The sequence below is a fragment of the Nesoenas mayeri genome, assembly GCF_963082525.1.
Source record: "Nesoenas mayeri genome assembly, chromosome: 2".
NCBI lineage: Eukaryota > Metazoa > Chordata > Aves > Columbiformes > Columbidae > Nesoenas > Nesoenas mayeri.
Window position 1 is genome coordinate 140,667,701 of NC_137543.1, and position 288,358 is coordinate 140,956,058.

At 37.8% G+C, this 288,358-nt stretch overlaps 1 protein-coding gene across 1 annotated transcript; it reads right to left on the minus strand.

The window, feature by feature from the left end:
- Positions 1–6,993: 6,993 nt before the first annotated feature.
- ZNF804B (zinc finger protein 804B) lies at positions 6,994–239,693 on the minus strand (the record flags this gene model as incomplete). Its single annotated transcript, XM_080339612.1, is given in 5 exon segments — positions 6,994–10,684; positions 13,291–13,421; positions 38,523–38,666; positions 239,341–239,508; positions 239,511–239,693. Coding segments are annotated over 5 exon segments (4,317 nt in total).
- Positions 239,694–288,358: the final 48,665 nt, after the last annotated feature.

Here is a 288,358-nt window from a genome sequence, read left to right on the forward strand (position 1 = left end):
GACATTGCTCTCTTCAGATTTTGCACATCCCCATTTTTTTTGCCTTTATTGTTCACAGGCAGCCTTTGTGCTCATTCGCTTCCTTCTGCTCTATTTCAGCACTGTTACTGGCCCTCAGCATCTGAGAATCTCTCTTGTGAAAAGCTAGTGGAGTCTGGCAACATTGAGATGAAAGACAAAATTATTTTCAACTCATAAGCTCTGATCATAACCCATAATAAGATTCATTATTATTATACCTCACCATGACCCATATAATTTCCAATAAAAATCATCTAAGAACAGTGTGTTTGAGAAAAATAAAGCCAGGGAACTTAGCGTTTGAAAAAATACAGTCAAAGAACAGAACTAAGAGAGGAAAACTCATGGGGGGAAAGCTCATTGCTAAGGATTAAACCTATAATATGTCAGCAGTAGATGCCAGTGCTGTAATTACAGATAATAGTAATAAAACCATTAAGTCACAGAGACCTTTCAAGAAATCAGTGGTAAACTAAAAAGTAGATCAATAATAATTTCAATTAATTATTATTTTAATTTTTTTTTCCAGACAGTTTCTCAATTGTCTGTGTGTGTGAGAGAGAAATGTAATATAGTCCTGACAACTGTCCTGTGTACTTCAGGTGTTGGTTGCATGCTATAGATAAGACAGAAAAAAATTCGATACTGTGTGAGCAGGAAACTTGTCCCAGTTGACAACTAGCACCTTAAACAACATGTAGTGTTAACTTTTCTTTTAAAACATTCAAGTTTTTCAGACGTGGATTTCTATCCCTGTATCTGACTGTCTTTATCTGGAAGTTAAATTAACAGGATCATCATTTAAACAGAAGAGACTACCTCCATCTCCACCTTCAAACTCACAGGTGCTGCAGCCCTCTGAAGAATACAATTCACTTGAAAACAAAGTGCACTCCTGAGAAGACTGGAATTTTTTGAGAGAAATCCTGGCTTATATAAACAAGAAGCAAACATTTCTAGTGTTTTCACCTTCTCTGATGAAGGTAGGGATTTCCACTTCACAACAATGTGGACAGTTGACAGATAAACATTTCCTGGGCAGCTTTCCACTTTCTAAGCATGAGGGACAGGCAAAAAAAGACTCCCAGTTTTGGGAAACCTGCAGTATTTCAACCATGAAGACATGCAACAATTGATTAAAGATACTTCCTACCTGCACATCTTTCCTTTGATATACATGCAAAATTCTATGTCAGGGTATAAGTTTGTACATCCTTAAGAAGACACACATTTCCTCCCCAACACACACACACATAGCTATTTCTGTTAAATTCTTTAGGGTTTCCTACTGGGCTCGCAGAAAGCAGCCCATAAATTACCTACAGAAAAGAAGAAAGCAAATTGTAATTCAACCATTTTTGTGTAGAACTTATTGCTTTATATAGAAATAGCCAGTTTATAACTGTCTGAGACTAATTGGTTCATTCCATTCACAATGGTTCATTTATTAATGTTGCTGATTTGCACACATACACAGCTTGGAGTACACAGAACAGTTTTATATATAAAATTGATAAATACATTTAATTTATTGATTTGCAAATGACAAATTTATTTGGTCTAAAAAGTTTATTGGTTCATAAGAATGAAATATTGATTTTTTGTGTGTAATATAAGTTTTAGATGTGCACTTAACTAGAGGCAGCAGAACTGCTTACACGGCTTGGTGGAAGTCTCTCAAGCTTTTCAACCTTATCTCTATATTGAGAGGTTTATAACTAGGTCATAAAAAATGAACTTGAGCTGAGTCTTCTTTTAAGACAGTCATGTATCTACTGCTTGACATCTCAGTCAAGAGCAATGTTATGCAGATTCACAAAACAGATTGGTCACCGTTAAGCTGTACATGTTTAGAATACATACCCATTACTGTAACTGCAGATTTATTTCTGTCTGTAATTTCTACAATTCCCTATTTGGCTTCTGTGTTTTCTATTAAGGAAAATAATGTGTTTATTGAAGAATAATAAAAAAACATTTTAAAACTGCTACATGTTCTATGGACAAGTAAGGTGCTGACTTAAGTCTCACCCTGGTTTTCCTGAAGACAGTGGGAGTATTTCCATGACCTGAAACGTTCGTGAGTTAATTCCCCTTAGCCCTGGGGCAGAGAAACAGTCAAGCACATCACAACAGTGTATTCCAATCTCAGCAAGGCAGCAGTGCAGTTAACTGACATGCAGATTCCTGTTATCCCCACACACATTATTATCATTGTGCCTAGTGTCTAGAAAGAGCAAAGTAATGAGCTGCATTCCCAACGATTCTTTGTATTTCTGTATAAAGTTTATATTAAGATGCTTATTTTGCATAATAAGGTTATGCACTGAAGTGGAAGACTTCCCACCAGAGTGTAGGAAAGATTTTGCTGACATTACATTGGGACACAAGTACTCATTGTCATCTCTGAAGAAAATTGTCCAAATATGTTTCCAGCCTCCCTTCCTCTGCTGATCTCTCTTTTACTGTCCTGTCTCAATTTTATTTGCCTCTTTGGCTCTGCTGTTGTGTTTGATTGTAGGACTAAACAGTGAAGCAGAACACAGTAGGGAGAGAAAAAATAAAAGAAGGGGAGAGAGGAGAGGAGAGGAGAGGAGAGGAGAGGAGAGGAGAGGAGAGGAGAGGAGAGGAGAGGAGAGGAGAGGAGAGGAGAGGAGAGGAGAGGAGAGGAGAGGAGAGGAGAGGAGAGGAGAGGAGAGGAGAGGAGAGGAGAGGAGAGGAGAGGAGAGGAGAGGAGAGGAGAGGAGAGGAGAGGAGAGGAGAGGAGAGGAGAGGAGAGGAGAGGAGAGGAGAAGGGAGGGGAGGGGAGGGGATCTTTCTGTTAGTGTCTTTACCAAAGGACCTCCTACACAAGCATTAGGAATCATAGCTCAGAGACATTATTTGAGGAACCTGACAGCTGAGTTATAAGTGTAGTTCTAAATAAACTGATTAGTGCATAAAGATATCCAGGAGGATGTTGATCCATTACAAGTACTTGCAAAAAACACATAGATAGAATATATTTTTTTAAGGAATATTTATTTTCAGCTCCATTTAAACAACCCACTTTTGTAACACATACTAAAATCTTTAGGAAACATTCTAAGAAATGTCAGGATTAGAGCCACAGGGATGAATTAAATGCATTTCAGATCTGCAGATTAAAATACAGAATATGTTTGCATCATTCTGCATTTTATTAAGATGCTGCCTTTTGGTATGCTTTACATTAAAAATACATGACTGACACTCTTTATACCAGTAAGCCTTTTTATTGAAAAAAAAAATATTATTGCATTAAACTACATTCCCAGGAATTTCTTGAATAACCTAAAAAAAAGCCGCATTGCATGTACAATAGTGCAATTCACTTCGCTACTGTATAATATAAAACACTTTATACAGAGAATACAAAACAAAATTACTAGTTTACATATTATACTAGCCAGAGTATTATCCGGTTTCAAATATAAACTTAACACTTTTAAAATCAACCTGGTCAAATGGCATTTTTATGTAAATCTGCACAACAAATATACATGTTAAATGTATTTCAGAAGTACCTCAATTACAAAAAAAAAAAATAAACCCCCCCACAAAAACCCCACAAAAACCCCCAAACCAAACCAACCAACCACCCAACCAAACAAAACAAGAAAAAACGAAACCAAATTTATTATTGTATAACTCAGGAAACTTCTGTTATTGGAATTTTACAGTGTGGGTTGCCTGTTTCCTTAGATTATGTATCAACAATATACAATCAAGCTAAAAGAGATCATTATTAACTTGGAGGGTATATGTCTCTGCCACCAGGATACTGTAAATCTTTTAAAAATCAGTCTGGATAAAAACTAAATTGTAACATGGCTCTATACATCAGGCTCAATTATGCTTTAATAATAATAATAATGATACATATTTAAAGTACATTACTGTTGAAAAATAAATATGGCAGCAAGTAGAGCAAATATATCATCTCAGCTCTCCTGATTTTATTACATTTCTGCAAGAAAATCCCTTCTGTGTACTAAGAATAATATTGGATTTTTACTATTGTGCTGTTTGTGCTCCTTCTTAAACTCTCTTTTTTTCCATATATACCTCTCAAAGTCCTATTTCCTACTGTTCCAATAATTACATTTAATCTTTATTGTCTATTAATTTGCCTTACCAGATCATCCCTGTTGATATTTACAACGATGCATGGGCACCCTATGATTTAGTTCCTTCCTAGAATCCCATTGTATTGTGCATACATTAAGGGAACATATATAACTATTTCCCATAAATGAGTAACATAGTTGAATGTTGTTAAGTTTCAGTTGGTCAGGTTTCTTGCCATAGAAATTTTTACAATATTAACATATTCTGTAAGAAACAGAGATACAAAATGTGTGTGTACACACTGAAGATGAGATTAGCATTTCTTCTGTTACAGTTTTTTCTCTTGGCATTATCTACTTAGGATTCAAATGAACTCTTATTTACAGTGACAACAATTGAGGGTTTTTTTGACTAGCAATGAAACTGTGCCCATAAATATAATTTTTTTTAGGACTGGAAATTAATCTTTTAGGCTGGTATTATCTCTGAACTGGTGGTAGTGGATGTGCAGCTCAGTCATCCTCTTCCAGGGCACAGATTGATCTGCTCCTTTCAACATCCAATTCAAAATGTTTCCACGGAACTATAACTGATGTTTCCAAGTGTCCAAGTGAGCGAGGAATCTCCATCTGAGCAAGCAAGTACTAATTTTCAGAGGTGTTAAGTCACATTCAGTGAAATATGTTTGATTCTCAGAAAACAGTGTTTCTGAAGTCTAGAAATTATATGTTAATTGAGACCTAATTTGGGGAAGATTTTCAGACAAAAAAATGAAAGAAGGAATTTTAAAAATGTGGAAATATTTATTTCTAACATCTTTCCCAAAGAAAATTTCTGACTTCCTTAATTCTGAAGCAATAGTGTCAATTAAATAAAATCCCTACAATTAAAATGAGAAAATTAAACCATAAAGATAAGTATCTCCAAAATGGCACAAATCCATTTTGTTAATGAATTCAGTAAAGCTGGAAGTCCAAACAGAAGATATGCAAGGGTGCTAGATTCACCAATCTTTTTCAATACAAAATGTTTTGCTTTTGCTAAATCTCCAGATTTTTTTTCCTGACATCTTTTATTTGATGGCTAAAATGTTAAGTATCCAAAATAATTTTAGCTTTGAAAATCAACGGAAAAACAAGCAGTCACAGCTTGTAAAGACATTTGAACAGCTTGGCATGATAGCCATTTATGCTGAAGCAGCTTCTTTTAGAAATTAAAATAATTCTATGTTATTGCAATGGATCAATTTAGTTTGATTAAAAATAAGTTAGAAAATTGTTTCTAAGTTGTATTTTAAATAACCAAGTTAATTGCAATTAGATTTTTCAATGTCTTTAGATAGCCAAATATAATGGAATAAAGTCCTACAAAATTTTCTCCATGTGTTTTATATAAATTCTGAAAGTTACATTATTAATCGTGTACTATATTATCATAAATGAATTGAAATAATTTCAAAAGTTTCTAATCCAAGCATACAGGTAATGGCTGTCAGACTCTTCACTGTCCAATTACATTGGGAAGCATGCCTGCAGTCTAACCAAAATTAAGAACCTCGTTTCATGCTAAATATCCCATGTTGAGTAGGAAACATTATAAAAATAGTCAAAATGTGCCATTCAAATAGATGCTGAAGCCCTCACCTATTTCCAGATAAACAGTTATTAATAGCAATTTCAGTCCCATGTTACCCTGAAGTTGGATATGCGCATTCAAATATTGCAGATTCAGAACTTCGATTTATATGTTGAGAATTTGGGAAGCCATGTGAAAATCTAGACTTACTTGATTAGATTCAATATACATTGAAGTGCTGAAAACTGGCCTGGTAGTCCATGAGATTTGACCTGGAGAACCAGTTTCCTCTCAGAATTTTACTTGTGGATTTTTATGAACTTCGGCATGATATTATAGGACCAGTCAATTGTTTACATTGTTTGTGAAAGGGATGAAACATTTTTACACATTCTTTGGGCAAGACTCTCCCACATGTCAGAGTTCTGTTTCGTAGGAAAGAAGTGTTGCAGTCTTGGCCAAGGACCTCTGGGGTTCAAGGCCAGCACTAGCTGCTTGGCAGCTCTGGGCTGCTGTGTCCCACTCCTGACATACTCTGTGCTACAGCCACAGGCAGGCAATGCCAAAGGACTTGGCTTCATTCACTTCTTTCCCTCACCGCCTTGGATAGTTGTCTCAGGGAGAAAAGCCACAGCCTGCTGTGCCAGCACAGATCCCCCTCTAAGGGAATATTTTGTTATGTACTTGTGGCTAGACTGCAGTCCCTTTACACTGTACAAGCAACATATCTCAGTGGTAAAATCACTAAAGTATCTTTGAGGTGTTGTTCTGACCCTCATTTCCCAGTCTTAACTCACCATGTATGACACTGAGGCTCCTCAATTTTTTGGCCAGGAGACAGAACCGGGGACTTGGTGTCCCAGACGCTTTATTTTTTGCCCAGTGTGGAATACCTTAAACAGACCAAGCACTATGCCATTGCATATACACAGTTGGAAAAGCAAACCTTTGAGCTGCTTTAAATTGTGCTGCTTTAAATCACTCAACAGTGTTGATATTCTTGGTCCTATTGTGTCTGGGTGCTGTGGTCTTATTCTTACTGACAGCCATAGACTTTACTTCAGGCTGTTCTTTTCAAACCTTCTGTTGAATGACACTAGCCAGACTCCATCCCCCTTGTGATACTATCATAAAAGGCTTTAAAAAAGAACTAAATCAACATTCATGTGCTGTCAGCCAGACTATGGACTTTAAAATATTTGCTGTTGTGCTCTCAGCAAAACAGTTTTCCCCTCAGACATGTGATTGAACACTGAATAATTTATTTTATTCAAATTTGGTTTCAGAGCCATGGTGTAAGCATTTGGGCTAGTTTAAATAGCTAGAAACACTGAAAACTTCTTTTATTGTTGGTAATTGCTGGGTCTGGCTAGAGCAAGAATGTTGATGGGGCTCTTGCCCTTGGAATAATGGATGAACTAAGGGATTTGGATGTATAGCGGAATGTGTGGCTGCATTTAGGTGTGGTGTAAATAAGGCTGGGATGTATGCAGCGTGTGGCAGTGCAGGGAGGGTCAGTGGGGAAGGGTGGAGAGTAGGGGTGGAGACAAAGTGCAATGGGTGTCCCATCAGCAGAGCAGGGTGGGTGGGAATGAGAGCTGGCGCTAATGGGGAAAGTGATATAGGTGTGAAATGTGCCTGAGAGAGGGGGTGGAGGTGTGCCGGGGAGAGATGGCTGCCATAGGGATGGACAGATGCTGAGACAGCAAAACGTTGCAACAAGGTGTGGTGGATAGTGGTGACAGTAGCGTGCTGCTGGACAGGAAGGGCAGGAACTGCTGGTGTTGCAGAGAAGGCAGCTGGTCCTGGGGCAGGCAAAACTTTCAGGTGTTTTGCCAGAAGTTGTTTCTGCATATGCTGCTGAGCTTGCAGCTGCAGCAACCTATATTTGTCTACCTCCTCTGGTGAAAACGTGATAGGCTGCTGCGTTAAAGGAGGGGAGGTGGATTTACTGTACACTTCTAGGTCATTTACTGTGTCATCATACTTCTGCATAGCATTTTCACAAAGAGAGTCTGAACTGCCTTCTGCATGGTTTGAGTCCATGTTTACATCATGTAGTTCTTCTTTGGTCTCTGTTGAATTAGCAACAACAGAATATCTATTAGAGGGAAAAGCACCAGGGAAATAATTTGGTACTGGGTCACAGCTTTGTATAAAGGGTTGCACTTCACTAATGAAGAGATTTGATTGTTCCTTTATTGCTGTGTTCGTTTTTATGCTTGGGCTCTGATAGCCTGTTCCTATTTGAATGATGTCTTTAAAAAGACAATGATTATAATCAGTGCCTGTTGAAAGAGCAACATTAGTTATCTCTGATGCTTCAAAGTTGTTTTTCTTCACACTGGTATCCAATGAACTGATTTTGTTATACCCCATGTCATTTTTACCTATGCTTAGCAGTTTCTCTGGTGAAGGTAACATTGCAGTGTCATCTACTGGTGACGAAAATTGAAAAGCAAAGTGACTTTGTGAGTGATCCTTTAATTCCACTCCACAAGTGTTTGAAAACCTCTCTGAATTTTGTGTTTGTTCCTTGGCTTTCTTGGACTGCACTCTTTCTAAAAGTAAGCTGGCTGTCAGTGACTTTCTTTTTCCACATATGTCTTTTGCCAGGTTTCCAGAAGAGCAGGAGGCAACATTTTTTGACTGACCATTCACATTCAGAGAGTCATAATGCACAGTTTCAGCTTTTCCTGGTTCAGAGTTAGAATCTCTTTCTGCATCCTCTTTTGTTTTGTTTTCATAGTTGTCAGTCTCTTTTGAGAAGGATTCTGAACTGCTACCTCTTGACATTCTGCTACTAGATGACCTCTCACTGCTTCTTGAATCTCCGGTGGAACAAATTTTGGAGCTATGGTAGCTTCTACTTTGACTGTGCACTTTGCAAAAATGCCGGTGTCTACATCTGCTGTGTTTAGATCTGTCTCTGTGTTGTAAAACTTTATGTCTTGACCATCTTCGATATTTAATAGTGCCCCTCTGTGTACAGTTCCTAGTTCTGTGACTTCTACCATGACAATGATAATCCTCATCTGTACCTTCAGAAGCAAAAATACACTTGTGCTTTCTGTGTTCACATTTGTGCCTTTCAGCTGTCTTGCTTTTACTTTTACAACAAAAAAGCAAATTATTTCTGCTGTGATTATTCAATGTGGGACTCATATAGCTCAGGTAGCTACTTGTATCGCTATCTGAAGTGTTAGAATAGCTGGAATGTCTGTCAGAAGAGGACCTTTGGGGAGATAGGAATTTCCAGCATCTCATGGAACTTGCATCTCCTTCATTTTCCAAATAGTTGCAGTTTGAACTGGATTTGTAATTAAGGGAACTTCCACTAGAGTCTTTCCCACTATCACTTATATCACTGTTGCAGCTGACCACATCTTGAACGGATCTGCAGTCATTTTGGTTTTTACACTTTTCCTCAGAATAAATTAAATGACATTTTGCAGCTTTAGAGTTTTTAATCCTAGACATAAAAGCAGAAAAGGAAATGCTTTCATTTCTAATGTTCTGTTTTTTTCTTTCACAGCTATGAAAATGATGCTTTAAAGATCTTCTCAGTGGTTTTGTTTGAAGGCTTTTTTCTGTCACATAATCCTTTTGTGAGAGATTGAGGTAAGCAGGCACTTTGGGTATATTTTCATTCAGATAATCTGCAATGTATTTTTGACCATTTTCATTCATTTTTTTCCCTATGTCTGACTCAGCTTTTTGCTTGGCCTTTCTTGAATTTAGGGAACCTTTCATCTTCTTTGGTTTCAACAAGTGATTATCTTGTTCATTTGACATTTGCTTGTGTTTTATTAAACCTGAGTCTTCATTTTCATCTGCAGTCTTATTTATAGAGTGCTCTTTACAGCTTTCTTGGTTTGTTTCATGCTGTTTACCATCTCTGTGATTTAAAGAGAGTCTGAAGTCAAAATACAATGGATTACAGCCATATGAAATACAGGGCTCAGTTTTTGTAAACAAAAGTAATTCTGTGGGCCACTGTAGAGCAGTGGTGCCATCTTTGCTCACTACATGGAGGAAAGGTAATGCCTGGGGCTTAACCTCTTTAACCATGGTCTCCCTTGGAAGTGTTTCCATATTTCCATTTGTGGTTTCTGAACTCTCTAAAGATCTTTCTTTTTTTACCATCCCAGGACTGTCATTAGTGTTGCTTGCACATGGCAGCTGAGGTACTGGCTGTTGAGGGAGCTCAGGTAACTGGTCAGGCAGGTGGCCATTGCTGTGCTTGCAGGTGTTCAGCTGTGTACAAAAATCACTAGCCTGGTATGAAGGTGAAATAAGAGCTTCCAAAAATTGATAAGACTCATTCAAATGGCTTTCTTGCTCTGTTTCTCCAAGTGAACCAGAAAAATCCAAATTAGAAAGATGCATTCTGACTTTGGAAAATGAAGGATGAGCACTGACCTTTTCTTCTAGTTCTCTGTCACTGCTTTTATCATTTTCCTTTACCATTTTAGGTTTTGTAGCTACATGACTTGATAGACAATTATCCAAATCCATTTGGTTTTGTGTAATAGGCGACCCTTTATCCAAGCTTGTTTTCACATCTTCCTCCAAAACTGTGCCAGAACAACAGCCCTCAAGAGCTTGTTTTGCTTTATGGTTGGGGGATTCACTACAATCATTTCCTTCTTCAGAGTTCTCACTGAAGACTGATGCTGAGGACTCGAGCTTCAAATGGACCTTTTTAGAGAATGAGAAAGACACCCCTGCCCTGTGAGAACCATTAGTCCTATCCGGGAACACTTGTGAGACTTGATTTCCAAGTGCATGGGGTCTTTCAGTAGAGGACTGGTGCCTACTTACTATAGGCTGCTGTTTCTCTAGTATGTTGCTGGAGAAACCTTGTCCTTTACTTAAGGTGGTTCTTTGAGAACCAGCTGTGAACTTGCTGCCCTTGTACAGGAAAACGCCATCTGGTGATTGCTGCTTTTCCACAACTAATCTTGGGGCTTTAAGCAATGGCCCATTTCCAGTGATGCTGTAAGGTAATTAAAAAAAAAAAAAAACAAAACCAAAAACAACTGTATTAAACAATCAAGGCAGAACTCAGATTTGACAATGTCTGTCTGGTAAAGAAGTGTGTCACTCATGCTGTTACAGGGGAAAACTAAGTTTCTAGTTTCTAAAGGGTAAATGCGCAGTATAGTCCTGAGTTCGCACCTCTATATGGGTAAGAAAGTCTTTACACACAGGAAATTATAAGATTCAAAGTCAGCACATTAATGCTCTTTTTCAGAATTATGCCCATGTACATGCAGAACAAACAATATTGTCTTTACTCTAAATTTATATAAATTACAAGTATGTGCTAAGTCTTGGTTTTCTGAGAGGTCACTGAAAAGGAAATTGTGCCTTGTTCAAAATGTGGCACTTCAACCTGAAGCATCTGCACAATGAGACTCCACAAGAGAAAAGGCAGATTTCTTCTTGCTTAGGGTAGATGATTTTTAAGCATAGATTTTTATTTTATCTTTACATTTTTCTGCAATAAATGATTTTGTGATGCATGCAAAGATATAGTAATGCTAAAACTATCACCAAACGTTAGTGGGGAAAAAGACAAAAGGTCCATTTCCATTGGTATTAATGGTAACTTAAGTTTTCTCATTATCAACCACCATTTGACTTTCTTTGTCATATTTTCTCCTTCTGTGTTCTACTTCCATTTATTACATTTTATTTTTTCCCCAAAATCTGCAGTTTAGTTTTCTTGCACTTAAGAAAAAAAATCAAACTGTTTTAAGGCAAATCATTGATTTCTTGCAACGGATAAATAACTGAGGTTGGAATGATTGCTGTCATTTTCCTTTAGAGATGAGATATATATATAGCCACCAAAAGTTATTGCAAGTAATATTTTAAACATACATTTCATTGGACCAATTATCTACATTTGCTATCAATGCAGTACTACAGTACACTTACATGAAACAATTTTGGAACCAGCTTCAGTAAAGAGTTTGATTAAAAATTCTAAAATATTGTAATTAAATGTAAGTGAATTACGACTGCCAGATCTGCATAACAGCTATCTATAAATAGTCAGGATGCTTTATAAATGCTATAAAAATGCATTGATCTCCAGCAGTGGAAATGACATAAAGACTCCCTGGAGTATGGTCAACTCAGAGATTGAGAATATGTATGCATTTCTGAGAATATATTTGCATTTGCCACAAATTTGGCATCAGGAGATACAAATTCACCCCTATATATACATGAAGAAGGAATTATCTCTTGGAGAAGGCATTTAAAGAGATAATTTTCAAAGTCTACTTGGAACAGTAAAATAAAGCTGCATTTTTCAGCTTTTTTGTGCATGAGATTAACAGTAATTTTATTGTCAACTAGCTTGTTGTAAGGAACTCTGTTGGAACCTGAGACACAATACTTGGGGACAAAAGCAATTTTTTGCATGTGTGTGTGTGTAGACTTTGGCTTAGAAGGGCTGACTTTCTGTCCTGTTTGAGCAACTGGGAATGCTACTGCTCCACTGGGATGACAGCTTGTGGCCACCCCTGAATCTGTTGGTCATTACAAACAGGAATGGCAAGCTGTCTTTCCAGGCTCTTTGTAAATGATTATGGACTCCTGACTGTTTCTAAAAGCAAACCCACTTTTTTACCTCCCAGTCTCTCTCTCTCTTTCCTGTTATCACTGACCTTAGCAGTCTATCCGAGACTACATCTTCAAGTGCATGGGCATAAAGGTATCTTCCCACACCAAGTTACATTGCTTTCAGTAGATTTGTATGAAAATGGAGTTGTAACCATAAAAGTGATACATTAGCACTAAACTGCTATATTTCAGCAGATTACTCAAAAGCAATTACATAGGCCAAAATGAGTGTATAATAAAGTCTGAATGTTATTATTTCCAGAGTACAGTAAGCTGGATATGAATTTAAAGACATGCCTGTTTAATTATCTACTTAACTCATTACAGTCATAGATTAACATAAACAATTGGTCTGGTGGCAATCTATTCTACTGAAGCATTCAGTGTCATTAAACAAAGGAGATTTCTCAAACATAAATGTCTATTAGTGCAAACTTTGTACTGTATCTTGATATGAGCTAACAGTATTGGGTAAAGTTAACTCAGTTAGCTACTTGTTTTTCATTCGCATAATGATATTTCCATTACTCTACAGAGAAACTGTGAGAATAATCTCATTATACTAAAAGTAGTGAAAATCATTCACACACTAAGTATAGATGCTCCAAAAGGTGTTTTCCTCTCCTGTTCACTTACTATCAAATGATAAGGCAGTGATACTAATCTATTCATAAGATAAAATGGTAATATTATAAAAACATCTTCAAACCACGCTGTTCAGAAGAGATGAGATTAACTGGATACAGGAAACAAAAACACAAACCTTCAAATAGCAAGTGATTAATTCAGGGGTTTTCAATTTTATGGTTTGCAGAACAGGAATATTTGGAATTGGGGACAGCTGAAAACAGGTTACAATGTACACAATCTCTGTACACAACAGAGTGTAGGAGTGAAAATAGGAAGACTTCTTCTGGGATCAAGGAAAGAGGGCATAAATATGTAACACAAATTTTAAATACTTACCATTCTGACTGCTTCCGTAACTCTGCAAGCTCATGAAGCCGCTTGAGTGCTTTTTCCTGCTTCTTCTCATCTTTCCATGACTTTGAGGCCACATTTCGAGCAAATTCCCTTTGTTTTAAATCTTTCAATCTCTGTGTGAAGACAACAAAAAGAGAAGGGATTAAATATGTACACAGCAGATGCATTTCCTCTTACATAATTTATTTGCTTTTGGTGAAGTTAATATGTAAATGGAGAGTGAAAATATACTTAAAATGATATTGTCCTAAGAAGAAATTGAAAATGCTATTTTTGCCTAACAAAACAGCATGATTGAGCTGTTGCTATTTAACTGATCTATACCTACATATGAATGATAGCTTTTTAGTTTCTTATGAATACACAGATCTTCTGTGTACAAATACATACCCAAAACTATACTCCATTTAATGTAGTAGAAATTTTCCAATTTAATTCAGTCAGTTGGAATTTAATTCATAGACATACACTAGAATAAGGCTGATGTCATGTGCGTAGTATATTTTATACATCTCTATACTTGAACATAAATGCATGGATGCATGTGTGCTTCTATGTTGTTTTTGTAGCTTTTTAAACTGTGTTTGTTTTTCAGAGGAAAGAACTACTGTCAGAAATATTTGATCAGGAAACTCTTTAATGGTTATTTTTACTTCTTTTTTTTTTTTTAGCTCCTCCAACATCTGTATATCAGGTAATTCCTGTAATTGCCTGTTGGAGAGAACAAAATTCTTTGCCTTTATTACATTTTCTATTACATGGTTTTGCACTGGTGATAGTACAAGGAAAAGTGGTAGAGAAGAAGATGCAAACCAAAAAGTGCCAAAAAGCATCCTCTGCCAAAAAAAAAAAAAAGTGGTACTGTGTTGCCTTTGAGTTCACTGTGTTTTGTAGGACTCAGCATGTCATGTCCAGCCTTACAGCTCCTCAGTTCAAGTCCATGCTTCCATGTTCCATGGCAGAAATGCCAGCCTTCCTTCTTTTACCACCTGTCCAGTTCTCTGTCGTGTTTGGGGAAGGCAGATTTACAAGCCAGAAGGGACCTCTGCGCATCAGCCAGATGTGCAAACTGCAAACCTTGAGGACCAGGACTGAGAATTAAACTGCTGCATCTACTTGCCTGTTGATCAGGAGGTGGTCCTGTGTTCTTCTGTGAAATCCAGTACTATAGTATCATCACCTAAAAATGTTACATTTGCCATGGAGTCCAGAGAGCTGTTTTTGCAAGCGTGACTTGAAGAAATGCTTTGGTATAACAGTCTTTTAAAGACTGCTGCTGAACTGCCAACACCTATGCCTACTTGCCTGTCTAAGGTTCCTTCCAACCCAAACTATTCTCTGATTCCCTGATTCTATGACAGACATACTAATCACTGCCATAATCTCATACTGTTTTTTGCCTACAGCATGGCCAAAGTTGCAACATGAGTCAGAAGGATAAATTGGAAGGCTGAACCAGCACTATAGCAGCAAATTCTGCTTTCTGCAGCTCAGCTATGTGGAGCAGTTGAGCCATGGCACAGAGCTCTGCACAGGTCAACAGGTATCTGTGTTTGAGAAACAGGGCTGATAGCAGAGTCCTCAGCTTTTAGGGGTCAAGAGAGTGATCAATGCATGAGAGAGAACTGCTTTATGGGGAGAGGTCCAGATTTTGTCAGTAGGTGAAGTCAAAGCAAATAGATGAAAACCACTGTAGAGTTACTTTATACAATCTAAAGAGAGGGCAGATTTTTTTCTCCAGCTAAAATAAGTCATCCATTTAGTGGCGATCACCTAATATGACAGAACGGCATGGAGGAACCCTTGATGGAAACAGGCCATACAGGGTTCATGACTACATTCCATGAAGAGTGCTGGAAAGCTGTAGTGAGTATCTCCCACCACTATCACATCAGCTGTCCTTCAAGTATGGGATTTAAACAAACAAACAAACAATGAAACGGACATCCTCTGTGAACAAAAAAATGCTGGGAGACTAAGAGTAGAAGTTTCTTGTTTGCTTTCAGCCTTCTGGACACCAAGGCATATGCCTCTGAGCACTGATCTGGAGGTAGGGAGAGCTAGGCTGCCCATGAATCACCTGCTCAGGGAGCTTAAGAGCTGGCTCTCAACCACCCTGATGTCTCCGCACAGGTGAACTCCATTGGATGAGGAGAAAACCAGAAAGACAGTTGCTCAGGGAACTAGCGCAGCTCCAACCAGCAAGAACTGTCCTGCCACCTGGTGCCTGTTGAAAGTTTAAACATATTCATCAGAAATAATGACACTGTCAAACCTCTATTATGTCTCTTTGGAAAGTTTCTATCAGCTCCCACATCTAGTACTTCACCTAACTAGACTCTAAAACAGGACAGCTGCAATGTCCTCTTATAAGGTCTAAGGCTCCAGTGCCTTGGAAATAAATCGTTGTTTCACCACATTTTTGTCTTTTTCCTGTCCCCTTAGATGACCTCCCTTACTGTTCCTTCAACATCATTCCTTTCAATGTACAGTAAAATGGATGAATTTGTAAGACAACATTACTTTTGGTCCACAAAAGCTTTTAATATAATATGTTAAAGCCAAAGCTGTAAAAGAAGTGAGACAATCTTCCCAGAAAGAAAACACACTTTCTGTCATCTAAGTAATATTCACAAGAGCATAAAGATATTTAAACAGTAAAGATCCTCTCCTCCATAAACATAGGTAGTCTTGAGTCTTATTAACATCTTCAGTATGAAGAAAGGGCAAAGAAACACACTCGAGAAATGTCCTTTAGTGCTTCTTGCTGTGTTTTAGCTGTCACCATGAGCTGGTTGGTATCACACATAAAGCATTCATGAGGAAAAACAGAAACATTTTCTACCTGTCAAGGCAGCACAGAACAATGTGAAAACTAGTACTATGGAGTGCAAGTACTGCAAAGCAATACCATTTCACTGCTTTGACAGTTAGGATGATAATCAACAAAGCAAATGGATGAACACTAAGAAGAGAAGTTCTAGCAGTATTTTTTGCTCTCTAATGGCATACAGCATGTGTCAAGGAAGTAGAGAAAATAATAAAAAAATATGGTAAACATAGCAGAGGACGCATTAACTCGAGATGAAATCCAAGAAATCAAAAGCATCTACAGTCTGAATGGAGAAAGGACTGTCCCTGCACATCCCCTCATCAAAATAAAAAAAGCTGCACTGCCAGAGCTTTAGTTAGGAGTCATAATTAAATTTGTCGGCTGTGTTGGATAGACAATAGAACTGCTCACTGAACCTGCAAAGCTGTGGTATTCCTCACTAATAACCTGTGCCAGACTCCTGACAGGCACACAAATATTTTCTGCAGGTGGTGCACAACAGCAAGCAATCGAGCAGGTACCTGAATGACAACCCTAAGCTCAGCAGGTGTGCTTGAAAATTAACATAGCTTTACATGGTAATTGCATTTTTCATGTAATTAGGTACTTAACTGGGCATTCAAATAGAGACATGTGTAATAGATTATGATTTATTTAACAGAAATCTTGTGTTCTGTCCTTCACCTGCTACCAATATCATTGCCATGGAGATATATTTCATTTTCAGACTCGGGTTCTATTCTTTCTCTGTTTTTTGTGTGCATGTGTGTGTGGACATTTCCATATCTAAAAGTAGCCCTTCCCTTTTTTATACCCCCCCCCCCTTCAAAATATTAACAGATTACAAAATAACATTCACTGTTATGGAAAGGTTTGCTTATATAATCAGGCCTGAGTCACATTAGTTCCTCTGTCTAAGACCCACTCAAAAACTGCTGAATCTGTTCTTTTCCTCCTGAACTCTGGCATGAATCACCAGGAGATCCAAATGAGTTAATGGAGCTACATCTTCACTGCCTACTTTTTCTAGACATGACATGTCAATGGATCAATACCTGTACTTTAGAAATTTCTGGCCATTCTTAATGTTTGGTCATTTTTTAGAAATTGTTGCTTCATTGTGGCCAGTACTTGCTTTTCATTGATGTATGAGCACCTCCAGTGTACTCACCACTGGCTACATTTGCATTATTGAGATTACTTTCTCTCCAGAGTTATGACCCTGATTTCCGTTCCTCCCTGTGCAGGTGAACATTTCTCTGGATTGCTGTTCGTCTGATCCAATTCAGATGCCTACAGTAGTTGCTTAGATTTTCCCTTATGACCACTGGAAAGAAAGTACTTTTACAGACCAAATTGTCTCTTTTTAAAGCAGCTGTCTAAAGCAGAGGGATAAAATGAACTCTAAAAGTACCTCTTTCTCTTCATTGCATACAGAGGGTATTATGGGTGGCTATCTTAATTTTTAAGGGGTGTTCCTCTAAGAAAGTGACATGACTGACAGCCCAGCTGAAGTGCCCCTACACCAATGCATGCAGCATGGGCAGCAAACAGGAGGAGCTGGAAGTCACCATGCTGCTAGAAAGCCACAACCTGGTTGCCATTAATGAAACTTGGTGGGACAGATCCCATGACTGGAGTGTGACTATCAATGGCTACAGTCTGTTCAGAAGGTACAGGTGAGGAAGGAGGAGTGGAGGCATTGCCCTCTACATCAAGAACTGGATAGAATATGAAGACCTGTCTCTGAAGAATAGGCATAAGCAGGCTGAAAGCTTACGGGTAAGAATCAGAGAGAGAAATAACAAAGGAGACCTTGTGGTTGGTGTCTACTACAGGCCACCCAATTATGGTGAAACTACTGATGAAGCCTAAGAAGGCTTCATCTTACTCCACCTACAGGAGGCATCATGCTCACAGGTTCTTGTCCTGCTGGGGGACTTCAACCACCCCAATATCTGCTGAAAAAGTAGCATGGTGAGCTGTAGGCAATCCAAGAGACTCCTGGAGTGCACTGAGGATAGCTTCCTCAGCCAGGCAATAGACAGCCCTACCAAGGGGGTATTACAGTACTGGACCTCATGGGCACAAATGCAAGTGAGCTAATTTGTGATGTCAAGATTGGAGGCAGCCTGGGCTGCAGTGGTTGTGGAGTTCATGGTCCTGAGGGATGTGGGACAAGTGAAGAGTAAAGGCAGGGTCCTGAATTTTAGGAAAGCAAAATTCCAGCTGTTCAAGGAGTTAGTCATTAGCACCCCCTGGGAAACTGCCTTCAGGTACAAGGGAGCAGAACAGAGCTGGCAGATCTTTAAGGATATTTTCCATAGAGCACAAGAGCTCTCAGTCTCCAGGTACAAGAGACTGAGTAAGGAAGGCAAGAAATTGACACGGCTGAGTCAAGACTTGCTGGTCAAAATAAAAGGAAAGACGGAAATGTGCAGGTGGTGGAAGCAGGAACAGGTATACAGGGAAGAGTCAAGGTACACTGCCTGGTTGTGTATGGATGAGGTCAGGAAGGTCAAGACACAGCTGGAGCTGAACTTAGCAAGGGATGCAAAGAATAACAGGGGCTTCTATAGGTATGTCAGCCAGAAAAGGAAAGTCAAAGAAAGTGTACGCCCACGATGAGCAAGACTGGCAGACTAGTAATAGTGGATGAGCAGAAGGCTGAGGTACTCAACAAATTTTTGCCTCACTCTTCACTGGCAATATCTCTTCTACACCTCTCCAGTGGATGGACTGGAAGACAGGGACTGGGGAAGCAACTGTAAGAGAAGATCAAGTTCATGACCCCATGAGGAACCTGGACATACATAAGTCTATGAGACCTGACAAGATGCATCCCAGAGTCCCGAGGAAATTGGCTGATGTAGTTGCCAAGACACTCTCTATAATGTTTGAAAAATCATGGCAGTCAGGTGAAGTCCCTCATGGCTGGAAAAAGGGAAGCATTGCACACATTTTTTAAAAGGGTAGAAAGGAGGATCCTGGGAACTACTGACCTCTGAGCCTCACATCTTCTCCTGGGAAGATCATGGAACAAATCCTCCTAGAAGCTATGCTAAGGCACATGAAGGACAAGGAGGTGATTTGACACAGCCACCATGGCTTCACCAAGGATGAGTTGTGTCTGACCAACCTGGTAGTCTTCTATGATGGAGTGACTAAATCAGTGGTCAAGGGAAGAGCTAGGGATGTTGACTGTCTAGACTTCTGTAAAGTCTTTGGCACAGTCCCCCACAACATTCCTTTCTAGATTGGAGAGAGATAGATTTGTTTGGTGGACTGCTTGTTGGATGACAAACTGGATGGATGGTCACATCAAAGTCAATGGCTTGATATCCAGATGGAGATCAGTGACAAGTGCTGTCCCTCAGGGGTCCATACTAGGACCAGTACATTTTATTATCCTCCTCAATGATATAGTGGGATTGAGTGTACCCTCAGCAAGTTTGAAGGTGACACCAAGCTGAGTGATGCTGTTGACATGCCTGAGGGACAGGATTCCCATCCAGAGGGACCTGGACAAGCTCAAGAAGTGGGCCCATGTGAACCTCATGAGGTTCAATAAGGCCAATTGCAAGGTTCTGCACCTGGGTCAGGGTAACCCTCGGCACCAATACAGACTGGAGGATGAAGGGATTGAGAGCAGCCTGGCAGAGAAGGATTTGGGGATATTAGTGAATGAAAAGCTGGATGTGAGCCAGCAACGTGTGCTTGCAGCCCAGAAAGCCAATTGTCTGCTGGGCTGCATCAAAAGGAGCATGGCCAGCAAGTCAAGGGAGGTGATTTTGCCCCTCTACTTGGCTTTGGTGAGACCCCACCTGGAGTCCTGTGTCCAGCTCTGGAGTCTCCACTATAAGAAGGACATGGACCGGTTGGAGAGGGTCCAGAAGAAGGCCATGAAAATGATCAAAGGGTTGGAACACCTCTTCTATGAGGACAGGCTGATAGAGTTGGGGTTGTTCAGCCTGGAGCAGAGAAGGGTCCAGGAAGACTTTATTGCAGTTTTTCAGCATTTAAAGGAGGCTTGTAAAAAAGATAGGGATAAACTTTTTTAGCAGGGCTTGTACTATAGGACAAAGGGTAATGGTTTTAAACTTAAAAAGAGTAGGTTTAGACTAGATATAGAGAAGAAATTTTTTACAGTGACGGTAGTAAAGCACTGGAGCAGATTGCCCGGAAAGGTGGTGGGTGCCCCATCCCTGGAGATATTCAAGGCCGGGCTGAATGGGGCTCTGAGCAACCTGATCTAGTTGAAGATATTCCTTCTCATTGCAGGAGGATTAGACTAGATGATCTCTAAAAGTCCCTTCTAACCCAAACTATTCTACAATTCTATCTCAGAGTTAGACTTTTGATAGACAAAGGAAATTGGTGGTATTGGTACATTTTCATTGCTGCGGATAATATTTATATTTCCAGGTTGCATAAAAGAGTACTTTAAATTAGTGTGCTTTTAGAACATGCAATATAAAGTCGAGGAAGACGTCTGGACTTTCTTTATAAATCATTGCCAAGAATGCAGAGAAGGCTTTCATAATCTGCATTTCCTTGCCATATTTTCCACCTCTCGTTCTCCAGGGGGTCTCTGGCTTCAGGAATAATTTCTTCTAAATTGCTGTCTCATACACTCTCAATTTGAGGACCATAGGACCACAGTAGTGGGGAACAGCATTACTTCTTTTGAGCATTCTACCAGGGACCACAATCATCCCATTATATAGATTTAACAAGGTTCTTGTTATAACTACTTCAGATACTGGGGCAAATAACAGTTGCTACAGGTATACTGAGAAGCAAATCCTCTTCTTATTCACAGCAGCATAACTGCATTGATGTAAAGAGAAGGCAGCTTTGGAAAAAAAAAAATTCCATGCATTAAGTTAGAAAATGGAAGATTAGTATGAATTAGATAATTTTTTTTTCCACTTACATTTAGACTTTTTTCACCCAAATATAATTTACAATGCATCCTCCAAAATATTCATCATTCTGTAATGCTTTGCAGCCCCAGGTAAAAATCTAATGTATACCACTAGTTTCTTTAGTCAGCATTAGGTATATGTCTCCTGTCATGTTTAGAGAGTTTTCTCTGAATCTAAGTCCATGAAGTGACGTGAGAGTTTGAGTGCCCGATTTGCTTTAAAAATTGATTTCCACTTTGCTGAAAAGCTCTTTAATTAAGTTCTAAACAAATTCACCATTGAAGAGTTAAATGAGGAAAAAGACATAATGTGAACTTCAGTAATTATTGTCTTGCTTGTAACCCTAATATTGGAACCAAATACATTATTTGTAAAACCAATTCACAGTGCAAACCATCAAATGAGAACGATAGTTATTAGAGAACATACTTAGACTTTGTGTCTGAAGCTTATATTAGCTCTCTAAGTGAAAGGGATAAAATAATAACAAAGATATTTGCTTTTACTATGGTAAATAAAATCCTAAAAATAGATTGGAAGGGCTATTACATAGAAGAATTAACCAGGAGATATGAAGCTCTAAAACTAGCTGATAAATTTTCATTTGTTTTACCCGTGAATAGCTATAGAACACTTCGAAGTGCGCGATAGCATCATTTTTTGGAGTGGCTTATATCCGAAGTCTATCTCAACAGATTCAGTATTTTTAGTGGGAATGATTGGGAAGATAGAAAAAAATAAACAGCCATGATTGGTTGGGGAATGTGATGATAGCAGGAGGGGGAGCAACTCAGTCCTCAGACGTGTCATCAGACGAGCATCTGTCTATCAGTGAATGAAATGTTGATCACAGATCCAACCAGAAGGATAAATTAGAGATGGCTCTTTGGAGGCCATGTTTTTGTACATCTTCACAGAAACTCCTGTTAAGTCTGTATAGAAAGGTGGTCTCGTCTAGTGCAAGGGATCTTCATGCCAGAAAGCATCAAGACCTACTAGTGCTAACCTCTGTCGTTTCTGTGGGAGCTTCTTACTGTTTAACCAGATCTGCAAATATTCCTGCTAATTAAACTAATTTGATCAATTGCTGGGTGAAAGTACATCCATTTGTACAGCTCATGAGAATCCCCCAAGTAAAGTTAAAACAGACAGGTTTCATGGAGGCCATTTCCATAGGGGACAGGACAGATCAGGTACTTTGTGGCATCAACTGTCTCATCTGAAGGCCTGAGCTATTTGTGCATCCAGCATATGCTCCACTTGACCACACATATTTATATCAGTTCCAGTAAACTTATTGTCATATGCTCCAACAAGCTGGCTGCATATTGTATTATTTGATTAGACATATTTGGTGCCACTTCAGAATACAGAGTAATTTACCCAGTAAAAGCAACACATTTGAATGTTATGAAACTTGGAGCAGGGACTGTATCTTCACTGCATGTCCATGTATTATTATACATCACTTTTTGGGGTGTTGGGCTCTCTTAGCCAGAGAAAAAAATCCCATAATTTCATATATTTTATTTATTTTTCCTTCTAATTTAAGCAGTTTAGAGAGAAAAACCTGTCATTACAGACCGCGTGTATGACCAGTGCATTTCAAAACTTTTAGTACTTCCTGCAATCTTATTAAAAATAATTAAGCCTTTTCCACATGCTTTTGAAGCCTGTTTCACCACTTTCTTTTCCTTTGTTTTAACTGTAGGAGGTGGGATACAAAATCACCTATATTTTAAGTAAAAGAGCAAGAATCCAAATTGTCCAAGAATTTAACAAGTGAGTCCAAAGCCCGGCCTCAAACTTTCGTCATTGTGGTCATCAGACTTTCAGAGTAACAAAAATGAGAGTGGAAGTGACCCTACGTATATTTTACATAGCACTTTCCATAGGCAGATCTCAGGTTCCTTGTGAAACAGGTACCTTCACCATGTCACTTTACAAATAAAGAAAAGAAGGCAAAGAGAGATGGTGTGACTTCTGAAAAGAACAGGGAGGAGACTGAAGAGGCATTTACAGATACATGTTTAGTTACTACATCTAACTCTGTGTAAGCCTGTTAAAACAAGAGGAAAGATGCCAGACATCTGAATTATGCCCAAATTTGATTTAACTGTATAATCGGTTAATTCTTGATAACTATGACAGTGCTGATAGAACAACAATAAATCATAAAGGATAAATCTATTACAAACTACTGTGCTAGATCCATAAGTTTACATAAAGGAAAGTTGAATCAGCAGGCCACTACACAGTGACTTTGAAGTGCTGAAACAGAAAACAAGTTCGTCACTAAAACCAGTCATTTTAACATGCACTTGAGATAAAAATAGTGTTGTTTACATATACCACTCACTGCATTTCAGATGAAAAGGTATGGTCAGGGCAAATAGTGAGAAATAATATGTGCATGAAGGATATTAAAGGCAGCTATAAGGAGAAATCAAATACATCAAGGAAGTAAAATATTGATTTTTTGCTAATAGAATGTAATAGCTATCCATAAAAATTATTTTAGGTTGTTTATTTTATTTTTTTTATTCAGTCAAAACCAAAATATTCTTTATCTTGTATTTACTTAAAGTAGGCTGATCTCTTCTGGAACAGGAGAGTTAAAAGTACCCAGGAATCCAGCCGCAATACTGTAACTAAATGCCTGTTCAAAGTAAAGGAAGTTTAATAAATGACATTTCCTTGCAGTTTTTGACAATAAAAAAAGGCCACAAAGGACTTTTGTAATCACCTGATCAAAACTTTTCAATAACATGAGACAGAGGACAACCTAATTTGCTGTGTTTTAACAGAGAAACTGATAAAATCAAATTATTTTTTACAAGATATATTTCACATAAACTACATTAAATGAAATTAATTACAGTTTCATTCTTTAATACTTTATGTATCAGGCATGCCAGTATTTTCCCTGTCACTAATGTCAGGATGACAGATTTTCTTGTTTATTCTTTTTAAATCCTAGCATGACATTATCTACCTTCTAGCTTGATGCATCTTCCTCTAGTGCTCTGAAACTTATTAAAAATCAACGTTGATGATTAGGAGATTTTATGGCCATGTGTTTCCTAATACTTAAATGCTGGTCACCTGAAATCTGCTGATACAAAAATATTTAGCTCTAGATTATGTAGTTTAATATCCTTCTTAGCTATTGGTAGAGTAGTACTTCACAATCATCATAAACGTCATAGATGTGACTAAATCATCTGACTTTGCCCCAAGTATAGAATAGAAAACTGTTGAATAGTCCTTTTCACATCACTGATAACAAGTAAGTTATTTATACTTGAAGAAGAGTCTTTATGCCCTCAATATATTTTCAGAAACTTTCTTGCTCTCACCTCTGATGACTGCAGATTTTCCTTTTGCCCTTTTTACTTCCTTCATCACTTTTTCCAAATTCTTCATTTCTGATTTGTGATCTTTACCATCCATTTTTCCTTTCTCTCCTTAATTTTACATTTAAGACACAGAAAACTGACTTTCCCTCTAAATGAGATTATGTATTTATAAACTATTCTGTCATTTTCAGTTGCGGGATCTGGGTTCTTAAACAATCTGCCAAGTGCCCTTTAAAATTTCCTAGGTCTCTCTCATATCTTCCATTTGAATTCCTCCTCCCAGTCCATTTGGCAAGCTCATTCACCTTTATGAAACTAGTATGCTTTAAAAAGTGTCTGTTACAGTTTGTTATTTATATAAAAATATAAAAATATTTTATTTGTGTTTAATAAACACAATCACTTGGCTTTTTTAAGTTCCTGTATGCCTGTGTTGATCATCATAATGCTAATAAGGTATAGATTAAAGATTTTAGACACCCGTGATGTGGAAGAAGTATTTTTGTGCTATTCTTGACAGAAGGGAGGCTCACAGAGGCAGCAAATTCAGATGGATAATCTGTTAATTTTAATTTCTTCACGCATGGGATTGGAGTAGCAGTTTATGTTTCAGTCTGTGGTTTATTTACAGGAGAAGATGAACAGATGTCCTTTTTTTTTTTTTTTTCTTTTTTTCACCAGGGTAATTTGCTCCTGCAATAGCCTGGTTTAGCCTTTGATTATCTGAGACAATCTTCTGAGAATGCATTTTAAAAAAGCTTATTTTTATTATACTTTTTTATACTTTTTATTATACTTTTGTTTTTGTTTGTTTGTTTGTTTTGTAATTGTTTTCCAAATTTTTCTCACATTATTATGTGTTATCTCTTTTTACTTTACTGTCATTTCTTCCCTCTGCTTGAACTAGCCATCTCTCTTCCCAGATCAACAACAACATTTCCCTCTGAAATAACAAAAGCTACAAGGTGCCTTCTAAACAAAAGCAGTGTGTCATGGAAAAAGATGACCAAACTGTGCAGACTGAATGATGTCCTAATTTTCCAGTTTAAAAAGGCAAAGATATTTTGACCTGTCTAGTGCCTTTTTTATTGTCACATACTTAAAATATTATTTATTTGCAATTCGGTATTTGTGGTTTGTGCTCTTGAATGTCCTACTGTTGCAACCTGCAGTGCCTACAGCTTTTATAAGAGAGGGGTGTAAAAGCAAGTACGTGGTCGAGATATGCAGTTCAGCCCACTGGTGCATAACGTATCACTGAGCTGCAACTTGAAGACCTTCAATTGCAATTTCATAATTCAAAACTTTTAATACTGTTGTAGAAACTGTTCCCTGGAAAGGGGGTGGAGATGAGCATGATGTACTTCTACAAGAGCAATCACAAACGACTTCTCCTATCCCCTTGTATGTTGTGCAGCTATGGGAGGCAACATTTGATGTCCCACTCTTACCCATGCTCCAGACAATTTCTGTTTGTATTCACTCTTACATCAAATGATGCTATAAACATGCATTTACTTTTTCATGTAGGCATGGACATTTTTAATATTATAAAGCTGATCTATCACTCACTGCTGCTGAAATACTTTTTGTCTCTTCTCAAAGTTTTTGCCTGTTACGTGACACAACCAACCTTCCCTCCCAGGAAACTTTTATTCCTGTAAAATTTGAAGTTGAACTTTTGTTTATGCTGTGGCTTCTTATTCTAGTAATCCATATTTTTATACACTCCCGAATTTTAATTATTTCTTGAAAAAAAAGTTGGGAGTTCATGTACTCAAATAGAAAAACAACCTTCTCAAAATATGCAGCAATGCTATTGTGATAGTGACTTTATATTATTTGGAGTAAGTAGGTTGAAAAGATACTGTAAATTATTCTGGAGACAAGGAGAAGTAGGGCAGCTGCACCATTTTAACTTCTGAAAAATGTTCCATTGTTTTTCCAGGTATTATTGATCTAGCTTTTAGAAAGACCTTGTACAAAAATGAGTAAGGAATTGTGTAAAAATTGTGTTAATTTCCTAGAAATAATAGAAAATTGCTATAACAATTATTGTACAATTCTCATATACTCAGTGTTCATATTTATTAGGATATGACTTACTGTTTTGCATGTGTACAGGTCCAATTTATAATTATTTTTGAATTGCAGACCAGAATCTTCATTTTCTTTTTAACCAAGCTAAGGGACATTACACTGTGCTAAATTGCAAAATGAGAAGGAAACAGAATCTGACATGAGCTGTTGAGGGCCATAATTACATCAATGAATAGAACATTTGGTGTAATCCAGGCTCAAATGATATGAAAGTAATGCCAAACTTAGAAAAAACAGTCATTAGCAGCTGAAGAAAAGACTGAATTCTGCTTTGAAGAACAAGATGAGGTTAATCTGAATATTTTGGGTTCCTTTTAAAAGGTAAAAATTATATTGTATCTTTTAGGCAATGTTTCTGTTTACAAATATTGATACCAATGTAATTTAATTAATTGTATTGTTTTACTTCTATACATATTACTTTACCAATAATTCCTCAAGTAATTATGATTTGACATTCACACAATAAGATCCTTATCTAAGGCTGGAGGTGCAGGACAGGTTCAGAATACAAGCAATAGGTTATATGGCTTCTGCTGGATACGATTTAGTAAACTGCTGAATCTCACAGATCCTAAATGGAAAATTTAAATACAGAGCAATGTAATGTGACTGCACTTGCACTTTTAAGCATCAATATTTAAGTGTCTGTTTTGAAAGAAGCAACACTAAGAATCCATCAACATGTTCAGGGCTGAGAACAAGCAGAGAAAAGTTAACTACGAGCATAAGGGTTCCAGGGGGCTTCTGTCAGCTCCTCTATAGTTACACACTTGTTTAAAGAACCAGAATTTCTGCTCCACAGGAAAGTTTGACATTTGGGATTTCTTTACCTCTTAGTCTTAATGGAAGAAGTAAAATTTTGAAAACTTGCTTAAAAAAAAGAAACATTTCAAGTGCTTATAAGTGACTTGGTGTCAATGCATCTAAATAGTAACAAAACATAATAGGCTTAAAGTTATAGTTTTCCTCACTTTTTTATCTCAAGGAGAGTAAATATAATGTCTGCTTAAGTTAAAATCAATATTTTAAAAGTATTTTTAAATACTTTACAATACATTTTTAGAAGTATTTTTTTAAAGTAATACTCTTGAAGCAAAGTATTTTGGTGTTTAGGAACCATTTCAACCTGAGTGAAACTAAATTATGTAAACCTTTCAAATGAAAAATGATTTTGATCTTTTTATACTCTTGCAAAACCACTCGACTTTAAAAATAGTATTTCCTCATTAAAATAAAAAAGAAGTTAAATTGCCATTTTTTTTTTGTTCAGGAAACATTTGATTTTTATTGTTCCATCACCTGTGATAATATATTTGTTTGGTACTCACAGGAATATCATCCACATTTCTCTAGATATTCCCTTGCAATGCAATCAGAGAAGATGCTTAAAGAGCCCTCATCTTTTTAATGGCTCCTGGTGGAGCCTAATTATTATGAAATTGCAAAAGCTGTGAAATGATAATTAGTCTGGGTTACCTCTTTTATTTTTCCCTTAGAGACACATTAAAAGAAGTTAATTAATGCTTTTTACTAAGTAAGGATAATAAATTACTATTCTCACCATTTTTATTACTGTCTTGGTGATGCACAGATATGTTTCTCTTTTGTTTTTAAATATTTGTTTCTGCTATGAAAGTCCCTTAAAGACATACAAGGTACATTGTACCTTTCCTCAAACACAAACATAGCTGATTAACACGACTTTAAATCTCCACAGGAATCAATTGCCCAGCTACATTTTTGCACATTAATTACTGTATTGAAGGTACAGACAGTCAAAAATGAACAGAACTATAATAGATGCAGATTCTAGACAGAAGTTCACAGGGCCACATATACTTCGTGGATGCCAGTGGGATTGGAAGTATTATTATTTTTCCAGAGAAGGGAAAGAGACGAGCAAGAGAACACTATTCCAAAGTTACGCAGAAGCCAACAGAAACATTTTTTCTGGGAAAGTTTCAGGGTGTAACATTTTGCTAGCAAAGCTAGTTACCTAATATTTCTGAAAAGCTGACCATGGCACAGAATTGCCCCAGGTAAGATGCGTTGTGACCTGCACAACAGGTTCTTTAGTCTGGCTGAATAGTACCTTACTCTGCAAGTCACTCCACAAATACGAATTAATGTATATGTGAACAGACAGTAATCAAAGACAATCATAGCATTTGGCAGTGCTTTGTCCCTATTACCTCCCTACCTGAAGCCTGACCTTAAGATGACACCAGTTATTCCATATCTACTGGTCTAACAACAAAAACAAAAAAGTGCAAAATATGTGGCTTATAAGCAATATCACCTAGTGTTTGCCAGTCTTTGGATGCTGGCACATGAAATGAAATGTACATCTGTGTTCAATCTTGCCCAGTTCTTATTAGCTCATGGCGAACAGACCTTTTTGCACAAACGATAACATGTTAGACAGAAGTAGGTAGAAAACATTCTGTATATTCTACTTCCGCTGTCCTTATTCCGGTCCTTCAAAAAGTGGAGAAGACATCTGAATACAGACACTTAAAAGGAGAACAGCAATGCTCAATACAATTTATCTTGTTCATTAAACAATACAGGTACAACTCCAGGCTGACTGCCCAAAAGGTTAACTGAAAATGGGAATAATAATTTGAACATAAATTTTTAGGATATCCATATTTATCCTGTTTTCTCAAGTAATATCCTATTTGCTGCATGTATTAGCATTTCAGAACCAAGAATCAAAGAGGAATATGTTGATTTTAATCAATCCTTTTCACACAGTATAAAAAATAAGCTTAACTGGCTCAAAAACACTTTTTATTTGAACAGAATGTTTCAGAAAGCTTTTTGTTTCAAAATGTATTGAATTATATCAGAAGATTTTAATTTGTTTTTGAGCATTTTTTCCTTATCCATATTTGAAAGGGAAGCACATTTTGAAACAATGGAAAATTATTTGAACCAGAGATTCTGAGTTTCAACCAGATTTAACACACATTTAGTCTGAATATAATTAAAGAAGAATGTTCCTTCGTGTTCTGGGTGGGCAATTATTGTAAAAAATTAAAAGCTAAACTCATATTTCAGGGCAGAATTTCATTTGTCTGTGGTTTGGCACCATCTTTTCTTACTAATCTAATCCTTCAGATTTCTTGCTTATTTGAATAAGCAATCCATTACACAGCATCAACCATTCTTCCTGCTTGAAAAATTAGTTGCAAAACTTTAGCAATTAAAAAGTTTATCCTCAGAGAAGAATGGAAAGGACAACAACACAGGCATTAATGAAGAGCACTTCCTCTAACTGACATTCTTCTTATTGCTATGTCTTAAATGTCAAAATCTGATAATACACTTCTGAAATTCCTTATATAATGAAATACTTAAGAAATATCTTACAGTCATTGGACCATAATTAACAACTATGAAATTAGGTGTCCTGTGGGGTTTTTTCCAATTTAAAGAGGGTTAAATTGCTAATTTACATGTTAATTAGTATTCATTCTAAAGAACACCAAGTGTAATTCCATAGCATCTAGCGTTTAACAATTTATTTTATCAAGACATTAAATTTAAAAGAAGTTGTGCATTATTTGCAAGAAGTTTTTTCAGGGCTAATGATGAAAGGAATCTCATTATTTTAAGCAACACACAGTTTAAAAAGGATGAATACTGCCAATTTATTTACTTCATCACTGAGTGATAAGAAAGCAGCAAAGCATTGCCAGGGCAGCAGGTTCAGCAGTTCTTAATAAGGCCTACTGACCTGCACAGATTTGTAAGTTTAAAATAAAGAGTTGTTTATGGTGACATTTCTTTGGAACCTGTTGCCTTGGGTCATGCCCAATCACCTGAGTATGCTCAGTGGTATTTGATAATGTTGCTTCTGCTGTTACGGAGCTACTGGGGTACATGTGCTTGCTGTAGTGTGCAATTGAGGTATCTCTGGGTAGCATTGCTGTAAATACAAGCCTCGCTTCATAACATTTAAGAAAATCTTGCATGATATTGTAAGTTAAACCTTCACTTCAAGATCATTTCAAGGTGGCGAAATAAATATTCTAAGTACAGTGATGACATGGAATTACCATATTTTTATTTTGCTTTTGCTCGTATGCTGTACACTATTCCTTTGGTTAAATGCTGATGTAATTCTTTATTGCTTTATGTAACCTCTATTTACATCAGTTTCTGTGATGTGACACAATCTAATTGTTTCACTGCACTGCTACTTCAGCATTTCAAAGATGCTGGATTGCATGTACTTTGAAGCACAGCAGCTGTGATGCAAACATGCTTTTAGAAAGATGGGATTTCTCTATTTCTAAATAACAGAAACATTCATGCCAAGAAAATAGAGTGTTTAGGTCTTATATTATCTATCCATGTTAAAAGATGGAATTGTACATGAACAACAGCATTATACATTCCATTCTTTGCTTTTTTTCAGACCCCAGCCAATTTTTATGTTGTGTAAGTCCTTGGTATTATTTTCAAGACAACATTTTCAAGACAAGATGAGTCCAGCGCAAAGCCACGAAGATGACTAAGGGAGTGGAACATCTCCCTTATGAGAAAAGGCTGAGGGAGCTGGGTCTCTTTAGCTAGGAGGAGACTGAGGTGTGACCTAATTAATGTTTATACATATGTAAAGAGTGAGTGTCACAAGGATGGAGCCAGGCTTGGTGACAACCAATGATAGGACAAGCGGCAGTGGTTACAAAGTGGAACACAGGAGGTTCCACTTAAATATGAGAAGAAACTTCTTCTCAGTGAGGGTGACAGAGCACTGGAACAGGCTGCCCAGAGAGGCTATGGAGTCTCCTTCTCTGGAGACATTCAAAGTCTGCCTGGACACATTCCTGTGTAACCTCATCTGGGTGTTCCTGCTCCGGTAGGGGGATTGGACTAGATGATCCTTCAAGGTCCCTTCCAATCCCTAACAGTCTGTGATTGTGTGATTCTGTGATTTTGTGCCACTATAATATCTGTGATATTCTTATTAACAGACTTAGAGTCGTGAAATGTGATTTTCATGTAGCCTATCTGGTTGATTCACTCAGTTCCCCAGCTCCAAGTGGAATGGTTTAGACATAGGTGACTCTAAGTGGCTGACACTGACAGTCCCTTTCTGTGTTTTATCCTGATATTTCCCTTTATTTTTGGATTATTTCTTCAGGTCCTTCCTCATGTAACACCTTTCCCCCCCTTTCTTGTACACACCTTTCATTGTCTTCTAATTTCAGAGTGATACTTCCATGCATTTTTGTTCTTGAGTTTGTCTCTGTCCGTTACACCTATTCCCATAATTTGTTCCTAAACCTATTTCTTCTCCTCCTGTTTTTCCCTCATTTCAAATCATCAGTTATTTTGCAGCCAACAGCTTCAACCCCTGCACAAGATGGATTCATTCCTCAAGTATGGTCCATTTTCAGTACTGAGTCAGGGAGTTTTCCTTAGGAAAAAAACCCCATGCAACCTGCGATTAAAAATGTTGAAGAGCAGATACATAATGGTATCAGATTAGGTTGTCCAAACAGAATTGATTATGGCCCCTTATCACTTCCCTGTTCTTGATTTTGCAAATAATATGTATTTTCACTTAAACATACTGAAGTGTGGGATCCAGAAAGAAAATATAATCCCAAGCTCTGAGAGCAACAGAAACCTGGGTCTTAAAATACAAAGTGTTTGGAAACCTTAATTTTAAGCATAACAGCCAGTGTTGTGACTAATAACCCAGTAGAAACCGTGGGGTAATCTAGTTTGTAATCAAAACTAATTCAGGAACAAAAGGGAAGAGTAACAGGAGTTATTTCATAAGAACAAATTCTGAAAGAATGAGAAGAACTTTTTAAAGTTAATTATGTGGAAGGCAGTGTGAGAAAATGAAATTATCGAAAACTTGCTCTTCGGGAACAGTTACAGTCAGAGTGGAAGTAATTTTTAGGAGTATAAAGAAGAACACACACTGCAAAATCAATATATAATGAGAAGCTAAGAAAGTGTGAAGCTATAACAGAAATTAGAGAATGTAATAAATGGCATAGGCATTAGCAACAATAAGAAAATCACTGGTTTCAGAATGCTCAAGGGAACAGTGTGTCTTTAAGGTAAAAGATACTGAAATTATAGGATAAACAAATTCCTTGTTTTTAGCTTTGGTTTTCACATAAAATAAAACAAGACTTATGCCAGAAATGTAAATAATATATTGTATATTGTTTCCAAGGGAAAACTACTTAAAAGGAAATAACAGGAATAACTGAATCAGTATGTGTATTATAGAATGATGAACAAAATAAATAAAATTCACCAAATATACAAGAGAAAATAAATATGGTGATGAAATAGAAGTGTCTGACAAATGGTATACTGGCACAGATGATTATTCTAAGTAATTGTGTAATGGTGATAGTTGAAACAGAAACTGGTAATAAGCCTGAAGCTTAAAATAAATGAGCATTTCACTGAAATTGAAGAATAATTTGTGGAAAACACTGAGAAACTGTTGGCCATATTGAGTCATACTTTCAGTATTTTGATTTATGTGTCAGAAGCATCTAATCTCATTAGAGATACTTATGGTTAATGTTTGAAGGAAGAAAAAATATCTAATAAGTAAAAACCTTTGTCTCTAAACCCCCTCTCTTGTAAAACCTCTGAGCATCCTTAATTTTATACATTTTGATATTTTCATTTATTTTTGTGGAACTGCTTATAGGCATATATCCCCGAAAGTTTACAATTGTTTTCAGGACTAAGCCTAATTTTACACCCTATAAATTGCTCACATGTAGTATAGCCATTTGCGTGCATAACAGTTGCTTTTGAGCATAGTAACCTATTGGTACCTAAAAATAGGAGGACAATACCTACCACACATACCAAATTCCTTTGTCACTTCAAGTCCATTTATAAATCAGCTGTTTGAGGGAATCTAACATCATTTTACTGTCTTTCTTGCTTGACTCCTTTTATCTTTAATACAGTTCTGGTTCTGGCTTTCTTACTAGGGATGTGAGGAATATGAAAATTTTATTAGAAGTATGCATGTATTTCTTAACAAACATCAAACCAAGGTGATTTTTGTGAGGTTACGGGACCAGAATGCTGATGGCTCCAAACAGCACCACTCACTGAGAGCGAGAAATGCCAAGTTCCTCTGCTATTCAGGCAATTTTCTGAGAAGGATACAGAGAGCACAGATCTCATGTGCACAGCCTGGCCCTAAAAAAAGCAGGCAGATCTTAATGGCCTGATACAGAAAAACAGAAGCAGGGTCTGCAGGGAAGGACATAAGCCTTGTCTCTGTGGGAGTACAAGAGTGGGACGATGGGGCCACTGTCCTACTGTATAGAGGGCAAAAAGCAGAGACTACACAAGCACACATAGTCATGGACCTTCATCCTGGTGTAGCACTTTCTGTTTTATTAGTGTGTTCTTACAGCTAGATATATGGTACTTTGTCCAGAAGAAGGTTTCTTGGTGTTGCTGTGTTTATCCAATTGTCCAGATATCACGATGAAATCTCTCAGATATTGCCAAACGCGGTTCCTTTTCTCCAAATGAAAATTGTTTGGGTAATAAGAGAGGTGTACCTGAGATCCAAAATATGTGATTTTTCCTCCAATAGGCATGCAGATGCTGGAAAAAACACCCTAAACATGAATGAACAAAATCTCAGTATTACACTCATTCCTGGAGCTTTCTCTGTGTTCACTTATCTGTGCATTTTCTAGGTGGTAAGAGGCAAAGTTGGCTAAAATGTAAACATAATTGCTAGCTTTGATGTTTAAAAGGAGCTAAATCTCTGCCTGAATTGTAGTTTAAATCCACATGCACCACGGAGTCTTAACGGCAAGTGCCCACAGCTGTACACAGTAAATCAGACTTTCATGCAAAAAATATACCCAAGTGATAGTATGCATAAATTTAAATACTAAGATACAGGGACATCCATGTGAACTAATGTAGACTGAAAGTTCTGTTCACCTACTTAGACAGTACTGCCTGCTTCTACAACACTAAATTTAGATTTTTTTTTTTTATATGAGACAATGTGATGTATTTAACTGCATGGCTAAATTTTGATAACAAAACTAAGACTTGTTTTGTCATCTGTAACCCCAAGATGGCAATACAGCCCTGTTTTTCTTTGCTGCTTAGTTCTTTTGTTATTATTATTATCATCACCACAACTATTATATTGCAGTACATGGAACAGATTTGTGATTTTCTCCTTTGCTGACATATAAAAGCCTTGTTGATTGCTAAGGATTATTTATACAAAAATTGAAAGCTCCAGCTATTTCGACATTAAGTGAATGGATGAATGCTGTCTGTGATCTAGAGGTATTAAAACCTTCCATTTAATAATGTTAACCAAACAGACATCCCTGCTCAAGTTATACTTCCTGTTATAGATGCATGTAACTTACAATCTTGTTAAATAATCTATACATCCATATTATTTTCAGCGTAGCAAGTAACATATATTCACATGTATATATTTTCAGGCAGCAGCCTATATTGATTATCTATATACTAATCACTTTTGAGTGCATTTACACCAAGACCCTTATATTTTTCAGCATTCAGATAATTTCAACAGATCCAAAGTAATCAGTTTTGATGCAGTTAACTTTTGCTGCAGAGAACATAGCAATCAAGTGAGAGCAAGCATTGTTCATCTTGTTGCTTGATGAGAGATACTGCAGATTTATCAAATATGCTACTGCCCATGACTTCATGAAGCCATGTATTTCATAGCAAAGGAAAAACACAAAGGAAATAAAGCCATTGATTTCAAGTGGGCTAGCTGATACATGCTGTGTCAATGAGACATGTATGCAGAGGTCTGTATGAGGATGAAAGATGAGGTGCTCCCAGGGAAGTCACCCACACTCTCGCCTCAGTCCTGTTAAGTGTCAGGCTGCACAACGGAGAGCTCAGGTAAAGCTGTGTGGGAGCGCAGCCTTCTGCTCAAATTTCTGAGTTCATTTTATCCAGCCTTGCACTGAGAGAAATTAATTTCCAATAACAGGTAATATCAATAAAAAATTATCATAGAGTAGTGCGCTTGGAAAGATGTTGGCAACATTAATTAAGACCAGTGTTGTCAAGATAACCAAAGAAATAAGACCTGCTTAATACTCAGACAATATTACTCAAAAAATATATATATATAAATCATATTAGACCCTTCCAGGGTAATTACAGTGTTAGAAGACAAGATGTGGGCAGGGGAGATCTTTGACTTTCTGTCAAAGTTTTCTTTGTATCCGTATGTGTGTATATATGTACTTATACATATAAACATATAAACATATAAATGTGTTGTATTTATATATATATAACTATGAATGTATACAGCATGCAGCAAAAAGACCAGTTCTGGAAACAAGGCCAGATTGTGCTAACATTTTGCTGTCCTCTGAGGACAGGGAAGGGTATGGCTGCTATGCCAACTGCTGTGTCCAAGACTCTATACTTACTGCTTTAACAACTAGTTGAAATCATAGATAAGAAAAAGGATCACAAAATTAATTTTATAAAATCATAATATTTGGAGATTATAGTCATAAGTCTTTGATTAAAATCTGTTTCCTCTGGAAGAGAAACAAAAGGATTATGACAAAGTGCTCTGCAATATTCTTTTTTCTGCTTTTATATCTTCTCTAAACAGCATTGCCACTTTAATAAAAATTTTGAAGTAGTAGCAGATAAATACGAAATCACATGGGAGGACTACACTCTTTGTTATGAGATGTAGAGAGTCCCTCATTTTAATTTAGTCTCCATTAGAAGAATGATGCTCAGAACATATCCATGTGGATGACTAAAGGTACACTCAAATTTCTGCTGGAAAACAGAAAATACACCTTAGGAGAAAGAAGCCTTTTTGGTGGCTACTATCCCTCCCAGAACAAACATTTTGAAGCTAAGCTAACTAAAACTGCAGGAAACCATAAATTAACTTGTTTTCTTTGAAGATTACTCTGATAAAAGGAAGAAGAATAAAGGCTCTTCTATGACCAACTATAAAATTCAGAGGAAAGAACACATCCACACTGTTCCTAGAGGCAAGCTAATGCTGTTCCCAGACTTGGCTGAGCAGTCAAGAAGTGAGAGAGGAGAAGAGCCTGAATTACCTGTCACATCAGGAGGATAGCTAGCTAATCCTCTGCTAGCTGAGCTGCTGAACTACATCTGAAAGGGCAGGATGGGATGAGCTTGTGCTGCCAGTTGATATTCTGCATGTGCTGTGTGTTTCCATGCAGACTCTTCATTCCCAATACTATGTCTGGCAGCTTTTAAAGCACTAAAAATTAAAAAGAGTTTTATTGCTTAAACATTCCCTTTAATAACGGAAAGCTGCCAAAACCTCCCCTGCCCAATTGTAGATGATGTATTGTCAGGCTGTTTTGTTGCGCATAAGCTGCTCTTTGCAGGGGGAGTGTGTGAAGAGAGATGGGCACAAATGGGTCCGTCTGAGTTCAGATGCATTTCTGATGAGTAAAAAAAAACAGCTGAAGGGTGACAAAAAGTCATTGTGCAGCAAATACGGATTTATAGGGATTAGAGTCACATGTTTAGGATCTGGAAAAGCATTTGTTTTGTATTCTTATAACCATTTTCATGGATTAATAAATGCAATGGTGATGTGAGGATCTTCTTTTTATTGAATACATAGATACATTAGATGAATCTAGCTCTAGTTTGGAGTGATGGGCCAAAAGAGTCCCATTAATACCCATGGATAGCTGACACTGGGCTGCTTGAATTCAGCAGGATGGTCCAGCATGACGAGTGGACAGGTGCTAGCAAGTTTGTTAATGCAGTGCTGTGATAGATGTATACAGAAAATTCCAAACTGATTTACATGCTCCGTAGTGTTGCAAAAGACAATAAGATTATTTGCAGTTAGAGTGAGGAGTTTTGCCTTTGGCTCTGTTTGATTTACTCAACATGTATTGTTTCTAGTCTCTGTCAGAAATACCTGAGGCTTCTAAATGATTCATATATTTGCAAAGTAGCTCCTGACCCCTGTGCACCCGCAAGTGTGATCACCCAGAGGGTACTAATACCCTGGCAACTTGAATACACACAATACATGAGAACTTGAACTGTATAATGCATGTAAGTGCTAGTAGAAAAACATCTCTGGAATCCTATTACTGGTTCTGACTTCTTACATATTAGATTAGCAGATGTGATGCGTTACATCAGAGATTCAGAAATGCTCATTCCTGAACTTTGCGAACAATTTTATTTGAATTCTGAAGGGTTTATGTGATTTAATTGCATTTTTCCTGTATAATGCCAACTGAAATGTGGATTTTGCTAAAAACAGAGAAAAACTAAGATGCAGGAAGCAGACATAGAAGGATGAGCATGTAAGTGTAGAGTATACCTACCACATACAGATTTAATAAAGTTGATACAAAACTAATGACAAATAATTAGCATCTATTATATTTTCCCAAAAATCCAATATCATGTCATTCAAAAGCAGCCGTTATTCTATATTACATTCTGCATGCAAGGCAAAAGGTATTCCACTCTGAGAAATATTCTGAGACATAGATTTTAACTTCAGAACCTTCTGCTTTTTAAAAAAAAATAAACTCTTTTTCTGCCCTTGAACAACATGGTTGTATGCCTTCCGCATCCAAAAGAGGGACTTGGATATTTGAGGAAGTGATCATCCCCCGTCTCTAGTTTATAAGTAATTCCACATTTAAATATATCAAATGCAGAATGATTATTGGTGTTGAACACCTGTCTAAAACAATTGACAGTGATCTTTCAGTCAAAGAGACTTAAAAGAAATTGTGGTGAAGATTAAAACAATGAATATTTTTCATTTTATTTTAATGAAAAGTAGCATGTTGAGGTCAAAACCATCAAATGTTACATTGTCTTCCACTTGGGAAAATTTAGAAACCTCCCACAACCAAGCAGGAAGGAAGATGGACTACTGTGACATGCACAGACATTTGTCAGGTTTACCTGCTTGTGAGCATGGTCGTAAGAATTGATGTGGTTGTCGAATTCCTGGTGTTTGTGGTACTGCTTGTCACATAGTTCACAGTAGAAGTTAGCCTTCACATCCTCTAGAGCCTTGGCTGCAGCTTTCTCCTTCTCAGCATAGTCCTGCAAAGGCAGAAGTAGAGGGAGACAATTTGCCACAGATCCTGGTGAGGTCATGCTTCAGCACTATGTTTGTCATCCACCTTAGAAACACTAGACTGACAAGCACTGCTAGACCACAGGGTTCCATCCCAGTATCAAAGTACATGGTAAGGAGGCTTTGGTCTTAAGTTTGGGTTAATAAAACAGCTGAATAATTATTTTTACTATTTGTTGTAGGAACTGTAGTAAGGAAAGTAGAGAGGAATGGGGTGCAGAGAAATACTGTCAAGACACTGCCCAGCTCCTGGGCAGGAGAGCTGAGCAGTGAAGAAGACGTAAGGCGCAAGGTGGATGTACGCGGAGTTAATCTGTTCACTCTCACATCATTGTCCCAGGCAGCACCAAGGCATGTCTGCTCTTTCAGGTACTGTTGCTCAGAAGAAAGAAAATAGTTTTGGTCTGATACTAAGGCAGATTTGTGTTCTGCTTTCTACCTTGTGAAATATTCAGCAGAGCCAGCAAGCAACAGGCTATGGCCAGCTAAGATTTCCCTGGAGGAGAGGGACCTCAGTGAGAGCCTTTTCCTTGTCACCCTGTCCCTTCCCCATAGCTGGGTGAGGGGACATGCCATCTATCCCACCCAAACTGGATGTATCTGTCACCCATCCAACACAGACCACAGCCACCGACAAGAGCATGAGCTCACATCCAGGCTCAGGCAAACACAGCAGAAAACAGGAAAACACAATTAGGTCCTATAATGTGACGCATTGAGCTTCAGACAGCTCTGTGCTGTAAGTCCTTCTGCTCTACCGTGGTCCTTACACCATCAGGTTGGTGAGAGTAGGTCTCTCTCACATAGTAGTTTAGAGGCTGTCATTGCTAGTGAAATTAACTTTGCCTAAACTAGACTGCCTAGAAGTTAGACGTATGCTCTAAGGCAATATTCCAAACTTTCTCTGCAAGAAATAGAAAAATGATAGCCACGGCCAAATGGTGATTAATCCTATCTATTTCGAAAACCTATTTCAGGATGAGATGAAACTCTCCAGAGATGCCTTCTCTTTCCTTTGACCACTGCAAGATTCTAAATTACTAACTTGGCCTACATCCTTAATTCTTAGATTGCTGAACTCAGGGATAATGAATTCTATATTGTATTTCTTTATATTCGATTCTAAATCTCTCCATGAAACTTGCATGAGCTGACCTGCTTGAAGACAGGAGGTCAAAGAGAAATTTTGTGCCTGGAATTTTGATTTTATATCTTACAGATGATGCCAATGACATGTCAGTCCCTCTCACAGGGCAAACATCCAAATAAATCTCTTTCCTGCATGTATATGGCTCAGATGGATTAGTGTACTGTGGTATACTCAGAGCGGTCAATTGTCAAAACAGGTAGCCTGAGCTAACATTTCTTCATTTAAGAGACTTTTCAATAATAGTTGTTAATACTTGACTGTATCAGGGGAAATATTCTCACAATCAAATAGTTAAATAGCTTTCATTAGTTATTTAAATCTACAAAGCCCATTAAAAAGTGCTACTTCTCAGCTTATGTTTCAGACCCATTGTTTTGCTAGCATTAATTATTCACCAGATCTTTGGTATAATTAAAATGCATAAATTAGAATGTGGATGCAATAGCATTAATTATGCAGAGACGTGTTCCCTGGAAGTCAAGTGTTGAGGGCAACATATTTTTATTCTAAACTGGTAAAAATGTAAGTTTTGCACTCATTGGCAGCCAACCAAAGCACAGTGCATTTTTTGATTGGATTTTTTTGGTTGTTTTGTTTTTTTTTTCTGGGTCTGAACTTTCAGTTAAATGTCTACAGCCTGCTCCATATTTGTTTCTGCTGAAGGAGAAGCCTAATTGTTTGGGGTGAACACACCACATTACTCTCTGTGAAGCACAACTGAAACTGCTGTTCACAAGCGTTCCAAACTGCCAACTTTATCTTTCTCAGCAGAAATTAATATAGTTCCCTAGCATAAAGATGTTTTAAAATAGCAACAAGGCAGCTCCCAGGTGCATCCTAAGATAATCACAACTACCTTCATTGCCTTATTGCTTAATTATGCTTGTCTACCATGGCAAAAGATATAATTTCCTGCTTGCTTATCGATCAGATGCAGGGAAATTGAATGCTACATCACATACTTTAGAAAGGTCATGGATTTTTCTTTCTCTACAAAGGCATAAGAAGTTCTAGCACTACAGTAAATTGTGCATAGTCAAATTAATTTTCATATCCAGACTGCTAATATAATCTCCCTAGGAATATGGAGACCAGCGGTCAATTCTGGCATGTTAAATGTGATCATGTGAAAGAAAATTTGTAGAATTACATTTGTAGGAAAGATATGTGATCATTAATTCTTGACTACATCAATACATACACAGAAAAGCAAGAAAGATACACCAATGTATTCTGAACTGGGTACCAGCACTGGTAATGAATATGTGTGTCACAGTCTCATAAACTTCACTCTGGATCATATGCTACTCACTAATGACATATAGCCTGGGTAAATATGTATACTTGCAAGTTCTGTCTTTGAGCTATGGACAATAGTAAGTGCAAGCAAGTGTCAGGGATGATGCAGTCATTGTAAGTAAGAACTCCTAGAAACCATGGGTTAACCACCTTCTACGTTGCTGGATGCAGATAAGTATACTGTAAAAGGATAAAGGAATGCAGAATACACCTGAATGCCTTTTTTTCCTACACACCTGCAAAATGGTTCCATATTATAGATTTTAATTACATTCACATCAATTTGGCCCATAGAGGCACATAACTTTAATAAATGTTTATATGTTGGATTAATTTTAAAAGAATACTTCTATTGCGTGTTAGGCTGGAAGTGCTTTCACTTAGCAGCTGCTTTTGCAGTATGCTTCTTATTGTGAAAATGCAATTAATGATATCTGACATTTCATTTTCTAATATAGGGAAAATCAATGAAAAATCCCATGTAACTGAGTTTTCTAGAATGTTGCCACCGACACCTACTCAATTAGAAATCATTTATTAAATCCAGAGTCTGTAAGACATATTTAATAGACTGCATGGACATTAAAGTGTGCTGATCTAGACAAAATAATACCACATTGCCTTCCTCAGTAACTGATAGTAAATATATCTGCTATGTTCAAATGGACTAAGGTGAAAAGTAGGTCACTTGATACAGTAAAACTTTCAGAGGCTGTTTTCTATAAACCCATGTGTTTCTACAAATACAGTGCAGTAAATACGTAGTGATTGTAAATAGAACATGAGAAAACTATAACATCATAACCCCACTTTTGGTCATCTATTTCTAAATTGGAATGCAAAATCAGTGACTGAACAGCTAACTCAAATTAATGCAGAGCTCAGTAAGTGTCAGACTGCTTCCTCTTTTGGGACATAAGCAATCAGAGTTGTTAGAGTTTGATAACTTAAATATAATTCTGTGAACCAGATTAGATATGAGTGTAAGTATTAAATACTGATGCAACTATTGAGGTGCCTTGGGGACTTTCAGACTAGAGGTTAAAGGAGAAATAGTACAAATATAAGCACATAAATAAGGTACAGAATTATATTCTACATCTAAGAATTTTGAACATGTTTTCATTAGTGACTCAGATGACAAAGTGAACCATAATTATGTATGAAATCTATGAATAATACTAATTAACAGCACAGGGCAGACAAATGTTTTAGGGACCAGGATCAGGGTTCAAAGTTACTGTAATTATCTTGAGATATTGTCTAAAATCAGCAAGATAAAATTCAATAAGATGTGTATCAAATGCTGCACTTTGGAGGGGGAAATTACATTCACCAATACTAGGTTGTGAATAGCTGAGTAAACGCTAATACAAGGGAAAAGGTCCAGGAGGTTAGAGTAGAAAAGAAATTAAATGAAAGTCAAGGCAAATCACATTCTGACATGTTAATAGCAGTTTTATATGTAAGATGCTGAGGGTAATGATTCCACTTGATTCAGTATTGGTGAAATGTCAGCTGTAAAATACTATTTGGTGCATCTACACCATCAAATAACTTGGCTCCTGGAACCTGGCTCTCCATCATCCCCACTCCATGTGTAATAGTTCATTCTCAGGTTTTCATTTCAGAGTGAAGTTGCTAGTTCCCTTTGAAATAAAAATTAGTGCAGTTCTAGAATAACTTTCAGTTCAGGGATCACAATCTACAGGCAACAAGGATGAAACTTCACCAGGCTTTCTATGCTCTGTATAGTTTTCCAACAACCATCAAACTGCATTCCCCCCAGCATCCCCATCTCATGGCATTCCCCGAGGCAAACAACACTTGCATGCCATAAAAACACATGCAGCGTCATGCCACGAAAGATCTACCCACGCAGCCTTTTAACGTAGCTCTCAGACTTTTTCAAACAGACAGAAATAAAACCAAATACAATTATACCTAAGGGTATATATACTCCCCAGACCTGAGGAGACTTAAGACAAGTATGAACATAACTTTTTTGCCCTGAGGTGCAGGATGGATGTTTTTTTCTAAATCACTGGTCCTGAGAGACTGGTCCTGCTTGTTGGGGCAGATCAAAGTGTAGATATAGTCTTTGGGACAGTTTTGGTACCCACAAATTGAAAATGATATGGACATACTTGAGAGATCCTCAAGCAGGACAGTAAGGATAAGAAGCTTAAGAGCAAGTTACACGTGAATTAGGCAAGCTAGATTTCAACCTGTAATTCCTATTTTCATTGGATCATCATGTGAGCACCTGGACATAACATTTTTAAGGGAAATCTGTGGAACTGCTTGGGCTGGCACAGAACATCTCTGGGTGGTCAGGACCTGCACATGAATGGATAGAGACAGCAACTGTAGAACTTTCATTTTGAGTGCTCATTCACTACTTCTTCCTCATTCACCAGTTTGTGGAATAGCTGCACATAATTTTTATGCCCTCATATCTTTTCTTCTGCAGCTACAACAAAATAGATTTTTAAAGAACTCTAAAACTCTGTGGACAGGTGATAGGATGCAGGAAGCAATCAAAGTACTTGTGTGAAGTGTGAAACTTGAGAAGAACACAAATGTCCTGAACATCAGGGTGGGTGAATTAACAAATTTTTCCCTTAATGTTGCCTTTTTGTTTATTTATTTTAATTATTTTATTTTATTTTATTTTTCCCCTGGAGAAGATTCTGCTGTCTTAACTAAAAAAAATTGCTAGGGAAGTTTGAATAAGAATAAGAAGCAAGTAATTTTGTTCAGCTGCAATACCAGCAATATGGCACTTTTTCATTTACCTCACACATTTTCTACCATTCTCAACCTTGAAAATGTTATGCATAGCTTGTTTCTGCAAGTGTCAGATCTACAGAGAGGAATTATAGAGTTATCTATTGCAAGGGATTTTTTTTTCTTCAAAAGCAGCAAATACTGTCATTCTCATCTGACTTACAGAGGCCAGCTCCTAACTTCTGCAAATAAATACATCTTCATATTTTTCACACTCAGCCAATTACTGCAGCATTTTCAATTATATGCACTTCCATTTGCTTCTAGAATGCTGAGATTGAGAAGTGCTATGCTTTTAGCATGTCCTACCGGCCTTTCAGTGTACAAACCTGCTGGAACTAATAGGACAGACAGAGAGCTTTAAGGAGTCATAAACCTGTTCCTAACTTATTTACCATCAAAATCATCAGTGCTGATTTGAATCAGCCTTATAGAGCATATGAATTCAGAGAAAGACACCAGCAGGGCTATTCAGATCTTCAGCAAATATTTCATGTTCTAAGATGCATTGCTGCTTCTGGTAACTTTATAAGGGACTTGCACTTTGAGATTTTCAAAACACTTTTTCAACTTTATAAATGGAGCATACAACCACTAAAAACCTTGTCTGTGAATACAGAGGGTATTTTTCAATAATGTCAATGTGATTCAATATTTTTCCCCTAATTTTCAGAAATCAGTGGAATTTAAACAGCTGCATCTATTAGAATTTCTGAAAATGCGATCAAGAGTTGACCTGCAAAGGCAATTAGGTACCTAACTGAAAGTTATATACAAGTTTGTATGTGTTCAGTTTAATTTTGAAAGAAATATATAATAAAGTGAATATGAGAGTTTAGATAATTTTTCATTTCTAAGGGATATATTTAAAGAGCTTAAAGGAAGTAATTAGCAAAACGTTAACTTCTTTAGGTGAACAAAACTGCCTGGAATAACATACAGTGCAGATAACAGAATTTTAAGATAAATAACCAACTCGAAGAAGATATTAGAACTAGAATGGAAATAACATAAATAGGAAAGAAAGCTAAATCACCAGTTTCAGAAAATGGAAGGATAAAGTGGAGATCAGTGACAAGTGGTGTCCCTTGGGGGTCTATATTGGGACCAGTACTGTTTAGTATCTTCATCAGTGACATAGACTGGGGTTGAGTGCAACCTTAGCAAGTCTGCAGATGACACCAAGCTGAGTGGTGCAGTTTACATGCCTGAGGGACAGGATGCCATCTGGAGGGACCTGGACAAGCTTGAGAACTGGGCCCATGTGAACCTCATGAGGTTAAACAAGGCCAAGTCCAAGGTCCTGCAGCTGTGTTGGGGCAGCTCCCACTTAAAACAGAAAATGATGAAGGGCCTGCTCCCATGTATTAACCAGCTAGTGTGATGCAGATGTAAAAAAAAATTAAAATATTTGAATATAGCAAATTCGGAATTTCCAAAAGAGGCAGGGAAATACACTCAAGTCTAAATGGTACATAAATGGTACAAAAATGGTACATAAAGCCTTCACTATATTTAGGCTGGAATCTAGGAGGTTTCTCATCATTAGTTGAACATACTTAAGGACAGACTTCACATCGAGGGTGTGATTTTAAGCTGGAGTATGATACATTTACGGAGGGGAATATATGACGTGGTTTGGTTAACTATGCTAATAGAAAACTAAATTTGTTTTGAAGATTTGGGAAAACCTACAGTTGTACTAAATCTGCTTAATGATATGTGATGCTGCCAGAATTTTGTAATAGTGTTATGACCAGCATTTCACTTCTTATTTTGAAAGTACTTTCTAGCTAAGAAGTAATTACATAACAATTTCCAAATATTAACTCTGCCATTAGAAATAAATAAATAAATAAACAAATGGTCATTATATAACTAAAGGAACAGCCTGTAGTAATCAGATCAGATCTGTCAGAACTGCGATATGGTTTTAGAGGATGAAATTATTTCTGGGATAACGGTGGAAATTAAGTTTGTTTTATTACTGTTGGGGTTACATTCTAGGCATTTAAAAGCAAATTCTAAGAGACTATCAAAAGATGGAAAATAATGGAGGATCTCAGAATTTTTTGCAGCTACTCTGCAGATATCGTGACTGGTGTGACTGCAGTAAATCTAGACTGCCTACTAAGGCTTCTGTGAAATTATATATCAATAAGACTATCTTGAAATGCAGATAGAAATGTTTTTCTAAGTTGGACAGAAGAACTGCCTCCTGTTGCTCAGAAGGAAAAAAATATATCACTCTTCCTTATAGTGCTGCTTCTCTGTACAAAAGTGAGTCCTTCAGTGAATCTGATTGTGACATTATTCTCTGCCTTCCATTTAAAGTAAATTCCTTCAATTTGTTCACTATTTCATATTACTTTCTCTCTCCTTCTCTCAAGTGATCATTTCTTTTACCTCTTTTTTGATGAGTTAGATATTATCAATTAATCTGAAGAGTTAGTCCTCCATTTATCTCTTACCATTTTTTTTCCAATTGCAGTTTGTAGAGTGCAATGCATGTTCCAGCACTGCATTTAATAGGTTGTGCAATGTTGTATTTCTTTGTTTGACACCTCTTTTCAGATGAAACCTACTTGACATTATTTAAGACCTTTGTGCGTTTTGACCCAAAACCTTCTTGCATAGAACACAACAGAATTTAACTTATATGCAGTGTCTTTCATATTTGAGTTAGCTAAAAGCACTTTAAAATAATGAAATTGATCATGCAGTAACTATGTAGCAAAATGCAGAATTTGTTATAAGGACAGAAATAGTTATCACACAACTAACCCATGGCTGTTAGAACATTTTTTTATTCAATGTCTTTTTTCATAAAATACAGGCTAATCATATCAGATAGCTTTTTATTGTCTTTAATATCAATAACATTAAACATTTACATCCTCTCTCTTTTAATATTGTTTGACTCTTTCTTTTCAGATATCATAATATTAAAGCCAGTTCATGCAGACTAATTCAATATCATAAATTATGCAATATGATGTCTAATATCAGTAGGTTTCTATTGCTCATTGCAACAGAGAATAATTTTTAACTTTATGATAAAATATTTACAAACTTTTAGTAATTCCAGATTGGTCAATTTATTTTCTTACGTGTATTGGTAATCCACTTCCGAAAAATGTAAGGGTAAGCGTTAATCATGCATTTGAATTATATCTGTACTGTCCACTTTCTATTAAAACTTCCACATAAAATAGTGCCTCATCATTGCATTGTGTAGTAGCTGATGACATATTTTTAACTGGAAACCAAGGTATTCCCTCACATTAGCTTTTCATGCATCCCTTTTGCATATTGCTTTCAACAGAAAAGCTCTGGCTTTTCTTAGTACTTGATGTTATCCAAGTGAAAAAGAAAGAGTTCTGAATTGCTCTATAAGGTCCAAATGGAAAAAAGAACACACAAATATATGCCTGTTCCTCTGCCCCTCCCCAAATGCATTCATATGAATGGCAAAATTCTATACATTGTTTTTTATTAACTCTGCAGTTTTATATGTGCTACAATTCCACTGATCCGAGCCAAAGCAAAAGAAAAAATCCTTTTATTCATCTACTGAATTAAAGTATAATATTTTCATTCTGATTGAAAAAAAAAACAAAAGAATGTCAGAGGGAGAGAGGGAGGAAGATAGAAAGGACAAGTAAAAGGAAAGTTGGAACAGAGGGAGGGAGGGAGGAAGGAAGGAGGGAAGGAGGGAAGGAGGGAAGGAGGGAAGGAGGGAAGGAGGGAAGGAAGGAAGGAAGGAAGGAAGGAAGGAAGGAAGGAAGACTTTTTCCAGCTCTTTTTTAGACAAATGCTTATGATTTGAAAATCACCCTGAAGCACACTTGACAATTAAAAGTCATTCAGTTTCTAAATAAAACTGGACAATAAACTTGCAGATTAATGGCACCGTTACAGCAATTTCTGAAGTAAAACTCCCTGCCATCCCATGCTCGAAAGCCATCATGCAGGAATAATTGCCCAGCAGTATTCCCTGCACCCAAATGGAAACAACTTCATTCCAAAATTACTATTGTATTATGATTTAAGAATATGTCCATAAGAAAAATGTATTAGCTACTGACATATCTAAAGAATTAACATGAATGCTTGTTTGTTGACTGTAGAAAACCACTATTGACCAAAGACATTAATTCAATCTCTGTCCAAAACCTCCAGACTTAAAAGTGAATTAACATTAACTAATCCAAAAACTCTGAGTGATGTCTACATTCTTGCATCACATCTTCAGTTCCAATGTTCCTCTAGGACAGACTTTTCAAGAGGAAGTGCTAGTTTGTTTGTTTGTTTGTTTGTTTGTTTGTTTGTTTTTCCTAGCACAAGGAGGTCTCCTCAGCAGGGAGGAGTGAAGGCATTAGTGAAATGAGTGGAAACACACAAGAAGTGATGGCTCAGCGGCAATGCTGGGCACTGTTGTAGGTACATGTGACTCAAGTGCCAAGTGGTTTCCTTCACGGTTTCCATGCTCAGTGTACAACTCCAGGGGGCATGCAGCAGGCAGTATAGTCAGTAGTGTTGTATATTATCAGCTGCAAGTCTACAATGTGTTTGATTACTTGTTCATAGAAAAGAAAGATATTTTAGTCAGAATATATTATTAATGCAAACTCCTGGCCCTCATGAGATTGCGGAGAAAGTCCATTGCTCATGTTCGGTTGGGACACCTTGATGCTACTTGCCAGCTCCTCTTGCTGTTCTCTCACCCTGGGTAAGGGTGTATTGCAAAAGACCATAATGGGCAATCTAAAAATGTTTGCCTAAAATGCTTCACCCAACCATCTGCAGAAAGTGGATAACAAAACACCAGAGATGCAGCCACCTCCATCTTCAACTGGTCTATCACAGCCCAACACGGCTGGAGTCAACAGGAAGTTTTGCTACTGATTCTGTGTCCTGGTTTTGTTAAAAACAAGTTTCTCTTTTGGCGAATTTGTCTGTCAACTAAACCTTCATATTAACTGCATTTTCCTGGAGAACCAGACACATGTTTTGGTAAACCTAGCAATGGAATGCAAACTTATTGATAAGCACGGATGGACATCTCGCGAGAGGGGCAACGAGAAATGGGTGACCAAGAAACTGACCAACTGTGTATAACATTCCATTCATGTGAATACTTCATATAAAAGTGGGAGATCATGAGGATCTTGTCCCTTTTCCTTTTCCCTTTTCCCTTCTGCTTATAGCCGACATTAGGAGAGGACCTTGCTAGTCGTCCCTGCGAACTGAGGCCTAGTGACAGACCGAATCCAGCTCCGGTTGGCTGCAGAGTCCAGTCCAGGACTTTGGTTGCCGGCTCTGCAGTTGCTGAGACTTTCAAGATTGGTTTTGTACATTTTGTATTATTTTCTCTATTCTTATTAGTAGCATTAGTAAAACATTGTTAATTTTTCCAACTCTCTTCTCTCTGTCCTTCTTTCCCTCCCAATCACCTGTCCTGAGTGGGAAGCGGAGAGAGGGAGGGGCAAAAGGGGGAAGTCGGGGGGAGGGGAGGCTAACAATACATCTGCCAGGGTTTTATTGTCACCCTGCAATCCAAACCCTCGACATTCTAATCGGAGCATAGGATCCATCTATAATAAGCATAATAAGCGGAAAACCAAAACAAACAAAGAAGATAAAATTTAGATCCAGAAGGATTTCCCGAGAAATTATTAAAATTATTAAAAGTGGGAGGGAGCATATTCTTGCAGGGGCAGCTATGGAAAACAAACAAACAAAAATGAACAACAAACCAAGCAAAGAAAAAAAAAAACAAACACCACCAACAACAAACCAAGCCAAAACCAAGCAAACAAAACACAAGATGTGGAAAAGGAAAAGAATACCTGTTTATAATCAAATACTACATTTTTTCTGCTGTGATATTTTTGAGTAGCAAATGAATATGGTACCACATTGATAGCAATCATCTATTTTGCTCTTGAATTCACAGTACATGATTGTTAGTATTAGGAATAGTATTGTAGAATACAACGTGCAATTTAAAATGAATACATCAGGGGCTGAGGCACAAAAGATCTTAAACAGATACTTTGTTAAACAAATAAAAGATGATCCATTCTCATCTCCCCTCAAACGAATAAACTGTATAAAGTAGAGCTAATTTTGTCCCAAGTACTTGGTTGGGAATACATTACTCAGTCTTAGCAAGTACTTGTAGTGCTGCTGCAGAGACCTGAGGCTTCCTGAGACAATAATTCAAGCAGCTAATTACAGCTTGATGCTGTTTCATGCGGCCTCCTGGGGTGTCAATTAATGCCGTGAACTTCCTGAACGTAGTGGAACATTAGAGGTTCTTGATTTCAGAAAAATGAGCAAGGCTACTGTCTCTCAATTTGTAAGAATATTCCAGGCTTCACCATCACCTATTATAAATACAAATGGGATGTTCTCAATTCCGAGAGTACCATCATTAAATTGCCCTCCTTACTATATCACATTTCTTAAGAATGAGTCTTCTTAAAAATCGACTGAATTTATATCCATTATGGGCTCTCTGGTTTCTTGTTTATTTTTTAACTATGATTCTTCACTGAATTTTCAATTATTTTAATGCTACATAGGTGAACACAAGTACTTTGTAACTTTGATTTTAGATAACCTGCTAACACAAACACCTATGTTATAAAATGGTGCACAGTCTTATTAGATAACAGATTTGAGGGTGCATTTCCTTAATGAATATGAATACAAGTGTGTGAGCTCTGTAACTCCTGATCTAATTAAAACAGATGACTCAAATTAATGATGAGACATTTCCTCCCAGTATTTAAAACCTACATAGGAAACTGCCTGTTCTTGAATAAAATACAACAAACAAAAGTACTGCTTATAATCTCACTGGCTTGCCACTGGATTCACTAGAATAGTGCTTGGTTATGTAAATGTATGTATGAAAGCAGAAGCAAAACAACAGTAATTTTCCTCTGGATGATGCTCTTAATCATATAGTTTAGTTAAAGATAGACCTTCAAGGAGCAGAGAATTGGACTCAATGACCCCTATCAGTCCCTTCCAACTTGAGATATTTTGTGATTCTATAATTCTTGAAGCAATGTAGTCCTCTAGTACAATGCAGCTTCACGGAATGGTTACAGCATGAAGAGGTCTGAAGGCCACATTATGTGTATTGTGTAACATCATGATATGCCTGTAATCAATATGAATGTAATTTCTAAACTATTGGATAACTCAGATTGAGTTTATATTTACAATATGAATGAAAAGTATGACAAAACGTTAATGTGGATGGGCAGGGGGAAAAAAAAACTTTGCATAGCTTTATATATTAACAAGTTTTATATATTAATAAGTTTAGGTGAACTATTTTATATGGTGTTCTGCTAATTACTTCCCTTCTGCACAAACTTTGCACTGTGTCACTCTCTAAACCTCATTATTTTGTATACATCTCACTGACACTTCACTGCTTACACTTTATTTTAAAGTAATGTGTTCTGGTACATTTCCATCACCAGTGATTTTGGTGTAACTTTCATCCCTGAGCAGTTTTCCATTATGCTGTCAATATACTCTCAGGAAAATCCGAGAGAATATTGGCTGTTATGAGATTTGATGTGTTAATGTGAAGCTGGATTCTTCCAAGCTAGCTCACACTAATGTCAATAGCTGTCTAATGGGATGTGCACTCTCAGTAGTGCAAACATTCATAACTGCCCCCCACCCCCATGTGGGTAATAACACAAGTGCACTGTAGAAATGTCCAGGTAATAATGTTTTTGCCAGGTCTCATAGCTTGTATTTAGAGATATTCTCCTCCCTTTTTAATACAAGTGGGCACTATGCTGTATGAAATTACTGAAGCAGAAGTTCTGACTCGATTCATTGGGACTGTGATGAGACCATTTGGGAAGAAAGTCTATAGTGATTTAAAAATAATCAAGCCTTAATTTGCATCATGACAAGAGTGAGCAGGTGAGAATCAAACTTCATACTAGCAATTATTGCTGTCCTGCAAGTTTTCTTTTTCCTCATTTGAGAGGAACACAGCTCTCAAATGACTGATATTCAGCCATATGCAGTCATTTCCATATAGTAAATTCCAGTTATGAATTCAGTGCAAGATATTTTTGTATATTCAAAATAACTTATTCCATTCTAGTTAGAGTAACTGTGACAAGTTTTGCCATGATTAATGTATACGTTTTATGTAGGCAACTACACCCATATGTGATTTATGCGGTCATCTCTGTCTTCATCTCTAAGTCTATTTGTCATATGGTTGCATAAGCTAATATTTAATATTCAAAACATCATCCTGAAGCCTGTCTGACTTCCACACTGAATAAAGTGCTAGGACTTTGGGCCCACCATACTCAGCACTGAAGTCGTATGTGCCTTACTGCATTCTGGAACCTGTACAGCTGAATTAAGCATTATCACAGCTGCCTATTGTGAGCCCAGCATAAATCCAGCATGTTGGATGAGACATTGTTAGGAAATACCAAGGAAAAAAGTAGAGTTTTACGTGTCTTTCCTTCAGGGGTTTGGATGCCTTCCTGAAGTTAAATAGCTAAGCTATTCTTCACAAAGCTGTTGGCCTCTCATGTCTTGCCCACACAAGGTGAATATTCTGATTGGGTTGGGAACATGGTATTGCATATATTCACGTCCCTTTTCCGACCACTAGGACAGAGTAGCTCAGTACAATGTTATACCATTCTAACACTATGGAAAAAGGGGAAAAGTGAAAGCAAGCAGTGAGATGACATGAATAATATTTGCCTTCAGGTTTGTAGTTGTGCCAGAAATAGCACCCCATATCCCAGCCTTAACCCAACAAACTGCATCTTAATTGATAATAGTAAGGGAAGATTTTTAGAGAACATGGAAAAATATGACAACAAAGATGAAGATGGTTGGAAAATAAAGGAACAAACGACAAGGCATAGGAAGGAGAAAATATAACAGTGGAAGATGAAAGAAAGAAAATCTTCATACTAATTAGTGTATTTATATACATTCTTCAAGTTTTCTATTTGTTCATTTTATATAGTATGTATATTTATTATAGTATTTATGGTATAAATATGAAACTATACTATAGTAGCAGCTGATGTGTTATACATATTGCATGCATTATATCATTATACTATTACATTATTAGGACAGTAATATAATAAAATGTTATATATATAATATCAAATTAAAGCAAATATTAATGTAATATAACAACAATAAATATATTACCAGTATTTGCTTTACTACATTGTTAATATTTTGAATAATATATTATATTATGATATTTAATATTACTGTAATATAGTATAGAAATATATTGTGTGAAATGTTTACTGATATTTCAAGTGACAATATTCCCAGTTTCTGTATTAAAATCTTTATGATTACTTTCTACATTAATATCCTTCCTATAGCATTGTGCCACTTAGGATAGGCCACCTGCATTATGAAATAAAATCAGAGCTCAGATACATACGTATGACTTTATGAGAAACAGAAGCTGGCATCACTAAATCTAAATAATGTTGCAACATTATACTATGCCATAAGGAGAAATAGTGTTATTACTATGTCTGCTACCAACTTGTTTCTGCTAATGAGCTGCATTTTCACAAATCACTTCAAGTAAACCTACAGTTCCATAAGCTCATGCATGGTATTAATATTTTGGAATTTACAGCAAAGTGCAGATTTTACAGGAACGAGTATTTTAGATTAATTTGAATGTACACATTTCTTGCTCTCAAGATTTTTGCTTTTATGGCTAGTGCTGAAAAACATCTTCCTGCAGTTCTCTTCATTTTTATTTAAGATGTCATAAAAGAGGAGGCTGCTTACAATAATAATAGTTTATGACAGCTTACATATTTTAATAATGCCCACATTGGTCTGTTGTTTCTCTAGTTCAGATTTTAACTCAGTCTAATAATGGATGTCACAATTTGTGGTGCTACTCAAGATAAAAAACGCAAAGGTCAATGAACCAAAGTAATTTCTATAGTAGTTACTTTAAAAAAAATTCTGTTCATACAACTTATACTTAAATCCTGGAAATCCTTATCACAACTGTTCAAGATATAATGTTCTAAAACAAGCACTTGCTTGGTTTTACATGCATAATAAAGCTCTTACTGAATTTGCTTCTCCTTACAACTTCTTCATTTGCAAATGTAATACACACTTGCATGCAGAATCGGATAATGAAATTAATGTCATGCTTATATTTCCCATAAAGAAAAAAGGAATCAGGATACAATAAAATAATGGAAAACTAATATGACAACTCAAACAAGATATTTATACAACAGGCACAAACCCAGCTCATTTAATATATTATTTTAGTCAGAAATTATCCTACTGCCCACAGATTTATCATATATCAAACAAAAAATATTTTTTTTACACTAATTGCTCACCAAGACATTTTCTGAAGTGATCTCATTTCTCTTCAGATCCTGCATTTGATATTAATTGTATCACCCTGAAATGTAGTGATGTGACACTGGCATCTAATTTTGGATTAAATTCAACCCTGCATAGAAAACCTGCTTATGATTCTCTGTACTCCCTTGAGCAAAAATTAGTAGGTTGACTAGTGCTCTGCACTGGGATGAATTCCATTTGCAATGAGTGTCAGTGTGCAGATTATGAAGAAGGTTTTCAGTGTTACCAGAGGAAGGACAAAGGCTCCAAATTGTCAGGCGGTGCCACAATCTTAAGTGGAATTTAAGTTTATTTTTTCCTCTGTTTGCAAGCTCTAGTGAGACAGGAAGATAGGAATTCTGAGATAGTATTCTCATGCACAACAGTGGACATCCATTTTTCTGTTCATCTTGCTTTCATTGAAATCTGACTTGTGTCTTCTGTTCCCTCGAGTCAAGGGCTCTTGGGTTCTGTTAGACTCTAAGACCCCAAAAGGTGCTGACATGTTCTTATCAGATTCTGGAAAATTGTGTTTAAGTGCACTGCAACTGTTGCTCTGCTATAACAGCTTCTCTAGTCAAATCATTTCAGCCAGGGTACCTCATACAAGAGACTCAAGAATCTTATTATAAAAAGTAATTAATTGTATAGCAGAGATGAAAAACTTTACATAACTAAGTTTGAGGGGATGTATTTTATTTAATTTTTCTTTCTTTACACTAGAAATAAAAGTTCCTCAAGTGAGGGTTCTTCAGAAAGAGTGGCAGTCTCTGCATTGGTATATTGGATCGAAGCTTTTGAAGCAAACCTAAAAGCCTTCTCCACTTCTTCCATGTTGACTTGGTGCACGGTGCAGCTTTGGTGCATAGAATCATGGAATCATTTAGGTTGGAAAAGACCTCCAAGTTCATTAAGTCCATTCATTAACCTAACACTACCAAGTCGATCAGTAAACTACATCCCTAAGAACCACATCTACACATCTTCTAAATACTTCCAGGACCGGTGACTCAACCACTTCCCTGGGCAGCCTGTTCCAAAGCTTGATCACCCTCTTGGAGAAGAATTTTTTCCTGGTGCAAACTGAGGCAATTTCCTTGTCTTATCACTTGTTACCTGGGAGGAGAGACTGACATCCATCTCACTACAACCTCCTTTCAGACAGTTGTAGAGAGTGATAAGGTCTTCTCTGAGCCTTGTCTTCTCCAGGCTGAACAGCCCTCGTTCCTTCAGCAGCTTGTGACCCTTCACCAGCTTTGTTGCTCTGTTTTGGACATGCTTTAGCATATCAATAGGCTCAAAACTGAACACAGGATTTGAGGTGGGACCTCACCAGTGCTGAGTACAGGGGGACAATCACTTACCTAGTACTACTTTCTTTCAGGGGAAACTACAGGAGAAAACCTGACCTGGGTGCATGGCAAGTGTTTTCAACCAGTAATGGAAACATAAAGATCTAATGACTTATCCTGCAGACAACTTTTAGCTACATATGTGGTGGGACAACTGCTTCAAGTGAGCAGCCTAGATCTTGTCCAAACTGAAATCTCTGAATAACAAGCTTGATGTAGGTGTCTCAAAACCAACTGTTTCAATTCACATATCCACTCCTACTATACTGAATTATTCATTAATGTAGACAAGGTCTGGTTACATGCTAGTGAGAGCAGACTAGGATCCCCTTCTCGCAACTTCCCCTATCAGGTGCTCTGTCAAATTTGCCCCTGATTCACCTGAACTCAGTAAAGCACAAAGGTTTTGCTACACATCAGTAGGCCACTTGTCAGCATACTGTATTATACAGCGCTTTATTGGTCAACAGCTGGGTTGTTAGGCTTCTCTATGTCTTCCTAGGTTTGAGGGTTTTATATTAAAAATGGGAACGGTAATTCTCTGAATTGTGTTAATAAAATATCACTCCATAGCCCACCCATAAGCCTGCATCCAGCCTGTCACTGAGTAGATGGGGTCAAATAAGAGGGTTGCTCTATCCAAAAGTGAAGGACAGTTCATTAGTAACCTGTAGCTTTAAAATAGCAGTGAAAAGAAAGTGAGGCACTGAGGTGAAAATACTCCCTATTGCAACAAAGAAGTGTCATCTATAACTTATCCATTAAGGTGACTACGTTAGGGGACCGATTTTTCTTTTCCATCAAGGAGACACCAAATATAGCTTAGGTTTTATAAACTGAACATTTTGATAACACTGCAGTCAGGTCAATTGAAGCAGAACTGGTACAGAAACATTATTAAGCAGCATTTCAATAGTATGTGGCTGTCTTCCAGGGGTGCAAATATCATTACAATATAGCAAAGCAGCCTATAGACTGGATTAGCGGAACAGCCATTATCAGCACTCAGGAAAATAGTATCAGTGACAGTGATTTCACCTGCCTGAGTGGTTTAAAGGTCCTCTCTTGCCAGAATGATAACACCTGGTATCACTTGCAGGCTGAAGAAAGTATGACTTTGATCTAATTATAGAACCGTAACAATTTTTGATAGAGAAAAGACATGTAGTCGAGGTAATCTTCTCCATCTGCCTGTAACTGCATGACAGTTGCACGCTCATGTGCCTGAAGTGCACTAGAATAATACCCTCTTTTTGGCTCCTCTATGCTTTTTTATCAGATTTATTGGGTGGATTTTCAGTCTTAGAGCAGCTGAGTTACCAAAAGGAATGCTATTGGAGTATTTACATAGGGCAAATATTAGTAATTTGTTTTGGCAGAGAAGAATAAGAAGAGAGATGGTATTTTTAAAGCTGTTAGAAAGATTTTCCTCTGGGATTTAATCACCCCAGCACAGGATCTCTGTATGGAGGAGAACACTTTGGCTTGGTATGGGCAGGCAATTGCCTGCAGTCCAAAAATGGCAATATGGCTTCGAGGCAGTCAGGTGGATTTTTAAGTGATTCAAGATAAAGAATGGTTCAGAAACAGAATCCTCATTAACCAAACTATGCTTTCTGTCCTCTTAGTTTGCTTTACAGTATACACAGTATACATTAAATATGCTATATACTCTATAGACAGCACTAACATATAATAAAAGATAATTCGTTGGATTTCTTTACGTTTCCTATCCATCCCTGCAATGCTTTCTTACTTGAGGCAGTGCTGTAGTAGTCATTCGATTTGCAGTATAGCATTAATTTTACTCTAATTATAGGAATGGACTTTCACTAGTCACAGTTTGAAAAGAGTGAATTCTGATGTAAATAATGATGTACCATACACACCATGGGAAGGTGATATGACATAGAATTGATGTAGCTATAACAACATCTATATATTTGTTTAAAAAATAAAACCTAAACAATAAAATATCATCATCAGCTTTGAATTGTATCCTCAGATTTATCTAAGGCCTACTACAGCATATTATTAGGCTGTAGAGTCACCTGCTATGTGTGCACAGTAGTAAGCTTGCACAGTTCCATTAGCTTGCTCAGTTTAGGCACAAAAAGATCCAACTACAGATTCAATATCAGGGCAAGTAAAGCTAGAAAACAGATGCTGACCTTCGGCACCCACAGAGCATTTCCTCACTCTGCTTTCCATTATCCTGGAGGGCGTTCTCATTATCAGCTCCAAGAAAAGTTTTCCTAAGAGCAGTGAGGCGGAAGGCACTATAAGGATGCTCACTCCCATGGACTGCCAAAGCATTACCCGCAGCTGAGTAACAGAAGATTACTTTAACAAGATAGTCATGCTGAGCACAAACCCATGTAGTCATTAGTGCCAGCATTAGAAAGGTATTCATTTCATGGCAAACACTAAAGATGGGTGTCCAAATATGTACTCTGCAGGCTCTCCTATTACAGTCAGTTGAGTGTTGGGGTTTGGTTCTGTAGCCCACGCATATCTAGTGCTACCTGATATGTCCTTAATGATACAGGGAATTGACAATTAACTAATTAACAATTAAAGAACTAACAACTAACACTTACATTTAAAGAACTAACCCTACCCCACATCACTAAAGCTAACCCTTTAACCCACATCACTGTTGCCTAGCATTGTTTAACTCTGTGTAACTTATTGTACAAGAAACAGGACTTCACTGACACCTTGCAAAGATAATAATCCTTGGGTGCATCCTTGGTGCATCCTTGGGTGAACTAGATAACAGAAACTTGGGCACAGGACAGGAGATATGGCAGTTTTAACCAACTCAGCAGTCTGAGACCTAACCAACTCATCACACTGGACCAAAGGTGACTGTGTACAGAGAAAGAGGACTTGGGTTCACGATCACTGCGCAGCTGCAGCCAGGAGTAGCCGGAGGTGGAGACTATGGAAATGGTCTCTCGGAACTCATTGTAATAAGAACCGCCTTCTCGGGGACAGGTTATGAATATGCATAGGAGTTCCCAAAACTTTCATGAATATGTAACACTTTACTGCATTTAACCAAGCTCACAGCTACTGTAGTTTTACACATGTATTAGGTGAAATTATTCCCTGTGTGTCTGGCATCGTAAATAAATACATACCTTCCTTATAACCTGAAGGGTTGTAAGGTCATTCCACATCTCATTAGTATTGCTCTGTAAGAGCATCAAGCTGCTTTAGATCCTATCTCTAACCCATTTGGCAACTTTTACCGTAGATACTGACGAGAGCAACTGCATCTGATGCCTTGTCAGTTGAGCAAGTGAGCTGGGAGAAGAAGGTTCGGTGAGACCTGTGCTCAGGGTCTACTTCAGAGCACGAGCAGTTCTCTAGAGTAAATGTTCTGTGCCGGTTAGAGGCTCAGTGCGGGATTTTGAGTGCCTTTTGAGGTGCTTGGGGTTATCAAGACATACAGGGCTGCCCATTGCACTGGACCATACCTGAAATTCACATATTTCTGGAAGGGGCACCTGAGGAGCAGGTAGAATGAATATCCTGGGACACTGGAAATCTCAACTAGAAGAAGAAGCTCAGGCAATTGAATCCTGTCAGTAGCCCATGTTTAGACACCAAAACTTAGGTGTTTCAGACTGGAGATGAGCATCACCTTGGAATGATGATTGAGTGCTTACAGATAAAGGAAAAAGTGAAACCTTTCCAAATATTTTCTGCTGACACCTACAGCTGACAAGGGAAAGAGGTCAGCCTTGTAGGAATAAGAAATTAATTTGGAGACATTTACTTTTTTGACTTCAAAACTTGTTTTGGATTAGGTTGAGGGAGCCTATATCCCTAATAAAGCATGTTAGTAAAAACTTGTTCTAGTACTGTCCCATTAACTTCACTGATTATCCACTGACAAGAGAAGAAAAAAAAAAACCCCACAATTTTTTTTTTTTTTTTTTTAATCCTAATTTTCAGGTCATTTATTCCGTTGAATCTTCCAGCATCAGTAGAGACCAAGCATCTGTTCACAGGGGGGATGTCCTTTGACAGCCCAGGATAGTAGAACTGTCAACTGAACAATGAGTGAGTGATGACACTGATTCTGCAGCTGGTCCACCACATGTAATTCTCTTTTATCCTAGATTAAAAGGAGAGTGACTGATGTGACCCCTATCATTGTTCAAATAATGTGAAAACCTGCTTCTGCAAGTTATATTTCACCATAAAGTAAAAAACAAACAAACAAAGAAAAAAACCCAAACCCAGAAATCCTCCTATTAATACGGGGGAGTAGGGGTTTGTAATGTGCTCTCATAGTAAAGTAAATAGTATTAGAAAGAGACTCTTCAGAATTTTTTGTCAATAGGTATAAATTTGTTTATGTAACTACCCTCTAGCCACAGGGTGTTTTGGTTAAAAGAAGAGAATGGACTTTTATCAAATTATAGTTTTTCCTGATATTTCATAAAGGTCTGTTGAGCTGTTTGGGGGAGTCCAGAGTTCAATGTGTGTTATATAATCATGCAGCATAACTGCAATTTTTCCCTACAAATACTTGCAGACATTGCAGAAATGAAAAGAGTGATTGCATGTTACATAGGCAATTTTCAGTTGCTGTGTACAATAGCCTAGATAAAATCAATTTCATATGCATTACCCCTTAAGATACCTACACAGACCACTAATACTCTAAGCCACCTTGACTGTGAGGCTGCTCAAAAAGAAGTTATAAAATTTTGTTTTACAATAAGAAAAAAAAAGCTTTTTTAAAAAAAATTCTTTTCTCAGATAGTGTTAAATATTTTGTTCAAATGAGTTCCAAAAGGGATTTTCTTTTCTCATACAGACTGATGAACACCACAAAAAAAAGGAGTCTGCTTTTGAAAATGCAAAAAGTTAAGAAAATAGAATTCCCCTCAATACTTTGGAGATCAATACTAGACATGCTATTTCTAGTGCTCTCTAACTTTATATGGCTGTGATCTGAATAAAAGATCTCCTTCCTCAAATCTCTGACCAGAAGCAAGCATTCTGTTCCATGGAGTCAAAAACAGTCAGAGAAGCTGATGTTTTCATCCTCTGGCTTCAACAGGGACACACATTAAGGATTCAGGCTTGCAACCTGGGAGGTAACACTCACTTCAGTGTTTGCAAAATTGCTTCCCCAAAAGGCATTAAACACTGGCAAGCCTTTTGTCTGAGCATTTATATGGTCTATGGCAATACAGTTCTAGCTAACTTCTACAATTATTCATTAGCTTGCTAATTTTCTGGACCTCAGATTCATTTTTAGTAGCTATAGAAAATCTACATACATGCACCCATAGAATATTAGAAAGATTATGTAAACCACCACAAATTAATACCAAGGAACAAGAACAAAACTTCAATGTAAAAGGCTCTATTTGGGACAAAAAAGGGTAAATGCCACATCCTGGGGAAAAAATGTACAGTTAGGAAATGTAATGTAATTCAGTGATAAAATAACTAGAGAACTACTGAATCTAGAAAGAATACAAATAATCTAATTTTAAAAAGGGAGTGAATGAAATGTGCTGGAAGGACCAAAGAAATGAACTGTTACTGACTCAGTCATTTCATTAAACTTCTGAATGTTTTTATGCTTTTTAATTTAATCCATTGTGATCCTGGCACTTTCCAGCAGGAATTTCTCTACCTTTCTCATGAGGTTTCATTTTTTCTTAAGGATGATGTCAAGATAGGAATATTATACCAGTACATTGTGACTGAAGCAGTTCTTCTTCTGAGGCTTCTCCAGGTCACTTGCTTGCTGTTATGCCCTAATTGTTACACTTTCTTAATATTTCACAGCTCTCTTTAATCAAACGGGGCTAGCTTTGTGTACAGGCAAGCAGATTTTCAACAGCAGTCTGCAAAACTGGCATGCAGCCTGGGAGAGCACTGTGAAGAACCTGTACCACGTTTTGGTTCACAAATCCAGTCATGTAGATAAAATTGTGAAAACACATGAAAGACAAAAGGAGAATTCATCCAGGCTGCTGACAGTGTGTTCCCTGTCTCACCTACATCACTGGATTGAGCATTACACTGACAGGAGGTTAGAAGGAGGAAAAGACTCATTGGTCTTGCTGGTAAAAGACTCTTGTATTTGTAGGACTGTATTTGCTGTCGCGTAATTCCAGGAAGATCAACATAATCCAAAGATTGTGGTTAAAAATGCTCTTATTTAAGAAGAGCTCTTCTGTTGTGTGGGAATTGGTCTCAGAAGTACTCTGAATGTTTCCGGCACTGTCTTTATCTGTATCACCGCTTTTGATGTTGAGAAAGAAGACAGATGAGATAGAAGCTAATGAAAAGACAGGATCAAAAAACTGAATGCTTCTGTGTTGTTACATTTTTCAAAATAGGAGTGCCCGTGCTGTATGTCAGACCTTCTCTGTTGGTTTTAGCATAAAATACATGATAAAATGTAATGATTGATATTTTTTGTTCCCCTGCAGCCTTATAAAATACTGAAAATGCTTGAATCAGAGCACATACAGAGGCACTGAAGTACGTGTCTACTAACATGTAGATAAGATTGTTTGATTTTTGAGCCAATAAAGTTTGCAAAATTTCCGGCATTTCCTAACTGTATCTCTTTTTTTTTTTTTTTTTTTTTGGAGCCACAATATTTGCCTTCAACAAATACAACGCCAATTTGTAATTTATTCTGCCTGCTCCACAATGCTCACCAAACTCACAAGGCATATGTTTGAACCTAGATGAATGACCAAGCACGAGAACAGTAAGAAGAAGAAAGTTATTTCTGAAACCAAAATGTGAACTAAACAGCAGTGCTCCATGCAGCTGCTGCTGGTGTACCAGAGGAACCAGCTCTGAATATGTCCTTGAGAAAAACTAAGGGTGGGCACACACACTCAGAGTGCTCCTATTGTGCTTCTAACACAACTGTGTCCCCTACATTTTGTGGGCTGCAGAAAGTGAGCCCCATTTTAGTATTCTACTCTGGCATATAAGAAGATCTCAAGCCTTACTGTAATTCCCCACTGTTATTATACACATATGCCATACAATCATGGTTTGCCAGAAATTTTTGGAGATTTAGGGAACATCAGGTCTGAGGCAATACTATGGAAAAATGCTCATTGATAAACATCACTTCACAGTCTGCTTCAGAGGCACTCCTAGTCTGCTTCTAGGTGCACCTTGAACACATCAGTACAATCAAAATGGCAAAGTGGAAGTTCCTACATGCTAAAACACTGTGACGTTACTGCTGTGTAAGAACAAAGTGAAACCAGCAGAAGTTAAAAGCCTACTTTCCAGTAAAAGATATAAGACACATACTGTGGTCTGAAGTGGCTTGAAGATGCAGTCCTAGTCATAACGTGACCACACTGGCTCTTTGAATCTTTTCTTTTTCATCAGTTAAATACCTACCCATTGAGGTGCCTCTGCATCTCATTTTCCAATATGGAAAACAAAACAGGTCTAGTAAGTCTCATACCTGCGACTACTTCAAAGCTAAACCTTGTCCTAGTATCTACCAGCAGGGAAAAAATGCTGCCATAGAAACCACGTTTTTGTGCTGCCCTAGCAATCCCTCACCCAGCAATTTTCTGTAACACGTATTACAAAGAATATGCAGAAGTGTACAGTTTTGCCACAGTGTGTGTTTACTTATCACTAGATGAATGTTAAGAACTGCCTGTGAAGACAATGGTGTCAAATCAATAAGTGATACTAAATGGCAAGTGAAGACATTGATCTATATGACTCTATCATCAAATTGATTGTGCCAGCATTTGTTGTTTATGTAGTTCAATAATTTTAATGAAGTAAAATGTAAGATTTTAGTCTGGTGTATTCTTCTGTTATGTAGCTTTTGTTTTATAACTTCCTTTTGTTTCTGGAGATTTGATATCAAACCTATAAATACAAGGCAAAAGAAAAAGTACATTTTGAATAATCTGTTGATTTTTCATGGCATCATGTATGTCCTCTTCTTGTCTCCTCACTGGCCACAGAAGACAGTTACATCACAGTTTACCCTCAAGCCCCACAGCACCGTGACAGATGAATGGTGGCCGGGCACAAAGGAAGGCAGGGCTCCCTGCACGGCTCTCCTGGACTCCACAGTCTCTACATTGTGCTAAGGAGGGAGAATCTGGACACACTGATACATAGAGTGTCCTCGTCTTGAAATGCATCCAGTCTTGAATGTGACTTTTGTATGTAGCAGTTCCTTCAGCATCCACTGCTCAGTAACTTTGCCTCTACTGGCAGCTGTAAACAACAGTGACAGGAATCCTCAGGATGGAGATCACAGGAATAAACATCTGCCCACCCGCATCCTGAAACCTAATTAATTTTTGCTTTACTATTTGGATGGGCTGGAATGTGTCCATTGCTGCATCTGTGTTGGCAGGCAGAAGCTCCTTAAGATGACTAATTCAATTGCTTGCAGTTTCACAATTGTGTGAACATACAGCAAATTGCACCAGCTCTTTAAAAGGTACATTTTATTCTGCTCTCTGTCAACACCAAGCCCATAGACCTCATCTGCTTCTTCCCAGAAACTGAGATAGAGCAAAACTAAGTAAACTTACATCCTCTGCTTACACCAGAGCCAAGTATGTCTTCGATGCCTTTTAAAATTCTTAATTTCACCTCCTTCCTTGCTGAGCTGCAAAATATAACTGCACTACCCAATACAATATTAATTTAATTTGCTTTTCTATTTAAAATGGGGACAAATACTATCTAAAACAAATTCCAGCACTTTCACTGTTTGAACTACTGTTGAAAATACCAGTGCAAGAAAAGTCACATATTAATCTTAAATGACTTGACATTTCAGTTTTATTAATCAAACTCTTGTCGATTAAATCACATTTCATCACACTTTACAGTTTTCAGCAGCACACAGTACATTTAAAATAGTGATGGAAGTCTAGATTGAGAGAACTGCAATCTGCAAAATGGACATGGCTACATCAGACCCTGCTGCTTCATTTATTTTATTTAAAAAAAACCCCACAAATAAACATATTTCACTCTGTTTTAACATGCTAAAGGCATCTAATCTTATACTTTTGACTATTTATCTTCTGCCCCCACTAATAAAAGCTGAAGAATTTTGAGGAAAATACAAAAGAGAAAGACAATGGAAATAATTTTTATTTATGATTTTATTAGATATTAGAGCCATTTATCAGTTGTGCTAATGCCATGGGTAATGGAGCAGGTAATTTCTTATACTCTATTTGATATTAGATATTATATGTTAATCTACTACTTTACCTACAAAGCTATTATCACAAGCTCACCCCTCAGGAGCAAAGATTCATGTTATACTTTTCTGCAGGATTTGTAGTGGATTCCCTTTTCTTGTATGTGCATAGCTGTGTGTATCAAAATTGCCCAAGTACATAGGAGGGGCATATTTTAAAACTTCAGATCCAAGATTTTAATGCCTCAGATCCCCTTATCTAACAGCTTTGAATTAGCTTGTGTTATTTGTGTTGCATGATGTTCTTGAGAATATAACTGATTAAATGGCACAAAATCTAGCAGCAGTGGAGCAACTTCAAATTCAAGGTCATTAAATGATTCTCAGACTGCCAGACTTTCTAAAAAAAAATTAAACCCCTGAAGGCCAGAACAGATATTCAGTAAGTTTTGAAGTAGCTGTAATGTTTTCACTCTTGTTTTGTAATGAAACTATTGGAGTGGGCCCAGTTAATTATCATGCAGTTATGTAACTATTTATCCAAACAAGTTTCAAAGTGTGATAACTAGGCATTGTACAAGTCATGAACAAACTGAATTGCTTTGGGTGTTTACAAATCCATTCCTGCTGCATATTAGCAATTTTAAAAAAATATTGAAGATTTCATCTTTTTGTATTTCAAAGACATGAAATAATTGTAATTATAATGATGTGGTAAGAAAAAAATTTGGTTGAATGTTGGCTAAAATAGTCTTTGTCAGTTCTTTCCTGAATGAGTCTTATGGAATATCTATTGTTACTGTCAAAGCTCAACACAATTTATGTTCACATTACCTGTGGTCTCTCAGATCTCATTCTTCCCTGCTTTAAACCCACAATCCAAACTCATCAATGCGCGTCTCTTAGTTGTTTGGATTTTAATATACCTTCACACTTACTTTCAGGATCTCCCATACACTGAGGGTCTATGAACATCCAACAAGTCACAAGGTCATTATCCCTCACTTTGCTTGGGAAGCCTTTCCTTTGCTGCAGTGCAAAACAAGAAGATGTTTTGGCTACTGATGTTGTATTATCTCACTGTTCCCTTCTCCCTCCCTCCCCCTTCTGTCTCTCTATATCCATCTGCTGTCCTTTGTGTTTTAATTTAAATTATAACAAATCCAGGGCAGATACCTTCTGGCTGTTTGCATGTTACTTGCCACAGAAGGCTCCAGCTCCAAGCCTAGTTGTCCCAGATGGTACTGTAATACAAACAATAAATATAATCTCATAATTCCCCAGAGCATCAGCCACTGAACCCCACATGCAGGGTGCACTCCTCTTTCTCAGCACTGATCAGGCTTTTCTGTCAAGAGAAATGCTCTGAGGTAAGAAGGACTCTACAACACTTTTATGTCCTTTCCTGAATCTACACTTTGTATAATGAATGACAGACAAGGGTGGCTATCTGCAAATTTACATAGACATGCACACACACAGATACACATGCACATATTTTCTGAGGCTCAGGTGTTATGACAATTCACTACTCCAGCCCAGATATTCAGCTTTGGCATCACTGCAGACATTTATTACAGTATAATATGAATCCTTACAAAGGTATACCTATTACCTGCATGTCTGAATGGAAACTGATGAGTCCTGAAACTAGCCCTCAATGGTATGTCTCTACATCCATGGTGAAAATTCATTCAACATATTGCTTTGCTACCATTGAATTGTGATTAACAGTACACTGATAGATTTACTCACGCTGATTCAACCATCTTAAAATTAGATTTGGTCTTAGACACACCACTCACTTTAGACTTCCTCTACAGTCAATGGAGAAATAATTCTCACTTGATCAATGGCTCTTTTAAAATAGGGGCTCTAAAATAGATGAGATAAAATGTTCTTAATGCTGAGGGCCTGGGATGAATAAATTAGACACCTGATTTTAGATAACTGAAGTTAAATGAGATTGACCATTTCTGGGATTATTGTTTGCCTTGTTTTGTTTCTCCACTGCAGAAGTATAAGATTCTGTGCCAGTATTTCAATATTGTTCCTAAATGCCATGTTGTGAGGGTGGCCTGTGGGGAGATTATGACTTTTTGTTTAGCACACTCCATAGGGAAATCGTGACTTTTTGTTTACCAGTCCATGGCTAAGCTTTATAGATGGTTATCATACTTCTCTTCTCAGTCAGTTTATCTTATTTTTTAATCCTGGCAGAGTCTTTTAATTATATCTTATCCCTAGAGCTCACTAAACCTTCATATCCCTAATACTCTTACAACCAGTTCCACAATCTAACAGGTCTTTATTTTTGATCCTTTGTAAAGAATTATATTCACTTCTCTCTATGTGAAAACAACAGTAAAGATTTTTTTTTTCCCCCAAACTTTACTACTCATCTTTCTGGATGATTATATTGTAAAATATAGGTCACCTCAATGTTTCTGCCCACACTTTGATGTCCATAAATGTTGAATATCAGGACTGTAAAAATGCTCAAAATGGATAATAATGTAATACTTATTTGCTCAGTGATAACAAATTTAAACACATCATTTGGAAACTTAATGGTCTTTGTAGGCAGAGACTGAGACAAAGCACCCCAAACATCCCCGCTTATTCTGGTATATTGCCAGTGTCTTCATAGATGAGTTCACAGTTTGCAATACAAAGCAAGGAGGAATAAAACATTCAGGAGAGTATGGCTTTGGAGCTGGGTATCAAGCAGGGTGTATATGCACCATCCTGCATTAGACAATATAACTTTTCTGTGAATTAATTTATTGTAAAAATAATCAGAAAAAATTGGTCATTTTATAGAAGCCAGGTCTACGAGCACTGGTTCTTTGATTAAATGGTAAACATTGATAAATGCTATGAAATTGCATTTCTATAGCAAGGACATTCCTTAAAAAAATCTGCATGTTAAGAAGAAGTTTATTATTAATTGGGGAGCTATATAGCTTATTGTTTGCTATTTTTCAAGTCGTTCATAACCGGCTATTTGATCATCCCTTATTGTGCTGGAGCAAATGGAAGATGATTGCAGTGACAAACTCATTTGCAACCTCTAAAATTCCAGGAATGATTATTTCCACTAATAATGAGCTGGAACAAGCTTGTCATCAGGGTATTCTGCACCAATTACATGTAAATGTGCATTTTCTGTTGAAAATTCTTGTCAATATTTGCACATTTAAGAACAAGGTGCTTGAAAGTTTAGAAAGTAAAGAGTAGGTTGGCCAAAAGCATAGCTCCAATATGTTAGCAAAGCAATAAATTCTCTAGCAGAGTTAATAACTTCTCTGAAATCAACTAAAATCCACTGTAACAATTTTTAATAGCTTACTGTACCCAGTGGTTTTAGGAAGATTTAAAAATAAACTGATTCAAAGACACTGGTTTAAATAAATATTTAATCCATGTCAATATCTGCAGATATTTTTTCTCTGTATGAATTCTCAACGGGGAAAAATTCTACATTGATTCCCATTCTACATTGACACCACATGTAGTTTGTTTATTGCCATAGCCCAAATTTTCCATGTTGTGAGTTTGGTTTTATTACTGTTTTGTGTTTCTGATGTTATTATTTTATTAAGGTTTTTAAACTTCTCATAAAAAGTGTTTACCAAACTGGCAACACTCTAACTTTCTATTTCCTTATATAATCTGTCCTTCATGCAACTGACAAATCAAATTAGATGGACAAATATTTTGGTTGTAAGTACTAAATGATACATCGAAGAGCAAGTCAAATAGTAAATAAAAATAGACATTTTTTGCCAGTTTGTGGTGCCAGGCTGTAATGAAAACATAAACTCACCACTCATCCTGCATCAAGCTTCCATATCAGAAAAAAATGCAGTCTTGTAAGGAGTAAGGATTTTGAGAGGTTTTTTTTGCAAATGAGGTCAGAAATAATGAAAAAATCACAAAGCATTTTGCCAAAAGAATGACATTGATTTTAGTTATCATTGTACCATTGTTTCCAGAAACCATGATTGTTAATCAGATCAACAGTAAACAGAATACAAATGTTCCCTTTCCTGTGCATTCAAACCTTCTACTATCAGCCTAATTCTAATTATTAATTATTTAAATTGCAGTAGTACTCAAGAGTCCTAATCAAAATCTGGCATAAACACAAATGAACAGAGTGGTCTTGCGTAGGAAAGCTTAGGTAAGCTTTATGCACTGATGACTGCAGAAACTTGTTTCTAATGGGGAGAATATGAGAAATATAATGACTTTTTGGTTCTTTCTCTCATCACAAATTTGTGTCCAAATGCAGTCAGCTAAATTTCAGTCCAGCTGATCATTCTTCCATTTTTGTTCTGCAAAGTCTACCTTTGGCATGCCTAGTATAAAAATATTAACAGCAAAGGTCAAAGTTAAACTGAAATGCCTTTAAAAATTTGGATTCTGAGACATATGAAAAAATTCTTATGTTCATGTGAACAAAGTACATTTTAAAGGATAATGAAGTGAAGATAAATTCAGTCCATGCAAAGAGTAAGTTTCAGTGAAATTTGCCATAGCAAACATATGATATGATAATTATTACTATCTTCACTTAATTATTCTAAACAAAAAATAAGAGATTTCCTTGATTTTTTTCCAAGTCTAATTATATAATGACATGTTTTAAAGGCACCAGTGGGGAAAAAAAAAAAAAAAAAAAAAAAGAAGTTAAAATATTAGCCAAGAAGTTAAGAAGATCCCTTGGAAATGAGAGCTTCCCATTAATTTTATACAGTATTTCCAGTAACTGATAGACAACTACATTTTTGCAACTTCATGGCTACAGAATAAGATTGCATCTGACAGTCTGAAGTCTGTTTTTTTTGGCATAAGAGCATATAATCATTTCGCAAATCACAAATGCTCACAAATCTTAACATGTCCAAAACTACAATAGTAGGTATATACCTGTATAAAGAAGAAAGAATCAAAATAGTAGCTAATAACACAGTAGAAAGTATTCCTGAAATAGGGGGGGAAAAATTCTCCATTTAGAACACTCTTTGGTTCTGTTTCACACTTTTTAGTATATCCATTTTGGACATGGTAGTTATTCCGCTTGTTTAACATCAGAGACGGGTATTACTTTTATTAAAAATACACACCATGGGGCTGAGTGACTCTATGTTTCTGCCTCTCATCCAATATTGCCCATTGCTCTGTGATTGAGTTCAAGTGCCTTTTCTGAGTTGAAGTGAAAAGGCCGATCTTGTCTCACCTAAAAGAAACTGCTTGTACTGTTAGACCACAAGTCATGATCTTAATAGATCATCATTTTAGTATAAGGGTAAAGTTCAAGCCTAACAGCCTCCCTACCTCAGAGTCACACGAGAAGTGACCAAAATAAATTAGTAAAATATTAAAGCATACAGACCAAGAAAAGAAATATATAAATGGTTTCAATTATTTGCTGTCATACTGCTCACTTCCTGTGAAACCCTGATGATTCTATAAGAAATAATATGTTTAGGTTACATTACCTGTAAAAGTTAAATTTCTTAATTTGCATACTGGGGAATTAAAAATAACCAAAAATTTAGTATTACTGTAATTATTAAAATATAATTACTTAATGATTGAGTGTATGCCAAAATATTAAATAGCTACTTATATGTACAATTACAAAGAAATTACCCCCCTCCAAAAAAAAAAAAACCAACAAAAACAACTGTAGCAACACCCTTCATATTTAGGGCTTTTTTTGGCATAAAAATTCTTACGTTAAGTATGTCACTAGCATATGAAGATGGATTAGTAGACAGAGCACACTAAGAAACCAAATATTATTTATACATTGCACTTGTCATAAAAATCTGCTATTTGATACACATGCAGCCATCACATTTTTTCATGTCTCTGCATAATTCATAAGACCACTAAAGATTTGTTTAGCCCAAAATGTGAACAGTCATTGCTGAAATCAGTCCAACTTTTTTTTTTTTCTGTGGAATTTCAGCTTTTGAAAGTGAAAAATAAGTTCACAGGCAGAAATATCATCCAATGGCTAGGAACTAGAAGTGAAGGAAATGAAGAACTGCTAATGTTCTAGGAATGTCCTTGTGTGATAAAACTAAAGTACCTTAACATGGTGGCATCAGGAACCTCTTGCACTATCTGGGCAGTTCAAGATATTTGCACTACCTACTTACAAGAGATTTCCTTGTGTGATGAGGTCCTTCAGGATGGCCAACATGGAGCTCTTGTCCTGTAAGGAGAGGCTGAAGGACCATGGATTGGTTACCTTGGGAAAGCAATAGCTTTGAACAGCAGTACTTATAAGGGATTGTCAAAAAGATAGAACTAGGCTCTTCATGGGGATGCTCGTTGAGAAGATCAGAGGCACTGAGCATGAGCTGAAAGAAGGGAAGTTCAGACTGGATATGGGGAAAAACCTTTTCCCAATGAGGACAATCAAGTAGTAGCACAGATTGCCCAGAGAGGTTTCATGTCCTATGTCTTTGAGGTTTTCAATACCAGACTGGACAAAGCCCTGAACAACCTGGTCTGAGATCCCAGTTGACCCTGCTTGAGCAGGAGGTTGGACTAGAGACTTCCTGAGGTCTCTTCTATCCTTAATTATCCTGTGATCCTACGATTCTGTGATGTCAGCTTTCATATGCACAAAGTAGAAACAATATGAAATTTATCAAACAGAAAACTCCTCAAAACCCATATAAATATTTGGATCCTACATATTGTGTACAGACTTGCTTAGCTGCCACTTCAGGGCATCTTGGGCTTTGTTTCTTTGTCTAACACAGCTGTGGCATTAAGCAGATATCTTGTGTAGACTTAATTACTATCTGACATTTGTATACATTCAATGAGACATTATTCTAAATACAAAAGACAAACTTCCAAGAAAATGATTTACAAGAGAGGAATAAATGCAGTTAGATAGATACACAGATAAGTAAAACAAAGTTTATATCACTTAGAAGTGTGGGCTGTATGTAATATGTATCTCTGTCTTCTTTATGGCGTACATAAAGTTAAATTTGTTTGGGTGTCTAAACTATGTATTTGCATATACTGACATTTTAAATTTTTTTAAGTGCTTTTTTTATATAATAATTTGTTTATATGTACTTTAAACTACATTGATATACCACTTTTTCTTCTAGGTTTAAAATATTGATTTTAGCTCTTCCATTTAGATTACTCTAAAAGTTAAGCAAAAAGTTATTGTAGTATCATTTTAAGCATTTGCTTGCTAACAGAAGGCTGTAAGAGGCCAACATGCATTTGGTACAATTGTGAAATTCTTATACAGTGCATCTGTCTCAACTATCAACCATATGAGATTGGTACTGCAGAAACTGCTAAAAAGGAGCATATTGACTGTTAAACTATACTGTCAAAAGAGTACAATGCACAGTATTATAATGAATGCAGATTACGGTGATGGTAGTTGAACAATAAACTTTTGAGAGGTTATCTTTATTTTAAATGCTTTAACAAAAGCAGTTCGAATGAACCCAAACACAGATATTTTCCCCTAAGTTGCCTTCCATGTTCCTGTTGTTAATAGATTTTATTTTAGAAAGTCCTAACAAGTGGAATGGTGATGACTTCTATACAGAATGCTTTTGTGTGATAAAGCCACAAACAATTTATTCAATTTATCTCAACTGACAATAAAATTCAGTATTCTGTCAATAATGCCTTCCTCATCCTACTTTTCCACAAGATTATTTTGACAGTGGCTTTAAAAATATGTATTTACTTAATGTAAAACTAAACAATATGTTTATGTAATGTAAATGTTAATAAAAAACTAAATATAACATGTCCAACTTAGGAAACGGAGAAAGTGGGACAGTTCTAAATCCATTTAACATTTGGTTTTATTTTATTTTGAACACTTCAAATTTATTAGAATTTACTACAAAATACGACTTAATATATCTCAACTGCATTACACTGAGTGTTCAAAAATGACAAATAGCTCTACGTGAGTTTCCATGCCTATGTAGTAAAGAAAAAAATGCATTATTTTTAGGATTTAAATGAGGAAACTATGAAGAAATAATAGATAATTTTTTCATTTTCCATGTCCACAGGTGTAAAAATTTACCTTTAACTAATAAATGCTTGGTTGACATGACATGCTTTCCTAAAAATCTTGACAAAAATTTAATTAACCAAGCCACTATATTAATTTCATTGTTTTCTCTAACTGGAGATGTAGCAAGGGAAGTAACGTGTTCCCACCACAAACATCCTAATGATAGGAGCACCAAGAGAAAAATATGTTACACCAGTCCTCCTTTCTTTGCACTGACAACCACAAAGAAGGGTAGTGGTATCTGTAGTGGTGAGTAGGAGAAAATAATATTTGTTCCTGGAAAGAGACCAAGGAAGAACAGAACATCTGTGGAGACAGATGTTTTAGGTATTGGAAGGTCTTGATAATGCTCTTCCCACAGTAGCTTTTAGATTATTTTGCTTAGAAGTGAAGTTGGATTATGGTTTTCTGGAACATCTTACCAGCCTTGTTGAATACTGACATAGTACCAGTCCTCCTTTGGCTTTCTGGACTTTCCCTCATAACCCAACATTTATTTAAATATTTCATAGGACCAGCTAAGACCAAAGACTTTTAGCAGTAAGTGGCCTAGGACTGGTGGTTATAAAAAAAGGATAATTTTTGTAGGTTAGAGTTTAGTGTTTAGGTTAGTGATTCATAAAGGAACAGATAGCACTTTCTCATCTCAGCTCCATTATCACACAATCATACAAGAGTTTGGTTTGGAAGGTACCTGCAAAGGCCATTTAGTCCATTGTCCCTGCAAGGAGCAGGGATGTCTTCAACTAGACCAGGTTATTCAGAGTCCCATCCAGCCTGGCCTTGAATGTCTCCAGGGAGGGGGCATCTACCACCTCTCCGGGCAATCTGGGCCAATGTTTCACCACCCTCATTCTCCTTGCTCATCATATTTGTTTTACACAAATATCTGTTTATTATATTTGGCTTCCCTATATCCTTTCACGTGTATATGTGTTTCAAATGTATTCAAGATGTGATTTTTATACACTTATAGGATATATAACTTCAATAAAGATTATTATTTCAGTCATAATGTATTATTTGAAGCTCACGGGCCTTAGACCAACAGATCACTTTTAATCCTTTTTAAAAAAAATCTTCCTTTAAATAACATGTATTTTATACTCCCATGTTTATTGTTTAATATTTCCGTACCCTTTCTTCCCCTTTCTCCCCATTGTTTTTTGTTGATGATTGTTTTCCTTTATATTGCTACTCCACTTTTCAGTAGGATAATGCAGCTTTCTGTCTATTCTGTAAATCCTTTCTCATATCCACTTCCACTCAAAATTTTCCATGTATGTTTTTTTCTGTTAGTCAGAGTTTTCTGCCAGTTTTCTTTTGGTTTTGGAAATTAGCTTTTCTGAAGCACTAACTATTCATCTAGCTGGTTGGAACTATCTCTATTTTCCTCTTCTGAACATAATCATATTGTTACCACTAATATCTATGCCACCATTAAGTTCCAGTGAAGGGATTAATTAATTTTTAAGTATTGGAATACTATACCAAAATTAAACTTAAATTTGTAACACTAATATGTACTCATACATCCTATCTTGTGACACTAGAAATAAAAGTATTATTTCTTGCTTGCGTCCCCTAGAAAGAAAATAAATCTGTCTCCTAGTTATAATAAATGTGGACCAAGAACTAACTCTGAAAATGCACAGAATACTGAATATATTGTATCTATTTTTAGTTGAATATTAGTCATTGAATACATTATTTAGAAAATGTTGCTGGTTTTCAATGAATAATTTATTAAATTTTGTTGCTGTACTACACCAGCTTTAATATAACCTGTAGAGCAGTGCTGAAGCAAAAAGAGATGAAAAAGATAAGGCCAACTATTGCTGTGATATGTCGAGACTTCGGGCATTAAATGTCATCAGTCTAAGCTGAAAAAAAACTGTTTTCAACTTGCCCTTATTCTCTCTTATTACCTCTTCTCAGTTCTCCTGGTTTAGTCTCTCCCTCCTTTTATCCCCTCCCCCCCTGCTTTCTGTCAATTTTTGCCTCAATTTCTCAAACCAGTATCTTCTGCATTTCCATTCTCTCTTTCCCGTTTCTCTTGTGTTTCACCACTCATCTGCCTCTGCCAAGACAACCCCATTTATTGTATAAGGGTAGTCCAGTAGACCTCTTGAGAATGAATGGATCCTTCATAAAACACTTCTAAATTTATGATTTTTTCTCTGCTGATTCAGCTCACTGGAGTAAATCTACATTAAAACATTTCTAGGAGCTGTTTTATTTCCTTGTAGGTTTCTGGTAAGTCTTTACAGTTCTGTGACCACTGTGTTTTAATAGGTCCCTCATGAAACCACCATCAGCTCTTGCCTATCCTTTGACTCAGGCTAGAAAAATATCAAAATAAATTTGCTGAGTTTGTTTGGCAACATCTATAAATGCAAATTTATAGGGGACAGAAAGAAATATTAATCAATACAGATACATGCACCAATCTTTAAGCACACTATAGAGACATGAACTAAGTATAGAAATCAACAGAGGCTGCTTCCATCCAAGTCAAGCAGTAATCTATGTAACTGCCAACATATTGGAATTGGGAAACAGCTTAGACAGTAGGTACAATAATAGAAATAATTAAAAATTACAAGAGGATAGGGATGGCTGAGAACCATTAAAATCTCTCTGTTCCTCACAGTGCTGTTATACAGACTTCTGTGCAATGTAGAAATGCTGATGTGAGCCGTTTTGCTGTAGCTACACAAAAAGGGAAAACAGATTAGAAGAGTCTGGGAACTAAACGTAGTGTTTTGAAAATATTCATATTTGAAAAGCTTTTGATAATTTCACAGTTTGCTGCTATCAAAAAAATTCTACATATCTTATACTTGCACTTTGATTTGCATGGACAGAATTTGTAAAAGGAGCTTTATCTGTACTGTAAAGAGTTTATACTGGATTTTTCTTATGCAGAAACAGTACAGGAGGATTCAGATGGAATTCCTTCCCAGCTGGAGTTCCTGGGCACTATGGGAATGCAATAATAATAATTGCAGTTGTATAAAAAATAGACATCCCAAAGGATATTCTCTGGTTGTTCCAGGAGAAAATCATAGAGGTTCTTGTTCCGGAGCCTCTATCTCTGATTAGAATTTAAATACAGTTGCAACTGGAACTTCAACAAAATATCATTATATTGCAGCAATGGCAGCACATGATTCACCAAGCTCTAACATCTTCAATTTAAAACAGAGGAACTGGAAAGAACAAAGGTCCCAGTCAGGTATCTGTTACATACTTAAGGTCTGCTAATAATGTAGCACATGCAAATAAGCCTCAAAGATTCATTGTCTAAAGTAAAACAAATACTTCATTTCCACCCTCTCTGATTAAGCAGTTAATTGCAAGAACAGTAAGGATAAGCAAACTTACGTGTATATATATGAATATATATATAGTGACAGAGGCAGCATTTTTATTCTGTGCTACTTAATATTGTAATAGATTTAAGTATCACAAGGCATATAATTAGCCCTCTTCAAGAAAATATTGGTTAACACTACAGAGACTGATCCAAATATAGCAGATTTTTTTCTTTACAGAAGACTGTTTAAAGAAATGTTCTGCATTTCTATTTACAGTGCTGAAAAACTTACCTACCAATATAATACATAATCAGTATATCTTTGCTTCTTCATCAACAATTTTGAGACAATAAATGTAAGTCAATTTCAAAGAACTAAGGCTATGAGGAAATTGCATTCCATTTTACTAAATCTCTACAGAAAAGAGAGAAATTAAATCTTTACACTGTAATTATTTAAAAAATAAAAGTGTATTAGTTTAGGTAGGTATTTTTCACATATCTTATTCATTTCCTAGCTTGTATCAGAGGTATAATAATCAATACTGTATTATTGGATCCTCTATAGTAATTTATTGTATAGTATATTACTTCTCTCAACCTAAAAAGACAAACATTCTTGTCTACCCAAGTATTACTCTGTAAGCAACCAAAATAAATTTTAAATAATATAACTGAAAAAGTAATAATGAGCTTCCTGGCAGATGTTCTACAATTTTTAACCAGGTTTTCTTCCATTAAATTGAATTATCTTTAAAATTATTAACAAATTATGAGACTCCTCCATAACATGTGGAAGAAATACAATACCTTGAACACTACTTTTTCCGAAGACAATTAAATGAAGCATTAAGGCCTAAATATCATGCATCATTCAGCCATACATCTGTAGTTGAGAACACAAGGTAGTAACAATTCCACTTTAATATCTGCATTATGAAATCTCAGGTAACTTTTTGAATAATATTTAAGTACCTGTATCATCTGTTAGGAAAATGGCAGTGCAGGCATGTAGCTTTTAAACAGAAAGTCAAAATCGCAGCTGAAGAGCAAGACAGAAAATTATAACAGACCTTGTCCAGCTCCCTCATCAACTGGTTGTTGAATTTTCTAGGTAGATTAAGTCATGGAAGATTAAGATGGAAGCTTTGCTCAGAGTACATAGCAGGCAAGAGAAAGCGAAATACAGCATTCCATTTACAATGAAGTACTATGTAAAACCAGAAAAGCTGATTGACAAAGCAATCATCTTAAAAATGTCCCTGAAGACTATAAATATAACACTATTATATTTTATACGGGAACTCTGCAGTATGACGACAACCCATTAACTCAATCAGAATAACGACAGGAGGGCCATCAGAATGATAAAACCATTCTAATGAAATGCAGACAAAGATTAAAAAGAATTAAAAGTGACAAGTAAAATCCATTAAAGGACAGCCTTTAGCTACAGTAATCAAAGGATTATTACTTACCATGTCAATTAACAGCTGTGTGTCTATTTTTCCGTGAACACAAAAGACTATGCCAAGTGTCAAAAAATCATTATTAATAATAGGTCTTTATTTTTAATTTATTTGGCTTGTGTATGTACATCGCAAGACCTCCAAATGAATCGTGTACACAATTTTAGGAGCTGTAACACATACAATTAATCATAGGGTTCTGTGCTATTATTGCCCTTAAAACTGAGTATTACTGGAGAAAGAAAGTAATTACAAGTGTATTAATCAATGCTTTTAATTTGTGTGTAACATTAGAAACCCACGCATGCAGAAATGTTCTATGTGTTTTCTCACTCATTGCCAGTATTTTACCTTTGCCACAGAATTTCACATCACAGGAGATTCCATCAATGTTAGATTCTGGGAACTGCAAAGGCAAACTAATTTCCAGTTCATTAACCTTGAAAATAACTGACAGTAGAAAATAAAGCTTAAAAAAGAGAAAGTAAATGAAACTTCTTAAACACAACAGGCAAACTTGTGCCTCTGTTTGGAAATGGAAAAACTGCCCCTCATGGGTAACAAGTCAGCACTGATTACTTTGCATGAACATATAAAAAGTCATTACCAAGTCTTTTGCAGTTAATATTAGACAATTGATACAATTAATAATACCAATGATACTACAAGATGAGAGTGGAAAAGGTCACAGTAAAAATGCTTTCCTTCTTTTCTAGGTGTTTATAATATGTGACCGTCATCTCTGTTGTTTCCATTATCTGTAGCAAATTGTCACTGGTTTGTGCTGCTTCCAATCAGGTATAGATGCTTTCAGCCTGGGAAAAATCTATGTTATAACTCCACGCTTACACACCTTTTCTCAGACAAATTAATCCTTTGAGTCAAGTTTCAGTTTTTAGTCATTCATCCAGATTTGTTCAGCACCACAACTATAGCTAAATGAATGGTTGAGCTACTTAAGTTTATATTAATGCTGCATTTCTTGAACAAGGAAAACAGTTTGTACTATTCTGCAGAGACTAAGAGAGAACATTCAGATACAATAACATATCAAATGCATTGATTTCAATCTACCCAGATAAAACTAGAGTAATCATAAACAAAATATCACCCAAAACCACATCTGCACTACCTAAATGAATGTCAGGATATTTTGTTCTTGCAGTACTTATCATTTTCATACCTTTGACATTCCAGGTTTCACTAGAACAAATCTAAAAGATATCTTGGCAATCGGAGCTGGAACACCAATGACATTCTTCTGATGATAGGTTCCAGTCTCCAAGACAGATGATCTCTGCCAAGTTGTCTGAATACCTTAAATATTGTGCATCTCTTTCCAAAATTGCAGTGGATCTGTTTATTATTAACCACCTATGTAAAACTATAAGGCACAAAAATAACTGTCTGAGGAAAACTATCCCATAAAAACAAGCTAAAAAATTGGTAAAAATTTTTCCTGCATAACTTTTTTAAATAAATGAGAAATGTTCATTCCTCTTGAACAAATATTATTGAAAAAAACTTTAGAATTTAGGGTTGTCATTATACCATCCATGAAAATTAAATAATGCAAAAATTTGGATCTTTCAGGAAAATAGTAATTACTTTTGGAATATTTTCATTTGGAAAGGATTTCCTAATTTTGATTTACCGCTGGAAAAGTCAAAGAATGCAAGTTTCTCAAGGCCTGATAGACTGCATTCAGAATTATGTATAATCACATCAACTGCAAGATTGATAGTTGCTATTGTGAGAGATATCTGAAAGAGTTTTCATTTGGTGCAAATTGTCTTACTAAAGGGAAAAGAGCAATGCCATTTGCACCATCAGGGATTTCTTGTCACTAAGTAATACTGTATTTCCCTTGTGCAAAACTATATGTCTGAGATCCAGCATAAGCAGAACTCCAAATATTTTCTTGATACATCCTATGAATATTTTGCAGTTTGTCAGTGAGTCACAAGATTAAATTTTAGGTAAATCTATAGTTCAAATGTTGTACCCGCCCTGTATATTAGTAATTTAAAGAACTGTTGAAATTGACTGTTTATTGCATTGAAACAGGTGATGGAATCCTTCTTCTGCATCTACTGTTGAAATACAGGATGGGGATCAGTCAGCTGAGAATTTCAGAAAAGAATCTGAGGATATTAGAAATAATAAATTTATTTTTGGTAAAACAGTTAATAAAATAATTTCTATAACATCATATGAACAAAAAAGTCTTTTTAATCCTCACCATCTTCCAGCAAACAAAACCAACAAAAATTCTGGCATTTCTATGAATTATTATTTTCTCCCACTTTAACTAAGGTGCAAAGTGAATGAAAGAATGATGTATCTTCAAGAAAGACCCGTGAAGGAGTTGTGTCTTTTATTCTCACTTTAATCACATCAACTGTGTCTAATACTATCAGTAAGAAATGTTGTATTTTTTCCTGTTTTCCTATCCAGCATCTCCCATATTCTCCATACCCAGGGTTGTTCAAAGTGTTCTGCTTGTTCTGTTCTTGAATAGGAGTTATTTTCTGTGGCTCACTGGCTCCACCATATAATGCCTTGACCTTTGGAAAGCTTTTTTTTTCACCCTTTGAGTCTATTCCCACGGCTGCATTACAGAGTTCTGTTCAGAGTCTTTTCAGACTGCCTAGAGGAGCTTGTTCCTTGGTATTCAAATCTCTGGAGACAAACCCAGTCAGTGCATTTCTGGTAAGAAGCATGTCCCTTAGCTGTTCATTGAGAGACATGATGTTTCACAGACAAATGTTACAGAGAGTTTTCTGTACACTACATAGAGCAAGTAGGTAGGACACTATCAAATATGTGTTCCTGTAGCTTCTGGAGATGCTTTTGTAGAATGAAAAATCTTTGTAGCTTTTGCCTCTCGTATCCACATATGTCAACTTTCTCTAACATCTCCCACTTTCTTTCAAAACTATAGCAAGACTAAGCTCTCCTCTATCAGTGACAAAATAATGTGTAATTGTACTAAACTGTGGGATATAATGTGGGAATGTGAGTAATGTGGATGTGAGTAAAATTTAGCTTTGCAGACTTGCTGCAAAATATTTATATAGAATATTTAGTATTATTTTTCATTTTTTATCCATGGCCTTCCTGCCTGTTATTAATATTAGAACATTTTACACTCTTCCATCTGCAATTTCTTATTCCTAATCCTAAAAGGAGGCTGATAAAATATCCTTGGACAGCATACTTGGAAACTAAAGTACACGACGTCTCTGAATATGAATTGTCATGGAATCAGTAAGTGACACTGAAGTTCTGCAAACTGCAATTATCTTGTACTGGACTACTTAGCACCATATGTGATAAACACTTCTCCCTGTCCCAAAAGAGATATTCACCCTCTTGCTCTTGTTACTCGAATCCGTCACTTCTCCACATATTTTAATATCTTTTTCTCAAATTAATAAATTAAGATCATTTACTTGAACTGTGAGTAACCTTTCTAAGGATGATTTTAGCCTGAAATTATTAACAAATATTATATGTGTGAAAATAATCTAACCTCCTACTCACATACTGAAGGCACATGATGAGGTTCCTTCATAAATCAGAGTATATGAAGACTTCATTCTAACAAAGAAATAGATGGGATTTTCCCTCTTGCCAATGGCAGAAATAGTTTAAGTTAAAATGATAGATGATATAATAAAAATAATGCAGAGAAAAAAAACTAAAGAAACATAAAAGTTGTTTACTATCATTAAAGATTATAACGGTTTTAAAAAATATTTCAATATATCCTTTTATGTTAATAACACACACAGTATATTACATTGTGTTATAAAAGAGCTGCTGCTGTTTCTTTTTTTCTAATGAACAATGTTATGTTTTATGGTCTTTAAACAATTAAAAAGCTATATGGGATTAAAACTTATCAAAATAACTATGAACAGAAAGGGAAGCTATTAACAATACTGTGCCTCAGAAGTTAGTTTTAAAATACATCTCAAGTCTTTAAGATGTTTGCAAATTGTATATGACTTTAACAGTGTTATTTCCAATAGAAGCTATAAGTTTGAACTCCATCTGGAAAAGAGCAATATCTAAGACCAAAGACTAAATATGATTTATAGTTCCAGCCTACCAATGATGGAAGTTTTTTTGTCTTTTGACACAATTTGAATGAGAATAAGATCAGGTCATAGGTGTGAATTATTGTCTATGATAACCTTGACAGCAAGATAAGGCTATACTTGACATTACATTCTGTGGTCATGGTGATTTTAATCTCCATGCTGAACCATAGGACTTCTTATGCTGTCATTGTTTTGTGTGTTTTAATGGCATTATCAATATCACTGAACCAATCCTGATGAGCACCAGCTGAACTAGTCCTAATGAACTGTATTGTTAGCTGAAGCAGCTGACTATAAGTAAAGCAGTTTAGCACATGCTTCCCTTCGAGAAAGTAAATTGTCGTGCTGTTTTACTTTGCCATGTAAAATAGCATTAATGTAAGCAAATTTTAGCTGCACACAAATCTTATGAGTTCTCTACAGCCTGTAGCTCTCTATTCCAAAAGGTGATACTCCTCAGCTGTTTTAGAACTGTGTAAACTGTGTAAACTCCCTATAAGAAATCAGTACCATGATTGAAGTTATTACACATATTAGCATGTTCTGCTCCTTAACCATATTAGTACTAGTGATAGAGACATAATAAGCATCACAGTTATCAGTGATAGACCAGACCTTGTTGAACTGTCTGATGAAGAAACTTTTTTTTGTTTTTGGAATGCTGTTAAAAACTATCACCTGATATGGATGGATTGTGTTGAGCTTCTGTCACATCAGTTCTCATGCAACAAACTGCAACTCTGTTGTTCTTCTGTTGTTCTTCTGTTTTGACACAGAATTGCAGAATTGCATGGAATTTTTTCCCCTATGGAGATTTGACTAATGTCAGTGAGAGAACTTTTAGGATATGTGTTCCTGTAGCACATATTGTGCCAGCTGTTTTTTGACAGACAATTTTCTCCCTGTCTTTGTTCTACATCAGAAGGATTAAAGGTTCTATTTATACAGGGACTTTTTTAGATTGTGTTTTTTTCTTACCAAGTAAGTTTGTGTGCCATCCAATAGGTTGGATGTCTGCTTAGTCCTGACTGAACTCTTTGAGAAACCTGGGCTCCTAAGGACACATTTGGGCCAATGCAACACAAAATGTCTGCACGCACCAACACGTGTTTATTGAGTCACTTGTGAGTCTAAAGTCTTGGAGAGGATGAGATGTCTTTGAAATACTGTCTGTACCTGTCTGTTAGCTACCTAGGATGGGAAGTATCTGTTAAATATCTGTTAAAAGGAATTCAACTGGCTGGATTGTCAGAATAAGGAGTAAGACAATTTTCTTAGCAGAAGGCAGCTATGTAAACCTGAGAAGAATACCAGTGGAGTTTTATCATTTGTATTACAGAGAGACATTGGAGCTAACTCCATATATGTTTGATCTGCAAGTACATACACTGTCCAGGAACAGTATTGCAAAAACTTGGCTATACATCTTTCAGGTCCAGCTTCATCCCAGAAAGAATAAGTCTGATTTTCTGCAGCACAGTCTGTGCTGAAGTGCTTCTATGTAGATTTAGTGAACTTTTCTATACAGGAAATGATAGGAAGCCCATTTACAGAGACACACAAGTAATCAGGTATGTATTGCACTGAGGCCAAGCAAAGCTTACCAGCTGGCTCGGTGTTGCCCTTCTATGCCTGATTTGATTCCTGTGGAGGCATTTCACTTTCTCTGCACTATGCTCTCTGTGCTCCAGTGGTGAGGCTGCCTGCATAACTCAGCTATAGAGTTCAGCTCATGCAATCAGTATTACCAGGCTTTCCCACTGTCCAGTGTATCTCAACCAGCTCCCTATTAACCTGGACAATAGTCAACCAAACTTTTAATATAATGCAATCAAGCCATAGGAATGATGTCTGTGGTTTTTTTTCAAAATGAAACTTCTCAATGAACTTTTCAGGAGAAAGTTGTGGGAGCGTTGGATATAGGAAAAAAGACAAAGAAACAAACCCAAACAGAACCCAGGCTAAAGTATTCTGCCTGAGTTAGCCATACAGCACTTTATTGTTAATGCATCAGATCTCCTAGAGTAAGTGTCCAAGGTCCATACACGGCTGACAGAGAAACAAATGTCTTTTCAAAGGCTTTAGATCCATCCCATGTCTAGCTAGGTGGCTGAAGTATGCCCATAATGTTTATAAATGTTTTAACTTTGAAATCAAACAGGAAAAACCTGTAAGTGAGGATGGCCCAAATTCTTCTTGGAGAAAATGAAATGTCACCTGCACTCCCTTCCTTTTCTATTCTTTAATTTTAGTATTCCTACAGTGCTTATGATTTTCCATAATGTACCAAGAATATGCTGCAAAGTTGAAATGTTGAAAAGCACCACACATGTCCCAAACATGAGACAGGAACTAATACACAGGGATAGACAAAAAGAGCTATTTTGGCTTGTCCCGAGAGTCAAAAATATTGTCTGCCTAACAGCCTCGATGCAACACATATTAAAGCATACCTTTAATTTTATCACACAACTATACAGAGAAAAATGCTCTAGTTCATTCAAGTTCCTTGTTGAACCATAGCCCTAGCACTGCAACAGCCTGTTGAGGCTGAGATGACTGAGGTCCCAAATGCAGTAACATGTTCATCATATATATAGTCCATAACATTCTGTGATAGCTAAAGCTCTGAGATGTATTGTTTGGGGTTGTGATTTTTCTCTCTTACAATGCAATTTTTTGGAAAGATGAGTCATTCTCAAGAAAATTAAATACTTTCCACCCCATTTCAGTTCTGTCATGCATTATTAAAGGCTTGCATATCTTCATTTATACCTTTTGTGTAATTCAGCCGTTCTTTATGTTCCTTCCCATAAAACACACACTACTGTCACCATCATAGTCTCAGATAAACTGTGACATAAAAGGTCAGTGCAGAACAGGCAACAAAGAACATCATATTCAGCAAAATGCATTATTTTTCCCACCTAATGTTACCCAGCAAAGGTCTAGATACGCAAGTGATTATTTATTTGGGTTCTCTTTACAGTTATCAAAAACATTCTAGTGTGAAGACTGATTTTTAATATGTTTGGGAAGAAGACTCCTGTGAGTGCTCTTTCACTATTAAATATAGTTACAGTAGATGAAACATTTAAAGAAAACTTTTAGATGGCTAAAGCCAGATTAAATAAATTCTCCCATAAACAAGTGCATGAGCACCTCAAGACATGGACCTTGTACTGGAAGAACTTTCACCTCACACTTGAATGTTATCAATAAAATTATGCTGCCTAACACTTTCTGATGGCCCATGAATTACTTTAGGTGTATGGATAAGAGAACATAATGGAAAGAGTAAGTAATTTTTAAATTGTCAGAAAGCATGTTCACATTATTTCAACTCCAATTTACTGGTCTTTCACAGGTCATATTTCTACTTAGCTTGACAATGCTTATTGAATTGTCTCTGAACTTTCTGATAATGATTTTATCAACTTTTAAAACAGTGAGTATTTTCTGACTGGAATAGTCACTATTACGTGCCAATACTCCAATACTGACTTTTACATATCTTGCATTTTTCAGTTGTTCACATAGAATTGCTACCAAGTCCCTGAAATGCACAAACCCTGAATATTCTTGCAGGATATCTGATATCAAATATTACTTCGTAGTAAGTAGCTTAATTCTCTCAGCTCCCACCAGGCTCGGTAATATAATCCAGAAGAAAAGGGTAACAAGCAATAACGAAAGGTTCAGCAGTGGCCTGTCAAACGTCAACCGCATCAGCAATTTTGGACTGCAGTTCCAAAGAGACTCAAAAGTTAAATGCACCAAGAGTGTATTTTTGACTAACATAATGTTGCCTTATTGTTTTGTTGACAGGAAAATATTCTGGCAATTCTTTGGCATAAAAAGCTTTAGTCATGATGTCTTCCTGAAAGTTCATTTGCAGCAGCTCCTTCTCTGTGGTTAATAGCTACCCAGGGTAAAACTAGTGGCTAGGTTTTATTCTCTGAGGAGTGAAATGTGTCACAGTTCTATACCAAAGTAAAATTCAAAGCAAACTGCACTATGAACCTCATACTCTTGCAAATGCTTATAGAAATTATTATCTAAACCAGGGATGACGGAGTAGGAAACGGACCGTTATGGTTGTACTGAAAGCTGGTCCATGGAAAGAGGGCATCAAGGAAGTGTCAGAATACCACATGGGCTAGGGGGTCCCAGGGGCCAGTGGCCATGGGTGGTTCCCCGAGGGGGCAGAGCAGAACCTCACAGCCTGAACCCTTCCTACCGCCTCAGAGAGAAGAAGGGCAGCTGGGGGGCGCCAGTCTCGAGGCCCAGGGGAGGGCTGTGGGGAGCAGGGGTCCAGCACTGCTACAGTACTACTAGGGTAGGGACTGAGGGTCCGAGGGGTGACATGGGGTTTGGGCCCATGGGCAGGGTGACCTTGGGGAGGCCAGGCAGGGACATCAAGCCTGTGCTCTCAGGGCCTAGACAGGAATGACCAGTTGAATACCTAATCTTGTCAGACATTTTCACTAAAAACTTTGGCACAGACAGTAACTGTGTTAAGGAAATTTGGAAGTTTATTCATATGTAACAGATAAAACATATATGCATATGTCCTGGTTTCATCTGGGATAGTGTTAATTTTCTTCTTAATAGCTGGTATAGTGCTGTGTTTTGGATTTAGTGTGAGAATAATGTTGATAACAAACTGACGTTTCAGTTGTTGCTAAGTAGTACTTACACTAAGTCAAGGACTTTTCAGCATTGCATGCTCTGCCAGCAGGGAGGTGCACAAGAAGTAGGGAGGGGACACAGTCAGGACAGCTGAGCCACACTGCCCAAAGAGATATTCCATGCTTATATACCATATGATGTCATGCTCAATACATAAACTTGGGAGAATCAACTGGGTTGGGAGAAGGACAACTGCTGCTTAGGAACTGGTCAACAGGCAGTGAGCAATTGCATTGTGCATCACCTGTTTTATATATTCTTTTACTACTACTAGTACTAGTAGTAGTAGCAGCAGTAGTAGTATTTTCCTTTTCTGTCCTATTAAATGGTCTCTACACATGAGAATTACCTTTTTTTCCAATTCTTCCCCCTACCCCACTGTGGGGGAAGGAGTGAGTGAATGTCTGTGTGTGATGTGTAGCTGGGTTAAAATACAACATATACAAAATATGTCCAAATGGTAGAGCTGTGCCATCCTGAGGATGGGAGGTCTGGAAATGGGATGAAAAATAAAAGCTGCTGAGTTAATAAAGTGGCTTGGGATCAATGGAATCACAGAATGTTAGGGATTGGAAAAGACAAAGGCTTGAGTTTAATAACAGTCACAAATTATGGTTAAGTCACCAGTTTGGATATGATAAGCTAAAAAAAATTGAACAAGCAAAAATTTTAAGCTGACCTAGTCAAGTATCATATCACTGTACACTGTTGAGCCCACCTGGACCTGAAGCCAGGCTCTGCTTGCCTTGAGGTAAGGGCTGTTTGAAATAAAGGACAATGTTAGAAGGCAATTAAATGGGTATAAACTGGTTGTGGAGGGTAAAAAAAGTTATGTATTGATGGTAAGAAGCCTTATTTTAGATTAGGAAAATCAACTAAGCAGTGGGAGAATGAAACTCAGCTCTTTTTTTAAGTTAGAGTAGTTTATATGCTGGAATACACAACATCAACACAGGTTTTCGGAAAAGAGTGTTTCAGTGAGAAGACTGTGTTTCATAGGGTCCGTCTTGTTTTATGCCATTCTGTGACACAGGCCTGCTGTGCATGATCATATCTTTGGGAGCTTCTTCACTTCTTTACAGAAAGGGTTGTCAGACATTGGAACAGGCTGCCCAGGGAAGTGGTGGAGTCACCGTCCCTGGAGGTGTTTAGAAGACATTTAGATGAGGTTCTTAGGGACAGGTTTTAGTGCTAGATTTAGGTTATGGTTGGTTGGACTCGATGGTCCTGAGGTTCTCTTCCAACTGAAATGACACCGAACACATATCTTTACTGAGGCTGAAGGTAGGAGTTATTAACCCCAACCCAAACACAATGAGGTCCAACAACTGGAATTTGAAGTGAGGAAGTTAAAACTTAAAGGTATTAAGTTGCAACAGTTAAGTTGGGCATGAGTGCATTCTCATTTGACAACTTTTAGATGAAACACCTATGTGCATTTTCCAGGAAGAAATATATTGCCTTTAAAAAAAATGAACAGACTGGTAGGTAGTTCATTCAGCTCTCATATCTATGAACCTCTAAGTACATAAGATGATATGTGGTGTCTATGCAGTTGCCTGCCACCACAATAATGTTTTCATGTCTTGAAGGTTTTGTCTATGTTTTCAAAACAAACATTAGAAGCACTTTGGAATGTTATAAATGTTCTACTGCTTGCCCACAGGTTTTAAAATTGACATAACGGAACACAATACCAGAACACAATCTTTTTATTGCTGGCCTTCTTACAAGTTTTAGGCATTCTCAAATCTCAAATTGCTTTGGCATCAGTATTGGCAGAAATACACTTTCAGACATGACTTGAAAAATAAAAACTGATTAATGTTGTTGAAGAAATTATGCCTTTCATTAAAGGGGTCATTAGTATACTTAAATTACACTGGAACTTTGTAATATATTAGATGTCTCATCAAGAAGTCATAAGACATGGACCAGAACAGAATAAAGAATTTATCTTGTCTATCTCTAGTTTTCAAAGACAAGGCCAGCTGTATCTGAAATGTTTTTTCTAATGCAATTTAAAAAAATTAAGTATTGCCCATTGCACCTCTTTCAATGAGCTTATTCCAATGCTTACTCATTTTAGAATGTGTTCACTCATATTTCATCTGTGACAATTTAAGCTCATTATTTTTCTTATATACAAACATGAGTAAGCAATAGTTTGATACTTTCTCTCTAGAGCAACCTTTTAAAGGTTTTTAAAGTATTTAAAATATTTAAAGAATTATATTTGTCTTCTACAGAAAAAAGAGAAACAGAACAGTTTCCAGTTTTTCCTCCATGTAGATTTTCCACAACTCTTATTCTTAAGCATGTACTACCATTGTGTTCCAAATGGTCCACCAGATTACTGCAGACTGAAGCAACTTTGTTTTTATTTAAAGAGCAGAAGAAATTTCAGCTGAAAAGCTTGATTAATAGTATTGATCAGAATAACATGGAAAAATATTTCCTTGCATGTGGGCCCCTATCTTATTTTGGCAGTTACTCTTATAAAATTCCACATTACCGAGCTCTATCATATAATCAGAAATAGTGTGGCCAGGAGGACTGTGGAAATAATTGTATCCCTGCACTCGGCACTGTGATCAGTTTTGGGCCCCTCATTACAAGAAAGACATTGAGGTGCTGTAGAGAGTTCAGAGAAGGGCAACAAGGCTGGTGAGGGTCCTGGGGCACAAGTCTGATGAGGAGCAGCTGAGGGAACTGGGGCTGTGCAACCTGGAGAAAAGGAGGCTGAGGAGAAACCTTATTGTTGTCTACAGCTACCTGAAAGGAGGTTGTAGCAAGGAGGGTGTTGGTCTCACAAGTAACAAGCAATAGGATGAGAGGAAATGGCCTCAAGTTGCACCAGGGGAGGTTTAGATTGATATTGGGAAAAGCTTCTTAACAGAAAGGGTTTACAAGCACTGTAACAGGCTGCCCAGGGAAGCAGTGGAGTCACCATCCCTGGGGGTGTTTAACAGGCATGTAGACATGGTGCTTAAGGACATGATTTATTGGTGGACTCATCAATGTTAGGTTTATGGTTGGACTCAATCTTAAGGGTATTTTCCACTCTAAGTGATTTAGTGATTCTGTGATTCTATATCTGAACATTAGCAACATGAGATTTCCTCTTTCAGGAAACCTTTGAGCAATCTTGACTTATTTGTTTCAGAGTTGCTCTATTGACTTACTGAGTCACACATTTTTACTTTGTGTGGTCTTTGGTTCTGTGTAGTGTCCTCTGCACATCATTTTGCTACAGAACTTCAATTGAAAAGCTGAGGTAATTTAAAAGTTGTTCATTTATTGTACTAAGAAATGTAAATTATAATTGATTTTTTTTTAGTTGTTAATGTTTCCCAATAAAAACAGACTCACTTTAGGATCTTGAGATCAATTGGAAAAATAATTATCAATATGTCTATTTAAAGTAGATATTTCTTTCCATCATTTTGGTTTACACTCATCTTGGGAACTTTATAATTCTAGAACAGAGAAAAATATTTTCATCAGTATAAAGAGAAATGGCTTTTAATACTGGACACCTTCAAAGCTGACAGTACTTCTAAAAAGGCAGTCTTAAAACCTCAAGTGCCTTTATCTTGATCTATTATCTTGACGTGAGCTGGGCACAAAAGAATGAATGGTATGATCTGACCAGGTTCAGGGTTTGATCTGACCTGAGTCAGGCAGTTTTACTTCTTTCTCTCTGGAACTTCTCCAAGACTAAATGATCTTTTATTTTGTTAAAAATACCCCATACTTTGGATTTTAGATGTCTGACAATATTTTTTTCTTCTCCTGCGTAGTGCTATTGTAGTGTTACTGGTTCCTTTTACTGTTTGAATTTTAGGAACTATTTCAGTATAGTTCACCTTTTCAAGACTGGATTGCTTACAACACTGTAACAAATATTTCAGTTTCACATGTAACAAAGAATGTAACACACAGAATTCATTTGTCTCAGCCCTGTCTGTCTGTCTGTCTGTCTATCTATCTATCTATCCTTCCACGATTTCCCTGCTCACAGAACAGCTTCATTTAACTAATGCCTTACTTTCTATATTGTCTGCAGCAATTTGACCTATTAAACCTCACTTCTTTGGTGTTGACTAAAATAAACTCTAAAAAAATAACAAAAAATTCTGGCATTATTCATGTTTAAGTTTTAATGTATTAATTAATTATATGTCTTTTGATCTCAATCACCTCTTTCTGCTTAATTTTATTTCTTATATTAGAGCAGAGAATAAACATTAATCTCACCAGAAAACTTGAGATAAATTTAAGCATAGTAAGAGCAACATTATGAGTTTTGAAGACTCAGGAGTATTTCTGACCATATGAAAAATATGTAATAATTTACACAAAAATGATTCTGTAGTTCTATATCAATATTTTCTAGAAATTTGACATCTTGATATTTTTGATTTTGGAATGGATTTTTTTTTTTCATTCACCTTTCAAACAGATTCACTAGGTTTATTTAAAACCAAGCAGTTTTGTAATACTGATAAAATATACTATTGCAGCTTTCTTCTGCTTAAGTTGATGAGTTTTAGCAAACAATTCAAGATGGAGCTCCTGTCTTGTTTTGCTTGAATAATGGCTCATCAATTGGTCAAACATTTTTTATTCTTTTAATGGGTTAAAACCCACAGGAAATTCATGCTTTATTAAGCAAATCTTTGTAAAGGAAACAACAGAATGAAAATATCTCTACATCATTAATTGCCTGTTAATTCTAAAATTGAACTACTAATAAATTGGTATAATGAAAAAAAGAATGAAAACGTGTTTTCTCCAAGAATAACTGAGCCATGACCACTTCACAGAACAACATTGCCAATAAAGTGGTTTGATGGACTAAGCTACTGAGTAAGCTGAATTCATGTCTCCTGACCCTTGTCTTCTTGGCAACTTTGATGGTGACTATCCCATGTATGCCCTTCAAGTGGTGACCCTTGTGCTTACAGTACCTCAGACTACCAGTGCCTTGCAGGACTCATGCCTTGTTTGGATTTCTCTGCTGGGTCCATGGCAAACTGCAAAGCAGTTTGAGAAAGAACAGTACCTGACTTTTTGTGTCAGTTTTAGAAGAGAGGAAAATTAGCCAGAGAATTTCATTCAGGGGAAGGATTTAACTTCCACATGTTCTTTCACAGACATATAGTGCTTCATCTTCTTATCAATCTTGGGTTACGTAGGCTGCATTTATTAGTGGCTAAGACTCCTCCATGCATATCTTTAAAATGACCGTCATTTTACTTCAAGACACTCAATTATACATTGTTTTCCCCATTAGTATGCCCCAGTGAACATCAGCATTCACAGGTAGAAATGTCAGACATAAGCGAGAATTTCTTCAAAAGCCATTTTATTACACACATAGAGAAAGAAAATGAGAAAAGAAAAAAGAAGAAAGAGAGACAGATTTCATGTAGCTTCAGTTTCCTTCAGTCTGTCCTTGATTTATGGTACTGTTGTCCTTGATTCCTTTGTTTGTGTTTAAAATGAATACCAGATATGCAAAGAGAGCACAATGTTATTCATACGTAGATATGTACAGGTCATCCCAAATATTACTTAAAAGAGAGTGAAAAAACAATGAAAAACTACATTGTCCTTTCACATTGAGTATCTCACCGTATAATCAAAACTAACTTAGTTCATGTATGCAGTGTGCATTTTGTTAATTAGCTTCCTTCTGGCACCTCTGAAGCAAAAATCAATTTTTCACAGGATCATTTTTCCCTCCTTGTAATATTTAATATTTGCCGGTACTGTGATAAAATGTATTTTGAAGCATTTTTATGGAGCACCAAATTAAATGTTTCAATTAGAGCTTCAGTGAGCTGTTCAGCAAAGATTTGAATGAACCCCTGTAGGCCAACCTTAAAAAAAAAATCTTCAGGCCTATATTTTTATGCACTCTATAAAGATGTGTCAGACTTGCAATTAAAATAATTCGTTTTTGTAAATGAGCCGAGAGAGATCACATCTCTTTTGCTCAATTACTCCCATTTCTACTAGTTTTACTCCTATGTTCTTGTGCCCGTATGAGACTGGAGCAAAAAGTAATATGAGACTTTGGAGAATGTAAGACCAGGAGTTGGCATTCGTGACCTCCAACACTTGATTATGTAACAGAAAAGTTAGTTTTGGCTGTTTTTCTAAGTTTTCCCAATAGGTAATGCTTTTCAGTATCCATCAGCTTAACATGTGTATAGACTTTATTACCAAGCATCCTCAGGGTCCTGTCATAAGATACTTAGCCCAAAAATATGGGTTCTTGCCGTGTCTCCTTTGGTCTTTAGGCTTGTCATTGCCCCCTTGAAACTGATTTTACGGTGCTGCCATTAGGAATCTTCCATGTCTGTCAAATCAGAGCCATGAACACAGCAAATCTTGTGAGACAGGATTCCTCACTGTGTTTTTGTTTAGCAGAGTAGGCAGCGACCATTTCTTTATTCGCCTTTTTTTTTTTTCTTCTTGAAGATTGAGGATTGTGCTAAAACAGATAGTTCTTGTTAAAGTCCTAATCAATTTGATATAAACATAGCCACAAAAAGGGGGTTCTGTTTCATATTTTTTTTTTCCTTAATACAAGGTGTGTAATATAGTCATAATAAACCTAAAAGAAGCTTGAAACACTTTCACTTGCCCCAGTCATGTCTTTCATGATTCAGTCCCATATACCTTCAGAAACACAAAACAAGATCATTTTTCCAACAACTTTTCCTTTGGAAAAATTGTCCCCAAATGAGAAACTTTAGCAATGCAAGGAGAATAATGTTGTCAGCATTTTTGTCCAAAGTATTACATAGTTTTACTTAGTTTATTAGCACTTGGGCAAAACAGAACCTTCAAATGTGAGATACATTTCTGAGATGACTCAGTGCCATAAGTTCATATCTGCTAGCCACCTGTGAGCATCAAGCCCATCATTCCATTGGCAGGATATGGATTTGAAAGGCTGCGAATGTTGAGCATTTATAAATCACTTTGGGTGTATTTTTTGGTAAGACCAGCTTTGGATGTTTTTGTTGTTATTTTTGCTTGGTTTTGTTTTGGTTTTAACCTGTCTTACCTTAACTATGCTTTAGACAAGCACTCAGACACACACAGAACTTATGTGTTCCACAAGATCCTGGCATATATTAATGTTTAAATATGTGCTTCATTGCTGTCCTGAAGGGTGGAAGAACAAAAAAAGGAGGCACGAGTCAGAAGGAGAGAATTCACTGTTTGTTTCCTCTCCACTTGAAAGGGCACTCTTAAAAGCTACTATGACAAAATCAAAGGTGTACACAGCTTGAATAACCATGAGTTCAATAAAAATTCAGCAGCTTTTAGAGGACATTCAAGTGACACTGTAGAATAAGAAATTCTTATGAATGAAATTATATTGAACTAAACCGGTAGCTTTTGTAAAAGTCTTTAAAAAATTCTTAATTGATCAGATCATAAAGCAAAATAGTCATGAGGACAAAAGAATCATAATAAACACAAAACATAAGCTAAATACAAACAACACATCCAAAATAAACACCAACATAGTCCTTAGACAAATAACACTCTACCATGCAACATTTTCTGTCACTGACTAATGTTTTCTTTTTGCATCGGTAGCTCATAGGCACTCTTTAAAAAATTATTCTGTTTAGAGAGACTCAAGCAGCAAATAAACTTCAGTTGAGTGCACTTAGCTCTCAAGAAGAACTGTACCAGAAATAAAAACAAACAATATTTAAATATCTAATGAGATAGATATCTAGTATATGTGTACTGCACTGTTAAATTGACTACTTCATACGTATGATATATATCCTGTTTACCTTGTATGTGAATGTTAATGTGCTGGTTTAGTACACTCATTTAGTCTACACAGTGGAAAGTATACAGAAGAAGCAATTTTCCACTTTGATGAAGTGTTTGGTTCAATTGCATTCTTTTGTGATCCAGGCAATCACACCAATCTTGAGAATGTCTTAGTCATTCTCTCTCTCAACTTTAGCATTTAATTAACAAAAATAATTGTATTATATCAGTATTACTCTATGTCGATAGGAGAACTGTTATATTTTCCAGGAAAGTACTATGTTCATTGGATACTTTCTAAATAAAATGCTGCTATAAATATGGCTAAAGTAATAGTTAGTTATAAATGTACCTAAAAGGGTGTCACAAGGTTAGGAACACCAATAAACTATGTGTCACAACAAACATCATGTTGAACATGCTTTCAGAATTTAACTCTAAAGATTATATGTCACTTTGCTTATCTCTTCCATCTCAATGTCTGCATATTTCTCCCAAGAAATAATCATTATAAAAACTGAATATTGCTGCTAAAAACAATACAGGATTTTATTTTGCTAATAGCACAGTTGGTTCCCCAAACAGGAAATTAGAAAAAGCACCCTTAGGAGTATTTTTGAACTGCAATGAAATGAAATAAGGCTCTCTTCATTGCTATTGGCAGAACCTAACATAATGTTTCATACTAAATTACCTTTGATGCATTTGTACATAAAATTAATTATGCAAATAATATAATATCTTCTCTCTATGGATAATTACAACAGTAATCATATTTATGCTGTTTCTTTTTTTCTTTACATAGGTATTTTCCATAAGTGGTGTTAAATAAAACACAGTGATTTTACCTACATTAAAATGAAAAAGCTACTGAAATCCAGGTTGTGACTTTCTTGATGCAAAGAGTAACCCAGAACAGCTGTGAGACTCCTCCTTGCAATGGCCTGGTCTATCACCAGGAGGCTCCATTGGAGACCATCCAGTTTAATGCTCTGCTCTGGACAGGTTCAGCTGGAGCAGGATGCTTAGGGCTGTGTTCAGTCAGGTTTTCAGTGTCTCCATGAATGGAGAGTCTACAACATCTTTGAGCAACCTGTGCCAGTACTCAGTTATTCTCACAGCAAAAAAACCCACACTGTTTCCTAATGTTCAGACAGAACCTCCTGTGTTTCAGCTTGTGGCCATTACCTCTCATCCTGTCACTGGGCACCACTGAAAGAGCCTGGCACTGTCTTCTGTACATCTTCCCTTCAGGTATTTATATGCATTGACAAGATCCACACATCCCCATCCTGAGCCTTCTCTCCCGCAGGCTAAACAGTCCCAGCTCTCTCAAGCCTTTCTTCACAGGAGAGATGCTCCACTCCCTTAATCATCTTTGTGTCCCTTTACTGGACTCTCTCCAGTATGCTTATGTCTTTCTTGCACTGGAGAACCCAGAACGGGACACAGAACTGCAGATGTGGCTTCACCAGTGCTGAGTAGAGGGGAAGAGTCACCTCCCTTGACCAACGAGGAATACTTTGTCCAATGCAGGTCAAGATACTATTAGCCACCTTTGCTTCAAGAGCACACTGCTGGCTCATATTTAACTTAGTGTCCACCAAGATTCCCAGGTCTTTATCTGCAAAGCTGCTTTCCCACTGGATGGCCCCCAAAATATATCGATGCCTGGGGTTGTTCCTTCCAAGGTGCAGGACTTTGTGCTTTCCTTTGTTGAACTTAACGAGGTTGCTGAGTTGTGCATGTCCAGTTTGTTTTAATGTTCCTTGATCTCCCTCTCCTCCTCCAAGTCTTCCTTGCTCCAGACTTTTCCACTGCTCTCAGGGTCCCTGGATTCCTTAAGTCTTGTCTTACAAGTAAAGACTGAGGTGAAGGAAGCATTGAGTACTTCAGCCTCTTCCATAGCCTTTGTCACTAGAACTCCATTCCCATTCAGAAGAAAGCACATATTTTCCCTAGCCTTCCTTTTGCTTATGATATACCTGAAGAAGATCTTTTTGTTGCCAAGATTCAGCTCTAGGTGGGCTTAGTTATTCATAAACACATTCCTGCCTGCTTAGACAATGTGTCCTAACTTCTGGCTGATCTGATCCTACTGCCATCTTTGTATGATTTATTTTTATGTTTCAGTTTAGTCAGGAGCTCCTTATTAAAACCTGAAGGCTCCCTGCAACTTTGCTGGACTTCCTGCTTGATCATTCTTGAGCTTGGATAATCTATGCCTGTCCCTCAGCACCAAAGTCAGTCCTTAACTTAAGCTGACAATAAGCCTCGTGTAGATGGTGTTGCAAGCATACAATCTCATACGCAACATAACTCTACACTGAGAAGCTCAGAACATCCATGACAGATGTTATTTGCCCTTTTCTACTGGGTACACCACCTCATATCTCTTCCTCCAAATTCTTCAACTCAAACACGAATGCCTTCACTGTGCTGCCATTCCAGATGCATCATGCATTGTCCTGTGTCTCATACGCCCATTTTAAATGACAGCAAAAAAAAAAGGAACAAACAGGTTGTGTACCTTACAAAATGCATCTCTCACAATCAGGGACGTTTTGCCTTCTGCATTCCCTCACCTGCTGTCTTTGTTTATTGTCATCCGTTGCTGTGTTATGTGCAATTTGGATCGCATGCTCCTTGAGGTAAGGAGCTGTCAGTTTTTAGTTGTCTATACAATGCCATGCACACCTATTGGACTATAGAAGTAATTAATAATAACAATTTATGACAGAGTACATTGTTACCCATCATCACATGTTGCATGCACTTGTGTAAGACAATAAAAGCTTTTCTAATACTAGTGGAATAACGTGCCCCGTTTCTTGAAAGTTGTCTTAACATATTCTCTGTATAAACATAAAAGATACTGGAAGAAGGGTCCATGCATCCAAAAGTTTATCTGTTTTTTTTCTAGGTTGAAAAAAGATTAACATTTCTGACAAAACTTGCCTTTTTCTTTATTTCCTCAGACAATCATAGCTAAACCAATTCTGCTAATGCAAACATAGAGATGTTACTGGTGTGGCGCATAGCATGGATTTTCCATACAAAATTCTTCACATAACAGGACAGGAGGAATGCAGTAATCATCTGTTGTATGCAGATGGAAACCAAAAACCTAAGTCACAAGTCTCTTTTCTTCTGTAATTCCCCACAAAAATTAACAAAGCTTTTCATGGACTTCAGCAGAACAATAAAGTCACCTTATAGTCTGAGGAGTTTAAAGAAGTTACCTTCTTATTTTCCTATATAAATAGAAAATACTTAGTTATTTTTGTAGCTAGACAACTTTTACATCTTTGATTTTAAATTCTGGGAAATCTGAAGTCACTGCTCTAAAAACGACTGTATCATGAAATGTCTCTCTCTATCTCCTTCTGCAGTGGATAATTATATTTACCCACTAGTCTAGAAAAATGAACTGTGGTTAAGAATTTCACCTTGAGTAACTATAAATATGTTAAAGAAATTTCTAGGCCAAGGAGGACATGATTTGCCACCTTTTAGGGACGGATTTGTGGAACAAATAGTTGCCCAGCACAGCAAAAGCTGAGATGTGACAAAACCTTCCATTTAGAAACACTGTGCAGATATATAAACAGGAAGATCTTGGAAATAAAAGAGCTGCAAAATCTTCTAAGTGTGCAATAAGCTGCCTACATGGAGACTGCATTTTCCCAGATGACCCAGTCAAAAATTCAAAATACAAAGAATAGTCTGCAAGCACATTTGGAGTTTATTTGCTATGAACCTACATAGATCTTTCAGATTAAAAAAAAAAGATGTTTTCAGAATCACTAAACAAAACTTTGCTGTATGGAATCATGTACCTATGCATCTCACAACAGTTGTGCATCCCTGAAGAGTTAAAAAAATACAAAAAATGGATCACTGACGTTTACAAAGTTGCAGAGAAAACTCTCTTTGACAAATACAGGTAAAGTATAAATTAAAAAACTTTTTTCGAAAATTCTTTTTTTGTGCATTATTTGTGAACAGTCAACAGGTTTTATAAATGCTTTTATAAATGTTTTCATTATGTGAAATTCTACATTTCAGTTTCCTCAAACTTTTTTTGAGCTGTAGGTTCAATGATAACCCACAGAGTTTGCTACTGATGGCACATGGTGGTATTTCCTTGGTTGGATCTCTTAGATTTGACACAACAATGCCTTCACATATTTCATCACTCTTTCTAACCTCTTTGTAACACCGACAAAAATGAATAAAATTGACCTTTATGAAATACTTTGACTTCTGCAAAGGCAAGAAGATTGCTCTCTACAGGAATCCCATGTACTGCTTGTACATCATTAAAGGGAGATTTATTTTAGCTCTTTCACGTGGGCTGAATTTCACACCAAATTAATTTTATTAACTCATAACATTAATTTTATTTCTTGTTCAAATGAAATTTAATGTTTCTCCTTTCTGTGGCACAGACTGTAACAACTTTAGTCACACAAGCTGTACTCTTCTCTGTTTTGATTTGGGTATGAACATATTTGCATTTCAACTACCCAACAACTGCTTGCAAACCTCTACACTACAACATATGTAATATATTGCATGTTGATCTTTGATTGAGAAAAACCCTATCAAAAAGCTGAAAGGAAACAGTCTCCTCTTTACCAGCACATTTTTACATTTTTTTGTGCAGCTTGCATTACTTAATGTTTTTCTTGTCAACCTGATCACTATACATATCCCCAGCTTGAAGTGTGGAAGAGAAACAGCAACAGACCTGTGTGTGTGCAGTCTTCGAGAACCTTAGGAGGAACAGCTGTCCTGTTACGCAGAGCAAATCACCCGCTTCCCTCCCCCTCCCCTTCCCTCTCTGCTCCACTCTGCTCACACTCCCAGTCCTTCTCCCTCTCCTCCACCTGTGTGACCTTTCAGGAGCCACAACTTTTTGTACTGCAGGAATCTTTCAAATTTACCGTTTCCTAAGAGCCGAAGTCTGACATTCCCATGCCTTCCAATCTTGATTGTCACAATTCGATGTGCTATTTTCAAATTAAAACCTTTATTAAAAGTATTTTTAAAATGGTTTGGTCTTTCCTATTATATATAGCAACTTGTGGCATCTTTCACAGGGAGATCGTATTGTGTACTGGTGATGCAAGTTGGTGTTCTGTTATGTTTCGGAAAAGAAACAGAGCTCAGAAGTGAGAGGTAATGTGCAGGTGGCTTTAAGACCAGAGCACAAATCACATGGATACCGAATATACATAAACATGTAGGCACTGTAAAAATGTCTGCTTATCAATGGAGGTTAGTTTATTACTCACTCCTGAAAGAACAGGAAAAAAAGAGAGTCCTTTGACCAAAAAACTGAACCAAGCTAGCATGTACAATAGAAATATCAGATCTGACCCACACATAAGGAAAAATAAAGTAAGCAACATCATTTTGCTGATGGAGATAGAAACTGAAAAACATCAAAGATATTTATATCTCTTTCTTAACTGTAATATCTGCTGCCATTTGGGCAGAGCCACCTCTGGGCAAAAACAAGGTATGTGTTTAGTCATACATACAAACACTTATTTATAAGTTAGTATGGAAACTGCATACTTTACTCAAACTAGAGTGAGACATCTGCACAAGGACCACCTGTGTATATTACATCCAATGTGATAGGAACATTCTCTGGAACTGAAACCAGCTGGCTTAAAACAGCCCACATCTGCACTATTAACTGTCTTATTCTCCAAGACAGAGACAACCTAGTCTCCTCCTTCCAATAACTCTCCAAATGTGCACAGGAACTGTATGAGAAAATGCAAGCTGGCCAGGGCACAAACGTATGCCAGGTAGCAGTCTAAAATTTAACAGCAGAGATGATTGTGATCCAGTGCCTGTGGGTATTACCTGACACTCTTTGCTTTACTGATGCAAACACAGCTGAAACATCTGCTTTACGTTTCTCAGGCCTTCTGTGCAAATGGGTATAAAGTCTTTTAGATTTGACAGCACATACGGATGAAGTGACTTGACACTGGCCTTCAAAAATTTTTTTATATACATTTCCAAGGCAACATAAGCCTAATAATAATAAGTTTATTTGTTTTTTATATCCTCCACGGAGTATTTAGAAATAGTCTTTAGTAATCTGCATGTCAGAAGCTGAAAAGCACTGCTTCAGAATAATCTGACATTAGTATACACACTGATGAGAAGGAGATGATGTATTCTTTTTATGATAGAGGATTAACTGGAAAACTACTGTACATGTTTGGTCTTTGAGTTTTGGTTCCCTGAACTTGAATTTGATATCTAAGTCATAATTTCATGTTGTTTTGCATGCTGTGCCCTACTTTAGAGAATGGCTAGTGGTCAAAAAATGGCAAGGAGAAGCTGCCTTTGCTTTCACATGTGGAATGAACATAAGTGCTAGAGAGAAAAAGTTTCTTATTTTAAAAAAAAAGAAGGACATAATTTCGTTATTGTAACCATAGCTATTATCTCTTTCTACACTGAATAAATTTGCATGCAGTGGTTGTTAGATTTTATTTATTTATTTCTAAATCAGGCTTCAGATCTTTAACAGAAACTAAATTTAGCCTTTTTCAAAGTCTGCTCACAGAATGGACTATTTCAGAGCTGTCTGTCTGAAAGGCAGAAAAAAGCAAAGAGACCTTAATTCCAGTTTTCAGGAAGGCGGGAACAGAAGATCCAGATCCAGCTATATGCAGGGTTTCTTTACTGACATTTGCATAGTTATACCAAATTCAGTGGTGTTTAATTGCATATTTCTCACTAATATGGAGTCTGAACTTAACAACTTGGCAAACTGAGCCTGTTAGAGCCACAATTGACCCTTGGATTCACAAAGGAACTTCATTTAAAAATTCACAGCCCCAAATTAAACACATTGCTCCCATTTTACACTCTAGGCAGGACATCCACAGAACTGGGAAACATTTACACAAGCCATTAAGAGGCACATAGTAGAAAGTCTGGCCTCAGACACTGTGCAAATAATTCCAGCATGTTTTAACTTTGCATTTACCGTGTAGAACAGGGAAGACCTGTCCTCAAATAATGGAGGAGAAGGCGGCGGAGAGGGAGAGTGTTCAATGACACACGAGATACTTGGGGTCAAAACCATTCTCTAAATCAGACTGAGTGAGGACCTGATCCTAAGAATCCTGCTTAAGTAAAGGTAGCAATCACCATGTTATACCAGAAAAATTCCTTTGTTTCCCTAGGCTTAAGAAATGGCTTAAGCATCTAACTCAAGGAAGAGGACAGAATAATGGATCTCATATGGAAGAAGGTGCTGTTATACCCCCATAATATCACTCAGGTACAGCTCTGACTCTTTAAAGATAACAGGACAAAAGTCACACCCCTCTCAACAGCATTTTCTGCTGGTGAGATGAACTCACTTCTAAGAATCTCCTTTCCAGTCCTACAGCTCTTTTCAGATATTGTGAGGAGAGCCCAGGCTTTAATGGGAGACAGTAAATTCTACTTGATAAGTGAGTATCAAAGATAGTAAGTGCATTTAATCCTTAGAGACAATGTGGCTCTAGAAGTCTTTGCTTATTCCTATTCTATAGCTGTTTCAGAAATTTCAGCAATGTATTAGCACTCATCTTCATGCAAAACCATGCTGCTCCTTAGGACAAGCAAGACTGAACCCTTGACCCACAGCAGTTCTTTTATGTGCTAAATTGGCTGGCTTTGAAGGACTTGTGCATTCTTCTCCAGGTAGATCTGTAGGGACAGCAGAGTGAAAGGGCTGGCATGTCTCTGGGCATTGCTTGAACAAAAACATCAGATACACTCAGCTTTCTACCCACCAAAAGTGCTTCTATCAGAAAGGAGAGATTCTGGTGTGTGATACTGCCAGCGACAGAAGTATCTTCCAGGAAATATCTCCTTCTCACTGACATTTACACTGTGTCATACTTTTTTTTTTTTTTTTTTGTACAGAGACATAGTACTCATAGAACTTATTTATGGATTTGTTTATTCTAAATTATTAAACCACAGCATTTGCTTGTGATACCCCAAGATTTGGTTCACTCACAACATGCAGAAAGCCCCTGCATGACAGGGATCAGTAACGCAGATGTCCTACCAGCCCCTCTCTGTGTCTGGGTCCAGAACACTGCAGCACAGCATACAAAATGGGACAAACCAGGAGTTCGATAGTCTAGCCCACTCCTTCATTGAGCAGTTGAACATGAGGTGTCAAAAGATTAAAGTTGTGGTGCGCTCATGTACTTTTGCATCTTGCTGAAAAACAGGCTTCACCACATTACCATGGAAAGCAGAATAAAAAATCCCTGAGCTTATGGACATGAGCATAATTCATCACCTGTGTCTGCTTTATGTTGCTAAGCTCTTCAAAATAAATATATACTTATACATGGAGAAGGTCCCTTCCTGTACAAAAACACCACCTGGGTTATTTCCCCTCAGAGTTGATTATCTCTGTCACTCCAGACACAGGAGTCTACTGAGCTTCTCATAATGGGCATTTTATGGGAAAATCAAATATTAAAGTCCAGGATGACTTTACTACATATTGACTACTAATAGAATGATCTGTACATTGTACAGTGTATTATGGTGTTTGGCCTCATGCTGCTGGCATTGTCACAGGCCTCAGACCAGCAATTCACACTGACCAGTTGCAACAAAACCCTGCACAAAGTACCAGTGTGATTGCTTGAGTGCAGTTCTCAGGTTCACAATGCCACAATCTTTGCTGCAACTGCCACACATAAGTTCATTGCCCCATTTTACACTGCAGCAGAATTATTCTCTAGCTAAGAAAATCCATATAAAAGGCATTTAATGACTTCATATTTCTTCTTTTAACTTCTATACCAAGATTCATTTCCAATATTTGGTATTGCACAAGCGCTCAGTCACCCAGGTATACAACTAAAGGGTCAAGTTATGAGGAAATTCTCAAATATTAGCATCTTGCTCTACAAATACATATACTCTACGGGTGTAACTGAATGTAATGATCTATATTAGATGTATATTAACTAATCAAACAGTGTGCTGGTTTGACTGAAAATGAGTTAATTTTCTTCATGCAATTAGAAACCTTTGTTTTTCATAGTTAGCGTGGTCCTTGTTTGGACTTAGTTTGAGAACAACAGATAACAGCCCAGCACAGAGTTAATGTTTTTAATTGCTCTGGTCTAAGAGCCAAGAACATTCTGAGCACTCTGCCCACAGGTGTGAGGCATTGAGGAAGTGGGGCAGAGCTTGACTGACATCCAGACCGATCAATAAGAGCATTCCATCCCATTTGCGTCATGCTTCGTATTTAAGGAGAGTCAGGGACTCCTGGTCTCTCTCTCGCTTCTTCGCCTTCTTCACTCTTTCTGTCAGACCCACGGGGAGTTCTGTTCGGGACGCTTAATTTGGCCTTTTGCCATTTTGCAGAGGCCTCTAGGCCTTTCTGCCTTTTTTCCTCTCTCTGGGATCAGCTGTTCAGGACCAGTTGCTCCTGCCTGGGACTGGCTGCTCAGTGTGGACAGAATTCATAAGGAATTGCATTTTATTTGATATTCTATTTCTATTTTATATATACATATATAGCCGTGTATTACCATTTTGTTATTTTACTAAGCTGTGTCCAAAGCTGTCTCAGTCCAAATGTTTCCCTTCCCTTTTGATTCTCTCCCCTATTTGAGGAGTGAGGAGGGTATTGAGTGAGCAGCTACCATGGTTATATTGCTAGCTCGGGTTGAAACACAGCAAACAGCTACAGGTAGTTAAGGCATTACTGACCCTACAGATCCCACACTAGTCAATCCAGCGTTAGTGATTATTGCTTTCACAGTCAAAACAGAACAAGTAATTTGCAGCCACATGAGAGGAGTGGGTGATCAGTGCTACATACATATTCCAGCAGTAGCCTTCAGATGTGTAAAGGGTTTATTTTCCTGTAATTTCTATGATGTTGAAAAGCAGCAATAGCACAAAATCCCCCACTTCCAACAATATGAGTCAGACCCTGAATTTCTTTGGAAGGTGATGTTAGTCCCTTTTTGAACCACTGTTAACCAAAATAAATAAGCCAAATTATGTAAACGCTAAGTTGAAAAAAACTGTATATTTCTATATATGAATTACTCCTGCATAATTAAGTTATTCTTTATGGAAAGCAACTGCTAAAACTCACTTGCCAAATTGTGACTTGTTGTACAAAGTTGGAATTCAGAAGAATTCAGTGGGATTTAATGAAGTTACTGCAGAATTTTACCCGTGCAACAGAGCATAATTTGCCACTTATATATCAACCTAAAGAAGTTTTTGTCAAGTTTTCATATAGAGATCCTTTCCATCAAATCTCTCATAAAGTCAGTAGGAATTAAACTGAATTTAAGATTTTTGAAAACAATTCACCAGTTTGTACAAATATTTATCACTTGTTGTTTTTCTCTCTCCTTATTTAGTCTCTAAGCAAGGAAAATAAGTCACCTTCAGAAAGGAGAAAAACAGCTCAGGAACAATTTCAGTATCTGAGCCTAAAATCCAAATCCACAAAAGAATTTGATTACATTTCTCTCACTGATTTAAGTTGGACTTACATGTGCAAATATCTTTGTACATACTTTACATCTTCCTATATGAAATGGTTTTGTCATCCTACAGGTATTCCCAACAGGTTTAATGCTTGATGACATGCTGTAGAACTGAAAGGAGCAGGAATTTCTTTCCCTGGTCAAAGCTCATACAGCTCTACAAATTTCAGTGGAACTCCAATATTTTTTAATCTTCCCTGGACTTTTCCCTTTAAAAAGCAAGAATGAATAGAAAAAACATTTAGATTCTATTAATAAGACAGTAATGCAATTAATAGATTGACAGTAATACAGAGTTGTTGATTTCCAGGGAAAGAACTGTACCATTCCAATCTTTTCTTTAGCTCTCCAGCTTATATGAATAGGTGAGATTAAATGACACAGGTAGATATTTAAGGTGTGTATAAGAGCAGTGTTCTGAAATCAGTGCCTTTTTAAGCAACTGCAGAGCACCAAAAAATAGTTTAAAAGTTACTGAATTAGGGAAAAATATACATACATATATATATATATATATATATATATATATATATATAAAATTGCCACTGAGAAATATCTTAAGCCCAGTCAGGCATGCCTGCTGTGGTTCTTATGAGTGGCAGCTCTCACTCTGTGAGCCTGATGCTCGCGAAGCTGCTTCCTGCAGAACCAGAGCTGCCACCACCTCCCATAGGGGAAGGAGCTGCCACAACTCCCCAGCTCTGTGATTCCTTGCCTGGTCACCTCCTCCTTGCTGTCCCAGCCTCACCCTGGCCACACTCTGGTGGAAATGGCAAATGAAGACTTGTGACCTGCCACTGTCATTAAAGCTTAGAGCCTGACCCCTCCTCTTGGTGTACCAGAGGAAATTACTACCTCCTAAAATTTTTCTGTACATCAAGAGGAACTTTTCTGAGGTGGAGAGGCAGCTTGACATGAAAAAATATGCTCTCTCTTTGAAACAGCTGGTAAGCTAGACAGAACCCATACTTAGCCCGGCAGGTTAGGCTTACTTGGTGTACCTGGGAAGAAGGGTGGTGGGGAAAGAGGCCAGGAAGGGTATATGCTCTTAAATCACATGGACATAGATCTATTTATGCAGGTAGCAAGCATCTAAATGGACCAGGACTATGAATGGGTTATGCTTCTCACCAAAACTTTTGTACAAACCTGTAAATTAGTCATGCTCTAAGTGAATCACCCATTCAACACTACAAGCCCTACCTGGCTACTTTCTAGTTAGAAAGCATATGTGTGATGGCAGGGATGGAGGGAAAGTCAGACAATGAGTTATTAAGTCCATGACAAGGAAGCACTTGGCATGAGCTCAGGGTCAGCAGGGCTATATTCATTAGCTAGGATCACCCATAGTGGTTTCTACACTGGATCGGCAAGCACAGAGTCACATTCAAAAGGCTGGTTGTGCTTTAAAATGAGGGGTTGATCATATACTTAGCTAAACTCCCTGCTTTTCTACCTTACTTTCTCTATATCATCATAAATGGTGAATTATCATATCAGGAACAAACTTTGGTTGTTAGAGCTTCAAGCACTGTTTCTTTCAACAATTCTTTAATATTCCCGGGAAGAAACATTTTGCACTTACACTTAAGGAAACTGCATGATTTGGTGTTTATCCACAAATATGTTTGCTTTCTTGTCCATTCAGACTTGACTTGGCTTGGAAGACACAGCATTCTCAAAACTCATATTACTATCTACCCTCTGATGTAATAACATTTAATATTCAAGTCAAGAATCTGTTCTTAGAGGAAGGGAGAAAAAGTATGTTTGAGCAAGCAATATGTGAACATAGGAAGAATCAAGGATGGGATACTCAAAAAGACAGAAGGAAAAGGGGATTACAGTTGAAAGGCACACAATGAGAAATGAATTTGTATAGGAAGTGAGACCAGAATGAGATGGCTGGATAGCATACATAAAAAATCAGATAAAACAGCAGCTTGGGTGGTGCCGCATTCTGGGACTAAAATTAGGCATGGAATAAAGGACTGTTTTGCCTGGGAGGGGTGAGAGGCACAGACCTGTAGGTTAGAAGATTACTTGGCTGTACCCACACACCTGATAAAGAGCAGTTTGGAATGAGGGAAGTGCACAGTGTGCTCCTTCAACTCCATCCCCACAGCTGCTTCACAGATGGCCTTTGCCAGCCTCTGGGGATATGGTGTGGTGAGATACATGGACACCAAGTGTATGCGTGCAGGAGGGGTACCTGGCACATCGAGGCATTGCAGGGCCAGGCACTGGACTGCTGCCTCAGGTGTCTGTACAGTCAGGGAATCAGGTCTCAGAAGACAGCAGAAGCAAATTCACCATGGCTCTAGGGTCTGGAGGTTTGAATATTAGCTTTAGCTAACCAGCAGTTTCCTCCACACTTCCTTGGAGCATTGATTAAAATACTAATGAGAATAGCATGAACTGCGAGAAAACAGACTGTGTGAAAAGCAAATGTAACTTGAGAAGAGTGCATTAAAGCAAAAAGCTGTACTCATAAGCAATCACTCAGGCACTCACGGAGTGTGAGCAGAAGAGAAAATTCTATATGTAAAGTTAATTCTGCCTTCATGTCATATCACAAACACACTTGTTGTCAGTAGTCACAAGTAGTGGAAGGGAGAGCTTAGATGGTTCTAGAATATTTAATGTCTCATTTTTGTATTTACCCTAATAGTGAAGTTTTACAGCAGTTACTAATCACTTAGCCGGCAGCAGCAGACTCCTTATTCCCTGAAGTCAGTTCTCAGTTAATTGCACTCATGAGTATGGAAAATTTAGAATTATTATTCTTCAACAAATACTTGCAGCACTCTGGCCAAGAAGCTGGTATAACAGCTAGGCAATAGAAGATACATTATCACCTCACCTCACATACTGGTCTAATATTTTAACAGATTTTTTAACCATCACCTACTGACTGACATCTCTCCTGTGAAAAGCAAGGACCAACAAAATATATATATATATATATATATATATAAGCAAAAAAGTACTTGCCTCCAAAAGTGGGGTGAAACCTAGTGCTAAAATACACTTAGCACTTTGGTCTACAGGATATGCTCTATGAATCCAAACAGCACATTCCAGCAGAAGCTGTACCCAAGCAGGGCAGCTAGCGGTAATAACTGATTAACTCCATTTCTTTTGAAGGCAATGCATTAGCTCTACATTTTGAAGCTGGCTCTTTCCATTAGCCATTGTTGTCATGGATTGTTCTCAATAGCCAGATTGAAATAAAATTAGTTATCACTTTATTTCAAAGTGTGCCTTTGGGGCCAGATTCACAGTCAGAAGAGCTCTACTGATTTTTTGTAGGCTTATACTGCTTTGCTCTGGTGTTTACATGCAGTTTCATTCTGATTTAAATGATCTGAAGGGAACAGTGGCAGTCATCATACCAGCAGAGTTTTCTTTGGTGCTTTCAGTATTTTTCTGTCAGAGGTTAGATAGCTTTGTTGCAAAAACTGTTTTTGCTCAAATTCTTCATTTTTTTGTAAGGACAAGTGACAGTGCCTTTTACATCTAAGGCAGAAAAACAGGTTTTAAGAGACCAATTCTACCTCTCACATAGGGTCTCCCAAGTGACATCCCCTCTGAATATACTGACAAACCTCACAGCACCACATTCTGTCCTGATACTGCTGCGTTACCAATGCTCAGATCCTCCTGCTTGCTGCTTAGCAGTGGAAAAAATTCCCTTTATTGTAGGGCCTGAACAATAGCACTGAAGTAAATGAAAAGATTCAACTGATGTCAGTAGACTTTGGCTGAGGACTTGCTCCCACTGTGAGCTGTGATGAAAGGTGTGCAGTTTGGTTTGCTGGGCTTTATCTCAAGGAAAGATGCTTTCTCTGGAGGGTGTCATGAACACTGGCTCTCCCTGTCAATAACAAGTGTGAGCTTGCAGACTTGCCTAGAAGTGATCAGCTTTTAACAGGTTCAGTCAAATTGTGAAGTTTAAGTTGAATGATTTCACTCTAACCTCTTTTCAAAAAGTCCAGCAGAATCAAGACAGAGGACAACTCTATATCAGAGAAGACTTTTATTTCAAAGGGTCCTGTTCAAGCATGAGTCACAAATAATGTAACCCCAAAAGTATGACTGCAGATACATACAAGGAAAAATTGACTGAAAAATGATAGCAGCCATGGTTACACATACACCACCACAACACAGTGGTTCTATAATCCACTGCAATAGCTCAGTTATAGCCCTGCGTAACACAAGTCTCTGGAGCAAAAACAAGAAAAGGCAAACCACTGCAACTATTTGAATCAACAAGGCACCTGGTGCCACAGGGAAAATTGTGCTCTCCACAGGAGAGGATCAAGTGTTCTGCAGGTACGCCCTTAATTTTAGAGAAACTCACCGTGATAAACAAAATGAGTAAAGTGGTTGCTTAAGCAAAAAGTTTGCATGCTATCACAAGAACAGTAAAAAAGCAAGAAAACTGAAGAGGAAACCCCACAATTGCCTTTTTCATACGAGGTGATTCCACTAATAAGGAGTGTTAACTAGTTCTATTTGGTTCACTAATTCACATTGAACTTCTCAAGTACTGCATAGTTCATAACCATGGTGAGCCAGTGTCTTCAGTCTTTCTTTAATGTACTATATAATGTCTACAAGATTTGACTCATGTCTGACTGACATTACTGGCTCTTTATAACTTTATATAATGAATCATGGCATTTACAGAATATCTGTTTTATAGTACATCTTTCAGAAATGCATGCTGCAAGAACTCACAGACCTTGTACAATTGCTGAGCACTTTTAAAAAATAATTAAAAAAAAATATACAGTCCCTAGATTTTCAGTGAACACATGTGATCTTACTGTTCCCTTCCAAAGCACAAGGCTTGCCTGAGTCCCAAGCCCTCCATAGGGTGGCTGGGGAACCCCAGATGAGTGTGCTGCTGACCCATGGCCAGGCAGTCCAGGCCTTTCCCTGTCTGTGTTTTGTCCTCGAGGGCCACGACACAGCTGCAATCTGGCAGCCAGGAAACCAGCCATTGACGAAACATCTTCTCCTTTCTGCTGACGCCTGCTGATGGCTCCCAGCTACTTGAATGCAGCTGTCTGTCTTTGGGACCTTGCCTGGCTCAGGGCTGGGTTTGGAGCAAGGTGACTGCCTGTCTGTTTTCACTGCATAGAGAAGATTTGGCTTTTCTCTGTTTCAATTCATACTGGTGAAAATACAGATAAAATAAGTTTCCTGTTTTCCCTGGGTGTTCTGAGATAAAATACATGAAATCTCGGATGTAGGCTGCTTATGAAGCAGAGACTGCTGATGGCACGGTTGAGTCAAGGAGAATATTTTAGTGGCATCGTGAAATAAATGTTCAAACTTCTGTGAGGTACAGAGCTGTGCAATTTCACTCATATGAAGGCAGGAGGGACTCTCCCCATGGGCTGAGTCACTAGCACGACCAGGAGTCTTTTGTTTAATTCAGCAGAGCTCAGATCACTCAAGTCTTGATAGGGAAAGAAAATAATTGGTGAAAACCCAAGTTTTGCTGTCTGACCATATCACTGCATAATGCAGTCTGTGTGCAGAATAGAAACAAATCACAAGTTTGCGTCTTGCTGTAATTCTTTGAAGTACAACATGGCATCAGGGGTCCCAATTATATTCTGAGAGAACAGTTTTCTGAATGGAGTCAGAGAGGAAACCACAGAACAAGGCTGAGGGTATTTAGTTTTTACAGCTCAAGAAAAATGACATCTGTCACATGTGGCTCCTGGGAAGAGAGTAACTGGTCAGAAAAGCTGTTTTTCTAAAGCTTAGTCTCCCCATTACTTTGTTTACCTTTAAAAACATAGCTCACTCTTAGAGAGTGTCCTGCAAAGAGGAAAGCTAACATCCTTGCCAGCTAATCAGGATTCTTACTCCCTGTATCTGCTGCAGATCAAGCAATTGATTGGATTTAAATAATTGGTTGACTCATGTCGCTAAAGACATTAGGCCAAATTCAGAAGTGATGCAAACATGGATCCAGGGGAGCCAGAGTTTTTGGATTTTATAACCTACAAGACAAGAGGAATGTAATAGAATTAACATAGCAAGGAAGGAAACAAAAGGAACTTTACTGGGAAACTCAATGATAGACTAAATTAAAATAACCCTTCCTGCCCTCCATTTACTCAAATCTAAACTTATCTCAAACTAGACAAACCTGAAGTCCTTAGTTGCTCGTCAGGACATTCCTTCCAGCCTTCTCACCAGCTTTGTTGCACTGCTCTCGACACATTCAAGGACCTTCACATCCTTCAAACTAGTTGCCTAAACACATTTCCAATCACTGCAGAGGAACAATTCATACCAACCCTCTGAAATACCTGGTTTAGAACTGGATGAATCACCTTCTGGAGGCACATGGTTTTTCTAAATGATGTCTAGCTGCCCTCCCATAGTATCGGAGTCACAACAGAGTCTGTAAATGGAGTTTACCTGTCATGAAAAATTCTTACAAATAAAAATGTAGTTTCATTCTAAATAAGAGGGAAATGTCAAAATGTTGTCATTCTTCACAGAATGGAATTTCCAACAAATGTAAAATATGAAATATTGAATTGTTTGTTTTGATAGTGTCAAATTGTCACACTTTGCTAATGTCAAAATACGTCTCAGAAAGTTTAAAGCATTTCAGTAACACTGGAAAAATATAAAATATTAAAATAATATAAATTATAATAGAGATGAACAATACCATCTGACAACGTGGAAACTGTGCCACATAAGTGAGTAGGATTCCTGGTGCAGCAACTAGAATAAAGCTAAATTAAGTGAAAGAATCATGTCAGAGCAAAATTAGTGTTTCTCTACTACACATTCTGAAGAACAGAGAGCATTGGTTTTGACACTTGTTTGAAAATTTTATCAAAACAAAAAAACCCCTCAAAACTGTATTTTTAAGTGAAAAATTTCCCCATTTCTCTTCTAAAAGTTCTAGTGATAGCTCATAGTAGGCCTCTTTTTTATATGAATTGCAACTGCTGTTCCAACTTCCCACCCAGTCTTGGGGAATGATACTGTCTCAGTAAGACTGTTTAGTGCAAGTTTCAGCTCTGTTTCCACAAGCTGTTGCAATACTTATGCATCTGCCATCTCTGCAAGCAGGAAATCACATTCTGCATATAAAACATCATTATTTTGAGAAATGACTAGTAGAATGTGGGAGATTTGAGGGATTTTTATTGAAGTTAATGTGTGGATGGGTTTCTATTAGATGGAGATTTGTTATTGAACTAGTCAGGCCCAAAGGAATTTCAAGGCCACCTTGGAAAACTGAAAACATGAGGTAAACCAACAGACCTATCAGCAGTGAGACTCAGGCGTGTGGACAGCTCGTGAACATAGACAATATCCAATCAATTAATGCATGCTTGGAGCGTGGATGCGTGATCAGGAAATAACTGCATATATAAGGAGGCTTGTTTCTGTAATAAATTGGCTTTGCTTGAATTCATATTGGATTGTGTGGAGTCCATGATAATTCGCCCTCGCAGTAGAAGACTTCCAATGGCCTCAAACTGTTTCCAACTTTAGAAAAGGCAAAGTGCAGATCAACAAGTTCCTCCTTTACAGCTGTCCTGTAGCAGCAGCGAGAGGACTCAGTGCAAAATTTCGACCTTCTTAATGACACTGTAATGCCAAGAAGAAATGTATTCTTTTCTGCTTTGGACTTTGTATAAACATATCTTATATGACATTTTAATCAATCTATGGAGATTTTTTCCTAATTTTAATGCTTACCATTAATGACAAATGTTTGTGTGACAAACATTATTGCAAAAATAACAAGAAAATTGAGACCTCCAAGGCTGACTCTTCTTCAAATTAGATTTAAGCCTTGATGTGATTTAATTTTATGCTTTTTACATATTATCACATGGCTACAATATGGAATTTCCAGCCAAAGACTCCCTATGTGACCTTATTGTTTAACTGAACTTTTGTGCCTGATTAGCCAAAAGAATCTGAATTAACATTTTTACGTTTTTTCCTGATGCTTTATCCTATTTTATTCCCCTCACCTCATGGCCTTCCTATAGTATAGCTGTTTCTATTTATAACAGGCAAAATGGGACAGGTCAGGAAGAAAGGGTATAATCAAAATATAACTGAAATTCTCAAGCCCAAAGTGAAAGCTGAAATATGAAAAAATCCTAGAGAAAATGTATTTTTTTTAAAAATTAGCTCTCTGTATTTGTGCATTCCCCTAACATTTAAGGGCTACAGCTGCCAGTACTCAATTCTGCAAGATAAATGAGAAGAAAATGTTAATTTTTTTTAGCAATATTGACAAGATTGTTAACACTAAATGGAGGATTGGTGGTCCGGAAAATAGTACAGCTGTACTCTTGGACCTCTGGGATGTTATCCTGGCTGGTGGACATCGGTTGACTGGCATTCTGTATGTAATTGTGAAAAACAATAAAAATGCTTTCTCCAAACTGCAGTTAATATCCTCTGACTTATTCTCTCACGGAGAACATATATGGCCTCTGACTTTACAGGAGAGCTTGTATAATGGATAATGGAGCAAAATGGTAAGATGAAGGTAAGAGCTGTCACTTTGAGCTGAAAACAGACAAACTGAGTTGGGAGACATGACCACAAGCATCACCCATTGTCCTTAAAGGCATGTTGGTGGACCTCACATGTGCCCAGGCTGCACAGTTCCTTGTGCACAACCCTGCAGGTGTTCACCATGGAGGTGGGTATCTGAAAAGGCAGATCCCAGAGCACTCAGCCCAGAATGAAAAACTAGTTTCAAGGAGCTCTGATGAAAAACAAGAGTTTTCTGCGGGGAGTCAACACTTAGTGTGAGAAATTTCATGAAAGAGACAGTGTTCCACATAAAATGGAGGTTGGATGTTCCAAAATAACTCACTGAACACATATGCAAAACCAGAGATATTGCCTTTGATGAGGACATCTTTCCCAAGCTACCAGGACATAAAGCTGTGTGCACTGATAGGGATGAACAGTATTTTAAAATTGTACTAGAAAAAAGTATAATAGTTTAAAACTTCCAGCTGCATGTCCTGTTTAATCCATTTTTACATGGTGAATGGATAAAACAACAATGGAGCTAGAGCCATCTAACTTAGCTACCTAAATGCCATGTCCTCAACACATTAATAAGTAATGTATATTAAGTACTTATCTGAGTAGGGATGAAGTCTGCATTCCCAAGTGTCATAATAATTCTCTCTTTGGCCCTACATCTTTTACATTAAATGTATTATTGTGAAATTGCATTTCTACTGTAGATCTGGGGAATATCTTAGATGACCCTGAGCTTGTCCTTTTCTTTCAGCTACATCAGATGTTCTTATAGGAGACATTATCTTTTCCCACCAAGCTTTTCTTCTCTTATTATTCTTAGACCATTACAGCTACAAGAGCACTACCACTAGTCTCAATTATTTCAGACAGCATGAAACATCTTTCATGGGACTGAGAAAGCCTTTACTCAGAATAGGCTATAGTCTGGCCATTATGATGCTCTTCTGGGACATAGGAGGGTGGGTTGAATCCCATTAAGTGGGGGAGACAATTGAATCTGCCTTTCCTGCAGCTGGGTGAGTACTTTAATCATGAGCTATTGGATAAAAGGTTAGAGAATGATCACCATTGGCTTCTCCAGATGCGTTTTGTGAGAAATGAATAATAGCACCTTATACAGTAAAGCTTCAGTGTTGCTTGTCCCACTGGGGCTAAAGCTGTAAGTACTGGAGAACAGTCTAAGACCACCTCTGTTCATAACAGTTCCTTCTGGCTAGCTTAAGTAGCTCAGCACAGTTTGCAAATCTCATTAGGAGACATTTATGTCTCCTGAACTACTGTACCGAAACCAGGCACCAAACCAGGGCAGTGACCTAAAAATGTAGTCATTGAATGACTAACTAAAAAGCCTGAGACTCAAGTCTCCAGAATTTTTGAATTATGCATAATTGTCTGATAAAGTGGCAACTTCAGTATCCTACTTCAGTAGCATAACTGATGTTCTGAAATAAAATATGTACCACAAGCTCTTTGGGATCTAATACTATTTTGCATTCTGCACATTTTCCTGAGTGTTGTTAGTGGATGTGACTCAGGCAATTGAAAACAAAGAAAGATTTTCTATCACCATCACAAGAAAAGATGACATTTTTGTTCTCAGTACTTTTTAGATATCAGTTTTGAGGTAAAAAAGTCATCCACTTTACCCAGAATTTCACTTCAGAGATTTTGGGAGAGCAACTGAAAATGCAATTTAATTTACCTGATCATCATAACCTAAAAACATTCAGATGGTCTTATGGGCCATTTGTACACATTCCATTATTATGTATTGCATAAATTGTAGCTGGATAAATAAGCACTCAACAAAAGTACAAAAGTAGTAACACCAGCCATATACATGCTTTTTTTTTCTATCTAGTAATGTTTTTCACTATGCTTATAATAGCAGAAATGGACAGAGGTTGTATTCAAAGTCTCACAGACGTTAAAGATTCTGTATGCTCCAGTAACAAGACTATACTCTTACAATGGTCCAGTTATGGAGAAATGCTTTAAAATGTTCTGTTCCCGGTTTTTCTCAGAATTGCAGAGAAAACTGTGCAGATGCTGGGGTGTAACCATGGAATTCAGCCTTCTGTTTCTTAAAAGCTATCAAAGACACATTTCCAATGCTGCTATTGCTGGATGTTTGAAATGCAACGGAATACATTGAGACATACGTTCCTTAAAAACCTCATGTTTTCATGCAGCACTAAAACATATCTGACATGCACTGAAATGTCAGTAGCATTATATGAGATGACTTGATATCACAAGCCACGGTGCCATAACAGTAAACAACCTTGGAAATGGGAACAGGAGTAGCATACATATCTGAAACTGCAGAATGTCCTTTAGCCTTTTACAGATAGTTATTTTCTCTGCTGTCATAGAGATGTTCAGCCCAGATATAACCCCAATTTTTGAATTTACTGATTCTTTTATCCCTCTTACAGTTTTCTATTTCAAGCTCCTTTACGATTTTACATTGCATGCAGCTATACTTTTCCCGCTGGGAGAGAAGACAGAAGAGTTTGCAGTTAGACCATTAGCCTGAAGGTGGGTAGGTTTGAGTGCTCAACACCACTCTGTCACAGACCTTTTTGATGATTTGGACAAGTCACTCAGGAGGTCTCAGTTTCCTACTTATATATAAGTGAAGCTACTTGTGAGGTGCTCAGATGGTACAGTTAAGGGCCTTCTAAATATCATAAATAGAATTTTTTTTTTCCAGATGGAATAAAGATTTCATTTAGTTACCAATTTATTTGATGGATTATATGGTCCAAAGCCCTCTATACTGGAAGCTAAGAAAGCATCTGTTTTATAATAACCCCACTGGAAACATTGCGCTGCCACTTTACATCTGCTCAGGACCCATTGGCCAGCTACTCATTGCAACACTGAAACAGCTCAACCAGCAATGGTAAATTAGTGTACCTCTCTTTTCATAATATGATAGCCACATTGAGAAACTGAAAAACATGTCTTACATTTAGATAATTTTGTTCTATGTGTGTGTAATCTTTTGATGAAAAGCATTTGAATATACCCAGCTAGGTGTGACTCCTGAAAAATTATTTTCAACATTGAAAATAATGGTTTTTTCCTTTCAGAACTGCATGAATACTCTGATTTTCATGCTCTATTTTCTCTGAAACTCTGTTAGAATGCTACATCATTCACATCTGTTGTTTGCAGACTTCAGATTTAATCATCTACAGAAAAGACAAAGCAAGATGTTTTTTATGCACAGAGTTCTATGAAAACAGGAGCTGCCAGTCTCAAGAAATTCCCAGATTTCAAAACTAAATCCTTAAAATTAAAAAAAAAAAAAAGAAAAAATTCATCATTAACTAAAATTTGTTGAAGAACTGGAGTTAATCTATATGTATCTGCATATATGCTTATATATACATATAGATATACAGCTATAATTGTAACTATAAACATAAACATATATAAGAGTTTACATGTCGTTTTGGGAAGGATTCTTCTGTCCCAGCTTTCATGTCCAAAAGTTTTACCTTGAAATGTAATTTAGGTTTTCTGAACAATGCAAAGAAGTAGGCATTCCCAAAGGATGATCCCTTTCAGCTGAAATAAAGCACCTTAAAAAAAGAACAGATGAAACTATTCTCAGGTTTACACATTTTCTGCAATGACTACAGAGAGTGCTGCACGTAACCCAGATGTGGTCATCTTTCTTTAGAAAACCAGAATAATTTAAGATCAAACCTGTTATTTGAATTTCTCTTGGTCAAAGTTTTGGAGCCCCAGGTGCTCAAAGGTGGAATTCTGGGCAGCACTAAGGTGGCAGAGGCCAGGATAGTTGCCCAGTTGGAGAATAAGTTGGGCATCTTCCAGGTGCCACACACCATAGGAACATTTCACCTCAAGACATCAGGATCTTCAGAGGGCAAAACGTTCAATTAGAAAGTTTCCAATCAGTTCTAGTCTTCAACAACACTGATTTTTTTTTTTTTTTTTTCACTAATGTGACCAGCATGCAGTGCATCCTAAATTGAGTAGAAGGTTTTTTTGAGACTTATAGATCCTCTAAAGATCGCTCATGGCTCCTTGCTCCTGGTGCACCACAATCCTGACACCTCTGGCATCACAGTTAATTGAATTGCAGTATAAGCTGAAAGCCTGGCTGACCAATGCTTCCAACAAAAGCAACTCTCTAGGTTAAAATGCCTGGATTTAAAAAGCTTTGACTATTCATTGGCTTTTCTAGCTGTGTTCAGACAGTAAAGATCTCACATCAGCATTGGTGAGATTGAGTGAAGATACTAAAAATGGCAAAACCAAATGCAAAGTTAAAGGAGTAGCAAATAGCACCTTAATAAGCAAAACCAGGAAGAAATAAGTGTTACAGTTAGATATTATATGAGCAAAAGACGAAAGAAGTGATACTGAATTAACACAGAAATTCAGATAATTTATCCAAAAGAGCCATCAATATGATTGTTCTAAGGAACAGCGAAGAACTGTGTCTCTAAATAAAGACTGTAAAGGACAGAACTTTCCTCTGAATCAACAGTTCTTTGCATTCTGATAACAGCTGCATCTATTGTTAATCACTATTAGGTTTAAGTTTAATATTTTTTAGTCTCCTTGAGTGTCCTCTGGTTCCCTTGATTACTGTGCAAAATATTAAACTAGCATACACAGACGATGAAAAAAAAGTGAACTGAAATATTGATTTTTCAGTTTCCTTTTCCTCTAGTAAAAATTAATGAGCCAAATTCATCACAGGAATAATTAGTAGAAATTATTCCTATTGCATTGTCAAACCAAATGACATTCCATTGTTTATCTGGAGGCTTAATTATGACTTCTGGTAAAAATTACTGAACTTTCAAACTTGTTGTAAATATGCACCAGATTTCTCTGTTTATCCAAACCCAGAAAATATGTGAATATATAAACTTATTTTGAATAGTTCTCAACTGTTGGTTGCGCTGAATGGAAAAAGCAGTTTTTGTTGGTGCAATATTTTTTTATGGTTCCATTTCTCAAATTCTTCTTTTGAAAACTTGATGTGAGAATGAAATCTGAGAGTTTACAAATTGGTCTTGATGCTGTAGGTCATGAATACTGATAACAAACACAAGACCAGCAATAGCTGAAAGAAAAAAAATAGGAAGTACCTATATTCTCAGTCACTTCTAAACTTTTTCTGATTTAATCACACTCACCTACAGGACCAAATCAGTGACAGGTAAATCCTATCTCATGACTACATACGGCAGAGATGCTGCAGAAATTCTTGAACCAGGACTGATGAAGCAAACTCTAAAACTGCTGCAGCACATTTAGTTTAGGTGCAACATGACTTTTGTAGGGATCTAACTGCTTTCAGAGCAGTACTGTTCTGTGTCCTGTAGATGTACCAGGCTACAGACCATTACACATTTTAGGCTCTTGTAAGGTTAAATGGTGAGAATTTTAATTATCTAAATGCTGGATTTATGCTCCTAGAGAGACAGTTATGTAGGTGAAATCGAGCCCATTAAAAACTAAATTGAAGAAATATTTGTGGAACTGCATAGCAACCACTAAAACCATGTAGTAAAACTATTCTACACATATTTCTTAAATTTTTTTTCACTACATTTTCTTGACCTTTTGCAGATTTTAAGGCCAGAAAGATCTTGTGTTCATCGTTCAGTGTGATCTGCTGCTTAACCCATGCAAGGGAAACCGACCAAAAAAATTTCTTAAAGTGGTACCTTTCCTTTTCCTACAGGAACTGTAAATAACACTTTCCTACTGTAGGAAACACTTATTAGCAGCAAGAGACACTATCATGCTTCTCACAAGAATATTGTCAATTCCAGGTCAGCTTTGATCAGCTTTATTCTTATTTTCATTTTTATTCTCTATTCTGTGCTTTCAAGATCAGTAGTTACTCTTTTTTTTTTTTTTTTTTTTCATTTGTATCCCTCCAGCTCTTTCTGGGGTCTTAATTAGTAGCTCTATAGTCGGGACTTAGACTGTAAGGTTATTTTGATGGCAAATCAGGTTATGACCGTAAGAAAGAAATGCTTTGCAAGATCTCACAAAGAATGTCAGTGGCTCATCATATCAGTTATGGAACATTTTGGGTCAAAAAATGTACAATGACGTCCATAAGTAATAGTTTTCATTATTTTGTATATGTCAAGTTAAATTTATTGCAAGAACATCACATTCTTCATGGGTGCCAGAAAGTGCATATGTTCTAGGAACAGTCCTGTATGTACTATTTGTCCAAATATTTGGATTTAAGAAAAGTTCTAACCTGCTGCTACAAAATTTTTTGAAATTTTCATCAAGTGAATGTATTTGCTGCCTACACAGAGTATGGCAAGTGATATGATACAGCGCACAAGTAGCACACAAATAGTCAATAGACTGAGGCCAGGTCTCAGTTAAATTTTAATAAAATTATTTTAATAAAATATTTTAATTATTTTAGTTTGAAGTTAAGAATTTACAACAGCACAAGGACATTTTGTTGTGGTTAGCTTCACAGATGTGAGTGAAGGCATGCCAGTTTGGGGATCCTGAAACAGGTCTGTGTATGTTTCTGTTTATGCATTATTCAGTTTCCAAAATCCATTTTAACAGAAAATAAACGTTGAATTAGAAAGCCATTAAAGTGAGGACACCTAGCACTAGGACCTGGGGCTTTCAGCTGCCTTGATCTGAAGAGACATGGGTCTCAGGGTAAAATCAACACATCCTACACACTCATCCTGTTCATTTCTGAATTAATTCGTATTCACGTCCATGGACTGCAGCCCACCAGGTGACCATGCTCATCAGGAGGAAGCATCAGCTGCTAGCAAGCTTCATTATGGAGCCCGAACTGTGTTATCATTGTGTCTTGATTTAGACAAGCTCCTTGTTTTGGGTCTCTAGCTAGGAACACATGAGCTGGCAGCTATGGCTTCAGTAAAAACATAACAAGTGCACTCACATAGACATCCAACAGTGTCCTTGCTCTAAGAGATCACATTAATCTCTATAAGCTGTCATTACAAAATACAATGCAAAGAGGTCAGGTACTAGCCCTTGCATTTCATCGACCTCTCAAGCTATGCAAGTAAAAGGAATTTAACTCACATCCTCAAGAGTTTAACATTAACTATAACATTTTCTCTCCCTTGCTTCTTTTAATTTTCATTTGATATGTCTTAAAACAAGAGATAAAGACAAGAGCCACTTTAAAGCCAGTAATTGTTTCTTGATGTTAGGACCGCTGTCAAATTAGCCTCAAACAGAGAACTTTGATGAGATTTGCCCAACTATTAAGGCTATTAGTTGAAACTTGAAATTGATTTATTTTGCCTATTACATTAACCTTCTCCTGCACATTTCAGTGGTTTATTACATAGGGCAAAGTAAAGGCAACTTGATATTTAAAAATGTAAAAATGACTATAAAAGACATCTTGTTATAAACCACTTGTTACTGTAATAACAACTTAACAAAGACTTCATAAGGATGTTCAGTGCTAGCAACAAAACAGAATATTTGTAATAGTGTTATAGTAGAAAATGAATTTGATGGCACTGCAGAGAGCAAATGTAATTACTAATAAGCAGGCTTTATTTTGAAAGTTTATGAGATATATGACCTCCAACACAAAGATATGTGAACTGAAAAGAAATGTTCTTTTGACCGTGAGGCAAGGCAGAATGAATTCCATTTGTTTTGCCCATTTATCTAAGGCTATTTTCATTAGATTGATGTATTAATATCAAGTAGGAAAGCTCCTAGTCTGAATGTGGAGGAATTTCCATAACTAGAGAAGGAAGCTGGTAACCCTGCTGTTATTAACAGGGAATTATTTCATTAAAATAGAATGCTAATTTAAATACATAGTGCTTTTGCACAAGAACATAAGAGCAGAATATGAGAAAGAATTCTATACATACTGAAGATGTAGGTGTTTTTCCAGGAAAAAGCACATGCTCTTCAGTGGCAGAAACTATATCTTCAGTTTCAGCACAGGGTCTACATAGTTGCAGTCTTTGTATTTCAATCAGAAAGATATCTCAGTAGAAACATACAAATTCATGAATCAGAAATGTATTTATACTCAATTTCTTCTATGTACAAAAGACATCCTTGAAATGTTAGCTCCTCCACCTTCTACTTCTATTTCCACAAACAACATCTCAAAATACCCACTGATCCAATAACATAGGTCAAAAAATAAAGCAACAGCTTTTTTTTTATTATTTTAAATGCTTAGAGTCAACTCTTTTTTCTCCTTAAGAAAAATCTGAAACAAAATGTGAACAAATGTGCTCTAACTTTGGTATCTAGAGGCACAAAAGACCAATTTTGGGAGCCAGGCAGGTCAGACCTACACAGGGGAGGCAGTTCCCTTGTGATGCCAGGTGGACACATGTGCCTCAAGCTTCTTGGTCCTCCGTACAACACACAAGGACCCACTTATGCGTCCTCAGCCACAGAGGCACCAGCTCAGGCTCCAAGCTCCGGCTGTTTGTGGTGAGTGCACAAGCAGTGGGGGCGGTTGTTAAAGCAGCTGAAGTGCTTGTCCCTGGGAGCACTGATGAAAAAGGGAACTTGCGGAAAGAGGGCTACACATGAGATTCAGCCCATGAGCTGCCAGCTGGGCCATGTTGCTCCATGATATCAGCAACACAAGAGCTAAAATAAAATCGCAAAAGGCATCTTCTACTCCAGCATCAGCCTATTCATGCAGAAGCTGAGTACCAAGAGGCAAAAGAACTCTCTTTGACGAGGAGAGAGTTTTTTCTTGTTTTCTCAAGCATCACTCATAGACAGCATTTCTAAGGTTTCTGAGTATGATGAAGGCTATTGGTACTTACCGTACCATTTGCAATTACAAAATGTCACTACTCAGTATTTTTCCCATGTTCTCCTTTCCTTGCTGCAGTCTGTGATTAACACTTGATGTTTCAAGAGACTACCCAGCCTGCACTTGCCATTTTGCTTTCATATTTTTTCTCCTTGTTTATCTTGCTGTATTTCTGAAATTGCTTTGCTATTTGGGGACTTAGAAAAATCTGGTTCCATGGTAGCATTTTAAAAATAGCTTAGCTGGGCTTCCTGGCACTCTGACGGAGTGAACTCAGACATAATGTGCTTTCCAGTGACTCACTGCAGGTATTTGAGCAGTTATCTTAAAAAAATGAATAAGGTTGTGGGGTTGTGTCCTCCCAGCTGACCTGCCAGCAGGCTTGTGTTGGGAGCACGCGTGCCAGCAAGGCTGTCATTGGGGACCTCATGCAGCTCCTTAAAATAAGCTCTATGGATGCAAACTAATGCTATAGCGCTCTGGGAGTTCATAGCAAACTCCTTACACCACCAGTGCTAATAGGTGGGGTTTCCCATTTGTAAATTTATGTCAGGATTCACATGTAAAACACATAAATTAGGGCAAGGAAAGAAGAAAAAATCCTGTTGACAAGTGCATGGTTTAGAATTGTGTCAGAGCTCTGAAACCAGGAAAAAACAGCATGAATGTTGAGTCACATTTTCAAACAGTCTGCCTTTGACCTTGTTTAACTTTCAATGAACATTTTGAAAACTCATAATGCCATATTTTACTATTATCAATATTCATGTAAAGCAAGTACTAAGTTTTTATGCTCAAATATTTATAGAAGGTGAATTTCATGTTTGCTTTCCATAGATATTAGTATCAGAATCCTGGTTGTTAGCGTTAGCACTGCACCATCGAGAACCAGTGTCATGTCCCTTACAAAACCAGTCACACTTAAACGATATAGACAATACTCAAAAAAAGATCCATAGAGCACATGAATCATAGAATACCAGAACAAATCTGCAGAAACAGTCAGCTGTATATAGGCTTTCTGTCAATGGAGAAAAGGATCAAAATTTATTAGCTCCAATTTAAGTGTGAATTATTCAGTCAACTCTTTTTGCAGACTTGCCTTTCAGCATTATTGTTTTTCATGTTAGACTATACTAACTCACTTCATGCAAGTCAGGAAGCATCTGATCTATTGTTTTTATAAATTATTTTATCATGGCGATAGTGCTGAGTTCTATTCTTCTGATATTAGTAATTAGTTAAGAAATATACTTCTCCTGTAGAGGCAGTAAAGAAAGCCAACTAAGAATGAGAAGACAGGAACATTACTGTTTCCATTTTACTGCAGGCAAAAAAACCCTTTTAAAAATCAACCATTACCAGGTTCTTAGATAACATAGTGGTAGATCTAAAGACTCAACCTAGTCTCCCAATTATTAATTTGGTGCGTGTGTCAGATTACATTTTCCAACAGAGATCAGTTTTACAGGATTTTTTTAAGATTCATTTTATCTTTTCCACGGAAGCTGGAGTTCATCAACAAATAAAATTGCTTATTGAAATCATAGATGGTCAATAAAATTCCTCAAAATGCTACTCTATGACCTGAAGATCACTCTTCTTAAAACAAGTGCCTCCTTTTCCTTCCAGTACCTACGAGGAATATTTGTCCTCACCTCTGCATCAACTCAGTTGCTGTACACCCTGATGGGGTTTTGGAACTCATTTCCAAAGTCACTGAGATGTGCAGGCAGGCTCCTTTTTGAACTGGAGCCATATGGCTTTGCAAGCCCTGCTTATTAGACTTACAGAGTCAGAGAAACCCCTGCAAGCAGCTACAGCCAACCCAGCTGAAGCACCAGGCCCATGGGAAGCGGTGACTGACCTGCAGAGGCTTCAGAAGAATGATGCGGAACAGTGAAACCAGTGCCAAACAGGGAAGGAGGAGCTGGAATTTGAGTGGCCAAGTCTGTACTTTCATTCCAATTTGGCCTTCAAAAGCAACTTGGGGAGTAATTTCCATGTTGTCTCTTCAGCAGCTTCATTGTGATTCTGTTAAAAATTCCCCTTTAAAAAATGCCGTTACAAGTTAAAAACCATTATTGCATGATAGTCTTGGCACATTCACCTTTTCTCAGCTAGATGATTATGATTTTGGACAGTATTTCCCACAAGATGTTTCTTGCTCCACATTTTTACTATCCCCAAATCATGTTCAATTTAGACTCTTCAAAAAAAAGGTTATTTTTAAGTCTTAACTCTCCACTGATGGAAAATCCTACATATTCAATGCAAGATCTTAAAATCTTCTGGTACAGCCTTGTAGACATTTTATTGCTAAGACCATTTGTGTTAAGATTCAGGAAGAGGCAGTGACTGGCCCCCTGGATCTATTTGACTTTTACATTATGGGACAGCACTTCCAACCGCAGAGGAGAGTTATTTCAGTAGCAGATCAGAATACCAATTTACAAAGGCTGTGCTGCAGTCAAATGCCTTCTCACACCGGTGAATTCTGTTTTGTTTGCAGAGTGCTTATTTTTAGCTATTGTCATTGAAGTTATTACTAGAGACAACATAGGTTCAAAATGTCCCTTGTGCTTAAGTAAAAAATAAAGGTTCCCTGGGATTCCCTTCATTAGGTTTTTGGCATTTCTTTTCTTCTCCAGGCATAAGTGCCTTCCCAATCAGTCATCTGAAATTAGTCCTGCTGATATCACATGTTTGTAGAAGTCACGTTTCTCATTACAAACTTTTACAATCCCTACATCTTTGTAAATTTTCTCTTTTTAAGAAAGGATTTTTTTATGTCTCATTTGGGAGTTCATTTTATTTTAATGCACTTCACATTTCTCAGATAAACTTCCTAATTTCCACCCATAATAAGTATATTATCCAAGTAAGAGATCACTCTACTTAAAACAGTTATTATGCAGTCTGCTGAAATGCAGAAATATTGCTAGCCATTGCTGAAAGCTGAGAAGAGCAGAAATGGGGGGTGTTAAATATATGTAGATTCATTCAAATATAAAGCATTAAACAGTCATTGAGCAAATTGGCCACTATTCAACAAATACTTTATTTATCTGCAATTAAATGAAGTTAGAATTATTTTTCCATTGTGTCTGCAAACACATTTAGAGTGCTATAGATGGAAGGGACCTAAAGAGGTCGCCTGACCTATGTCCCATCTCAATGCAGGATCAGCCACACTTACATCAGTCCAGTCCAGACTGATAACATGTTACTAAGGACTGCCAGTGACGGAGACCTCATCACTTCCCCACCTTTCAAAACCACTTTACCATTATAAGGATTTTCCTAGTATTTAACCCTGGCCATAGTTGGATTTCAGAGCATCTGTTCTTATCTATCCATCATCAATATGGGCACCATATTAATCCTTGTAATGATTATGGAAGCTTTTTCTGTAGCTATTTTTATGGGCTTTTAACATGTCCATTCTCTCTTTTAGGCTAAATCCCATTCTTTCTGTCTTTCTTCTAAAGTCATGTTTTCAATTTCTCTGGGATGGAGTCTGCCTTATGTTTCATAGATTACATTTCTGTCTCTACAGCATGAAAACTTCCTATTACATGTCAAACTTTAGGGTTCTGTGAAACAAACAGAAGGTTTTTTTTTCCAGTATTTTGCTTAATGGGCCATTTCTCAAATGATCCTTGCATCTGTGTGCATGTAAAGGCTGGACTCAGCACCTTCCCTGCATGCTTTAGAAAATGTTGACCATTCATTAAAAAATGAGCAGCTCAGCTTACCACGACACTTCTACAAAACAGGAGCAGTGGCTGGGGCAGTGCCAGTGTGGTGGCTGTACCAACCACCCAGCTTGCAGGGTGGAAGGGTGAAATGAAGCTGCTGGGTATCGCTGGAAGCAACACTGACTGATGACACGTAGCGCTGTGATCTCCTGTAAATGTGCTGTACAGGGCAAGATATATGCCATTTCCACCCAGGCTTACCAGGACAATGCTAATCAAACCTCTCAGCATCTCCTTTCCGCTGAGCATCGTCTTGCTCCTTCTGCACACAGCCCCGAGGAGCTGTGGCTGCTGTGGCTGGCTGTGGCCAGCAGGGCACAGAGGCCCCTGGTCCTTGCAGTGTGGCCCTCTGCAGAGCTGCTGCCAGCCCTGCCAGTTCACCCTCCACTACCAATCCCTTTCCTGTGCCTTTGCCTGTGGCCACACGGTGCAATTTTTCCTGTTTGTTTTTCCTCTGCAATCTTTTTAGAATTGCAGTGCTAAGCAGTGGTTGCTTTTAGTCACAAAATGCATTAGTGGATCTGTACAGATCATAGTGGAAATGATTTTGTAGCAAATGACAATCATGAGGGAGGCATAAGGAATTATTTTTGGGAAATAACTGTCATAAGGGAGTCACTTGTGCTATCATTCAAGTGTTTTTAGTATCCAAGAGCAGGCAATGTGAGGTAAAAGCTTTTTGTGCATTGGAAGCATTACTGTAAGGAAGAGAAACAGCTACTGGTTATATTAAGGCAGGTTATCTATCACTGTGTACTAACTACTGTGTTATAAATGCCAATTAATGCAGTCAGTTCACATGAAGACTGATCTGCTCCATCACTTAAGTCTTTGAGAGGACCATATAAAACATGTGAGTTTACTCCCTACCTACAACAGATGCTGTAAGACACGTGTTGCCAGCTCTACCAAAATACACAGAAAGCCTTGTGAGGGGGCAAATGTTGGGGAGAAGGACTGCCTGCTGCCAAAGACTGCTGCTGCTGAAACACTCCAAATGCAAGATCAGTACTGCAAATACTACATGCACCGGGATTTCCCACTCCTGCTATATTCCCAAAGCTTTAGAAGTACCCAAACCTGCTCCCCAGTTGTTTTAAAGAAAGGTTTGAATGTGCTGTGATGCTTGCATGAAGTAACTGATTTTACAGGGCAAGCAGAGCTGCAGAGCTCTCTGCAAAGACAGAGCCACCCATGCACTGAGGGTCATAGAATGCAGGGGTTTGAGCTCACAGCTGGGCTGTGAGATGGTGAGAGACATTTCTACATTGCTGGCATGGGACCAGCCTTCGGACAGCCCTCCACTGCGGCACCGGAGTGTGGTGGGGAGAGCTCAAGCTTTTATCAAAGGGGACAGGTGTTGTTTTGAAGATAAATGGCTTTGAGGAGAAGGACTCTTCTTTGCAGTCAGTAGACATTTAGTGCCACTCTATAAGCTGAAATGCTACTTCCTTCCACAAGGTACATTTTAAAGCAAAATGTAAAAACAGTTTCCTCCTGAAAAAGGTGCCTGTTTGGTATTCCCTAAGTGACTGTGAAGTCCCCCTTCACAGGAGATATTGCTCAGAAAGATTTATGAAATGTGGCAGGGCAACATCAAGGCCTTAGAACCATTAATTTAAAATGCCTTCCCCCTTCATCCTCCTGTGTGAATTGCTGAGCAATCATGATTTCTTCTTACCTTCTGCTCTCAGTGATACAGCTCATGTCATGCCAGGATCACAGTTCTATGACATTAATTATACACAGCCAAGACACACTTTTTATTTTGTGCCCAAAATGGAAAATAGTGCAAAGGAGCACAGGAGACACTAGCTGTGCTTAGGGAATTTCATTTCAGCTCTGTACTTTGAAAGAAAAAATACCTTATGACTTGAGAGATCTTTCATTTTGAAAGCAGTAAAGGGGTCACTGCTACATTCAGAGCTGCCTACAGTGGAATGCCTTAAAATACAGAAGAATAGTAATATCAGGAGAAAATTTCTCAACCCTGCTTACTTTTGTGTAACTGAAGGTAGATGACATGGCCCAGATAACAATCTGACCCTAGTCTTACCCCCTAGATGCAACAAAATTGAACCATATAACTCAGATTTAGGAGATTTAGAGCATCAGGTCAGTGTGTCTGTCTCTTCCTAGGGCAGGACTGTGGCATCTAGCACACCCTGCAGTGTGAACAACTTATATCATTTTACTACAAATTCACAGTCAGGCTTTACCTATACATCAACAACAGCAAAAATTATCACAATGCATTACTCTAAATTAAATATTTTGTACAGAAAGAGACGTTTACTGGCTCAGATTCAGATGCTCACTCAGAGCAGGATGGAAGTGGTGTGGAGAGCAGCTGAGCAGGCACTGCAGGCACAGGACCATATTGGTGCTCACTCACTCCCATAATGACCTCTCCAGCCCAAGAGCAGCAGCTCCTGAGCAGTCTTCATTGGTTCCATATTGAAACAGTTTTCAAGATCTAGTGTGCCTCCTGAGAGAGCTTTGCCTAGGATACAGCTTACAAGGAGGTGCTGGTACTCATCCAAATGTCTTGAGGATACTAGGTGGGGGAGAGGTCCCAGCACAGCTGAGGGGAGCAGCTTAAACCTCTGGCACCACAAAGCAGCTACACCTCAACTACAGCCCCATGGGCTCACACAGAGACCAGCACCAGTGAGGTCCCACCACTCCCACAGAGACCAGCACCAGGTCCTGCTGCTCCCACAGAAGCAACAGGAACCAGCGAAAAATAAAACAGTAATGTGGGATGTTGTCAGAGAACAGGTCACAGCTCATGCAGGCTGGCAGATCCTCAAGCACATACTCTGATCGTGGTTCTCTGTGTCTCCATGCGGGGGAGCTACACAGAGCTGCATAGAGCTCTGCAGTATCTTTCACTCTGCAAGTGGTACAAGTGGAGAACGAAGTATTTTTAATTCAGCAGCCATGGCCATCTAGGCAACACCACACAACTTTCATCCTGAACGCCTCTTTTGGTCCTGCCAACAAGTATCCCAGGCTACTCTGTCTGTCAAACGAAGGGTGCTGCTTGCAAACTGAAGTAGATGATTTGTAGATAAGGTTTAAAAAAAATAAAAAGAAATTATGGACTTCTTAGCTTTCTGCAAATCTGTTTGGACCATTGTGAAGAAATACTGGTAACTTATAATCACCTTTCATATAAATATTTTCCAATTAGTTTTACATTATTTATGGATCCTCTAAAACTTTTGCCTTCCTTGAACACTGTGAGTTTTGTGACTGAGTTATGAATTCAGGTTTAGCATGGCATTTTATGAACCTGACATTTCCACACACATGAAATCCCAGGCACTGATGATACAGTGATCCATTGGTGATCCATATTCTATAAAAAAATAGGAAGAAGGACTATAAAGGCATAAAAATGAGTCACACATAGCCAAGACCTGATCTATTGAAATATCTTTTGAAATTTCTTTAAACATTTAAGCAGTCTTCATGGAAAAAATAGAGAAAGAATAGAACATTCTTATAGACTATTAATTAGAATTGGTCACAAGTTTTGGTTTTTAGGTTTCTTTTCCTACCTCACTATTACATGTCCCTTTAAATTTTTTCTGCTAGAAAAAGAACAAACCAAACCAAAACAACTTCTTTTTTTTTTTCCCAGAAAAAAAAATGAAATATTTTTCCTTAGAAAAATTGTTGTGCATGGCCAAAAGTCCCACACACAGTTTTGCCAGACAGCTCAGCAATCACCAGTTCAGTCTGTGACTGGTGTCTCCAGGTTCCTGTAACAGCCTATGCAGGAGCTCAGGGGAAGAGAATGAGGGCACCCAGCACAGAAGCACAGAAGGAGGAGGAGGAGGTACGTCCCACAGGCAACAAAGAGGACCCAGCCTGGGACCAGGACAAACCAAGTGATGCGACCTTCCCCTGTCCTCAGCTGAGGCAGCAGATCCCAGGCATAATTCAAGCCTGGAGAAGCAACTGTCCTAGAGAAGCGCAATTATTTATGGTAGATAAAAGATTTTACTGCAGAGCATTCAGCCAGAGCTTTTGTACCTGTACCTGCATACTTTACCTCTCAACAAGGCAATATTTAAGAATCCTTCAACTTTTCAAGAATAATCAGTTATTCTCTGCAATCACACAAGACTAACCAAGTTCAATATCTAATGAAAACAACAAATGCTACAGTGGTGTTATGCCAGTCTATCTATGTTAAGCTGTTACTGCATCCTTTATTACTTGTTTATATTTAAAGGTTATTTAGTAGTCACTCAGAAAAAGAGAGTTTTGTCTTCAAATCAAGATAATTGGTTCTTTAACAAAATATAGGATGTATAGAAAAGCAGAAAGCTATTACACTCAGAGCATTTCTCCAAGATTCCCTTCATAAATAATTGGTAACCTATTACAATTGGTTTTCATGGACTCAATACAGTATTATTATGAAACCCTTTTTGGTGTATGTGTTATCAAAGAGAGATAACACATATAATGTCATTTTCTATGTCGTTTTTCTCATGACAATATAGAAAAAAGGTACTCCTAACAGGGGTAGGACTCCTGAAAACACTCTCCCCTCATCATCCTATCATGAGATGTCTTATTGTAACTAAAGAGCATATTATCCTAGGTAAACCTATTGCAATACTGTTAACTCACAGATTTCTTTCATACAAATATGTGAAATGTTTATTAATGCACAAAACTGACGATTTTTGCTTTGGTGTCAAGGTGCAGTATCAAATACAGACTTCAAAAAAGAAGCATGCATATCACAGTCATTAGTGTTTTAATCATTTGCAGCCAAGTTTTGCAAAAAATAAATCTTGTTAATGTGTTGAGGCAATAGGAAGCTAAGTTATACATGCTGTCTCCAAAACAGATTAGTTACTGAATAACATTAGAAAAGAGATACAAATGCATGATACTTAGTGCCTGCTAAAAATAGTCTATAGAAACTCACTGTTCATTTTTTTCTACATGTTGTATTTTTTGTACATTCGTGTCTTGCAGAATGTAACTTAGTGTACTGTATTTTTAACCTCCTCAGAAATTCAATGCAAGGTTGTGATTTCCAATTATCTTTGTCATGTCTAACTAAGTAAAGCAAATTCCCAAATCTGTTGCCTTTTTCATTAAAGCTATCACTGCTTTCAAAACCAGCCTTAGAGCCATGACAGCAGCTCACACCACAAGGCAGAGCAGACGAAAGATGTTCATGACCTGACCACTTCCCACCCCCACATGACCAGAGAGTGGCCAAGGGCAGGTGGCACAGGGCTGCTGTGGTGGCCAGGGTCCCCGGAGCCACTGCAGTGCCCAGAAAGTGACCCTGAGTGAGGAAAGGGCAGTTTTCCCTATGCCCTGGCTTCCAGAGCACCTGCATACTTTTAGCAGGTTCAGTGTTCTCAAAATCATGAAGGCAGATTTTGCTCCCCATTTCTAAGACTCCTCACAGGTCTAGGAACAGAGTAACTTCAGCTGCAAGTGAGGGAAATCCTGAAGGAAAGCACTACTTCAAGGTGATGGTTTTGACTTTGATCTCACACATCCTTTCCCCAGGCTCTGGATAAAACAATTGAATTTGCTTTTTATCCTGCAGCGAGCAGGTGAGCACTTGGGAGTTCGTGAGCTCTCCCAGGCACATGTGCAGAGGACCTGCTCCCTGGCACCCGTGAGCAGCATCTGGCTGTGCTCCATGCCACCAGACCCACCCAGCTGAGTGATAGCAGCAACACAGCACACGCTGGTGACAAACCAATGCTGCCCGGGAGTTACCTCCCATCAAACAGCCACCAAGAGGGGCTGCCATTGCAACCTCCTTTTGCAACGTCAATCTGCATTCACTTCTGTAATGCACTTAGGCTGTAATTAAAACCAAATCTCTAAACTGGCAAATTCAGCTATATGTTCTGATGTTTTTGGAGTTAATAAGCTGAAAACCATTTCTACAGAATGTGCAGTGTACAGACTCAGTTGTCAGGGCTGAGCACAGTCCTCAAAATATAAGAGCAAAGAACAAGTAAAATGCTCTTTTAGGAATATCTGCTGCTTTTCCTTCTTCCAGCTGAAACTAGAGGCTTCACTTCATGGTACGTTTGGCATCATGGCTGGAGTGCTGCGAGGTATGCCACAAAGCACAGCTGGCTTGTCCACTTCAACCTGTGTGGCAAGCATGAATGAGCCACAGCAAGTGTCAGCAGTTAACAGAAAATAAGTTGTCTACCTGCTTGCTCCATACTGTGGACTCATTAGCTGTTGGTTGTTGCGCAGGCTGAGTTTAATGTCTTAATTCTAGCATGTAGATTTTAAATAGACATGATTACAGCAAACATAGGAGATACTTGTGAGTGATGCTCTACTTCAGCCTTTAGATTTGGAGACAGAGAATTTTTAAGCAGAGGATTTTCCAGCTGAGCAGAATGGTTTCATGCCCAAACATATAACTAGGTGCTAAAAATGTGGAAATGAAACTTAGCTGTGACAGTGCACCTGTATGGCTAAGCATATCAGTTCAGTACACTCACTTCTCTTTCTAGTAATCTCAATTACCTGTCCCTCCTCTGTGTCTGAAACAAAGCCATATACCCAGAGCTTCCAAATTACACAGAAAATGTCTTTGAGAGCACAGAGGACAGTATTGACATTTCTGATCTGTTGTTTTCCCAAATTACCTGGTTGAGATTTCTGATTTGTTGTTTTCCCAAATTACCTGGTTGACCACAGTAGCAATATACATAGCAGCAACCACACTGCTGCAGAGACAGACAGCTCTCAGCTGCTTTGTAAGCCTGTGCCTTTGCAAGACAGTAACTCCGATTTGGGGCAGCATCTGCTGACATGACCAAGAAGTGTTGCACTTCTGTTACACCACTATGGATATTTCCCCAGGGGAGTCTGCAGAAGCCCTAACCCAGATATCCTGCATCATTCTCAAGCTGCTGGATTAGCAGTGCTCTCTGTAGGGAAAAGCACTGGGAGAAGGCTATGGGTGAAGTTATTGCAGAGAGGTAGCCAGAAAGACTATTGCCTTCTACCAGAAATATCAGCTCCAGAGCAGCATATTCATTCTCCTCCTGACACCTGCCACACATTTGCAAAAGGCGTGTTGTATCTCAGGAGACAGCAAAGAGGGACAAGTCAGGGAGCACCTGCCAGTACTTTCCACCTGTGAAATTTCCACACTTGGCAGCTGCTGTCAGTCCTTCATAACCACTTCTTCTTCCCGATGTAGTTGCAAAGGCCCCTGAACCACAATCTGGAGGACAGCCAGACTGTTGAAGGAAAGTCCCTCTGTACAAGACATGAACTGTAAGAGATGAACTATAATAGATGAACTACTTGGTTAGCTTGAAAAGTAGTTTCAATGAAGTTCCATCTGACTTATTGTTCAGGCAGATATTAAAGATCTAACAAATTATCAACATTTGCATTAATTGGTATTTATATTGCAGTTAAATGCAGATGGCAAGCACCTGCAGGCTGGTTTCCTTATCTACATTTGCCATTCCACTATTGCTGTGTAAATCATTGCTTACGAACAGCTGAAGAAACAAAACATTAAAAAAGTGTCCTCTGAATATGATGTAGTTACATTCCTGAACAAGTTGATTTTGACAAGGACAACACCAATACATTTTAAGAAAAACCCTGCACAATTTCACTCAAGAGCAGCCAGAGAATCAAGACTGTACTCAGTAAAAACAAAGTCTTGTAAGGCGCATAAAGGGTACCTGTGCAGATTCTGCTGGCAGCTACTTACACAGTAAAAACCATATTACTCCAACTGGCACAACCTGGGAGCAGCAGCATTCCCCAAACAAGGGAAACCAGGTAATCAAACAGGTAATCCTTGGTGAGCTTTGAGTCAGGATCCGGAGTCACACTCCAGCCCCGTGAGAAGTCATGGACTTGCTGAAAGAACAATCTCAGAAAACTCAGTGGCCTGGATCAGACAAAAAGTCAGAGGAAATGATGAAAATAACTGGTCTTGTCTTGTTGCAGAATGAGTTTGGGCAGCCTTGTGCTGCATCTGCAGCTGAAGCGCAGCAATAGCCACAAGTTCCTACTGCATCAATCCCTGGCTTTTCAGCCCTTTTTCTGTCTCAAATACATGACAATACTTACTATTATCAGCTAGATGAAAGTTTATCTTCACTAGCAGAATAGATATTTTATTCTCATCAATTTAAATAATTACATATCTAAAGAATTTGGTCATCCACAGTATCCAAAAGCAGCTGAGTTATTTATCACATTGCTAGGTGAAACATGTTGCTATCCTCCACATCTCTTTATCACCTTTGCAACAGCTCCCAATAAATTAGTTGCGATACAAAGGCAGAACATAAATATTTCAGCTTGGAATGCTTAAACTGCAAAAACCTGACTGTAAATCCCCCCATATGTGGCAAGCAGTCCCTCAAAATTTGCTGTTAAAAACAAGTATGTAGCTAGCACAGGTCATATAATGAGTTGAGTGTAAGTGTTCCTAAGAGCCAGATCATTGCTGATGACCATCAAGTGCTCCTGATGATTTTAATCCCCTTTGCCACTCACAGGGGTGCTACTTCTCTGATCCTCCCCTTCCTTCCAACCTCCCAAAAAGCTCATTTCTTCTACTGGCTCATATGAAGGAGAAGTTGGGAAAACAGGCAGGTTTGAGGAGACAGATAAGACACAACAGCCATCAAAATCCGTCTACTCCTCATGGGGCATCTGCAGGATTTTTATCTTCCCCCATATTTCTGGTCTTCCTCAGTGGTTTGTTACCCTTAAATCCTCTGTCGGGTTTGATTCAAAGTCCACAGTCCTCCAAAGCTTGTTTTGCAATATGTTTATGACATTTCTGGAATGGTAAATTTATACAGCAAAAAGTTTTAGAATTCAGGGTTGATTTTTGTGTGTTCTTTTTGTTAGAAATTAAAAGAAGTTAAAAGCATCTTTCAGCAGACAGAGAAAGTGTTTTGAGTTCACTTTTTCATTTCTAAGCTCATATTCACATACTAGTTTGGAATTACTGTTATTAGAAGAGTGGCTGGCACCCCTCACTAAGCTCAGAGACTCATTTATTGCTATTAGCCCAGCAAAGGTATATTGAAAAGTGTTGCACCTGTGGCATTCATCAAATGCAATTTGCCTATCTTAGAGCTTTATTCTTTCCCTACTAATGCTCTGAGTAACTGATTTTTCCCACAATTTTCTCTGAATCACTAATTATTACATTGGATTTCTGTTAATATGAGCAGCCAATATTATTTGAAACAATCTGTCAAGAGGGCACACTGTCTAATTTTATATGGCTCATATTTGTATGTGTTTCCCAAATATAGGTGTAAGTAATTGTAGTTAATTAGTGTTTAGTGCCAAGGACAAGCTAGACTAAGCTTCATCTCTAAATATATATATATAATCCATAGATATATATGGCTTTCCCTGTAAGGACCCGATTTCACAAAGCATTTAAGCACCTGCCTTGAAGCTTGGTCCTTTCCTAGCTAAAGCCTAAATCTGTGTATTTTTCCAGCCATAGTTACTAGATGCTAATACAATGTGAATAATGTCAAAGTGGGATGCTGAGAAAATGGTGGCAAAACCGATCTTTCTGACTGAAAATGTAATCTGAGCTCAGGGGAAACCCTCCTGCAAGCAGGTTTCCTCTGTTCCCAGTGCCTCAGATCCCACTGTATGCACTGCACTGAGGCTGTTTTCCCACTCCCATGAAACATCCATCAGTAATCTGACTATAAATAAAGAAGCTATTTCCATCACTAACCTCAGTAGTATGACAAGATCTAAAAGACATTAAAAATAACAATATATCCAAAAGCTCCTGTGCTTTTGTGTGCAGGCAACGATGCAGTGTCCTTGGGAGCACCAGTTTGATGAGAATGGGTTCTGTAGACCAACGCAATTTATCCTCATAATTCTGAGCTGATGTAAAATCATAGGTGTGAGTATTTCAACCAAGCATGTTTTTCATTTGAAGTATCAGAATAAAAATAACAGAAGTTTCATATTGGAAAAGCTGCCTTCATGTAATGAAGAGATTTAGTTTAGCTGCCTGATGATTCTGGTGTGGGCCAGTGCAATTTCTGCAAGGACCGGCCGCAGCAGCTCCACAAGTGAGAGCCAGTGACACATGGATGGGATGGGGTGGGATGGGATGGGATGGGATGGGATGGGATGGGATGGGATGGCCAAGAGTGCCACCTGCAGATAAGACTACAGAGGTGGTGCAGCATAAAAATAGCTTGGTTTTCTCAGGGCAGTCGTTTCCAAACTGAGAGATTTCACATGATAATTTTCAGTTTGGGGATGAAAATAATGGGGATTTTCTTTTTCCTTTTTTCCACACAAAATTCATCATCCTCAAAGGAAAATTAATTCCTAGAGTAGGGACAGGCATTAGCCTGGAGGTGGTGATTTCCACAAGAAAGAGCCTGATCACATTTCCTATCCTTATCTACCTAAAAACATAAGGATCCCAAGGACCTTGTATGCTTCTAAAAGCTGTATGAAAATGGAAATAAAAAATACAGTTGCATTTTGGTCATTCTGTGTTCTCAGGCAATCTTTTCCTATGGAAGCAATGATCGTTGGAAGGAGAGGCAGACATCAGGGAAAACCCATTACTTTTCTCATCAATCATATTACAATACTAGGAATTAAGAAATCTTGTATTTGTCATTATATTTCCATTACCAAATACTGATACAAATTATTTCCTTTGATCTCCTTGGGCAGGCGAGAGATACCATATTGGTTTTTAAATTAAAATATTTTCCCCATTCTGGACTACTTATAGTATGATACATTAAATAAATCTTAGTTGAAGTGTAAAGTGCAGTAAGTGTGTTATTAGGTATAAAAAAGTAAGTAATTTATCTGGTGACCTGTTTCTCAAGTGAATTATTCTTTTTATGAAACCTACACACTATCAGTGACTAAATTCAGGTTAATAAAAGCATTGTCTACTCATTCTTTGCTGACGAGGTTTGATTGATGTTCTGAGAGATGCAATTCACCATCTGAATTTTCTGCCCAGGATTGTATTGCCAATAGGTCTCTCTAGCAGGAGGCATAGTTTTTGTTTGTTTCCCCCAAAGCTGTTTAAAATTATAAACATATGGTGTAAACATATAACAATATTATGTCAACCCAAAGCAGAATGTGAGTTTGTAACAGAATCTTCTCTAAAATAAACTAAACCATGTCTGTGATTTCAGTCTATCTACTGGCCTGACATTTTTAAGAAGTTTGGACTTGCCTTTTTCTTTTATAAATGAGATCCAGTGAATAAAAAGGTAATATATGCCAATTTCCCCACACAGATATTGTCACACTGCCAAATGCAGCCCAGTGCAAAGTAAACCGACTTCCATGGAAATTCACCCACACAAAACAGAATAATGTTTGTTCTGCTCTTCTTTAAAAGGCCATACAATCCTTCTGTTTAATTTGAGAAGACAGGAATAACTTTATAGCATAACTCATGCAATAAAGAAAGCAGCTCCAGTTGGGAGTTCTTCATATTGTACATGCAGCTAACAGAATAAAGGAAGCTCACTTACTAAGAAAGAAAATGAAGGCTAGATCTGGCCAATGTAGCGGTTCAGCAAACTGAAGCATAGACTCTACTCAATTAGAAATGTCACAGTTGACTGCCCAAGCCACTGACCAGATTTGGGAAGTAAAGCAGTGGCTACCACTGGCAGAATTGCATTATCTATCAATGCATCCTGCCCCAAAGTGAAAACATCTGTTAATTAACCCACGCTGTATTCTTCCCTGAGGTACCCCTGTGGTTTGGGAGTTGAGCATGCACGATTGAAGGCAGATTACAAATGCAAAACAAAATATCTTCTAAACTGTAATAATTACTATATATTACAAATAAAATTGTGGTGAATTTGCTCGTGTATCACAAGCAGTCTGAACTCCAGGGTTGCTGCACAGGCTGAATTCTTATTGAGACCTTCTTCAGGTCCGCTTCACTCAGCACCTACTATTCTGTGCTGGGGACAGTGCCAAGACACCAATCAGTATTTCTCTGCATATTTGTCATCAGCTCCTTAACCTCTTTTGGCACAAAGCAAATCGGACAGCTTTAGGCATTTATCAGAGAGTTGAGATACAAAGATGGGCTGACAGCAGATCTACTTTACATCTGCTGGTCGCATCTCACATTCTCAGTGAATGACAGGAAAAAGGCTCCTCCTTTTTTGAAAAATAACCAACAATAACCTAAAAAAAAATATTGATGCTTTAAAGTGCATCCATGTTTCCTGGCTTTTTATTAAAATGCCCTAAACTTAAATGAATTGTCCAGAAAGAAAATACGTAATAAATTTCACTCAACTCACAATAATGTCTTTCTTCCAAGCACTTCGGAAGTGTCTGTTGAAAGACCGTGCAGATGGCTGTTATGCCAGGAAGATATTTCCACAGCAGCATCTGTCATGCCCGAGTCTGCCCTGTGGTTCAGCAGATCCAGAGACTCAGCACTAGCCACTGCCAGGAGCGTCTCTGAAGAATAATGACTCCTACGTATGCCTGAGCTGTTTCCCTCAGAATGGTAAATATTAGGCTTTGCATTTTAGATTGATAACAGGCTATTAGGCCTTCAAACAAACAAACAAAAACTTAGTGGAAAAATGAAGTACAAATTCTTAGTGCAAGTGCACACTGGGAGTAGACAAATGCTGTCATGGCCAGGTTGGTCGCTGTCACATTGCTCGTGAGAATGGTCACCGAGCAAGCCAGCCACTGAGCACTGCGGAGCTGGGACCAGGACCTTGCTGCCTAACAGAGAAGACCATCTGCAAGGTTCGCTTTCATGTGGGCTCCTGTAGCACTGCAAAGAGACTGGGGGATGAGAGCAGAAGAGAGGGGTTTACAGCAAGGGGAAAGCTGCATTTTGAGCGACTGCTGCCAGATAACTAGACCATGATACAGCTAAGTTCCTCCAAGATGTCCCCTGACTTCACTCTCTGCTCTAGCTGCTCCTGAAATACTGCTCTGAACCCTGAGACAATGGAGAGAAGGAGAGGAGAGTCTGTGGCCATGTGTATGTTCAAAAGAAGCTAAAAAGCACAGGAACACACTCCAGTTAATCTACAGGTGGCGGTAAAAAACAAAGAAATTTTTATAAGATTTTGTTCTTCTTGTGGAAGTTTTGCAAAATGAAATGCAGAGATTCTTTTCTTATCTTTGCAAGTGAACAGCAAGACCTCTGGAGTTTGGCTGGTGAGTTTTTTTCTTATTTTTCTTCCGTTGTACCTGAGCAGACAGTAATGTTAGAGGAGATGCTGTTGGTCTAACACCAGAAATTTTGCTGCTTAACCTCTGCCTGCCCTATCTCCACACAGGGAGGCATGCTGAAGAGACTGATAACTAACGCTGCCTGCCTCTTGGCCTCCCCATCCTATAGCACCATGGAGACCAGGTGCGTGGAGGTTACCGAACAGTAGGGAAGTTATTTTTGTCATCTAACTTGGAGCATTTTGTCACCTTCCTCTTCACACAGAAAAAGCAGCATGTACAACAAGCATGTTTGCCAAGATGAGGGTAGCTTGTTAAGGACCTGAATGCCTTTTATGCAGGGGGTTACAAATTTGATACCCTGTGACAGATGTCAAACACTAGAGATTAGCATTTTGAATCTAAGAATGATTTTCTACACAACTGAACAAATTAGTTACACCATATAGTATCTCGCAAGCTCTTTGCTATTTCATTAGGTGTCCAGCAGTAACTTGATACATCAAAAATATGGCACAGAAGGGCCACATTATATGGAAAGACTCAGATATTACCATTCAATATCTTGCCACTTAGTCTCAATTTGTGAAAGAAAATCTTCAGGATATGTGCTCTGTTAATTCCACAAGAAGAAATTCCCTCTTTCCTGCGTAATTTTTTTGAGAGATCATCTGTCCATTTTTATTTTGTGTGCAGAATTTAACCTACAGGCCCAAGTTATTTTCCAGTATTTTATTGCCATATTTTTCAAAGATTGTCTGTTATGTACCAAAGCTGCCGTTCGTCTGAAATTACTGGAACAAAACTTTTTCCATTTTATTGCATAGTCATGAGACAATATTCTTCAAACTCGGTTGCTTAAAATTAATGTTCTGCTTTTACAAACCTCTGCTTTCCAGGGGTTCACAGCCTCTAGAGTGAATAGGCACCATAGGTTTGTAGTGCCTGGTAAAAATCTGGGCAGATTTGTTCAGTTTTCTAAATAGTTACTTCTGAGACTAACGTTAGGAATAAGCTGTGAATGAATATATTGTCTCCCAGAACACGTCTGAGATTCTCAAACGTGTTCAGGTTTAGTCTGCACCCACTGTTTACTTAAAAACATTTAAGGTCTCCATAGGTATGGAGAAACCGATACCAGAGCACTTCTGAGAATTGTGTCTTCATCGGTTGTAGATTGTAACTTTGATGTTACCCTGCATTTGCAATATTGAAATGGAGAATAAAGCTTCTCCCAGAAATTTTAAGATTGGATGTACAAAACTCTGTTTCAAACCAACTGGTTAAATGACTGAATCAGGGACATACAGAGCAGCTCACGTGGCAGCAAGTGTGGTGCATGAGGACATGACATGGATACCTCAAACTGCAGAAGACTCCACTGGGGAACTGGGAAAGCCATGGGACATAGGAAGGGCAGGGGCTTGGAGACCATGGGACTCCCTTTAGTTCAGAACATGAAGCCACTCCCTTCTGTGGATGGTCCACTGATTGCTGGGCTGCACCTGCCTTTTTGGGGTGATGCTTATAAATTCTAGCTTGTGCAGCCTGTTTCAATGGTGCCCCATCAATCATTATTTCCATGATTTATAAGTGGCTGTCGGCTGCACAAGCAGTGCCTATGAAAAGCTCTGTACCATGGATGAGACCCCATCAGCGTTAGCAATAGCTTCCTTCCAATGGTTCTGCTTGGAAAAGCTTTGATTTAGCCAGATTTTCACAACCATCTACATCCAAAATTAGACACTTCTTTCCTGAGATGGTTCATTACACTACACCATAGCTCCTACAGTCTAGACCATTTTATTAGCACAGCTTAAAATTGGCTTCAAATATGAAAAATGAAACCTGACCAATTTTATCATTTTCTGTCATTTGATGCGAAACTTTCACACAGTAGAATAAGACTTAAAAATAACAAAAATACAGTTTATAAGATATTAATTGAAATTATACAGATTAGTCTGTGTATATTCCTTTCAGTTCATACCAAGTTTTACTATCAGAACATAATGATTATGGGAAACCAAAACACAGTGTAATTATATTATATCAAATGATTCAACGCAATAAGATAAATATTTTCTGCATTTGGTATTATTTGGTTTGGTTTATATTTCAGCTATAATAGTGAGTTTTCTTCATGTTTCTGACATGATTGTTTTAGGCAAATACCTTTTAAAAAAAGGTCCCATGACAGTCACAAGTATAGAGCCACACTGAAATTTATCTTAGTGGATGCCTTTTGCATGAAAGAGAAGAATTACTGAATTCTACATTCACAGTGAAGGAGAAAACAAAAAAGCACCTAATCATAGTATAACTGAGTTAAATTGGAAGAAAAAACAGCTTTTGAAACACAGGGAGAACTCAAATATTTCTTTTTTTTTTTTTTTTTTCTCCCTTGGCACTGTTACACTTGCTCCCCTAATCTGTTCCCATTTTTTTCTGACTGGAAACATTTGTAAGACAGTAGCTGGCCTACCTGTAGGTGGAAAATATTTGTTTCGAAAAGAGAAAAATCCAGCCTTGCCTCGATTGAACGTAGCAGCAAAAGTTGATTCCGTTCAGAGTGAAGACAAAAGGAGTGGCCCAGATACAGTCCTGGGCTTATTTTGGTCATCTGGGCTCCACTCCTCACCATTCCACCCACACACAGCCCAGCAGCTCCGGCCTCTCCTGGGGACCGGCACCAACTTCTGTGCACAGCCCGGTTATTGACGGAGATTTGCCGACAGAGAAATTTTCTTCCAAACAGTGTGTTGGCAAGTGTAACACATACAAGGATATGTAAAATATATAAGCTTAACTACTATAATTTTATATGCATTTTTACACATTAAAAAATCTGCCCTCTTGACCTCTGTGGCATATTATAAATGTAAGTTTTGCACTTGAAGTGACCTTATACTGTTTTTCTTCTCTTTTCTGTACTCCCTTGTCAGTTTAGCAGGGACTTCTTGATTTACCTTCTCTTTTCTGTTCAATATTTGTTTTTCTACACACTTCACAAGTGGCACACCATCTACAGTTCATTGTATTTGATCAAGTTAGATCACATATACATAGTGAAGTCCCTGAAACACACAGGCACTGCAAGATGAATTAAGGAGGTCGTGCAAGCTCTTAAAATCACATTTTATGAAACCAGCAGAAAAGCCAGCAGGTAATAAAAGGCAGTCAAGCCACAGATCCTGCAGAAAGTGAGTGATATGACGCAGCAGGTTGACCATCGTTTATTGCCTGCCAGCTAAATAAAATGGGATGCAACTTATTACTTGCTGACTTTTCTGCCAGTTTGATAAGATGTAATTCACATTTTGGGTGGTGAGACTGCGATCTCCTTTAGCTGTAACATTCCCTTTGCTCTTACTGAATCTGTCACTCTCTGCCTCACTCAAACACATACTAATGGGAAACTCTTGAGGGCCACTTCCGGTACCAGTTTGTAGAGGCTTGTTTTTGATGGCAAGGATAGCATTGTTTCAGCAAACTACAGCTCCTTCCTCCAACTCAGGTAAAATCTGAAGACTGTTATCCCATCTCTGACTTCTTCTAGTTAACACCAGAAAACAAATACTTCTGTTTGTCTGTTTTCTGAGTTTGGTGAATGGAGAGCCACCAACTGCCCAAGCTTACAACTGTGTCAAACTTTTGTCAACTTGACAAAAACCACACATTTCTAAGGAGAAAGTGCTGCTCTGGGGGAGGAGGTTGCTTCCAATGGTGACTTCAGCACCTGCTACATCTGGAGTATGTAAACAGTAAATGTGAAAATTTCCTGAGATTAGTTCAAGCTCTGGACATCAGAGTGCAAATTCAAGTAACTGCACTTTGGGCAAGAATGAATGCTAGGTAGGTTACACACAGATGTAAAAGCAGCTTGTTAAAACCGATTTATCCCTGGTACAATTATCCCTTATGCAGCAACTGGAAAGAGTGGTGGTGTCTGATTTTGCAGAGATGCATTGGTGCTTGTGTTTGCAAAGTGGAACAAGAGCAGAAAGTTAGACTTGCCTCTCTTCAGCCCCTACAGGGCAGAGGGTCTCATATCCAAAATCTGAAACTCCTCAAAGTACCAGGGGGCCTCAGAGGACACAGAACTTCTGAGCTGGAGAGTCTTGCTGTTCCTCCCTGTCCCCACAACACCACAGCTCTTCTACGGGAGATGGAGCCGGGCCAGGCTGAGGATGGGCGAGACATGGCCCTTACCAATGAATTAGCAGTAGAACAGAGTCATCACAACCAAACAGTGCCATGTTTTGAGCCCAAAAGACCAAAATTTCTCTGAGCAAAAATGCATATTCAATGACAACAAACACTGCACTTACACTTAATGGGAAGTTTATCCTACATTCAAAGATCAAACTGTACCAGAAATCCATACACTCAGAAATTCTTGACAAAAAGTAGCTGTTCTCCCAAATCATGCATCAGAGCTCCCAAATGTGATAAAATGAGCCAAGATGGAATCGACAGCTACTCATGGTGAATGCAATCTTGCTCACAAAATTCAACACAGAGTGGAAATTTAGCTCCTAGGAATAGATGCTATTTATCGTTTGTTTGCAGTTCCCCAACTGATCAGCTCCCAGCTGTACACCAACTAGACATCAGGGGATTAACTCAGCTTTGATGCAGAGTAATCAGTCTATTTGGTGTTTGAGCTGTCTCCCACGTCTTCATATTTCCTTAGAAACACATGATATTATTTCACTACTACACCACTGAACTCTAAAAATGGTACTTAAGCCAAATATTGCATGAACTGTGAAAGAAACCTGTTGAATGACAAACACATAAGCAGCACCTTCTCTGCTTTGCAATTAATTGACTAAAAGCTGCTTAATAGCATCCTAGTAGAGACTGCAAGGATCACTAGCATCAATACTTATATACTACAGGGTGTTTCAAAGAGATGGGCCCTATTTCAAAGACATAGTGATTTCAAATTGGATCAGTCTTTTTGAAACACCCTGTATTTCTTAATGTGCTGCTGACAACACAAAGTGATTTCTTAGACTGAATTTTCATAGGATGCAGTAGTTGACATTGCCAGGAACTGCTTGTATGATGAGGAAAACGCCTAGCTGATGAGAAAATATCCTAAGTGATTATTTCCTGGTGTTACACTGCTTTCACTGAGAGAAAAATATTTTGGCTGATTTTCCAGAAAGTCAAATGCTTCAGCCAGAGTTGTATTTTGCATACATTTCCTAATGTGATAATGTATTCACAGTGATTTAGAGGGACTGCAAACACAGAACTCCGGTGCTCTTCCACTTATGGGTGATACCAACTTGTCGAAAATGAAAATACCAGCTACATATCAGCAGTCAGCACAGGATTACAGAACTTCTGGCCACTGCATGTTTGTACCCACATACACAGAGCACACAGAGACCATAGTCAGGCACCATACAGCTCCATCCTTTGACACATCACTGTCACTTCAGTTTTGTTCCTGACACTGCACTGTAAATCCATGGCCATCTCAATTATAGTCCACTTGAATCCTAGTGAAAAATAAACAGAAAGACACATACGCAGGGGCCAAAGAAGGACAATCCCATTTGAATTTCTTCCATGTGTATGTACCAGCCACTGCAGCATGGAGGCATTAGCATTCTTCTGCAGAAAAATTGCTGCTAAAATGTCCCTCACTTCCCATTCTGGAACTGTATTTGTAAATACAGGTTGAGGCGTTATTTGTTTGTTTGCTTTTCTTACACGTGCTGCCACTGTGTCATGCACTGACAGTCTTGCCTCAAAAGTTAATTAAATGTTCAATATACATTACAGTTTCCTTCCATTAGTATTCACTTGCAGAAGCCTGGGACACCTCACCCATTAAGTTCAGATACATGTAATTTGTTCTTAATGTATGCTCATTATTTGCTATGAAAATGAGAAAGAGATTTCTACGCAAGCCTTTTATTCAATATCATTTCATGCATAGCCAAATAGGTAGTATAAATAGCACTGGTTCTATTTTTGAATCTTTGCATCATGAGGGTTAGTGTTCCAGACACTCGTGTTGTTACGATGTGCTCTGAAAATCCATGCCACCAGCACTCGAAAGCATACATTTAATGGTAAGCTGTCAAATATGTGCCAAGCATTGCTTTAAAAATAATTCCTCAGGCAAGATCCAAATCTATCAAACTTTCATCTTTGAACTTCTTACTTCCAAACCAAAATGCCAGTAATATTTTGTTAAGTAATGAAAAATACTTTATTAAATATGGTAATTAATATTTTACTATTAAATTGCAGACAGTTATTTAAAGATTACAATAATTTAGCAATTATAATAATTTAACAATGGAAGATACATATAACTCCTATTCTGAGAGTCAGACAGAAACATTATTCCATGGGAGAAAAATATTTCTTCTCAGCTACTCTCTGCTCTATCTGAATTCAATAATTCCCTAGAAGTGAACATTGGCTAGCAGTCCTTTGTTAAGAATAAATCAAGAAATCTCCTTAATTAACCAGTAATGCCCATTGTAAGTTAAGGTTTCTACATCCCTATATTTTACAGAGAAACAGACAAAAAAAATAACGTTCTTGTCCTTACCAGCAGCCTCATTCAGAAAAGGAGCACAGTGCATGCTAAACTGATTTTTTCCATATCTTCATTCACTTCACTACCACTATGTGATCAGGGCAGTCCTCTCACTATTTTTGAGGCCAATGTTGTACAGTTCATGGGCCTTTGATTTTATAGAATGAACATCAACCACACAACATGAGTGATGGACCCAGAATCAGTTTTCTTGTCACACGAATCCCAAATTTCCAACCTTGACAGGCAAGATCAGGACAATCAATACACAACATTTAGTCTAGTTTTAGTTATTACTTTGGGCAGAAGAGACACAGGAATGAACAGAACCTTAGTCAGCATATTTTTCCACTTTTTTTTTCTTTTTCTTTTACAAAAGGGAAGGGGCTGTTGATTTTTAATTTATTATAAGACCATTTTTATGGTCTGAATATACCAACCCTTCTACTTACACCTGTTTGAAGAATTATTTTCAAAGGAAAATCACTTTGGTAGGTGCAGAAATAACAGAAGTTTCAAAGTGTCAATGAAAGGGTCACTAAAAAAATCTAGAATTTAAGCAGATAGCTACAACTATTTCTTGGAACTTCTTTTCACCTGTAACTTTCCAATAAGTTCAGTTGTCACACACTGAGGTACCACAATAACAGTCTTGGCTTTTAGACTCCTCTGTGTCTGAAGACATTCAATGCATACATGACATACAAAGCAGAAATGCAATACAGAAATAGGGGAAATTACCAACATGATAAGAATATGCCACCCTTAGAATGAGAGAGCAATCGTCTGCTAACAGTTCAAACATGCTAATTATAAGGATAGTTTTTGAGACATAGACAGCTGAAGTATTTGGAAGAGTGAGAAGCTACAGATTTCTCTTAAAGGAATGAGCAGTAGTAAGGCTACTCATAATATAAGGTGGCAGGTAAAAATGTAAGATATTATGAGATCGATATGTATGAACCACACTGCCTTTCTCCAGAAATCTCTTTTTGGAACCTAGAAATTCTTTTCTGCCAGCATGACTGAAATAACCCTACCCAGTGTGATCAAGCTGAATTTTCTGACCAGAATAAAACCTGACCAGGTTTTCTAACACTTGTTTCCAAATCCTTTGTGCATTTTTTTTATTTTTTTTTTACTCCTGATGGTATAAAATTTCACTATGTATGAAAAATGAATTCAGAATAAGAGGAGAGTTTTCTATTTTTAATGTTAAGAAGACACCAGGTCCACTAATGTCTTCTTAAAGAGTGATGTTTCTGGGTTTTCATCTAGGGTACGGATATAAAGAAGGCCCCACAATGATAAATGAACTCCCAGCAGCTCTCCCAGAGATACTTCAGTCTAAAATGGCTAAACTGAAACATACATATTGATCAGGATACTGGGAGATCATGGTCTCTTTCAAGCCATACCTGGCATATGGCACGGGGTGAGATATGGAAGGGAGAACAAGAGCTGGCTGGAGAGGAGCAGGGTGCTGTACAGTCTTGTCCAGCTGCACTGTGGCAACCTGTCTTGGCTTCCTTCAGCAGGAGCTTTTTTCCATCTGCTTTGTTTGCTCTGTGATTACATGTGTGAGCAACCAGAAGTTATGAGTTCACACAGGTTGAAAAAAAGGCTAACATTTTTCATATCAAGAAAATGACAGGAGAGGGAGTCAAGTGAAGGGTCAAGTCAAAGGCTGTGAGAAGTTAAATACAGATGAGTCAACAGCCCACATGTGGACACATCCCAACAGCAAAATGCTTCTGCACGGTAATATCCTCACTAATTTCTTCAGTTCCCTGACTGAAACATTTTAGGTCCATTAACATGATTCCTCTAATAGTGCAGATATGCTTTTTATGCAGGGATGCCTCTGGAGATGTGATAACTGGAGGAATATTCCTCTATATCAGGAAAACTGTCAAAGGAAATTTCTGTAATATATGTCCACAGAGCTCCCCCAGAAGAGGAAAGCTGCTCCCTTATGGGGAGATGAATGGAAGCTCAAGGATGATATAGGCCTTAGTTATTCCCTTTTGTTTCTTGCTTGAAGCACTTTTAGATTATGTTAGGAGTTCTTAAGCACTAGAATTAAATGAGAGTTCCCATTTACTTTTCTGGTAATTTAATGTTTGGCAAACTGGAAAATATACAGATTAATAGATCTGCCAGGCTCAGAAACATCTGGTTTAGCAAATTAATGAGTCTGCATGAAAAAGAGGGAAAACTGTAATGCCATGACAAGCTTTTCTTCACTGACAGGCTACATACACATTAGCTGAGTGTCCAGTCCCTCCTCTCCAGCAGTGGTTTGGGGGCTAAGCAATGCAAGTTGGTGACTTTCCACTGACGACAGTGATTTCTGTGGTCTTTGAATAGATGCTAAGGATGCTTCAGTAAACTGCTGGAGGAACTTTCCATTGATTCTAAGGACAGTTCAGTCAGTCCACAGGTAAAAAATAAATAAATAAATAAATAAATGAATTATCTGAGAATTATCTGAGGGGAGGTGTGATACATAACTCTAGATGAATAAATTGTCCTGAAACTGTCCCAAGGAGATCAAAACAACTTTTAGAAAATTCTGTTTCTTTTTAAGACAGAAACAGTCCAACACTTGCCTGGAAAAGAGGGGAGCAAGACCCAGAAAAGCTTCACTGAATTGTTTCATTGGTACAGAGGAGTCTGGGAGATCCTTGCACAATCTTGTCAGCATTGTGATGAACTGCAGAGCTGCCAAGTCTCTTACATAAATACATTTTTCTCTTGTTGATGGGGTGCCCATTTTCCTCCCACCTCAGGCTCAGTAGCTCCTCTGTCTCCCACCTTTTCAGGGTCACTACCTCTCATTACGAGACACAGCACGCCTGTGACGGGCTCTGTCAGGCAGGCAGAACAGAAGCTGCTTGCTGCTTTGCAGCAGGAGCTCCAAGAAGCATCCATCCCGGACGTGGGATCCCACCACAGCCTCTGCCACGGTCCATCTGTAGAGGTGTCTCTGCTGTCACTTAATCCATCACACAGAGTTGTTGTGCACAGAAGAGAGGTAAAAAGTCTAAGACATTATCAAACCCAGGATTTTTCTGTTGGAAGTCCCAGGGGGTGACAGAAGCAAGCATCCCTGGAAAGGCGGGGTCCGTAATCCCCAAGGAGTTGCAGGAGGAGCATTACACAGTCCAGAGACTGGCAGAGGGGACAATTTGCAACCCATCATCTTGTTCTAAAACACTTAATAAGGTGCTTTATTGCACGATGCTAATGATTTTTGCATCAAGGTAGTACATCTCTAGGACTTATTCTTTGGAGCTGTTGACACTTTAAAATATTTATTATAAACTAATATGGCATTTCAATGAGATAAACACAGCATTTATCTCACCTAACAGACAGGAAGACTGTTACTCAGGCACCTCCCAGAGCTACTAAATGTACAAACAAGGGCTGGAAAGGGATCCTCTGTGCCTGCTCATAAGCTTGCAGGCCATGTGAATAGGAGCAGGTCTGGTCTGCTTGCTTCATCCCACCACCTCAAGTTAAAGTCTCAGACTACCAGAAATATTGGGAAAGATTACTCTGCTTATCACTGGTGACCGAAAATTACTTTTAGAAACAGAGAATGTCTTAAGTGACCTCGTAAAAAGAAAAAAAAAAAAAAAAGAGGAAAAAAAAGGGATAAAGCTAATGTGTAGGTTAAATCTGCACTGTGCAGAGATAGCCTAAGGCAGTGTCTGCACTTTATCAGCTTCCACTGGCTCAGTATGTTTATTCATTTTATGTGTTTGTTTTATAGTAGCTGAGGTATTTGTTTATACAGCAGCATTTTTATATCAAAATGTTAATTTCTGTATAGAGGAACTCAGCTTTAAGTTATATAAATACAAAGAAAGGAAAAGTATCCGGAGAAAGACAAACTCAAGAGGTATGTGGAGGACAGCAGTTCACATTTGTATAATGATTAACCATCTCCGCAGTGCCCAGAAAAGCAAAGCAAGACCTCCATGCATGCACAGCCAAGTGAAAGCGTGCTGTCCACATATCATGACCTAAATGGCAATCAAGCCAGACTGAATTTTAGACTTATAAAGGGAGATGAAACAACATAATTTAAAACCCAAGAAAAATATACTTCACTGGGTCACATAAATATCAAAGCAGATTTGATTGCTCAGGAACTAAGATATTAACAAGCCGAGAAAGCAAGTTCACTGTCTGCTCCAAACAGACATTATCTGCAGGTCAGCATGTAAATGCCTTCCATTATTTATACAGTCTGAGGCAGTTATAGGATATTGCATACTGCATAGAATATTAGCTAAGTCATGGTCATGCAGAAAAAATGAACAAAAAATACCCTTTAGATTTTAACTCCGGTTGAAACCTTCAGAGTATGCCTGAGAAATTACAACAGACCGTTAATAATTTGACACAATGAGACCACACATGGTCCAGATCACCACCCAAGTTAGTTTATGTCCAGAGTCTTTACACTGGTTAATTATCCCATTAGGAGTCAGTGGAGGAGTGAATGGCTGAGTAACGACTCCAAGATTTGGGCTGTGCAGAGAGAGAATGGGTAAATGAAAACAGCAATCAAAACCTCTAACAAATGAAGAGAATCATAAGGGGTTTGGTTGCTTGGGTTTGTTTTTTTTTTCTTTTTTTCCCTTCTGTTATTGGTAATTTGTGGTACCTCGCAATTTTCCCAAAATAGCTGGAAGGAGAAAATTGTAGTAACATACCTAGAAAGCTCAAAGAGATATCAGTGTTAACAGTAATTTCAGGTGAGACCCTTTTTCAGTCTTGGACTGAATCAATGAATGCATAACAATCCCATGTGTTTTTTTTCTTGTCTCTTATTAAGATAACCCTGAATATCCTAATAGTCTGAGACTTTCCACTGACTAAAAGTCATTAATAAAGGAAGAGTAGCATAGATTTTCTGAGGGGCTTATCAAAGCTTCTACCAGCATTTCCACTCTGCCAGGTGAAAAAGCGTTGAAAGATAAATAATTAAATTAATCCATTATTTTATGCATTATGTAAGGAAGGTAGCATTGTAATGGCATTCACATTTCCCAGTGGGACATCAGCTTCGCAGTTAACATTGCAAGTACACATTTTTTCCTTGCAGTCACAATTCATCTCAAGACTCCTGTCTTCTGACTAATGGGGACAGGATCCTTATTCCCTTTCCTGCTGTCATCACTCAGCCTTGGAAGGACTGGAAGTACTCTGCAATCCTCACTGCCCAATTAATCCAGCTGTTATCCAGACCTCGTGTCCTTATGGTACACTTGGGAAAGCCCCTTACATGAGACTTGAAGTGCCTTAAACCTTGCTCAGCTTTCACAGTGCTGTTGTGGCTCAAGTTAGTTCATGGTAACTTTGAAGCAAAACCAAATCAAATTCAATAAAAGCCTGACAACAAGAAAAAGAAAAAAGTTTTAAAAATTATTCAGGAAATACATCTCAGATTAATTTTTTTCTTTCATTCACGTAAACCCTGATCCTTTTCTACATCCCTCTGTTAACGAGTGGCCTAAAAGACAGGATAATGTGCTTATATGTTGATTTTACCATCATTCCTTCATTTTCCTTTCACTATAGTGTAGTTAGTGGTACATGATGCCCTGCAGCCCTTCTGGACTAGACCTGTCTTGCACAGTTACCAATGATTGACAGCAAGTGTTCTCACTGGCCCAGCTATTTCCCTCCCTTGCTGTGTTACCAACTTTTAACAATTTCTTGATTTTGAGAACTTGAGGAATAATACAATGTAAAATAAAAATGTTGAAAATCTTGGGTTCTTTCCAGTAGCAAAGAAAGCCTTAGAGTGACAAAGTTAAAAAAACAGTGATTGTGAAAATGAAACCTCCATCTCAAATACAAGAATTCTGCTGTATTTAATGAAAGTGGGGGGAAAAAAAAAAAAAGGTGGGGGAAACAAGAGAACTTTAAAGCTAATAATGTTACTTCCAACAGAAAAATCTGGACAAAGGGATGAAACTTTTTGCAGAAGTTTTCAGTATAAAAAAAAAAAAAAAGAACATATTTTACATCAACAGAACATTTTTCAGAATAAGTTTCCAGGACTAATTAGGAAGGCTCTCCTGCCCTTCACGCTGGGAAGGGCAGTCAATATCCTGCTGGTAGAGAGCTCCTGAAGTCACAAGTGCAGTGATAACAGCACCAGCATTAGGGTCCCACAAAGCAGTAGAGACCAGCTTTTATTGATTTGGGGAGCAATAAGGCTCATTGATTTTACTGTTTGACACAACTAAAAGCAAAAGAAAAATCTTCTTCAAGGAAGATCTGTCATGTGTATTCTCTGGATACATAAACAAAAGAGACCCTGTGGAAGTATATCAGTATTATACAGTAGCCAGAGAAAATCTGACATGTTTCGACCATGGTGTCAAAGTATCCGAGATATAACCAAGGATGAGTGGCAGCTTCCCAGGACACATCTCAACACAATCACAACTTCCATCTACTTTCTTTCTCATACGGTTTCAATGCCTCTGTCTGGTAATGGGAAAGGAAGGGCAGAAGAGGTGGCAGTGTAGCTATGGAAAAGAGCAAGCAGTAGAAATCATCACCCCGTCTTTTGGATAATCTATATCTCATCAACCTTCTCTAATAAAAATAGTTCAGAAAAGAACAAGATCAGGTCCAGTATTGGCGCTGAAAGAAAGCACTTGAAAATCTGTTCAGGGGTCAGGCAGGGGGGGAGAAATGTCGAAGCTTTACCACTACCCTTAAAAAATATCCCAGTGTATTACTACCATCTTTCTCCTCTCTGCACGTCAATTTACAAACTCTTTTTCTCATAGAGGTAATGTAATCCTCCTGAAAAGCAAATAAACAAATGCATTTTCATTGTTTTCTTTGCCCCACTCAAATAGCACAGACTGCAGTTCACAGAGTAAAGCATTTCTTTGGGTATTGCAGTCTACTTCTCGATTCAATAGCTAAGAATCTCAAATATTAACAGAATTCACAGGTCACTGTGCTAAATATTCTTGGCAGTTAGGGATTCTTGGAATTTTTCCTCTTAAAAACGGAAGGAGTGATGAAAAGAAATTATAAGTCTTGTTCAATGGCACTCAGGTCTGTTCTTTAACTAGGAACTGAAAGCACCCTTTTGAACAAGGAGGGCAAATAAGAAAGGCTAATTAGTTTCTGGTTGACCAATTAACATTATTTTGATTAGCTGACATTTTTAAAACACAATCAAATAAAAAGAAACATTTTACTTTACCCCAAACTCTGCATTTTCAATGTTTACACTTTCTAGTGCGTGTCAAAAATACTCAGCAGTTATTGTCAAACTATAAATTATTTCTTAACTGTAAAATCCAAGAATTTAATTTAGAAAATACTTTAACAAAATACTTGGGCTGTTTAAATCAAAACAATTTGCCAAAGTGTACATTTCCAAAACATTTAACCTGACCTAAATCTGAATACCTAGGAAAAAAAAAAAGTCTATCTATGTTCAGTTTACACAGTCCTGTTCACTATGTTGTCCTTTTCACTTTATTCAGGACTGAATCTTAAAAGACTGCAAATCAAATGAACCAGAATAGGGTGGTTTTCCCTTTTTACAAGCTAAATTGCGGAATGAAGGGACCACAATTAGAGACCATCAATTATCATTATTATTTCTCAAAATAGGTTGCAAAGAGCGTTGTCTTTTCATTGGACAATGTGGCCATAAAAGAACAAGTTCTGAGATAATTTTCTTAAGAGCTTTTCAGTATTTTTTGGTTACATTAGAAGATGAAAATCATCTTTAGAAATAACACACTGCAAAAGAACCTGGTACTATCTCGGGAGTCACTCATAACCACAGTGGGTTACTCTGTCTTGCAAGCAAAAGGCTTCACCCTAAGAATTTAGAAGTCTGTGATATCTTCACACACAGGTTGTCAAGCCTTAATTAGCTTGACATGGCTAAGCAACATAAAAATTAATAAACGCTATCAAAAGAGTACCTCAGTACAAAACAGAAGTCTTTTTAACAAAGGCATGTGTAAATCAGAATTATTGAGTCCACTTTCAATTGTTCTGTTTCTGAAGTGGCTGGAAAAACTTAATACAGGTCAAGGTATGTGAAATCAACCAACTAAATACAGGAGACAAAGACACAAAGTGGAAAAGAAGATGTTAAAGCTACACAAGATACTATGACAGTTCACATACAAAGCTGGAAAAAATGATCAGACTAGGGTATATGTTCTACTGTAACACAGCAGCACTGGAAATAGACGGTCACACTAGTCAATGCAGACAAAACTTCAAAAACGCAGCATGGCATGAAAAACTTGAAAATTAATCCTCTCCAGAAAACCTTCTCCTAACAGCAAGCAAAATATCCTCAAGATCCTTTTCTGCCTTAAGGTCATGGTTGGAAAGAAAAACACAGCTTTGGAGGTTCAAGAACATGTATATCTAAAGCAATCAAGTTATTATTTGACTGCTTAAATGCCATTACGTCTAACTTTGGGGTTACTGGGTGAAGTTGTGCAACAGTAATGTATTTGACAGAAAAACTCACTTTATTACTGTTAGCTATAAATGGGGAAAAAATCAGAATCCATACAACACTGGGTAGCAGTGAGAGGAAACACAGGAATCTTAAGTGTAAGGCAGAATGCATTTTCGTCAAAGACAACAAGGCTTAAATATGAAGGACCATAGCTCACGCTGCACCTCAAGTGCAAATGCCCATAATCAACTATGAAATACAGTACAAGAAACCCTTCCCCTCTTATCCCTCTCAGTGCAGTAGTTAAAGTGTTTTGGACTGAAAGAAGAGGAAATATGAGATAATGTTACCAACTCACTGAAGAACAGGGGGAAACATCTCCTAAACCCATCCAACACTTGAACCAGCCAGAAGTGTAATCTTAAAACTAACATGGGCTGACAGACTTTGAATTAGCAGACAAGTGTTATGCATCTACTATGAAACTAATATGTACCCTGAAAGGATGCTTTGTGTCCCTTATCTTTCCCCACCAACATGTGCTATGCAGAACCAAAACCACACCCACCCAGACCCAGGCTCCCTGGCTTCCCAGAAGGAAAACCATCACATGATTCATTACAAATATTAAGGTGAAACAGTCCCAGACGAAAGCTGTTCTCAGTACCCAACACGCATGCCTCCAGTGTTTCTTCCATGGCCCTACACACCTTGTCTCTGGCACTGGGATTCAAACTGGTATTTGTGTCTGCTGGTGCTGAGCATGGGGCCAAGGTAGGAAGCACATGTGGTGGTTCCTAAGTGCATGAACCAACACATCCCCTCCATGATCTGAAAAGCCCTGTGCCCTCTAGGCCTTGATCCTGATTTTACATTGTGCTATTCACAGATCTTAGCATGACTAAGCTTGACCTCTCACAGTCCCCATCCCACGAACATGAATAAGAGAAAAATCCAAATACTGGCTTGTGAGAGTGGTTGAGGTCTAAGGAAAGAGAGGAAAAGCCTGCCAGTTGGCTCACAGAGGGCTTGGAAATAAAAGCTAATTGGTATAAACTGCTGCTGAGAGATCACCTGTAAATATAACACATTTGCACTCTGAAACAAGAAAATACTAGAACTATAATGGTGTTAGTTCCTGTGTTAGAGGAATGAGCTGTATGCCTTCACCTGCCAGGGAAGAGGAGGTGGGCACACTTCTGATGTGAATATACGCACAAATGAGCAGTTTTTCAGATGGCCCTCAGTGTTATGCTTCCTTCTTTCTTCAGCTCAAAAATGCAGTATACACCCAATGTATATTACAAACAAAATGGACCATTAGGAGTCAGAAATTTCCAAACCACTTTGGCAAAGAAAACAGTTTTCTAAATTATAGAGATAAGCAGTGATCTGTATTTGCATAAAAAACATGAAAGTGTCTACTGTGTGATTCAAATACTACTAGCAATTTAGCATAATTACCCTGCCTGCTTAAAAATTGCCCATGGAGAAATGGATGAGGCCTTAAAATATTGCACAATGCAAAATACATTTTATGAACTGTACAGCTTTTAAAGGGCTTTTGAAACTCAAGAGGTGGCATGATTTAAGGTATATTCTCAATTTCGTCTGTATTATAGACTATACCTTCAACCCCAAATCCTGGGATGCCATTAGCCCTCAAACTTTATGAGGCTCACGACCTAGTAGAAGATTTCATACCGTGCATCTGCATTAGTGTTTTCACTCAGATCAGGAAGGCACTTTTGAAATAAATGTCCTGGTCACTTAATTAGCTTTCGTTCATGTTATAGTCTTAAAAGTACATAGACCTGAAGACACTCTCCAACCTGTAGTAGAAGAACACCAGTTTACAGGACCAGACTATGGGGTTTTTGCTGTAAAATTCCTGAAATATGTGTAGTGTGAACATTGTGTCCTCAGTAACAATGGTTTTACTCTACAAATCCACTCCCATTGGTTTCAGTACTTGCCCACATAGACACAGTGTACAGTTGTGCAAAGGTTAGGTTAGACCCTTAAACCCCAGAGGAAACTAATGATCTCTTGGAAAACAGGATTCATCTTCACGGACAGAGCTGAAGGTAGCAAGATCTGCCCTTGCATTGTTTGACTTGGCTCTCAAGGCTCTAGGATGTAATGTTCCCATTTTCTGTGCTTTTTCTCCAATGGTGGCTGCACTCTACCGAGAGAATAAATGGACAGAAGAACAAGTGTTTTTGGAAACCAGGACTGGATGCATTTGTGGAATTAGAGCCTCAGAGTGGGATATAAATTATGAGATTATGTATTTCCAGCTTCTTTCCCAATACAAGGAAACTGGACCACACATTGCAGTTCTCATTAATAGATTAAGAAATGGCTTTTACCCCCAGTTTCTCATTTTCATAGTTTGGACTATAGTAATAATTTTAATATTATTCTTCTCTGAGCTGCAAGGTGTAATGCAGAACCCAAATGTAGCAAGCAAGGGTCTCATTTCTGCATGGCTTTAGGGAAAGCTATATGAAACTGATTTACTCCGGGCTAAGATAATGTACGGTTAGAAGAGAGATTAAATGAAAATGGGTCTGTTTCTGGCTGTGATCATAATACATGTATCTGGAAAGAAATTACTGGTCTGAAATAAAAAATTACAATTCCAAAGGCACCAGATTTTTTTAACTGTTGGTACAGACAGCAAATATGTTATCAAACAAACACGTCTGCATTCAGCAACTTCCAGTTCTTCAAATAAAGGGGAGCAAGCTACTTGATTGAACAGACACTGCAGTGTTCTGACTTCATATCAAACCAAAATCATTCACATGCATCATTCTAGGGGTGAGGGGAGGGGGAAAGTGGTAAAAATAAATGACAGCACAAGTACTGAGACTAAGATGGAAAGCACCAGTCACCAGCCAGAATTTAATGGTGCAAACAGGATGCTACAGTGTGTAGTTTATAACCACAGGAAGAGATCAGCTTCTCTCCCCAGTACAGGTCAGGCAGTGTAGTTAGGAATTAAGAAGCATTGAAATAAGACTAAAATATAAAATTGATATATTCATATGTGAAAATTGAAAAAATCTAAACACTCCTCAGAATGTTTCTCTCATTGTTCTGCTTCTGAGACAGAAGAACATGCTTGAACCATTTGCACTGATGGCTACAAGAAGTAATTTTAAGGTTTTTGGAGATCAGAATCCAATTCCATCCTGGCTTTTTCACTTATAACCCAAATCAGCCTGTAACTGTTACAAGTCTTCTTAGACTTATTTTCCAAGCATCCATGATTCCTGAAATCTCACTGTACTCTTTATGGCAGAGTAGGGAAATATGATATGATACAATAAAATAGTGCTTCCCAAGTGGTCCCACGGTGCTTACCCTGCCCTGCCTACAATGGAAGAGGAAGCAAAGAAAGGAAGGCATCAGGCAGGAGGGAAGTCTCAGGAGAACTTGGTAGAGGAGATGTTGGGGTAGGGAGGAGGGACTTCAGGAAGGTATTTAAACTGCTGTTTCTTGTCCCACAAGGTGAGATGCATGGCTGGCAAACCCAGGGCTCTCTTCAGTGAGTTCCTCTGCTGCCCACTCCACCACCTCAATCTTCTCCCTGGCTAGGATCTGGCATGACAGTATGGGGAACCTGGCCTAATTTCTGGTCAAGCTTCCCCTTTAGCATCTTCAAATTTCCCTCTGCTTGTCATCAGTTTTTGTGTGTTTCCCAGGAGGCTTAGACTGCAATCCATTTTGAAATTGCAGGTGGCCAACTTATTCCTGCTTCCATCAGTGCCACTTAGAATAGGGAAGGATGAGTCAGAGGGAACTTTAGTCAGCTTTAACTCTTGCTCTTCTGTAAGCTCTCCTACATATGGTACCTGCATCAGAAGTTCTGTTCCTAATCCACTTCTCATTTTGAACAGAAAAAGAGAACTAGCTCACAGGGATGTGGGTTGATAATATTCTAACTTGGGCAAATGGACTTCAGGAAAAGATCAGATATTTGATCACCTTTCTTTGAGATCAGGCACATATTATTTTCTTGCTGTATCTCTCTTAGAATGTTTTACTTAGTTGTTACATGCAAAAGCAATATATAAGACTAACTATTTAAAATCAATTGTAACAATTAAAATTAATCTTTTCTGAACCTTCCTGTTGGAAATGGTCACCTATGGCCTATTTTGCAAGGAACCTTAACTATTAAGCTTTTCGCAACAGATTTTATGAAGATGTTATCAAAATGATTGTATTAATCTAAGTAACAACCTCATTCATCTAAGTTTCCATGTCCTTATTTATCTTGTTACAACAGATTTTGCTAATCTTATCTTGCATGTTTGAAATTACATATTGCAATTCAATAAATAATTAAATATTTAATATAATTAATAGTAATTTTATTTGATTTGGTGATACTGAAATGATGGTTTTGTCACAAAATAATGTTGTTCATGGCAGTGGCTACTTGTTTGTGGGCAGAAAACTTGAATCTGAACTGCAAATACGACATAAATGACAATTCAATTTGTTTACAAGCTCTGAGTTATTTCTCGATAAATGTTTAAAATGCAGTTTTTACTACATTAAAATTCCTATATTTCATTTGCCACTAGACAGTCAGTAAGAAATTGAACATAAATCAATAATATGATCCTAAGCACAAAAGTGAAAACATAAAATGCTACTTTGGTATATGACAGTTGGATATGTGAGCGTTATGCAACTTCAGACATAGGGTATTTAAGTGCTGTTCAAATATTGGGTCTGTCAATCGAGTTACTTTGAAAAGTGACAGATTCTCAAAGGGGTAATCAACCAATATCCCAGGAAGCAAGTGTTCACTTCAGTACTTCATCTAGTGAGCTGAATTTGGTTCAGGCAACAAAAGCCTTTCTTGAATGATGCCAGCACAATTACTAGAATATTAAGCATTTACTCTTAAAAATATTTCCTTATTTGGGGAAAACTTCATCAACAAAGGACAAAAAATGATGAGCTGTATGAACTGCTCTATCAAATACTTGTTTAAAGATTCTGTCATACAAAATGATACAATAAATGTCTCTTACTTAAGATAGGCCAAAAAGAAAATACATGTATCAGGCAAAAGAATACAGACCTGTAGGTTCTAGAAAAATGGATAAAAGGAGAATCAAGACAATAATATGTGAAATTTTAGTCCTCTTTCAATCTGGAAATTCAGTTTAAACTAGTTATCACACAGACTAGGTTCTATAATTTCATAAATCCTTTTCAGAGGGCTAAACCTCAAGAGTGTTGCAGGTAGAAGGATCAACATCCACCAACGAGCAGTTTCTTGATAAAACAGAATGAAATAATGTAAATCAATGAATATACATTGAAAACATGCAAAGAGTACTGAGAATACTTACATTTAATCTTTAAATAAAAACCATTAAATCATTCTTCATATAAATTTATTCATGCTGCTGATGATAGGGCAATGTTTTAACAGAACATGGGTAGGCTTCTATTTTTTAATACATTTAAAAACATATTCTTCTCAAATCTGATCCAAGAACCAAATATCTCTTCAACTCTTAGTGGTAACAGGAATACAGAGTCCATATTTATATTATTACCAGAATAAAAGTAACATTTTCTCCTGTACCACAGAGATATTGTGCCTACAAGATTATCTTAAATGCATAGATTAGATTTTTCTCTTGATCTTTGATGGGTTCAGTTCACAGACAGTCAGAACCTATTTGCTCCCTTCACAGCTGCAGAACAGGTATTTAGTGTATCTGCTGAGCATGACATAATTCCTGCACACATCTCTGATATCTGCATATGTGTAAAGCTACAGAGGATTTAATTAAAGTTGACTTCAATGTTTCTCTCTAACTCTTAGGCTTTTAGCTATCTATCTTGAAATATATGTGAATCAATCATTTTGATCAAAATCAAATGCTGTAACACAAGTATGTAAATGGGATCTTCCAGAGGACAACAGCACAAAAGAGCATCCTTAGGGGGAAAAGGTACAAAAGTATATCACTGTATATCCAATAATTTTAATGAATTTAGAGCTGAGATGCAGGAAATAAAAGAGATGAAGGAGAACACAAAAAATAAAACAATATTGTAGTGGTTTGTTATTTAGGAAAAATATTTAACTATAACACATTACATAAAAATTATTAATAAAGAGAGGCTTATGACAAGAACATTTGATATTTGCTCTTCTTATGTGTTAGTCCAGGGAAAAGTATCTGTTGATGAGGGCCAAAACTTACTACCCTTTAACTGACTGAGATGTTTTATGAGGGACAGTGGACAAGTAATAACTATGAGAAAAAAATTGCAGGTTGATTTAAGACAAAAAATAGATGGGGTACTAGGGGAACAGTTTTCCTGGTCCTAAAGCCTTTAAAGGAGTAAGAGTTCGGATCATAACATGATTACATGGACAGGTAAAGGAAACATTACTGGAAAGTGAGGGGCACTGGCCCATGCCTCAGTTATTCAGGAAGCAGGTCTGTATCCCTTGATACCCTCAGAAATACAACACTTCTTTTTCTATTTGCTTTATTTGGCCAAAGCATTTTCCAAGCCATAGACCAGTCTCAGATGAGAGAAACTACAGGTAAAAAAGCAGAACAGCACATCTGAGAGTCTGGTCCTCTGACCCAAAGCATTGCACTGTTTGGTGGTAGAACTGACTTCTGAGGCATCCTGCAGCTTCGTGAGGACTGGATGCCCTGAAGGAGCATCAGGAGAACCAGAGATGATGAAATGAAGTGGAGCTGGAAAGAGATGAACATAAAGGTACATCGGAGCAGCAGGGAGGCTCACTTCCCACTGATGGCATGAATTCACAGGACAGAAGGATTTTGAGGGGATCAAGTGCAAAGGTAGGAGAAAAAAACATGGTAGGTTAGTGAAAGATTAGGAAGGAACATACAATATATGGTGATGCAGCAAGGAAAGGAGAGGAAATCGTGGGAACTCATGGTACATCTGAGGTAACAGGTGAGGCAGAAGAGCAGACTAGAGTTGACAGGTAAACCAGAAGACTGATTTAGGATTGCTGCCAAGGGAACTTATAGTAATTTGTACCATAGTCTCCTGCAACTTAGGAAAGATTAGTTAGTAATTACACTAGTAATTAATTAGTTCTTTCTCACTAACCTGTCATCCACTGCCTCTGCTATATTCAGTCATGCTGAGCAGCATGTTGCTATATAGACCAGACTGGACATACAGCATGACAAATCTCTGACAAGTACTAGCACATTCTAGAGCCATTTTTGCGGGGATATGGTGAATATCTGTATCTGTTTCATGCTAGAAAAAGCACCAGTCCTTCTATGATGTGAGTGCACTTTGCAGTTTTCCTGAGCTGCATTAATAATTACTCTTCAATTGTGGTTAGTCAGCCATCTGTCTAACAATTTCAAAAGCACACCACTTTTTTTCTGATGTGAAGCAATGTCAAATGCTTTGCTGAAGTCAAGAGATATGTCCCCTTTATTCCGCTTTTCTATGAAGCTTATTATCTCATCAAAGGCAGAAACTAAGTTAGCTTGACATGTTTTACTTTTATGAATCCATATCGCCTTTCTGCATTAATCTCTTTAAAAAGCTTGCAAACTGTCCACTTCATTGTTTGTTGTAGTATTTTAACTACTTCTCTTGGCCTGTGCCTCACAAGGTTTAAGTTTTTATTCTTTCCTGAAGATAAATAATTTTAATTGGTGTTATGTTCCACTTTATAGCTAGATAACCAGTTAAACTTCAAATTGAGTGCTGGCCTGGTTTGGAGTCCCTGTCCATGCCTCAGTTATTTCATCATAACAGAAACCTCTGGCATTAGTTTGTCCACCACTGCTACAGATAGGTCTGTTCTCTGCCGGTTTCTGTACCACACTGATGGGGAGTGTATCTTGCATCTGACCAACGATTTCTGACTGTTAAAGGACATATTTTTCTCAGTGCTCTCATCCTGACACCATTTAACATTGTTAGTGAAATTCACTATAAAAAAGAGAAATATAATCCAGACAAGTATGGTCAGCACAGCTCTGTTCACCTTGGACAAAGCCTGGAAGCTGTGGGGCAGCTTTAGTCACACCTCAGTATTTATTTCAGTGAGAGCAGTACTGCCCTGTTCCAATTTCATGCACTATGTGGCTATCCCACCCACAGGAGCCCAGGCCTTCACTTCCTATGTCTTGAGTAAAGCTAGATGTAATTCTCTATGAACTTGAGGATTTAGTTTAAACTGACAATAATTCTTGACTCTCTTCTTGGACTTCAGGGACTGAAACCAGGCAGCTGTGGATATTGTGGAGAAAGTAAAACCTGATTTGAATACAGGATAAAGTTACCCAAGAAAGTCCAAAGACAAGATACAACAACATCATCAAAATCTAATGGGAACCCACATTATCCATTGTCTCTGTCATATTATTTGTCAACATGGACAAGAGTATGGAAGGTATTTCTGGCAAGATTTATTTTTACTTGAATGACAGCTAATTTGTCATATAAACTGATCTCTAGAGCTATATGATGTCCAGTGTATAAAAGAAGAGTCAGTGACTCATTTTAGTCAGATGAAAGGGATGGTACTTTTAGTGAGGCCAATATATGAATATCAATATTTTTATTATTCAAGGGACATAAGGCAGGAAAAAACACATCTAAGCTGTCATTTCAGCATTACAGACACACAAAAGTGAAATTTTGGCTGTCTGAGAGACAGGTCATAGCAAACAATGGCAGGATGCTACATATCATATTCTGTTCTCAGTAGTGGCAGACTCAAGGCTTCAAAAATGAAATATGTCTAAGCTAAAGCCAGATAAAATTTTGCCATCATTTTTGGGTTGGTTTAATTGTGGGACTCACCATATCGTTCTCTAGTGCCCAGGATTAATGAAAGCAAATGAGATCACATACATGAGAACAATTGTAATTATTTTTCTTGACTTTTTTACCATTATGCCACTGCATTTATTTAATAAATAAATAAACACCAATTGCTAGTACAATTAGAGCAATATCTTTATAACAATTGTTACCCAAACCCATTCATTCTGTCAATCTCATATGATAATGTTAGATATGGGAAATTTGGGTGGCAACTTGCAGACAGAATTATCTGTCATTTGGAGAGTTGTGATGTTTTTCCTTATGACCTGGTCAAATCTTTTACCTAAACCACATCTGATCCTGATTTCCTAAAATCTGGGCTTTATAATATCCAGTGTCAAAGTACACATCTAGTAAATTACATTCACGTGTTAGAGAGACATAGTAATCATCAATGCAGTAAGTTTTCAAGAAGTGAGTTGCCTCTCCTGTGTGCACGAAGCCAGTGCTCAGTGCTGGAGCAGCACAGCCTCAGGGCTTAAGCAAGGTCTTGCTTCATTTCACCCCCCATATCTTCTCTTTCACTGTCACCTGTAGGGACATCTAACACCCTTGAAAAGAGGTGGTCGCATTTAGGATCATGTCCTATTATGATATTATATATTCACTCTATTATGTTTATTTTAGCATTACAATCATGTAAACACAGCATTCAGGCATGCCAGCAATGAAAGCTGATTCTGTTTTCCTGCATCATATGTTATTATTTCAGAGATTTTAAGCATTTCTTGGTGCATACACATACTACTAAGGTATAATATCTGACGTGATTGTTCACCAACGGGGTCATTACCTTATCTGAATTTATCATGAGCCAGAAAAGCTCATGCAACCACTGTAGTGTGACTCCAAAGTCAAGTTAATAAATTGAGATAAACTCCTAGAAGTAATTATCAGATTAATCTTAGGAATTGAACAACTTCAGGTCAGATCAAACAGAACTTGCATTTGCCCAGAGTACATTTGATAAAGATACTATAAAAAGTAGTAATAATTAACAGCTACTTTGCTGGAAAAGACAAGTGCCTTTTTCCTCACTACTCCTTGATGAAAACTGTGTGATGTTTCATTTTTCTAAACTAGCCTAACTTAACAAAAAAGCAACTTGATGAATGTTGTCTCTCCCTCTTGAATTTAGCTCACAGTTTATTTAAATGTACATTATGCTGTTAATTTTGGTGCTACATCTTGTTTTGCTTCCTAATCTACTAAGTATTTCACTTCAAAAATATTCAAGCAGCATCTGTGTTCTCTTATACACCGAGTCTCAGACACTTAGAATAGATCAAAGGGAAAGCTACACTCTACACCTAAAGCAGATTTTCAGGGTAATCTTGTTGCTCTGAAATGGATTTTTTTTAAAACCTGTATCTTGTTGGTCTGAAGAGCCATCAGAAATCTCAAACTACTGCAATGTTAGGTGAAGCTTTAGAAAGGAAATACCCTGGTTTCTGTACAAGGATTAAAACATAAGAATTTAAGGTACAGCACTTCTACTACACAGTAGTGTGTAGTACTACTACACAGTTGATAGAGGAGATCTCACTCAACTAGAAGCTTCAGTATAGACTACATTAATATTTTGTGAGGAGATTCAAAAGTTCAACAAGAAAACCAAGTTATTCAGTATACAAAATTAACATTCATTTGTAGATTTGGGGTTACAGTCCCAAAATTGTACATTTTAGTTGGACAAAACATGTGGTTTTGTGAATAAAATAGGCAGCAATTCACATAATTTACAGTCTGTAATTAGGCACGATGAACAATTACAGGCCTGGAATAGAAGAGGTGCCCTTAGAAAATGCAAATCTCCAATCACACTTTTTATCCCTCCTATTTGAAACATTTGCAAATAAAAAAACATATCAGGATTATAGGTTTCAGATACAAAATTAAATTTCTAGATCAACTAGGGGAAAAAATGTTGAAATTTCATGCAGCATTTGTAAAGGACAAAGGGTAACTGTCTGGATAACATACAGCTGTCTGCCAATATATTGTTTTGCAAGAATATCAGTCATATTTTGATATGTGTGGGAATGTGTACACTTTCTCACACCTGGACTTTGGAGCAAACTTATATCTTAGAAAGATATATAAATGCTCTTTCATTCAGCCATCTAAATCAGCAAGGTCCTAATGAAATTTGGGGCATGTAATTTATTTTTTTTTTTTTTAATAAGTTTTACAGCTAATTGGTTCTCATAGTCTATTAGCAGCAAAACATTATGGTGAAAAAAAAAAAAAATAGTTGCTTTTGACAGAGCTGTATCTTATTTGTATCAAGTATCCTTCAGAAGCATTTTGCCTGATGAAAACTCAGTAGTTTACTTTTCCCTTTGTATGCATTTTGTACTTCGGTTGAGATTTTCTCCACATGTGCATGATTGTGACTGACAGCAACGTTACTTGAAGATGTCAACTATGTGTAAGCAAATACATGGGTTTTTTTCCCTGTGTCAGCCTGTATAAAGAAACATGACATTACTCAAAACAGTCCAGCCTATGTTTTCATTTGCCTAAGAGGTTCATGTGTCATTGTTCAGTTTCGCATAGGTGCAGCAATGGTATTGGCTAGCCTTGGTCTACTTTTCCTATTTAAGCTACCTCTTGGCCCACCTCTGCTTCCACAAACACGCAGGGTTGTGTTGGAGGTGACAGCAACACTGTAAAGACACACAGCTGGCTCTCCAGACACCAGCTGGGCTAGCAGAGGCACAAAGGCCACCTGGCTGCTGTGCTCAGCAAAGCTTCACCAGCTGCACAGAGCAGGGATCTCATTCCAACTCTCAGCCTCATTCATTGACAGCTGCTTCCTGTTCGTCACAGAGCATGATGGTGTGCCATGGACATGTACCATGGGCTCTTAATATCAGCCAAATCATTTGAAAAAAAACCCAAAACCTAGCAATCATTTATTCAGTATAGTGTCACATCAAAGAATCTGAATAATGCTACATAGAATGAAGGAGATGCTTTTTTTTCTGGCTCTACTTCATGTATTCACTGTGAAATTAACTGCATTAAGTTGATTTCTTGGCAGACAACTCACAAAGCCAGCCTTCTATATGAGACAGGCCTGTATCTGTCCAAGGCTGACCCTCTCTGGTGTTTCCTTCTGACCACCTGGCTCACAACTAAGACTCACAACCTGGAGCTGACTTATTTGTGTTCCCTTCCATCCTTCTGTAGCTCTTTTCTCCACTATCATGGACAAATTTAAGGCCTCTGTATGGCTCTATACCCTCTGTCTCTACCACAATAAACACATGCTACTTGGTCATCTGTCACTCATCAAGGAGAGGCCAACCCCCTAGTCCATGCAGCAGCTGGACAACCTGCCATGTGCAGCATGAGGCTGACAGACGTGCACGCTTCCCCAAAGCAGCGTAGTAACCACTCCCCTTTGATAGCGTTCCAACAAATGCCAACAGTGACTGGGCCATTGTTACACCAAGGCTGCTGTTTCACATGCTGCTCAGCATCATCTCTTGCCTCCTTGTACTCCTCATCTGTCCTCATTACTGTTGTCTTCACATGCCAGTCATCCTGACAGGGCTTGCCCTGGGTTTGTGTTGTGCCTCATGCTATGGAGCTCTGATCTATTAACCATGTTCCAACTAAGTAAAAGATGTTGTAGAAAATTTGATCTAACTCATCAAAAGTGGTTTAGAAGCTCATACTAACATCCTACAACACTTGACAGGTTGCATTTTTCATGAGAGATCTTGAAATATTTAGATGATCTTGCAGAATACTGAACATATGCCCAGAGGTCTTAAGAACCATAGCTCCCAGTACATCCAGTACAGACTAATAATAATCAGTTCCTTTGCAGAATTAGACCCTTTGTGAGAGACTTATTGGCTCATAACTGGTTGGTGTGGCTGCCAGCAAAAAAGGAACTCTTTGGGATTCAAAAATTTGCAATGAGAACACTTTGAGGATTCAACGGGGAAAAACAGGTGAATTTGTGTTCAATGAAAAGATCTAGCAGTAGCATATCTGAAGGACAAGAGAGAACCTTAATGAACTACAAACTGGGAGTGGATGACACATTGCCTGACACACTACATGCTAGCCTGGCTGTCCACACAAATGCAGCAGATTAAATGTATAATGGCAATTTACTGGAACTTCAATGTCTAAGTGCAAGGTGTATGATAAATGAGAAAATATATATATGACACAAAGATAGAAGCCTCAAGTGCCTTGTGGCTTAATAACAAAAATTGGGATTCAGGAGAAAAAGAAAGATATCTTGAGGTGAAAGGCCAAATAGGACAGGGGAAACAGTGATAGTACTGGAAAAATAAAATCTTTATTTTGAAGAGCAGAAATTTGAAAAAGCCTATTCTGATTATAGAAAAAGTGTTAAAGACCTCATGAAGAAAATTAAAATGGGCAGGTACAGGGGACAGTGACAATGTAAAGGCAACCATGCAATACACAGATCAAACAGTATTCAATCGATTCGGATTTAAATCTGAAATATGTTACCCAAAAGAGAACTATTAAGGCAGGGAAGACAAGAGCACAAGGGTCTGAATGAATATACCCTTCCAAGAAAGTTGTTGATAAAAAGCATCCAGAAGACCTTACAGAGCTGGCAGGACTAATTTATGAAGAGAGACCTGACTTGTTAACCTCACAAAGGCTAAGTGACAGCAACAGTGGGAGGTTGAGGGTGAGACATCTGCACACATTTAAAAGAGTGTAAATGCCACAGGGTGAATCCCAAGCAACTCAGTGTGAAGCTTGAACTGATGAATGTGTGAAGAGAAATTTTTAGTGAAGGGAAATATTTTTTGACTGACCTGACATTTTCATGGGAGAAAACAACATACTTTTTCACTTCATCTAACGTTCTATTTTTCTTGAAAACCCTACTACTATAATAGCAGAACAGAAAATTCCCTCAGATTCTGTGTTATATGCAAATATTACAAGCTAACATGCCTCAAGCAGGCCACAGGGGTGAGCCTTCCTCTCTACAGCACTACTCAGTTTTGATCTCATGCCATGTTCCAGAGGACAAGGCCAGCCTTGCATGCACTGGATCTTTAGAGGTGAAAAATTTTTAGAAGCTTTGCTATTGGGAGCGTGAAAAGAAAAACTATTGGAAATACAAGACTGTACAATAAATCACTTTTTGAAAGCAGCCCAGGAAGGAAGATTTGAACTAATGTGAATAGTTTAAATAAAATAAGCCAGCTAGGAAGATGTATTTTGACCTTTCCCTACCCATTCTTTTGTTTTCCTTGTTCAGTCTCCTCTTCTGCATCTTTTATCTATTTCCCAGTTTTTGTTATCTCATTTTCTTTTATTTTTCTTTCCTTATTTTGTCTCTCCTCTTGCCTGTTTCATGATCTTGTTCTCCTTGTCTCTATCATACCACTTCTCTATTCCTACCCACCTAACTCATTCACCATCTTCCTATAGGCCCTATGCCCTGTCATTTAATTTCTCCTCATGGCAGTCTTTTATGAGCAAGATATTATTAATGTTTGGGGGTTTTTTTGTTGGTTTTGTTTGTTTGTTTTGTCTTTTAACAATGCATTTCAAAGAACTGTACCAATGTGGTCACTAGGTATTGCCAATTTACAAATGGGCAAATAGAAGCAAAAAGAGACTTGGTTTGCACAAAGCTGCTGGTATCCAGTAAAATTCACATATTCTGAGTAAAATTTATATGGTTTTAAGTGCTAATCAATACTGCATTTTTATCATCATTCTCTGCTTCAAATTCCTCCATCTCATTAGTTGCTCTCCTTTTACTCTCCCTATTTTCTTCCTCCTCAAAGATTCTTTTCCTCTCAGCCACCAGAAACATTGTTACATATGTACATACATACAAATATATATACATGCATTTAAATGCAATATTGCTATATTCCCATAAGTAGCTTACCTACCAGAGAACTGTGGTAAAAAGAAGATACACAATAAGGCATCAGTGACATAGAATAATGATGGCTGTGACACCTTGGAAATCACTATATGTAAATATTTGGGGACTTGAAGTATTTTTGCTCATTATTTTGTAACAGGGTTTAGCACTAATTCAGGACCTGAGCATTTAGCAATATCATGACACAAATAACAAGTATGTTCTATATGTTGGCTTCTTTATATTAATCCATTTGGACTCAGAATACTTTTTTTTTCCTAGTTGTCATTTAACCAGTTATTTTAATCCTAAATGCCACAATATTGGCTTCTTAATTGAAATTTCAAATGTACTACATCTAATGCCTTCTCTTTAATTTCTCATTAGTAGTTACACTGAAAAAAAAGCTGTGAGACTGGTTTCATTTGACCTAATTTTCTTGTGCTTTTCTTCCTATTATTAGAAATTGTTTGCCTGAAAGACTAGGTCTAGTCTGCTTCCTATCACAATTTACATTTTCTTTGTACAACTTCTGAATTATAGCTGTTCTCACAAAGAAACCTGCCACTTATTGCCTCATTGTATATGTCAGTCACAGGCCATCCAGTGTCACATATCTTCAAAGATTGGGATAAGGGAAGTCTGCTAAATATTAATGATTCTCCAATCAAATGGGAATAGCTTAAGATAATAACAAGATCACATAACAGAGACTAGATTTGTCCAACTTTGATCCAAGTGATTGAAACCTGCAAGGTTTCAAATTCACTTCAAAAGCAGCCGGGCATTTGTGCCTGGACTTGGAAAAGCAGAGTCCCTAAGATCTGGTGAGCTTGTATAGAAGGAAAGCACACAAAAGCAAGAACAGGTGGTGTACTCACTCATTCCTAGAGTCCTTTTTAAAACCATCCATAATAAGAAAAAGCAGTAGCGAAGCTGTGAAAACTGGCAGTGGTTTTGAACTGAAAGAGGGTAGATTTTGATTGGACATAAAGAAGAAATTCTTTACAGTGAGGGTAGTGAGACACTGGAACAGGCTGCTGAGAGAAGTTGTGGATGCCCCTTCTCTGGAAGTGTTCAAGGCCAGGTTGGATGAGGCTTTGAGCAACCTGGTCTAATGGAAGGTGTCCCTGATCATGACAGGGATGTTGGACCAGGTTATCTTTAAATGTCCAACCATGCCAATCATTCTCTAGAACCTGCACTTCAGGACAGTTTTTGAATCCGCACAGGAAAAACTATCTACAAACTTGCCTTTAAGTACATTTATGTGCTCTGCTAAATAACTATGAAATTAAACAGCTGTTAAAGATAAGCAGAGGCCTGTATGGTTTTCTTAACTAGATCCTGAGTATGGTTAATTGCATATATTTGCTTATATATACCCTTTTAATGGAGACCCTTTTCATTCTTCTTGCATATGCAAGTTTGAAGGGTTGATTATATTACAAATTACTGTGTACACCACCATTTATTTTCCTTTTGATTCTTTTTTAATAACTTATGCCTTCTGTGTTGGAAAATTTAACCTTAAACTCCAAGAATTTCTGGCTACAACAGGAATAAATGGCATTTAAAAATATCTTGATTGATCAAGTCAACCTGTTCTAAGATGATCTATGGCTTAAGGTCATTCTTCTTAAACAGGTAGGTTCAATTCAGAAAGGAAAAAGTTTATTTAGCAGTCATTTTAGTTTCATCAGTTCTACCTCAAAAATCTTCTAATCATTAAGTTACATTATGCCTGGTTTTCAAGGTTTGAGCCATTTAGTCACTTCCTGTAGAGTACAGCTACATGCCCGTAAAATTACTATGTTGAAATATTAAAGATTTCACAGCAAAAGTCTGATATATCAGGCAAAGCCCATCTAGAAACAAATATATTACTACTGACTTTTTACAAAGCATTTCTAATCATTGCTTTGTTTTAAAATGCAAACACTTATGACTTCACCATGGATCTCCTATGCATCCAAGCAGTCTTGTAAAATAAGAAATAACAGCACAAATTGACATAAGTTGCCCCCTTTTTTTTTTATGTGGTTGGTTGACTTCAGCTGTCACTAGTACGATCGACATTTTCTTACCCTCTAAAAAGACTTCCACTGTTGTTTCAGACAGCTCCTAGAGCATGAGAACCATAATATGAATAGAAGTACTCTACTGTCAAATGCCTTCTTATGAAGTCTTATGTTGCAAAAGGACCTCAGAATGTGCTCAGAATTTCAAGGCACAATAAAAAACCCAAGTTCTAAACAGAAGATACTGTTGATAAAAATGCAGAGTTATCTGAAAGCTATATGAAATAATTCAGCCTAAGAACTACTGCACTGTGACTGAATAGCAAATGCTCCAGAAAAAAGTTTTTGTATTGACTTTTTTTTTCCCATTTCTATTCTATACTTGCACAGACAATTAGAAATTAAAGGACTGTCATAACAGATTAGCATAATGTTTAATATTTGGTTTAATTTTCCAGGGATAAATAATTGAAAACTATTATTTGAAATACATTCCATATGACCTGCTGTTGGAGACAATACCCAGGAATCGATAACACCAGTTTCTTGACAATACAAGTTGTAATGAAAAATGGTTTATTACAATGAAAGCAGTGAATCAAGTACTCATTTCCATTCCAGAAAAATGCAAATAGGCATTAAAATAAAAAGCAATTTGATCCTTTCTCCTGGGTATTTTTCTACACCAATGAGTCATACTGGAGCACACCAAGTACTGTAGAGCACTCCACTGCTGGATGCATTGTTAAAAAATTGCCTAAAGTTGAATGTAGTCTTAATTGTGTTCTGATGTACAGAAATATTACAATAACAATTTTCAACAATCTGTTTTTTTTCATGTTTGTAATGTTGTTGGCTTTCCATATTATTTTTTAACGGAATTGGTGTATTGTGATATAACACATACTACCTTTTAGGCTGCTGTAGACACTTAGGGGATATTAAGAGCCCTCAGAGCTGGGCAGTGTGAATTCCCTCACTTGAGGTTATAAAACAAGGTTTGTGAGGAATTTGAGCAAGGCTGTAGTCATATAGGCACAAGTCAGCACAGTAAAGCACCTGCTCCAGCCATTTGTGGCTTGAGATTTACACAAGAGGGATGCCCGGAGAGCACAAGGCTTGTAACATCCCTGCAAAGGGTATGATATCAACTCCTCTCCTAGCCTGCTCATACCCTTCTCTTGTGCTGGCTCAAATGTTTGTGAAGATGTGCTGCGATCAAGGAGTGAATCTTACCCAAATTGGGTCTGGCCAAGTTAGGGGGCGGGGGGGGAAGTTACTTTTAACCTGAACTAGCTGCCTGATGCCTTGGACACAAACATCAGCATCCTCACAAAGAAAGGGATAGGCACATGAGCTGGAGGAAGGACAGGGCAGGAGGATTCTCCAGGTGAACATGTCCAGGCTATGGTGCCCTGATGTACTTCCAGAACTACTTATAGTGCCGCCATAAGATATTCAACAGTAACATCTTTACTTAAGTGTCTACTTATTAGGAAGGAAAAGGTAATCTTGGGTTACACCTCCATCCAAAAGACACTAGGGCAGTATAGGTAGCCAACAGAACTGTTACTAATCAAATCAGATAACAAGCTCCCTTGCTATTTGGGGTCTTAGAGCTGTTGAACTTGAAAGTCATTGTTTGTATAAAAATTAAAAAATCCCTCACAATAAGAATTAAAAAAAAAATTATCTTCCCACCCAAACTACAGCTTAAGAGGGATTCGGACATTTGAAGAAACTTTGTAATTTAACATCTATTCCATATGCATACGTGTACAGTTGGCAGATTGTTATTCATCACTGTGGGACTATTAGCATTACTCCCCACTCCCTCATTCAATGTTGGTGCTCTGCTGTACAGAAATCTTTCCCTCTAAATGGACTGTAGGCCTACTGTAAGAATACACCCTTAAGATTTCACTTTTGCTAGGACTGTTGAAAGTCCAAAGAACCTGTCTAAATGAACTCTTGTCATCAGCAACTAGAACTGTAGGTGCTGGGCAGGAGGCTGGGCTTACACTCTTCTCTGTCTGCTTCAAATGACTGTCTTCTCCAACTTTGTCAGACTTCACAGCAATCCCTGTCTCTAAAGCTTCCAACCATGAAAACTGGACACAATTTTGAATAGATACTGATCTTTTCTCTTGCCCATCCATTTCTTTATTGCACAAATATTCTGGATACTTATTCAAAGCACTTTCCAGTCTTTCTGATGTGCAAGTCAAATATGCAAACTCTTTTCCCCTTCTGGCTGCATACTTGGCAGTCTACTCGTACCTTTAAGGTCACCTAAGGCTGAACATGTTTTCTAAAAGGCTACAATGGTTGTCTTCATTAACTTAGTGGAAAGAAATAAAAAACTGCATTAGTCAAAGTGCCAGAATTTCTTATTGAATCTTCTGCCCTGTTGACATAAAATGAGCACTACTGCAAGAGGTTAGCTGAAAAATCCAACAGGAATTGTTTGACTTCTAGAATACCAACGTAAAACATGCAGCATTAATGCATTAGATGTGACAGAGACCATACACAGAAGGTGGAGACTGAATTACAATTGAGTTATAAAGCAATGAATAGGAGGTCAAATTTTGCTCTCACTCACACTACAGCAGCATCTTTCATTGCAGTAGCGTTGTAAAAGTACGGACTGAAACAGAATGCTTTAAGATGTGCCCAGAAGAAAAGTTTCTACGTTTCTGTAAGACTAGAGGTTACTCCTTTCTTTCATTTTAAATACAAGTATTCTTAGATAACCTAGCTTGGCATTCTGATTAAGAACGGCCACTGAATGATCTGCTGGTTGCTATCTTCCGTACCATAAGTCACAAAAAATCCAGCCTTGAAACTGTTTCTAAATATACCCAAGGGACAGAGTCTAAAACTAGTCCAATCACCCACCCAGTAAGACACTTCCTACCACAACTCAGAGTGATAAATTTCAGTCTTTCCAAAACTATGTGGACTCAAAAACCAATTAAAGAAGAATATAAATAAAGTATGATCAAAGGCTACACATCACTGTGGCAAGCTGGCACGCTGACTGTCAGGGTTACTGAAGACCTTCAGGTTAACTGCCATTTTTGATTCCAACTGAACATCTACCCTCTGATGTTTTCTCCAGAGGGAAAAGCAAGAGATTCCTGAACATCTTGCCTCCAACAGAGTCAGGGAGCAATTCTGTGACTAGATGATCAAAGCTGGCTGCTCTTGGAGGGAAGGAAAAAACTGTGTATAAAAAAAGGAGAGGGGGGGTGAAAAATAAGATGTCGGGTCCAAAGTCACCACAGGGATTTGGGAATGCTACAAAAGCATGAAGAGCATGTTGGAGAGATTAAAGAAATCTTCAAAGCCTGGTTAGGGCAAACTTGCTGGCTGCTTATCTGTAAGAGACCCCCACAATTTTGAGGTTTGCTCACAAGGGCACTAAACTCAAAAGATTAGTACCAGACAAGCAGTTCAAGCACAAATATGGGTCCTTTTGGACTGGCAAGTGACCAGCCTAAAAGTAGGCTTAAGTGAGGAATCCTGCACAGAGGCAGAAGAAAGACAGATTTGGATGAAAGAAACCCTGCTGCTTTCACCAAATGTGCAGGCTGAAGCTGCATTTCCCCACACACAGACACACAAAGCTGATAGCAATTCAAATGCAAGCAAAGTGTTCTGTGGTCCAGCCTGGCATTAGCAATATAAAGCAAAGTGAACAGTCAGTCTATTATTTCTTCTGAATGTTGCAGATGCACAATGGCAACTGAAAGGAATTGGACTATACTTTGAAGCTTGTATTAAAGGCAGCTCGATATAGGGAAGATTTCATTCTCTTCCACAACAATAAATTCAGAACTAGAACTCATGTAAATATTACTGCTGATATCACCTATTGTAAATTATAAAATCCACAAGTGGGTAGGATACTTCACAGCTGCTGATGAAATTATCTGTCATTAGCAACTGACTACTAAGTGGACCCTGGAACACAGGCAGGCAACTTCTCCATGTTGACAAAGCAATTTATGTCGTTAGTCATGTTAAAAACACAAGGAACCAAATCACCAAAATGATTCATTAAACAAAATCAAAACCATTGCAAAAAATCATTTGTGACCCGGAAAGCATTCAGCAAACAGCCCAGAACAGTTATCTGAAGGAACAAATGCAAGTAAGAAAAAAAAGCAACTAGTCATGGCAAGTTAAGTGACAAGAAGATCCATCTTTTGTGACAACCAAAAGAAGAAAATCACCTTTGATAGCCTCCCAGAATGTTGCAAGAGGCAGACTTCCCTATTGCCATTCATGATGGCTTTGTTTAAATGAGCAACACTAGGCCAAAAAGGAAATGTATTTTGTAAATCAGAACCACAAAACTCAGTAGTTTTCAGCTTTCATTGGTAACAAACTGGAAGACAAGCTAATGGTAGCATTTAGAGTGTGAATTAATAAATTCTGTGCTGAAATACTTTAGATTGGCTGAATTCATCACATCAACATGTTTTAAGTGTCACTAATGCAAATCTCAACCTAGATTCAATAGAAGGCTAATAGTAATGGAAAACTCCCTTATCTTTGCAGAGAAGTCAGAATTGCTATCTTCCTTGGAGGTATACTCAAAGACTCCCAAAATGACACCATATCTCCAGCAATTATAACGTAATGCAATGCCTTATGACTGAACAAAGCATATTTCTTGGACTATGGCTATGAGTTATCTCCAGATAACCCGAGAGTCTCTATGTCTAAGAACCATAAAGCCTGTTTTTTTCTTACAAGGGTGGAATGGCATACCCATTTCCACAGCTGACCATTAAGATGAAACATATCTCTTCTAGTAATACATTAATAGTATACAGTCAGAATTACTAAAGCTAGTGTCAGAATATCAGAAAAATTTAGGATACAAAGCATAAAAAATGCTGTCACAAGTCACCATGGTGTGTGACTTTAGTCAGGTGCAGAATTCTGCTCCATACTTGAACATGTATGAGACCCAAACCTAGCAATATTCTACAGGTATATCTTAGAGCAGGGAACATCTTGGAGAATAGGTCTCTCCAAAGGAAATAACATTAAATGCTACAAGATCTATTTGTATCCCTGAAATTTCTAACAATAAAGCAAAGCCAGCCATACGAGATGTTGCAGAACGATCACTGAACATCCAGGTCCTGCACATACAATTTAAATGTTGTGATGGTATCGTGGTGTTTCTACTTCCTCATATTTACCCAGCCTAAGTGCATAGAAACATTGTCCATTTATCTAGCCTGTACTTCATCAGCTTGTCTATGAGGATGACAAAAGTCTAACTGAAGTCAAGATAAAGAACATCCACTACTCTTCCCTCATCCATCAAGCCAGTTGCCTCATCATAGAAGGCTATCAGGTTGGTTAAGCATGATTTGCCTTTGATAAATCCATGCTTACTACTCCAAATCACCTTCCTGTCATTCATATGCTTGGAAATGGTTTCCAGGATTATTTGCTACATCAGCTTCCTAGAGGTCAAGTGAGACTGACTGGCTTGTAGGTACCAGATATTCCTCATTGCCTGTGTTGAATGACTGACATTTACTTTCTCTGAGTCCCCAGAAGCCTCCTCCAATTACCGTGACCTAAGATTATTAGTTCTATCACTTCCCAGTAGTTCTTGAGCCTCAAAGATGGTCATAAACCCCAAATATCTGTTGCCAACAGCAGCTGTGCAGTACTTTGTTAGATTTCTAGATTTGCTGAAGCCCTTGCTTCTCACCAAGAGGATTAAGAGAGATCAGCTTGCCCTTGAAAATCACCTTGGAGTCACATGGCCATGCTTTATAAACTCCAGGTTTCTTCTGGCAGCATCACTAGCGACCATGTGGAAGATCAGCAGGGAGTAATAGTCCAAGAGCCAGACAAGCCTCTGCAGTCTCTCCACAACATCTTGGACCTGGGTCCCAACCAAACAGCAAAGTTCCCCAGATAGAAGATCAAGTCAGCCAATGTGGAGTCCCACCCTGCAGAGCTGGGAATCACGCACAACTATCCCTTGCCATTTCCTCCTGATGCAAAACAGCTCCCAGTTCCTCCTCTGCAACCAGGGCACTGAATCTGCTCCATAGACACAGATCCGCAGGTAGACAGGATCTGTCCTTCGCTGCCTGAAGTCATAAGCTCCCTACCTTCTCTATCAGGGGAGTCTTAATTTCTCAACATAAGCACAGGCCCTGCCTGCTCCTCCTTCAGCATATCTAGGAGCGGTCAAGCATTTGAACATGCAGAATCACATAGAATATCCAGTCAATCTCCCTTTTAGCATCCACACTGCCACACAGGCTGCTGACCTCCTGCAGCTCCATACTTGGTAACACAAACTCTGCTACTGCACACAGCTCCTTCAGGCAAGGAGCCCATCTCTCAAGCCCAATGTATCAGGCTCCCCCACAGCCTCAGACCTGTGGGGTTGCAACCTTCATCCAGAGCTCAATCTGGGTCAAAGCCTCTGCCATGCCAGAGCAACCACTCCCATGAATACTGAAGACCCCACCCTGTGATGCATCACCACCAGAGCAGCTTTTAACATCCTCCTACACAGACTCCAGCACTTGTTAGCTGTATGCTGATTAGCTGTGAAGAAGTCCTGTCTCTCATATTGGCTGCTCCTCATCACCAGCTGCAAGTGTGCTTCACCCTCCCTAATCAGGGACAGATGACCAGGAACCCTTAAGGTTGACAGAGCTTTTGCTAGAGGTCAAAGCCTTCTGTAGGTACCTTTTGATGTGAGGGTCACTAGAAAGTGTTTTGCAGTGCCCCAGAGTCTTCCAACAATCCTGGAAGTTCTGAAAGAACATTTATCTTTTCTTGATCATAGGCCTAATTTCCTCTAAAATTTCCTTCAGGAAACTTAACATTCAACAACTGTAAAGAAACTTGAAGCAAAGGCTACATACAATGTGTATAACTTGGTACTGCAGCTGCAAAGTTTAATCCAAACACCTTTTTTTTCTGCTTCATATTTTGCAGTTTTTTGGACTCACTGAAACATTAATCAAAGGCCAAGCAAAATGCAGGAATATTTTAGAAGCAGACTATTTTCAAAAGATCACTTAGACCCAAAAGTGCAAACAGTTGTGAATATGCTTAAGTTTATGAATATAGGTGGTCTCAGAGAAAGAAGACTAATATATGTGAAATCAAATATGGGCCAAGTGTTGGTCATCCAGTCCAACACTGGAAGAAATGCTCTGTCAAAATAAAAGCTATTTCAATATAACTTTGCTTTTACAGTGCAACAGAAAAATCCATTCTGCAGCTAATGGGTTAATTTGTAGTTAAATTATTTCCTAAATCTGATATAAATACAGTATTTTTTTACAGCATATGTAAAAGACAGAAGGTTGCAACTAATAAATAGCATTTCTTGTGCTATTCTCTGAGTCTCCCTGGGGAAGATATGGCCTCTTCCAAGGGAGTGAAATCCATGTAAGCCAAAAAATGCGAAGAAAGCAGTACTTTTCATTTCATGCTTCCCTATTTTCACTTAAGATTTAGCAAAAATAGAACAATCTGTTGAATATAGTCAACTAAATACACGATCTCTGACTATGCAGTTGATTTTTGGGCTTTGCTAAAATGTACATGAAAATTATCTACCAAATAATAAAATAAATTATGACAAATACATATATTGTTGAATATATATATTTTATTCCAAAACTATGGTTTTTTAAAATAAAATATTGATAGTAGAGAGACATTAATTGCAGGAAAATGTAATCATATTTCAGAATCTTTCTACACATTTAAGAATGTTAGTTATGGAAAGGTATCAACAGATAGGATACACAACTGTATTTGAAAATACTTTTCTTATAATATTATGCTTTTGAAAGACTCACTGTTGATGAGGCATCCACTTTCTGCATCCCATTATTACTTTAAGAGAATGTCAGATTTGAATGACTGAAGAAAACATCCAGCTCCTTCTGTGGATTCCCCAATTACCTTAGTACCATGGTGTTTTTTGCTCTGAGTGCCTCTTTTTACAACCTGAATATATTTTCAATATAGATTTTTAATTTGGCTTCCTACAGGAGGCAAACTTACACTGTCATATATAATAACACTTTTTGTCTGTTAGTAACACATTTGAACTCAGAGATCAAAAGTTCAACGAAATTTGACACAGTAGTAAAGGTGTCCAATTTACTGGCTTTTTACAAGTGTCATGAAAAGAGACATGGAGGTAAACAAGATCAAAATAGTGTACAAATAATGTATTGAAATGTACACAATTAAAACCAGCATATGTCAGCAGAGCCCTAATTATTGTAACTATGCAGTTATAACTGTGAATCTGTATTAACTGAAATCTTAGAGACTGTATATGAAGAAATTAGACAACAAGTACATGAAGTTATTAAAAATGACCTTATCAAGACCAGATACGCTACAGCAGTTCAAGTCAATATTTCAGGTGGTTTAAGTAGAGACATGTGGTATCTAAGAAATCCTCGTTCATTCTTCTTCCACAGAACCGTTCTTCCAACCACGCTCTCTTTGCAGCATGTGAACAGTCTGAAGAAGGGTGTGCTGTGCTGTGCTGCAGGGGTGCAGGAGGAGAGGGGTCCAGGGCTCTGCAGGGAGCTGCTCCCTCAGCCCAAGCCTGTCTGGCTGCCTCGCAGCCCGTGAGAACAGCCCTCAGAGGATGGAGGTACCTAGATTCAGGGGCTGCTCTGCATCCATCAGCTACATTTGACAGAGTGATAACGCTCAGAGACAACTGTAAATTAAGAGAAGATGGTCACCCATACACTGACGTTATTTTGCGGTCCTCTGGTGATGCAAAGCATGTCCTAACACACTGCAATGGGTTGCTGTAGCGTAATGCTTTCTCTTGCTGAGGTGCAAATGGGCTTCAAACTTAACATTTCATAAAACCTGCATTGAAGTTAGGTACCTCACATCTTCAAGTCATTACAGGTATTCACAGAATATCATTCTACCTGCAGTTTTAGCATATTATATATGTAAGGCAAACATTCCTAACCCCATGTTAATGCAGTTTTCCGTCAGAAAATTTTCTGCCCTTCAGGGGTGGCAGTAGGAAAATCAAATCACCTCGGGCTCAGGTATTATATACTTGGGAAAATCTAATATATACTCAAAACCAACACTAAAAATAAATAAATCAAATATTTAAAATGAAAAAAAAATACATAGTTCAGATACACAATCATAATTCAATCTAGCATTGATGTCAAGCGTAGAAAGTATATTAAGAAACTATCTTTAAAAGTTTCCTTAATATAATCCGGAATTAAAATATCTTAATTGAAACTATGTGATTAGTGCATAATTTTCCAATATTGTCACTGATTTTCTGGGGCTTGTTAAGGCTGGCTTTTGTCTAAATCTTAAATGCTAAACCTCAAGTTCCTGAAACATTTTTTATCTTTGGGATTCAGGTGAACTGATCATCCCTTGAATGCGATGTTTTTTTTAAGAACCAGGAACAGACTGGCTTATTTTGGAGGCGCTGACATTTTGAGACAGTTTGACTTGGAGGAATGGAAACAGAGGGTGAAACAGTTGCCGTGTCCCTTTATAGCTGACTTTCAGACCCCAGGACTGAAAACACAATTTTTTACATGGCAGTAAAACTTGAAAGCAAAGATGGTAGATAGAGCCCTGAGAGTTGATAGCTTTTCTTTTTCATTCACACTGAAGAAAGAACACTTAGCATTTCACAGCTTATGAACTGGTAATCCTTTTCTTAACTCTGAAAGAATAATTCTCTAATGTTTGTACTCTTACCTTGTGAAGATAAAACAGCTCTTTTATACATTCTACAATAATAACAAATTTTGACAGACTTTTAATTATAATATCATAATATTTGCTCTTCTTTGATGGGCTTGTTCAGAATGGTTTAATTGTGACTACTGCATTTTAAATTTCTTGTCAATTAACTGAAATATTTTGTAGGTAACTTATGAATTGACATAGGAAAAGATACACTTGAATATTTATGTCTGCAACCAGTTAAACTACTGACTACCAAGTGGGTTAGAAACATAGCTTAAAAGATTCAGAAACAGTAGCGAAGAATGGATTACTATATTGCACTTATGCATTTAACATGCATAATATAAGTAAACAAAGATTGAATGAATGAACATCAATAGGAACTAAGCCTTGGAGATAAAGATGCTCATGAAAACTGGTCTGAAAAAAAAAGCATGGTGCTGACAGTGGACAATATTAAAAGCTTCAAAAGCAAACAAAGCAGAAGCATATCTGAACAGAGGAGCAAACAACAAATTAAAGAAAAGGAAGCATCCTGGGAAAACACATCTAGATTAGAGTATGTAATTACAGGATTTGCAGCTTGATAAAGCGATTGATTATAGCAGTGGATTAATTTTAAGTCATGAATGAATAACAGGATCTGTAAAAGAGCCAGCTACTTCATTCGGCAATCTTATTCTATTTGGAAGTTGTAAGGTACAGTTTCACTTACCCGATGCATGATGCAAAACTAAAAAGGCACCTGACATATGTGCTTAGTTACTTTCTATGGCTATCATATCATTCTCAAACACATCAGACAATGAAGAAAATATTTATTATTTCATTGTTATTTTTCAGATCCAATGAACAAACAATTGTAACATCTTAAATTTTAAATTTTAACAGCCAAACAGTTAATATTATTTTCAGGCAGATTTCTGAAAATTTGACAATAGTACAAGACAAAAGCTAAGAAGCTATGGAGAAAAAGAAGCTGAAGTTATAGACTGACTTTATTCATGGTATCTAATTATATATATAAAATATACTCGGTGAATCATGTTACAGCATATGAGCTTGATAATAAGCGCATCCAAATACTGATTTCTCCACCACCTGTTTCTTTTAACACAACTGTGTTCTATCCTTTTTGTGAATGCTAATACATAAGGAATGGCATCTGAGGACTGATCATGCAGTACTTCCTGAAGATGCACTCTTCCCTCAACAAGACCATCTGTGAGGACCAAACCAGTGGGATTTATTGTTCAAAGTGGAGGAAGACAGATGTATACAGAAGTATCTTTATTATGGAAAAATAATTGCTCAAAACTGGAAATAAAGATAGCTCAGAGGAACTTGACTTAAATGATACAAACCTTTCCATCATATCATACAAGTCTGAGAACTTAATTTTCTTCACCGGCTTGCTCAGGTTAAACTCCTAAGCATATTTCACAAGCTTTAAGAGGCTAGATTGTGTTCAGATACTTATTTTGTCTTCATTTCATATAGCAAGACTCTGTGTTTCATGTGGACTGGTCAGTCTTCCCAGTGCTGTTCACCATTTGTTCCTATCTCTTGATTTTTCAAAACAGCTTCAATTGTTCATAGTTCCACAAACAAAAATTATGAAAATGAAGAGGAAAGTAAAACTGCCACATCATATCAAAATATGCAAAAGTTTTTTATTAATTTGATAAGGATCAAATGAAACCTATGTTGTTGACTACAAGTAGGCAAGTATATCTATTAAATATCAGATACAATAATGAAATAGAAGATGATGCAGATTTCCCATAAGGTGTTATGTCAAATTTGGTAAACAAATTAATGTAAGAAGTCATATTTACCAATAAGTTAGTATGGATAGTTTCAGGTAGATGATGAAATTCAGTTACTCAAGAGGTATAAAGTTAATTGTCTCTATTACTTTTTTTAGCTTAATGGATTAATTAATTGATAGTCTCAAAACCAGCTCATAGTCTTGGGTAGTTGTGCGAGGAGCAGGGAGTTGAACTCAATGATCCTTAGTGGGTGCTTTCCAACTCAAGTTATTTTATGATTCTGTGATATAAATCATATTCAATTTACATTTCTACAGGAACACTAACTACTTGAAATAATATTTGAGCAAATATGTAGGTCCAATCCATTCTCTAAAAGATGCATTAGAATATGTACAATGTCTAGAGCTCATTCTATATTTTTCTAAAAATTCTTCTACAATCTACATCTGATCTACATGATATCCAACTGATAAAGAAATATGGAAGAGGAAAAAGAGGAAACACTTTTATTCTAACAGAAATGCCATTGCTGTGAGATAAACTTTACTCGACCTTGATTTTTAAATAAAAATAATCCTATTACAACCTATAGAATATTAAACTTTGTTTGCTCATCTCTTAGAGCCTGCTTTTATTCACTTAACTGCATTCCTACAAAGGAGGAAAACTAGTTCAGTGAAACCTGCACACCAGCTCACGGTCAGACCTTAACTTATTGAAAGTAAAAATAACTAAGATTTAGAACGTCTTTTGCACTGTTTAAAGACACATAACAACCTTTGTCCTTTTTTAACAGATGATACGAGTAATACTGTTAATGGTGAAGTAAAAGACATAAGAAAATAAATTTTTCTATCAATTGTTCTAATTCTATTTCATGCTATTCTAATAGTTTTTTTATGCTCTTTAAAATTTTATAACCTCCTTTATAAGTGTCTTGAATTACAAGGGAGAGCCTGCTTCAAGACCAGAAATAGAAATCTGGATATGAGACAAATAAAATTGTCTGGTTTCCATGAAGTCTGGCAGAGAACGCATGGACAGAAAATGTACGCATATTTACACATTTACTTTGCATACACAATGACCATAATTGCAACCATTAATTAATCAAATCGATCATTTGTGCAGCAGATCCTTAGTGAAATATCATTAAGTTACAAAAGAAAATTCACGTATATCTTTACATGCATACTTGCATGTCTGACCTTTTAAATATCAGGCCCTATTTTTACTGTGACTTACATATCATGTAGATGATCATTAGGTACTGGGGTAGAATCTTAATAAATGAAGCTTGCTCAAAGCTAGTTTATATACATTCAGTGCTCACCTGGGCAGGATTTGGCCCACACCAGTGTGCATTTTTGCTGGTTCACAAAAAGATCAAGGACAAAGGGATTCAAGAAGTTACAGAAGTGCACACAAACCACACACATGGAAATAACCAGTAGACTAGTAGATAAAAATAAGCCTGGAATAATTTTCAAAACATACAACTGACTTGCATGAGTTAAAATCTACCTGGACAGGAAAATTAATGCATTGACATCTGGTGGTGCTATAAGAATTACTCAGAGCCAGGTACAATGCCATCTTCATTCAGCCGCTGTTCTCGAGAAAGGTGTGCAAACCTTCAAAAATCAATATTTTAGAGATTGTACAACCTCGCCCAGGAACCAGCAGCACAGAAATTTGGCTGAGTCTGTGGGAGATTTAGTAAGTCTACACAAAGCAGGATATTGAAATACAACATTATACCAAGAGCTAAGCAGTACACCACCACTATCTGTGTACAGGTTGGAAAGAGACACATGTTTAGTTATAATACAAACATTACATTCAGCCTTAAAAAGCTGCTCAGTCACAGAGCAGACTTTCTGGTGAGACTGATGCATAATGTTCACTTTATGCTGCTTAAAGACTTTACTATTTTAAGTTGAAACATTTTATTCTAGTGGGAACTTCCATTTCACAGTCTCTTTCCTCCCACCCTATTCCCAACTCTTCCTTCTTTGGGTAAGCAAAGTAAATTAAAGGTTTGTTAGCACAGCTAAGAAATTAACAATTATACCCACTTACTAGCTAATTTACACCTAATTCACCCCTAATATTATCACTGATAATGGCAATTTCATCATAAAACATTATGTCACTCAGAGTTTCATCTCTTTCTAATATAAAAGTTGACTTCAACAGCTATTTTATCTCAGAGTGTAAAGACATAAAGTGCACATTTCACAATCAGTGTCCTACTATTGCACACAGCAAAGCAGACTCTTAGTGACATCTAAACTGTTAAAACTAGTCAGATCATTTATTCCAGTGCATTACCCCTTCAGCAGAAAGTACTTTTTCACAGTATCACAGTATCACAGTATGTTTGGGATTGGAAGGGACCTCAAAAAATCATCTAGTCCAATCCCCCTGCTGGAGCAGGAACACCTAGGTGAGATCACATAGGAACATGTCCAGGTGGGTCTTGAATGTCTCCAGAGAAGGAGACTCCACAACCTCCCTGGGCAGCCTGTTCCAGTGCTCTGTCACCCTTACTGAGAAGAAGTTTTTTCTTTTACCAATACAGCCAGAAAACAATATAAAGGATTATAAGTAGTTGAAAAGAAGAACGCTAAGAACACAAAACTTTCTCATTTCTATATAGCCAATGGAACAATAATCTCAGTGAAAAATCTCATTACTAAAACCACAAGCAACAAAAGTCTAGCTTGCTTGAAAAATGTTCTTATTTTGGAAAGTACTGTTGCTTATATATCCTGTATTATTAGTAGGTGATTAATAAAAAACCCAAATAACATATAATGCTGAATACTCCCAGACAAACTGCATCCAAGTCCATTTCTGCCGTTCGAAGTAACTGTATTTTGTACTACATATTAGACATAAGTAAAGTGGGCTTCAGAGAATAGTTACCAATAAATCTTGTACAACAACACAACCATATATATCACTAAACCTCAGAAATCGACATGGATTATGACATAAAGCATAAAAACACATGCAGCTTCTGCAGCAGTAATACAATATTATCTCTCAACAGACCTCAAGAGATCCTCAAGAATCAAGGGACTGTAATATTGCCAGTCTCCTGTGTTCAAAAATATTATCGTCCCCCTCAGCTCCTAAGAAACAGACCTAAAAATCTTGAGATTTAAAGATAATAATCTATACTTTATCTTCTCAAGAAAGCTTACATTTCTTCCTTCCATGCTTTTTGCACAACGGGAAGGGTTATTTACTTTCTAGGGAAGTTTGGCTTATCAAAAAATAACCTGATTTCATAGCTGGGGCTCTAGGAGAAACATTGAATATTGATATACACGATCATGAGAGCTGGTAACACAGAATGTGGTATACAACTAGATATTTTACCCATAGCCCACCTACCACACATCCTCAGAGATGTAACCCGATGGGCTCTTTCAAGGAAAAATGCTGCATCTTACCCAAGAATAAATCTTTCCCCCACACCATTTCATCATGATACATGACTCAGTTATACACACTCTTATTGGAAGGACTCTCATGGCAGTATGGCCATTAGGAAATAACTCTGTATGCACTTAGTATGCAGCACTAGCAGGTGTAATAGCTATTATTTTAGAGTGGTCTGTCCTCTGTAAGGCAAGAAGGTCAATGCCAATCTGCAGAAACAGCCCCTTTCTTCAGGGCATTAGTCCTGGGAGTTCAGTGCAGACATTACTTGGGAGTAAGCACAGCAAGAAGAAACATTACTCCTGTGGTCATGCCTTTTGTAGAGTCTGTGCATTTTCACACTTCGTTGCCAGGAGAAATGCAATTTAGAGTTATACATCTGTATTATCAGCTGTGGTGCTGCAGATAGAGGAATGGAGACAGGAAGGAGAAGGACTGGAAGGGAGGAAGGGAATTCTGCCTGGTGGGAAAGAGATCTCAAGAAAAGGAACCTGGTCATCTCTTATCCAATCTCAAATTGAGGGTGTAGTTGGAGTTCTTACACAGATCTGTTTGTCTGTAATTTTCTAGGCTTAGTTTTTTTGAGTGAACACTTGCAATATGTCGTTCATTACACTATATGTTAAAGATAGTCTGGGATTTTAGATAAATTGTTTTAAATACAAATAATGTAAGATATTAAAGCAAATTCGTAGCAACTACTACTTAAAGAAGAATAATTTCCAAATCATATATTTCACTGGTTTTTGAATAAAAAGTTACAAATGTCAGCTGTTCAATTTTCATAATTAACTTCAAAATATACTTAAAACATTCACGATTAATTTCCCCTATCTAGATTGACCTAGAGTGTGCTTACCACAAGCTAACTCTTCCAGATACGTTTTTTGAACCATTAAGCCAAGGAGATCTGTAAACTTTACTATCCAAGGAACAATATGGTCAGTTTAACAAGTGTTCAGCTCAGCTAGAAATAGGCAACAGGGCTCAGTTAGATAGATTAACTGTCATATAGTCAGGGACCTTCTTTTTTTTTTTTCCTTGGTTTATTAATAATTAATTGTGTGTGCATCTTCTGGCCACAACTGATAAGAATGCATATGCATTTGAATTACCATCTCCTATTTCAGCATATTAAAACTTAACCATAAAATTTTGCCTTTGGCTGAAACCTGGTGTTCAAGGACTCAAAAGATGTACATAATACACTGTTAAAATGGGAAAACTAATAAGCTTTTTAAAGATTTTTAAAAGCATATTTAACCAATTTTATGCATACATGTGTGTAGACTCCCAAACATAAGCACACTAAAATAACAACACCAAAGCCTTTTACCTGAAATTGTGACAGACTAAATGAAACCATATGGTTTCTCAAAATTTAGTACAGAAATTACTTAGGATATGTATAACACTACTGTGCAATCACAGCTGCAAACTAATGTCTACCTTTTAATACTAACCTCAGCACTGTACCTTAAAACACAGAGAGGAAAAAACCAAACCAAACCAAAATAAAACAAAAAAAAAACCCACCACAAACAAAAAAACAAAAATGGGGCCCTTTATTGTCCTTATGCAGAGCACTGGGAACTGTTCCGGTAGAAGTCTCAATGTACGTGTGCAGCTGGCCAGGGACTGGAGCTTGTCTAAACTCCAGAGGACACATTTTGAGGTAGGAATGGGAAGTTTCAGTACCACTGTAATAATGACAACTGAAAACTCTCAGGCTTTATCATTGACCATGAGAATTGGGGACCGCATGAGGTAGTTCTTACACATTAAAGTTGAGTTTTTGGCTTTTTCAGGAAATCTATGATCAGGAACCTCCACAAACACTCAGACTCAAAAACAGATTATTTCATTTAATGATGTATGGGCCTCTGTCTGTGTATTCCACTTCTACACGCCTGTCTCTCTTTGGACTTTAACAGCAATGTGTTTAGTTACAGATGTGAGGTAAATCAGGTTGACTGAAATCTGTTCTACTTCCATCATAGTGTGCAATTTATATTAAACATCAGTACTTTAAAATGTATTCTGATTCTAAAAGCAAAAGAAAATTACTATCTGGAGTTTCATGGATTTTTTTTTTTAAGTTTATCAGCATGACAAAGCAGACCATTTCTCAGATAAAAGGGAACACACATAAAAATTATAGCTGTTAATTCAAAAGCAAGACAATCTTCCAGGGAAAACATTAAAAAATTACTACATGAAGTCTTTTATGCTGCATGGGAATTGTCCTATAAGAAAAAACTGACTTACAAGAAAAAATTAACGTGAGATTAGTAAGTAATATACTACGTACAGTAATGTTCAGTAATGTATTTTCTTATTACAAATGAAAGAAAAGTGTGACTTTCTTCCCTTTCATTTCATTAAGCTAATTCTCACAGGAAGGTTTTTTCTGAGATTGTCAAACACCTATGTTACTCTCCTTAGAATAAGTTGTATTAACAGAAAAGCAGTTGCGAAAAGAAAAAAAATAATAGACAACTCAGAAGTAATGCAAAAATAAAAAATAAGATTGCTTGGCAAAATCTCGTTACACAAATCCTGAGCTATCCAGAAGATTTCAATTCAAACCTGCAGATCAGCTGCTTCTGGGGAAAAATTATCCTACAAACATGGGGTATTCTATATTGAAGTTTCATATGTGTACCTTCTGAACAGACATACTAGATAAAAAGCTCAAATATCCTATGGCTCTCTAAGCCAACTTTCAGAGATCCCCAGGCAAATCTTGCTCAGATTTACAGATGGTAAGACTGTGCCCAAGTGTGAACAGTAGCACTTTATGTTACTTTAGAACAAATTCAATAAACAGTATCTAAAGTGCAAGAGGGTCAGTCAAGAACCATGTTCCTTGTAGACTATGTTCACAGAACTGTGACAGGTAATGAGACAGATTAGAAAAGCATTAAAGCAATTAAAAAATAAATAAATAAAGCCTGAGACGACTGGGGTGGAATCTATCTTATCTTACCTTGTCAACCTAAAGGATCCTTAGTAGTCATTGAAGACCTAGTAAAACACGATCATGCTTTCTGAGATGAAATTTATTTCATGTATGAGTTTAATTAAGTGGATTTAGTTCCTTAAAGGGGTTCTTCCTTTCCAACAACTAAAAGGCAACCTAAAATGATGAGATCAGCTAGTAGATAACTACATCAATGATGCCTTGCAATGAACCTATAGCACTTTTTGAATGATATTTTTGCCTTTCATTTCTCATCTGAATATTTTTCTGGACTAATCTATTTCAGAAATATATGATAAATGTTAGAAGTAAAAAGCTTATTTATACACAATTAATTAATTTATATTTGAGTTGGTTTTTATTATAATTATTATGAGATTTCATGAGAATTTAAAAAATCCAACATCACAGTCTTTCTATGGCATTGCCATAGAACAGTTGTTGTCATCTCAATTGCAATTTTTGCTTTAGCTCACATTCTGCATTTTCTGTTGGTAGTAAAATATGGACAAAGTACTTATTTTTTTTTTTTCCTGACATAATCACAGGTGCGGCTTTGCTAAAAAAAGAATTGAAGCTCTATCAGCAAAGCAGTGTAATTATAAAGTCTTTGTACACAACATGCAGCTGCTGGCTCTTTGAAAAATAGCCAAGAATTACGGAGTTATAGACTGTAAGAGAAATAAAATTTTAGAAAATAATTTCTTATTGCATTCAAGCTTATAAAACTTTAAACTTGAATACTCTTAAGGAAAGATAGCTCTCTGGAAATTCTAGCTTCCCTTTGTGTTTTCTGTTCTCCAGCACTCTGAAGTTTGGTGTCTCCATTCTTGCTCCTTTTGGATAGACAAAAGGAAAGGAATACCACCTATATGATGATCAGACCTTGTCCGTACCAGAGGTTCCAGCTGTCATGTGTATGAATGAATACTCCAGGGATTTTTAATCCTGTTTGATTTTGCAGGTACTCAGAGAAGAAGAATAAGTAACAGATATCTGTTTCATTTTCACATGACTATAAAGATCCTTTCCAAAATGGCCTCTCTCTGCCTTCTGGCACTTGTCAACTGCAGGCTAGATCACAATACAAAGAAAATGTGCTTGGCTGCATATGGCACCTCTGCTTTAAAACTCTGAATTTACCATTTACTCCTGCCAGGTGCTGATGCTGGCCTGAAGTTTTGTGGGGAAGGCCTAGGCTACTTAAAATAGATCTTGAATAGGACTTGAAGTATGTTTCACCTGCTTTGACTTATTTCCTTGTAATCAACACTGATTGTCTCAGACTTAAATATGAGATAATAGCAAGGAAAATGGGAAGTGATTATTGATGCAACTCCTACTAGAATTTATAGCACTAGTTACTGGACATTCATATCCAAATATTATTCTTTTTCTAATACCTAGTTTCCTCTTCTTAACCCTCATTTCCCTGTTTAGAGGCTGATTAAGCTGTAGATCTGGCTCTAAGTGCAATGTTTTGGGGCTTGCTCACTCTGACTACCTGGACAGAACAACTCCTGCATGCTGGACACCCCCCAGCTGGCAACAATCAGACTGCAAACCATGTCCTGAGGGCTAGGCTGATTACATATGCCCTTTACTAACTTTTTATAAGCACTGAGAGTCAGGTAACACACTGCTATTTTCCCAGGGTAATCTGCCATGTATAAAGCATCTGGTGTATTTTATTTATTGTTCCATTAAGCTCAGGCCCATTTACAGACTCTTTGCACTCAAGAGAGCTCCTTCCTTCTCTGTCTCACTACCAGAGTCTAATCATGGGGTGTGTAAAGGGCTGCCAGCCTCCTCCTTCCATTGCCGCCAGCAACAGCCCACTCTCCGCAGAGCTCCCTGGGCTTTACACTCAAAGCTCAGGCTGCCACTGACCCATCTGTCCTCCAAAGCTTCCTCTAAGGTTCATGCCTTCAGCCTGTCTCTCACTCTCATACACAGCACTGCTCTTCCATAGCCTAAAGCACTCTGGTTTCCTTTCTTTCCCTCTCCTGGCTTATGGGCAGGTCTGCCCCAGCCAAGAGCCCCCAGCATCTGCTGGACCGCTGGGATGCAGCACAGAATGCGCTCCCTTCTCCAGCTCTGGAGTGGGGCAGAAGGGGCCCCTTGCTAACACAGCAAGCACTGGACAGCAATAGGACTTCTGCTCTCTCAGCAGTCCCTAGTGCACTGACTCCCACTTTTCAAAGAGTCTGTACAGATAGCCAGTGAAATAAAAATAAACCCAACACAAGGCTCTATGGCGCTCACCTGGACAATTCAACTCATTAACAACTGACAATGTATTTCCACACTCCTAAGTTTAAATGCAGGAGGCAGCCTGCAATGAGCTCTTTTAAAATAAGTTTTTGAGAAAGACAATGTCAAATGTTCTATTGAAATGCAAATATGTTGCCTCTATTATACACCTTTCCTCCATTAATTTTATAGTTTGATCTTGGTTTGTTTGTTCTGGTTCCTTTCTTTCATAACAACCTATGCCAGTACTGGCTCCACTATCTTTTAAGTATTTATGTAAATGACAGTGCCCTTAAATATATTAGTAGCTGTTTTGCTAGTTTATTAGGGGCTGAATTAACCATTGACTGAAAACAGCACAGGAAATTGTGTGTGGTAATCACGTACCTTGCACTTAAAAAGCTGACAATGAATTCAACTGAAGAGTTGATATAAATTCTTTTACATACCCCTGGAAGCCTTAGCTTTGAAATACTTAGCTTTTAAAGCAAATGGATTAAAAAACATCAAAAACCAATGAAATTTAGTGAACATTTTTGCTAGTACAACAGACTCTGAAAACTTGTAAAATCAATAGGCATCTCCAACCTTGACAGTGCTGTGGAAGGTTTTACAACCAACATCAGTGATGTTCACTTTTGGCGGTGATATACTAAAGGTTTTTTTAGGAAAAACAACAAACAAAGAGAAAAAAAAAAAATCCCTCCAGCAACAACAAAGAGCCCTTATGATTCAATTTGGATAGGCTGAAATTTCATAAATAGATTAAACCAGTGAAATAGTACAGTTCTGATGTTTTATCTTTAAAAAATTCTTTTGCATTGTATTATTGAAAAATAATAAATATACATAGTATAAAACACATTTGACAGTTCTTGCTCTGAAGCTGCAAAGGTTTTTCTGTGTAAGAGACAAAAAAAGTGAGTTTTATGACAGAAATTCTGCTCCTCAGCCCTTGCTATCCCTTGAAAGAACCACGGAAACAAGAAAGCAGAAAAATGTTCAGCTATACTTTCCATGTCATACCTCTTCAGAGGTGTAATACAAAATCTGCCTCTGGACAGTAGAGTATAGACCAGATCTTAGCTGGAATAACTGATCAGAGCTTTGTTCATTACTAGTTATCAGTAAATCCTTCCAACAGGACTTTGTCTTGAGATACCCTTAAGATTTCACAGGCAGAAAGAAGAAAAGGAGAACAAAGGTCATCTCCGTGGGTTAGTAAATCCATGGATTTTAAATAAAGATAAAATTGTGAATTAACAAAGTTCTCTCAAGAATAGCTTTTGTAAAAATTTATAAAGCAAACATGCAAACTCAGGTCTGCCTTGCATTACCATGAGCTGGAAATCTATTAATATGTAACTATATTGTAGTATCAATATTTGCTGAGCTCTAATTAAGGGTCATAAAGTTTCCGCTTCTTTCTTTAATTTGTGCTTCTAATTTGATCAATAATTTATTATCAACTGAAAACCAAACATACTTCATTAATATTAGATAAACAAAATTCTGCCTTAATAGTGTCAAAGTTAAACAAAATGCCTGGCAATCCGGAAATTCTGATTTTCTCTAAAAATCCTGTTGTAGGATGAAATTTAATCTTTCAACCAAGCAGGCCAGAATGTTGACCATTCCATGGAAAATATCTGCAGTAAACTTTAGTAGTATCAAAATAAGAAATATTTTATTACCAAAGCAGAAATACATTCAGATCCAAAGCAAGCTATAAGGCATCCACAGCAGAGAGCTTAATGAAAGAAGACAGAACACAAAACCAAAGTCAAAGAAATGAAACACAGAAAATATACAGTAGCAAATTACATATCTGAAGTGCAGGAAGATACACATAAACATAGCTAGGAAAAAACATTAGGAAATACTAGGACCTTTAGATGAGCACACAAAATCCAAAAATAAATAATGGAGAATTGAATTCTACAAGCAGAAGGAGTGAATCAGAAGATATGTTAGTGTTACTGCATAAAGTAATAACCTAGTATGTCAAGTACACATTCCTTTGATTACCTCATCATAGTGAGATTATTTCAACATTAGAAATAATGCTGCACAGACCAGGCAGAACAGTATTACGACTCAAGGTTAAGACTCGGAAATTACAGATAGATTCTCCTTTTACGCTTCAGGTAGCAGTAAGGTAGGTAAAGTCTATGCAATAAGGAAATTATAGAAGAAACAAACAAGCAAACAAACAAGCAGCAGCAAAATCAAGATTGTTTAATAAAGGCAGAAAGTGAAATGAGTAAACTGAATTTTGTGAACCTGTATTTTTCTAAACTACATGTTTTATAATCAGTACACAAACTGGCGAGCTCTCTTCACCTTTCTTCAGAACTTCAATAAAAGCTACCATGCTAAATCTAATTTTCCTGAAAATATTTGAAAAAGTATACCAATTCACTACTGTATAAATAATTCTTGCAATAGTCTGATCATCTGGATAAGATTTAAGAAACAAGGAAGAAATAGCATTATGTACCTTTGAAAAGGAGAACACAACTGCTGCACCTTTTCTGCAGACTGAAGGGGCTGGATGGAGAGGCTGGACAGGGACTGAATGGAGTAAAGAGAGACAGACACAGTTTAGTGTGATAACCACCTGGGCAAGGAGCAAGAGTGGCTGGAAGGAAAAGTTGCTCCACCTGTAAACAACAAGAGGGTGGCTGCGAGCATGGCCTGAGAGTGAGGGGATTGCTCAGATGTGGGACCCATGGGACAGTGGGGAAGAAGGATGCTCCACCACCTGTTCAAGCTCAGAGCGATGGAGCTGTTCCAGGGGTGGATGCAGCCCTTATTTTCTAAGACAGAATGGCCCAACCTGAGTTTAAGTCTGGTGCTTTGGAAGTTTCCAGTGTTTACAGAAGTCATAGTTCTACCATATTTTCATTTCTATTAAAAATATCCTTTGATTAAGCAAGAAATCTGATTGTGTGTGTGTGTCATTAACACAGGGGGAATTTCCCCAGAACCTTTGTTATCCCCTTCACAAGCCCCTCACTTCATGCTGCCACCACCTTCCCTCCATATCACTAGACCTCTTATGTTCAGTTTCTCCTTACGTCTGCTTCTGGTTTTCTTCATGTTATCTGAAGACGAGAATTACCTGGGGATTTATTTTCAATTGTCAGTACTTCCAAAGCAAGACAAGTTGAGTTGCATGAAAACACAGTAATATCAAGCAGATCTGAGATATAAACTTATTTATTCATTTTCTCAAACCTAATGGAAGTACACAGAAGTTATCCCTCCTCATAGTTCTCCATAACTCTGAACACTTCAGTTCTTCCAAGATAGGACTATTGCAAATTATTACCTTTGAGTCAGTGGTAGTTTGCGCTGACATTTAAACATTAATAATTCACATGTACTAGAAACCTACATGCAAAACCAAAAACCAAAAACAAAATAAGAAAAAGGAAGATGGCTGTTTTTGACAGTGTTTGGAAGTGCAAAACTGACATGCTTACAAAAATAGTCTTGCAACAAACTAAAGCAAAAACGAACTATTAATTTTCTCAAGAAAATACACTGCTATAAAATCATGAAAACATACTGTTGTAGTTCCCAAGATAGGGTTCACTTAGGAAGCATTTATCCAGATTGAGAAAACCCATTATTGATGGCCTATACCACAAAAGTACTCAGGCTACTCAGAGGACTGAAAATATCAAAAAATCATGTGAATTACAGATAAAAGTCCCATTAGTCGATCATGAAGCACCCAAGTGTTACAGCAATACTTGTGGGTGCTTTAGAAAAGAAAGTGAGAGAAAGAGACATCTCCTGTCAAAATAGATTTTTTTTGCCTGATGTTTCCTACTCTAATTTTAAATGTCTTAAAGGATGGAGCTTTTAAAATTTCTTTAAGAAAGATTTTCCACAATTGTATAGATCTCAATGTCAGGTAGTTGTCTTGTTATTGATCTAAACTGTCTCTTTACTAAATTATATCCGATTACATGCAGTCACATTCCCTTTGGCACGTTTTATACGCAGTACCAAGACAGTTTTACCCTAATCAGTGCAAAGAATCCAACAATATTTTTCCTACCTCTCAGGTAATCATATCATTCCTGTTTCTCTAACTATCATTTTGCCATTACTTATTAATTAGCCACACTACACATTTGTAGTTTTTGCTTTTTGTCTTTCAGTTCTGTCTGTCCACCCTCTTAATGACACCTGTTGGTGGATAATGAAGTGCAGATACATATTCCAGCAGTTTTCTCACCAGCATCTTCCAGAAGGTCCTAACTTCGTGATCTGGCACCTTCTCTAAGTAGATGTCCAACACTTCTTATGGGATGAGAATGAACACCTGGTCAATGCTTAGATTTGTTGATTTGCTGATAATGTGGAGGAGGTAAATATATACAAGTAAATGACAAAAAATTGTGTGCTTGCTTGATTTTCAGGTAAGAAAATCGCTCTTCTGCATATATGTATATATATATATATATATAAAGATAGTTCTTTAGTTCCTTCTCCCTGCAATGCTTACATTATGTTGAATTCACTCTCAGCTCAGGGTCCTGATACGTTTGCAGTAGTATGTTGACATCAAAAGCCGTTTCAAAGCATAGAGCAGAAAACAGAGTGCTGTCATGCTCCAGGGCACATATGGACCTTCGGGGGCAGTCAATAAGTTAAACACGAAGTCTGAGATTTGTCTCCCGAAAGCGCAGCTGTTTAGAGGCTTAAGCATTATTGAAGGGAGACGGTCACATCGACAGGCAGTCATTCCTTGCATCCTCAGTGACATCCTTCTTCTCAGACTATGAATGGAACCTCAACAAGAGCAGAACCCTAAACAAGGACAAGAAACCTTCCCTATGTGACTGTCTCTCCCACAGGATGCAAGCAACAAACTTAGTCCTTCTTCCTCTAATGAAGCAGGTATAACTTTGCACTTGTACAGCTTCCTTTCATCCGTTGAGAATTGGATTTTTGCACTTTCTGCCTAGCCAACCCGATAAAAATGACAAAAAAAAGTGACACTTCAGAAGAATAAGCCCAAAGCAATATTCCAAGCATGAAATGGCAGAAATTCTCTGTACCTTAAAGGAATAAAGTTTTCCTGACAACTGTGAATCAGGGGGCACTATTCCGGTAGTTTATTTCACTTAATTTGGTCAGCTACTTTGAAATCTTCCTCTGTAATCTCTTCATCACACTCATACTGTATTAGCTATGGTTTGTCCTCTAAATCAGCACCTCAAATGGGTCATCAAATGCTAGATTCTTATTGAGATGTAAGGTTTGGAAAATATTCATCCACCAACATAATGAATAATGTCATATACTGGACATGCTACATGGCATTTTCCAGGCCTCGAAATTGTTCGGTGCTGTAGCTACAAGTTCTATGCAAATACTTGTAAAAACTAAGTTAAAAGAATGAAAAAGATGCAGTGAATACTTTCTGTCAAAACAACAACAACAACAAAACCCCAGCAACTGAACAATTTCTATGTAATCATACACTTAAACTCTACGTGTAACAAAAAGCATCAGAGAGGAAATTTCACCTTCCAAAATTTCACTCACATTAATGCTGGAGTATAAATACTAATTTCTCTTCACATTTTTTGACTGTTCGCTTCACCACTGAAAACATTCTGTTTTCAATTTTTTTGATTGATAAAGAAAATGTCTTTGGTTTTGTACCAAGTTTAAAAGTATTTCACACAATGATCCCAGTTGTCCTATGGGTGTGTTTTTACCAAAATGCTGAGATATATAAGCATGTCTCCCACTAGAGTTAGTATGGTTTGTATGTTTGGTAAATGCTAAAAGAAAGGTCTTGGTCTTCTGCAATTTGCCATACTAGAGACTTAGCTACAGAAGAAGGCATATTTACTATTTGGTCAACTATTGAGGAAGAAATGAAAATAAATAAAACAAAATAAATTATAAAATAAAATGAACTCAAAATAAAAAATAAAGTAAGAAGGTCTTTAAATGGAAAAACATTTCTTTAACTTTAAATAAAGTCTTCTTAGTCAATCAGCTGCTACTGAAGTTGCAGCGGCATACAAAGCTTTTCCTAAAGCTGATAAAGATGTGGATTTTACATATTTTTCAATTCTTCAGTTATTCCTTTGGAAAACAACCCATTCCCTACAAAAGCTTTCTGTGGCTCCTAATAAAGGCTATAGCAAAAATACAGCATAGGGTTAAGGAGCATATTTGTTCCATAGAATGAAGACAATTCATAAAAATGCCTCTATTATGAATGAAATCCTCCCTTTCTTTTTCTTCTTTTGAAGAACAACTAAAACCATTCCATTTCTAAGATTTGACAGACATATAATAATTTAACATGTTTCTACCCAAATCTGTGCATTGGAAATAGAACTGGAGAAGACAAGGTGTGTGGGGGGAAACAAGAATGAGCCCCTGAGTTTTAGGAAGCTAAGAAGAATGATACTATGAAAAGATGAAAAGGTTGGTTTAAAAAATAAGGAAAAATAAACGATTTTCTGGTCTGCCTAATTTAGCTTGCCTTACTCTCACAAGCAGGAATAAGTGGATCTGTCATTATAACACATCCAGAAGAAAGAAGGATGTGTTTGATGAAAATAAGGCCTGAAGGAGAGGATAGGGGTCTGAAAAACACCCTGACAAGAGTCAGGAAGAACCTACTGACCATCTGTCATATCAGCAAAGCTGACAACATAAAACTCACATGAAAAGGACTATGGATGATGCCTTTGACAAAAGAGAAAGCAGAAAAGGAATCTTGGGCAATTTTCATTGAAATTCTTGTCATTTTTCTCAAATTATGGAAAAAACACAGGAAAATAATGAAGATCAAGAATCAGTACTGTGGGAAAACTATAGCACTGGATAGGAAAACATTAGAATGCTACTAGTGATGGAATGGGTAACTGCTCTCTGTATGGGCCCCAGAGAAGCATGAATCAATCTGAGATGAATGCTAGTATAATTGATGAGATGCGGTTTAAATTAAGAAATACGGGTGGAAATCAGGAGATTTGCCTTATTTGCATTAACTCGGTTATTCAGTGCGGGGGGAAAAAAAGGGAAAACAGATGAAGCTCTGGAAGCAGGTGAAGTTCCGTGCATGGCTGTAGTTTATAGAAAGGGGAAAATGAATCAGTAAGAATAGGACAGTAGAAGAATGATTAACAGATAAAATTTGAAAGTACAATAAGGGGAATGAAAATATTAATGTTGATGAGAAGAGTAAATATGCAATCAACACAGATAATGAGAAGAACATGCCAGACTAGCCTACAAAGTCTAAGAGAAGGCCAGATCCACTGGTTCCTAAGGAAGTAACTGAAACGCTGAAAGGCAAAGGAAACAAAATGGAGGTGTTAAAATTACTGATACAGACGTGAAGGCTGCTAGTATAAGAGTCATGGAAATATTAGGGCAATCCTGGTTGGAAAAATAAACATTGTGGAAAGGTGTTGTTAAGGAGAGACAAATCTCTCCTATGAAAGAGAGAAATATTATACTGTAAGACATCATTGTAATTCATTGACACGACTGTACATAGAAGGCGTAACATGTGTAAAGGATAATCCCAATTCAGATGAATACATCCACTGGGTTTCAGTATCAGCAGTGCTAATGAGCACAGTGCCCAATGATGAAGGCTAATTTTGGAGAAGGTACAGAAAGTTTTTGTCCCACCTGAACAGGAAACAAACTAAAGCAGTTTAATGCTTTCAAGAACTTCAACTGATTGCTGGCCTCGCTTACTGTGTCAATGGGAACTTCGGAGTGTAATGGGAAAAAGAAAGCCAGGAACAATGTCTAACAAACAGGGTGCAGGAAAGGCATCATCCAGAATTTGAGAATTTGAGAATTTGAACAATTTTTAATTATGCCCAGGAGAGTTAAAAAAAAAAAAAAAAAAAAAAGCTTTGAAGAGAACTCAACTTTTCTATCTGTGCTGAAATTTACACTGAAAGAACAAGTGGCCTCACTGGTTTAATAATAACCTTGAAGAGGAAAAAATATTTATTATTATGCTTTCTTCATATTGTAAAGACCTTGCACTAATGCAGCTTTAAAGTGTATGATGCAATGCTATGAGCGAGTTAACAGACAACGCAAGATGACTCACTGTTGCTTCTTAGGAATAGCAAAAACCATATGACTATTGAAGTTCTGCTAAGTGGAGTTAATAGGAGATGAGAATTTACTCTGAGACTTTTTCTAAAAACAATAAATGTTAGTATCTACACATCATGAGCCTAGTGGATGAGTAGATGTGAAAAAAATATTTTAATACCTAATAACTTGAAGGAAAAGACACTGACAGACACTTATTTTGGCATAAACAGACAGTATATGATCCCTGTCCTAAGTGAAAGACAGTCATAACTGAGTGAGTATCATAATATAAAATTATCTGATGATTTCCTTATCAGGGAAACTCAGTTCCCCTAGTTTTGGCAAAATATGTACCACAATTGGTACAATACAGACAATATGAACATGTCACTTGATGGAATGATGATGCAAGAAGTTGAAATTCTACCCAAACACCAAAAAATACAGCTTTTGGCATATTTCTTGTGCAGCAAAGTACACTAAATAATTCCACATTTTCCAGAAGCTTATGTTTTAGCTCATTCATTTGACCCTTTAACATTTAACCTCTTACATCAATTCTTCACTAAGTGCTCTGGTAAAAGCAGAACATAAACTCATGTTATTAATTCAGAAAAATCACATAGCAATCTGATGTTGAATTTACATAATATCAAGTACAGCCATGCTGACAGAGTAAAGTCAAAAAAAGTAACCTTACATTTACTCATATTACTAGAAAAAGTTGTAATTGAAGTACCTATGTGCAACAGGCCCAAAAGGACTAAGAACAGGTATTTTCACTCTTGCCTCTTAAAGGAAAAAAAAAAAAAGTAGATATCCAAAAGTCCATTCATCTTTATTCCTCTATTCAACAAAAAATGTATGATATTCTTAACTTTCATCCAGTTCCTACCTTCTATACATACATTTCCATGAGCATTAACAATGATATGAAACTAGTGGCTAAATCAAGGCAGTGTCTGTATAATATCCAGTACAGACAGGACCCATGGTGAGGGTGCATAGGTACTGCCATAACAGAAGTCGAACTGTCTATAGAATTAGTAACAGGATCACTGTGCACGTTGATCCACACATGTGGCTACATAAAAAGAATCTGGAAGCTACAAATGGAGGCTACATACCAGCAGAGATGTGATGTTCAAAGGTATAAGAGATAGTAGAAAAGAAAGTTGGATCTGCCTTGAAGTGCTCTTCTGCACAATGCACAGAGAAACACTGTCCTGAGTGGGACGTTAATTTTATTACTTATTTTGTCACTTAAAGCCACACTGAGAACAACACAGACAGGGCAGGTATCCCTACAGCCATAAAAACTAAAAGCAGTGAATCAAATTACACTACTTCTTCCATCACGCTACCTGAACCATTTATCAGATTTCTTGAAATTCAGACTTGCTTTGTCATATATGATACACATATAGTATTTAAATAAATGCAAGGGATATATGTATAAGCATAGGTCTTTTTCTATATAAACAAATTCTCACTGACTATTTTTTGCTTCGTTGCTGTATATTTCTGTCATTATACTTTCATCACATTACAGTTGCATCTGCAAGCAAAATCGTAAACATGACACTGTTTTCAGAGTTTGAATATTTCAACAAGCAATTAGTTGTGTGTATGCAGGCAGATTGCAAGTACTTTTTATGCGAACCATAGCTTTCACTTTATTTATATTTCTTCACAGTTTTTAAAAGGAAGTTTGTTTAAACTTTTTGAAGTTTCTGTTTAAGCTTTACATCCTAAAACCTTAAATGCATCTTTTATTTCTTCTTTCCTTGTACTAAGAAAAAATACAACTCTCAGACAAAATACTTAATTCTGAACACTTGAATTCATTTCCTTTTCACCCTTAGTGTCCTTGCTAGAAACTGCATTTCATTATGTTTTATATTAAAGATCCCTATCTAAAGTACCTATGTAATTTTCAGAAACATCTTTGTGAAAAGGGATGGAAAGCACCAAAGAGCAAGCCAGCCTCTCCTCGTATTACTCTTAGACTGTGGTCCTACCAACCAGAAAGGCAATGAAGCTGTGGAGATGTGGTTTCCAGCTCATGGCAAGCCCAGTGGGGATGAGGCCCAGCCATATTTCTCTGCACTGAAAATGTCTTGGGTTTCCTGCGTTCCCACTCATGCCTGTTGGAGTGATGGTTACAAACTGGCTAGGATGTAGAGGGATTTTAAGCTCTGCATGGGCACATCAGGGCTTTCTCTTGTATGCATACCTCTCTGCTTTTTATTATTGAATGGCATCATTAGTGTCTGGCCAAATTCCATGGAACTCTGTTCTGCTCATTATTTTAAACTTCATTTCTTAATCATCCAGAACTTAGCCCTGCAAGATACCAAGTGAACACAGGAAGGAACACTTTTAGAAATTAAATGCTTTTTAGAGGTATCTTCACATGTAGTTTGGCACACCAAGGTATACTACTTCTCAAGGATGCAGTTTCTTTTTAAATACAAGTTTGATGTTTTATATTTTTTAGACACAGCTATGTTGTATTGCTTTTAATATAAAAATGTTATTTTCTGTGTTGTACTGGAGAACTATTTTCATGTAGTTGTTTCCACGGTATACTGCCACCGGAGAAATATTTCCAAAGTTTCAGAAGGAGGAGCCAAACTGAGAATTAAAAGTGTTTGTTTGTTTGAATAACATTTAAATAATGAAATACAGGATTGATAAAATAAATGCATTTGAAAAATTAGACAACTTTGAAAAGCATTATCTCCATCATTATTCCCAAAATTGCTTGAATCCTGTCTTGCTTGCCTTTGAATGAGATACTAATTCCTGGCATTACTTGATAACTATGGTAAAGTGGGGGGAAACAAAAACAAAAACAACCCAAACAAATAAACAAAAAAAACCCCACAACTACAAACAAGCAAACAAACCAACCTCATTGTTTGCACTGGAAGACTTTTTTTTTTTTTTTAATGTTGATATCTGGTGTACCTTCCTCTCCATTTTAATAAATAAATAGGAATTGGATTTCTATCCTGACATGGTATACTTATTTCTCTTGTATTGTTATGAGCTTTTCAACCAAAGTAACCCTATGCCAATCGCTGTTACAGCTACTATTAAGCACTGGAGTATTTAGACTACACTTCTGGTTTAATGTGTGTGAGAGGCCTTTCAAAGGGACAGTAAGACAGGCACAGCTTTGCTGTCTTCAGCTGGCACCTCTCTATCTCTGGCATCATCTAATATGTGCTGAGGTTGACATTATAAAAAGCACAAGCCTTGGTTAAAATAGCTGTGAGGGAAGGTCAACAGCCTAGAGAAAGTACAAATCATATCTTATGTTTAAATAGAAAGATTGTATGTGTTCTTAGTAAAAATTCGGTTAAAAAAGACCCTTCCACAACCAACTTGTTCTTGAATACACAATATAGCATTTAAAACTTTAAATGGACTATTTTACTTGTGACTATCAAAATATAGGGTTGGGATATCTCACAAAACAATCAGCCAAAATTCAGGGGGGGCAGGAGGAATGCCTACAAAAATAAAACCAAGAAGTGATATCAGTTTCATCAGAACATAATGAGGATGAAGAATATTAAGATACACTTGGGCATTGCTTTGCAACACTTGTTGAAACAAAACTCAATTTAATCTCTGTCATTCAGCAACTACGTAAGTTTTGTAATGATTGCAATATTTTATTTCTAGCCTCTTTTGAACAAAACCACCTAAACACATCATGCAGTGCTAGTCAACAGAGTACCACAGAACATCAGCACTCTTTTAAAAGGGATTCAACTTCATAGTCTTTGAAATCAAGACATAAAAAAGAAAAATTATGCCATGTACAGCAATTTACTCAGCAAAGCTTATGGACATTTAATGCAAAGTTCACTAAACAATTGCTTCTCAAAGGGGCTGATGCAACAGTTAACATAGGAAAAATGTTAAAGCAGTAATTTTGTAAAATTAATATTTGGCATAATTTTACTTTTTTATCCTAAGACAAAATACAATATGGAGAAACTTATGAGACAGAAAGTAACTTTGAAAAGTGTAGAAAAAGTGAACTTAGATGAAATACAAACTTCGTAGATGAAATGCAAACTTTGTTATTAGAAAAAAAAATAATATACTTTCTGAGCTGCAGAGTAATAAAAAGGTTTTCTGGAGACCTTTGTAAATCATATCAATGAAAGGTGAAAGGAGATATCCTTGTTTATTTCTCAAGGTATCATTTATAGTCAATAGGTTTTGAAATGATCCTGCACTTGCTCTTTCAGAGATATTTTGGCTTTACAGCTTCTAATCCTAAATTTAAAGATTTCTTGACCAAGAATATGAAGAACCAGTTAAAATTAAGTATCAGATATTTTCAAGGGAAAAAATATTTCAAATTCAAAAACAATGCTTCAGGTCTTTTAAAGACCTGAACAACTGAGTGGTCATATAATACAATTCTTTGCCAGAAGGAAAAGGAATGGGACAAATTACTATATTGGTGCTGATACTGCTCTATTTTTGACCATTTCATCTTTTGTAGTAGTTTAGATCAAACTTGAAGACAAGATGGATTATGGAGATATCCTCCTCTGCCAAATAATAACATCAGCCAAGAATGAGACACATTCAGAAAGATATTTTTATTTTGAGATTGTTTGGTTGGTTGGTTTGGTTGGTTTGGTTTATTTTTAGCATCAGCTCAGAAATTTAGATGCTAAAAAGCACTCTAGAAGCAGAAAAGGAACAGGCAAGACTAGAGTTGTCATGCAAAAACCCTTCCTGACAAAATACATCTGATAATTGCCAAATAGTTGGTTTACATTTTCTGAGAAATGAATGGTTTCAACTTCAGTCTGCACTTCCAGAGACTGAAAAGCCTTTGTGTGAGAGTAATTTGTCATAGTTATGGCTGAATAGGTGTCAGACAAAGAAGTTAGCCTGGAAGGTACATAAGTTAATAATGACTCTCATGCAAACTACAAAACTATCACAACAGTAGGCTCCTTTTAATTTTTAAAAACAGGAAAAAAAATGAACAAATCCATTGAAAACTTTGTGGGACACTAAAAAAAAAAAAAATTATTTTTCCTGTGTTTTGCCATGTTTGAGTCTAACAGATAATTTCAGGATTTCAAGTTCTAAACAAGATGTTGACCCACATGTTGTAGAAGTTCTGCATTCACCTTTCAGAGGACTTCCTGAGTGACTGATCCTCAAAGCCTTATCCATATGAACAGATAAAACTTCCCTTTGTTGTCGAAAACTCAGTACAAAAATTCTTGCTTTTAACACAAAATTCAGCAAGCCATTCAAATTAGAAAAACCACACACATGTATATGAGGTGAATGTCTTCATCATAGCACCTCCCACAGCAGCTTTGCTCCTTTCAAAATGTCTCTTTTCTTCTTCTGCTATTTCTACATTTTCATGTATTCCTAACATCTTTTTTCTCCTGTTTCTTCCTTATGCTGTGATTTGAATGCCTCATTCCCAGTATGTTTTCTTATACTTGAAAATGGTTTTGGTTTTGTTTTTTTCCTGCAAATGATCTGTCTCTTCAACCCGATCTTTTCTGAGAGCTCACTGCTTCTGTGAAGTGGTTTTTAACCCTCTATATCATACATGTTGAAGCTGAATCACTTGTATTTGATTTACACAGTAGGTTCTATGACTCTATTTATTCTATGTATTTGCAAAAGCAATAGTGACTGGAAAACCTGGGAGTGAATCAGTGACCTCCAATAAAGAACAGAAGTCGTAAGTCTCTGAACTGAGTTATTATAACTCCACAGCTATGAATGTGACAAATTCACATTGTTGGTCCTCAGATTTGATCCAGTTAGGTATCTGCAAGACATGTCGCATTCCACTGGTATCTGGAAGACATACCTCTTCAATACTTATTAAAAAATCCAGCGCATTGCTTATAATACTCCATAAGGAATAACAGAAATACATGTCTACTGAGTATCTCGTTAGGCTGAGTGTGAAATAGGAGAACAGTGTTAATAATTGTACAGAATTTCCACTAAGGGCTCAAAATGGGAAAACAAAACAAAACAAAAACAGTGCTTTCAGAAAGAAATGTATTTTGCTGACTGGTTGGACAATTCAAACAAACACAGCACAGCACTGAGTTAACGCCCAGCTGCCTCTGTTGCTGTGACCCTTTCATTGTGCCAGCATTGGAATAAACATTCAAATTAAAGGTATTTTGAATGCTAGTACTCTGTTTAGTGCACCATGATAGATTTCAACAATCAAAGCTTTTTTCTTTAAGCATGTACTTGACAGGTGTGTCAGCTTCTGAAGCGTTTGGATCTATCAAAACACCACTATTAAAGAGGCAAGCATGAGCTACCATCTAACAGTAACCTCTTCTGAAAGCAGGAGCTTCTTCACAGTAGAAACTTTTCACATAAACTGCACTCTGAACTATCAGTTATCAAAGTCAGATTAGTTGGATTTCACTAGCACCAAGTCAGTGAAGACTAAGGCAAAGACAGAGCTGAGCAACTCAGCCATATCTCTGTTATTAATTCACTCAGCCCAGTTAGCAACAGGCCCACATTGTCCTCACTTAGTATTTCATTACTAGTACAGTGGTAGAAGCTTTGCTGGCTGGCCTTGACAAGTCTCAAACCCAGTTGAGTGTTGCTCTTCCTAAAATCCTCCTACACGCCTGGACAATCTTTCTAAATTCCTCTTTTGCATCCTGTCTCTTTTTCCACCTCCCCTATGCTACCATTTTACAGTGTGCACTTCAATTCCACAAAGAGTACTTGGGGAAAAAAAAATCCAAGGAATACTTTTGACTATCTGAGCAGAGGAATATCACTGGTAGGTCCAGATATAGGCCCATTTTATGGGACTGAATCTTTCTGTGCAGCCATTCATCCTGAAGCCATCACATCGTGCACTACCAATAACCATTAGGCCTCATGAGACTTGAAAGGTGGGTAGCTCAGTTTTATTTGTTTTATTCCCTAAGTTAATCTTCTTGCCTCATATGGAGGTCCCAGATAATTCAAGCAATTATAATTTAAAATCATATTTTCAAAAGGCAGAATAAATCTGCATGCTTTTTTCTTCTCTATAATTCAGTATTACAACAAATGGTTTAAATGGAGGCAACCTAAGCAGAGTCCACAATCCATTACTGTTAACAGTGCAGAACAGACTGCACTCAGATAAATAGCTGCATTCTTTAACCTGCCATCTTGGACTTTGCATGGATAAATAAATGTTGTTTTATGTATATCTACAGTCACGGAGACTCCTAAAGGACTCAATACTGTGCCTATATTCACCTACATAACCACGTTACAATAAAGGAACACTTACTATTTGTTGGAGAACTTACCTAAGAAGAAAGTCTCTGATGAGTTCACTTGACTGGCCAGATGATGGTGGTCTTGTTTTTCTAATTGCCCCATTGGTTAAATCTACTGTATGCCTTAGTTTTGTCAGCAGAAGACATTCCAGATAGACCTCCTTGCAGGACCCTAGCCAGCAACATAACCTAGTTTTTACCACCTCATAAACTGATTGGTACTACCTTTACCACATTTCTTTAATCCTCTTAAGCTGATGTGAACTGTGATCATGGTTTTGATATTTTTCACATCGATATTTTTCACTCCTGTTTGACAAGAGAAATAATAGTCACAAAGGGTGTGAGCTTTCTCCCTTTGCTTCTAAGCCTGCTCATTTTGCCGTTGCACAGGCATTGATTTACCAGAGAATAATTCTTTCTGGCTGGTTTATTTAGCTGTAAGTACAATGGTTCCTTACTGTTGTACAGGAGATATGTCATTGTACTGTTGCGCAGTTTTTCCTTCATACAATATTTGCATTATATTCATGACGCATTCTCTGCCACAAGTAAAGTAACACAGTCTCATAACTTGGAGTGCATTATGCTCAGTCATATAAACAACAGCTGTATTGTCATCTCTGCTCTACTGCTCTAGTGCTCTTCCTTCTCTACCCTTACTAAATACATAGCCTACATCTATATATATGAGAATACAGGTATACACGTACAAAACCATAAGCATATACTTCTGGATTCAAGCATGAAGTAAGTATACTATAAACTGAATGTCGCAAATCACAAGAGTCTTGCTGCACTGCTTGATGTATGGTGACTATAAACACACATGGAAAGGAATGAATGAATAGAAAATCTTAAGAGAATGAAGTGTTATCATTGCAATGATTACTTCTACAGTGCCAAAGTGTCCCTGATTCCTTGCAGACCACTTAAGGGTAATACCCTGAAACTCTTTGAAAAACTTAGTGCCATACAGAAATAGTATTAGAAGCAGTATTAGTGGTGCTGATACCAGTATGGAAAGTATTCTCAAAAGGGGGTCTCAACAGGAGCATGCAGAAGAAGAGGGACCTTGGTGAACAAGAAGTGGAAGACTTTCAACATAAACGGGTACCATGACAGAAAGTGTTCATTTGAAAGAAAGAGAGAGAATGGAAACAGCTATTACACTGATCATTTAATGGAAAATGTTATTTTCTGGACAACAGTTAGACAATAGCAGACTGACTGTAACCTGCCCAATACAATATTCCAGTGTAAAACCATTTCAGGATAGGGACATGTTTACATCATGACATTTAAGATTCTGTACCACAGACTCTGGCTAGGAAGAAATTAGAGGAATAACTATTCATAAAGAATACCTTTACTCCTTTCTCAAAACAAATAGACAACCAACCAACCAACAACAAAGAACCACCATGGCATATCTGAGAGATCGAATAATGAGAGCGAGAAATTGTGAAAATTAGGAAAAGGCTCCACTCAAGCATCACAAAGATTTAGCAAAGGAAGCTCCATCTACCCTTTCCTGTCCACAGGTGGTGAGAGAAGAAAACATGCATATCTGTCATGAAATGCTGTTTTGCACACCAAGGTGAAAGGGAGAACGTCTCTCACCTACACATCTAACCACTCCATGCCTTTTCTGTAGCTCAGTGAAAGGCTGAGCTGGCTTTACATGGTGTTTTGTTTTTTGGTGTTTTTTTTTTTTTTCCTAAATTTGGCAGCTCACTGCTTGGTTTAGGATTTTATTAAGCTGTAGAGTACTTCCTCTAATCAGAGCAAGGACTACTGTTGACAGTGGACTTAGTTTTATGAGGAAACATTTAAAGAGCCATCCTGACATTCAAAAGACATAAATGTTAGTACAAATTGAACTCATCTCTCTCTGCTTCTCATTCATTTTGTCAGGTACTGTGAGACAATTTGCCTGGGGAAATGAAGCAATAATGTCTGAAGGCCTGATTTTCCAGAGGTGTTAAGACATAGAGCTCCAGATGTTATCACGGGAATCTCCAGTGCTCGGTGGTTCTGAAAGTTGTGCTGTATATGTATAAAGTCTTACCTTGTGCTTGTCTAAAAAGCACATAGTAGAGGACAAGAAGTAAATATGGTGCTTTCAAAATAAATCTTGTCTTGGCTTCTTTTCAGGTGTAAAATTATAAATGAGTGTTACAGCTGAAATAAACATCAGAGGAAGTAAATTTGTGTAAGCTTTAATTTTGTTTCCCTCTTTTGATAAAACAGGCTTTCACTTATACTTCAGTGACTTACAAGGAAAAAGTCTTCAATTAAAATAGGACTTCTACTATAACTTCATAAGCAGTTACTATGAAAATGTAAGACTTGCCTGAGGGCATGCAGTTACTCTGACTTGAGCTATCTAAACTCCCTGGTCTTGCAGAACTTTGTCTTGCTTTGACATATCACAGTTTTTTATGTGCATTATGTCCTGTATGCACCAAACAGCATGGAGGTAAATCTTTCATTATACACAGTGCAAAAACACACACAGGCAAGGGTATTCTTACTAGTAAAAAGTACTTCTAAACATTTACCATAGCTTTCTAACTGTTAGCAGTAGGCAAGACACACTCAATCTATATTTTCATCACACACACACACAAAAAAAGTTTATTCTAGGCATATGAAAAACTAAGTGATCTTCATTCTATCAATGCATAAGGAATTTCCTTGAGATGGAAAATGAAAGTTTTTTCTTTGGATAACCGTTATTAATAACCCTTTGCAGACTCTGAAACACACTATATCTTAGTATGTCCATTCAAGATTGCTAGAGTTAAGTCTGTCAGCATTTCACTTCAAGTCCCTGTTTTCAAAAGTCTCAAGTCTGGTTTTTATTATTGCTCTCTTTGAGCAAGTAGAGCTTTATAAATCAGATCTCTTGTATCTTAATCTACCTATAAGTGTACTTGGTCATTGCAATAATAATTTGAGTACATCTACATTTTCTGCTCTGCTTAATAAACTATAGGGAGTCTTCACATAGATAGCAGAACCAAAGCAGACCAGCCCAATTATAGATGCAGTTTGCTACCTTTTCTGCCAATGGCCTCCAACATAAGCGCGAGAAACACCACAATGACCAGTTACCGAAGTTACTATGGGCATTGTCCAAATGCCTCTTAAACAGGCTTGGGGCATTGGCCACCTCTCTAGGAAGCCTGGTCCAGTGTTTGACCAGCCTCTCAGTAAAGAAATGCTTCCTAATGCCCAGTCTAAATCTCCCCTGAAAGGTTAAAAATCAGGTGATTAAATTAAAAGCTTGTCTCTTGATTTAAGAAGGTAACCAGGCAGATTTTTTTTAATGTTGACCACTACAATGATCAATTTGAAATGTTATTGTTTGTTCTGTTTAGGATTGTTCTTGCTATTGTTTATCTAGCTGTCAGTTCACCATATTCAAAGGGAATAACTAAGCATTTGTACTGTATAACCTGAGCTCTGGAAAGAGACAGAACTATCCCAGTGTTGCAGCAGGAGAGCTTCTCTGCAGATGGGAAACCTCAGGTAGCTCAGAGCAAGCAGTCCTTGGCATTGCTAGCAGAGAGTTTGTGCCTGTGCTGAGTGACAGCAAGCCTCCTGTCATGTGTGCCAGAAGCCACACTGGCACCCTAAACACATTAAGATAAGTCCAAGTGACTTTTTTGCCATTTTCATTAAGCAGAAATTTATTCCTTCTGATTCTGTACTGACATTTAGCATTTTTCCTGGAGAAGCATTAGAATCAAACTATTTGCTTCAGAACTATTGATTTTAGATGTCAGTGCCCACCATTGGCATGTTGGCATTCCTCAAAGTTAAGCTACAGTTACAGATAGGGAATGCGCAGGTCTGAAGAGAATGGATAGTCTATAAGAGCTTACGGAGTCCAAATACAAACTCTGCTTTAAAGCTAGTATTTGTCTGCATGCCTGCATGACCTGCATGTCACTAGAAATAAAATAAATACTGCTGAAAACCTGAAAAGCCACAACAACATTAGAAAGTTGCTACTTGGGATTTCTAAATCCTGCTATCTTTTTTTTTAGTATTATTTTTTAAAGTAACTTTGATATAAAACTAGAAATAAAGAATATTGGAAGAGGAAGAATAAAAATTAAAAAAAAAACCCACACAAAACCCAAACCTGTGATAATAAGAGAATCAAAAAAAAATAAATAACAGAAGATTCAGTTGCAATACTTCGGTTTGCAGGCAATTACTGTCAGATATCATCCATACTTAAGAGAAAAAAATGATGGCTCTTAAGGAAAACTTTGCTTGCTTCATTTCCTGCTTTTCACATTATGACTGACTCTCTTCTTCCCTTTAGTTTCTTCTAATTACTACAACTGCAGTAGGAAACAGTAAATTATGTTTTTATTTCATTCGCTTTTCTGACATTTGAGGTCAAATCCAACAAAACCTCAGGCTCCATCCTAGAATGAAAGGAAACACTTAAACGCCTTGGAGAATCTGTGCCTCAAAGGCTGGTCTCTCTTCAGTGTTGCTGTTGCCTGAATTCTTGAATCTTCTTGAATTAAACTACATATATCCTAACTGAAATGTTATTCAATCCAGAGTGGTAGTTTCAGACTTGGCCTATCCAATTCTGTTTAAATTCAAAAGCAACTAGAAACAACTCTGAGATTTTTGCTTGTGTCCATATTGGAGAAAACCAGAAATAAAACCCATTTTAAGGCCTTTGACACAGCATCCCACAACGTTCTCCTGGAGAAGCTGGCAGCTCATGGCCTGGATGGGTGTACTTTGTGATGGATAAAGAACTGGCTGGAGGGCTGGGCCCAAAGAGCTGTGGTGAACAGAGCCAAATCCAGTTGGTGGCTGCTCATGAGTGGTGTTGCCCAGAGTTCAGTATTGGGGCCAGTTCTGTTCAATCTCTTTATCAATGATCTGGATGAGGGGATTGAGCGCACCCTTAGTAAGTTTGCAGATGATACCAGATTGGATGGGAATGTTGATCTTCTAGAGGGTAGGAAGGCCATACAGACGTATCTGGACCAGGTGGATCATTGGGTTGAGGCCAACTGTATGAAGTTTAACAAGGCCAAGTCCCAAGTCCTGCCCTTGGGTCACAACAACCCCAAGCAACGCTACAGGCTCAGGGAAGAGTGGCTGGAAAGCTGCCTGGCAGAGAGGGATCTGGGGATGTTGATTGACAGCCAGCTTAATATGAGCCAGCAGTGTGCCCAGGTGGCCAAAAAGGCCAACAGCATCCTTTCTGGCTTGTACCAGGAATAGTGTGGCCAGCGGGACTAGAGAAGTAATTGTGCCACTGTACTTGGCTCTGGTGAGGCTGCACCTTGAATCCTGTGCTCAGTTTTGGGCCCCACATCATAAGAAGGACATTCTTCATGGAAAGGGTTGTCAGGCATTGGAACAGGCTGCCCAGGGCAGTGGTGGAGTCAATTATAGCTTGAAATCTACCTGTAGCTTCTTTTTCTTCTCCTGTATATAAAGATTTTAAAACCAATTTTTATATTTGTGAAAACTGTAAGAATTTTGTAAGTATATCTGTTTCCAAGTGTCTGATAATTCTAAGTGTTAAAAGAAAAATTATTAATACGGTTTAATTGTCAACTGAACCTACAGCAAAGAAGTGGTATATTTTTAAACATTTACAATCTGTGTGCTGCAATATATTTCAGCTCCTACAATAACAGTCCTTTGGTTTAATGTGTGCTGCATGAATGTAAAAAAGATGGCACACAGCACTAGGATATCAACTGCCTACTTGGAGAATGATTAATTTAAGATAAATAGATGCTGGTTTCAGCTGCACTGATTATATTTCCTATCCCAAGCTGCAGAATCAGTGTTTCCACTCAGATGTTGTAAAACATATGCAGGAATCATTTTTTTCCACTCACAAACCACAGTGCATCACAGATTTAATCTTGCTCTTCTGTACTCTGTGGCTGAATTTAATTTTACCTCTGCCATCAGCCTAATAGACAAAAAATGTTTCCTATTTATTTTAATACATAAAGTTTAAACTCATGTTATTCTGATTTCATCCCACTACAATTTCTTGATTTGATAGCAAATAACATAGAGTTTAACTCTGACTACAAGTACATAAATGTATCACTTGGAATATATTTTTTTTTAAATATAAAAATTACAACGTACCTAACATATATGTTTTCACAATGATCGTGGCCTTGCCAGACATGAAAAACACATAAAACACAGAAAGAAGAATATTGCATGGGGTTTTTTTCAGTGCAACAAAACAAGACTATGAATTTGTTCCATGGTAAAATAGTTTTTTTAAAAAGACACTTTCTAGAAAAGCTAATGGCTCAGTCTTACGAGGCTGCATATCCTTGAAAGACCTACTCCGCCACATTTAGAGCAAACTGCATCTCCCACTCCATAACTGTGTATCCCACATGGAGTCTGTATCTGAATTCCTGTGTCTGTAGGAACTATCCTACTCATGATAAAAAACAGATTTGCTCAGTAAGCCAGGGTGGAAGTGGAAGAGGAGAGAGGAAAGGAAGATAGGACCAGGCAAAGCTAGAGTTTCATTCAGCATGCAAATACATTTGAGATCTGGCCAAAAACAGGGCAGGGAGGAGCTCTTTTATTAAAAAAAAAAAAAAAAAAAAAAGAGGAGGAAGAAACATGAGAAACACAACACCATGTTTTTGAGAAAACACAGTTACAATTAATTTCTCAACCAAATAACTTAATGAAAAATTTTCAAATCTGTTTTATTTTATTCCATGAAAAGAAGTTGAAGTACCCCAGCCACATGAAGACATGTTTGCCAACCAAGCACCTTGCAACAGTCACAGAATCACAGAATGGTTGGGATTGGAAGTGACCTCTGGAGATCATCTAGTCAAACCCAGGTGCAGGTTTCTGTTTTACTTCAGACCATGCTGCCAGAGGGCTGCAATAGCCATGCCTTCTTCAATAGAAGGGATGGGAAGTCCAACTCAGATTTAACAATATGGTTTACTTCTGAAAGACACTTATTTAAAAAGAAATTTGAAATATGTCACTGTAATGGGCATAAATTACAGGGTTTAATTAGCAGGGTGCAGCAGTGGTGATATGTGAGAGGAGGACAAATTGCAGGCACACAATTCCCCTCACACACCAAAACTTCAACAAGTCAGAAGAGCACACAGCACCTCTGCTCAGGCAGCAGACCCACAAGGGCACAGCTGGAGGTGCACTCTTGGAAGGAGACAGAGGAGCGGGAGCACCCCTGAGGCACTGTGACACATCCTGTGGACAATCCACACAGGGGCAGGGACACCCTCAAAGGACTGTGGCCTGCAGATGACTCAGCAGGGCAAAGGACCACCAGTAAGAAGGGAAAATCAGGTGTCAGAGACCCTCAGGCACATGACCCCAACCTTCATCATGTGCCATCCATCGCCTGTCTGGGGGAACCAGGATGACCAGAGTGTAGTAACCCACAGTGAACATAAGGGAAGTGGAAATTAGGAAGGGGCAGGTAGCATGTTTGGCTTACACTGAGCATAGGGGGAGAGGAAGGACAGATTCTTACCTAGGAGTTTGATTGCTAATGACCCTAAGCATGTCTTGGAGTAGGTTCTTTTAAAGCATTGGCTAGTAACTTTGTTCTCAAATATGTAACTAGATTAAGGTTTTGAACAATTAGAGATGAGTCACGGAAGAAAAAAAATAAATCAGACTGACCTTAAATTGGAGCAACTTGTACAGCTTTTCATATCAGCCAATATGCAATAAGCCAGATAAGCATCCCTTGAGTTGGATGAAAAGAAAAAAAAAAAAAAAAAAGGAAAAAATATCTATGTGCATTTTAATATTACATTGCTTTGTATTAGGTATATGAATTCTTATAACTAACCTCAACATTTTTATTTCCTCTGTGTAAGCATTTAAAGCAGATGTAAATGATTCCAGTGAACAGCCTGGAAATTTGCCTACCCCGTCATAGAAAAGACAGCAATAAAGATGTGAATGTTAGAACCACCTATAGAGATGAGAGGTGATTTTACTCCTCATTCCCATTTATTTTCTTCCCAACAGTTTTCTAGCCAGGGGACCAATTAGTGCTGCACAGTGATTCAGAGTTTTAAGTATTTGCCCACAAGAATCAACCTGCAATTACTATACCATTTTATGTAAACCACCCAGCATCCAGCAGATGATGACAAACTTAGCTGAAACTGCTTCTTCTAATGGAACAACATATTTAATACACACAATAATTTTAATTATATACATGACTTCATTGCTTCTGGTGTTTTGTTCATTTTTGGGTTTGGTTTTGGTTTTTTTTTTTAATAGCGGAAGCTGCATCTTGAAAACATCAATAGGTCATGTCATATCTGTTGTAAATCCTTGTCAATAAATAGTGTGAGGAGCAGCTCTTACTTCTACCAGGCAAAATTCTCTGTCTGAATCACTTTAAAAGATTCCTGGTGTGTTACTGTCTTAAAAGGTTGGATATTCTTCCTCTATATCATGCCTTACAAAGAATCAATAAAAAGACCTTGTACAGTTCTCAAATTATGTCCGCAGGCAGAGCAGGCTCCTTTCCTGGCTCCAAAGCGATTTAAATCCTTTAGAGTACCTCCTTATTGCTCTTCTCCTGCCTGGTACCTGCTTGCTGAGAGTTACAGATAGTGTACAGGAGATTTACACACATCCCAAGGAAATGTATCTACAGTCAGGAGTGCTTTGTGTGGAATCACAGTGCAATGTAAATAGTTGATACAAACTCATTACATGATATGTAAGCTCCATGGAGCTTTATGACTGTTGCCTTTTCAGGGTTTTGGGTATTCTTCACCACGGGTGAAAAAGATTGGGCACCCTGATGGAACTCCTGATTGTCGTTACAGGCATAGCCACAGCTGTAAGATGGACAAAGGTACAGTAAAATAGAAACAACACAGGGGCTAACCTTCGGGCAAGCCAAAAGTAGACCCCAGAAATCACCCACTTTATGTATTTACATAATGAACTAGAATCCTTTAAGAATTACATTTTAAATACCAACTGTCCTACATGAAGATATAACACAGCAGAAAAAAAGTCCTCATTCACAGACTACAGTATTTCAAATTTCAGAAGCTGAAATTAAAGATACATGAAAACGCAAAAGTGCCCACTATGATGGTACAGCAGCATCACCCCATGTTTTTTAAAATGTTACACAGGCATAAAGTGGGCCAGATTAAAAGACAAATAACAATACCAAGGTGTAGGTTATACAGTAAGGTGCAAAGCATACTCTCCAAATTGAAGAAATAGTCATAATATTATTGAAAAACAGCAGTGACATCAACAGGGCTACATGGGTATAAACCTGGAAGAGCTGGGGTAAGATTCTGGACATGTATTTTTTATTGAATGTCTGTTCATTCCTAAGGGCCCAATACCTATCAAATATCCTGTCTGGTGGGGTCTAGGCCATTTGGGACAAAGAGCTTTCCTTATTCACAACATTCATTAATCTGTATGTTTTTTTTAAGTGACAAGTGAGTCCCTCTTTCTGAGTCTTGCTGGAAAGGAAAAAGTTAGAAACATAACAGCGACATGTTTTTCATGTAGGAAGCACTCAAACTCCATCAATATAAGGCAGATACACTGTTGGTTAAGCTACAGAAAGCTGATGAGCTAAAACTTAAGAATTGTATTACTAGCAAAAGCAAAATTATCTTTATTGTATAATAACTTAAAAGCTGCTCCAAAACCTTACACAACTTAAAACTGAAAATAGAAAATGTCTTGGCCAACATTCAGATGACTACCAACAATCATATATTAAAGTCTTGACTGCACAAGGTTTCCTTTAAGGTGTAAATTTTTAAAATAATTACCCAGAAATATGTGCTTTAATCTAACTTCCTTGGAGAATAAGCAGAAGAGGCCATATTAAAAATAAATAAATAAATAAAACCCGTCACAGAATGTAGCAATAGAAATATGTCCCGGTGCAGCTGTGTTTCACCTAATTCCGTAAAATGGGATCCTCTAATGCATCAAATGGTCCTCAAAAGTTTAAAATTGAAAGGAGGTTCAAGATAATTAAACAAGTTTGAAGACCTCTTTATGTCCTCAGGAAAATATTAAACACATTTTTTCTGTGGTTTAGTGACATAATTTGGCATTGTATGTCCATATAAATAGGAATTACAAAGTTACTTATTGTACTAAACTTGAAAGTTCATTTGTTAGAAATTTCATTTGTTAGAACACTTGCGTGCTATTTCATAACTCAGATAATTTTTATCTATTTGTAAAATTTGCTTTAAAGTTTGTTTAAATAACATCTTTGTATACAGATGATTTAAAAACAGGGAATAATTTATCAAAAAAAAATTATGGAGAACACTAAAAGTAGAAATGGGAGCTATACCAAAACTAATGATTTCTTGCATTGACTATGTGCTTCTAAGTAATGCTTTGACTTTTATTCATGTAGATAATCCTATTGATTTTGTTAATGCTTGCGAGATTGAATCTTATTTTCAAAAAGTACAATAACATATTGACATAGTATCCCTAAAACTGGAGATAGACGGTATATGAAAATCACCTGTACTATCTGTTACAGAAATAACCTTTTCTGAAGCAGAAAGACAAATCCTGTGGCAGTACAAGTGGATGGAGCTGTTCTGCTGGCGAGCAATAGCAAGGAAGCAGGAAGATGTAGTGCATGTATGGGGCACGAGACATTCTTTGGGTCTAGGCCTTGGTTCATGCCTATATTACGATTTCTATGGATAATACTTCATTAATTTTTGGAATCTTCCTTCTGCTGAGGGAGGCAGCAGAACCCTGCAACTGCCAGTCTGCAGAAAGCAAAGAGAATCTCTCAACACAGAAGCCAAGACTGCCTGTTGCACATTTAACCAGCTCTGCAATTAGTCATTTTCCAGTTTTTCACCACCATGAGCAGCACAGAGGTAATCAGACAGCTCACCTCTCAGGCAAGCCTGAAGCATGTGCCTGCACTGAATTTCAAATTCAAGCTGTTTTTACCCATTATTGTTTTCATGAAAAGCTGATTTCAGCAGCCTTCTGCTATTGATAATCACTAATGTCCAGGACACAAAGGAGAAACATTTACTTACAGATTTCCAAGGCTCTCATTAGCAATGGCCTGGGAATGTCACACAACAAAATGAGATGTCTATGGGTATCTGCTTTTCATCCCAAAATGCTGAGTCATATTTTGCTCTCATTTACACATGTGCTTCATAAATGATTCATAGATACTGTCTGCATATAAATAACAATTGAACTTCTGTTTTCAAAGCCAAGTCTTCCCCACTTCCCAAACCACACATATACCACATACACAATTCTGAGCTGTAACTGGTCTCCTGGGTCACAGTGGGCAATAAGGAGTTTTCTTGATGAATCCGATTTCAGCTTTTGATTGCACAAAAAGCCTTGAAACCTCTTTGCAATGAAAACAGTTTACATCTCATTCTGCTGCAAGAAGTCCACTGGAGAGTGTCCACAGCAGGGAGGCTGAGTGGAATCCTCAGAGGCAAACCATGGAAGAAGGCCTTGTGCTGCAGCCTGTGATTGCTCTGCAGATCTTGTCCTGTGAAGCCTTAGGAAAAGGCTTCCCAACAGCAGATCACATCTCCTAATTCTTTGCTTAAAGGGGTGTCTGCACAGACCAGAATACTTCACATCCTGTGTAGTGTGTTAGTGTAATCATGCTATGTCCACATAAGCTGAACATAATTTATTTGTTACATGCACTACAATTGTGGCTTTCTGCTTGAGTCCATACCATGTATTTGTATCATCATTGCTCATGTGTGAGGCAACAGATAAATGCCATTTCCAATAAATGACTTTTAGACACCTGCTGAACTTGGAAAGAATGCAGCCCACTGCTGCTGCAAAACAAAGACATTTTGCCACCTTGAAAAGTAGCTGCTTTTGAAAAGAGCATCTCCAGACACTTCTGTAGCTGTTTAACCCACACCAAAAGCAGCAAAGAAATCATGGGTAAATACTTATTTTTTACTGTGGAATTTGATCCAAAAAAGATGGGTGGGTAGAGTTCCAGATCTCCCAAATAACAAAGATTAAAGAAATGTGTGCAGTTAGACAGGAAAAAAGGCAAATATAAAATCTCAGATTATTGTTAAAAGACAGATTTAGTGAAGTTAAAGAAACAAATGAAGAATCAAACAAAACCCACACAAACTAAACCAGAATTTGGGAGATTTTCAGCTCTTTAACAAAAACACAATCCAAAACCTTCTCATCAGTCTGAGTCTGGAGGTATCAAAACTGTGTTTGAAATGAAAGCAAAAGAAACCAAGAGCAGTGCCAAGAGTTCTGAACATGCCCAGGACTCCCTGTTAGCCAGCACTGACCTCTTGGCCAGGCTCCCCAGCTCTGTCAAAACCAGGCACAATCGCCCAAAGTGCCTGGAAGAACAGGTCTGTTCTGAGCATGATAAACACACACCAGCATCATTTGGCTTTTGCATTCAGGAACACAGTGAGAAGAAGCAGCCTTTTACACAATTCAGTGCTCAAAGAACTTGTCCTGAAATTGAGAGCACCCTGTTCTGTGTTCTTGTAACTGTGACCAAACTCCAAACCAAATGTACAACCTCCCACAAGTACTCGAATCACACCAATGTTAGTACCTTAGGATTTTTTCACTCTTTTTTTTTTTTTTTTTAATCTTAATCTTGATCACCATGGAAATGGACAAGATACATGATTGTTGAATTTCTTAATCTCTAAAAGTGCAGAGGTACCTACTTCACAAAGGCACTGCAGGAATGCGTTAAATAAAGTTAAAGGTTTGTGAAGAAGTAAGAGCAAGTACCATTACTACTACTAGTAACAATAATACTTCACACTTGTATTGTGCCTTCCATCTGAGAATGACAAAGCACTTTACAAATACCAATTATTAAGATGCTGTGAAGTAGGTAAGTATTATCTGCCTTTCATAGATGATGAAATGCAGGCTCATATTAGTTAAATGAATTGCTAAAGTTATCCAGAAGGCAGACATAGAGCCACAAGAGATAGCACATGTAAGACCTCCTCTGTCACCTTTAACCACCAGGAATTCTTCTTTCCAGTGTACCACCAATTTGCTCTCACTTATCATTTTTGTGAGCTGTCTTCAACAAGTAATTTTCATTATCTTTCCTATCATTATAAATGACAGAATTAAGGGCATCACACTAGCAAATATATCCCTGTCTATTTATGTCCAGGTTATGTGTCATGCAGTAAGAACCATTAAGATTTATTCTCCTTATTCTCTTTTGCTGTTTTGGTGAAGAGATAAAACAGAGCCTGTCACAACAACAACAAAAAAAACCAAAAATATTTTGGTAGGTTTTACAAAAGTAGAAACCATAAATAAAACTGTCTGTATTCTTTGCGCTCCTAGAAACCAACACCCAAATTTCATTATTTTTACTTATGCTTTTTACTGTCATTCCTTGAAAGAAGTACTTCTGATTAGAGGGTGTTTCCTTAATACAATTTACTCATTCTCATGCAAAATCTGCTCTTAAACAAAAAACACACACACACACACACAAAGAACACTGCATAGGTGCCTGCACAATCTAATTACCTTCTCTTTTGCCCATAGATTAAGAGACTGTGTTTCGAGGTTTTTTTTAAATGACATGCCTATATGGTTATGAATGGTCACTGTACTATCTCAGCCAGTGAGCTGCTCAAGGATGCTCGCTATCAAGTGCACCTTTACGAGTGAGCCTCACCTGCACCTCCAATTGCTGAGTTCAAGCACGGTCCGGTGCCGAGGGAGGGTGTGTGGCCCCAGCTTGGGACTGCACCTCACCTTGTAAACTCAAAGCAGGTGATGTGAGACTGACTGCTCACAATTATTACTTTGAATAATACATAAAGATATCAGTGGCCTGCCATTTTTAGACTATCCTGAGCTTGATACAGATGACTACTCCCTAACTTCTGCTAGAATTTTCTCCTTCATTAACAAGGTCAATGTACTATTCTGTTTTTTCTAAAGTCAGGTACTAGCTAGACATTTAGGTGCACAGAGAGCTTCACAGACTGGAAAAGGTAGAAACCTCATTAAAATTCTCAGAACCAAGATGTGTCAAGCAAAGTATATAGGTGTGCTGCCACTGCATCCAGGCAAAAATTACTGACACTGTTCCCATAAATTAAGGAGATAAATTATTTGTCCCGTTAATGTTACTATATAATGAATTTATAGAAATGTAAGATACATTTTAACTTATACATTCATTTCTCCACACACATTCCTTCCCTCTCCGATAATGGTAGCACATTTTACCAGGAGAACGCCAGATCACATCTTCACCATCTTCAGTGAAAAAGTGCTTCCCTTTCCTATTTATATACCTTGTAAAGATGGCAGCAGTACTCACATATTGTGGCTTAGAAACTGGATCATGTAAAGAGCCTATGTGCACATATGCATTAATCTCCCCTGACTACATCAGTGTCCCTTTCCCTTCTGCAACCAATTCAGAATGAGGAAGCAAACTGTCCCCTCAATTTGACTTTTATTTGCACCACTTCTCAAGATTAATGCTGCATCACACAGCCCGGTCTGCACAGAGGCTTTTGGAGGAGGGGGCTGCAAGGAGGGGACATCTCTGCTTCCTGGTACTTCCCTTTCTTCATCTACTGCTCTTCTCCATCCAGCAGGCTCACCGTGTGTGTACACACTGCACTGAGCTGTCACACAGGAGCAGGAGCAAACCACATAGTAGCTTTCTAGGAACAACCAGGGAGAAGTAATGGAAACTAGGAAACCATTCCTTCCTACAGCATTCTTCATTACCTTCATCTTCTTTTGTCCTTCCCCTCTCCAGGCTTGCTGAATACCTTTTTTAGCAAATTAATGCATAAAAAGGAGGGAAAGAGAGGCAGCTGGATGTCCACAACAATTCCAGTATACTGTGAAAACACTACACATTCCTTCTCCTGTCCTCTGGCTGCAGCAAAAGGGCTAAAATGAAATTTAGGTTCAAAGTTCTTTTTGCCGTAGAACATTCAGCAACTTTAATTCAAGCTGACTTAGCATGGGAAGTCATTGTACGTATGAAACAGACATGGTTTTCCATTCAAGAGACAAACAGCAACACTGTGTTTCTAAAACAGCCAAAGATGCTGGCCTAAATTTTGAACTGTCTAACACTGCCATCTTTTTAATCTTTTCTTCTTTTGAGAGTACACAAAAAATAAATGAGTTGCAAAAATCTCTTTATTAAGGGGAAACAGAAAAAGTCAAATGTTTGTCTTGAAAAGCCTGAATAAATTAATTAACCAGCCTCTGCAACATGTTAACCTTGTCCAATTTTGAGAAATGACAAAATATTAACAAAGGTATGACAGTCTTTAAAAGCACTGAAATAGATAGTGCTGGGTATCCTGTCTTGCACACAGTCCTTCACCCTAACGCGTTTCTCTACATACATATTTTTAATATATAATGATACCAAATGCTCAATTCCACATTCCTTAACAGCCACACTACCCAGAGTATGAACTCACAACACTTACAAGATCCTGCATAATCCAAAATTTTCTTTGCTTAAAATCCAGCGTCTTCCACGCCCACATCATTGCATGCATATAAATATTTAAAGTCAGATTTCATTAAGTTTTACACATTTCTAAACTTTAAAGTGACACATTTCTGTTGTTGATTCTGAACATTGGATTACAACTTCTAACCTTTCCATAGGAGAAACTTAACTTTACATCAGATCACATTCCAAATGCAAGCAGCATTTAGCTTACTTTAAAGGCATCTCAACCTTAAAGATCATTCAAAATGAACTCAGCTATATGACCACTTAAGAGTAACCTTGTTCCCTGCTAAGCCAAACCTCATAGAAACTGTCAATTACCACTTTCTAAATCAGATGATATAATGATCCGAAAGTAATCTGACTTTTTGCTTCAGAAAATAGTTAAAGGACTGCAAATGTATTTGTTCTTCACGAAAAACAAAAATAGTGGGAGAAATTGGGTACTTTATTTCTTATGGAAGAATTCAATATATTCTCTTTTTTAGCACTGCTTTTTGTTAATATGCTATGCCTATACTTATTTACTAACATGATTTTTTATGCAATTCGAAAAAAATCCATACTTTTTTTGTACCAATCATGAAACAAAATAATACCAAGAAATCTTCTCAACTTCAGCACATGCAGGATCAAGCTCTGAATTGACATTATCCATAACTGTGTTTGTATAAGACAAAATTAATATTTTCTGTTAATTTTGTACTCTAAGGTAGTATTTATTCTCAGATCCCCCTGAGAGCATAAAATGTTCAAAGAATGAGTAAGAGGTGCCACTACGTATGGCAGAGTAATTGCACGGGAGACAGGATTTTCTGCTGACATTTTTACAAGAGATTTTGCTGAAAATCATGAAAGCCGAGCTCAGTAAAACTCCTTGAAACTACTGTGAGAAGCACAGATTAATTCCTGTCCTAGTTACAGGGGAAAACAATGTACCTTCCCAACCTCTGGCTGTGTACAGGTGCCAGCCCTTGGTGCGGGGATGAAGCAGCAACCTGCTGCTGCTGTCTTCTCCCCAGCCTGCCAGAAGCACTCAGAGCATCTGTGACACTTCGCCAATATTAACAAATGGCTCAGACATAAATTATTGGACATGGCTGCCTAAAAACTATGCTTCCTAGGGACATACCTACCATGTAAAGCTGTGTTTCTGCATCTGAAAAAGCTATTGATTTATTCTCTCCTTTACGCAAAATCATTCTCAACATCATACCTGAAGAGAGGAACTCTTCATATTTCCTGACAAAAGCTGCATTTTCTCAGACTTTTAGTTTGTGATAAATACACTCAGTGTGCTAACGGAGCAACAGTTTATAGTTTACACACACTAATAAAAACACTGGGATTATAGTCATGCAAGGGAGACAGTTCCAGCACTAGTACATATCACTTATCTGTGTGCTAAAACCAACCCTTCTTCCATTACACTGCTGGTAATCCATACATGCATACAAACTACACAGAAGTTAACCAAAATCCTAGATAATGTGTATCTGTGGCTCAGTTGTTTTGGGAGCAGGAGTAAACCAGTGCCAGCAGGCTAAATGTCACAGTGAGTCCATTTCCAGCTTCAGTTCCAGACTAGTTCATTAACCAGCTGCAGAGAGAGCAAAAATATCCTCACACACAACTGCCAAAATTCTGTTTTCCAGAGCTTTTACTTCTTTGTGTCAATTATTTTAGATCTACTGTCACATTGCAGACCTTTGGCCTTGGATGAATACTTTTCCTCTAGCATGCTATCCCTATGAAAACAAAAACAATGGAAAATGTGTATTTTCCCATATTTAACTTCCATACCTTTCTGCCCCTTCCACCTTCTTAAGGCAGTTCTCCACATCACCATCAGCCTGCTGAACCATGATGAACTCCAAGCGCACCTCTGAAAGGCAGGATGAACAACCCAGCCCTTCATAGCTCCATCTTCTGTGCTGTCTTGCAATTTTCCTCCTGAATTTTTGGACAGCGACAGAGACCGTCGTGACTACTGGGTATCACAGTGCACATAGGGTAGCACTGCTGGTGGATATACCAAGAGGAGGGCCAGCAGAGAGTTATCATATATATCCGCCCCAATTAGAGAAACTGAAGCAGCCTCATAAAACCTCTGGCATCCCCCTATTGTAATTGTAATTCTCCAGGCAATTTCTACCTGTAATTTCCCAGGCTCATCACATCATCACTTAGTCTCACAATGGAAATATTTACTATTTCCAGAAAATAAAGCAAGACACCTCCATCTCTCACTTCCCTAATGGTGGCATCAACAACATGAAGGAATAAGATTACCCAAAGCTGAATCGCTTTTGTCCTGCAAAGCACCAAGCTCAAAAGTTTCCTGACAGTTAGTGACCTGCAGTCACCGACCTGCAGTCACCCAGACCACCTGCTGTGACAACATCCCTGGAGTGCACTCACTGCAGAACTGAAACAGCAGAGAGATTCTGCTCTTGTGAAGAGAGAATCTCTTGTGTGGAAATAAATGCCAGCCCTCCTACTACATCCAAGGGCACACTCCTACTGAAGTCATGAAAGAGCAGGATTCCTCCTTGAGCAGCCTTATAGATAATGAATGTTGGCAAGTTTCTGGTACATATTATGTTAGAGGAAATTATCAGCATGGCAACAGTGTAATGTAAGAAGAAAAGAAACAAATAGAAATCCGTAACAGGGCAGCTAAACATACAAACACATAAAACCAATCTCATATTGTTAATAAAATATTGTGCATTAGATTCTGAAAGAAACCTGAAAAGGACACTTGCCCTCTATAGGAAACGAATCACTTAACTACTTCAACAGCTGGTGTTAACTGCCCTAGTCACTCATTTATGCACAAAAATTCCAACACTAGAGAACAGGATATTAGCTTAACAACCAAATATTGAGATAATACCAAGATACTGGTTAATATTAATTAATAGTAGTATATTAAGTAATGTACATTCCAAAAGTACAGTGCTCTGCATTTCTAAGCAAGGAAAGGCTGCAACTGACTTCTGAGGAGTTTTTTCTCTTCTTGAAAGATAAAAAGTGCTTTATATGTGTCTTTTACTTGGATCTGATTTATTCCAACCAGAAATCTGGTTCCTGAAAGCAAGTGGCACCGATGTTACTATGATGAGCATCTAAGATATATAGTACAAAACCATCCCACAGTGAATAACCCCTGAATTGTCCTTCTTTATGAACTTGTATCTGCTGTGATGATAAGGGATGTAGAAGCAAGTTCTGAGTCAAACTGCATGCTCTCAGAAAAGTGTGAAAATCAAAGAGGTACTCCATAACAAGAAAGGTGTCATGCTTATTGCATGAATATATATCTGCCCTAGTAGCATAGTTTGTAATTAACCAGTATTGTTTGTGCTTCTGTAGAACAGAAAAGACAGTCACTGTCAAGCAAAAATATACAAGGTTTCATTTTTGAAGCATAGTTGCATTTCCCTTCTAATTGAAATTCTGTGACTGAATCACAGCAATGTCTCAACTCTGGAGGTCCTAGTGACCAGTATTCACTAACTTTAGCCAGATTACTTACTAAATAAAATCTAACTAAAATGTAAGGACCAGATCCATGCAGGCATAAATCAGCCTTGCAAAACACAATCAATTAAATACATTTATTTACAAAAGTTAAAACCTTGCCCTAAACAGACTGTGAATTTTAGGGATGCTTGAAGAAACTATGGAAAGCACTCCAAGAAGCTTATGATTCATCAATATCCTCTCACTCGCTCTTTTTCTTTGAAGTTCACTGCCTGAGTGGTGAAGCTAAGCTTTCTCTCAGTCAGTGTATACATATCACATTTACTGAGACTCCTCCTGTCAGGAGCACGAAACAGATTTGTAACAGTATTTGCAAGGAAATCCAGCTGCTCCATTGGATCCACTCACCAGATTGCTGTCAGGAGATCCAGCCACTACCCTTCAATCTTTGTATGTCCCAACACGCTCCAAGATAGAGTCCTGTTTTCTGCATACCCTTAATAGACCTGGAGCCCAGGATACACTAATTCTGGTAATTAAATAGAGCGGGGACATGGGCTGAAGTACTAGCAAAGAGCTGTCAACAACATTTTATCTTTACAACTCTCCCCAGCACAATTTTAACTTACAGTACCCACCATTCTCTTAACGCACAGTTATAGTTTGGGGAACAACAGACGATGGGCAAGGTTTCCCGCAGGTGGTTTGGGAAAGGTGATATTCTTTCAGGTGGGAGAAACGGCTTCACTGCCTGGGCAAGCACTGTGAGCATCTGCCACTCACCTGCTGCTCCTCACTTCACCGGACAGACACAACTTCACAGCCCCACTGTCAGTGCCTGGGGTCCAAAACCAACTCTATAGGCTCCTACAATTGCCTGAACATTGATTTTATTCTACAGAGATGTTACAATCACTGGTAAATGCCAACATTTTGTTAGGCCTTAACAACTCCTCTTAGGAACTGTAGCCCAAGATGAAGTGCAAAAAGTGGAGAAGCACCAACTCATATGTACAGAAAGCTTATAATTTCAGGGACAATACATAACAGGTCACCCACCTAACACTGAATGTAGAGTCATTCATTCGTACCTCAGAGTTCTGGGCTGATTGAGACACAGAGATATGTAAACCATAAATTTAGAACGATTCATCTTTAGAGCGCATCTCTCTGTTCTTCACAGCCTTTAAACGCAATTGCTGTGGAATGTCAAATCCTAAAATACATGTGATAACCTAATGCCCTCAAAAATATCTGCTGCCCCATTCTGGCATGCCTTTGAGTTTGTTTCCTTCCACAAGTTACTATGCTTTACACAAGTTTTCCTCTGTATTACCTGTTGTTATGTCAAAGAGGAAAGATAGCCTCAAACCATAAAGCTTGGGTAAATATGTTGCACAGACTTAATTGCCAACTGTGGGATGTCTCTGATTATCCAGAACCTGTGAAAGATTCAATATCACGAAACAGAGAAGAATCAATAAATAGTCAGATGGAGTAAACATACCCAGAGAGAGTAAATGCTGCTGCCAAAAAAAAAAGAAAAAAAAACAAAAACCAGAAGATATCTGGTGTCTACAAGAAAGACAAAGAGAAGCAAAAGAGCCAAAAGTAGGTTTAGAACGTGATGTTCTGAGAATTCCTGATTGCACGGAGCTGTTCCAGATTTACACACAAAAAAAAATACATTTGTTTGGGACAGATTTCAATTGGAGTCAGGGATGGTCCACGCACACAGGCATACAGGACCAGCCATGCAGGGTGGTAGAACCCAAAGAGCAGCAATCTTCTGCCTGGTAGAGGAGAGAGATTGCAAAGTCTGATTTAAAAACAAACAAACACACACACACACACAAAAAGAGACCCGAGACCCTTTTACGTGCCTTTACTGATCAGCTGTTAAACTCTCCTGCTTTTGGAATGGAAACCACTGTCCCCACCCTATACTATTTCCCAAGCCTTCCCCAATAAATGCTTGTGCTACTAAGCTCCAGTGTCTGGCACATTCCTTAGTGTTGTTTACTAATACACACACACCCTTTGAGGATCTGAGCCTCTACACTTTCTGCAGCAAACTCATTTACTTTGCAATTAACCTCCCCATTCACATTTACTATTTCCCCTTCCTTTCCTCTTTGCAGTCACTTCTAAAATCCAAGTTCTCTCCACGCCTGCCAACTGTAATGCCTGCGTTTCTTTGTTCACTGTCCTTCAGAGCAGCGCAAGGATTCACATTTTTATTGTTAGTTCTGCTCACTGTGAAGTACAGCATACAATTGCTGTACTAAATCACTGTACTTGAGGGCTCATTCTTAATATGCAGATCTTATCAAAATATATTAGTATCATCAAGTAGAAAATTGACACCTCTATGTTTCTTCAGATACCACATATCCTTTTTAACTCCCTAAGAGATTTGAACCCTACAATTTATACTATAGTGTGCTGTAATCAAAAGCATCAATCTTTTTAAGGCTGTCTGATGCCTAATGCCTACATTCGGCATCCTTATTATGTTAAGTATAAACATAACTAAGTACACAACAATGATAGAAAATAATAGAGCTTCTTTTATGACATATAACATGAACAGACGTACCTTTTATTGTAAGGAGACAGCTCAGAATGCTTTTTATATTTATAACTCTTCAGCATAAGGTGCTACAATTACTTAATGAGTTATTATTCTTAACAGGCAATCAGAAAGCCAATTAGGATTTTTATAACAGCTCCCAGACAAGTGGAAGGTCAAGATCTGAACTTTACCTGAGTGGACATGAAAGGAAAGGCTGCCAGCAATTCATCACATTCATGGTGATCTCATCTGCTAACTCTGACTACGTTGCTGTGTTTGGGGACACAGTTTTGGGTGATTTGGGGTGTTGGGGGGTTTGGGGGGCTTTTTACAATTATTCAATATTACAGTAGTGCTTGGTACAACGATCAATCACAGTACCTAAAAATAGGTTCTAAAAATACGTATTTCAAGTACTTATTTAATCAGAATTTTATTCTTCAGACAGTGTTAGTCAGTGTGTCAGGAAGACAATATTACTGCAATTAGATGCATTTTGGCACAACAGTATTTGTGTAGAGGGAAAAGGCATTCAAGGTCCTTATTACTAAAGTTTACAGATGAACTCCAGATTTATTACGAAAAACTTTGAAAATTGTTTTTCTACTGGAATATTTCTAAGCGTACATGCCTAAAAGCCTCATGTGCTGTAGCTTAAAGAGCAGGTCTTCAAGAACAGACAACGGAAACAAAGCATTTTTGCTGTGGATTTTAAGCATGTTTTACTGCCTTTGATTTTATTGACTGTGAAGATTATACAGGCTCTGTTAAGTCATTCTGTAAAATCATTTAGACCCCTTTCAAGGAAACAAATTTTTTAACTTTTTTCCAATTTGCTATTTATAATTATCTCTGCCAATTTAAGTTGTCATGTATGCAAATCAACCTAAACACTTAAAGTCTTGTCTCAAAACACACAGATATCAAATTCAACTGCATACAACGTCAGTGACTCTTTAAGGTGAAGAAATAATATTATGAATAGATATCCAGGCTAGCGGACAGCTGTCCGGAAAAAAAAAAAAAAAAAAAAAAAAGGAGAAAAACTTAAAAAAACACCAAAGAAACCCATGACACAGTCCAACTTTATGTGTTCTATTTTCCTTTCTCCTTTAGAAGTCATAACATGGCATACAGATATAATGTCCTGTTTCAGCCATCACTTCAAAAAATATCTGCTTTGTATAACAAAAAACCCAGTGCTGTCAATACCTTTTTTTTTTTAAACTTCACAGAACAAAAACTTGTTCCCCAATAATAAGAAGACAGCTCTAAACCTGTGCTGCACAGATTTATTAACTTTGCCAAAATGAAAGGCGTATCTTCTCCAACAAGTGTTATTATTTTCAAATAAGATGTCCTCTAGGGAATAAATTTAGAGACCTTTTTTTGTTTATGTTGAGGGGAAGGTTAACTTCTGAGATAAATAACCACCACAATGTTACATCAATAATTTTAAGTTTAATTTCTAAAATACACTTATTATAATGCTAAGCAGTAAAACACACATGTTGTACAGTATACACCTAATAAAAAACTCCTGTTCCATATAGTATACAATACACTATAGTAATAAACAGGTCTTCAGCAAAAGAGATAAACACAATATAAAACCAGCAAGTCTACATATTGAACCCTTATTTCAATGTCATTTTTATTTTATAGGATACAAATATGTCTCCATCAAAGAGCATGTATCTGTGATTTTTCTATTGATTACTAGTAACCACAAAAATTTATCACTCACTCACGAAAAAATAACTTTCTTAAAGTGCTTTTTATTTTGTGAGTAAATCGCTGGCTCCAACATTGTTGAGTCTTCATTACGTTGCCTCTTTGCCACACTGAATAGCCACGGATTTATTTATCATTCCAATCAAAATTTGATTAGGCTCACTAAGCTATTTTTTCACATAGGTTTTGTCATCCTTAAAGTGAAGTAAGTGTTTACGGAAACACTGAAGATGGGAAATGCTAATGTCCATTCATGTAGATACATACAACATCATAACCTTGGACTTCTGTCAAGGAAGAGCAGTCGTTCAGCTTTATAAGGACTGCAGTTAAGCATTCAGACAGCTAAGAGAAGCTGCAGAGGTATTCAGTGACATTTACGGAATGAGTATTTATTATTTAGCATGTACAAACTACTTGCATACACATCATATAGTGAGCTTTTGTCTTTTGCTGTATGGGGACCTACAGGACGGTGCTTTTTAATCTCATTTTCTAAACAGGTTCTCTATAGCTATGTGGCAGTTTCTGACCTGGTGTTCATCAGATCAGGCGGTCGATTCCTGCGTTGAGGTGATGGGTACATCTCTCGGCTGCAGTTTGGCACAGACCTGTGGCCATGCAGGCTGTGGTTATCCTGGATATTCTGCTCCTACAAGAGTTAATGATTCCCAGCACAGTGGAGCAGTCAGAGCAGCATCTGGAAGCAAGCAGTGCCTTTCTCACACTGAGAAATCCTGATTGTTTTCCAGTCCACTGATCTTAGCCAGTATTTCAACCACAATATTCACCAAGCAGCTGAGGTGACGAGAACTGCAAATTCTTTTCCTGTCAACCTGTAATGTATCAGCAGAAGCTTCTTGGAATCACAGACAAGGGCTCAAGAACAGGCTCAAAATATCAAGATTTGAACTCAGTTTTCCAGTATCTAACATAAGGTAGCATGAATACACACCTTTTGCTCCTATTTAGACTTCCCTCCCTAAAAAAAACAGTGGTCAGATCTTTTCACATCTCACAGTAAGTCATACTTCCACTGAAGATGTAATGATTAGCACAGAAAAAGGAACATTAGTATAGACAAATAATTTGTACTGACCACTTCTGAAACCCACAAAAATCTACTAGAATTAGAATTATAAAATTCTTAATATGAAAACTTTCATTTGAAAATAAATAATACATAGAACAGTTGAATAACTATAAGAGTTTGCATTTCTAGCAGACCCTCTGATCATAGTATTTATACAGATTTCATTTGTAATTTTAACCCAAAAAACCCATCTACTGAATATTTTGCCATCAAAGGGTGTATTTTAGGAAGTTCTGTGCTAATGCTCTCCAATCTAGTTTCACAAGCCTTCCTAACATGTTACAGTCTAAGTTGGAAATGTAGGCTGCAGATTTAAAGACGATCACAACTGAGAATTTTCTCAACCACATCAAATACATCTCTCCAGTTCAGTCTGAGCAGAATATAGATAGAATATTTCTGTTGACACAAATGCACTAAATCTGTTTTGGAACATGTTTCAGGGAAAACATCAATTGAAAAATTGATATCAACTAGAGTTGATTAATGTATGAATTGTTTCAGAGCTGCACACAATCTGCAAGCAAGAGTTCTATTTCTCTACTTGAAACAGCTTGCCAATTATCATTATGCATAACTGTGAAACTGGGACAAAATTTTGATGATGATGTTTACATCTTATCCAGTATGCACATAAATTTATTGTAGTATGAAAAAAAAAAAAGGCAAAAAAAAAAAAGCAAGCTGTCATTAAAGTGTCTTACGACTGGATACAGAACAATACATTCTGAGCAGTGAACAGCATTTTCAGGCATGTCTACATACTCCATGACAAATCTTGTTACACATGCGCAGTAGCTGATTGTACAAGTCAAACAGTGATACGTTGATGTGAATGCTAAAAAATCTCTTTTAAAGGATCTTCTTATTGCTATTCAGAAATGTTTGCATCCAAGGACTTCTGTATGCACATGTTTGCAAAATTTCGGTTTTTCCACAGTAAAGACCACTTAATTCCTTGGAGGAACAAACTGGATTTTAATGGCACTGCCTGTTAGGTTGGGGATTCCAGATCCTGCAGGTCCAGGTAGGCATCTGTACTTCTCTTTGACATTGACTTGACCCTGAAATAAACTTAATTTGACCTGTAAAAAAAATTGTCCCTCATCCACAATTTTTTTTAAAACTTTCACAGTAAGATCCTAAATCTTGAGCTCTAAGAGAAGGATTTTCTTTTCTGTGTGATGTAACAAATGCAATGCACTGTCTTCCAGAGTGAAGACCTTGAGGGCATCATGGAAGATATGTCCATACAAGAAGCCAGGCTTATACAGGCGGATAGACACATAAGGTAGCAAAACTAAATCTCTGACAATGTACTACAGCGGGATTTTACAATAATGGTATTTCAGCAGGCAGATCAAAACAATTCAATTGTTGCTTTTTTTTTTTCTCAGAAAAGTCAACATTTTCCCCCGGGGAACATTTTGCCACAGTCTTCTTAATACACTCCACAGATTTCCTAATACAAGTGAGAAAAATTACATTTGTAGGTAATGATGACTTAATAATCAGTTGAGGTGTAATAAAAAGATTTAATAAAGTTTATTGATGTTAAAAAAAAAAAGCCCTAAGGCTTGTAGCTGTAGGATATACGGTCCATCAAGGAAACCCAAGTAGGAAAAAATACCTACACTCTGGCCAGTCTTTAAAAGCTTTGTTTTCTTTCTCCATTTAGCAAACTTTTGCAGGGGGCTCTTACAAACCCTTTCTGGCAGGGAATCAGTAGATTCTGATTATGAGATTCTTTTGACATAGTTTTTATGCAAAGAATCTAATCTGAAATGAAAGTATTTGAGTGAAAAAAGTTCTCCATTTAGTCATCAAGAGGTCAAAACAAAACATTCTATTAGGCAGAGGAAGGAGTTGGAGCAGCCGCCCCAACGCAGGCCGGTGAGCACTTCCCATGGGCAGCAGGTGTGGGCAGGAGTCCAGGGCAGGGACAGGCAGAGGAACAGCCGTCGGTGCTTCCAGCCTGCTCAACAGCTCAACCCACTCTCTGAGGAAGCACCTGTTTCACAAACACTAGGTCTCTACATCCGTTTTCAAACTTGTACACAACGCAGAATTAAAAAAAACCACCCTAAACTGCTACGCTCTGGGTGAGTAAAATGCATGCAAACTGAAAGTGACAATGCAAATGGATGTAGCAGCAATAACTTTGGATGTAATCGACAAACAAGTGTTGTCACATGCAAAATAAGAGAGAAATTGATCTGCTTTTAAGAACGCTATCAAGGGACCAATAAAAATATTAAAATGCTGGAAAAGCACTGTCAAACATAAAGCACCTGTTTAACATTACTGCTAATTGTGGGTGAAGGAAATAGCCCCAGCAGAAATTGGTTGAAGATGATTAAATTTAATTGCAATGAATGCTATATACAAAGTGCTACCCACTGACTGAATTAGAAACAAACTATGCTCGAAAGAGGTACATTACACAAAACCAGGTTTAATACAAAGCACGAACAGCAATGATACACGTGGCTTGAAACACATTCATAATTTCTGAAAGTTCTTTCTATCTCTTACATGTTGCAGAAATGCACAGAAAGAACAAGAGGAACCACAAATAAGGTCACCATAAGGTTGAGTGTGGACTGCATGGACATTCATATTCTCCTGCATAGCAGAGGCATTAGAGTTGGTAGGAAACACATTCAGCCCACTCAGAGACATGAAACACCCAGAATCAGTGAGATTAGGAACAGTTCGGCAGGAGTGCCTTCCCTTCGTTTGTGTGAGGTAGGTGCCCGGGTAAGCCAGCTCCAGGCTTTCAGCAGAGCATGCGGGATTCCCCCTGGCAGGTGGCCACTTCTGCTGGAAGCAGCTGCCAGAGACTTTTGGCACAGAAAAGTCGATGTACCACTTTCTCTTTTCTTTCCTATTTCTCCCTCTTCTTCTTTCTACATTATTTTATTAGCACAGTTGGGTTTTCTCCCCTTTTCTTGCATAGAAACTACCCAAAACAGATTGTTTTTATTGGAGCTGATGGTTCATTATTAGTACCTTTATGCTATAGTTCTTAACTGAAATTTTACTTCCCATGCTTTTTTTTTTTTCGGTAATCCCTAGAGCACACCCATCCTCACTGCTTTCAGTGCTGGTGAGGGTGCAGCCACAGAGCTGAGGTGTAACTTGCTTATGATCAGAAACTCACAAATTATTCCAGCTAATCACCCAGATATATGGTGGACCCTCCTTTTAATCTGCAGCTACCTACACCACATTTCGCATGATACACGTTCATCATGGCTAGCCTTTAAATTGGTTTCTCACAACTGTGCTTGGCACACATCTCTCTTCTACGGGTGGCAAACACAAAAGTGGCATTCTGTGTGGCAGACTCTGTTGTGCTAGCATTTCCCCATTAAGCTCAGGCAGATGGAGAGAGCTGCTTGTGCCATGGTCCTTCTGTTTTCTATTTATGGTCCCTAAGTCCCCAAACGCGCTCAAATTTCCTAGAGAGTTTCCAAGTGTCCAGTGTTATCTGCTACAGAAAGTAACAAGGTGCTACTCAGTCCTGGTTACGCTTGCTTTAGTGCTGGAACAGCATGTTTGTGGCTCAATATCAACTAAACAGTCAGTATTTCCAAGTACCTGCGTTATACTTATATAGAACTAGTGGAACCCCTGGACATGGAGTGAGAGCTGTGCTTTTTAAAAGGTAACTCTGTGTAACGGAGAAGAATTTCCCACAGTCCACACCTCAAAGAAATTAGGTAAGCACTAAGTGCAACGGAGCAGCTGCTTGACAGCCTTATTAGAAAACAGCTTAGAGAAGTATGTGAAAAATACTGTATTCAGCTGAAGCTGCAGGGAACAAGGGAAGAAAAATAATTAGCCAAGTCAGAAATTGGCTAAGGCACTGAGTCTTCTGAGTCTTCAGTTTCATTTAAATGACAAAGGGAACTTTAAATAACAAGTAGTAAACAAGACTCTGTTTATATCTCACCTTAAAAAGCCACGAGCAGAACAGTGCACCCTAATAACATCTTTGGCTCAGAAACTATTCAGAAGCAAGGGGGCCATCTGCTGAATTCCCAGTACCATTTTCTGCTTTACCCTGAAAGACTTTATTTGTAAGTTTCACAGTCAAGTCTTTTACAGCGCCAGCTTTGCTAAGCCTGTGAGGTGTGGCAGTAAACCTCTGAGCATGTTTAGCTGCAGGTGAATATTACAACATATCTATCATGACTGCAAAAACTAAAACCAGTAAACTGATCAATATAATCTGTTCAAGACTCAAAAATCCAGTAGACAGTATCATCAGTTTGAAGTATATATCTCTGTATCACACTGCATTTCATTAATCAGAGAGTTTCAGAGACAGAAAGTTATGTTCATGAACATATAATAACTTTCCAGATAAAATGAAAAAGCTTAAACACAGAATTGGATCTCTAAAATATGAAGTTTCCTTCTTCAGCTAACTGCCCTTTATCCATAGCAATGTTGGCACTGCACTTAAACTCAGCATTCCTGTTCCCATGCAAGTCTATTACAACACCATTGATACATGATTCATTGGCAATTGCTTCTAATTCCACTCTTTCTGAATTCATTACCAGTAACTTCACATCCCAGCATCAGAGCATTCGCAGCTAGTCCCTTTTCCAAAATGTGAAAGATTTTCAGACAATGTCACCACACAGCCACATGCACAAATGAAGTGCACATCTTTGTAGTACTCCGTATCTTGTTCTTCTCGGTACTGTTACAGCTAAAGGTCTCTCCACACACCAGGAGGAAGGACCAGAATTGTTTCTGACACAGTAAGCAAAGTATGCTAAGTAAATACCACAGAAACATCCAGACTGAAAAAATCCTTGTTCATAAAGCCATGAAATTTGATAAAGGTATTTAAAATATTCACCACTGTTCTCATCTCTTAAAGCATAGCCTTAAGTCTACTGACATTTCATGGTCTGTTAATACAGAACACTTTAAATACAGAAAGGTACATGTTATCCATTAAAGACTATGTAGACTCATGCATAAGATAGCTCATAGTGTACCAATATAAGATTGTTTAATGGTATAAATTATAAAATCAACTCTTCAGCTCTGCTTCCAAGTTCAGCATTTTAAAAATTACTGCAAGACATAACCTGTATCTTTCAAAGTTATAATCAGATGGTATTAAATAAGAGCACAAGCACAGCACAGAGAATACAAATAAATGCTACTTGCATAAGACTTCCTTCTTAAGTATAAGAAGTGGTCCTAAGTTTAACTCATAGCTTGCTGCAAATACAAATAGATGGAGGATTTGTTTGCATTGTGTGGGTTTTTTTAATGCCTAAACCAGTTTTACTACCTCAGTCAATACTAAATCTCAACATGCATGACTTCTGCATTCATAATGCAAAAATGTATCAAGGTGGTGTTGTTTGCTGTTCACTGTTCCCAGCTTCATATACACTCATGAGCAAGAAGAATACGGTCTGGAAAGTTACAAATTTGTAGGAACATGCAGATTATTCTAGAGAATCACTGCTTTCAATATTTAGTGGCAAACCAATATCTACTTTGCCAACTAAGCATCTCTTATTTTTCTTCTAAAATCTGGCCTCCATATGAAGATATGAAACCAGCATATACGAAACAGTAGTAAATGCTAAATATAAAACACACAGAAGTAAAAGAGTTCTAGAGCTAAAAGTAAACAGCATTAATAAAAGACTGATTTGTCAGGTACCTTTATTCCCATGAGCTGCCCATCACTCCCTCTCCACGGGACATAGCGTATCACCTCAAAAGCCTGACTAGTTTCGAAGAGCAGGCATTTAAAAAAGCAAAAGGAAATGAAGGGGTGGGGGGGGAAAGTGTGTGAAGAAGTGAAAATTTTCCCTCAAGAACTGAGAATGAAAGCTTAAGATTGCTAAAATTCAGTCCTTTCTATAGAAATAGTTCCAAACCATGTAAAGCATCTCAACTCCTTGTCATATGAATCTCAAAAACAAGAGGTTTTATCTTAGTGAAAAGCAATTCAAAGTGTTCTTGCTACTTGTTTCAAACTCTGGACAGCTCACAAGAAAGAATGTTTCTTTATAGTGAAAGAGACCTTGAGGTTATTTTCAGCTTTCATTTTTTTTTCCTTCTTCCACTAAACCTGAGACAATTGGCTTCAGACTGAGTCTTCAATTTAAAGCAAAATCCTTAAAAAAAATACACCTTTAAGCAATAAGAAACATCAATACAATTATTTGTTGGTCTTTTTCTCTGATATTTGCAGTTAAACAAAAATTACTCCCAGATGGTTAAAAATGATGATTTGTTAATGGAGTCAGACAATTACATTTATTTTGTTAAGTATTTAGACTGAGAGGACTGCTGCACATGCTCAGTAGGCAGCTAGAAAGAAAGAGAAAGAAGTTGCAAAGTGAATTATTTGGAACATGGCACAATTGGAGAGCAATATCTTATTATACTTATGATACTCCTCAACTTGGACATCAGTTGTTAAAGTTCTATTAAATACAAAGTATTTACAATCAAGCTTCTTCCCAATTTAGATCTTTGAGGTCTATACCTTTTTACCCCTATGATTTTGTAAAGAAAACTCAGTAAGTTCTCCTGCATTTCAGAAGCTTCCACACGTAAGGGTGGATCAGCTCCATGGGTCAGAGAACATAAACACAGCTCAGTCTGATTGATGATGCCTATGGTGCAGTTGCATTATATTGCACACAAAAGATACAGCAGTACAAGGGAGGAACCTGTAGGTGCTGTATCAGACTGTTGGCCTACGACACGGAAGGGATTTAAAAAGTGTAATGAAATATTTGTCACTTTCCATCTTTGAAAGTCAAGAAACGGAAAGCAGAGACTTCGTCATCACAAGAAGTTTCTGAAAGGTGTTTGGCGTGCAGGTTTGTTACGGGGCACAGTGTGGCCCTGCCGAAGCCAGATGGGGTCCCACCATGGCAGGGATCAGGGCGTCCCTGGTACCTCCGCAAGTCCAGTAAGGAGGATGGCAGGTCCGTACTCTCAGTATTTCATATCTTGAGATCTGGCACATTGACATGGAAAGTTCATTTACGATACTACTACCACTATCGTAGGTGGAGGAGAGGCTATAGCACTCCGGCGCCGCCCGGGAACCCTCCGCACGGTGGGTTTCGAGGCACTCCACTGCCCCCCGCCCCGGCGGCGGCTCCCCCGAGCACCCCGCTGCCCTCCGCCCCGGCAGCGGTGCGGCGGCGACCCGCTCGCCTCTACGAAACTCCTTTAGCGACTCACAGAGACCGTCTACGGTAGCTCGACGGGTCTCTGGTCTCCGCGGGACCTCCCCAAACTTCACGCGTGTTCTGCCTAGATGTCGGTCTCGACAGGTAGTTCACAACACGCCACAGCCAAACGCGCAAGTTCCTTTTTTTGAAGTCGTAAACAGAAGGTAGATCGCTCTCTCTCCTCCGCAGCGTCAAAACCTTGGACAAGGTACTAAACCGCGACACCTGGAGCCGACACGGCGCCTTCCCCTCTAGAAGCCTCCAACTTTCCCGCAAAGCGTCAGAAATTAACCTTTCCGTCCTCAAGAGCCCAAGACGCGGTCCACGGAGAACCGCAACTGAAAGGCAGCCCTTCTGACACACCACGATGCGCCAGTCCCGTTCCCCCAGCCCGGTCCCCTCGGCCCCCACTCAGGCGGCCGCCAGCGGAGAAACTTTTCCGAGGCGCCCGAGGAGGCAGCGCCCACGCCGGCCGCCCCGCGGAGCGGGACCGAGCCGGCTCCCACGTACCGAGCGCTCGGCGGGCCAACGCCGCCCCCCGCGGGCCGCGCCGGCCGCCCCGCTGCGTGGGCACCCACGGCCCCGCGAGCACCCACCCGCCCGCACCGCTCCTACCGTGCGGGGGGCAAGTGAGGGAGGGAGCGAGGAGGTGGCAGTTACCGGCGAGCGTGCGCCCTTCTTGCAGAGCGGTCCCCTGAAGACGCCTTTGATGCCGCGGTAGTGCCCGTTGCTGAGATGCCGGGAGCTGATGACCAGGTAGCACGCCATGCGGGCCCCCCGGGCGGGCGAGCGGGGGGAGCGTCCCGGCCCCGCGGGCGGCGCGGGGGAAGGCAGGCCGACTCCTCCTCGGCGGCGGCGGCGGTACTAACCCCGCCGGAGCACAAGCCCGCATGAAGGAGCAGGCGGAACCGCAGCAGCGATCTCCCCCCTCCCGTCTCATCCAGCGCCCGGGTTAGCGCTGCCAGCAGCAGGATGCACTGAAGGCGGCAGCAGCGGCGGCAGCCAGAGCACATCTGAGGGAGCGCGGAGGCCAGTCCGCATGCTGCTCCGCGGGTATGAGACGAGCCCGGGAAGAAGAAGGGCAGAGCGCAACTTGAACAGTCCGCCTCTGCTACGGCCCGTTCTCTCCCTCCTCTTCCTCAGACCAGGCCACCGGCAGCCGACATCCGGAGGGGAGTTTCTCCTCGGCAGCTCGAGCCGCGGCTGCTCCCCATGGCTCTTCCCTCCGCCGGGCTGGGCGCTGGATGGAGCCGGCCACCGCGGAGAGCCCTCGCCGCACAGTCCTCCCGTGCCGCCGCTGCAGTCGGCGCCGCGCCTCGCCTCACCTCCGCCGGCGGGGGGGGAGGCGGTGCGTGGTGCGAGGGGGGGCGGAGGAGGGGTAGGGCCGGAGCGGCGGAGGCAGCCGGCGGGGGGGGGCGGTGGCGGGTGGGAGGACGTAGCCCTTCGGCCCTCTGGGGAGGGGAGCCGGCCGCGGACCGACGGCCCCGGGCGGAGCAGGCCGGGAAAGGGGGGAAGGCGGCGGGGCGCGTTGGACGCCCTCCTCGTCCTATTCGCCCAACTTTCCCGCCGTCGGTGGTGAGGAGGTAACGTCCCTTCTCCCCCTGCCTCTGGCTGCGCTTCCACCTGTCCCCCGCATACCCTCACCTCTCCTCGCCCTCCCTTTCGCTGTCCCGCAGGCTGTCCCTCGGCAGGGGCTGCGGCCGTTCCCCGCCCTGAGGGGTGCGGAGCGGGGCGGGGAACACCCTCCCGCGGCCACTCCGGGGATGTGAGCGGGCACAGTCCGCCGCAGCCAGCCGCGGTGCCGGGTTAACGAGGAACATCACTGCCCCTGTTCCCGCCGCTGGCTGGGAGCGCAAATTCGCTCAGAATCGGGGCGAGGGAGACGAGTGCTACGCGGAGATGGCCAGTCTGCCTGGACACCCCCCAGCTTGTGACTGTGCTTGTCTCGATTGTCCCCCATGAAAGCTCGTGGATTTAGGTGTGCGGTGTCGTATACTACCTAAATGATTTACATAGAATCGCACGTATGAAATTCTTCCACCACTAAATAGTAGAAACAGATTGCTTCTTTCCCCTTCTGGAACAGACAGGAGCGATGTGCCTCGGACCCGCCTGTGCCCACTCAGCTTCTCTTCAGCTGGTCACAAGTACTGTCTCTGCTCTCCTACTTACTAAGTCGATAAAAAGAAATCAATAAATCACATGGCATTAGTAGCCACCTGCAAATCTTTCATATCTTCGAAGTAGATTACTTTAAACTGTGGATAAGAATTATTTCAGATTTTTCATTTAATCTTGTAGAAGCCTAGGTTTTCACATATTTAGTGAATGAAACTGATAAGTCACGGTCATTCTAATTTTAGCCTCTCAAGAGCTATCTTTCTATGAATGTAACATAAATAAAAATAAAATCTCACTCAAGCCACCAAATTGTACAGATAAAAAGGTCATGATAAATCCAATGTCTTTTTTTTTTTTCTATATGTACAAAATGGAGTTGCACAGTCTTGGTATTCAATGTTTCACATACAATATAAAATTAGATAAAAATGGTCAAATCTATTATTCTGTATTTTATGAATAAATATATAACGTTATAAAGAAACCCAAAATGTATTTGAACTTGGAATAATGAAAGCTGCAGGGAATGTATTAAGAACATCCATACATGAATGATGATACAGTGTTTCCCAACGTAAAAAAAACCTGAGGGGTGGGTGTCAAATTAAGCCGGTAGATTCCAGGTGCAAAGTAAATAAAAGGACTTGACTCTTTGTGTAATGCATGGTTGAGATGTTGGACTCCTTGTCAAAGGGTGCTGTGGATCATAGATTGAGTAGTCCCATCAATCAGTATGGATCAGGCTTCGGGGCTTGGGAACAATACGGTGTCTGCAATAGACCTGTGGAGGACATTTCTGAAGTAAGAATTTGCATTGGAAAGTGAATTTTGAGAAGCTATGCTACCATACTGAATAAAGTTATCCACTGTAACTTGGTGAGGAAAATGAGCTTTTCTGATTATTTCCTCCTGCAAGTCATAGTTGTCTGAGTGTTTTGAAATTTATTCTTGTTGGCATATAATTTATAGATTTTGTTAACTACAAGTTCTTTTGAAAATTACACCTCTGTAATCCCGTTAAAGCTAAAAGTCCTACCTTCAGCTTGAATTTTGGTATGCATCTTGACTTTCTGACTCTGAACTGAATATGCTGTTCTGAAAATAAAGACAAACACCTTTTCCCTCTGGCAATGCAATGAACTTTCCAAAGCTTTGCTTCTCTATGATGCAGCTGTTGTTTCTCAGAAAAGAAAGAGAATTTGTGTCTCATCTCAATGATTTGCAGAGACATTTTGGTTCCCTCTCTGTTCTGAAGAGCCACAGAGCTGCTGATGTTCTATTACAAGGTGAGGGAGAGGGTACAGAAGATTCACACCACATGTGTACAATGAAGATGTGTGTTCATGCATTGCAGCTCTGTGGAAAGATTGGCCAGTCCGTGTCACCTGCAGGGAAGCTTCAACACAAGCTGAAACTATGCAAAGAGCTTCACCACAGACTACAGACCAGTACTTTCATCCTTAAACTTGTAGGATCTTCTGCAGTTCATTCCCTAAGATTGTGTGAAAGGGAAATTATTTGCCCCAGAGTAGACAGCACAGTACTCACTTTATCCTGCTGGGAAGGATGACGTGCTCAATTGACCCTGCTGTGAAAAGTAGAAGTCATTTTAGTCTCACTTCACTTTGCAAACTCGGGGGAATAGTTACTATGACCACCAATCTAATTTATAAACAATCTGTAGGACTCAAGCCTGAGAAAATGAGACTAAGAGTTGTCAAATGGAATGATTAGATATTAATTATAGCACTACCTGAACATTCGCCCCAGTCTCCAGAGGTGTTGCACCTTCTCTTTCATCACAGGTCATGTAGAAATATGAGCCTTAACTATTAGTAGTTTCACCTGGGTCCAATCCTTCACTGCCTTAGATCTCATAAAGTAATTTTCAGCTGAGCACAGTGCATGTAAAATACTACCTTTCAGAACATTATGCTTTCTTTGCAGAAGGGTTAGTGACTTTTCAAGATGCAAGGAAGTGGAGAAGCAGGTCAGCTGTCACTAAGAGATGTTAAAATAATGAAATGTTCTCCAGTTCATCTATCCTCTCAGTTTGCACAGTTTTTATCATTAATAAAGATTACTTAGCATTTATTGCCCCCCAAAAATGTCTGTAAGCATTTTCTAATTATTCTTTGTAGGGATTGTCCTCATTGCACAATGTAGTGTCAAATTGAAATACCCAGCCTAGCTCTAAGGCTGCTAGTTCTGACATAAATATATTCTGAAAATCAGGCAGCAGAGAACCATATTAATGCAGTCGCATTACTTCTAATGGCTGAGCTAATTCTTATGCTTCTTTGTGGCATTACAGTACAGTGTAGACATACACTTAAAACCTTGTCTACATAGTGAATTTTATTCAAATTGCAGTTCAAATATTGCTCCTCATATGAGTTCCATCTGCACACATAGTCCATTATACCAATATTCTCTGCTGTATATGTAAAAACTACAGTTAGCATGATCTGCCAGCTACTAACATCACCATTCTTCAGTGTGGATACAGGCTAGAACTGTCCAAGGGCCTCAGTCCTAAAATGTTTTCCACAATTCCCTTACTGTGCTCAGAAAGAACAAAGACATCTTTCCCCATGCCTCCAGACACGAGAAAGTTCAAAGAGTGTAAAGAATCTTCTGGCACTACACCTCTATGAATTTTACTTTAGCAATCAAACAAGAACAGAGGGTGTGTAGACACACAGCTTGAATACTGTTTCACAGTCTGGTTATTCTCACTTGAGCTAGTTTAACATGAGATGTTTTCCAATGCAGAAGAACCCAAGTAAACCCTACAGTAAGAACACACCCTAATACTAATGTGATTTTTACAAGCTGTCTTCCTCATGGTACTGAGTGAGTACGATCAGAATCTTGGCAAGACAGTTCAAGTATAAAACACACACATTGAGGTTCCTGACCTATAACAGCAATCCCTGCCTTGACGCTGCTTTACAGTTGTCATGGAGGCATGCCAAACCAGACCAGACAGATAACAAACTCAAAGCAAACTTTATTCTAACAAAAAAAAGCTCAGCAGAAAAACTAGGAACAAGATCTATCAAAATCACTCAGCTCTCCAACATTATAAATCACAGGTTCAGAATGCCAGTTAGGAACTAATTACTACACAGACAACACACAGGACACAGGGAATTCCCAAAGCTCTGTAATGATGATTCAAACCATGCACTGACTCAGTCACAAAGAGGATTCTCAAGGGTAACCCAGATGATACAATCACTCACCAACAGTGCAAGGGTCCTCAAGGACAGTCCAGAAGACACAGTCTCTTAACGCGAGGGGAGAGACCCTGACCGCAACCAGCTGCTCTGAGGGGACCAACTCAAAACAGCATCTCTGGTGGCCTCCATTTATAAACTTAGGTGGAAATCCAATCTGTGGTCATACATAGTCAGTGGTTTTGAAATTTCTCTCAGGTGTTTCATTGGCCAAGGGTCCTGTTGGCCAACCTGGGGGCCTTGCCTTTCCCATCTCCCAGTTGAGGGGTTCACTGTGTGAGGTCCAGCACTTGGCAGAGGGGAAAGTGTATGTTTCACAACAGTGTATGTTATCCTCAGACATAATGGAGATTTTAAAGTTATAATCAAGTCCTGGCAATACATGCAGATCTTTGGATCATAACTGCTTAAACTACATATTCATCCACCCTTAGTTCCTCTAACCCATCTACTCAGCCTGTAAATCATCTCCATTCTAGTGGTCCACAACTAAGCTTATTTCTCAGGATTCACAGGAAAATGAAGTCCTGCCCCACTGAAACCAATGAGTTCTTGAGGTCAACAGAATCAGTGGTTCTCTAGAAACTTTCACCTCTTGAGTATGTTCATGGATGGTAACAAACTCTTACAAAAGCCTCATATATACTATTACAACATTATTTGTCCTGTTATTCTACCTGAAGGCATTAACTAATATTCAAAAAGAGTCCTAATACTTTGTAAATTAGAGCCATATATTAGAAATAGCCAGCATTTCTGTAGAACATGTGAATAAACTTTAGCCTGAATATTTGATTTGTTTTTCTCAGTGCAGCATATATTTTGGGGAACATTTTGTAAAGTTTGATTCTTATTTAGAGCTCCAGGTGAATGTAAAAATACAAGGTCACTTGATCTGCATAAAGATTCTTTGTTTTGCTTTCAGTGAAATGGCAAATTCAAATCACTGCTCTTTTTATCACAAATCTTAAAAGACATCAATTACATTTTTCCCTAAAGTAAGTATTAGTAAAAGCTTCATTATATCTGTCTTTATTTCATTAATTAATTTAGATTATTTTAGTCCTTCCCTACTTTATTTCATTTGAAGTAAACATAATACTGCTTATCCAAACATTTTTAATCCCAGGCTGCCTCTTTTTATCTAAATAGTAGTTACATTCCTCTTGTGAATCACTTATGTAAGCAGCTTTCTATTACCCAAAACTTGAATCTGTCAAGGTTTATACACTTGAAACATTGATGACTAAGTTATTTTACTCTCTAGTCCATGCAGAATCAATGACACCATTTTAGTTTGGATGGAGCTTTTTGGAATGTCTAAGTGCTGAACAATCACTTTATAGTCTACAGTTTGCTATTAATTGTGTAGCCAGCAAATACAGCAGTGTTCATGATGTGCATGTGTATACATCAGCGAAGGGTGGTAAATCATGCCCTACTTTTCTTATAGGCTCATGCTCCACTGGTTTTAAGAAAGTCACATAGTTGAACAAGAAACTAATTCAAATAATTCATCCTTACTCTAATTTTTCTTTGATATATCTCTTATGTGACATTCAGCAACCTCTCTGCATTACTTTATCACTAAAAAGGACAAGATAATATTTCCTTCAGAGCTACTGTGAGAATTACTCAGTAGTGTAACCACAGTCATAAGGGAGAATGTTAAGCATTACTAGGTGATATTGGCAAAGACCATTGATATCATAATCAGTTAAAAATAAGCAAGGAATCAATTACTTTCAGAAGGTTGCTGGACGTGCCATTCACTTAAATTAATAGGTCAGTAATACAAATAGGACTTCAATCCTGTATTAAAAAGAGCTCAATATTTCCAGAGTATGTGTACAATGATGTAAATATGTCTTCCATTTTCTATTTAGAAACAATATTCATTGGTTTCTTCTTATTGTTAGCTGTATTCTTTACCTAAATTAGAAGGGATATAGAGAGAATAATGGCAAGTAGCCACTGATATTAAAATTATATAGCAGAGCTCCAATTCTATTTTAGTAGCAAATCCTTATTTTTTTTAGGAAGATTATACATGAAAGAGATGAAGGTGTAGTGTGTTTTCATATGCTTGTCAATTTATTATGTTTGCATGAATATTTAATACACCAGTCCCTTTCTAAAGGACGAATATGGTTTGCACTTCAAGTCTTCTTGTTTCCTTACATTTTCTTACTGCCAAATCCCACCAAAACTTTAATTACTTGCTGGACATCCACAAGAGAGATGATTCACATTTTTCATTGCTTGTCAATGGTCATCAGGTTGATCTCCTGGCGTTAGCACTATATGTACTAATGGCCTTAATATCTAAAAGCTGAGTAAAGTTATTGTGGTTTATTATTAGGAACTGGAATTACATATTAACTGGAGAACACCTATGTTCAAATAATTTTATAATAAAAGGATGTAAAGAGAATAAAATATTGCTTAAGTCCTCCATAGATAGCCATGATATCCGTGGTGAGCCATGGAGGCTGTCAGCATGTTTCAGCCACAGACAGATTAATTTCAATAGCCAACATAACCATACCTTTGAATCCCTTTTCCTATTAATACTGATTTGTTTTAATGAGTGCTCCAAAGACAATCATAATGAAGTAGCCTAGAAACAGAAGAGGATTCCTGTTGCAAAGGGATGATGAAGGCAAATGCCATCATGTAGATTTTTCCATTGGCAGAGTAAGGCATATCCTTTCTGTTGCGATTATCTTCAACAGCAGCTTGTCTTACATTGCCTCAAGGAACATACTTACATGCTTGTACTTGCTGTGCACTAATACACACAACACCTACAGTAACTTCCATTGACAATTTCAGGTTGACAAGCTAGTATCACCCTTTTTGTCTCGCATCAGTATTGCCATAGGACACCCGTAGACTGTCAGCACATATCTGTTATTTTTTGCTCTGGCTACACCTTCAGCCTTTGAGGCCTTTTAATTGGAATAAGATCACATAGAGTTTAGAAAGGACTCTAAAGTCACATTTGTCAAAGAAGCAGTCCCATTACTTTTTGCAAAGTGAATGAGACTTCAGCTTGGGAAAACAGGATTGAAGAAGAATGCTTGAGATGTTGCACAAATTTGATAAAGATCGCTGGCCTGGGAAACCTATACATTCTGTTCATAAGAAGGAAGGAACAAGACACTACAGATGGTTTCTATATGGAGAGGGACACTTAGTGTGGTAGTTCACTAAGCACCTCCAGACAGAAAATGACAAGGAGAAAGCAACTCTTTTGTATAACTTGAGAAGAAATAAAATAATGTAAAGTCTGTTGAAGTGTCAGCAATAAAATATATCATATATATGTAGATATATTTTGAATATATATACACACATATTACATATATATTTATATATGTATGTGTCTGCTGTCTATATATTAATGGAATAATATAGAAATACATATTTAAATACTTAAAATGTCAACACCTATACCAATTTATTTCCTGTGCTGCTGTTGTTTTTTTTTTTCCCACTACAGTGAAGGGAACATTTATTATTTTTTTCAGGAAACTCAGTGATGGAGAGGTGATTTAACCATCTTCAGCAAAACAGCACAGAACTCGAGTCTGAGATGTTCACACCCATTGAACCTTTGTACTACTTAAGCCATCTCAGATCTGCATGTTTCCATGGAAGTATTTATTATGCGCTACCACAAGACCATGCTGTTAGTTATGTATGTGTCCTGTTGCCAGCATTTCATTGTTGTCCATGTTAACACTTTGGTAGACAACCTTTAAAAGACTTTACAGAGAAGGATATGAAAGAGACAGGATAAATTTCAAAGTGGCAGCAGCATTTGTCAGCTGGTATCCTCTGGAATTCAGGTGTTTATTGAACATGGACTTCTTCATATCATTAGGTGTTTGTGAAACAATAGTTCTTTCTAAGAGTGACACCTACATACTTCCCCTAAAACAGACAGTATGCTAGGAGTTTTTGGAGTGTATTATTATGTATTCTTCTTCCTTAATAGGTTAAACATTTCAAGCATTTTGTAAATTCCATTCAAGTCACTGCAAAATTTCCTTGTACCTTCAAGAAAATTAAGAATACTGCTGTAATGACTTGAATTTAAGTGGTAATTAATAATACAAAAAGGAAAAGTGCAGTAAAATGAAAAGGTGAAATTCACTCCCAAATGAAAAATAAATGCAAGAGTCGCACAGCTCCCACCCCCACCTTGGTATCTCCTAAAATGTGCCTAAGTGGTTTATGAGCTTGCTGGCTTCTGCACAGGCGTGGATTTCATCGGATTTCATCCCCTGTATGGTATTGTAGCAACTTGCTTATGGCCAAAAATGTCACAGTTTTCTGTGAAGAAATAAAATAGATGTTTGTTTCAAATATAAATTCAGTCTCTATTTTTGCACTCATTTTATGTTCTAATTATAACAATCTAATTTGTAAACAACACATGCTGAGGTTTTGACAGTGAATTTCTGATGAAACACAGAGTACGAATTTTAATTACATACAGTTCTAATACAGTGAGCACTGCAGCATTTCTGTCATCTTTGAAATGGTAACAAAATGTAAAAAAAAATTTTGAAATATGAGCATGAAGGTAATGAGATCAATAAATGTCAACTAGAAAAAGTAATCACAACTCCAGAGACTCACTAACCTTTCTACAAATTCCAGAAATAATAGACTAGCTTGGATGAAGAATTGCTTAACAATGAGAAACAGATACAATTATAAGGGAGAAGCAATCCAGAGACTGCTGAATAATATCAAAAGCATTAGCTTTTGGGGTAAATGATAGAAAACAATCAATATTTTTGCTTTTCCTCCTGAGATTCTCACCAATATACTTCCCTTTGCACCTTCTGATTTTGAGATCAAAGTACAATATAAACACATGTGTAAACCTAGAGTTAAAATATGAAATATGACATAAAGTGCAGCAGGAGATAATGGTTTTCCAGACTGATGGCCTGATCCTTCTCTCAGGCAAACAGAAAAGTCAGGACATTAATTGACCTCCATATAAATTCCAGATACTTAAGACTCCAAATATTTGGTGGTGTATGGTTTCTGTATATAATTTATGCAAACTCAGAGTTTAGGCATGAATTAATTCAAGAAAAGAAACTGTGTACTATGTATTAATGCCCCATGGTAAAATGTAACTTCTGTAAGAGAAAACATATTTCATATGCAGAGTGTTAGACAAAGTAATATTTGAAATGATAATGTTGGTATTTATTTATTTATTTTTAATTAAAAGTGCAAGAGACATTGAACCTGAGGTGAAAATGGAAGGGAATAAAATATTTTGTCAAACCTATGCAGATGGGCATTTTTTTTTTTTTTAATGAGACATACCATTTTCCAGAAAACATACTAGCATTTTATGAAGGATATGCAAAATTCACTAAGGATTTATGTATATAACAAACTGATTTTAGGGAAATTGCATTTAAAAAAGGGGAGCAGAGGTAACATGGAAATTAATTCTTATTTTATCATCAAAGTCTTTTTTTTTTCCTTTTTTTTTCTTTTTCTTTTTTTCCCCTCAGCATTGACTGAATGTTTTTTCATGTAGATAACAAAAACGGATGGACAGACATTGAGATCCAGTCATTAGAGTCCATTCAGTGTTCATAGGCAAGGAGGTGAAACTTGTAAAATTAAGATTTCCAAATGGTAACATGGGTGTAAAACCAGCTAGAAATATTAGCAGCTTACATTTCATCTTTAAAGTGCAAATCTGAAGTAATAAATGCAAAAGGATTCCATGTAGAACATACAAGGTACCACAGTGTCAACATTAAATTTTATTATCAATAGTTTCTACTTTCTATTGCTCTTTATGTCCCGTTGAAATGCAAACCTGCAAGCATTCATCTCAAAACAACCACACCAAATTTCTCCTCAACTTATCTGCTTTTCATATGTCCCTAAAAGCTCACAGAGTGTCCTTGCCCAAAGGGTCCTTACGCTGCAGTGATTTTTGAATGATAGAAAGTCCTAATCCAGCTATGGTATTTAATCGATTTCCATCAGAGTCTGAGTTTTAAAATAACCCATCAAAAGCCACAGCCATAGCTGACAAAGGCAAGACACTCACTGACTCCTAGAGGTACTTCAAGTCTAATTTTTGTCGTTATTGCTAGTCCGTGAAAATGCTTGCATCCTGTCTAGCTAAGAATTTGACTAAAACAACTTGTAGAACATTCTTCTTTTCTGGATTTCACGTCATCTCATGCTTAGCCAATATTATCAGCTTTCTTCTTGAGACACTCTGGTGGTTGTTGGGCCACTCCAGGAGTACAGACTGGATTTCAAGTCAGTTCAGTTGGCCAGGAAATAGCATAAAAACACCACAGCACCAGTGCTCTAGACGAACTGCAGAAAGGGGTGTGGGCAGGAGCTTCAGTGCTGCAGCCACTGATGACCGTGGGAGAAATCATGGATATGTGGATCTAGGTAAGATGACTCATAAGTCTGTGCATCTTTGAAGGTTGCTGCCATGTTGAGAGAGTATGTCTGTGTGTGGATGGCACAGGAGCAGCCCAAAGCCAGCAGCAGTTGCTGAAAACATGCTGAATACAGGTAAGCAAGGAGCTTTCAGATTTTGGAAATACAGATGCGGTGTGTGCCAATTATAATGCTGTGTCATATGTTCCATCATGCTTAGATCCCAAGACTCAAGCAGGAGCCATACAAATGGAGACCATGGTATGCAGTTATGGATAGGAAGCTACATTTAAGAGTAAAAAGCTTTTCAGCCTATGATTTTGAATGAAGTAAGTTTCAGTAAAATCAATTTTTGCCCGTAAAGTCTTCACTGTGGCACACACACCATTCCTCATATAGGATCACTCAGGGTACCCTAAAGAAAATCTGGCTGCAGGGAGCTGCAGAAAGATCTTGCAGGTGATAGGGCAGTAAAATGGCAGATGAAACTCAATGTCAATAAGCACCAAAAAACACGTGTGTGGGAAAATAGTCAAGCTACACATTCATGATGTTGGTTAATTACATTTTGCCACTACAGAAGAAATGTAAAAGTTCCTGAGCATGGTTATCCAAAAATGCCAGTTCTTTGCTCAGCAACAGCCAAAAATGCCAGTCAAATGTTAGAAACTGCTAGGAAAGCATTGCAGAACGAAACAGAAAGCATTTCATCACACCCTGCACTGAAAGCAAAGGTGAAATAGACTGAGAATAGAGAAGCAGGAATGGTGCACAAGCTGGGCTGTCAATTACTCTTTCCAATTTTTCAATATACAAGAAGTACAGCAAAAAACATTATGAGGAAGCAACCTTAAAACAAACAAAGGGTTTCTTGGCATAATCTGTCATCAGATTATGAATTAATTGCTACAGGAGGTTTGTCAGCAAAAAATATAAATGGACTCTGTTCCTTTCCTGCTATTGAAGAGAAAGATCAAAACACACAAACCAAACTATTTATTTGCTAGACTCTTGATTTGCTAGAGTCAGTAGCTCATAGGAGAACAATGAGAAGTTTAAATTTTCTTGGTTTATGGTACTTTTCTCTGCTGACCATAGCCATAGAGAACATATTGGACATCTCAGCACAGAAGTTTTTATGTTCTTAAATTACAATGCAGTTATAACTTCTGGTCCAGATAATGTGCTACTTCTTATTTAAATCATGGGTAGAGTTGCGATTCAAAGACACTTTGACAGACTGGAAAAATGAGCTTACAGAAACCCTGTGAAGTTCAATAGAGACAAAAACAACCTCCCACAGACAAGACACAGTAACCCCATGCAACAGTAAAGACTGGAGACCAACAGGCTGAAAAGGAGCTCTCCAGAAAATGACCTGTGCATCTGAGGGAGGAAAGGTGAATTAAGTCCACAGCGTGTCCCTGTGGCGATGAAGGCTAACAGCATACTTCTCTCCTAGCACGACTGAAGGCAACAGGTCAATGGATGTGATTAATTCCTTCTACTCTGCACTTGTAAGACTACACTTGAGTACTCTGCCCAGTTTTGAGCTCCGCAGAAAAAGCAAGAATTCAATATACTGGAGTAAATCCAAGACACTTATGAGACTGCAGCACACTGGACACAAAGAGGGTGAAGAACCTGTGTATGTTGACATTAATTGTTTAAATCTGTCCTGTAAAACAAAGCACTGTTGAAATATCAGGCTAGAAAGTGAGAGAAACTTGCTTGCTAAACGTCTCACTTTTTTGTATTCTCACGACACAGCATCTCAGTGATAAGAAACCAGAAAGACCAATGGAAACAAAGAAGAAAAAGTAACTCACTTTGAAATTAGACTTTCTTCTGACAGCCCACAGTAGCTGTCTGAGCTGTGCTCAGTGGCTACCAAAAGTGCAAACAGCAACCAGCCATCAGCTAGGTTTTGGACAGTACTAGTCTTGAAGGATCTTTTCTTGTGCTTAAAAACATTTCTCTTTCAGATTAAATTTGTCCAAATTACAAAATTTAATTTTATACCCAAAATATAGACAAACATACATGCGTGTTCATGCCCCTAGTCAACTGTGGCAGTGGAAAACCGTGCTTTGATGTTTTAGCTTGAAGAAAAAAACCTTCACAACTGCAATAGAATTATGATCATTGAAATCCTCCTCCATGACAGTTATTTATAAAACTTTAAAATTCTCAATGCCTAAATACTGCTATTCATTGGTGGCATTAGGTCTCACTTCATAGAAGCACACTACCTCCCTGACTCCTTAGGGGAAGACACGTTCCTCCTGCTTTCAGCCTTAAGAAACAAGGTTTTTGCATGGGCAAAGAGGACTGTCCCAGCTGACAAGTGCAAAATGGAGGTAGAGAGAAATCACACTAAAACAAACTCCCTAGGACCTGGAGCCAAGTTCAAAGCTGAATAGATCTATATTATTGCAATTTTTTCAGAGGTTCTTTTTGGCATATAGAGTTAAGGAAGATCTATTTCTCAAGTTTACCACAAGATGGAGGTGCTGTAACTCAGAATCATTCGAAAAGTGATCAGGAAAATGGTGGGTGTTGTACAACAGGCATTGCAAAATTTTATGGACATATTTAAGAAAGTAATAAAAAATAATTGTATGCAACTATGCCATATTATTTTACTAATTTATTTTAAGGAAACTGTGTACGACATAGCCAACTGTCTCTGAAACAGCATTATTTCAAAATGCAGCAGCTTCAATTTTGCATTTGAATTACTGAATGCTGCAGATACTGTTCTGAATCACATATCCATCGGACTTGGAAATCACTGATAATGTAAGTTCTCCAAAAGCGCACAACAGTGATGGCTGTCAGAGTCAGATGTGTGCCACCTTTTTGAACACATTATCCTGAGATGATATTTCCCTAAATTGAGCCTTCTGGAGCTTGATACCAACCAAAAGGTATGATAAAGGATGTTTTTGTCTGTAACAAATGTAGGTCTGATTGTTCTCACAGGCATTCACTCTGACTTTCATCAGAAGATTCAGGATGGTGTTTACCATCAAAAGGCTTTGAAGCTACTTATTAAGTCACAATTATAGTACAGTTCACTTGCTTATGATAAATGTTACTGATGCAGAGACAAATAAGGGAGCCCTCATTTGGGCTTTCTGCACGAGCCCAGCAGATCATGGAGATGAGTTATTCCTCTCTTCCAAAAAGACTTGTTGTATGAGTCTTGGTTTTAGTCAGATTAATTTAAACATATTAAAATTCAAGATCTGAAAACATGTGGATATCCCCTAATGTAAGACTAATTATATTTCCATAGCAAGAAAAGCCAAAGGAACAAAAAGATTGTGAGGAGGAACTGTGTAATAGATGCAGACGGTATCTGAAGGTAGAACAATTACTGTATGTCTTCACAAGTGAGGATGAATTAAATTTGATGTTCTTAAAATAGTTCTTGTTGTACATGAGAAAATTGTGAATTCTGAAGGTCTTTAGAAAACAAGTATACATAATAGATTGAAATTGTATTTGATATATCATTATAGAGCTGCTATAAGATCCACATTATCTTTCATTTTCATTTCATTCTTGAAAACATGAAGTAAATTGTCAGAGATGTATAGCAGACAAAATTCACATGGTTAGGGAACAAAGAAGTAAAAATATATCGGAGATTTCAGTTGTAATATATGTGCTATTCACAATGAGATTGTTGCTGAGCAAGTTTGTGATTTACCACATACCATAAATAATTTGGTTTAATTCTCCTAATTAAAAAAAAAAAAAATCCCTGAAAAGACACTAAACCAGAAAAGATTTATTTTAAATTAGTTTCTAAATGAAATTCTGTAGACTTCATTGCTATCACAACAAAACATTTCACATTGAAATATGTTCTGACACATTTACTAGCTTTACAATTTACAAATATTTGTGAAATAACTCAGCAAAGCTGAATCTACATTTATTGATTTTAAAAGTTTTCAAAGAAAAAACAGAAAAACTTGGCCAGAAAAGTTTACATACAAGTACTTTCTTTAAAATTACAAAACATAGTTAACAGCAAGATAATATATATTAAAGGTAGATTAACATTATAGGCAATATATTTGTCTAATCACAAAAGGTAAATCATCGTAGCTGATTTTTATGCACTATATTTTTGACCTTGTTGTTTGTTTTTCAGAATGTAGTTGTAAGAGGTCTTTTTATGATATTTAGAAGAAATCACAAAACATAACATTGATTTTTGATGGACAGATGCTTGCTGTGGTTCCTCATCAGAAACTGACAGCATATAAATTAAGTTATGGTAGTGAAGTGGAACATGTTTTGTATCAAAGGAAATCTGTGGCAAAGACAAAGATGCCAGTTGTTCAGGTTCTGAATACAATCACTATGTCTTCCCAAAACTCTTTTGGGTTTATACAGATGCCCCTCACCACTGAACCATCTAACAGGCTCAAGAAGTCCACTCCTGCACCAGCTGTGTAGCTCAGGAGGAACACACTTTGTGATAAAATAACAGTTCCTTCAACTAATATTAGGATCTTCATAAAAACTCAACTGGTCTGGAGACAAATCTTGTTGTGGAGGTTTTTTTCTGTATGTGTGTGTGTGTAACTGTGACTCTGTCAGTATCATGACCTGAATTTAACACTTCTGTGTTTTATAATTGGGTGACCTGCAAAAATACGTGTGGTCAGTGACAGAGATGGAATTTAGCTTGTTATTCCACAGTCACTTGAGGATTATAAATTATATAATCATATGCATGGGCACAAGTATATGCATGAGAAGGAGACTACCAGGAGCTTGATTATTGCCACAAAATAGATACTGTGTATTTTTTACTTCAAGATTTACACACATTCTAAATTGAGGGTTATATTACTTAAATTCTACTGATGAAGTTTAAATGCTATACCATGAGGGGAAGACAAGCCCTTTAGATTTTATTTATACCCTACCTAATGCGAATGTGAATGCTCTTATACTCTAGATAAATATGCAATCACTTCCTTGAAACTTGCTAAGCTGTCTGCATCAGCAGTTTCTCATGTGTTATACAAGTTGCTCATCTCCAAAAGTATCTGCACAACCTCCCCTTCACCATCAAAAAAACCCCACAGTAATGCAATGTAAATTGCAGCTCCTGGCAACCACAAGTGAGCATCAAACAACACAAGTTACATAATTATCTTTTTGATGATTGAAGAAGTGAGCTAAATCCTAATGTTCCTTCCCATTTTTATGCAGTTTTCAGTAGAAGTTCCCACAAAATTCATCCTAAAGGGACTTGAGGAAGAATGAAGAAGGAGGAATCAACACTGGTCCACTTTCAGGCAAGTGAAAAATATTAGGTAGCAAATTGGAGCAGCAGCCTATTTATTAATTGTTTTTTCAAGTGAAACTTACACATCAATTGTGAACTGAACAAAAGGTTTCATTTCTCTGAGGACATTATAACATTTAAAAATTAATTTTATCCAAAGCGAAACAAATACTTTTATTTGGGAATGGTCAAAATTAAATACTATATATTACATTATACGTTTATTACTTTTTTAAAATATGTATCTCCCTTTTGGCTGAAAACATTTGTGATGTTCAATACAAATGTTTGCACTGTGTTGGCGAATTCAAGTTATTTCACCATCTGTAATCCAAAATGGAATTACAGAATCTGTAGATTTCTTTTATTGATTTCTTTTTTATTATCAGTACACATTTGTACTAATTTAAGACACAACTTAAAATATTATGTCACTGACGTTTTTATCAGTTTTTAAAGGTCAAGAGATTTATGTCTTCATCTGTAGGTAGGTTTAAAGTGTTTTCTCAGCCACAGCTCTGACAGAATGGGATTAAAGTATCGTCCCTTTGCTCTGCTTCACCACTAGAAAAGATATGACGTCACTCTTACTTTTCATTTAAGTTGGATAAGTTAGAGCTGGTACTTTTCTCTAAGGTCTGCTTCAGTCGTAGTACAAAAATATTGCTTAGAATTAACACGAAAATGGATTAAAAATAAAAACAGTGTTTAGCATAGGTTTCCTGAAAATTCCGTTCATTCCTACGAAACAAATACAAGTATTGGTGGTGTGTCAGCTTGACAGATAATTCGGGAAGAATTTTGATCCAGTAAACTCTTTGAAAGTTTGTTACATATAATTCTGAAATCTAAAGCCTTATATTAAAATTATTTATTAAACAAGCCAGATGAGACCCAAAGAGCATTGAGTTACAAAGGAAAAGTGCATAACACATCCAGAGACCTTTGTGTCCCAGAACTACAGCTGATGAGAGCTGGAAAAGCAGGGTACAGACCTCTCAGTGCTGCCTGTGCAGAAACACATTAGCGTGAATGACTGCTGGGGTGAGCTGCACATATGCTCCAGGGGACAGGGCCAAAGACCTCCCCGGTTCAGCTACTGCAAATGAACCAATCCCAAGACATTCTTTAAAGACCAATAGTTGCAAATCTTAATATAATTAGTATTTGTGCAACTCCTTTGACAAAAATATGCTAAATACCATTCAAAAAACACAGGACTCGATTGTTTATAAAGCTAACATAATTTTAATGTTAGTTAAAGGAGTATTGTAGCACAAAAGCAGCTGTATATTACTACAGTTTTGCTTTGGCACATATGCTAAGCCTTAATGCTATTAAATTTACTACCAAGATGACCAAAGTCCTTGCCAAGAACAGGATGCCACTATGTTAGACAGCTCAACAACTGTTTGATTGTGAAGATTAGATTTCTGCTTTACTCAAATTGGCAATAAAGTGTCATTATGGAGTGGATAGGAATTTATTTACACTTTATAATGAACTTGTAAAATTAAGTGGTTATTCACAGTATGCAAAAATATTTTGAGGATTTTAAAGGCAGTTTACTAATAAAGATGAGAGCTGTAGAGGGTGGTCAGTTTTTGTCTGAAACGGAAGCATTTCTGTTGCAGAGTTAGTTCTGCCTTATTGAATTATGAAACACTATCCTGGTTTAAATTGGAAAATAATGTCCGAAAGCCTTCTGCCTGAAGAAGTCATATGCAATATTAGTATTACCATAGATGTAATTTTTACCCTGTAATTGTGTAATTGTGATAGGAATTCTTTTTTTTTTTTTCCCCACAGTACAACATTTGAGTTTTTACACATTCTCAATCAGTCACTAGAAAGGATACATTTTTATAAACTGAAGAAGTACAAATCTCATAGGTAACCAAATAACTCTTTAGTCTGTTTCCTTCAGTTCTGTCAGGCACAAAATATGAATATGAATATTAATGGGATTAAGATAGCTTTTGTATATGTTATGCAAAACTGGAAAATTAAGGGCAGAAGCATTACATGTGATTCTTCCTGCACAGAAAAGGAATGATATTAAAGTGAGAAGCTCCATAATACAGAAATAAATTTAACAAGAGACTAACCTGCACTGAAAAAGGACTGAACTTCCCACTGAAAACTGTGTTCATTTTAACCAAAGCCCTTGACAAATTGTCCTGAAGTGCAGTGTTGGGTAATTGCTGGCACCTTTTGTTGGCAACAAGTAGATTACTAGATGCTGCTTTATAGTAAAAATAGTCCATTACAATTTTCCATTCATAGTATAGTGTCACAGACACATCCCAGTTACGGCTCAGAGTCTGACTGTGCCATCGCACACAAGCGATGGAGGTCCTCCCAGAGGGATAACTTCTGAGGCATCTCTTGCTTACATGTGGCTGCTTCCAGCTCCAACCAGCAAACATAGCTCAGTGAAAAGGCAAGGAAAGGAAGCAAATCAACAAAATGAAACAGTGACTGAGTAGAAATAATAAGTCAAAGATCCAGGCTTCCTCATCTGCCTTGTACATGCAATGCAGGTGTTACAGACCTCCAAGGCTATCTGAGAGCTCTTAGCAGTGGACATGTAATGGAACCTGCAAATTATGAAGGCAGAGCCAGTTGAGTATGTACTTATTTACTCTCCATCCCACTATGAAGAACAGACCTCCTCAAGTCAAGGCAGCTTCATGTCAGAGACCAAAACGAACACCATCTCTCAAAATTTCACGATAAAAGCATGAAAGCTGGCAAACTGGAAAGTAAAGGGACAGAGGAGTGAACTGTAGTCTTCTCTAGTTGCTTTACTGTTTGAGGACAATTTTAACTGAAAATGAGGAAATGCTGTTTTAATGGAATAGCAAGTAGTGTACCCGACCAGTACTTTGAAAACAGAAGAACCCTGAAAATTTGAGCTTAGTAGACTGGGCAGTTCAGTCTTCTCTAACCATGGTAAGAGACAGTAGGGATTTTTACATATCTTAGAGAACTAGCTGTGCTTTGGAAATTATTTTTCTCCTTTCTCACTCCAAAATCATATTTATTTACTTATTTGTCTGCATAAACAAATATAAGGTAGAGCTCATGGACAGTAACTATCCCCTCCCGTCACATCTGGCGATTCGCAGAGATGCCTTAGGCATGATATTGAGCAAATATATTTATATAATTTTTAAGGAGTTATGATGTGGGTTTTTTTTTTTCTTTTTATGTTTTGAGCCTAAAATAATGAGGATCAGAAGAAAGACTATAGTATGTAATTATATTTAATAAAATAAAGGTAACTGTTTGCTAACAGCTTGCTAACAGTATGCTAACTGTGTTAGGCTTCTTTCTTCAGCCCAGACTGAGGAAAACTAGGTTAGCTACTGTGTCCAGCCAAAACGTATGGACAGATACATATGGGTGCTGTAGAACACTGATAGTATGCACCTGTTCCAGAAAGCTGTTCCAGATGCTCTGGGGTGAGCAGGATAGACTGGGAAGTGGAGCTGTGCCTGCAGCAAGGGCTGGGGGACATGCCTGGACTACATTCCCAGCAGCCTGGACGTGAAACCTGAGGGTGGCTCATGGAAACCCCAGTCCTGCCAGCTTGTAAGCAAAACAGTGCCTGGCTCCAGGACAGGGTGGCTCATGGATTTATTGGCACAGGCATAGCGGTGCATACTACTGATGCCTGCTACAGGTGTATTTTATTTGGTAAAAAATGTTTCATCTCTCATTTTATCATGTGGTTAGTCTTGAGCATAATAAGGATGTCTATGTGCAAATGCAAAATCAATTGTATAAATTGCAGTTGTAGCCTAAAAAATATATCTCCACAAAAGGCTGGGACTGGAAATCACATTTTGCTGAGACTACGGGTTAAAAAACTGTTGACTTGTGAAGAATTTAGGACAATTCATTGCTAGACATTTAACTTAGGGAAGAGATTTCTTACTTTTACCTCAGAAGGATTTCATCTACATCCTAGTAAATATATGTTTAGCAACAGCATCTGCCACAACAAGATACATTTTTACATGTTTACAGTATCTTTACCACTGGAATTTGAATGTATTGCTGCATGATTGCATAGTACTGTTTCAAACTAAAAAGAAAAAAATACCTAAGTTTTTCATTCTTAACCAATATCATTTATGTCAGCAAAAAGATTACCAGCCCCTTAATGATTCATCCCATGTCCCCCTTTTGTGACTAGCAGTATATGGGAAGGGATCTTTCTGTAATAAATGTCAAAAAGCATGTTTTATCTAAATAGCTCAACATACTCCACTGACAAAATTTAGTTAGAGATAATTTATACTCCTCAGTAGCCAAAGTAATCTATGGGTTCTTTTAAATTGCTTTTGTCTCCAAAATAAACTCAGTTGGCTGTGCAGCATGAAGCAGAATTTAAAGCAATATTTCATAAATCTGTCACTGAAGATTAAAGTAATCTTTAATTTACAAATGCTGTTACCAGCTCTGTTTACTTTGCTTTGAAAATTCAAGCATCTCTCATGCCTCTAACCAAAGCCACTCACAACCTCACAGAAAAAGAACAACCAGGGTCAGAAGCTGTCAGTGCAGCTTCTGTGAATCTCCACTCACTGGTATTTTTCTGTACAGCTGAACTAAGTAGCATGCAAGGGCAACCTAAGAACACAGAGAAAGGGAAGAGGGACCCCTTCTCTTTCCCACGCATGACTAGGAGCTTGAAACTTTCCCATATTCCTTATACACTGACTGAAGGTAAATCTGGACCACTCCTGCTATGTGTCCAGCCTTTCTTGTTCACCCATTAAACTCTCATCTCATCCAGATGCTCATTTTTGCAATGGCCTTTCCTTTGGCTTTCCTTTTGCCTTGCTCATGCCCTCTGGGAACACTGGTATTAAAGGTCATTTCTTCTTGCCAGGCTTTAGCTCTTGGTTTCCCTCCACTGCTCCCTGTCCATGCTAACACATAAGTTAAATTCTCCTTTCTCATGCCCTCATGGATTATCACTATCTTGTTTATGTTTCATATGGATGAGAAACATCATACAGATGTTGACTTCTAAGAAGAACTGGTTGTTCTGTTCAGTGAGGGAAACAAACAGAAGGCAACAAATTTCATTTTAGGGATGATGTGAAGCAATTTAAAGAAAACAAACCACAACCAACACATTTAAATGGAAGGAAATAATTTTGAACTGAAGAAAGCATCCTCCAAACTAGACATTTTAATAAAGCAAAAGGCTAAGTTGACAAGACAATTTAAACAGTGTTTACAAACCCCGCAGTGAAAACAGACTCTGCAGTTCAGCAGCTGTGAATCTTCTCCAGCATGTAAGTATCTACCATATACAGAAAATCAGTTTCACTCTTCTATATCCCATTGCTGGAACAAGCCTCAGCCATTAATCTATATGATATTCTGGGTGTGATGTCTTTCAGTTTCTCAGTTGCATTTTGATAGAAGAGTTAAATATGGTTTTAGACAGAGGGAAACATAAATAAATAAATAAATAAATAAATAAAAGACTCCTGAGCCTTTACCTACTGGGTGAACTCAGCCTGCACAAGGATTGTGTGTGCTGTAATTCCTGGGCAAATAGACTTCTGTTTCCTGAGTGTCTCTTAAACCTTCCTCTCAATCTAAACTAAGAAGTCCAAACAAACCTATTTGATATTTTTTCAGTCTTTCTCTCTTCATTTTCTCTTCCCACAATATCCACTGAAGATTCATGCTTACTTTTATAGATAAATAAATTCTGCATCCAAAGGAAAAACACTGTGCTCACTTGAATTTCCAAAGAAAACTTTGGTCTTTTTAAGTTACCACTCATCCCACCATAGCAATTCCCTATAATTTCCAGGGAACTAACTCACTGAATACCTCCGAGTCTTTTGTCTAAACTTGATCACAGTGCACAGGATAAGAAGTCGATTTAGATTAAGCTGCTGGTATGCCAAGATCACTGCCATTCAGCATGATCTCATTGTTTTCTTGCAGTTTCTCCTGTGTGACTTAGCTTTACAGAAATGGATGGAACTTCAGAATGAGGAGTTTTATGTGTTCTGTGCTTGCATGTCACCTCACATGACATGACATGCTCGGGAATAGGCAATATTGGAATAAACAACTATACTGAGTTTGATAGATGGCATTAAGTCATTGTGTACTGCACTTAATTACCAAACTCACTGAATACATGCAACAGTTTTGTGGGTTATGCATTAGCTTTATTAAAATTCAAGCATGATTTCTAATATTTGTTCACAAAATGAATCCAATTTTTGCATAGTTTTCACGTAAAGTGAGGCTCAAGCAGTTAGTTTGTACATATTTCACTATTTAGTTGTTGTAAGAGCAGCTTATAGATGCAGTTACTGGTGCATAAAAGCTTTGCACGCTGCTAGTTATGCATTCATTGAATCATAGAATCACAGAATCATTTAGGTTGGAAAAGACCTTTGAAATCATTGAGTCCAGCCGTTAATGTAGCACTGCCAAATTCACCATTAAACCATGTCCCTAGGTGCCATATCTAAATGTCTTTTAAATACCTCTGAGGATGATCACTCAACCACTTCCCTGGGCAGCCTGTTCCAATGCTTGACAACCCTTTCCATGAATAAATTTTCCCTAATATCCAATCTAAACCTCCCCTGTCACAACTTGAGGACATTCCCTCTTGTCCTATCACTTCCTACTTAGAAGAGACCAACACCCTCCATGCTACAACCTCCTTTCAGATAGTTGTAGAGAGCACTGAGGTCTTCCCTCAGCCTCCTTTTCTCCAGACTAAACAGCCCCAGATCCCTCAGCTGCTCGTCGTAAGACTTCTTCTCCAGACTCTTCACCAGCTTCATTCCCCTTCTTTGGATTTTTCCGGCACTTCAATGTCTTTCCTGTAGTGAGGGGCCCAAAACTGAACACAGGATTCAAGGTGGGGCCGCACCAGCACCGAGTACAGTGCCACAATCACTCTTCTAGTCCTGCTGGCCACACTATTCCTGACAGAATCCAGGATGTTGTTGCCCTTTTTGGCCACCTGGGCATACTGCTGGCTCATGTTCAGACGGCTGTCAATCAGCACCCCCAGATCCCTCTCTGCCTGGCAGCTTTCCAGCCACTTTTCTCGGAGCATGTAGCGCTGCTTGGGGTGGTTGTGACCCAAGTGCAGGACCTGGCACTTGGCCTTGCTAAACCTCATACAACTGGCCTCAGCCCAATGATCCAGCTGGTCTAGACCCCTCTGTATGGCCTTCCTACCCTCCAGCAGGTCAACACTCCCACCCGGCTTCGTGACATCCTCTCTACATTACCAAACTTTGATGATGTTCAAGAATTCTCATCTTCTGTCTTCAAGTCACGCAAGCAGTGTCTATAAAACTGGAAAACTGATTCTGTTTGGGTTATCTTGCCTTCAGCTTGCAGTCTTCATAGCTAGGCAGTAGCTGAGAAAAAAAATCAATTGGGTGCACCAGAGTCTATGAAGGACAACCTTCTGATACTGACATTTAAGCAGTATGTGAAACAACATGTAGATGATGGCAACTAAACTTAGTTACTGATTTTCAATGCAAAAGCCTTCTGGAATGAAGGACCTCAGAGAAGGTAATTGTAACAAACTTTGCGCAGAGGGAAAAAGTGATCAAGTATCATGGAAACAACCAATGAAGTAATTGTCTGCCAAAAAACCCTAAAGGATGATGTCACATAACAGAGTTATATGGCAAAACTCGGTCTGAATGTAGAACCTAACAGCATTTGAAGACAATTTCAGTAATTATACCCACATTAAAAAAAAAAAAAATTAATTATGAATTTTCTATTTTGTATTCTCGCACTCAAAGTTATAGGAAACTTACTGTACAACTTCCTGAAAATACCTTCCTATAATAGAACTGCTACTACAACCTTCACTTTGCTAACCCTTTATTGTAATACAAATAGACATCTTTTAAGTAGGTAGTTTTTGTAACATGAAAGTTCTGTAGCCAGCTTTTAAAGTGCCAAATTAAAATTTACATGACAGAAATTCACAGGGGTAGTTTGTTTATTTTTAATTTAAATTCAGACAGAAGTCTATTGTTTAAGAAGTGATAAATTCTAGGGTATTTTTCCTTTGGAATAGGAGGTAAAAGGCAGCAATTTAGTATTTTACAAGTGAAAAAAACCTCATTCTGCTAGTTTTAGGTAGAATAATGGTGCTGTCAGAGAAACGATATTCAAGCATGGACAAAACACGGCATATTAAAAATACACCTCATCATTATTGTAAGTACAAGAAAACTGATTGTTTTAAAAATGAGCATAAGTTAAACATTTTCTACTTCATTGCATTAAGTATTTTAGTCAGTACCTTCCCAGATTAAATTCTATGAGATAATTACAGGGCACAAAAAGACCTTTTCACAAATTCACTTTTTTTTTTTTAAGTAATTTATTCATGAAAACTGCTGCAGATGAAAAACCAAATGTCTCAAAGGCAACACTGTTATAAAAGACAGCATTGTGACTCAGCACACTGTGAAGCAAGCTGTAGGTCCTGGTCACATATTCTTTTTCCTTCTCAAAGCAGGTTGTACCTTTACAAATGACAAAACCAAGCGAAGAAATCTAATCACAAGAGGAGTCCGGAGGTTGCCTTATCACCAATGGGAGATTTCAGTACATCAGTAATTAACCCACTTCTAGTCCATTTTCCATTATTTTTTCTAAAACAACATGTCTTGTTGTTATTGTCATTGGGGTTGAGGGTTTTGTTTATTTGGTTGGTTGGTTGATTGGTTTGATTTGTTCATTTGTTTGCTTTTTATTCCGAAGTATTAGAAAAGAAGGCAGATGTCAGTTTTATTAAAACCAGAGTAAACCCCTAAGCCATGGTGTTCACTTTCTTCATGGAGTTTGAATCTGAAAGCCATGACAGATAAAAGAAAGGTGATTGCCTTATAGTTTATTACGTAGCACAGTGTGAGGGCAAATTTGGTCCACATCTTCACAAGCCCATGTTTTATGCCTTTTTGGCATCTGATATCTCTAGAGTTCTTCATTAATCCCTTGCAAAGTCATAAGATCCTACATACTGTGTCAAGAGTTAGTGCTTCTAGGCGCTGCATCCCAGGAGTCAGCTGTGGTCATGGGTGTGTTTCTGATATGTATTTAGAAAACCTGGAGTTCATACCTACTTCTTTGACAATGAATAAGCATCTGTTATGTACAAAGTGGGCAGATGAATGGGTTAGAGCACAAAAACTAAAAAAAAAAAAAAAAATACTGTGAATGAATAAAAACAAAGTACTCTGAATTAATGGATAAATTGCAAAATGTGAAAACATTCAAACTATTATTTCATAAATCACCTTTGAAGACTGCTATAAGTGACTATTATTTGGTGAAATGTTTCAGGTTGAAGTAAATGGTGCAGCACAATTATTAAGAAATCTAAAATGATCATTTATGTGTCAAAAGGATGACTAACAAAGGGAAAAGCATTTTCACAAGTAAAAGATTGTTGCATGCTTATGCTTTACAGGCTTATGCAAAGCAATCTTCTAAAAAAAAAAAAAAAAACAACCAACCAAACAAACAGAAAAAAAACTGTGAGTGCACAAATGTACGCAGACTATGTTAGGAGAATTATGCAGTGCTTTTAATAAAGATGACCTTGGCATATTACAGTACAGGTTGAAAGAAAACATGCACTAAAAATACTGTTCTTACCTGGAACAGTCACAGCCTCATACAGAAGCAGAAAAATATATACCCAGGGATATGATGAGCCCGACAATTGTATTCAAGCAATGCATACAAATTGTGGTAAAAGGTTAAGTTATGACAATATAGGGAATGACAAAACAAGGTTACCAAACCAAAATCTACTCAGTTGTATCAGTGTACACTGGCATTAGAGCAATCTTCAGCATTTGCTTATACAAAATAATTGAACAAAAATGGCAATATTTGGTCAGACCAAAGGCTCATCTCATCGCACCTTGTCTCTGAAGAAGGCTGATAATAAATAATTGCAGAATAAGAAGAGAAAAAGGATATAAGGATATTCTCCCCCTGCAATGTTCCAGCCCCACGTATCTGTGGTTTAGGGATTTCTTAAGGCAGTAGTAGTATCTTTGCACTTCACAGCTCCTGAGTTTTCACAGTCTCATAGTATTTTTCCTTCACCCCTGTTGGCTTGCCTAAACACTACAACAGAACAATGAATAACAACCAGATAAGGAGCGGTTTCTCCCCTGAGTTTTCTGTAGGAACGTGATCTTGTAAAATGTATTATGAACTGAGATTCACAAGCTTAGTGTTAGTATGGATTCTTACACTGAAGGTTCCAGGTACAGCAGGATGCGGGTCAGGGCTGGTACTCACCTCTGCAGAGCTCTGAGTTGTGCTGCTCAAAGTGTCCCTCAGGACACTGTCACACAAATGGAGGGGAACCAGGCTCTTAGAGTGTTTGTGGGGTTTCAGGTTTAGTCTAGCAAGTTAATATAGTGTTGAGGAAGAAAGGGGGTTAATCATAATTAAAATGGTAGACTAAGAATGTGCAGTGTTCTATTTAAATTTGAAGCCGTGTGAGATCTGGGCCAAGGACAACCTATGAGAACAGATAATACAATATAGGAAAAAAAAATGCAGGACTTTAATTAAAACCAGAAAAAATATTACCCAAGTGTTTTTATACTAATAGGTATTAGCTGTACATGTGAGGAGCAAGTTCTCTGCTTTTTTAATAAGCCTAAAATATTGATTTCTCATCCTCTAATTTTTCTCATTTTAATGTTGTACCAAGTGTTTTCTTTCATCTGAATTGCAAATACTGTCTTGAATGTCTTAGTTTCAAATTTAAAGTTTTCCTATTTCCTATCTAGTAAACAACGAACATCTTTGTGTTCTTTTGTTCAAAGTCTGAGGTTCGCAAAACAACCAGGTTTTCTGGGGCATGTCAAAAAGAAAACAATTAATCCTGTAATTTCTTCCATTTAGAACCAAAATAACATTAAAGTAATAGATGACACAGTATTTATCTTCACTCAGATTCAGCGAAACACTCAAGCTAATCTCATTCACTTTACTTTAAAAACAAACAAACAAAAAAAACCCACCAGAAACCTGGAAGATGTCTATCTCAGATTTGAGGTGCTCTAACACAATTAACAGTGAAATTGAATCTCAGTAGAATTAAGTGATCAATTTAGCAGAATCCAGCCAGGCACATCCAGAAAGGTCTGTCCAATGCCTTTACCCTTAACAATCTCTGAAACCCCTGTCAAACAGATGTCCTTTGCAGCATGCCCAGACAGTCACCAAATTCAGCATGCTGTGGAAGAGCTTGTTCCAGAGTTGGAAGCCATCTTAGATGGTGACCTGCCAGTCACCTTTAAAAAATAACTAGAGGCATCCAGCTACAGTGGCCCTGCTGACTGCAGCTGCTGCTGTCTGGCCTGGAGAGAGAGGTGATTCCTCATTCATTCCCACTGATTTCTGAAAACCACAGTCATGCAGTTCTATTCAGTGAAACTCATGTTTCTAAACATAAATTAAACATGCTGACAAACCTCAACTGAACTGCTGTAGACAATCAGTAAAATCTTTTTAACAGTTTAAAACTGACTACCCTTTTTGATGACTGTTTTCATTAACATCATTCAATCTACCTGCGTAGACTACAGCAGGAACTTCATTCTGCTCACACAGAAGTGTGATTAGGCAACCTAAAATGTCTTTTGTCTATTTATAAATATAAAGGCTCTGATATTTTAATTACATGAAATGTGTGTTTTGTTATTTTTCTGAAGGCTTGTGTTTTAAGTATCAAGGTGTTCTCCAAGCTAAAGTAACAACTTGCAACTACAAATGTTTTCAAACTTAATTAAGAATGCAAGCCTTGGCTCAGAAAAGCACTTAAGCACTTGCCCCAGTCCCATTGACACTGAGATAAACAATCTATTCAAGAAGAGCAAACTTTCACCTTTTAGTATCTAGAAGCAGCTTTCACACAGCTTGAGCTGTTTGTTTTAAGCTTCAGCCTTTGCACATAGTGATGGAAAAGGGAAACTATAAATGTGCTGGTAGCAGGGAGATTGATATACAGAAAGAGAGAGGAGTCAAGAGCTGTGGCGGATGAAGGGGGCCAGCATCTAGGCACCACACAGCTGCTTGCTCACTTCCCTCTCCTGCAGGACAGGGAGAAAACAGAATGAAGGTGAATAAACTCATGGATCCAGCTGATGACAAATTAATGATAAAGCAAATGCAGCATGTGCAAACAGTACAATGAAGGAATTTACTCACTACTTCCCATCAACAGACAGGTGTCCAGCCACTTTCTGAAAGCAAGAGCCTCAACACTTATAAGGATTACATGGGAAGTCAAGCACCAAACCGCAAAAGTCAACCCCCTTCCTACTCTTTTCCTAGAGTTTTATTGATGAGCATGATATCATGTTATGTGGTCAGTTCAGGTCCCTTTGGTCAGTTGTGGTCAGCTGTCCTGGCTGTGCTCCCTCCCAGCTTCTTATGCACCCCCAGCCTACTTGCTGGGGGGGAAGAGTGGGAAAAAGGGAAAGCCTTGATGCTGTGCAAGCACTCTTCACTAAACCACTGGTGTGTTATCAACAGGTTTTAGTCACAAATCCAAAACATAGCACCATACAGGCTGAAATGGAGAAAACTAACCCCATCTCATCCAGAGCCAGTACAGGGGTAAAAAGACAAAGGGAAAGAGCTCTGTGGAGAAAAAGGTGATTTGAGGTAGAACAGAAATACAAAGCAGAAGTATGACCTGCTGCCTGTGTAAAAAAATGAAAAATTCCCCTGAACTACTAAATAGTACATATAAGTAGTGGAAGCAAGACCAGTTGTCATCCATCACATTATAAATTACTACATTGCCCAAACTGAAGATAAAATTAACCATTTTAGACTTCTTTAGTAACAAGCAATATGACTGGCAACATCTTGTTACGTTTTCAGACAGACAATCATAGAAAATAGCTAAAGGTTTTCTGAGGAAAAAGGACAAGTGAAAAGAGATGTGAAGCAGCTAGTTGTAAATGTTTACATCACTACCAATTGCAAAGGTTGTTGTGTGCGTGCAGTGCCCATGGCCATGTAAACAATTTCCTGAGTACTGCAGTTTCCCAGTGCAAATTCTGGTAACCAAATATCCACCCATATATGATTTTAGCCATCAGGAAATCTATCTCTACAACTGCAGGAGCCCAGAGGACAAAAAGCTGGTTATCTGTAGGAAAGTGAGACCTCTGAATCAGTTGTTCTTCCTGTGTTCTCTCACGGTTTTTTGTTGTGGGTTTTGTGTGTTTTGGTTTTGGGGTTTTTTTTGTCTAACATATTACATTTATAATTGTCTTGGGTTTACCTGGCATGGTTTTTGTAGCGGAGGGGCTGCAGGAGTGGCTCTGTGAGAGGACACCAGGACCTGCTCCCATGCCAGACAGACCCAGTTCCAGCCTGCTCTAAGATAGTCTTCCTGCTGGCCAAAGCTGAGCCCATCAGCAATGTTGGTAGTTTCTCTGTGATTACATATTTAAGAAACGGTAAAAAATGTTACACAACAGCAACTGGAAGACAGGAGTGAGAATATGCGAGAGAAACAACTATGCAGACACTAAGGGTAGTGAAGAAGGTCAGGGAGGAGGTGTTCCAGTCACCAGAGCAGAGATTCACCTGCAGCCCATGGTGAAGACCATGGTGAGGCAGGTTGGCCCTCTGTAGCTCTTAGAGGTCCACAGTGGAGCAGATGTCTGCCTGCAGCCCATGGAGGACCCTACGCCATAGCAGGGGACTGTGCCTCAAGGAAGTTGTGACCCTGTGGAGAGCCCATGATGGAGCAGGATTTTTGCCAGGGCCAGTGGACTGTGGACAGAGGAGCCCATGCTGGAGCATCTTTGCTTGCAGGACCTGTGGCCTCATGGGGGACCCAAGCTGGAGCAGTCTGTTCCTGAAGGACTGCACCCTATGGAAAGGACTCATTATGGAGCAGTTAGTGAAGAACTGCAGCCCATGGGAAGAACCCACATTGGAGAAGTTCATGGAGGACTGTATCACACCAGAAGAAACCACACTGGAGCAGAGGAAGAATGTGAGGAAGAAGGAGTGGCAGTGACTGCAGCTCTCATTTCCCATCCCCCCAGACTGCTCAGGAGAGAAGGAAGAAGATCTGGGAGTGAAGTTGAGCCTGGGAAGAAGGGAGTGGTATGGGGAAAACATTATTTTATTTGTTCTTATTTCTCGTTTTCCTCCTCTGTTTAATTGGCAATAAATTAAATTAATCTTCTGAAAGCCAAGCCTATTTTGCCCTGACAGTAACTGCTGAGGGATCTCCCTGTCCTTATGTCTTGAGGATTTTTTTAATATTTTCTTCCCCATCCTGCTGATGGAAGGGGTGTGAGACACCGGCTTGATGGGCACCTGGCAGCCAGTGGAGGTCAATTCACCACACCCATTCTGAAAACAAGAGAAGAGGTGAAATTAATGTTGGTTTATTCATCATATTAAAGTAAAAAATGTGGCTTTGTGAACATACAATGAAATATAACCCCCAAAAATGCTTAAATCTCTTAAGGGATTCATATATTCAGAATGTTGGCTTTAAGATCCATAACAGTCTTTTCATTATTATTATGAATTTTAATAACATATGTGAACACTTGGAGAAACACAGGCCACGTGCTAATGCCACCAGGCTAAAGCATTTGTTAAGCAGCATTCACTGTCTAAATCAATGGGACTGGTTGCTGTCTATTAACCTAGGGTAGTATACTACTTCAATACTTCAGTAAGAAACAACATGAGTGGTCAGATGACCCATTAGAATAAATTATTAGGCTTAAGGAACATGTCAGGCGCTAGGCAAATGCTGGTCAGCTATGTGCTTCAAAAAGAAAACACCCAAAATGAAGAAACTCCAAAATATATTCTTAACTTAAATGCTAATTGTTTCCAGTTTTCTTCTATGTTTTTTGTTTGTTTGTTTGTTTTTTTCTGCTTTGCCTTTTAGTTTTCCGTAGTCCTTAAGACTGTGGAAAACCAGGCAACACATCAAAACCTTTTCCTTTCTCAAACTGATGCAGGAAAAGTCAGTTGGGAAGCAAACTCATTATGTAAGCAAAAACCAGACATCAGCATATCCTGATCTCATTTGTGCCATTCCCTGTCAAGCTATAATTTGTCTCTTCCTATCTTCATTGTCAGCAGGGGCTAATTTCTGTGCTGGAGGGTTTTTCTTCCTTGTGGATCTCGATGCTTTCTTTTTCCATCTTTTGGCATAACTATATTTAGAAGCTGCAAGGGGGGACTTCCAAATTATTTTTTAAATTCTGTCTCATTGGGAATCCCTGAAAACATGCCTCCTATTCACCATACAAGAGTTTAGATACATCCAGTACAGGGAGCACAAAGCAGTAGGGAAATATTTGGACATAATGGCTAGCTAAAGTACTAGCAGCAATCCAACAGCATCTGCAGCAGTGGGCCTGCAAGCTCCCATACTCTTATGCTTTCCAGGTGGTTTTTATGTTCCTGTGGTTCAACGGCATCTTGGCTGACATGATCATCATGTTACAGAAGTAAAGGTTTTAAATGGTAAGGACAGTCCTAGCAAAAAGATCATTTTCTGCTTAATTTGGTTCTTGATCCAAAATTATTTGCTGTCCTTCTGCTGATCTTTAGCATGATCAAGCATTAGCAGGTGTATGATTAACATCTCTTGTCTGTTATGACAAAAATCTGCATGCCCTGTAAAATGATTTTCTGCATTGGATTTGCTGTTTAAGAGAAAATACTCCACAAAATACAAGGCAAACTGCAAGTACAATGTCCTGAACAATAACATGTGTGGCTACTATTTCCCTCAAAAGCAGTCCCTCAAAATATATTAACAATTACAATACTATTTTGTTTAAGGGTGTTGAAACAAGAAAGATTCCTTTTCACATAGAGTACATACAGAAATGTGATCTATTATTTGTGTGTATATACACATCTGAACATACATACACATATATACATAGGAAAATAATTACATGCTTCTTTAGATTGTCTATTATTGTTTCTTTCTTCCTTTAATTAACATCAGTTTATTTTTAGAGACTGAACTCTTTGCAGTAATAGTCTGGGGTCTGAGTAAGCAATATTGAGAGATTAAAATCGAATTGAGACAAAAATGGTGTTAAAGTGATATCTTCATTGCATCTACACCTCAAATAACCATTAACATCTACCTACTATCACACTTCAGTTGAACGGTCATTCAATTCACAGTGTTGTTAGAAGATGGGTATTTTTTTCCCTTTTATAAACAAAGGAAATATAAATTTACAACTTGGAAGTCTGGTGAAAGTATTTGCTGACCTGGGGAATATGTGAGCAACCAAAGTCAAAGATGGGAAGTCAGGGCCAAGGTTGTGAATGGCAATGGTTTTCAATGGACCATCACTCAACCAACTGACTTCACTATAAGATAAAAGCAACCAGCAGGATTATGCTTCTTCACGTTTAAGATTAAACCTACTTAATAGTCTTTCTTCTGAAAGCAGATATTACAGCTAAAACCTTTAATAAAGTAGACTGCTTAAACAATTAATTTTTCATGTGTTTTGCATATAATAATAGATGTAATTTCTTCAAGTTTCAGGGAGAACTTTCTAAGTTTAGTTTTTAAAAACTTTGCACTAAGCATGTTTGCTCTAATCACACTTTCAGCTCTTTGAAGGAAGTCAGCTGAGGCATTGAAAATGACATTTAATTTTTGATAGAGATCTAAGGGGAAAAAATAATTGACACAACCAGGTTGTATTTTAAGGCACTGTTTACTGTTTATTGCCTATAACACATTACAAAACATTACTTTCATCGTAAGATTTTTTCAAAGACAAATATTTATTTTTTATATTTTATATATTTTTATATTTTTTATTTTTAATAAATATCTTTTTTAATCATGTAAATCATAACAAAATTAACACAATATTTCATATTTTATTCAAAAGAAAATAAAATGATAAAATTTATCTTGATTGACCTAAGTGTGAGAAAGTTTGACTTTATGCATTTGTGGTTGTATATATTATATACATATATTTAAATACAAACACACATGTATGTGTACATATGGGTAGAACTGCAGAAATCAAAATGGAAGACAACTGTTTATTTGCTCAGTCCAACCCTTCCAAAAAGTGATTGCACTATAGAATCTCTTTCAAATTCCTTGTAATGTTTCTGGAGTGGGATAAAAAGGAAAAAATAGCTGGGGGGAGGATCAATACAGTTCTGAGAACCTAAAACCTCCTGCTTTAATAGCCCAGTTGGCAAGTTTCAGGATACTACACAAGGGGTAAGGGGGGTGGTATTCTGAAAATATTTGATAAAGGTCACCTTTGAATGATAGGCAGAACTGTTTTTTAATTTGGACTCTTTCACTATTACCAATGCCTCACATCATAATGTTGAAAACTGGATCAAGAACCAAATTAAACTTCTCAGAAGTTCGGTGTATTTATAGTTTCACAAATAAATTAGACACTCAATAGGCACTTCAGTTCCAGCCTGTGATCCAGACACCAGGAGACATTAAGGGTAGGTAGTTATGGTCCAGAATGAAACAAATTAATTCACAACAGAAAAATATATATATATGTATTTATTTATTTTTTTATTTTTACACTGAGTGTTTTTGAAACAATGCACTACTTCTTTGTCAAAGCCCTAGTATTGTATTAAAGATGGAAAAATCCATCAGGAACTACAGTAATCTTTGTTATGAATGGCAGTAGACAATATAAGTAATATCATTTTTGTATATGAAAGTTTCTTCAGAATGTTTTCTGAAGAGCTGGAATTCCACGTTTTCTTTTGGAAAAGTAATAGGATTTCTAGATGCATATAATTGTTTTTTTAATCTAAACCAGTAAAGACAGGAGAAAAATATAATTCCAGGGCACACCTAAGTGTCACAAAATGTTGTAGAGGGGTGTGTTCAGTGTTAGAGGAATAGTTCCAAGAATGTGATCAAAATGATCGATCAGCTTGGAATTAAGAACAGGGATGATTATCTGGCACTACAGATTTATAGAGATTTTGTTGCTTTCCATTATTTTAATAAGAACTTCTGAGAGTTTTCTGATGATGAATAAAGCCTCACTCCTGTGAAGACACTTTAAGCAACAGGAAGCCATTGTGAAATTTCATGGAAAAAAGTTTTAAGCCTGAATTTCACATATGTGTATGAAATAAACATTCTGTGTACGTGTTCAGAGCTCCTTTAAAATCTTATCTTTTTTACCCCCCATGCTTCTTCAAATGCTCATCTGCTTTCTTCCAGCACTTTTTAAGAATGGAGGTCTTTTTTTCTCCTCAGACTGAAGCTGTAGGTTTTCATGAAGTTTCTCTCTAAGTCCTGCTGGAAGTCTTGAAGACTTAAATTAATATTTGAATGTAAAATTTAGCCACAATATTTTTGTTTACAATTAAATATTCATTGATACTACACAATGAATACAAGCAGATATCTTTCTTTGATCCTAGTGTTCCTGAAATAAAGAAGATTGGAAATGAAAAACAGAAAAGGCTTAAATCACAAAGTGGGAGATACACATGTGTCAGCAAGAATCAATTATTTATATTCCACTTAAGAAACATTTAACCATTCATTCAACCTGAGACTACAGGCTAGGGCTTAAAGCACTTAACTACATTATAGTAGGGGATAGTTTGGATCCACTCAGGTCGACAGAACAGAACTACTCAGGGCTCTTCCATCACCAAAAGTGCTCAGGGCTCTCCCACAGGGGAGACCATAAAGCCTGTCAGAGAAGGGTTGAATCACGACCTTTTGCTGACTGGTTCTTTACTTCCATGACTTTGGCTTTTTAGAGGAAAAATAATTCCAAAGTAAATTTGGAATTCAACTGCTTGATTCAACCCAAAATAGTTCTGACTTTCCATTTGTTTGGGACAGAGAAGTGTTAAATTTGTTCTTTTCACAGATTTTGAATACAGATCCATCCAAGCCAACCAAAAGCAGGAAGGCTTTTAATTAATTAACGAATAATAATAATAATAATAATAATAATAATAATAATAATAATAAACATCCCATAATATCTCTGTAGTTACCATCTACACTAAAATGTTACCAGACTGCATTTGACAGGACAGCTCTGCAAAGACAGTTGCAACTTGTTGAGGCTATTGCATGCGCAAGCCTGGAAACAGAACATGGCTTTAACTCCACCATGTGGCCTCACACTGACACGTACATATCATCAGCAGATAAAACTCAGACCCACTGCAAAAACTTCCCTCATTTAAGCCAAGGGAAAAATAATAATTCACTATAATGCCCGTTTTACAGTTCGTATGTGAAGCTAAACTACAGGGGATGACGAATATTTTATTAATAGCAAAGACAGCAAGATTTTTTTTGCTGAAGATAAGGGAAGAGAAGACTAAAATTTCTGCTTCCATTCCGATCTCTGCAGAAAAACTTGTGCTATGATACAATTATTTTTCCATCTTTTGATCAGATCTTCCCCGTAGCTTGACCTTCTTCAGATTATATTGCAGCTTTTTTCCCCCAGGTTTCAGTTTGATACTTCAAAATAATGTCCTGGACCCCCATGTATAATTACCTGATAGTTCAAATATGACCAACAAGAAACTAACTGGACAATTTCTGCCCTAATCAACAGCTTCTAATGGTTTCTTTGAGAGATGGAGATTAAAGTCTACAGATAGCAGAGCAAGAGGTGGTAAAGTGGAAAGGCACATTGGGTGAGATAGCAGGAAGTACAATAACAAGGAGAAAGTAGGATGATCAGGAGCCCATCTCATACGTCTGTGTACATATGCACACAGTGCAGGAAACAAATGTCTGTATACAGATGTAGAGCAGTGACGTAAATGGAAATGCAGAGATACACTGTGAGACAGCACGAAACTGGAGTGTTGTGGTGAATAGATAGAGGTTCTTTGGGAAGACCAGTCAGGGAAGATGAGTAGGTCAAATATACTTGGTGCACAAAAGTAGCTCAAATGCTGAATTCTGCTGTGGGATGGGTGACCTGACTGTCAATGATCAATAAGCAAACATATGATCCAGGAGGTTAACAAACAAAACAGCTTAGTGGGTATCTGTTACAGGTCACCAAATGAAGAACAATGGACAAGGCTAGATTAAAAAAAAGGAAAATAAAACAAAACAAAGCAAACAAACTAACCAAACCAAAACCAAACCAAACAAAACAAAGACAAAAACAACAAAATAAATCATTATTCCAACAGCAAGCTTTAGTGTTTATGACAGAATCTAACCACACTGATATTTTGTTGGGTACAAGCAATCCTAGAGCAACCCTAGAAATTTCTAGTGTGCACTGGAGACAGTTTTTTGACATAGGTGCAGAACAGGCGAGTAAAAGGAGGCAGTTTACAAATAAAGAGCTGGTCAAGGCTGTAAAAATCAGTGGTAATGTTGGCTGAAATGACTATCCATGGCATGGTGGAGTAGTCCTTAGTGGAGGATCCTGGGGTAGCAAGAAGACAAGTATTAGAATAAACACCTTGGAGTTCAGGGAAGCAGACTTCTGCTTGTTCACAGGACACATAGGCAGAATCCTGTCAGTGGCAATCCCAAAGTGTGAGAATTCCCAGAAGAGCTGTTTCATGCTCAAGGACAAACTCCTCAAGCATGAAAAAACCCCATCCCAATATGCAGGAAGTCAAACAGATGTGGAAGAAGATTAGGTTGCTGCAGCTGGATCTCCTGACTGAGCTTACATACAAAAGAAGCAAATGGATATAGTGACATTGCCTCAACATGCAGCGATGAAGTTAAAGCCAAAGCTCAGCTGGAATTAAAAATGACAAGAAACTTGAAGGGCAGCAAGGAGGACTTTGATAGCTATGTCAGCAGCAAAAGCAAGACCAAGGAATAATGCAACCACTGCTGAGTGAGGTGGAGGGAAAAGTGATGGAGGAGACAGAAAAGGCTGACAGTAAAGATCGCCTCTGTTACCGTCTTTTCTGGCAAGGTCTGCTCTTGTAGGGAGGGTCATCTAACTACCAGCAGCACTTCTTCAACACCCCTGCCACGAGCCAGCAAGCCTGTAAGGTATGCCCTCCTTTCCTAACAAAGCAGATTCTTTCAGTTATGGAGAATGCCTCCTCAAAACATTTAAGAAGTCCAGAAGTGACCTGCAGACATTTCTTTCTCAAGTGAAATGTTAACTGTATCTGCAATCATATGGCAAAAAGCTGTGAAACTCTAAGCTAACTAGGAGGACTAAACAAGGCAGGACATTTTCAGTTTGTAATTTGCTTTGTTAATGTTCATGGAAGTTACACAATGCCACCCTGAAGTTTTTATGAAAGTAAAAGGCCTGGATTCATATAAGGACTTGTATAACAAATTAATCTTCTATAATTTAGGGTAAAATCCCAATCCTAACTTTAAAAGCCAGCACAAAATTAGTTATTGCTATGAGCCCCAATAAACAGTTTTAGCAGCAGACACAATGCTTTCTCTCCCTTTGTGTATGTGGGAAGCCCCAGTCATAATGATAAAAACCCATCTGACTTGAGTTTAATAAAGACAAGAGTGTTCTTATTTGAGCTTTAACATCATCAATACTACATTTCCCTTTGGGAAGATTCAGCCATTCTAACACAAACCAATTTCAACCTTATTATGCCTCAGTAAACGAGATTTTTGTTTTCACATTTTAACAGTATCAAGAATACTCTGTTTCTTAATTATGTGGGAAGATGCATTCACTCTACTCCTTTTTCCCCCTCCATTTGTGCCATGTTTGTACTATGAACACATTCATATATTTAATCATATGGAACACATGCCTTAAACCAGACATTTTAAATTTTGAAAAGGTTACTTTTAGGAATATGCTAAAGCTCTTAGAATAGCAAAAGAGAAGGTTATAACTAGCAAGTTCTTATTTTCACTTTGCTCAAATATTTACTCTTCGAGAAAATTGTATATGCGTTAACAAATGAGAGTACCAAACAGTACTGGAGTTTTTTTCTTTTTCCTTTCTTGCAGCACACATTTAATTTTCTTGTTTTCAATTGTGGTTGTAGCTTTAAAATGGTTGGTCAGATTAACTATTAAAACCAAGTTATACCAAGACCAACTGAACACACAAGTGGAAAAAAAAGTGGAAGCAAGTAAGTAGTTTAACCATGGACACTGACAAGGAGAGTGACATTTTGGTTTCTTATTTTAACTGTTCGCATATAATATATCATCATTGCTTCCAGCAGAGACCACATGGCATCAGACATCCCAAACTGTAAGAATATTGTGTCTCTGCTTTAGTTTTAATTTAGCCACTTACAATAAAATTATCTCAACATTTGAGTCTTGGGATGTTTTCCAGACAGTTGCTCAGAGCTCTTTTTTTCCTGGTTAATTAGAGCTTAGCCCAGAGCAGGGGGAAGGAGAGGAAGAGACCGCCATTGCACTCCAGGACAACTAGCAGCACCAGCTGTCACACAAGCTGCTGGCTCTTGGCTCCCCAATTGCTCACGCAGAAGGAGAGCGCTTTGTTTACCTCCACTGCTCTTCTCAATAGGGCAACGAGATCAATTAGTTTTCTTCCCTGCCATGACAAATGTTCAGCCTGTGCTGTCACCTGCTTTAGGCCTTCAGCACTTACCCTGTTCACAGCACATCAGGTACATTTTGCTGTCACCCCATATTGGGCTAAGGACCTGGATTTTGGGCAATTCTGCACAGAAAGCAAGGCTTACTCTGAAAACCCCAGATGAGTTGCTTTTGCATTCATGAAGTCGAGTACCCTGAATTCAGCTTAATGCCCCATTTCAAGTCACTTCCAAAACGGCGCTGTTCTGTCCAGGAGCCTGAGGCTCTGTGAGCAGGGTGCCATCACCATGGTCTGTCCTGAAAGTAAGCATAGGAAAGCCTGCAGAGATTTTGGGAAATCTAATTATCTGAGGAATTTGGCCAGTAACAGAAAACAGGATCCTATGAAGCAGCTTTTGGAAAGCAATGCACTGATATATTTAAATTAACATTTCAGGCCAGTTCATCAGTACATTCCAATTTGACCCTAGCACACTACAAATCAAATATTTTACTTCAATGTTCTCGATTAAAAAATGGGAATGCTGCCTTTTGGTGCCAACCTTTTTCCTAAAGAAGATTCAGATTGTGCTTCCATCACATTTTCCATTAGAAAACTCTTGCACTAGAGAATTCACTGGCTAGAAAGCCATGACAAAGAAATAAAACCACCTACTTAGTAGTTTTGACTCTTTATATGCTGCAGTGGTTCTTCATACCGCCTTTTCCACTTTGCACATGATGTTGCATGTTGTTTTATGCAGACAGATTTCTTGAGAGCTTGGAGGAAACTACCCCTGGCTCAAGTCTTGCCTGACATAAAAGATACACACTGGCAAAATGGTCAGAACTTGTGTATTGAGGCTGTAACATACACTTTTCGACTTTTTTACTCTTTCTTTCTTCACTGACCTATAAAGAGCAGGACTAATCTCTAATATGATGACAATAATGCACACTCTGTTTTACCAAAACCAAAAATGTCTAAACAGCATCTCAAACTGGTAGTCAAACTCACAGCATTCTCCCTGAAGCAGTTATTTCAGGGGGGGTTAGTAAGAACAGAGGCAACACAACTTGGTGCAGAAGTAGTATGGAAAAGAGTTTACATGATGAAAGTTAATTCCTTCAGTTCAGAGGTATAAATTCTTCTCTTTGGTCAATTTATAGCTCCTATTCATTGCAGTATGAATTCCACCAGGTTAGTCAAGGGCAGCATTTCAATAAGCAGAAGACAATGTAAGAATTGTTTTCATTTGTTTTTCCACAGAAGTGAAACTGCCATCTTCATATGGCTAACAACAGAGCCAACTGCAGCCACTGGCTGATTCCTGGTGACTGGGAACTGCAATCCATGGTAGAACACATTGCTTTCCCTTGGAAAAGGACTGCAGAGTCTGATCCTCAGTTTCTCATCTGAAGCTTGCATGCTTGCCTCAGTTCTAAGAGACCAGCACTCAGGAATATAATGAAGAACTTTAAAAAGTTGTCTCTGAATATAAGTAATTTTTTTTTTCATGGGCCAGAATAAATCAAGAGAAATTTGTACATAAAAACAGTATCTTCACTTTTAAATTGCATCCGTTGTAATTTAGCAATGATTATTGCACATCTGACCATGAATACTAAGGAAATATTCATGGCTTATTTGATTCAAATCCACTGTGTATGAAAAGGGGAAATTTTTCTCCTCTCCCACTTTGCAGTGGAAAGACCATGTGGCAGCAAGGGTTTGGGAAAACATTATTTCACTCCTCAGTAGGAGTACAGAAGGGTAAAAAAAGTGGTATTGAAGAGCTGATCTAGGACTGTGATGTTCAGCAACACATGGAGAACAACAGAAGGTCCAAGACTGATCTTCTGAGGTTGCTGTCCTTAAGATATCAAAAAGAGCAGAAATAGTACACCTGCTGTTTGTAAGAAGAGTTCATTACTGTGATTAACAATGATTAGCTGGTTGTCTTACAGCTTGAAAAAATAACACAACTTATCTTAGCAGCCCTTTGCTCCAAGCTTCACTAAGTGACTTTATTGATTATGAAACATTCCTAGATGGTGACAAGCTTGAATCAATTGCCTCGTAAGCCAGCAAGGCTAAAGGAAAGGATCCTGTAGCTATAAAGGCAGCTAGCTCTATTGAAGAAAATTGAGCTGACTTTTCAAACAATGAAATTAAATTAATAAAAAGAAAAAAAATCCTTGCCGGAAAGCTACTTCTACCACTTTCCATTAGAGTTTCCCAAAGAAAAGCCAAGTAATACTTCAATTTTTTTTCCTAATCCTTTCATATCAGGACAGGAGGTGGGAAGAGGGTTCTTGTTTCCAGTGCTCTCACTCAAGTGCTTTGCATGAACACTCCACCTCCTCCACACTCCTTCTAGACAAGGACTGCATGTAGGCAAATAAGTTGTCTGTTTACAAAACAACTGGACAAAATGCAAGTGTTAACAACCAGGTCTAAGCAGGGAAAAATAGGTTAGAGAAAAATTAAAAAAAAAATAAAAGAAAACAAATCAAACAAAACAAAACAAAAGAGCAACCTGGCTAATCATTTTAACCATACTGTTGATGGAATGGCAGTGCAAGAATAACTTAACAGGGAATTACTCTTCCATTATAACTTTGAAAATACAGCTAAGTTGAAATATACTTCCCAGCAGAGCTGCATCAAACATTTATGCACTTACAGCTTTGCTCATGTCAAACAATACAGAACAGCATTCTCAAGTTCCGCATGATGGAGAAATGCATGCTGTACAGACCAGCCTCAACACAAAAATTAATGATATCATTGTAATTAATAAAACATTCAATAAAAGCAAAATGGGAAACGGCTGCAATTTAATATAACCATGCTAATAGCTCTCTATTTTTTCAATTCTTTTGCTATGGGACTGTGGGAAAATTTTAATTAAGTAGACCATGCTAATCACACAGATAAGTGCAAAACAATGACACATCTCTATAAGCAGTTGCTTTTCCATTCTAAGAAGACTTTCTGTCTGTAGTAGAGTCAGGTCTGCAGATTACAAATCTATTGAAAACACTCTTTTTAGAGTTTCTAATTCCCGTTTGAGTGAATGTTAGTGTTTATCACAACAGAAGAATCTTAGTGATGCAGTTTAACAGGGAAGATAAAATATTTCAGTGCAGTAATGCATACATAAGAGACTTCATAAATAAAAGTACATATTTTTTCTCTTTTACCCTCAGTACCACTGACAATACCACTTGGAGATTTGGGAAATTATCTGGCTTGTGAAAAGCTAGTCTTTCCCTCTGGTGCGTTCATGAAAAGAGTATTTCTTTCTAACAGGGTAATCTCAAGTTTCTGCAAAAGCTACTTTTCAGTGTTCCTTTCAGGTACCAAGTGCTATTTTGATGCTCATCATGTTGCAGATGAGCCTAGCAACAGATGCCTGATCGTTTCTGGTGCCTATTGCTCACCCCAGCCTGTATCATGGCATTGGGAATGATGCAAGCCAGATTCACGAGAAGGAAAAAATCATGTCTGGGACAGGGCAAGGCAGCAGCTAGTCCCAGAGCACCAGTTCAAGTAAACACACAGTGAGCAGCCAAGACGAGGGAGATTTCTTCCAGCAGACTTGCTGGTCAGCAAGTTAGGTTTTTCTCACCCTTAGTTCTTCAGAAGGCAGAGTGAGTGACTGTAGCCCAGATTACTGGCTGTAAACTTTAATGTCCCAGGCAGCTGACAAGCACTACCTCAAAGGAGAAGCTCCAACCTCTCTCTACGACCATGCATATTTCTCTGGTGTGCTGAGGCCTAGCTAGAACACTCTTTCTTTACACTGGTCCTGCACCTGTACATACTGGCGAGTGTCTTCCCTTCTGTTACATTTTTCCACAAAGAAAGACTTGGAAGCCTGGATTCAAATTTGCTTTTCTGAATGCTTGTAGTCAAGAAGAGAACATAACCAGGAAGATGCATATGGGAAGAATAACGCTGTCATGGCCAGATAAAATGGGCAAGACTAGCTCTCATCCGCACAGAAACAAATAAAAGTGATCCAGAGCCCATTCTTAGGCTTCTTCTGTGTTTCTGAGATACAGCCAAGAATCTGAGCCAGAGTTCAAGATACACTGAATTGCAATTATGTTTAACTAATAAAGCTTTGATCTTTTTTTGCAACTATTACATGAAGGGTGTGCCAATGATATAGCTCATGAAGTAGGAGGCACTGCCAATTCCCTAGAAGTGCTATACACAGATCACTGTGTATAAAAACCTCACTTGGCTACAACTGTACTTAAATCATCACAACAAGGAAAGTATGCAATCAGAAGGCTTAGTCCTTAAAGTCAGCTGAAGAAAATCAAGTTGTCAGGATGACCTCCAGCAATTAAATTGGCTTTAGATCAGTAGACAACCTCTGATCACCAACAATGTTTTGTGAAGCCAACTAACTTCGGGCACAAAGATTCAATATCCAGGGATTAAATCATATTCCCATTAGACCAGTGGAATTCAATGGAAGCAGAAAGAAATTTGCCAGGTCCCATGGTTACAATCTTTGCCTTTTGTTTCTCTGGAGCCAAAAGTGGCTCAAAAATACATTATCTTGCCTTGGATTTTCTTCTTCCCCTACAGTTTTTCAATAATTTAGCATGAGCACTACCAGTATATTTTTCCTGACAAAATCTTAATTGGTTGCCATTGCAGAATAAACTTGTGATCATTGAAAGCAGTATTTTGGTAGGTTTACCCACTGTAGACACTTTCAATGTCCTCTAACCTTTCTCCAACCCCACAGTATGTTCCCCCTTTCCTGTATCATTTAGAAGCTGTGAGCTCACTGGAGCAGAGACTTTAGGACGTGCCGTCAGACAAGATCTACAGAGTGTGTTAACACAAAACTGATAAATCACTAACAATAAGATATTTGCTTAAATTATGCTTTAGCTTGAAGGCTAAAACACATAAAAATATTGGAAAATATTGACAGCGTTCTAAAGGCTCCTGCATCTTATTGATTGAAAAAAAAAAAAAAAAAAAAAAAATTGTAAAACAAGGTTGTATCATGTAGAAACCTAAAGATGAAAAGATATAAACCTCAGACTTTCTTCTAAAAAATCCAAACATTTGCAGGCAACATCATCTACCATGTATGCACAAGTGCAGGAATTACTTTAATGTGTTTAACAGAGGGCAAATTAAGGAGAAATGGTTTTGAGTACTCCTCCTCCATTAGACACCAGCATGAAGTTTAACTTTTATCCAATGTCTGATTTGTTTTAATGCTGAATGATTCATGATGCCGTATGTGACTGTGACCAGGTAACTTAGCCAAAATATAATTTGAGTGGATTTGTTGTTTTTTGTTTCCCCTGGTGTCCTAAATGAATATCTGATATCAGTAATTTGAATTTAAGAAGTATTTAATTTTAAATACTGAGAATTAATGAATAGTTTTAAAGCCAGTTATTGTTGTGCATTACAAGGTGCCAGTGCAGTGTTTTCTTTCTTTGAGATTATGGATATTTAAGGCTGCCTTTGCAAGTTTGATGAGTAAACAGGCTGTTTTCTGTATTTTTATATATTGGAATAAAGCTATAGATTATCACTGCCTTCACAGTTTTGCCCAGGGTCTAATAATGCAGGGCAAGAAGTATCTTTATAGGAAACAAAGTGTTTCCTCATTTGGTAGCTCTCATATCACAGATCCTTTGCATTGAAGTGTTGTCAACTATATGCTACATACTGGTTTGGAAGAAAATGTTTTCCATGGGCCTATTTTCCCGTTTAATTGCAGCGGTTGCTTCAATAGTGGAAGTGACTTAGCACAATGGGCATCAGACAACTGTTTTCTAATTGTAGCATTCATATTCTCAGGATAAATACAGCAGTAGCAATATATTGTAGCAAGAAGTTTTAGCCTAGCTTTCGTGATTTCAAGGACCTCATCTTGTTGTGGAAGCACAAATACTTTTTGATAACCTATAGGTCAAGAGGTTAATTATGCAAGACAGTAAATTGCAAAAATGTTATAGTAAAATGCTACTCAATTTCTTGAAAAAAAGCTTGCCAACCTTTCCAGTCCAAGGGGCTAGATATGACAGAGTGAGATGAGTCATGTGTACATTAGCTGTCTAAATGAAATCACATAGGTTTCTTACAATGAAGAGAGGTAAGTACCCTCAGAAAGTGATTCTTTCTATTTACATTTTTAGTGGGAACCTAGACTTTAGGGAGCTAAAACTGAGTCGGAGCCATCTCATTAACAAGTAGATAGACAGGACTGAAATTATTTAGTCACAGCTTCAATTTACCTAAAAATTCACTGTCTCTCTACCTACAAAAATACCTCTTTGCATAATTCGTAATTTTGTAAGAGAATATCCATGATAAATTGATTATATGCTTTTCTCATTAACATCTAGAAGAGGGGTGGCAAACTCATTTTCACCAGGGCAACGTCAGCCTCGTGGTTGCCTTCAAAAGACCAGATGTCATTTTAGGACTGTATAAATGTAGGAGTAGTTACATGTAGTACACGTAACAGTAACTACAATAGTACAGAAGCTGTTTTTCTTCCCTGACCAGGACAAGTAAGTCTATAAACACTACATTTTGGATGCAGACAGGTTTGTATTCTGAAACATGTGAAGTGTGAGGAAAAACCATTTCTGCTTCAAAGTTTTGCTGTTGTACAGAGGCCTTTTTTGAGTATATAGGGAAAACCTGGGGGTTAGGACAGGGGGAGAGGACTGTGGAACAGATGTTGAACACAAGAGGAAACAGTCACTACATTTACAGTCCTGCCCACCCACATACTCATCTGCACTTGTGGGGAACCTCTGCAGATGAAGATTGTCCTAGTGCCTTTCCAAGGAAAACCCTCCCCGTGCCTGTAAATGCAGCAGCATTGCTGCTGCTGATGCATTTACAGGCTGTTCCCGAAACTCCCAAAACTGCTCCCAGAATCAGCCAGCTCAGTATAAAAGCCACATAAAGAGATTAATTTACAGACAACATTCTTCCGTTTCTCATTGCTGACCGAGGAGTCGTTAATATGTAACTGTTGTTGGAAGAGATAGAGGAAAACACTTGCGCAATATTTTCTCTCCACACCTTGAGTAAACAGGTCAATCTCTAAGACCGTTTGAATTTATTGGTAAGGCAAAGTAGCATCATTACTTGCTTACTCACAACACAACTGACATTTTAATTTAGTATTCTGCAATACTTGCAGGATGCACATAGTCTATGTGTTGGGTCAAAAACATCAATAGATAGTTATTTTGCATATACAGAGTTTTTTTGCTGGAAATGGAAGCTGTTTGTTCACTTGCTGAGAGATGAAAAAAAAAATTAAAAGAAGGTCATTTCCTTTTGCAAAGCAATCACAAACATTTTTCATCAATTTTTTTTCCCAGCAAATAAAACTTCTCCAACTTCATCTAGTATAAATTCTAGTTTAAAAACCACTACTGCTATTTGCTCTTTTTTGGTTTTTTTTGGTTTTTGGTTTTTGTTTTTTTCCTGCTAACAGTGTCTCTGCGCCTGCTGATGTTAACCTAAAGATGAGTAAACTCCATCCAACTCCTTAAAAATTGCAAGTATATTTCCATTCTAAACTGATTCAATTTCTATACGGAAATAGTGTTTGATGGAATTGCATAGGAAAAGCATAGAACTACATGGTTTTCGCCATGGTTAAGTTAGTTGTTGTGGGCTAGAAGTTATCTCTGGGAACATTTCTGGGGAAAGAGGCCATTGCTTCATGCTTGTCTTGGAAGCCACCTCTTGTTTTGCTGCGCCTGCCTTTGGCCAGATACCAGTTAGAACTGTTTGCGTGAACTCTGGAGAGAGGAGCTTGGGAATTGAACTAGCAGGAAAAGAGATCCTTAGAGGCTACTTCGAAAGGTTATTTTAACACTAATAAAGAAATCACACTAAGGCCTATTCATCCTTTGGCCTTGAAAATGAGTGATATGGGATAGCCTTTCCTGACAAATTTGTCTAAGTAAAATTCATTCACATTTTCCTATTGGAAATGATCCCCAGACTGTATTAATGCATTTGAACAGAGATTCAAGGTTCAATGGCTGGATGACTGCTGATTGACCTAGAGCAGAACTGTGGTGAAGAATGTGCCAATAATTAATTGTATAGGTGGTTGTATCACTATTATATATAATATATGCAATACATATTATATATATGACAGTTTGTCCGTTGACTTGCTGGTTCACCAGTATCAAGGCAGCCCAGGAGAACTGGTAAGAACCACAATGTGTTGAAACCAAAGAAATTCAGAAATAAATGTCAGAAATAAAAAATCATAAGAGTTGTAAACATGGTTAAACTGAACAGTCACTTGGCATTCAGATGAGTATTAGCAAACAGTGAGCAAAGGGGAAGCTGCCCTTAGAGTTTTCTTGCTCAGGGAATTTCTCAGCAAGTATAGAAGGTATTTGAATCTAGGTTGTGAGGACAGAGTAGTTTCTTTTTGAGAAGTGTATGAAGCACCGTACACTTCTGACCTCGAATGACTTAGACATTCATATTCCCTTCTTCTACCACATGTTGGTAGAAAATTCATGCTCCTATCTGAAGTCATCAGTGGTGGCCAACCAGCTCCAGTAACTGAACACTGGTTGTAGAAGGTCATGAGACACTCCCTGCTCCTCCCAAGTCTGGCAAGCTTGTGTTACATGCACAGTACATGGGGTTTTATATCTAGGAGGGCTTGCAAAGTAGATGAAGATCCTTTGCTACGAGTCAAAACTATCATTTAGTTCTAGCATAGTATTTGTCATCCTCCTATTCTGAAATGTTTTTTTCTCCTTGGAAAGTAACAGATGTTCTACCTCACTTCTGATCTCAAAGCAACACAGATAACAGAGTTGTTATTTTCTTACAGAAGTACCAAACCACACAACATTACCTTTTCATCAACAAATCCTGAAGAGGCACAATTATCATTCCATTTCATCAGCACCAACTCCAAAATTGTAGCACAGGTGTGCAGAAGTGAACACAAGATTTAAAAATAAATAAATAAATAAAATTTCTTCCAGTCAGAACCTTCTACAACCAGTGTTCAGTTACTGGAGCTGGTTGGCCACCACTGATGACTTCAGATAGGAGCATGAATTTTCTACCAACATGTGGTAGAAGAAGGGAATATGAATGTCTAAGTCATTCGAGGTCAGAAGTGTACGGTGCTTCATACACTTCTCAAAAAGAAACTACTCTGTCCTCACAACCTAGATTCAAATACCTTCTATACTTGCTGAGAAATTCCCTGAGCAAGAAAACTCTAAGGGCAGCTTCCCCTTTGCTCACTGTTTGCTAATACTCATCTGAATGCCAAGTGACTGTTCAGTTTAACCATGTTTACAACTCTTATGATTTTTTATTTATGAGCGTTCATACAAACAGGTTTTTTGTTCACACAAATGCTTGCTGAAGGGCTATTTTTCATTTGAATACCTGCACTCAGAAAGAAACAAGGTTATTCACTCAGAGCAAGAATAATTGCTACCTCTTGCTATTTGTGGATTCTCATTCTCATGTTCTAAAAGTTGCCACCATGCATTTTAAAAAACAATGCCCAGAAATTAGATGGCCAGTCACACGCCAAAAAACATAATGTCAGTAGATTCTGGCACTCTTCCTTAGGATGAGTAATATCTCATGAAAAGCACTGTTGACTTCAGTGGGACAATTCAAAATAAAGCATTACTCTACCATTTAAAGCCACAGAATCTACCCAAAACCAGAAAAACCTGTAGAATGCATGCAAAAAGCAGCCACTCAAACTCTCTGGTAAATAGCTAAGGACGTTTTTTTTTGCAGAATGTCAGTCTCGTTTTGTAAGTAGTTTCTATGCAGCACCAAAGCTTTGTACATTCATAGAACATTCATCTACCATAAATAACATCACAAGCTCTGTTATCCTTCCTTTTCTT